This window comes from Colletotrichum higginsianum, chromosome 9 (assembly GCF_001672515.1).
Source record: "Colletotrichum higginsianum IMI 349063 chromosome 9, whole genome shotgun sequence".
Lineage (NCBI taxonomy): Eukaryota > Fungi > Ascomycota > Sordariomycetes > Glomerellales > Glomerellaceae > Colletotrichum > Colletotrichum higginsianum.
In genome coordinates, this window is record NC_030961.1 from 3919 (window position 1) to 210661 (window position 206743).

The following is a 206743-nucleotide window of genomic DNA, read 5'->3' on the forward strand; positions in this document are numbered from 1 at the left end:
ATCTATGTGGAATGAATGTCCTTATATCCTATTGACCTGTTGTTGGATCACTTCTCGTTGTTGGTGATCCTTGGTGTTGGATCAGTTCAGTGGCTCACTGATCCTTGGTGCAGGATCATGTTGGATCACCAGTGATCCAGACTGATCCATCACGTGACCTTCCCTAGTTCTTCCGTTCCGTCGTTCGGCCTGCGCCGTGCGCCTGCATACATGAGTGCCTCTCTGCCCTGCTGTTCGCGCCAGGGGTCGTTCCAGGCTGCAACAGTCACCAACCGGATTCGGGTCGTAACACCAGGTCTCCTCTTCAAAGGTCTGAGTCCCGCAGACCGCTATAAGTAGGTCGTCTCTCCCAGGTTGGGGAGGTGTTAATCGTGCTTCCTTAATGATGCTGACACCATGTCCGGTCGCGTAGCTAAAAGAAAGGCTGATTCCGAAATTTCTCAGAAAACACGCGAGCGTCGTTCTCTTGCCGAAGCGGTTGAGCGCCACGGAGTCGACGTCATGCCTTGCACTCATTGTTTCAAGTCCAACAAGGTCTGTAAAATGGCCGAAGAGTCGTCGCGATGCGGCGAGTGCATCCGTACCGGTCGCAGCCAGTGCGATGGGAATAATGTCGCGAACGCCTGTGAGTTTTTCTTTCCTGATTTTGTCGTCTTTGGCTAACTTCTGTAGTGAGTCGCTGTATGTCGGAGCAGCGCAAGATTGAGAAAGAGGAACGTGAGGCGGAGGAGGAAATGGAGGTTCTTCAGGTGCAGTTGTCTACTGCTCTGGGTCGTTTGTCTCGTTTGCGGAAGCAGAAGCGCTTCCTGAAGGATCGTGGATCCGAGTTGATTCGTCGGGGTCTTCAGTCCTTGGACGAGTTGGAAGCTCAGGATCGTGAGGTGGCGGAGGCCGAGGCTAGAGTTGAGCAGGATCTCGTCTCCTGGGGTGCCGGCGAGGTGTTCGACTGGAGTTCTCTGGGTGTGGGGTCAGATTTTGCGGAGCTAGGTCCCTTGAGTCCTTCTCGTGGTACTGCTGAAGGGCCTGCTGGGAATGTTGGAGGTTCTTGACTGGTTCCCATGAGTTGTCTTCGTGTCCGTAGCCTTTCCATTTTATGAGATACTCGTCATGACCATTTTCGTTCCTATGGTCGATGATTCGTTCGACTTCGTACTCTGGTTCGTGGGTTTCCACGATGATGCAGTCTTCTGTGTGTGATCCGCGTGGTGCTGGTTCGAGTAGAGCGATGTGGAAGACTGGGTGGATTTTCATCGTGTCGGGGAGCTTCAGCTTGAAGTTGACGTCTGAGATTTTTTGGATGATTTCGAAGGGTCCAAGTTTTTTGTAGTCGAGTTTGTCGCTTGGTCGCTTCGTCTTGATGTTTCGGCGTATGAGGTACGCGCTATCTCCCTCTTCGAAGGATGGTCCCGTCATCCTTGATGGGTCTGAGTATTTCTTCATTCGTGCCCTAACAAATTCCAAGTCTTTGGCGATGTTTTCCTGGAGTTCTCGTAGCTTGTTGTAATCAGCCACGGCTTTCAAGGCTCGTGGTCCTTGCCGAGGTTCTCCATATGCGGTGGGTTGAAATCCGTAGTTGAGGTAGAAGGGCGAGTGAAGGGTGCTTTCTCCGATAGCACTGTTGTAGGCGAATTGGGCCATGGGTAGCAGTGGTACCCAATTGTCTTGGTCGTAGTTGACATAACATCGTAGGTATTGTTCAAGGATCTGGTTGATCCGTTCGGTCTGTCCGTCGGTTTGCGGGTGGAAAGCGGTCGACAGCTTGTGATCAGCTCCTAGTTGCGAAATCAGGGATTTCCAAAACTTGGATGTGAACAGTTTGTCTCTGTCTGACACAATTTCTTTCGGCAATCCGTGGTTGCTGATGATGTATTTCAAAATGTGTACGCGAGGCCTTCTGCCGTGCTTGATTCCAAGTACGGGATAAAGTAGGCGTACTTTGTAAGTCGGTCGACGATAACTAGTATACTGTCATACCAGGTTTTCGTGAGTGGTTCTCTTGACTTTGGGAGTTTGACGATGAAGTCCAAAGAGATCGAATGCCATGCTTCTGGTGGGATTGGCAATGGTTGTAGCTGTCCGTAGGGTTTGTGCGGACTGTTCTTGCTTTTCTTGCACATCTCGCAATCCTTGATTGCGGAAGCCACTTCTGCTCGTGTGACTTTCTTGTCGTAGTGTTGTCGAATTCGCTTGAATGTTTTCGTAACTCCTTGGTGTCCGTGTGCGCGGGCGCTGTGAATTTCTCTGATCTGTTCAGGTGTCATTCTGCCAGTCGTGCTGGTATTGACACGGGTGCCGATCATGATGAGTTTCTGTGCGGGCACTAGGTCGCCTTTGTCGTCTTGCTTCAAGATGACAAGAGTTTCGTCTGGTACCGGGGTTTCGTGGTCCGGTCTTCGGCTCAGGGCATCAGCTCTGCCGTTTTCTGTTCCTTTGACGTAGATGATCCGAAAGTTGAATTCCGAGAGGAATTCTGACCATCTAATCTGTCGCTTGTTGAGGGCTTTCGATGTCGTGAAGTGGGCTAGGTTCTTGTGATCGGTGTAGACCTTGACTTCATGCTTAGTGCCAGAGAGTTGAGGTTTCCATTCTCTGAAGGCTTCGATAATTGCCATGAGTTCTTTGTCGTGGATCTGGTAGTTGAGCTCGGGTCCGCTGAGTTTCTTGGAAAAGAAACCGCAAGGGTGCAGTCTTCCTTCCTCGTCGCGTTGTCCGAGTTGTCCACCGATGGCGTAGTCCGAGGCGTCGGTCTCAAGTTCGAAGGGTTTCCTAGGGTCTGGGATCATCAGGACAGGTTCGGATAGAACTTGCTGCTTGATGTCTTCGAAGGCTTTGTCTTGTTCGTCAGTCCATTCGAAAGTGGTGTTTTTGCGTGTGAGCTTGATGAGGGGGTTGATTTTGTCGGAATATCCTTTGAGGAATCGTCGATAGAAGTTGACGAATCCGAGGAATGATTGGATGTCCTTGACATTCTGGGGTCGAGGCCAGTCCTTGACTGCCGCGATCTTCTTGTCGTCCATGCGGATTTCACCAGGGGTAATGGTGAATCCGAGGTAGTCGACTCGTTGACTGTGAAATACACTTTTCTCGGGTTCTACCAGGAGCTTGGCTTCTTGCAGCTTCTGTAGTACCTTGTGAACGTGTTCCTTGTGAATTTCGAGTGTGGGCGAGAAGATGAGGATGTCGTCGAGGTAAACGACAACGAATACATCCAGGTATTCTCGTAGGACATGGTTGATCATAGTTTGAAAGGAGGCGGGGGCGTTGGTGAGTCCGAAGGGCATGACGAGGTATTCGTAATTGCCTCTTCGTGTGCGGAAGCAAGTCTTCCATTCTTCCCCTTCCTTGATTCTGATCAGGTTGTAGGCTCCTTTAAGGTCGAGGGCTGTAAACCATTTGGCTCCGTAGAGTAGATCTCGAAGTTCTGTGATGAGAGGTAACGGGTAGCTATTCTTGATTGTGATGTCGTTGAGCTGTCGGTAATCGACACAGAGTCGTAGCTTGCCGTTCTTTTTGGGTACAAACAGGATAGGGTATCCTGCTGGGGATGTCGATGGTCGAATGTAACCTTTTCTGAGGTTTTCGTCGATGTACTTGTCGAGTTCTTCCCGCTGGTTTTCATTAAGTCCGTAGAGCTTATGAAATTTCGGGTGTTCCCCTTCCTTGATGGGAATCTCATGGTCCCAAGGACCATGTTCTGGTAAGCCTGTTTCCAGTTCTTCGGCAAACAGCTTCTTGTAACTGCGGTATTCTGCGGGGATTGGGGAGAGTCGTTCCTCTTCCCGCTGATCGTTGATAAAGGATTCGAATCGCTCATCTTTCATAGGTTCGATCCGTTTGACGTAGGCGACGTATCTCTGTCGTCTGTGTTCACCCGGGGGTTGCGGCATGCAACGCGCTTCCGTGGCTGAATCTCTCCATCGAAGTTGGTTGGCCTTCCAACTGATGTCTGGGTCGTGTTTTCGTAGCCATGGGACTCCTAGGATAACGTCTAGTTGTCCTATCTTTGTGATGTCGAAGATCAGCTGTTCTTGACGACCATGGATAACCATAGAGAGTTGCGCGGTCTCCTTGCTGATGGTGCCTCCGTCGTACTCAACCGTTTCTCCTTCCACATTCTGAAGAGCGTATGGCTCGTCCTTGAGTCTCCATGCAATTTTTCGTTGATTAATCAATCGTGGTGACATGAAATTTGCTTGGGCTCCACTGTCGATCATGACCTGTGTGGGCTGCCCATCGATGATGGCTTCCAGGAAGAGATGTCTGTCGTCTTCCCTGGTTGCGGCACATAGGGACTTCTTGTGTTGTGTCGCCGTCTGCGGTCCCTCTGCAGTTGGCGTCCCTAGTTTTTTGACTTCTTACTGGAGTTCTTTCCTTTGATCTGTGTTCTCCAGGCTTGTGCTTTTCCTTCGTAATGGTACTTGCATTTGTCGAACATGCAGTCTGACCAGTGCTTGGTGATATGATTGACACAAGGCATGGGATGCTTTGGGCTTGGCTGGAAGCAGAGCCACTTAGTGAGATATTCCTTGACTTCCCATGTGTTGAGTTCCGAGTCTTGGTAGGCCTTTGGGATAGGCTCTCGTCCTTGTCGTCGGGGGTAGAAGGCATATTCTTCTTTCGAGCGGAGGTGAGTCTTGCATTCGTCGTATATGCAGTCTGCCCAGAAGATTCTGTAGTGTCGTTTGTGTGTCAATTCAAGTAGTTCGTCATCTCCAAACAGGGGTTTCTCCTGAATCTGAACTTCAGGTCTGTTGTTGGCGTCAACGTCCTCTGTACCATAGAAGCGTACTTCTTGGTTGTTGTGCGTTTTGTCGACGTTGGGTCGTTGGTTGAGCGGGGCGTGACCGGTGCTTGGGTATGTCTGCGAGGCTAAGGGTTCGTCCGAGTCGATGTCATTGCCTTCGTCGATCTCGTACTCCTGTAGCTTTATCCTGTCGTAGGGGTCGAGGTTTCTGAGTCTCTGTCTTATCTCTTGCTTGATTTTGAGATTGGGACTCTTGGATCGAGTCGAGCTTCTGGTTCGCCGGAGCTCAAGGAGCTGCTCGGCTGCTCGTCGTTCCATCTTGCTTGGTGGGAAGAATTCGTCCAGCGATTCTCCCGAGTCGGAGGTGTATTCGGAGCTCGTTCGTTCTCCGAGGACCTCGATGGTTTCTTGGGGGTCTTCTCCCTGATGTTGAGTTGTGGTCGGGGGAATGGGGTTTTCGCTTGTTTTCTTCCCACAGCCACTATCTTGGTGAGTCGGCTGGTTAGGCCTACTTCTTCTTGTACCGAGCTGGCTAGGTCTTCTTCGAGCGCGAGTTGCTTCTGGTAGTCGCCTTGGGCCTGGATTCTTTGTTGTAACCGGGCCTTGATGGCCTGGAGGGTCTCTGGCATGTTGGGACTTCCCAGTTGTGCTTGCGTGGCATCTCGTGCTTGGATGAGTTTCGTTATAAGCTGTTGGTTCCGTTTTTCCATGGTCTGAATGTCTCCGTTCTTGGATTTCCTGGAGACGGCCACGGTTTTGTTCTTCGGCTCCTTTGGGTACCAGCCTGCTTGTTCCTTGCCGTCCTGGTGTGTAGGGCATTCGTCGCTGTAGCAGGCGGTCCATGAAAGTTGTTCGTGTGGTACTTCCTTCTTCGCAATGTTGGCTTTCTTGGTGTCCTCGGGTAGTGGTCGGTTCTGGAGTCGTTTGGGTTGTCTGCAATCTCTAGCGATGTGACCTGGTTTCTCGCAGTTGAAGCAAACGCCACTCCTGGGGTCGCGTCGCGTGGTTGGCTTGTTCTTGTGAGCCACGCTGACGTCCATAGGTCCTGCGTGATATCCATAGGCAGTGCTTGGTCCGCTGTTGCGTTGCTGGTTGTTTCTCCAGTTACTGTTGTAGTTGTTTTGCTGGCGTGGTCCCGGGGTGTACCGTTTGCTCGTGTTGGCTTGCGGTCGGCGGTTTTCGCCTTTTTCCCTGCGTCGCTCGTACAGGCGAGTGTCGATCTGAATGGCTTTTTCGACGTACTGTAGGAAGTCGTCTGGTCGATCGATCTTGGCGAGTTCGTCCTTGACTTCCTCCTTCAGTCCTTGGTAGAACATGAAGATTCGGGTGTCATCGGTGTAGTCAAGGCGTGCGCAGATTCGTCGGAATTCTGCAGCGTAGTGGGTGGCTGACTTGGTTTGTCGTAGGTTAGATAGATCTCTCTCGGCTTGCCGCTTTTCGTCGGGATCCTGGAATAGGGACTTCAAGGCGTGTTCGAAGCCTTGGAAGCTTCCGAAGATATCCTGGGTCTCGTTCTTGCAGTGCTCAAGTGTCGTGTTGTCAAGTAGATCTTCCATGTATGGTTCAAACCATGAGAGGGCTCTGCCTCGAAGAAAGGTGGAGGCGTGGATGATCCTCTCAGTCTCATTGCGGAAGTTGCTTTGATGGAACTCCTGGTAGGTCCTGATCTGGATCAGGAATCCCTTGAGTTGTCCGGGGGTCCCGTCGAAGGTGCCGGGCGAGTTGAGCTTGAGTTTGTCTCGTCCGTCCATTGGGGTCGTGATGATATTGCCTGCTGCGCGGAGGATTCGGACTTCGTCCTCGAGGGCGAGGGCTCGTCGCGCCTGTTTCTGGAGTTCCTCCATGGCGGCAGCGTTCTCGTTGAACATGGTCTGCATTTTGGCGATGTCTTTGTTGGCGCGCTTGAGTTGTCGGGTTAACTCAGCGTTGTCGTCCTCGTCGCTAGAGGACTCGGCGTTCTTCATCTCTTCGTCCAGGCTCTTGGGCTGAGGCGGGGTGACCGTCTTGCCCTTGGACGCGGAAGAGGATGGAGTCGGGGTGGTGACAGGTGCCATGTTCTTGACTGTTCGGTGAGTACGGAGGTCAACTTACTGAACAGGAGCAATCAAAGTGTTACGGTCAGATATCCGACAGTGGTGTTTCTGCTAACAGATAGCTGAGGTCAGTACTCAATGAACAGTGCTGGGGCCTTGCTGGCTTGTTGGAGGTCTTGTTGGGGAGGATGCGGTGATCAGTCGTATACTCAAGGCGTAGATAACTTGTCTTTCACAACAGAAGGATAATCTAAGAGTCACTTATGGTAGAGTGAATCACGAAGTTGATTGCTGAAGAGCTATGGAAGGTAATCTATCTATGTGGAATGAATGTCCTTATATCCTATTGACCTGTTGTTGGATCACTTCTCGTTGTTGGTGATCCTTGGTGTTGGATCAGTTCAGTGGCTCACTGATCCTTGGTGCAGGATCATGTTGGATCACCAGTGATCCAGACTGATCCATCACGTGACCTTCCCTAGTTCTTCCGTTCCGTCGTTCGGCCTGCGCCGTGCGCCTGCATACATGAGTGCCTCTCTGCCCTGCTGTTCGCGCCAGGGGTCGTTCCAGGCTGCAACAGTCACCAACCGGATTCGGGTCGTAACATTACCTTATTAGCCGCTAGCTTACCTGTAGGGTTAACCTTTTAGTTAAGCTAGTAGCTACCTAGCCTCTACACTCTTTTTTTTAAATCTAATAATATACCTGCCTAGTAAATAAAGGGTGTACCTTCTCTACTGCCTAGGCCTCTATTCAGTATACTTACTACTAGAAGCTTAACTATCTTAACTAGGGACCTAAAAGGGTTAATGATTTTAAGTACTACTCTAAAGCTAAAGTATATTAGTTTTAATTTACATACTCACTCGTAGTTAAGTAGGATTGCAAACTTAGGTTAATACTTCCCTATATTGTTTACATTTACATAGAAACGCAAACAAAGCCCTACATTATAAATGTCTTTTTGTTACTTTTATTCCAACCCTAGAAACAAATCATAACTCTAACTAAAAAACACTATATAATAGCACCTCTCTCTATGCCAAACTATCCCATCCCTATACCTTTATTACAGTAACCCTTATACATCCTCGCTCTCTACTCTACACACACGCCGTACTAACACTGCCCATGCCGCTAGCGCGTTCGTTGCCATGTCCAACCCCCCTACCTGCCGCGATCGTCCCAGCCAGCTGGTGAAGCCCGCCTCGTCCGACGCGTCGACCTCGAACTCTTCCTGCATCCACCGACGCCCCACGCTGAACTGCGTCGTCCACTGGATCACCGGCAGCACCGCGTCCGCCCACCGGCACCCGTCCGACCCCCCCGCCGCCCCGTCCCCCTGTCCCCCCGGGCACAACGTCTGCCCAAGACCGCACCGCCAGCAGCATGCGTATGGCTCGAACTGGATCTTGGCCCGCCACCTCCGGAATCTCTCCCGGTCCAGCCGCCCGCACTCCACTCCCCGGTGCCTGAACACCTCGGCCTTGCTGGCCGGCCTGCCCCTGTTACACCAGTGCATGTAGCAGACCGCACACTTGCCTTCTACCTCGTCAAGCCAGCCCTGTAGCGCGCCTGACAGCTTCTGCGTCGCCATCTCCTCCCGAGCCAGCCGGTTCACCTCCCTCCTGACGTCTCCTCCTTCATCCTCCCCCACCCCCACCTCCTCCTCCCACCCTCCTGCCAACTCGCCATAGCCCTGCTCCTCGCATCGGTCGCACACCTCCCCCCCCAACCCCGTGCAGTCCTGCCCGTACCCGTCCATGAACACCCCGAGCGCTACCCGCCGGCACCCCTCCGTCTGCAGGAACCTCTCCATCCCCTGCCTGTCCAGCTGCCTTACGTCGCTTGCCTGCCGGTCATACGGCGTCCCGCCCTCTCCGTCCAGGAAGACCACCGAGTCGACTGTTTCCCCCTCGGCCCGACCTCCTCGCCCCGTCTGCTGCACGAAGTCCACGAGCCCGTACGGTGCCTCCGCGTGGAAAACGGCCACGATGCCCTGGATGTCGACCCCGGACCCGAGCCCCGTCGTTGCTGCCATCCACCGGCTCGGGGACCGTCCGCTCGACCATGCCTCGAGTGCCTCCTCCCGCCCGTCTGCGCTGACCGACCCGTGGTAGAAGGAGCACCCGATTTCCGCCGCGAGACGCTCGCACTTTTGCTTCGACCGGCAGTACACTACACCCTTCTGCCCCTGCCCCATCACTCTCTCTGTCTGCCTGACCTTGCTGAGCACGGCGGCCTCTATGGAGGAGAACCCCCCCGGCCCCGGCCCCTGCCCGCTGCAGCACGTCACCCGGTACCGGATGTTCGGCCTCGCCGTGCTGGCCCGTACGATGCTCGCCTCGTCCGCCACCATGAGCCGCCGGAACCATCCCTCCATCCGGACCGGCAGCGTCGCCGTCAACAGGATCACCGGCCGGTCGTACCGGTGCAGGCCGCGCAGCCCGAGCAGCTGGGGCCGGTACGCCGCGTCCGTGAGCACGGTGTGACACTCGTCGACAAAGATCCGCTTCAGCAGGCCCCGCGCCCGCAGGCCCTCGGCGTACGACGCGAACTCGGCGCAGTTGGCGTACTCGGCACCCACGAACACCAGCGGCGCCACCCGGACCCGCTCCACGCGCCCCGTCACTGAGGCTGGCTGCCACAACAGGAAGTCGAGCCCGGCCCTGCGTGCGCTGCGCGTGAGGCTGCTGAGGAGTGCGACGAATGGTACGACTACGATGCTGACCCCGCTGTGGACCCCGGGCACGGCCGGCAGCATGAATAATGCGCTCTTGCCCGCCCCGGTCGGGAGCACGACCATCAGGACCTTGCCTCCCCGTAGCGACATCACCTGCCGGGCGCTCTCGTGCTGCTCTGCCGTCTTCCAACGCGCGCCCTCGCCAAAGAGCCCATGGAGGCCGATCTCGAGCCGCCGCTCGAGCTCGTCCTCGTCCGGGACCCTTCTCCACTCCAGCATGGCGTCGTTGGCGGCCCTCCTCTTACGCCCCGACTCGGCACCCCGGCTGCCGGGCGTTTCGCTCGTCTCTGCCAGCCCTGTAGCCCTGCGTTTAGGGGCGGGCGTACCCGGCGCGGTTGTGGGGGTGGGCTGCTGGCGCCGATGTTGCTGCTGCTGCTGCTGCTGCCGCTGCCCCTCTGCCTCTGCTGCTGGCCCCTGCTGGCCCTCGGCTGTTGTTTCCCCTGCCGGCATCGATACGGACGACGTCGACTCGAGGAAGGCGTGCCACAGCCGGCTGATCTCCCGGAAGTTGGCTACCATCTCCGGCTGCAGCTGGTTGGGGAACTCGATATTCATAGCGTAGTGCCGCCTTGCCGTAACGCCGCCGTGCGTTGCCTGCAGGTCCCATATAAACTCCATCCGGGGCTTCCTCCGCGCCTCGCCCGTGAGCGGGTCCGTCTCTAGCGCGCCTCGGTGGGCCCCCGCCCCGGGCCCGGCCCCGTCGTCCTCCTCCGCCATCTCGACCTCGACCTGCCGCACCACAAGGCCGCGGATCTTCCTGCCGAGCTCAATCGCCACGTGCCGGTAGCTTGACACTGTCAGCGACACCCCTATCGTCCCTCTCGTGACGGCGTCTAGCTCCTTGCTCAGCTCGGCCGTGCCCCAGATACCCCGCCGCGCGTCCTTCCACAGCCACGGGTGCAGTGACCGGGACGGCCTGTGGATGCCGGCCTCGGCGTGAAGGAACCTCTCAAAGGGCAACACCCACACGATGTACGCCACCATCATCTTGCCGAGTCGGTCGGGGAGGAACCGGGCTACCTTACGGCTGAGGCCTCGTATCGCCCGGTTCTTGTCCCGGTCCGTGACGATCATCACCTGCCCGTCAAAGACGAAGACGTTCCGCGCCATATCCTGCGTATCGCAGTAACGCGCCGTCGTCATCTCGGGTCCGCGCCCGGGCTGCCCCCCCCAGACGTGCACGCTGGCGAGCAGCGACCGCTTGAGGGACTCCGCCTTCGCCAGCCAACCGAGCACGCCGTCCTGCCGCCACTTCTCCAGTCTCGCGTCCCAGAGAGAGCCCCGGCAAAGCTCAGCCAGCCTCTGGGGCCCCGGCTGCAGCCAGCTGTTCGCCTCGTTCGTGGCAAACGACTGCCCGGCGCCCTCGAAGAGCGCCGTGTCGACAACCCGGTCGAGCGTCAGCGCCTCGCGCGCCTCGGCCCAGCCGCCCCGCATCAGCTCCTCCATTGTTGCCTCCGCCGTCGTCAGGGTCGTCCGCGCCGCTTTCTGGAACGCCTCGATCATTACCCGCTGCCCTAGGTACCGCAGCGCCCTGCCGCTGGCTTCCCACATCACCCGCGGCCTTCCGCCCTCCCTGCGCCGGTGGCCCTTGCCGTACGCCATCATGCGGATGATGGCGCTGAAGGGCGTGTGCGATCCGTCGGCGAGCCAGTACCTGAACTGCTCCACGAAGTCCTCGATCACCGCGACGCTGATCTCGTTCGGGTCGCCGTCGATTGGCTCCGCCTCGAAGAAGTGTTCGAGCATCAGGATCCAGCCGCCCCACATGATGCCAGCAAGCCGTTGCGTGAACTTGGATGCCGGGCACCAACTGAGACCGCTGACGCCCCTGGCAACAGCCTTTCCTGGTTCTGGCCCAGTGCTGTTGCCATTGCTGCTGCCACCGCCGCTGCTGCCTCTGCCGGCAGTGTCGTCTGGTACACCCCTCCTCTTGGGGTCCAGGATGCCCAGTATGGCAGTGAAGTGGAGCAGCAGGTTGGCGAATATGTCAACTGCTACCTTCTGCTTCAGGGACACAATGCAGAACCTGTAGACCCAGAGGTTGAGGGCCTCACTGTACTCCAGCCTGTCGCCAATCGTGTTTTGGAACCCGGTAGAGTAATCTGTCTCGCCTGGTCTGCCACCGCTCTGGCCGGGAGATCGGTGTCGTTGGTATCCGGCCCCCTCTATGTCGGAATCGCTACCGTCGCTGCTTGCCTCGTACGCACTGTCGCTTTCATGCCAGTCTCCTAGGCCTCTGGCTGCTGGGGCCCTCCCCCCCCCCTTGCGGGTGGCTGCTTCTGCTGCTGCCGCAGCCGCCTCGGCCAAGCCGCCTGTCCTCTTCCCTCGTGGCGTCGCCTGCTGCATCGAGCGACTCCGCCAGTGCATCGAGGGCAGTCCACTGCTCGTCGGTGAAGCGGACGCCGCACTGGCGCCGTGCTTCGGTTCGTCCTAGCCGGTGCGCCCGGATGCAGTAGCACAGGTACCACTCCCAGATACCCTGGTACTTCCGGACTGTGTCGGCTTCTTGGCCGAGCTCGAACGGCCGTCCGTGAGGCTTCGACAGGTCGATGCTCTTCAGCCACCGCTTCGTCTCCAAGGGCACCTTGCCCAGCCGGAGGGAGCATCTCGCCACCTCCCGGCGGAAGCTCTCCGATAAGAGGGCGAATCGGCGCTGCTCCTCCTTGAAGCCCTCGTCCCAGGCTGCCCTGCGGACGGCCTCGGACACGGGCGCCTGCCCAGCGGCGTGTAGGTCGATCAGGTCGAGGCCGGCAAGGTGCACAGCCCATCCCATCTCCCTGACCCAGCTTGACTGTTGGTTTATGTCTAGGCTGGCAACGATGGTCCGCCCCCATTCCTCATCCTCGGCCGCCATGAGACTCTCCTGCCTCGATAGGCGCTCTGCGAATACGTTGTCACTATCCTGCCAGGCAGACAGCCCCCCAACGCCACGGGCCTGGACAATCCAGTACCGCGTATACCGCCCTCGGCACAGCGACTGCACCTGGACCGCCCCCCACCCTGGACTGTCAGCATGAGCCGCGGTAGGGGTAACGGCAGGCAAGCCGGCTTCGTGTACGTCCCGCTGCGCATGCAATTTGGCTAGCTTCCGGCTGCTCGTTCGGAATGGGCACTGCGTGCATCCGTACCCGTCCAACAAAGGCACCTGCTGAATAGGCGGCGTGCCGTCCGGCGGCAGCTCGCAGGTGTGCGGGTCTTCGAGCGCGCCGTCGGCGGCCGTTACCCAGGCCTTGTCGAGGACGCCCTGGAGCAATTCGCCCTTCAGCCGGTGGGCCCGGCGGAAATGGGCCTCGATGGCGCCGTCCGGTCGGAGTGCTTGCTTGCAGTGCGTACATACCGCAACACGGGGTCGCTCAACAAACACAAGATACGCGCTCGGGTCGATCTTGCCTACCAGGCCCTGGCTGCTGCTGCTGCTGCTGCTGCTACGCCTAACCATGATGAGATGGCGCTCGGGGATGCTAGTCACACTAGGGAAAGAGCTGCAAGCTGCTGCCTGTGACCTATTACCTGTTGCTGCTCTATATAGCACTGTAGGGACTGTATGCGCCTTGGTAGTGCTTAGGAGCTAGATATAGAGTATATCCTGGTATTCTTGTCGGTGGTTTGAATAGCATGCCTACAGCAATGTCGTTGGTTTAGACGTTCGGTGTCTAGGTTCTCTGTGTTAAATTGGGTGGATCTGACGTTGCTAAGGAAACGGCTGGCTATCAATACATAGACCCTAGTACGCATGGCAAAATCAATTGCTACTCCTATACTCCAGTAGAACTTAACTAATATGGAACAACAAGGACCTATAAGTACGTAGTATCTATACGGACTATAGGGTTTACTACTAGCTGTTAAAGTAGTTTATACCTGAAGTGTAATGTATTTAAGCTACATAAATACTTATTACAATAAACTAGAATTTAAAGTGGATAGTGTAAAGCTTAACAAGTTTTAAACTAACTATAATTAGAATATTTAACTGTTAAGCTATATCCTAGTATAGTAATATAGAGTAGTGTCTTATTTATAGTAAACGCCTAACCTACCTCCACCTTAACTATTACAGTAACTTACATCTTTTCCCTTTTACTACATAGACGTTAGTAATTACTATTATAAGGAATTTACCTTTACCTTCTTTTATAGTAATAAATAAAATAATCTTCTTAACTAGAGTATAGAAATAGCTACATAGAGTAGCAGTAAGTTGTAGGTTAGCTATACTCTTTAGTATAGTAGAGTACTTTACTACAAAATGTGTTGAATAGATAATTAATCTCGTCTTAGATAGGTCTACATAAGGCTCCTATTAGTCTATCCTTTTAGAACAATTAAAGACTAAAGAGGACTCTATAGTAAGATGTACATTATTAAAATAAAACATTGTACTACTATTTCTCTATAATTACTTCCTTCTATAGTGCTGTAAATTATCTAATTGTAGACTATAATAGAGACTACTACTTCTTTAGCTACTACTACAACTACTAGGAATAGATGAGGCTGAATCTAAGCCCTTTTGCAAGTAACCCTAACCCTATCCTCCTCCTTCTCCTTTTCCTCCTCCTCCTCTTGCCTCTCTATCTTCTTCTTTAGTATACTTATCTGCGCATCTGCTTACTACACCTGCTGTAACCCTAACTGGTACACATCTACTTACCTCCAGCCCCCTAACCTACCTCCCTATGTTGCGAATTCCCTTCCCTACTGGCTTGCTTACGCTGCGCCTTCTCTAGACAGGCTGCATACGTGGAGGTGTGCATCTCTCTCTCTATCTCCAGGCAAGAACCTCTGTTTTGCTGCAGTATGCGGTGCACCTTACCGCCCTGCTGGGTGCGGTTGGCAGCGCTCGCTCCTGGCTTACGCTCCATCCTCCAATTGGCATAGGGTTACTATTTTGGCAGTTTTGGCGTGGGGTAAATGCGCCAACCCCAGGGTTGCCGTGCATGTGGGGCGCGTTATCTTTATTTATCCTTTGTTTTTTCACGCCGTAATCTGCGAGAATCAGCCTGCGACAATGCACGGACCATGCCCTCCCGTTTTTGCGCGCAACCCTCGACCCTAACCCTGGTATTCTGCCAGAACGCCGCCCGCAATGACGGTTAGGCTTTCCGTGGTAGTGTCTATTAGCAGAAGCTGAGGCAACGAAGCTGGGGAACAGTGCTGTAAGTCGTGCTGAAAGGATCAGGTCTTCAGAGGATACGGTGATCAGTCGTATACTCAACAAGGGGCTTGTAACGTGTGTCACTAGTGAAGGGTGCCGAGAGTATCCGAGGGGATAATCACAAAGTTGATTGCTGAAGAGCTATGGAAGGTAATCTATCTATGCGGAATGAGTGTCCTTATATCCTTGAATGTTGTTCTTGGGACCGACATCTCAAAGTCGGTCCTCGTCCTGGGACCGACGATCTGGATGTCGGTGATGATGATGATGATGTATTTAACGTCCAGAGTAAAAAGGGACGTGCCGGGCGATGCCGACATGGTCTATCCTAATCTAAACTATTTTACAGGCTGCCGTCTTCACCTAACGTTCCTGTTCAGTGACTTGGGCAGATTTCGGAAAAGAAATTGGTCGCCTCCATCCATTCGCACAGAAGAGAAGCTCCCTGCGTAGTACCTAGCAGAAAATCTATGCTTGCCTTCGCCATACGTCGGCGGAGATGCCGCGGGGTGGCCTTACGGCCACGCTTGCAGAAGTAGAAGTGTACTGGGGTTTTGCGTCTTCCGCAACTGCAGTGAAGCAGTGCGTCTTGGTGGGCGAATCTCTCGTGGTACGCTGCGAAGTCTCCATGATGCGATCTTGCCGCATATAGCCTTCCTAGCAAATGCCGAGGAAGGCGAAGTTCGGGGGGCTTGGGATGAGGACTTATCCCAAGGTCGGCATACTGCCGAGGGCAGATTGACGGCCATCTCCTGGCGAAAGCCTGGAGATCGGCTGCTCTGGACTCCCGCTTCAAGTGCGCCAATGTAGGCTGTGGCTGTGATTCTGGGATTTGTCTGCAGGCCTCCTTGGCAAGAGCGTCTGCTTCCTCGTTTCCTGCTATTCCCGTGTGTCCAGGGCACCACCAAATGTATACCCTGCCAGGCCTCGTCCAGCTCGTCCGTCCTCTCTGTGCCCAAGAGACGGAGAGCTCACTAAAGGCCCTAAACCTAGCCTGGCTGCTTCCTGGGCTCCGGGTGACGAGTCTGGCTGTGACTGCGAGGTTGTCGAGGCAGATGTGAACATTGTCTGCCATCCGCGCCGTGGGGGACCTCATGGCTTCCAGTAGGCCCCGAAAAGCGGCTTGCGCTTCTGCGTCAAAGACCTCCGTCTGGTGGCCGAGCGGCTCTGATCCTCGGAAGATCTGCCGTGTGGCCTGGTACCCGACCCAGCCTGCTCCAGCGGCTGTTCTGCTACCGTCCACCATTTGGGAACCGTCAGTATAGACAACAATGTCCCGCTTTGAGAGTGCTCCCAATCTGTCTGTAAAGGCGGTGGCCAGTTCATCCTTGGTCTTCCTTGGTTCATAGCCGACCATGCTCAGGGCTGTGTGCCAGTCGGCTGAGCGCTCCCAAGGCGGTAGCTCTAGCGGGTCGATGTATTCGGCATGTCTCTCGATAAGGCTTGCCATTCGCCGTAGTCTTGAGTCCGGTCCGGGCCTCTCTCCGAGCCTCGTTCGGAGGGGGTGTCGATCGTCAAGGCGATGGATCCTTACGGAGGCTTTATGGAGCTTCGCATCTAGCATCACCTCTGCTGGGGGCAGGGCAGCTTCACGCTGTAGGATCGATACAGGCGTCGTTCTATACACAGGAAGTGCGGCTCGAATAGCCTTGGCTTGCGTAATGTCGAGTTGGTTGAGTAGACCGTTGACCCCGTTCGAGGCGATGTGTCCGTTCTTGATCCGATTCCTGCCCGGCCACCATGCCTCTGACGCATAGTACTGAATGGGCAAATCTGGATGTCGGTCCCTAGCGTGGACCGCTTATCGTCCGTCGGTCCTTCTTATCTGCACGTGACCTTCCCTAGTTCTTCCGTTCCGAGGAGTCATCTGTGTGACCTTGTTTCTTGTCCATACAAATGCTGTGCCGCCCGCGCCCTGCCTGGCCTGGTGGGGCTGCGTCACCTGTAGCTTGTTGGGTCGTAACACTGAGGCCTCTGCCGTCCGATCCTAGACTAGCTCTAGTAGCCTTATTAATACTAGTGCAGGCCTCTACCTTTATTGAATAATAGGCCCCAACTTTTAAGTTCTGCAATTAATAGCTAGTATTAAATATACAACTAAAAACCTAAATACATTAAGGTTGCAGGATTCTTTCAGTCTTAGGCCCTAAAGGGTTTTAAGGCCTACCTTTACCTTATTAGCTGCTAGCTTACCTATAGGGTTAACCTTTTAGTTAAGCTAGTAGCTACTTAGCCTCTATACTCTTTTTTTTAAATCTAATAATATACCTGCCTAGTAAATAAAGGGTGTACCTTCTCTACTGCCTAGGCCTCTATTCAGTATACTTACTACTAGAAGCTTAACTATCTTAACTAGGGACCTAAAAGGGTTAATAATTTTAAGTACTACTCTAAAGCTAAAGTATATTAGTTTTAATTTACATACTCACTTGTAGTTAAGTAGAATTGCAAACTTAAGTTAATACTTCCCTATATTATTTACATTTATATAGAAATGCAAATAAAGCCCTATATTATAAATGTCTTTTTATTACTTTTATTCTAACTCTAGAAATAAATTATAACTCTAACTAAAAAATACTATATAATAGTACCTCTCTCTATACTAAACTATTCTATCCCTATACCTTTATTACAGTAACCCTTATACATCCTCACTCTCTACTCTATATACACACTGTACTAATACTGCCTATACTACTAGCGCATTCGTTGCTATATTTAACCCCCCTACTTGCTGCAATTATCCCAGCTAGTTAGTAAAGCCTACCTTATTTAATGCATTAACTTCAAACTCTTCCTGCATCTACTAACGCCCTATACTAAACTGCATTATCTACTGGATTACTAGTAGTACTGTATTTACCTACTAGCACCCGTCCGACCCCCCTACTGCCCTATCCCTCTATCCCCCTAGGTATAATGTCTACCTAAGACTGCACTACTAGTAGTATGCATATAGCTCAAATTAAATCTTAGCTCACTACCTCTAGAATCTCTCTTAGTCCAGTTGCCTACACTCTACTCCCTAGTACTTAAATACCTCAGCCTTACTAGCTAGCCTGCCCCTATTATACTAGTGCATATAGCAGACTGCACACTTGCCTTCTACTTTATTAAGCTAGCCCTATAGTGCACTTAATAGCTTCTGCATTACTATCTCCTCTTAAGCTAGCTAGTTTACCTCCCTCCTAATGTCTCCTCCTTTATCCTCCCCTACTCCTACCTCCTCCTCCTACCCTCCTACTAACTCACTATAGCCCTACTCCTTGCATTAGTTGCACACCTCCCCCCCTAACCCTATACAGTCCTACCTATACTTATCTATAAATACCCTAAGTACTACTTACTAGTACCCCTCTATTTGCAGGAACCTCTCTATCCCCTACCTATCCAACTGCCTTATATTACTTACCTACTAGTTATATAGTGTCCTACTCTCTCTATTTAGGAAGACTACTAAGTTGACTATTTCCCCCTCAGCCTAACCTCCCTACTCTATCTACTGCACGAAGTCTACAAGCCTATATAGCGCCTCCGCATAGAGAATAGCTACAATACTCTAGATGTTGACTCTAGAATTAAGCCCTATTATTACTGCTATCTACTAGCTTAGGGACTATCTACTCAACTATACTTTAAGTGCCTCCTCCTGCCTGTCTGCACTAACTAACCTATAGTAAAAGGAGCACTTAATTTCTGCTGCAAGATACTTATACTTTTATTTCAACTAGTAGTATACTATACCCTTCTGCCTCTACCCTATTACTCTCTCTATCTACTTAATCTTACTGAGTATAGCAGCCTCTATAGAGGAGAACCCCCCTAGCTCTAGCCCCTACCTACTGCAGTATATTACTTAGTACTAGATATTCAGCCTTACTGTACTGGCCCGCACAATGCTCACCTCATTTGCTACTATAAGCTGCTAGAACTATCCCTCTATTCGGACTAGCAGTATTGCTATTAATAGGATTACTAGCTAGTTATACTAGTGCAGGCTGCGCAGCTTAAGTAGCTGGGGCTAGTATACTGCATTTATAAGTACAGTATAATACTTATTAATAAAGATCTACTTTAGTAGGCCCTGCACCTGTAGGCCCTCAGCGTACAATGCAAACTTAGTATAGTTAGTGTACTTAGTACCTATGAATACTAGTAGCGCTACTTAGACCTACTCTATGCACCCTATTACTGAGGCTAGCTACTATAATAGGAAGTTAAGCCTAGCCCTGTATGCACTGCGCATAAGGCTGCTGAGGAGTACAATAAATAGTACAACTACAATACTAACCCTACTATAGACTCTAAGTACAGTTAGTAGTATAAATAATGCACTCTTGCCCGCCCCAATTAGGAGTACAACTATTAGAACCTTACCTCCCTATAGTAATATTACCTACTGGGCGCTCTTATACTGCTCTACTGTCTTCTAATGCGCACCCTTACTAAAGAGCCTATAGAGGCTAATCTTAAGCTGCTACTTAAGCTCGTCCTCATTTAGGACCCTTCTCTACTCTAGTATAGTATTATTAGTAGCCCTCCTCTTATGCCCCAACTTAGTACCCCAGCTGCTAGGTATTTTACTTATCTCTACTAGCCCTATAGTTCTGCATTTAGGGGTAGGTGTACTTAGTGCAGTTGTAGGAGTAGGCTACTAGTGCTAATATTGCTATTGCTACTACTGCTGCTGCTACTGCTACTACCCCTCTGCCTCTACTACTAGCCCCTACTAGCCCTCAGCTATTATTTCCCCTACTAGTATTAATATAGACAATATTAACTTAAGGAAGGCGTACTACAGCCAGTTAATCTCCTAGAAGTTAGCTACTATCTCTAACTGCAGCTAGTTAGGGAACTCAATATTTATAGTGTAGTACTGCCTTACTATAATACTACTGTGCATTACCTGTAGGTCCTATATAAACTCTATTTAGGGCTTCCTCTGCGCCTCGCCTGTAAGTAGGTCTATCTCTAGTGCGCCTTAGTAGGCCCCTACCCTAAGCCCAGCCCTATTGTCCTCCTCTACTATTTTAACTTCAACCTACTGCACTATAAGGCTGCAAATCTTCCTACTAAGCTCAATTACTATATAATAGTAGCTTAATACTATTAGTAATACCTCTATTATCCCTCTTATAATAGTATCTAGCTCCTTACTTAGCTCAGCTGTACTCTAGACACCCTACTGCGCGTCCTTCTACAGCTATAGGTGCAGTAACTAGGACAGCCTATAGATACTAGCCTCAGTATAAAGGAGCCTCTTAAAGGGTAATACTTACGCAATGTATACTACTATTATCTTACTAAGTTAGTTAGGAAGGAATTAGGCTACCTTGCAACTAAGGCCTTATATTGCCTAGTTCTTATTCTAGTCTGTAATAATTATTACCTACCTATTAAAGACGAAAATATTCTACACTATATTCTGCATATTGCAGTAATGCACTATTATTATCTTAGGTCTACACTTAAGCTGCCCCCTCTAAATGTACATACTAGTAAGTAGCAACTACTTAAAGGACTCTGCCTTCACTAGCTACTTAAGTACACCATCCTACTGCTACTTCTCTAGTCTTGCGTCCTAGAGAGAGCCCTAGTAAAGCTCAGCTAGCCTCTAGGGCCCTAGCTGCAGCTAGCTATTCGCCTCATTTGTAGCAAACAACTGCCTAGCGCCCTCAAAGAGTACTGTATTAACAACCCAGTTGAGCATTAGTACCTCGCGCACCTCAGCCCAACTGCCCTACATTAGCTCCTCTATTATTGCCTCCGCTATTATTAGAGTTGTCTGCACTACTTTCTAGAATACCTCAATTATTACCTACTGCCCTAAGTACTATAGTGCCCTACTACTAGCTTCCTATATTACCTACAGCCTTCTGCCCTCCCTGCACTAGTAGCCCTTACTATACACTATTATGCAGATAATAGTACTAAAGAGTGTGTGCAATCCATTAGTAAGCTAGTACCTAAACTACTCTACAAAGTCCTCAATTACTGCAATACTAATCTTATTTAGGTTGCTATTAATTAGCTCTGCCTTAAAGAAGTATTTAAGTATTAGGATCCAGCTGCCCTATATAATACTAGTAAGCTATTGTATAAACTTAAATACTAGGTACTAACTGAGGCTGCTAATACCCCTAGTAATAGCCTTTCCTAATTCTAGCTTAGTACTATTACTACTACTACTGCTACTACTACTACTGCCTCTACTAGTAGTATTGTCTAGTATACCCCTCCTCTTAGGGTCTAGAATGCCTAGTATAGTAGTAAAGTAGAGTAGTAGGTTAGCGAATATATTAACTACTACTTTCTACTTTAGGAATACAATGCAGAACCTATAGACTTAAAGGTTGAGGGCCTCACTGTACTCTAGCCTATTGCTAATTATATTTTAGAACTTAGTAGAGGAGTCTATCTTACTTAGTCTACTACTACTCTAACTAGAAGATTAGTATTATTAGTATCTAGTGTTACGACCCAACAAGTTACAGGCGACGAGAGCCCCACCCGGCCAGCAGGACGCGGGCGGCACAGCCTTTGTATGGACAAAAGACAGGGTTAAGCAGATGACTCCCCCGGAACGGAAGAACTATGGTACAGGTCACGTGGAGATAAGATTAGATTAGATCCGTACGCCAGAAATACGGAACCCGTACGCCAAGGATACGGCACCCGTATGCCAAGAGTACGGCACCCGTATGTTGAACATACGGATGCCTCTAAGACTACATGAGCGGACTTGTATATAGGATGGACTTGGACGCACTCAAGGACAGACTCCCATAGCTCTTCAGCAATCAACTTTGTGATTATCCCCTCGGATACTCTCGGCACCCTTCACTAGTGACACACATTACAAGACCTTTGTTGAGTATACGACTGATCACCGTATCCTCTGAAGACCTGATCCTTTCAGCACGACTTACAGCACTGTTCCCCAGCTTCGTTGCCTCAGCTTCTGCTAATAGACACTACCACGGAAAGCCGACCGTAACACTTTGATTGCTCCTGTTCAGTAAGTTGACCCTACGAAGCTAACGAACAGTAACGACACCATGGCCGCGCGACCCAACGCTCCTAAGACTCCCACCCCAGGATCCAGCGCCTCCTCAGGCAAGCAACCTGCTCGATCCCTGGACGAGGAAATGAAGGAAGCCGAGGATTCTGACGAAGAACTCGACTTCACCAAGAAAGTCTACGGAAACCTCCAGAAGCGCATCGAGAAGAACAACAACGACATCGCGCATATGCAGGCCATGTTCAACGACGCCGTGACGGAGCTCGAGAACAAGAACCAGCTCGCCAACAAGCTCCAACAGGAGGTTCACACCCTCCGAGCGGCCGCCAACATCATCCAAACCCCCATGGATGGACGAGAGAAACTCAAGCTCAACTCTCCCATCACTTATGACGGAACCCCAGGACTACTCAAAGGATTCCTCATCCAAGTCAAGAACTATCAGAATTTCCATCAAGGAAACTTCCGCAACGGAACTGAGAGAGTCATTCATGCCGCGACCTTCCTGCGAGGACGAGCCCTTCAATGGTTCGAGCCCTTCCTTGAAGAATATCTCAACAATGAGACCCTCGACCATTGTTCCAGCGAAGTTAGGGACATATTCGCCAATTTCCAGGGATTCGAAGACGCCCTGAAATCCCTATTTCAGGATCCCGACGGATCACGACAAGCGGAAAGAGACTTGGCCCACCTACGCCAGACTAAGTCTGCTACTGCCTACGCAGCAGAATTCAGAAGACTCTGCGCCCAGCTCAAGCTCACCGAAGACACCAAGATCTTCATGTTCTACAACAACTTGAAGGATGAAGTCAAGGACGAGATCATCAAGCTTGATCGCCCGGAAGACTTCCTTCAGTACGCCGAACTCGCTATCAAGATTGACAACCGCCTCTACGAACGACGCAAGGAGAAAGGCGAAAAGCGAGCCCCAGCCAACTCGGCCAAGAAATACCAATGGCAACCCCAACAACGATTCCAGCAGAACCACCCTCAACGCAACGGGCAAGCCGAGCGCCCTAGAGGAAACTACTGGCAGAACAACCAGAATCGCAACAGCACCGCCTATGGACACCACAGTGGCCCTATGGACCTCAGCGTGGCCCAGAAAGACAACAAAACACGAGACTTCAAGTGCTACAACTGCGACAAGCCAGGACATATGGCTAGAGAATGCCGACAACCCAAGAAACAGCGGTTCCAACCAGTACCTGAGAAAGGCCGACAAATCAACATCGCCAACAAAGACATCCCCCACGCCTCGCTCTCATGGACCGCATGCTACGACGACAACTGCCTCACTCACCAAGACGGCAAAAAACAATCGGGATGGTATCCCAAGACCCCCCGGACTCTAGCTATGACCCGGTCAGGCTATGAGAAGACAGGGATATGCAAAACCCCGAAGAACACCAACGACAGTGTGTCGACGTCCTACGACAAGCCTGCGGGATTGCTACCTACCAAAAGATCCCCGATGCAAGGAAAGGACTCAAGAAGGACGACACCCCTGAGGAAAAGGGAACCACCCAAGAACAACCAAGAACCCTCGCCATGATGCGAAGGGGCTCCAACCAGAAGCTCACACGCAAGATCAACGAACAACTCGACGAGATGCTCCAGGCAGGACAACTTGAAGAAGTCAGGAGACCTGCACTTCAAGGACTAGTATCACCAGGAGGAAAAATCGAGATAACTACACTCAACCAAGTCGCAGCAAACAACCCTCGAGACCCACGAACCTGGACCCCCCAGCAGAGAAAGGCGTACGAACACGCTGCAAGCGACCACCCGGAAGGGCCAGACGGCTTAGATTACGACTCTGAAGAAACACCCGACTACAGGATCACGCCTAGTCAGTACTACGAACCTACATCGCATCTAGCTCCGAAGAAGAGAGCCCGGAACCCCCGAAGCGACCAGAATACCAGATCATCCACCTCAAGAGTGACAACCAGTCAGTTCAGTTCCATGGGACAGCGTACAAAAAGAACCATCCACCTACGCCACTCGTACCAGGAGACCACCCGCTACTGAACCCCAGCCACGAAGACCACGAAGACCTCTTTTGGGCCGAATGCCTGGACGACAACTGCAGAAGACACAAGAAGGGCAAGAAGGAGTTCTACTTCTACCCTCGACGATACACTAAAGAACCCATTCAGGATGTCTACCTCAACAAACAACTCCCATTCTGGACAATGCGATACTACGGCGAAGGAAACATTGCCACCTTCACCCCAGACCCCGAATACCCCATGTCATGCTACAACGACGACAAGGGATGGCGAGAATGCGAACACGACGAATGCCTCATCCACTCCAAAGCCAAGGCAAAGGCCTGGCGGAAGGCACAAAAAGAAGCTCAACAGTCAAAAAACTGATGACGCCTACGACAGAAGGGCAACGTACGGCGACAACCCATAAGACCCTATGTGCAACCTACGACGCAGCACACTTCGACCTGGACATCGAGATCCAAGGACAACGGACGCGCGCGATCATCGACAGCGGCGCTCAAGGAAACTTCATCTCACCCAGACTGATGAATGAGCGACAGATACCATGGCAGAAGAAAGAACGCCCGTACGCGTTACGGACGGTCGAAGGAGAACAAGTCGAGTACGGTGGCGGACTCATTGTTTTGGAGACAGTGCACCTCCCTTTGCAAGTTCATGACCAGAAAGAAGAACTCCAATTCGACATCACAGAAATGGGAGACATCGACGTCATCCTAGGAATCACATGGTTACGAAAACACAACCCACGAATAGATTGGAGAACCGGCCAACTCCAATGGTCAGATTCAGTCACTGAGCAGCACTGCAAGAGCCAGGCCTCAAACGAATCCTCTAGAGCACCTCTTGACGACACCATACAACGAATCCGATACGTAGCCTATCTCCGGGAGATACGGCCTTCCAAGACGGTAGCCCCGGCAGTATCAGATCAGGGATCAGATCCACTCCTAGCTATTCCAGAGGAGTACCGGAAGTACGAAAAGCTGTTTGCCCCAGAGTTGGAAACAGGCTTACCAGAACATGGACCTTACGATCACGAGATCCCTCTCATCGAAGGCTCCCACCCGAAGTTCCATCCGATATATGGACTCAATGAAACAGAACGAGAGGCACTCGACAAGTACCTCGACGAGAACCTCAAGAAGGGATACATCAGACCCTCTGAGTCATCAGCAGGATACCCTATCCTGTTTGTGCCAAAGAAAAATGGCAAACTACGACTATGCGTTGACTACCGACAACTCAACAGCATTACGAAGAAGAACTGTTACCCGCTACCACTCATCTCAGAACTCCGAGATTTGCTACATGGAGCAAACTGGTTTACGGCCCTCGACCTCAAAGGAGCCTACAACTTGATCAGAATGAAGGAAGGCGAAGAATGGAAAACAGCGTTCCGAACACGTAAAGGACTCTTTCGAGTACCTCGTGATGCCTTTCGGACTCACCAACGCACCCGCCACCTTTCAGACAATGATCAACCACGTCCTCAGCGAATTTATCGACATATTCGTTGTCGTCTACCTCGACGACATCCTCATCTTCTCACCTACCCTTGAGCTACACAAGGAACACGTCCACCAAGTCCTTCAGAAGCTCCAAGAAGCCAAACTGTTGGTAGAAGCCGAAAAATGCGAATTCCACACCCAAAGAGTCGATTTCCTAGGATACACCATCACCCCAGGGCAAATCGAGATGGAAGCGAAGAAAGTACAGGCAGTCAGGGACTGGCCTACACCTCAGAACGTCAAGGACGTCCAGTCGTTCCTAGGATTCGTCAATTTCTATCGACGATTTCTCAAAAGTTACGCAGGAAGCGTGCAATGCATCCAGAACCTCACACGGAAAGACACCCCATTCGAATGGACCAAAGAACGCAATGACGCATTCGAGAAAGTCAAACAACAAGTCAGCTCAGAACCTGTCACTCGAATCCCCGACCCTAACAAACCTTTCGAAGTCGAGACCGACGCCTCAGACTTCGCTATGGGCGGACAACTTGGTCAACGCGACGAAGAAGGAAGACTACACCCTTGTGCCTTCTTCTCCAAAGCATTCCACGGACCAGAATTGAACTACCAGATCCACGACAAAGAACTCATGGCAATCATCGAAGCATTCCATGAATGGAGACCACAACTATCTGGTACGAAACACGAAGTCCTCGTATACACGGATCACAAGAACCTCGCACACTTCACAACATCCAAGAACCTGAACAAACGACAAGTCAGATGGTCAGAATTCCTTTCGGAATACAACTTCCGGATCATCTACAGAAAAGGAACCGACAACGGCAGAGCCGACGCTCTCAGCAGAAGGACGGATCACGAAGTCCCCGTTCCAGAGGAAACACAAGTTATCCTCAAGACAGACAAGAATGGAGACCTTGTTCCAGCACAGAAACTCCTCATGATCGCCAGACGAGTCATGATTGGCACGACCAACAAAATGACGCATGAGATGATCAGAGAGATTCACAGTACTCGAGCACACGGACACCAAGGAGTTACCAAGACCTGGAAACGAATTCGACAACATCACGACCAGCGAGTAACAAGACAGGACGTCGCAGACGCAATCCGGGATTGCGAACCCTGCAAGAAAAGCAAGAACAGTCCACACAAACCCTACGGACTCATTCAGCCACTGCCCAATACCACCAGCAGCATGGCACTCGATCTCTTTGGACTTTATCGTCAAACTACCAAAGTCAAGAGAACCACTGACGAAGGTCTATTACGACAGCGTTTTGGTCATTGTGGACCGACTCACCAAATACGCTTACTTCATTCCATACCTGGAAGCAAGTACAGCAGAAGACCTTGCGTACACGTTTTGAAATACATCATCAGCAACCACGGACTACCCAACGAAATTGTGTCAGACAGAGACAAGCTGTTTACTTCGAAGTTTTGGAAATCTCTGATTTCGCAACTTGGTGCAGACCACAAACTGTCTACCTCTTTCCACCCGCAGACCGATGGTCAGACCGAACGAATCAACCAGATACTCGAACAGTATCTACGATGCTATGTCAACTACGATCAAGACAACTGGGTACCACTGTTGCCTACAGCCCAGTTCGCCTACAACAGCGCAGTCGGAGAAAGCACTCTCCACTCCCCATTCTACCTGAACTACGGATTCGAACCTACCGCACATGGAGAACCACGCGAAGGACCACGGGCCCTGAAGGCCGTGGCCGGAATCAATAAGATGCGCGAAATCCAGACAAACGTCTCCCAAGATTTGGAATTCGTCAGAGAACGAATGAAGAAATACGCCAACACTTCAAGGATTGGAGGACCATCCTTAGAAGAGGGAGATAGCGCCTACCTCATACGACGAAATATCAAAACCAAGCGACCTAGCGACAAATTGGACTACAAAAAACTCGGACCTTTCGAAATCCTCAAGAAGGTCTCGCCAGTCAACTACAAGCTAAAACTACCCGATACGATGAAAGTCCACCCAGTCTTTCACATCGCACTCCTCGAACCAGCACCACGCGGATCACACACTGAAGACTGCATCATCGTTGAACCCAACGAACCAGAATACGAAGTCGAGCGAATCATCGACCACAGGAACGAAGACGGTCATGACGAATATCTCATTAAGTGGAAAGGCTACGGACACGAAGACAACTCATGGGAACCAGTCAAGAACCTCCAGCATTCCAGGAGCTTCTACGGGAGTACTCCAGCTCTCAGACCGCTCCGGAACTAAGGAACCTAAATCCGCAAACTCCTCGCCAATCCCGAAGGAAGGCCAGTCGACCTCGTTAGGAACCCCTATGGATTGAAGATCACCCACGACACCCCTGCTCGTGAGCATCCAAAGCAGAAAGCAACTCGTCATCCTCCAGCTCCTGCAGACCCCGAGAAAACGTCTCGAGATGACGCTCCTTAAACCTTCTTGCGAATAGTACGAATTCGCGCCAAACGACCCGCCGCTTCAGCCACCTCGGCCTGAACACGAGCAAGCTTCTCATGAAGCCCCAGGAGAGCATCACTCGCTTGCTCCTCCTTCTCACTCCCATTCCTGACGCTGATCACTCAGGCGTCGCACTACCTTGTCAGCACACCACCAAGAAGACACCTCACGACAAGAACGAAAAACTCACGGCTCGACGCCACCACCACGCCATCGCAAGGGCGCTTCAGGTTCTTGCAACCCTGGCAGACTTTGGAACCCTCAGCAATCCGACATGGACGCTTCGCGCGGAAGCAACGGTACAAGGCATGGTATCAGAAGAACCAAAACGATCGAAGACGTCGTCACACGCTGAACGAAGTGCTGATTTGGAGTCCCTTGACTTTTGGACGCGACCTGTCATGTTGTCAACATCATGATAAACAGGGACGCAGAATTGACGACTCCCCAACCTGGGAGACACTACCTACTTATGGGTCTTGAGGACAAGACCTTTGGAGGGGAGACCTGATGTTACGACCCAACAAGTTACAGGCGACGAGAGCCCCACCCGGCCAGCAGGACGCGGGCGGCACAGCCTTTGTATGGACAAAAGACAGGGTTAAGCAGATGACTCCCCGGAACGGAAGAACTATGGTACAGGTCACGTGGAGATAAGATTAGATTAGATCCGTACGCCAGAAATACGGAACCCGTACGCCAAGGATACGGCACCCGTATGCCAAGAGTACGGCACCCGTATGTTGAACATACGGATGCCTCTAAGACTACATGAGCGGACTTGTATATAGGATGGACTTGGACGCACTCAAGGACAGACTCCCATAGCTCTTCAGCAATCAACTTTGTGATTATCCCCTCGGATACTCTCGGCACCCTTCACTAGTGACACACATTACAAGACCTTTGTTGAGTATACGACTGATCACCGTATCCTCTGAAGACCTGATCCTTTCAGCACGACTTACAGCACTGTTCCCCAGCTTCGTTGCCTCAGCTTCTGCTAATAGACACTACCACGGAAAGCCGACCGTAACATCTAGCCCCCTCTATATTAGAATTACTACTATTACTACTTACCTTATATGCACTCTCACTTTTATACTAGTCTCCTAGGCCTCTAGCTACTAGGGCCCTCCCCCCCCTTGTAGGTAGCTACTTCTACTACTGCTGCAGCTGCCTCAGTTAAGCTGCCTATCCTCTTCCCTTATAGTATTGCCTACTGCATTAAGCAACTCTACTAGTGCATTAAGGGCAGTCTACTACTTGTCAGTAAAGTAGATACTGCACTAGTACTGTACTTTAATTCATTCTAGCTAGTGCACTCAGATGCAGTAGTATAAGTACTACTCCTAAATACCCTAGTACTTCTAGACTATATTAGCTTCTTAATTGAGCTTAAATAGCTGTCTATAAGGCTTCAATAAGTTAATACTCTTCAGCTACTACTTTATCTCTAAGGGCACTTTACCTAGCTAGAGGGAGCATCTCACTACTTTCTAGTGGAAGCTCTCTAATAAGAGGGCGAATTAGTACTACTCCTCCTTAAAGCCCTCATTCTAAGCTGCCCTACAGACAGCCTCAGATATAGGCGCCTACTTAGTAGTATATAAGTTAATTAGGTTGAGGCTAGCAAAGTATATAGCTTATTCTATCTCCCTAACCTAGCTTAACTATTAGTTTATATTTAAGTTAGTAATAATAGTCTGCCCCTATTCCTTATCCTCAGCTACTATAAGACTCTCCTACCTTAATAGGCACTCTGCAAATATATTATTACTATCCTACTAGGCAGATAGCCCCCTAATGCTATAGGCCTAGACAATTTAGTACTGCATATACTACTCTCAGTACAGTAACTGCACTTAGACTACCCCTACTCTAGACTATTAGTATAAGCTGCAGTAGGGGTAATAGTAGGCAAGCTAGCTTTATATACATCCCACTGTGCATACAATTTAGCTAGCTTCTAGCTACTTATTTAGAATAGGCACTGCGTGCATCTGTACCTATCTAATAAAGGCACCTACTGAATAGGCAGTGTACTATCTAGCAGCAGCTTGCAGGTGTGCAGGTCTTTAAGTGCACTATTAGCAGCTATTACTTAGGCCTTATTGAGGACGCCCTAGAGTAATTCGCCCTTTAGCTAGTAGGCCTAGTAGAAATAGGCCTTAATAGCGCTATCCAGTTGGAGTACTTACTTGCAGTGCGTATATACTGCAATATAGAGTTACTTAATAAATACAAAATACGCACTTAAGTTAATCTTACCTACTAGGCCCTAGCTCCTACTACTACTACTGCTACTACTACTACGCCTAACTATAATAAGATAGTACTTAGGGATACTAGTTATACTAGGGAAAGAGCTGCAAGCTGCTACCTGTAATCTATTACCTATTACTACTCTATATAGCACTATAGGGACTATATACACCTTAGTAGTACTTAGGAGCTAAATATAGAGTATATTCTAGTATTCTTATTAGTACTTTAAATAGCATACCTACAGTAATATTATTAGTTTAGACGTTTAGTATCTAAGTTCTCTGTATTGAATTAAGTAGGTCTAATGTTGCTAAGGAGACAGCTAGCTATTAATATATAGACTCTAGTACGCATAGCAAAATTAATTGCTACTCCTATACTCTAGTAGAACTTAACTAATATAGAATAATAAGGACCTATAAGTACGTAGTATCTATACAGACTACCTTTAGGGTTTACTTCTAGCTAGTAAAGTAGTTTATACCTAAAGTATAATGTATTTAAGCTATATATAATATATACTTAGTACAATAAACTAGAATTTAAATTAAATAATATAAAGCTTAAGAAGTTTTAAACTAACTAAACAATATTCAACTATTAAGCTATATCCTAGTATAGTAATATAGAGTAGTATCTTATTTATTTTACTTTTATATTACTATTTAATACTATTACTATTTCATACTTAAAGCTATACTACATACTACTTTAGTACTTAATTCAATATATAAATTAAACTATATATTTAATACAGACAGAAATTAGTAAGGTACTAAAAAGAGAAAGGGGAATAAACTTTATTGCTTTTATATACTATAGTTTCTTAAAGTTAAAAGAATAATATATCCTAAGGTAGCCCTAATTCGTACTGTAATACTAAATAGAGAGCTGCCTATTTCTAGAGTATTATAGTAAATGCCTAACCTACCTCCACCTAAACTATTACAGTAACTTACATCTTATCCCTTTTGCTGTATAGACGTTAGTAATTACTATTATAAGGAATTTACCTTTACATTCTTTCCTAGTAATAAATAAAATAATCTTCTTAATTAGAGTATAGAAATAGCTACATAGAGTAGCAATAAGTTATAGGTTACCTATACTCTTCATTATAGTAGAGTACTTTACTACAAAATATATAGAATAGATAATTAATCTCTTATTAGATAGGTCCATATAAGGCTCCTATTAGTCTAACCTTTTAGAATAATTAAAGACTAAAGAGGACTCTATAGTAAAATGTAAATTATTAAAATAAAATATTGTACTACTATTTCTCTATAATTACTTCCTTCTATAGTACTATAAATTATTTAGTTGTAGAGTATAATAGAGACTACTACTTCTTTAGCTACTACTACAACTACTAGGAATAGATTAGGCTAAACTCTAGCCCTTTTACTAGTAACTCTAACTCTATCCTCCTCCTTCTCCTTCTCCTCCTTCTCCTCTTGCTTCTCTATCTTCTTCTTTAGTATACTTATCTGCACATCTGCTTACTATACTTACTGTAACTATAACTAGTATACATCTACTTACCTCTAGCCCCCTAATCTACCTCCCTATATTGCAAATTCCCTTCCCTACTAGCTTACTTATACTGCACCTTCTCTAGATAGACTGTATAGGTAGAGATTTGCATCTCTCTCTCTATCTCTAGGTAAGAACCTCTATTTTACTGCAGTATGCAGTGCACTTTACTAACCTACTAGGTGCAGTTAGCAGCACTTGCTCCTAGCTTATACTCTATCCTCCAATTAGTATAGAGTTAATATTTTAGCAGTTTTAGCGTAGAGTAAATGCACTAACCCTACAGGGTTACTGTACATATAGGGCGCATTATCCTTATTTATCCTTTAATTTTTTACACTGTAATCTGCAAGAATTAGCCTGCAATAATACACAGACTATGCCCTCCTATTTTTACCTGCAACCCTCAACTCTAACCCTAGTATTCTACTAGAACGCCGCCTGCAATAACAGCTAGAGTACTTTAGGCTTAGCTAAAAGTATAGCTACTTAGTAAAGTATTCCTTAACTTCCTATGTATTAAGTTCTAAGTTCTAGTAGGCTCTTAGGATAAATTCTTATCCTTACTATTAGGGAAAGAAGGCGTATTCTTCTTTTGAGTAGAAGTAGGTCTTGCATTTATTATAAATGCAGTCTACTTAGAAAATCCTATAGTATTATTTGTAGGTGAGCTTAAGTAATTTATTGTCTCTAAATAGGGTTTCTCCTAAATTTAGACTTTAAGCCTATTATTAATATTAATGTCTTCTGTACTATAGAAGTATACTTCTTAATTATTGTATATTTTATTAATATTAGGCTATTAGTTAGGTTAAATGCATTTAGTATTTAGGTATATTTGTAAGGCTAAGGATTCATCCAAATTAATATTATTGCCTTTATTAATCTTGTACTCCTGTAGCTTCATTTTATTGTAGGGGTTGAGGTTTCTAAGTCTCTATCTTATTTCTTACTTAGTCTTAAGACTAAGACTCTTAAATTAAGTTAAACTTTAGGTTTATCTGAGCTTAAGGAGCTACTCAGCTACTCTTTATTCTATCTTACTTAGTAGGAGGAATTCATTTAGTAATTCTCCTAAATTAGAGGTATATTTAGAGCTTATTTATTCTCTAAGGACCTTAATAGTTTCTTAGGGGGTTCTTTCTCTAATGTTGAGCTGTAGTTAGGGAAATAGGGTCTTTACTTATTTTCTTCCTATAGCTACTATCTTAGTAAGTTAGCTAATTAGGCCTATCTCTTCCTATACTAAACTAGTTAAGTCTTCTTTAAGTATAAGTTGCTTTTAGTAGTTACTCTAAGTCTAAATCCTTTACTGTAGTTGTACTTTAATAGCTTAGAGGGTTTCTAGTATATTAGGGCTACTTAATTGTACTTGCGCAGTGTCTTATACTTAGATAAGTTTTATAATAAGTTGTTAGTTCTATTTTTCTATAATTTGGATGTCTCTATACTTAGATTTCCTAGAGATAGCTACAGTTTTATTCTTAAGCTCTTTTAAGTACTAGCCTACTTATTCCTTACTATTTTAGTATATAAGGTAGTTATTATTGTAGTAGATAGTCTAAGAGAGTTATTTATAGGGAACTTCTTTTCTTGCAATATTAGCTTTCTTAGTATCTTTTAGAAGTAGTTAGTTCTAAAGTTATTTAGGCTGTCTGCAGTCTCTAGTAATGTAACTTAGTTTCTTGCAGTTAAAATAGATACTACTCTTAGAGTTACATTGCATAGTTAGCTTATTCTTATAAGCTATACTAACGTCTATAGGTCCTATATAATATCTATAGGTAGTACTTAGTCTACTATTGCATTACTAGTTATTTCTCTAATTGCTATTGTAGTTACTCTATTAGTGTAGTTCTAGAGTGTATTACTTACTTATATTAGCTTGCAGTTAGTAGTTTTCGCCTTTCTCCCTGCATCTTTCATATAGGCAAGTATTAATTTAGATAGCTTTTTTAATGTATTGTAAAAAGTCGTCTAATTAATTAATCTTAGTAAGTTTATTCTTAACTTCCTCTTTTAGTCCTTAGTAGAATATAAAGATTTAAGTATTATTAGTATAATTAAGGCGTGTGTAGATTTATTAGAATTCTGCAGTATAGTAAGTAGCTAACTTAGTTTATTATAGATTAGATAGATCTCTCTCAGCTTACTATTTTTCATTAGGATCCTAGAATAGTAACTTTAAGGCGTATTTAAAGCCTTAGAAGCTTCTAAAGATATTCTAAGTCTTACTCTTGCAGTATTTAAGTATTATATTATTAAGTAGATCTTCTATATATAATTCAAACTATAAGAGGGCTCTACTTTAAAGGAATATAGAGGTATAGATAATTCTCTTAGTTTTATTGCAGAAGTTACTTTAGTAGAACTCCTAGTAGGTCCTAATTTGAATTAGGAATCCTTTAAGTTGTCTAGGGGTTCTATTAAAAGTACTAAGTGAGTTGAGCTTAAGTTTATCTTATCTATCTATTAGAATTGTAATAATATTAGCTGCAGCTTAGAGGGTGCAGACTTCCTCTTTAAGGGTAATAGCTTATTAAGTGTATTTCTAGAGTTCCTCTATAGTAGTAGTATTCTTATTAAATATAGTCTGCATTTTAGTAATATCTTTATTAGTGCACTTAAGTTATTAGGTTAACTTAGCGTTATTGTCCTTATTGCTAGAGGACTCAGTATTCTTTATCTCTTTATCTAGGTTCTTAGGCTGAGGTAGGGTAACTATCTTGCCCTTAAATGCAGAAGAGGATAGAGCTAGAGTAGTAATAAGTACTATATTTTAACTATTTAGTAAGTATAGAGGTTAACTTACTAAATAGGAGCAATTAAAGTATTACAATTAAATATTTAATAGTAGTATTTCTACTAATAAATAGCTAAAGTTAGTACTTAATAAATAGTACTAGAGTCTTACTAGCTTATTAGTAATCTTATTAGTAAGAATACAGTAATTAATTATATACTTAAGTTGTAAATAATTTATTATAGTTACAATAGAAGGATAATTTAAGAGTTACTTATAGTAGAGTAAATTATAAAGTTAATTGCTAAAGAGCTATAGAAGGTAATCTATCTATAGGAATAAATGTCCTTATATCCTTAGGTCTTATTATTAGGACTAATATCTTAAAGTCAGTCCTCAACCTAGGACTGCAATCTAAAAGTTAGTCCCCAGTGTAGACTACTTATTGTCTATTAGTCCTTCTTATCTTTACGTAACCTTCCTTAGTTCTTCTATTTCTAAGGAGTCATCTGTATAACCTTATTTCTTGTCTATACAAATACTATACCGCCCGCACTCTGCCTTACCTAGTGGGGCTGCATTACCTATAACTTATCGGGTTGTAACACTTAGCTACTATTAATAATCTACAGCTATTAGTCGCCTGCAAGGGGAATTAGAGTAAGGAGTATTTACAGACTTAATACAATTTTATACATTCCTACTAATAGCTTAAATACATTTAGTTAGCATCTCTAGCTAGGACATATAGTCTATCCCTAGGCCTAGACCCTAGGGGGGTCCAGGGGGTCTAGGAGTTGTCCCTTATTGTATCTCTAGTTTTGTAGTAGTTATTCTAGGTCTAATAGCTAATGTAGGGCTCTCCTATAGTAGTATAGCCCTTAAATATATTATTTGTAAAAGCCTAGTCTTATACTTGTAGGTCTACTAGTTATAGTACGTCATTTGTATTAGTCTTAGAAGCTATTTATGCAACCTATTTGGAGTATGTGCGTAACTCTAGTGGACCGCTAGAGTCTACCTGTGCAGTCTCTACTACGCACAAACATTTGTACCAGCTTAGCGGCATCTTGCCCTCTCTATCTACAACTACATTACCTACCTAATAACTAATAGATAAGTAGAGGAGGTTGTCATCTTAGTGAATATTTTGCACGCGTGTCTAGTAATGCATTAATTACTCTTAGTAAACTCTAATTAGTAATTGCAGATAGCTAAGCAACTACTTGAGAGGGGAGCTAATATTACACCTAGAGTAAGCATCAATTAGAGACTATTTTTCTACATTTAGTCGAATGTTTAAAATTTAAATTATTACAAATTATATTATTAGTTGAGAAGGGTGCTAATCTTATGGCTGCTGATCGATATGGATGGGCACTACTCGTATAGTGCTTTACAATGTAGCCACTTCAATGTAGTTAGCTATTTTTTCGACATAATAAAGAGTATTAAATCTACTGGCGAGGTTGGGAGTATACAATTCTGAGCTGTTCCGCTGAACGACAATGTGAATGTATCTTGGAAAGCCAATTTGAAGAAGAAAGGGAAAATGTGAATAACCTCCTGCATTGTGCGGAATTGGATCAACCCATTATGTCTTATTAGCCCAGTTCAGATTTCCAGTTGGATTTGCCCGACAAGGCTGGTCGAAAACGCTATTGTATGCTGCAGACAGAGGGCATAATCTGATAGTCGAGATTAATAGCTTTACACTACCCCAGCGCCTTGAACCGAAAGGCCCTTTTCAGCAAAACCCTTCTCTCAGCTGCTACAAGAATAGGCCATACTATATTGCAACGTTATTTTTGGGCAACGACACTACTGAGGTTTACTCTTAGGACTGTTTCAAGTGGGCTCCTCTGTAGTGGGCTAGAGGAAGAGTACTATTATGTTCTTGCAGGAACCCTGCTTGACTTTTCCAACCAAAGGGATGATACAACTTTGGACAACTACGTGCCTTTGGAAGTGCTCAACGACCTTCATTCGGAAATGTAGTGAGATTTATGTCCGTCCTAGGTAGGTTCCAGAGATAGTTACCATTTTGAAATCGTTATTTTAGAGCAGGGACTTTGCTATTTTTTAAGATTGCTTATATTTAGGTGCTTCCTTACCTCAACGGCTGCGTAAATCAATATCAAGGAAGACTTGATCTTAGTAACGTCAATAAGAATCTAGGTTCCTCAAGAATAGAAATTTCGCTTACTAGCAGCATACGCATGATTCTTCTCACCCTCGACGGCCAAGGCATAACCACTCACAATTACTACTAACTCGTAGACTTAAAGTCATTAAAAATAATTCCAAGATAGATTCCAAGAAAAAACAGACTTTAGAGAGAGGCAACGGTAAAAGGGCATACCTTTTTCTGCTTCTATCTATGGAATCGGCTTTTCGAGAGGGTAAAACTTGATATCGCCGTAGTTGGTAGTCCTCCCCTCCTCCTTTGCCTTGTCGACTTGCTCCTGGCACCGTTCCAAACACGGCTGCTCCGTCAAAACCTAGTTGGACGACCGGAAAAGTGGCAGCGATTCTTGTTGAGCCACCGAGGATTGTTGTATGGTTTAAGGTTTTAGGGGCCGGCGTCGGCGGGTCTGACTGCTCGGGAGCCTTGGGCTCGTCGACGGGCATCACGCACTTGCCGTCGAGCGACTTGTCGGTCAAGCAATGCACCTTGGGGCGCTTGTCGTGGCTATAGCTCCAGCCACAGAGGCCAGTGAGGACGCAGGACTTACCCGCGGCGGCGATTCCCTCGACGCCGACGATTTGGGCTCTTCCTTGGGATCACCCAGCTCGTTGCAGGGACTGGGGCCAGGGGGCCAGTAGCCATACGCATAAGTGAACTTACAGACCTTATGAAAGTTCCCTTCCCTGTTGTTCTTGGTACACATCATATCCGTGAGGGACAGCTTTGGGCTGGCGTTGACAGAGCGGGAAGACCAGGCCCCGCCGACCCAGGGTTTACAGTGACGATGCCGTGTTCGCAGTCCGTCATAATGGGTGGGCCCGTGACGACTGCAATGATGATGTCCCTGTCGCCGACCAGGTTGTTTTCCACCCCTACCATGCCTGTCCTGCTGTTGAAAGAGACGAAGACATGGTAGAGGCCGACGCCGCCGTACAGAGTCACCGGCCACGCCATCTTCGTCCACTCCCCGCCGTCTTTCCTGATCCTGGCCCGGGACAAGACAAACTGGGAGAGCAGAGCCGTGAAAAAGACCTTATCCTCAGCGAATTCGGCCGGGTCCCCTTCCACCTGGACTTACGATGGTTTAAGAGCAAGTTCTCTTATTCAATAACAAACTTACGAGTTCTCTCTAGAATTTCACTCACCTAACATGGCTAAGAGGTGAATCCTTTAAGCGAACTTGGTCCCACACGTATCCATGTTTAATTTAAATATAAACCCCTCCCTTTCTCGCTCTCTGGTCGTTGATGAGCTGATCCGTTGGTGTATCATCTCTCTACACAAAGATATTCTCCTGCTCTCTCGCCAGCATAATGAAGCCTTCGTACTCGAGGTACGAGCTTGTGTCAGAGCTTACATCCGACTATGACTTCCTAACGCAGCTTTACCTGCCCCCAGAGGTCATCCAATACCCCCACAAGGGAGGCTGTAAGCATTTAACGCCTGAGTTTGTTAACTCCTTGTGCCTTGGTAAGGACGACACTGTGGCAGGCCTGATGAAGCACATCCCCTACATCCGCCGCACTAAGGAGGATGACTGGAATCCATGGATGGTCTACGAGAGCGCTACTGCTGTCGACATTACAGGTGACCTCGTCCTAAGCCTGCCTACTAAGTACGCCGACGAGTTCCTCTTTGAGCCTGAGGAGGGCAACATCTCAGACATACCGCCGCACGTGTTTGTTTATGCAACCACCCCCTCCGGTCGCGGCGGTCACTACATATTCATCGATACAAAGCACGGCACAATTGTCCTTGCGGATCCGCAGACAGGTCCAAGCCCAACCAGACTATCGGATCCTGTAAACCTCCAACGAGCGCGAGGTATCTTTCTTACTAGTTCATCACAATCGCCACTGTCTAAAGGCGCTGCTGATCTTGCGAATTATAGCAAGCACCAGATGAGGAAGCCTGGCGCAGGTGTGAGATCTACACGTTTTACGAGTTCTTCTCTATGGCCAAGGAAAAATTTAGGAAGTTTGAGATGGTTTGTGGATCTCTTCCTATGCTACACGTTGGAACAGCTCCTAAGCTAACTATGACATAGACTGCCTTGAATAGAGAACATGTACACTGTACCAGCCCAGATACGCCCCAGGCGCAGATTTACCGAGAAGAGGGCGTTTTCACGGAACAGTACAACAGGGAGAGGTGCATGGACAGGCTGGATGAATACCAGGAGCAGAAGGATCGAAAGATTCGGCAGGCTCGAGAAGAGGAAGAGCTACCAATGCCTCCGCCGTAAGACATGCCTACAATTTAGGCGTCGTTCCGGTAATTTTATCTCGGTACCAGGCTTAGAACTCTTCGATCAACAACTGAACGCGCTCCTCGGCTTCAATGGCATTACAGTTGGTCACGTCGCGTATGAACACTGTTGGGAAACCTGGGTACACAGCAGCGCTGGCGTCAAAGCAAACGATTTCCCAAAGAGGATTGCGCAGGCATCAGGCAACGGCAAGGAGATGGTATGCCGTTTTCACAATTACGACGTTCTAATAAACAGGCTGGCCGGGGCGGTACACTACTGCCTAAAGCAGTTATATGCCTAGATGTTTGGAGTCTACAAGAAGTGTTTAAATACTTCATCTAGTCTAGGCGACATCATCTTGTCTAGACACTTGACCATCTATCCATTTCCCTAAGATTACTACTCACTCTTTATTCACTGCTACTGTCACCCTTGTTCTTGCCCTCAGCTTTACCCTTGGCACCTGCCCCAGCAAGTTCTTGGGACTTATTAATAACTTCGTCCGCCTTCGCAATCAACACTTCGTCTTTTTCAACCTTAGTCGCGTCCGCGGAGGCGGTGTTAGCGTCGAACTTGAGACCCGTAGCGGTCTTGCCGGCTTCGGCGACGTCCAAGGCAATGTTCTTCTCGAGCTTCTTGGTCTCCTCCTCGAGCCTCGCCGTAACGTTATCGCCTTTCGTCTGCTGTGCCTGCAAGGCGAGGACGGTAGCTGTGAGCTTGAGAACCTTGTTCTGGATCTTGCCGCGCTAATTGCGTATAGTTATGTTAGCCATGTCTATGCTGTGGCGCTATCCAACGGGAATGAAACAAAGAAAAGAAACTAGTGAATCACAAACCTCAAGAGCGAGAACATCCTCGCCAGGAGCCGATCCCGCAATTGTCTTAGTATAGCCGCTAATCTCAGCCTGGTTGCAGATTTGATTAACATGGCTGAGAAAGCTGAGGTCAAGCTTATCGACAAGTGCTAGTTGCGCTGGGTCCTTCGGCAGGCCAGCGAGCTTCGCTTCGGCGTCAGCCTTAGCTGTACCGGCTTTGCCGCCGCTGATGCTCAACTCGTCAAAGGTCTTGTCCGTGAAGACCCTGGCGCGCTTCTGCACTATGTTGCCGGGCGCGGCTGAGGCGACGGCAGCAAGGGAAGTAAGGATAAGAGAAAACTTCATGATAGCGGTATTTCGAGTTGTCTTTGTCAATTGGCAAACAAGATGGAGAGGAGTCAAATTGTAGGTTAATGAGCGTGAGGATAACAGCACAGCTGTAGGGAAGCGAAGGTAATAGAACACGAGATATGTGATGCAAGAAAGAATGAGATAACGAGAACGGGATTTGGAAAGTCAGATAATCTAATAGTTCGAACAGGGTTGATTTAAAAGCCACTCTCCGTGTCTATCAACAAGGAAGGAGGGGGCCAGGCTCTAGCTAAGCATTCGGGACCGCCGCTGCCGGAGGCTTAAGTTCTCACCCTTGTGTAACAACATCCACAGAGAAAGTTAAATGAATGGGTAGACAAAGAGTCATAAATTCTGCTTAGACCAAGCATTAGAAGCGCTGGAAGAGGGAGTAAGAACAACCCTACAGCCAGACTGACTTCGCAGATCTGTCAAAATGCTTACTCAAGGCGTTGCTATCAGGATTGTCCCTGTCACGTCGGATCCAAAATGAACCGCTGATCAGTATTCTTTTAGGAATGGAGGGTTTGAAGCTGTTTCAACCTGTCTCATGTCTCTATGACTGCGTGCATGATTTTTGAATTGTAGCAGAGGACAAGCGAGGATCACGTAGGCGAAGTCAGCTCTGTTATCTCTCAGATACGCATTACAAGAGAGAGGAATAGCGAGAGAGAGGAGAAATTAATCACTAACGGCGGTTAGAGCTGAACACTGTAAGAGCATAATGGTGATTTAAGTTTAGAGTCCGCTCCTCAAAACGCTATGTGCCGATATCCTGCTAAGCCGAAAATCCGCAGTATGCGATCTCTGGGCTCTGGCGTATAGCACAGGCCTGCACCCAGCGTCCATCACCAGCCTTTGACTCGAGGCGGTGGAGCAAAGCAATAGGGTGTCCTTAGAGACGAATCAGATGAAAACCCGGCCCTAGCAATCGTGTACGGGTTCAACGAGGAGTCTACATTCTCTACTGCCAAGTATCCGTGCTACACATCAACAGGCCCTTGTGCAATTGATACCAAAATGCACGCCGGGGAAATCCGTGGCTGGGTGGTGTCGGTCGCCTGCGTGTCGGAGACGAGCTGCACCACTTGAATGACGAAAAAGCCAATTTCGAAACATTGCCTACAACATTTATCTCAAGCGCGATGAACAACTGCAAAAACGGCTACGGCATACAACTGCGAGAAGGGTTGCGGAGCTATCATGCCAATGACAACCTGGTTGCTCTCAACTAACACGAGATTACGACTGCCGCGATTGCTCGACAGTCGCAGAAGATTCCTCCGGCAGAAAGAGCCCGAATTCTACAGAGTTTCAGAATTCTTCGGCCCTAGCCATCAAGGGAGCAGAGCCATACTTTACCCTCCTGCGCGGCAATTTTGTGCTTCCTGATGGAAGCGATGCTGGGAATTTGCTCAGGTCGATGATGCAGGTCCAGGACTTCAAGATGATCAGAAAAAGGACATGTGGCGCCGATAAGGCTAGAGGTTCCTGATCAGACTAAGATAAACATAGATTCCCTCACCAAACTCTACATCCAAGACACCAACTGCAGCAGTTTGACTAACCCTAAGAACTCCAACATGCTCTGTTGGTTGAATTGTACGTTGATATGGGAAAGATGCTGTCGTCAGACGCGCAGATTATGAACCTTGACTGGAAGGACGGCGTATCCAAGTCCTCGCAGGTTTTTTGAGTGAGTACGGGCATGCTGAAGGAGATTAAGACTATGCAAACGATTCGAGTGGCCCCGAAAATACCGACACTCATAGCAACCATTGCCATTCCATTAGCCAGCAAAAGGTTGGAACTGACGAAGCTTATGGGCGACGCGGATAGGGTGTTAAAATGGTGCCAAAGCTCTCAACATTGCGTGAACGGTACTGGCTTGGCTTGGGTGCGTCATTGCTGTGACAGCTGTTTTTGTTTTTCATGGTTTGGCAGCTGGTTAAGGTCTGGGCGTCTATGAGCTTGGGAAAGAGAACGTTCCCCATTTTACAACTAGTCCTGACGGTTATCAATGATGGAATGGCCGTTGTGATCTTTGTATTAAGCTTAGATATTCAAGTGAAGCCTGTATACTGTGCTAAAATAAAATGAAAGTAGCACGGAGCGGTAGCGGGGGTTGCCTTTGGGCTGGATCTTGGTGCAACTGGAGAATTTGGGGGCCTGTTCTCGCTGTGTAAGTTTTCAACTGTCTTCGTCACACTTACAAAATTGCCGTCATCGTTCTCGTTTTCTTCTTCATTTAGTTTTCGGTTCAACTCACACCACCAAATGACGTGAACATTGGCTTAGTGGCACGAGAAGCAAGTGGACAAGGGCTGTGAAGGTAACTGAAACACCTATCACCCTCAATTTTGACCCAAGATCGGTCGCATCATCACAGGTCACCCACATATTGAACCTTACGATCCAGAACACCGATATGAAATATATTGTGAGTCAGGGCCTACTCTTTGTGCTCACGGCGTGCCAGGGAAAAAACAGCACGCTGTTCTAGGACATGTATGCTGTCAAACAAGGTACCGGCTGGTTCAGAGATACCGAGGACGGTGACGATGCAGGCGCTCAACACGACCGAATCCAGGTCTATCGGCAACATCGCCGGCGACACAAGGGTGCAAGGTAACATTTAGAAGACTTTTTTCGAGATCATAGGGCCGAGTATTGTTGATTCCATCTCGCTGAATGATTCACCGGATCTAACCCTGGCGGCTGGCGATAGGGTCGTCTCACAGATACACCTTTCTACCCACTACTCTTAACCTCAAAATCCAGCAAATAAATAATGGATGTATTGTGTGATTTTAAGGGAAACTTGATGGTTAGCTTCAGGATAAACTTTTATGAAGCTTTTTGATCTAGTGCAGCTAGATTTTAGGAAGGTTAGCATTTAGTTATATTATCTGTTGATAGACAAGTTAAACTCTTCCTTAAACACGGCTCGAAGTAGTTGCTATTAGGCCCTGGTTAATCAGATTATTATCACTGAGGATACTGATAGTGGGATTTGGCTAGAATTAGGGTTTTATGGAAGACAGATAGCTACATTGTTTAAATGGAGCAGACGAGACTTAGACTATTATAGTTAATTTCTATTGAAGCTGGACTAGCAAAGAACGATTTCAGGACCAAGGTAAAACATTAGATGGGCTGCTTAAGCATTGCAAGAATTACTTAGAAATGCGCTATGCTAAAATGCAAGATAAACAATGTAGCGATATCTGCGTGTGGCAGTGTCATGCGTCTGACTGACTCAAGTTCCATGCCTTGACATTGCGAGGTTTTAAGCTCCACCTCCTTCTTGGCATCTCGGAGCATTACCTGTTTCGGGCCGAGAGGCTCCCAACTAATATACGCTTCTCTTCAAGTCTAGACAGCCGACTCATCTCGACACTTCAAGATATGGCAACAGCAGGTTTTCTTACAAACAATAATTCAAAAGCTTGTTGGTAAACCGTTGCAGTCATGCCAACATTTCTCAAAATAGGTCTTGACCTTAGCGTCTGGGTTTTGTTGCTTGTTAGTGCGCATCTCCTAGCATGCGGTCTCTGAACAAACGCTGACGTTAAAGACTTGCCGATAGAGTCTTGTAGTTTTGATTGGTATGAAGTTGACGACCCTCCAAAGGCACCCACTTCATCAATTCCCCGGTCCATTTACAGCCCGTTTCAGCAATGTAAGTTTTATCTTTCAAAACAGAAACTCAGCGGCGTCAAACTTATCTGTTCTCGTCGCTAAACAAAGACGATAGTTAAACCATTGTTACATTTTTTTTAAAAGGGAAGCAGCCCTATGAGTTATTGGAAGCTGCATCAGAAGTACGGTACGTGTGGTTTGGAACTGTGATGGCAGTGCTAGTTGCTTACATTTCAGTTGAACAGGCCCAGTTGTAAGGGTTGCACCGAACGAGCTCTCGTTTAACACCGCTCAGTCATGGAAAGATATCTACGACAAACGCAAAGGTCATGAAACATTTACCAAAAGTGATTTCTATGACGGTGGCAATTTCGCTGCTGAAGCGCACTCTATAGTGAGCGTGCGGGACCCTGAGGAGCATGCCCGCATGCGAAGATACTTGCGCGATGCCTTCTCTGATCGCTCACTTCGCGAACAAGAGCACTTAATAACAGAGCTTATCAATAGTTTTTGTGAACAAGATAGGCGAGCTTGGGGACAAGCCATCTGGTATCGACATCGTCATGTGGTTTAACCTGGTGACCTTTGACATTATTGGCAGCCTTGCCTTTGGTCAATCTTTTGGCGGCATCTCCTCCGGTAAGCCAGCTCGTCATCATTAGTATAATTCGTTTGTTAATATCGAGTCTACAGGTGTTGAGAATGCCTGGGTCTCCATCGTGGTCAAAAGTCTTCGGATGGGGGCTATGGCAGACTGCTTCAGGAGATTCCCACTGATAGGGAACATCATAAAGTCAATGTTTCCACGTCTTCTGAAACAAAGTGGTACATGATGCAAGAACGCATGAAAAAAACACGATGGACCTTGTCCAGAGGTAAATTTCTTCCATCACTGTTGATAAAACATGGATGGGTTTAGAGACTCACAACCTTTCAGGAGGATAAACCAACCGACTGACCGCAAGGACTTCCTGACCAAAATTCTTCAACATCGACACACCGACAACCTTTCCGATGTTCAAGTCGCAGCTCATTCATCTGATTTTGTGTATAAAACCCCTAAGACGTTCTTGATTCTGTTCGCTTTCGCTCAGGACAAGGGAACTACACGGTTGACTACTTGGCCGCTTGCTGACAGGCACCATAGGATTGCGGGAAGCGAAACGACTGCCACGGCTCTTTCATGCGTTACTTACTATCTTCAAAAAAGCCCTGAGAGTCTACATCGATTACGTGAGGAAGTCCGTGGCTACTTCAAGTCATTTGATGATATCGACGACGCGTCAGCTACGGGTCTGCCGTTCTTGAACGCTGTAATATTGGAAGGGATGAGAATGTATCCACCTTTGCCATTCCCGCTACCGCGAATTGTTCCTTGTGATGGCGGTACAATTGATGGATACTTCGTTCCCGGAGGTGTAGGTGTTCTAGGATGCAAAACAGCTACTAGACGTCTTTTTGCAAAGAAGACCTTGTGCTGACTGATACCTTACAGACTGTGGTATCCACCAATCCATTCGCGTCGTCAATGTCGCCCTCAAACTTCCATGATCCCTGGATTTTCAAGCCCCAAAGATGGATGGATTTGAGAAACAAAGATGTTCTTTCTTCAAGCCAGCCGTTTTCTCTAGGTCCACGAAGCTGCCTTGGTAAAAGGTTAGTTGACTCGGTTATTCCAAGCTGTTGGAAAACAACAAACACTTGGCGCATCTCTACTTGTAAACAGACTACTGACAGATTTTTCTCATAATCCCACAGCCTCGGTTGGCTAGAAATGCGCACAATACTTGCCAAAATTCACTTCAAATACGACCTGGAATTGGTTGATCCGAACCTTGATTGGCATGCTGGGTCAGAAATGCACACCCTTTGGCAGAAACCTCAGATGAACATCATTGTACGCTCGAGATCAGATTGTGATACTTAGCAAAATTAACGCCTTGTTTTTGGATCTATAAAATCTTGAGTTATTGATAGTAGATAGGAAATTTCTTAGCAATTCTGAGAGTTAATATGCTTGAACACTTCTGCTACCTCGCTCTGCTATCTCACTGAGATTGTTTCACTTTCTTTGTCTTTTTCAGGATCCCAATAGCCCACGTATCCATCTCTCCCAGTCAGGTATGTCCCTAATGCTTGTTCCTCAGCATCGGCTCGGAACACGGCGTGTTTCTTGTTCGTCCATTCCAACCCTTTCCAAATAACACCTTCAGTGTCAGTAAACTCGGCATCCATCTCCGGCCGCAGTAGATATACAATAGAGTATTTGTGTCTTCCCATTTCGTCTTTGTGAGGGATAATCCGATGTAGACTTGATTCCAGAAGCCCGCCAGATATGAAACGGAGTGCGTCGCCCACGTTGACAACAGCATGGCCAGGTTTGGGTGCAATGTAATACCACTGATCTTCGTTGGGTTTCAACACCTGCAACCCTGCAACTTCAGTAAAAACAATCGACAAACTTCCTGCATCGGTGTGGGCAATCTGGCCGACTTTCTCTGGTTCGTGGTCTGCAATGGTGTACTTTAGAAGGCCGAGCGCCGTTGGGCAAACGGCCTCTTTCCGGTGGTATTGTTGGTATGCCAGTTTCCCGTCCAAGTCGAGGGCGTTTGACAATCGTTCTAGAAGCAAAGTACTGATCTCTCTAAAAGTCGACATAGCCTGCTTCAATAGTGTTAATCGGGACGCAATGACTTCTGGACCAGGAAATGAAGCGCCATCCGCAATCTTGGAGATGGGATGCTCGAAGAGCTTTTGAAATGTTAGTCTCGCGATTAGCAAAAAGAAATGGGGAACGACATTCCATGAGGCCCTCAAATCCGTCTTTCTTCCCCTCGATAGGACCGTTTCCGTGGCCTGCAGGCTTGTACCTGTTGAAGAAAGGTGAGTTTACTTGGTTATCCACTCGAGAGCGACTCCTCTCTGCTAAAACGAACATAAAGACCTACCCCATGACCAAATGCTCGTCGTGGTCTCTGTCAACCAGCCATTCCATTTTTTTATCCTGCGGTAAATCGTAGAAGCTGCTCGCCAAGTCATACATACATTGGACTTCTCTCATCACCTGTCCAGAGGCGACCCTGCGGCAATCTAAGTAAAAGAATCCGAGCTCAGTGCAGGCTTTTAGCAAATGCTCAACATGTGACTTGTCTCCATCCATTAGTTTCTCGAGAGATACGACACGTAGAGCGGCATCCTCTTCAGCAATCTTCTCAGTGAGACGGTTAGTTGTAGCCATGTTGTCGCGTCAAAGAAGTTACGCGAGAATAGTAGAGATCCAGAGGGCGATGGCTTCGTGCATCGTTTCTAATAGGCCCATCGCACAATGAAAGCGACCTGAGACTGTCAGTCAATGAGAGGAAGGATTTGGTGCTGTGTCGTTTCATTTCCCCTTTTGGAAAGCTCCGAAGCTTGGGCATTTGTGTCCCAGCTCGGCAAAGCTCCCAATGTAGACACGCAGCGAGTCGCTTCAATATCTAAAGAAGCACAAGCATATGCAATTGCAGACATAGATCTGAACTGCTGCCTAGGGATGCACTTGCCATGGGTACTACTCGAAACATCATCGAGCGAAGTCTGGTGCCCTCTATCAGATGCTCAGTGCTAGCAACCAGGCTGAAACTTGCAGGCAAGGCCGGCAAAGCACCATATCACATGAATGTGACTTTCTTTTTCCAGTCGATAGCTTTATCTAAATATTCAACATCATATATTTCTTGCAATCTGTGTATGATTGAACTGATCCCTACGAGAGCGAAACTGTATCACAGCCAAAAAGGAATTAGCTGTTTTGCCAATGCAAACCAGCCACGCTTTGCATATCGCATCTATTGCTAAGACAATCTTGAGTTCCGAGGGACTAGCTCCGAATTCCATTTATTTATTTTCCTTTTAGAGCAACTGTTTTCTTATTTGCTGTCACCCTGTAGGGTATTTAGAAGAGGTACTGTTAGGCTCTTGATAAGAGCGTGCACAGTTATCGCCCATAGAGCCCCGAAGTACGACTTCATAGCCTGTTTTAATGACCCTTTGCCTCGATCTAAAATATAACGGCTATGATGTGTAACTGCTTCCTTATTGGGAATTGTCTTACAGCTGAAAAGTGTTACTGGGGGTCTACCCTTCTTGCAATAGATATTCAGAACAAAATTCTATTAGAGAGGTTCAGAAATCAAGTAAACAAAAGCCACATCTCCAAGATCTTTCTCATGGCATATCTATATCGTCTTCGTAGAAAACCAGCACCCTAACTTCTATGCTTTGCCTGGGCTCTTCATCAACTGTCTCGGGGTCTGTAAACGCCGCATGTGGGACTCTTCGCGCACGTCCATCTGTTTTCGACTCGTAACATTTGAAGAGCATCACCTCCTCTGGCGTCTGGTTATGCTTGTAGTACCAACAATGATCATTGTTGGGTAGCATCGTGCATGGCTCTCCCACCCAATCTGGGTAAATCAGCTTTATGGGAAGAATGTCCCTATCAGGGACTGATTGAGAATCACAAACTGCCAGCGGGTCTTTGCGAATTGTTTTGATGGGGCGCCAAACATTGATAATCTGGAAGCGTGACTGGAGAAGCCGGGTGGCGTCTTGCCCCATATGTCGGATAACCTGGTTTCTTGAAGCCCATTCAGACTGATCAATGTGTGCTTGCCTTACTGGCCGACGCTCTTCGTCGGAGTGGGAGGCAACAGGGTTCGGTCGCCGAATTGTGTGGTCAAATATGTGCAGTCGAGAAGCACCAGTCCTGTTTCCACGTTAGTCTTTCCAGCTAATATGTGTACCAAATGGTTGCTGACATCTTTAAGACCAGTTGTTGAACCTCGGTATAGTAGACTTGCTTGATCCGTTCCTCACTGTCAAATGTCTTCTCCTGGCTTACGTGGGAACAAAGCTGAAAGCCATGGCTGTCTAGTGTGTATTTGTGCTCACTCCCGGTAATGTCGGTAATCGTGGTATTCAAGTCGATAGAGGGTTGATTGAATGTACTTCTCTTCCCGGCAATACTTGGGGCATGTTCCGTACCGTCGCCTGGGTCTCGGTAATAGTTGATAGTAGTTCGTACGTGACGAGGGACTCCTGCCTTGGCTCTTCTGCTTGAACCCAATGGGTTTGAACAATTCATGGTGATACGTATCGCTGTTTTTTTAGGATGTTAGAAAACTTGCTGTGTAAATAAACCGTCTGATATTTTGAAGGCTATCCTTTTGCATGGTAGCTTGGGACTAATGCGTAGGCCACTTTTCAATAGCTCGATTCTTAAGAGGGAAAGATGCCGATAAAGGCAAGACTTTAGGCTGTATGAGTTTCAGAGTAACCTATGTTGAAAAGCAAGAACAAAAAGCCTATCCGTAGTTTGGGATGCATCTGCTGGGGATTAAACATTGGCACTGAAGGTCTTGAAGGCAGTGTGTTCCCTCCTCAGACTGCCAAACTTTGCCTGTCCCTGCGCGAACTGATTTCTCTCCCATTTCATATACTAGAGCCCCATTTACGGTCGCCTAAAGCCATTGGATGTTGCCAGCCTCTCCTTGTTATCAAAGTTCTCTCTCAACGCAATTACAAGTCGAGGCTGTCTTGACTGTTGCAGAACGCGTCAACTTCATGCTGCTGTTCGTTCGATTGCCTAAACCGGTCGGTCCGGAGCATTTTTCCGCAATGTTTCCCTTTCCGGCTTCCTCCGACAATCTTTGTGCCTGTACGGCAAGATCCCAGCAGCCTACGTTTCGTCCCAACATAAACTCGCAACGACGGCAGCAGTACCGTCACGCATCTAACCAAGTCTCATTGCTCAATTCGCATAACTCAGGATTATTGTCTTCCAAAGCTTGCTTGCGTCGTTCTCTAACTGATTTTGAAAAGATGATATCGCTCCAAAGTTTGGCATCGTTTATTCTTCCTCTAAGCACTGCGTCGCCAAAGACCTTGGCCTTTGCAGAGTCTGAGCCAAAGCAATACAACCCAGCAAACGGGATAGCCGGTGCCCTTTTCAAAGCCAAAATTCACCCTCGAGAACCAGAAATCTCTGCGGAAGTAGACAGTTTCTTTCTTGACCATTGGCCTTTCGTCAATGAAGAAGCAAGAAAGAGATTTGTAGCCGCAGGCTTTTCCAAAGTCACATGCTTTTATTATCCTCATGCGCTGGACGACAGGATTTCTCTCGCATGTCGGCTTCTGACACTTCTATTTCTCGTGGACGGTAGGCATCAATTCTCTGTTCTAGATAGTTTGCGCCACAACCCCAGCATTACTGTTCAGTCAAAGACTAATACAGTGTTCCTACAACAGACATACTGGAAGACATGTCACTCCAGGAAGGTTCGTTGTACAATGAAAAGCTGATTCTTCTGTCGAGAGGTGACATTGTTCCGGATCGCTCTGTGCCGGTAGAATGGATCACCTATGACTTGTGGAATGACTTACGGACGTGTGATAAGTCACTTGCAGATGAGATATTGGAGCCTGTATTTTCTTTCATGAGAGCTCAAACGGACAAATCTCGCCTCAGTATCAAGCAATTGGGTCACTACCTCAAATACCGAGAAAAGGATGTTGGGAAAGCGTAAGTGTTTTGAGCTCTGCAGTCTTCTACAGTCTTTAACTCACACAATCTCAGACTTCTTTCTGCTTTGATGCGCTTTAGCATGAAGCTGCATATCACGCCCGCGGAGTTGAAATCAGTAGACAATATCGAGTTGAACTGCTCTAGGCATATCTCGGTTGTCAACGATATATACAGTTGGGAAAAGGAGTTGAAAGCCTCTCAAACAGGCCACAAGGAAGGAGCGGCATTGTGCTCGTCGGTTTCTGTTTTGACTTCAGAGACAAACCTAGATTTTGCAGCATCGAAGCGGGTGTTGTGGGTTATGTGCCGAGAATGGGAATTGGTTCACAGAGACCTTGTGGCAAAAAGATTACGATCGCCTGAGCCATGTAGTCAAGACCTCCAAGATTATATGAGAGGCCTCGAGTTTCAGATGAGCGGTAATGAGGCATGGAGCGAGATGACCCCTAGATACCATTCAGTGTAGCTTATCATTGAGTGTTTTCTATATTTATACTGTCAAATCGTGAACTTTCAGTTACGCTTCTTCTTATTCTTCTAGTTTCCTCCTGTTTCAGCTTGACGAGAACAACCGTTTCATATAACCTGTAGATTGAACTCTTTTTTCGTTCGGGTCGCTGTACGGCCCGTAGTGGACTGCCTTGCCGCGAGTGTTTTCCGCAAACGGGATCTCGCTCTTTATGCGGCTTATCACATCCTAGATAAAGGTTAGCCTGTTCAATTAACGATCAACGAGTACTCTTTACCGGGTTGTAGATGAAAGGTCGACCAAACGTGATCAGATCAAGTTTGCCCTCTGTGACGAGTCGGTTCGCCTCTTCAACCGTGTAGTCACGATTAGCCATCAATAGCGTTGGGCTTCCCGGGAACTTCACCAGTGGCCTAAAGTAAAAGTGCAGGCTGCCACGTGCCCGGCTCTTGGCAGCCATACAGGAAGCTAGCATTCATTTTAACACCCTTTCTCTCATGAAACTTAGCGCATACATTGCTTAATTCCGCTTTGCAAGGGTGAATTGGACATCGAACCATGTTGAATCAATGTACGATAGAGTACGCACTCGTTATCTACCAGTTACCGACTGCAGTTTGACGTCCCAAGGGAACATTGGACTTAGACAGCGAAATATCCGCATCAATAAAGTCTACATCCCCGTTGCCGCCGCCATAAGTGTCCATAATGCCATTTGCAGCCGCTGTGACTTTAGCCTCCAGCTTCTCATCATGGGTGTTGACAATGTTCTCCGGAAGCTTGGCCAATGCTTGGTCAAGATCTTCGATGATATCTCTTACGTCCTCTGTCCCAACCGAGAATCTGATAAAAGCCTGTCGTAAATTGTCATTAGCTGGCAAGTCTTTAAGGGACAGGTCGCTGTATGTTCTGATGAGACTCACGGGTGTGATTCCTGCTTCTCTCCTGTCCTTTTCAGACATAATAACATGTGTTGAGTTCCAGGGATGGGTAGCCAATGTTTTTGAGTCGCCAACACTGCCAGCGATATTAGAATGATCAGGCATGTTGTGGCAATGGTTTTTTCCAGTCACTCACTTGGTTTGATGGGAAATAACCTTAACGTAGTTCAAAAGCATTTTGCTGGCCACATCTCCTCCTTTTGGACCAAATGAGAGAACGCCTCCAAAGCCGTTTCTCAAATAGCGTTGGGCGTTTTGGTGATATTGGTTTTTTTCGAGGCCTGGCAATGGATGATTAGCATACATTGCGGCGTTTTGGCACTGGGCCTCTAGTCCACAGCTAAAGGGTTGATACCTACCGGGATAGTTTACCCATGCAATTCTTGGATGTGACTCCAAAAAGCGAGCAACTTCCAAAGTGTTTTTTGCATGTCGTTCGCACCGCAGACTCAACGTTTCCATCCCGATGAGAAGTTGCTGTGCAGAGGCTGGGCTTAGAATCGAGCCCACCTCCATCAAAATGTCAATCCTCATAGCCATGGCGAAAGATATGTTTCCAAAGGCTTTCCAGTATGAGAAACTCATTGGTCCATCTTTCTTGATCATCCGAGGGAATCTCTCGCCTGCTGCACCCCAGTCAAAAGTGCCACAGTCGATGATCACTCCGCCGACTGTTGTTCCGTGACCACCCATCCATTTTGTGGCGGAATGTAAGATGATGTCTGCCACCAAACTCGATAGGCCGGCACCACGTGCCACAAGCACCAAACGTGTTGTCAACCTTGCTTGTTAGTCTCATGCAGTGAGAGGCTTTCGGGCTATTTTGGGTTCATTTACCACAAATGGGATATGGTTTTCGTGTGCCACATCAGCCAGGCCTTGGAGATCAGGAATACTGCAACGCGGGTTGCCAATACTCTCGACGAAGAACATTTTCGTGTTTTCGTCGATGTGTCTGGCAAACTCCTCCTTTGTTTCTTGCTTGGCCCACTTCACAGTAATGCCAAGTCGAGGCAACAGTGTTTTAAAAAGGCTGTATGTACCTCCATACAGATTGATGGAGGCCACCACGTTGTCGCCTGCCCCGGCTAGGCAAATGATGGTGTTGAAGATTGCTGCTTGGCCAGATGCCGTACCAACAGCGGCCGTGGCTCCTTCCAGAGCGGCGGCTCGTTTCTCGAACACAGCCACAGTGGGCTTGACCAGGCTTGTCAGCCCCCATAGCTAGAACTAGAAGAGAGACTTCAACCTACATTGGAGATCCTGCTGTAGAAGTATCCAGCTTCCTCAGTTGCGCACACTCTTTTGGCGTGGGCACTGTCGGTGAAGACGAATGACTGAAAAGTCAGAATTAGTCAACGGCATATTGCCACTCTCTTCTTCGAATTTAGACTTACAACGCTGTTATAGATAGGAACTGCTCGGGCATGTGTTTCTTTGTCGGGCCGATGACCACCATGGACTTGCAGAGTGTCGTATTTCAGACCAGTATCAAACTGCTCCACTTTGTAAGGCTGGAAAGGATCGTGTCCCTCTGGCAAGACACTGAGCTGAGTGACGCCATTGGGCAGTGTCTTATCCTGAATTGGTTCCCCCATACTTAGTTGGCTGATAGAATAGGGATGGAGATTCGACAAACAATTCAATTATCTAGACTTATCACAATGGGGCACTTGAATTTATCTGGCTGGTCTATCTCCTTTTACACACTTCAGATACGATTTCAGTGTCTCGGCCAATTTCCCCATTCGGGAATTGCGATATTTCGTCCCAGGACGTCAGGTCTTTATGCTCCTGGAAGAGGCCGTGCGATGCTTTTGCGTCCCGGCCAGCTTTGGAAGCTTGCCGACCGGCGACAGGTGCGTTTTTTTCCCAGCATGGAGATCATTTTACACTTCAATTACATAATTCCCCAAGCCATCCAAGGACACATTGTCAAGCTCAATTTCCACAAATGTGTGTGCATTGCGATCATCATCTCTCTGTCACAATGGGTTCTTTGCATGAGGTTGAGGCATTCATCCTGCTTGGCCTAGCTCACCTCAGCGCTCTTAACAAACTGGCTTTGGGCTTTACACTTCTAACTCTCATGTTGGCATTAACTGCGCTTCTGTTCACACACAGTCAATTCAACAATCAGAAACTTGTTCCAAATGTCTTCGTTGTAGGAGGGGATGATGCACAGAGCATCAAGGCAAACCGAGAGCGTTTTCGTACACAAGCCAAAGAAATGCTTGAGGAAGGATACAATAGGGTCAGCAAACTGCTACACTTCCTATTTTAATGAAGAAATACTAAATCATTCCAGACTGGAGGCGGTTTCTTTTACGTTCCAAGCCCACTCGGGGAGCGGCTCATGATACCGACAAAATACTTAGAGGAGCTGAAAACAGCCCCAATTGATCACGTTGATTTCGTTGCTACTTTCATTGAAGTGAGTTGCAATCATACTTTCCCTCGGTTCCGAGTTTGTTTTGGAAATATTAACAGAACCGACGAGATGTTTGAAGGAAAGTATACAACCATGGGAAGCCGCTCAACTCTGCATCCTCGGGTTGTGAAAGGCCAACTCAATCACCATCTAGGTGAGTCAGATAGCCGACTAGATTAATACCTAGTGTTTTGACAATTCCTAGCCGAAATCATGCCAGCAGTCCAGCAAGAAATTCGCGACGCTTTCTGCGACGTATTTCCAACTTGTGTAGGTATGTCTCAAACACAACATCTCTCGAGTGCCCCTTGTCATACTTCAAACTAAAACACACAGACTGGACACCTATTCCAGTTGTGGATTCTCTGACTCGAATTGTGGCAAGAGTGTCCAGCTGCATGTTTGGTGGCACAGAATTGTCCCGTAACAAAGAATGGGTTGAGTCATCTATAAGCTTTGCAATTGATGGCTTCATTGCCGCACAGAAGCTCAAAGGTTACCCTGAGTTTTTAAAGCCGATTGTAGCACGATTTATTCCGGAGATCCAAAAGATCGCAGGACACTATGCCGCTGCCGAAGCAGCAGCTATTCCATTACTTGAGGCACGACGACGCACTGGGGAAGCAGCGGCCGATCTTTTATTTTGGATGGAAAAACAAGCCATAAACGAAGAGCATGATTTGAAGTTTCTGGCTAGCATTCTCCTCAAAGTGAGTTTTGCTGCAATACATACAAGCGCGGCAGCACCTGCTCAGCTGGTTTACGACTTGTGCGAGAGACCTGAGTATATTGAACCGTTGCGGGAAGAAATTCGCAGTGTTGCCGACTGTGATGGGTTCATCGACAAATCTGGGTTCCTTGGCATGACAAAAATGGATAGTTTCATGAAGGAAAGCCAACGATTCAATCCTCTTCTCCTCAGTAAGCATCCTCTCTAACAAACAGTAGTTCATCAGAGCTAGCCATTGATGTCTACTGATAGTTACTTTCGAGAGAGTTGTCCACCGACCATTCACCCTGTCATCGGGATTTACGATCCCAGCTCACACCACTATTGGTATTCCAACACAGGCAATTACTATGGATAAGTTGCTTTATCCAAGTCCCGAAACCTTTGATCCATTTCGCTTCTCTAAGCTTAGAAAGGAGCAACCAGAAATGGATGGCCGCGCTCAGTACGTTTCGTCAAACTCATCCTCATTAAGCTTCGGATACGGTAGGCACGCTTGTCCAGGACGTTTTTTCGCGGCACAGGAGATCAAAGCCATAATGGCTTTTCTCTTGCAGAATTTCGATATGCGGTTTGCCTCAGGTCAGAGTCGCCCAAAAAGCATACGCGTGGAAACACAGTTTCTTCCGGATCCAATGGCAACAGTGGAATTCAGAAGACGGCAACGATAATGAAAGACTTGGTAATTATAGGTGATAATAGTAGCACGTTTTTCACCATAAAACCGCTAAGTCTAATAAGATCTCAAATGTCGATTAGCAGCTTTATTCTATGTATAGTGGATTCTATCAGCTACATCTGTATATCCTCTCTCATCTGGTCTTCATATAACTCCATAATTGTTGTGGTTATAACATCTATGATTGTCACACAGATAATTCTTCATTGTTAATTTCTCCCGTGTTCTGATTTTCTTGTACAAGTCAAAGTATAGCAGACAGAAGCAACAACTTGGCACAGCTAGCTTGAGTAGTGTTAAACTGTTCGGCGAGTTTCTGTTCCAAATCTTCGTAATGCAGCATTTCTGCTGGCAGGCTAAATGCCGAGGTATCATTCACCACACAGCTTTAACTTCTGCAAGGAGCGTTGAAAGTTTCACTGAGGCAGATGTCCTTGCGGATGACTCATTACGGCGCAAGGTCTTGAGTCGTTGTTGACGGAGTGAATGCCCGAACCCCGAGCAACGTGCCGGGGAAGCCGCCGGTACACATATCATGCTGAAGAGAAACCTTACAGCTTTTGTCAGCCCATTCCAGCGCATATGAGGGCAGTCCATAGCTCGAGAATGTCCGTTCCAGAAGTATTTGACTGCATTGGCTCATGACGATGGGTCTTCACCGAATACATTGCCTGCACATTTCAAAGCTGCGAAGCCTCAGCAGATCATGGCCTTCGAAAAGGTCGCTTGCGTTTACCTTAAACGGGGTTCTCCATGTGACATTTACTTCCTTCTTAGGGTTGGGAATGCATGATGGCGTGGAATTCTCTCTCCCCTTTCCAAAAATGACTCGTTGTCTAAACTTTGCAGTGCCCTTAAGCTTTGGTGTCATTAAGGTTACTAGCGTGATACGATGTAGCCCAGGTCGTTGGGATCATGGCCGAGAATCAAGAGGTCTAACTAGTCGAAATAATGACAGGCAAGGTCCATCCATGATTTCCTAGCTAAAACGGCTTCGGTGGTTTTCTAATAAGGTTGAAGGTAAGTAATGTACCGCAAATTATCTGCCGTCAATCTTGATACCGTTATCTGATTGTTTTGCAGTGTTTCTATCTACCCTTGTGCGTTCTTGTCGACTCGTAAGCTGTTCACTCGAGCAGGCCGCATAGTGACTCAGTGAAAGATGCAGCCGAGTAGGACTATCGCGACAATGTATCTAAATATCCATCCCACTCAGTGCTTCTTGCAATTCCTGGACCCTTAAGGCGATCGGCTGAAGGGAGCTCTGTTGCGATTCCAATCTCCTCTCCTCTGCATGGAGCCTCAGACGATCCAGTAAGCTACCGAGGTTTTTCGCCTGGGCCAGGATCAAGAAACCGAATATTTCGCACCGCTCCTGGACAGTGTCGATATGATACTGACCAAGAGAAATCGGGACCCAACGGTGTGCATGGCCATACACCTCGATCTGCGCTGCGTTTCCATCTGAGCCGCAAGCCAACGTGGTTGACTCCCAGACCGAGGCTACATCTTCCAGTATTCCAACAACCTTCTCTGCCAATAGGATAGAGAATGTCATTACCCTTGTGGGATTTCGACATTCTGGGCAATTCAATATTCCTCGACACTGTGATATTAATCCTTTAAGTGAGTGCAGTGACTTTTCTGCCGTACAGAAGCTGGTGACCTTGCTATAACTCTGTACTTTTTCCAAAAGTGTCAGGGTGAGAGTTACGCAGCGACACGTCGTTGCTGCGCTTGTCAGACTTGTTGCAGTCCTAGAAGGTGACACTTTTCGTGCCTGGTGACGGTATGCATTCGCCACAGTGACAGTCGGGGATTCTGTAGCATGTGCGCCCGCCTCTTTGTAAGATGAAAATGGAATTGTTGAGCTGATTCGTTGTGGTAAACTGGTAGACGACGTCTTCTTTGCGGAGACGAACTGCCGAGATTGGTGCTCGCCAGCTCGCTTTCTAGAGGAATAATCAATTAAATTCCATTGGAAGTCATCTACGCACGTATTAGCGCAACCGCCTGATAGCTTCCCAGTATCGTGGGACAGAAGCATCATTTTGGCGAATTTGGTTCCCAAAGCCGACGATACCTACATCAATGATACTTACCTGACGACGAATTGCTTGTGGCGAGACTACTCTCGCGCGTGGTTGCTTTGTCTTTGGGAGATGTGCAGGTCGCAAAGGCACTACCCATCTCAAGAGCTTCTGCATCTTGCTCCGATAAAGCCCCATGGACATCAAGCAGCTCATCCATATCAAAATCGTTCGTGTTTGACTCCATGTAGTCTGGTAAGTCCAAATCTTGGAAATCAGGACTTGTGCCGGGCAGCAGCTCGCATGATTGGGAGCCGGATGATTGGCTCGAGTCGATGAATCCAGGTGCTTGGACTAAGGATTCTCCGATCTGGGATCCTCTGGCTGATTGTGTATGTGCAGCTGGCAACAACTGTTCAGATCTGAATCCTTCAGCTGATGTTGTGATGATCGTCTGAGCCGCCACAGTTGTCTTTGCTGCTTCCACTGATAAGGAAGTAGAGAGGCGTTCCCCCAATGGCGGCGATAAAACCGTGCTGCTAGATGTACCATTGTCAAGTGCTGATGTTCTGTCGACTTTTCGTCGTCTAGGCTGCGAGATATTTGAATATGTGCATGCAAGGTTTCGATCCCTACACCGATGACATCCGAATCTATGACCAGTGCATTTCAGCTACACGAACGCAAAGTTAGCTTCACTTTGTTGTTTCAGTCGATTGTTAGTCGGAGACCTACTTTCTTTGCTCGACATCCGTCGCAAGCAAAATGATTCTGGTTCTGCCCAGGTTGCGGAGGTCGATTCGTGCTCGATATGCATACGACCTCTCCGTGCCGATCCTCAGTGCGAAGAGTCGCGAACATTTTGTCGGCAGCCTGTTCTGGACCTGCAAAGAGCTTTCAAATAGGTGAAGGCTCAGAGGGTGGAACAATTTTTCTATTCAAGGGCAGGATTTGATCATTTTGAATCATCAGCGCTGTTTCCCTATCAAATGACTGTGATTGGGGTGCCTTGTCTCTTGAAGCAACAGCAGACAGATATGTCTTCGCAACAAACCCGAGATGAACCTTCTTTCCCTAGCGCTGAACTTAGATTGAACCCTTTTGGAGTCGCACTTGGAAAATTGGGAACAAAGATTTGCTGCATTGTTCTCCGTGTGGCCTCTCTCATCCGTCACAACGGTCTCGGCCATGCCTGAAACTTCAGCTGGTTACATTACAGCCCGCGGCTCGGCAGAGGACCTGGGAGACCATACTGGGACGAGAACTGCAGGCGGAAACACCGAGCCTACACGACCAAGAGAGCAACTGTGGCAAGACTCTGCGCCTTGGGAATAGATTGTCAATGGGAGCGAAACGAGGAGGACGCTCTGAAACAGGACTTTCTCCATCAGCTTCGGCGCTCTAAAGACACGTACTGGAGAGGAAAGATCGCCGCAGCCTCCACTGGCAAAGACGTGTTCGAAATGGTCGGGTGGCAGAAGGCCAAGGGATCCTTCCAGACCCCTCCACTCCGGGATGGGAGCAATCCATCCGCGCTCATCTCACAACCGAAGGAGAAGCGGGATCTGTTCGCCCGCGTCCTCCTCAGAAATGCTGCCATCTCCACGGACATACCAGCAGAGAGCCCAGGACCTCGCCTGGAGGCCAATCTTCCTTTCCCGCGTGTCACAAAAGACGAGGTACAAACGTCAATCTTCTCTGCGAGAAGCACCACCCCCGGGTCCGACGGAATCACAACGGCCGTCCTCAAGACAGCGTGGCCCGTTATCGAGGACATCGTCTTCCGGCTCTACAGCGGATGCGTATGCGAGGGCTGGCATCCCACCTGTTTCAAAGAAGCTATCCTAGTCATCCTGCCTAAGCCGGGCAAGAGAGACAGGGCGCTCCCGCGCTCGTATAGACCAATCGCGCTGTTGTCTGTGCTCGGAAAAGGCTTGGAGAGACTTGTCGCAAGAAGGCTTGCCTGGATCACAGTCAAGTTCCGGGTACTGCACGACCAACAGTTCGGGGCCCTCCCCCTCCGCTCGTGTAGCGACCTCATCGCTGCGGCCATCCACGATATCGAGTGTGCCTGGCAAAGAGGTCTTGTCACCTCTATGCTTACGCTCGACATCAGAGGGGCCTTCGACGCTGTGCTGCCAGGGAGGCTGATCCGACGCCTCCGATGCCAAGGATGGCCGGAGAACCTCGTGCGGTGGGTCTCGAGTTTCGTCCTCGGGAGAAGAGCAAGAATAAGGCTAGACGGAGAGATGGGGGACGTCTTCGACCTTGAGTGTGGGCTACCGCAGGGCTCGCCCGTGTCTCCCATCCTCTTCATGCTTCACATCGAACCCTTATTCAAGCTGGGCACTGTTCATCCAGGCAGGAAGCGATCTCGATTTGGCTACGCCGACGACATTGCCATCATGGCAAGCTCAACCTCACTAGAGGACAATTGTGCCCTGCTAGCGAAAGAATGGGAAGAAGCCCAAGAATGGGGGGCGTTAGAGGGAATCACTTTCGACACCGATAAATCCGAGCTCATCCACTTCACCAAGAGACCAAAAGATAGAAACCCGCCAATCACCGTCAGACTGCTGGACGGGAGACAGCACACAGTTCAGGCCGTCAATCAAGGGGCCTCCCTACGGTGGCTTGGGGTCCACTTCGACCGGAGACTCACTTTCAAGAACCATGTGAAAGGCCACTGCGCCAAAGCATGCCAAGTAGTCAACGGACTACGGGGACTAGGGAACACCGCCTGGGGCGCGCCGACACACCTGCTGCGCCGTGCTATTGCCTCCTGCGTACTGCCCATTCAGTACTATGCATCAGAGGCATGGTGGCCGGGCAGGAATCGGATCAAGAACGGACACACCGCCTCGAACGGGGTCAACGGTCTACTCAACCAACTTGACATTACGCAGGCCAAGGCTATTCGAGCCGCACTTCCTGTGTATAGAACGACGCCTGTACCGATCCTACAGCGTGAAGCTGCCCTGCCCCCAGCAGAGGTGATGCTAGATGCGAAGCTCCATAAAGCCTCCGTAAGGATCCATCGCCTTGACGATCGACACCCCCTCCGAACGAGGCTCGGAGACAGGCCCGGACCGGACTCAAGACTACGGCGAATGGCAAGCCTTATCGAGAGACATGCCGAATACATCGACCCGCTAGAGCTACCGCCTTGGGAGCGCTCAGCCGACTGGCACACAGCCCTGAGCATGGTCGGCTATGAACCAAGGAAGACCAAGGATGAACTGGCCACCGCCTTTACAGACAGATTGGGAGCATTCTCAAAGCGGGACATTGTTGTCTATACTGACGGTTCCCAAATGGTGGACGGTAGCAGAACCGCCGCTGGAGCAGGCTGGGTCGGGTACCAGGCCACACGGCAGATCTTCCGAGGATCAGAGCCGCTCGGCCACCAGACGGAGGTCTTTGACGCAGAAGCGCAAGCCGCTTTTCGGGGCCTACTGGAAGCCATGAGGTCTCCCACGGCGCGGATGGCAGACAATGTTCATATCTGCCTCGATAACCTCGCAGTCGCAGCCAGACTCGTCACCCGGAGCCCAGGAAGCAGCCAGGCTAGGTTTAGGGCCTTTAGTGAGCTCTCTGCCTCTTGGGCACAGAGAGGACGGACAAGCTGGACGATGCCTGGCAGGGTATACATTTGGTGGTGCCCTGGACACACGGGAATAGCAGGAAACGAGGAAGCAGACGCTCTTGCCAAGGAGGCCTGCAGACAAATCCCAGAATCACAGCCACAGCCTACATTGGCGCACTTGAAGCGGGAGTCCAGAGCAGCCGATCTCCAGGCTTTCGCCAGGAGATGGCCGTCAATCTGCCCTCGGCAGTATGCCGACCTTGGGATAAGTCCTCATCCCAAGCCCCCCGAACTTCGCCTTCCTCGGCATTTGCTAGGAAGGCTATATGCGGCAAGATCGCATCATGGAGACTTCGCAGCGTACCACGAGAGATTCGCCCACCAAGACGCACTGCTTCACTGCAGTTGCGGAAGACGCAAAACCCCAGTACACTTCTACTTCTGCAAGCGTGGCCGTAAGGCCACCCCGCGGCATCTTCGCCGACGTATGGCGAAGGCAAGCATAGATTTTCTGCTAGGTACTACGCAGGGAGCTTCTCTTCTGTGCGAATGGATGGAGGCGACCAATTTCTTTTCCGAAATCTGCCCAAGTCACTGAACAGGAACGTTAGGTGAAGACGGCAGCCTGTAAAATAGTTTAGATTAGGATAGACCATGTCGGCATCGCCCGGCACGTCCCTTTTTACTCTGGACGTTAAATACATCATCATCATCATCATGCCTTGCCTGGTGGGGCTGCGTCACCTGTAACTTGTCGGGTCGTAACATCCTTATCAACCGCCTCTACGAAATCTCTAGCCAAGGCCCAGTTGATATTGTCAAGTGGTATAACTACACTACTTTTGATATTATTAGCGACCTGAGCTTTGGTGAACCCTTTGGGTGTCTTGAGAATTCTGACTATCACCCCTGGGTTAAGGTAGTCTTCCAGAATGTTCAGATGCTAGCCTTTATCAACGTTATACGGGGCTTTAAGGGTTTTGCAAAGCTGCTTAAGCTGTTGATTCCTAAGTCTGTAGTTGAAAAGGGACAGTCCTACTACAAACTTGTTCGGGAAAAGGTCGATAAGAGAATGGCTCTTGGCACGCCAAGGCCAGATTTTGTTGAATCTATGCTTAGGAAGGGTGCAGAGGTAAGCATCTATAACCCCTTTCCCTTCTTTTCTACATTAGCGACAATTCCTTTTTTATCTATTATCTGCATACAACATCCGTACCTTTTACTAAGGGTTGTAATTCTGAAGCTAACTTACATCTTCCTCCAAAAGCCTATGACAAAAGACGAGATATATTCAAACTCCATGAATTTAATCTTGGCCGGCTCTGACACAACGGCAACGGCGCTCTCGGGAGCAACCTACTTCTTACTTATGCACCCGGAGATGCTTAGGAAAATTACTGACGAAGTCAGAAATGGATTCAAAAGTAGTAAGGAAATTGACCTGACGAGTACAGCAAAGCTTGAGTTCTTCCAAGCTGTTCTTGAGGAAACTCTAAGGGCGTACCCGCCTGTCCCCTCTGCTTCACCTCGAAAGACGCCACCTGCAGGGCAGGAAGTGCTTGGGCGTTGGATACCTGGCAATGTAAGTGGCAACCCCTTGTGTAAATTGAAAAAGGGGGCTCTAACTAACAAAATTTGTCTATAGACAACAATAAGCCTGTGGCATTGGCCGATGTATCATAACGAGAAGTATTTTGCTAAACCCTATGGGTTTCACCCTGAGAGGTGGATGGGCGACCCTGAGTTTAAGGACGACCAAACAGAAGCCTTTAAGCCTTTCCACATTGGTCCAAGGAATTGTATAGGCAGCAAGTAAGTTGCCCAGTCGCCTTTGAAGCCCCCCCAAAATAAGAACCAGACTTGAATGCCTAACCTTGTGCTTAACGCTTGGTAGTCTAGCTTATGCTGAGATGAGAATGATTCTTGCTCAGGTCTTGTGGCATTTTGATATCAGCATGGGCCCTGAGAACGATGACTGGATTAAACGTCAAAGCATCTATATGCTTTGGAAAAAGCCTCCGTTAATGATTAATCTAACGCCTCGGAAACTAGGCTAGAGAAAGAGAGACTGTTACGGCGCGGCTAGAGAGGTGGCTGATGGAGGGGCACGGAAACAGCCCGCCCAAAAGCTGTAGATAGTTTTCTTCTTCTTTACCTTAAAGTCTCTTAAAATAGGCTAATACAACTGCATGAAGCAGCAAAGTGTCAGATTGCCTACGGTGGCCTTTGGACGGGAAAGTTGGTCGACGAGGCCTTCTTGGGTAGGTTTCATACAGAACAGCGACTGAACTTAGGCTCTTAGTAGGATCATCCTTTCTAACGTTCCTATCGATTGAACACCAATGTACCCTTCTTCGTCGTCGACTGGGAGTGCGCGCAGCTCGGCCCGCCGAGCTCCGACTATGGCCAAATGCTCGCCGGAATGTACTCGCTCTAGCTGTACAAGGATTCCGCCGCGGCGCTGAGCTTGATTGACGGCGGCAGCGGTATCGACGACGACTTTTCCTTCCTAAGTCTCGTTCAGACGGGCGCTTACATTGTCGACGGCGGGGCTGGCGCGCACGAACCACGCTTCGGGGATCTTGAGCACCTTTAGGCGCGTCGCATCGTCGTCGTCGTCGTCAACTTCGAGCCTGGACTGGTACGGGTACGGCGTCGCGACGACGCGGGGGAAGGAAAAGGGCGATCGAGGGTACGGCCTGCTGATGGCGTCGTACAGCGCAATGAGGAAGCGCATGTCGCCGGCCATGGGCTCGTTGACGGCGGCGCTGCTGCTGTGGTACTGTCTGGGGAAGAAGGAGAGTCAGCCATGCGTCGGTTTGAGGCCGAAGACGGAGGTGAAGGCCGCCGGGATCCGGAGACTTCCGCCCCCGTCACTGCCCATAGTGCCAGGTAAGGGCCCGGCGGCGACGGCGTAGGCGGAGCCGGATGAGATCCCGCCTACGTAGTACTACGGGTTGTACGGGTTCCTCGGCGTCCCGTATGTGATGTTGTAGCCGGCCGTATCTGGCAAATCGAGGCTAATAGATATAACTAGACTAGGGAGGTTAAGGGTAACATTAGAGACACTTTTAGATTAGCTTCAATATCAAACACGAGTAGAAGAATGCTACTAAATTTGTCTTTTGCACTGCGGCTTATGGTTCATACTAATTGTAACATCGTTATTCTCTAACATGTTTGACTAGAGCAATGAAGATCTGTCCTACTCAGATGCGATTGACCGAATAAGCTGTCGAACTTCCTCGTCGCTCCAGGGCTGAATTCCAAGCAGAGCGTTGTCATCTTTCTCCCACTTTCCAGAATAATCCAGCCTAGAATTGCAATAGAGAATCATGTTCCCAAAGACCTCAAATGTGAGATTGCCAGCCTTCATCTCCCTAAGAGATTCCTGGTAAACCATTCCCATATCCAGCGATGAAACAGTCCAGCCATCGCTCCCAAGCGCCTCCTGTGCCAGCTTGAACATTTCTTTCTGGCTCTTTTCGACAGTGGAGATATACACCGAACGGTTCTTCGTCTGTTCCGCATGGAGAAGAACATTTGCCGTCGCTCTTCCAACGTGGTCCAACAGCGTCCAGGGAATAACCACGTCACCCCCATCCATAAGTTCCACCTTCTTGTTCTTGATGTTTATCTTGATGAAGCCCGTACGCAGGTTCCAGTCAAGAAAAGCCCCATTGGAAATCGTGGTGTAGGTCAATCGTCCCGTCGACGCGAGATCCTTGAGCCGAGACAACACCTGGTTTTTAGGACCAAAAACGGGGACAGACCGCGTTAACGGATTGTTCGGGTCCAAAGAAAACTCAGAAGGAATGAATCTTTTCACGCCAGCACTGACAGCGGCATCGATCATGCGCAGGGGCATCGTTGCATCCGGGCTCATCGTGGCATCGATGACGGCGTCTTGGCCCTTCAACACTTCGACTAGGGCGGCCATCGACCCAAAGTCAATGGTTTTGACGGTTACTCCAGGGGCATGGGCGACTTCCGGCTTGCGCACCAACACAGTGACGTTGAACTGTCCAGAGTCGACCAAAGATTGCAAGATCTTGGATCCAGCGTTGCCGGTTGACTGGAGCACAATCAGTTAGACACGAGATCCATGGGTATGGCCGAAGAATAAAACACTTACACCGGCAAGAACGACGTTCTTCAACTGTTGCGCCATGACTTTCTGGTTCTGGGGTAGGATATGTTTGCTCCGCTAAGTCTAGCGAGATTGGAATATAAGATGCTTGTAGAAAATAATTTCGTGGGAGATGCTTTCGTCAGATCATGCTCTATACTTATAGAGTTGGCATCAATACGATCTCGTTGACACTGCTTTCCGCAAGCGAAACTTTCATAATCAAAGCACGAGACGGATTACCAAGGTACGTTGCGTCGGGACCGCCTTGGCAACGTACCTCGAAGTTTTGCCAAGTAGGGATAGAACGAGGTGTATTACAAACTTCAAGCTAATACTTGGAACCTTTCCATTTAGGGGCATTTAAACCTTATACCTGTTAAACTTACAGATCAAGACAATGAGATTTGTAATATACCCTGAAAGGAAACTAAGGCTTCGATTGTCCCATTTGAGGCGCGTAATACAAGCGGGCTTGGGCCGCGAACCCACAGAATAGTGGCCGCATTGCAGCAACACCAAAGGATTACATTGGGGCTTCTCCAATAGAGACAGGAAATGCACATCCTATGAAGGAGCTCTGACGGGTTGACCAAAATGACTAATGTACCGGCTCTGGTCGGCAACTCGGTGACAAATTAGATCCGCTGTCCGGGGAGGCCACGTACTGCGAACGACTGCCGTTTCCCCAGTCATCCATATAGTTGATTCGGGCCTCTCGGCATTCGGTTCCAGTACCTCACTGTGTCCTTATTAACCTCATAATCACCCGAAGCGCTCTCTTACATTGCAATCGGGACATCGACTATCGAGCTTGTAACTGTCAGGCTCAACTGTAAGATAGGACACCGTTACTGGTCTCAACGTGGACATGTACGTAGTATTGTGGCTTTCCCCAGGCTACAGCAGCTATTCCTATACGTCAAAATCAAGCACTTCTATCTACAAGATTCCCATCTCTGCGCTCCTGGCCTGCAACAACATCATTAAAAACATGCGTACTTACGAAATGATAGCCTTTCTTGGAGTATATCTGCAGTGCATGGCGATACCAATACTGCAGCTCCTTGCTCTGTTTCCCTTCGCCTCTGACTACTGTCAGTCCGGCAAAGAGGGGCAAAACAGCCGAAGCAGAACCAAACACCTTAAACTTTTCATCGGCGAGAAACTCGATGCTGCGTAGAATACGGCAGGCCAGATCGGTCACGAGGTCTCTTGAGATTTGACGTTTGAGATTCTGATGTACCCGGTCCAAGCACGCTGGAAAGAGCGTAAGCAGCGTTTTGATGTATCCCGCGCAAATGATGTGGAACGCCCACAGGTGGGTGAAAAAGTTTGCAGCGGTAATGCTCTGAAAGCTGATGCCGCTCTGAATGTTGGGAGGTAGTGCGGGTGCCCAGTATTCGCGTTGACTCTCGTCTTGTATCGTTTGCCTAAGATTTAACAGTCCGTTGAGCGTATCGGTCAGCTGGTCAAGGGCATTGCAGGCAGTGACGTAAGACTGCTCGGTCAGGGTGACTTTGAGCTTGTCGATAGTGCTTAGAGCAGAAGGAAGGGCAACAACAATGCTAAACAGTTCCTGTAGAGGAGCGGCACCTTGACCACTAAAAGGCTCGTGCTTCCAGACATCCTCCGCCAGAAAGGAGAGCTCGTGAGAAAAGAATGAGTGTAGTACCTAGGAGAATAAGCATCAATTCCCTACAGGTTGACGAGCCTATACTACTTACAAGAACCGGTCTGATTCCAACGAAGAGCTTATGACCTATCCCATGGGTATAGAAGCCGGGGCTCTGCAGCTTTAAAACATCTCCGATGCCTTTCGCGTGTACAATTGCGGCTGCTTTTGAGGTGGGCAGAATCATCTAGATCTGTTGAGCCGCGAGCACGGACTGTCACGAAGAGGGGCGGGGGCCACCACTGGCTGGTACGTACTTCTGAAAGAAACAGGCACATGACTGTGGCTGCAAGTAGGTTCGAGCTATCAGACACATTTTCCTGAAGAAACCCTGATCGAAGCGATGAAACGGCATGTGCGTGAGCGGCTACTGCATCTGACGTGGACATCCTGCTCTCGCGACCTCGGGATAAAATCGCTAGCGCCAGGGTTTTGATGGATGGTGAGAGTATCTGCTCCGCCTTGGTATGTAAGACAAGTTCAGGGAGAGCTTCGACCCAAGCACCACAGATCCGTGGCACCGACCCACCAGCGTTACTGGAACTGAGGTCTGTCCGGTTTAGAATTTCGATCGGGCATAGATTTTGTACCACCAAGGATATGATATCCATCAGCGGCCAGTTCAGGCACATATGGACTGTGGTCTTGGAGACTTGGTGAACAGCCTGACTGGGTCCAGCTTCCTCTGTCGAGGTTGTCGGATAGGTTTGTTGCCTGGGTTGTTGCCTCCCGCCAACCACGCGCGAGCGTCTGGGCTGCATGGGTGCAGGCTGGTGGTGTCTCGGTACTACCGGAGGTCGAAAGATCAAGCTGCTCTGATATCCTGGGCACGTTCTGCCAGTCCGGTCACATTGAGAGCAAGCGGGGATCTTTCCATCGCACTGCCCGTGATGCATGTTAGCTCGCGCCATTCGGTAGATAGGGGGGGTGGGGAGGTGGCGGCTCCTTGACATACGGCGAGTTTTCGAACCCGGCAGTTCTGACATATGTTGGTATTGCGGATTTTCATGATGATTTTGTATGGGGGCTGTTGAAACAGGAGGATTGAGCTGATGCGTCGAGATGATCTTTAGGAAAAGTACCATTTCTGGAATGGATGCTGCTGAACCGAGTCAAATATGTTGAAACCTTACCCAGCCTGGTTACAAATCGCGCCAAGACTCGTGCGTGATCGTTAGCTCAGTTACCTGAGCCTAACCCAACTTGGTTACAAAACCCGTGACTGGGGGTTAAAGATTGAACCTAATTACCCTGCCTCAAGACAGTTTCAGGAGTAGGTTCTAGTGCTCTGGTAGAAGAATTAGTCCTTATATCTGGCATTATGTTACAGGCTGGACGCCCGGAATGAATCACAAGCTGCGCCCCAACTGAGGCGTGTCGCCTCAGGCCAGCGACTGAAGCTAGAACGTTGTCGAAATCTTCACTGTCACCACTGTCGATCTCTAACCCTGGGTGCTCAAGACTACAAACTGGGCTTGGAAATATACAGCTTGATTATCAAGTGCGGTTGTTCCCGGTCGCAACATCAACCCGACCCCCCCGATCGGCACAGCCGACACGGGACGGCACCTGCTCCGTGCGGTGGAGACACCCGGATCCTGCGAGTCACGATTCTCCAAAGGTATGCGAGCAACCCGCCGGCCTGTTTTATACCCGTAGAGTGGAGCCTGTGGAGATAATGCCAGAATTGTCACTACAGCACTAGATTCTATCAACCATTCATAAAGGTCTTTCTTGCTCCCTCAAAATGAGACAAGGTTGGCTGTGGGTGTTGAAGTGCCTATTCGCGCTCAGCTCATCCTGGGACCTCTTCTTTGAAACGCTTTGACCAGTAGAGACGCTGGCTGATAACGCCACGCCCTGTCGGAGGTTTTTCTCAGGGCTTTCGTCAGTAACGTCGGGCACCCACTTTTCGCCCACCCCCCCATTTCGCCCACCCATAAATGAGGCTATCCCCATCATAACTACCAAGTTCAATTAACTATTGACTTCGTCTAGATGCCACCACAATACAGCTTTCAGCTTCACTAGGTAAATCAGACTCGCTGGATTCATCCGTGATACCCTCTTTTTCGCCAGCCTCAATTTGAGCCTTCTGGATGTCCTTGATATTGGCGAACTTGGTGTTTGGGTCGATCTGGACTGTCCTTCTTTTCCTTGCTGCATTATTGGTGACTTGGGCCTGCAGGAGCTCAAGATTATGCTGGGCAGTTGCCAGCTTATAGGACTGCTCGCTGAAGCCTTTTTTCACCTTTATGAAAAGGAGGCGTTGAGTACTAGCATCATTATCCAGCTCTGTGAATAGCTTCAACTGGCCAGCCAGATCCTTCATCTTCCTTGGCGTCGACCATGCCACTGCAGACGATACAGAAGCCCATCCTTCAGCTCCCCTGCCTTCCTTGACTTCCTCCTTGCCTCCAGACTGCCCTTTGCAGGTCTGATGAGATGATGCTGATGGTGTTGGTGTTGATGGGAGCAGCAGACGACTCATAAGGGGCTTTGCCATAGAAACAGGCCATAGTCCAGTCCATTTCCACCCACTTTTAATGTTCTGGATCGTCATCCCTGCCAGGGCAGCCTTATAATAACAGCCTAGGAAGTTCCTCTTGCCTACAACAGTAGAGTCATTCCAATGACTAAGGTATCCAAGCTCCTTCCTATAGGCTGCCTTTAATGGGCCAAAGACTGACTGATCAAGTGGCTGGAGGACATGGGAGGTATGTGGTGGTAAGAACAATAGATGGATGTTGTTTATATAGCAGAGCCACATAAAGTCCGTCGTTGTATGGCTCCCATGCCCATCCAAGACCAGCAGTCTAACCTCCTCCTTGCCCTGAGGGACAGTCTGAGGGATGAAGACCTTCTGCAGCCATTCAACTGCAGTGGCATCTGTTGTCCATCCATTCTCTGTTGCTGTAAACTGCCAGCCTTCATAAGGGCCAAGATCCAAAGGAAACCACTGCTGCTGGACTGTTATACCCTTATATATAATGAGGGGATGCAGTCTGTGGCCCAGGGCAGAGATGCATTCAATAATAGATACCCATGCCCTTGATCCAGGCTGTTTCTTGCGAACAGACTTCGTCTCAGACATGCCCAGCACCAGCCCATTAGATCCTTGCCCCTCAAGGATACCAGTCTCATCCATGTTGTATCTGTTGGCTGGTTTAATGCTGATGATCTCTGGCATGGCGAGATGCTTGAACCAGTCCCTGATGACCTCAGTAGATGCCCCATTAACACGTCTAGAATCGATAGGGCGACTTCTCTGGACCTTGACTGAAGGATTCCTATTCAGAAAGGCTGTTATCCAACCTTTCCCTATAGGCTCTGTATCCCCCATAGCATGGAGGATCCTCTCTGCGAATAGCTTCACTTGCAGATGGGTTGGAGCAACACCAAGGGCATGCTGAATGCGAATCCATTCAGCCAACTTAGCCTCCTGACCTATAGAGAGTCTCTGATGGTCAGCAAAGGCAAGTTGCCTTGGTTGGCAGCCCTTGATGCGACTGCGAAGTGTTGAACGTGGCACACCCCATTCGATTGATGCTTTCCGGAGGGACTGCCCATTGGCGACTGCTTCCAAGGCCTGATTGACCTCATACTCGGTATATGCGCTCATAAGGGCAAGAAAAAGGTATGCTGAAAAAATGAAGCCATTCGGATAAAAACTGTAAATGTTGTGATGGTTAGAAAAAGGAGGAGGTTGGAGGTTAGGTGTGCTGATGAGGGATTTATGGGTGGGCGAAATGGGGGGGTGGGCGAAAAGTGGGTGCCCGACGTTAATGTAGAAGCATGGATTTGAGTAACACTAACCGCTTGTAGAGACATTATCCGTCATGAGCGATTGGCGGCATAGGTAAGGGTCTAGCGTTGAAGCAGCACAGCCGTCAAATTCAATTTAGAGCTTTGTAGCTTATCAATATCGTCGTTCCTAAAATCTACTCTTTGTTAGGAATATCCCCCTACAGACTGTATTAAATGTAAGCCTAACTATTAGCATTATAAACCTGTACTCTAAGATGATTGACATTAAGTCTTGAGACTTGATAATTAGTCAGCCTACTCACAGATACTAGGTCCTACACTTACTTGGTACAGTTAAATTTCAAGTTGCTAATTAGTAACACTGGCCTGATTTCTAAAACGGGGTCTAAGTCTAACTCAAGTAGAACGTGGCTATGCTTTACACTTCACTGCGTAGGGCAGATGTTATTAGTATTAATAGTCCTCTGTCTTTTACCACAAAACCAGCCCGTTTGTATCTCACCAACAGCTAACTCGTCACCCCTTTTATCTGCTATTCTATCACACAATCTTCGTCTACATCTAACCGGGAACCAATTCATTAGCTACTTCAGCATGATCTCAAAGATATCGTTCTATTCCGCGGTTGCTTCCGTGTTAACTCAAGCTGTCTATGGCATCCCTTACAGCTCGAGGCAGTCTCTGCGTGTCGAAAGTTTCATCAATCAGGGCATCACCGGGTTCAACGTGGTCTCGTCGCTCATTATCGGCTCCGAGACAGCAGTCCTCATCGACATGCCTATGTCTATCCCTTCGGCAAACGTCCTGGCTTCGTGGATAAGAAACCAAACCGATAAGCCACTCGTAGCGGCTTTCGCTACACATCATCATGTCGACCATTACCTTGGCGCATCAACATTATTGTCTCACTTCAACGAGACGGCCTTCTACGCCAGCGGGAAGGTTGTAGATCATATCCGTGTCGAGCTCCCAGAGATGGTAATTTATACCCCACTCGCCCCTATTCCAGATCATGTCTTAGGCTCGATGACGGCGTGAAGTAGTCTAATCCAAGTACTAAAAAAAACGCTGATGCATATATTTGTTAGACTTCCCGAATGAGACTCGCATTTGGTCCGGAAAATGTGTCGGAAGTTCCCGCCTCACCAATTGCGTATAACAATACATTTTTTACCCTCAGCGGACATGAGGATGAGCCCATTCACTTGATAAGCAACCTAGTATTCGACACTGTCGACGGTACAATGTTCTGGATCCCATCTCTAAGGACTTTAATCGCTGGCGACTCAGTTTACCATCGCACAATGCATCTATGGATGGCCGACATGGATACCAAAGCCCTCTCAGATGCATGGCTCAAGACATTGGACTTTATTACCAACTTGCGACCAGTCAAGTTGATCACAGGCCATGCGGGGACGCTACAATTTAGCGCGCAGGAGGACATCGCCCATACACGCAGCTACATCGAATTCTTTGAAAAAGAGATTAGCAGCAAAGGTAAAGACTTTTATACTCCAAAGGAGATCGTTGACATCATGAGCGCTGGGTTTCCAGCTCAGCTCCAGTCCGAAGGCGGGGTTGCTTCCGAGATGTTTCTGAATAATACAGCAGAAAAGTACGGAAGGGGGTCAACGAGGCTGCCAGATGTCTTGGATATGACAAAGTATAATGATACTAGGACTTTGCAAGGCTGGGAACTTAAGGCCTAAGACAGTTTTATCAAGGAGCTTCCTGGCGCTATTAAGAACAAGAGACAAGGGCGTCAAATCTCATAGTCTATGTATACATTGACAAACTTTTTATCAGCACCAGCAGTTCTCAATCAGGCTTCTTGAGTACCTACCAGATAGCTAGAACGGGTATATTCAAAGATTCAGATGGGAAGTTGTAATGGATTTAGAGTACACGTAACAAAGCTAGAGCGACTATCCTCATGAAGTTTGAGCGATCTCATGGTTTAACCCATCCTCTGCCGTGTCATCACTGGCTTCGATGTTAACCTTCGAGCGAGTTGCCCAGCCTGATCGACAGCGGTGACGAAGTTGTCCACCGAACCACCCTTTGTGTGCCGGCAACAGACATGCATGACCCAAGGGAAGCTAAGTTTATGATGATGGTTACATGGACACCATCCGGGAAGGCCACATGTCTTTTGGCGGCAGAGAACTTCAAGCGGCTTCTCGGCCGTGTAATGAGTGTAAACTGTCTTGCAGACTCCACTGACTGGGGGATATCTCAATGCCTTTTAGCCTCTACGCGCCATCAAAAACCCCGAAGTCGAGGACTTGAACGGGGCCCGTCGTAGCTCAACTAAGATGTAGGCATCCTGGAAGGCGACACTCATTTCCCGGTAAGTTTTGAAGATTTCTGGTAAGAATGTATGTTTTCTGGTCGCCGGAATTTCACTAAGACGAAGAATTCATAATGCAAAGAACTTGATGTTGAATTATACGGTGTTGCTGACATTTAAGTCCTGTTAGAAGCTGTCTGATGCATGCTATCGTGTCATCCACAGGCCCTGATGTCCAGCCAATTTTCAGTTTGCAGGTCAGCTTGCCTCTGGTCTCCCAAACATACACGCTGATACTAATCTTGTCTAGTTTTAGGTGGAGGTTTGTTGTGTATAGTGGTGTGAAGTAAGGGCTCTCTCGATAGCAAGAAACGAAACTCTATCCAAGACGAAGTTGCAAAGGCAGTAAGGACATCCTGTCAGAAGAGTACGATGGGCACCAGGAATAATGGCGACAGCTAGACAACTACACGGTACTGCTGAGAAGAGCAACAAAGCTCGGTCCACGTTAACATCACTCCTCCTTCTCATCCTCATTGTCGTAGCGGCCTAGGCGACCTAACGGGCTCACCATAAAGACATCTTCCCATCTGCCGCTAGCAGCCTTGCCATCCCAATCACCACCGCTGTAGAGAGGGAGGCGAAGTTTTCCCGTACAGTTCTCGTCGATAAAGCGACAGACCTTCTGCATGTCGCCAACGGTGAAATCGTCCATGAACCACAGCATTGTCCGGGGAACATCTGCGGGACTAAGACGCCGAGAGGCCGTAGTACTCGGGGTTGCCACAGAGGATGCTCGCAAGCTTTTCCGTCTCGACGGGGGCTGTGCATGAGCAGACGAGGTGGCCCCAAAGGACATAGCGCCCACGGGAAGATTTGATTGCCTTGTTGTGCCAAAGCTGGATTTAGGCGTCATCTGGGATGGTATCGGACTGTCGACAGAGGCTTGTAATTGTGCTTTCTTGGAAACGGACGGCTTGGGTACAGGCGACTTGGTGGCAGGTGTCGAGTCATACCGGGAGGCTGTGGGTGATGTCAGCGATCAGGTAGGAACGGCAGAGCATACGGGCGAGAGCATACATCGTCTGCGCTTGTCGGCGACTGATTGCGGCTGATCGTTTAAACTGTCTCGCTTGCGCTTCGTGGTTTGCTTTGTGGCGGCAGACGAGGGAGTCCCAACAGCAGATTTGACGCCGGCCTTGGCGAGTGCAGCGTGGTCATCATCCTCTGCTCGCGGCACGGGTCCCAAGAGGGCGGCCTTTGCACTGTCGTCATCCACGTATCCGCAGTAGTCGGTCATCACATCAGGAGCATCAACACGCATCTTCACGGCGGGCTCCCAGGAGACATCCTCCCCTTCTTCCGAGTATCCTAACCACTGGACGAGCACCTGCCATTGGCCGCGGACACGACGGTGTCGCAAGAATCTGTAGGGGTGGTAAAGCTCCCCGATACCGAGAACATCCTGCCGTGTTCTGCCTTTGAAGCTCGCCCAGTAGTCGAAAAGAAGACTCGGTCTATGTTCCTGGACGTCCCACTCGGACACGTCCTCGCGAGTACCTTTGACGAGGACGGTGAGGGTCACAAGCGCCGTGTCGGGATCGAGGGAGTGCGAGACGATTTTCTTGATGGCATCGTAGCGAAGGTCTGCTGAGAGGGTAAATAGTTAACATGGGTCAATCAAGAGCGGTGAAATGGTCTGTGTGCTTGGGAGAGGGAGGGTGGTGCACCACGCAGCTCGCGGCGCGCGGCGCGCGACGCGAATAACGCGAGCGGATCGATCTCGCACCTTTTTTCTCGACAGACTTGCCTGAGTGTTTGTCTCGAGGCATGGCTGCAGCGACAGGACCTAGATATACAGCAGTATAGTTGGCGACGGCCTGGAAGTGAAAGAAATGGCGTAAAAAGGTTCGGCAAAGAAAGAGCGATCGCGTGCGTGCGAGAGCGATCGCGTGCGTGCGAGAGCGATAGAGAGAAAGACAGGCGCGTTCGCGTTCCGTTGTGGGTTTGGTGTGAACCCCTGGTTGCTGGTCGGAGGCCGGAGCCGCTGTGGGGCTCAGCCCGGCCTGTTCTATTGGGCATCGTTTGAGATACAGCGCCGTAACGTAAGGTGGGGAGGGAGTGGCCGTTTCAAGAGCAAGAGTCTCTCTCACTTTGCCGTCTTGGGAACGCCCAGCAAGCAGCTGTCACGTCGTGAAAAAAACCCGGGATTGAGGCATGAAGCTATGTACCCTATTGCAAAAGAAATCAAGCAAATAAATGGCAGCCGCTGTTGTGGCAGTGTTGCGTCACAAAGTCTGAATAGCAATGTAGACTTACGGTCTAACCGTCTTGCGTGCACCTTGCATCTGTTGGCCGCGGCACTCTATCGTTCGATTTGACAATATCCCAATATCGTCTCTATGCTGTCTATGTCTAGGTTATAGTCTGTGTTCTATGAATCGTGTCTCGTGTCTCGTATCTCGTGTCATTAGCAGCCCCACGCCCTGCATTCACATCTATCACGAGTTTTCCCCCTGAAACGTCGCCACTCGTATCACGCCCACCGGATGTCGAGAAGCTTGTACCCGCTCTCATCGCCACGTCCGACACCGGTACGCTTTTGCAGTTCTTCTGAATGTACAATCACGAGCCTCTTCCCGTCTTTCCCTTTGGGGCCATCGACTGCTGTGAACGCGGCCTCTACGCTGTCGCTGACCCCATTGAAACGGCCATTCTGGCGAACGGTAACGAGAAGCCAGAAGACGCCGTTTGGTGCAAGCAGGCACGATGCGCAGTTGCGCAGCCATATCGCATGCTCGGGGGCATAGATAACGTCGGTCGCAACAAGAATGTCGGCTGGGATATCCAAAGGCGCTTGCAGAACGGGCGCGGACCAGTCGAGAGCTGCTGTCTGCACATGATTCGTATCCGGTACCGGGAAATTGAGCGCGATATTGGACCTCAGGTTGTTAAGCACTGACGGGTGATAGTCTGTGGCGACAATAGTTGGAAGAGGGGCTCCAAGATGAGGCAACATATTCCCAAGCATCAGGCTGACAAGTCCCGTGCCTGCCCCAAGTTCAACGATGCGCGGCGATAGACCGAGTGCGGGCTGCGATAGCCCGAAGCGGGCAGGTGAAGCGCACATGATTTCCGACATCAGAATCGAGGCGCCCCAGCTTTGAAGGCCGACGTCGTCCGGATCGGCCGAGTTCGTGCCGGCCAACCTGTCGTTAAGTCGTACTGTGATCGGGACGCTTGCTTTCGCTGTGTCAGCGTCTGGTACCATGAGCTCGAAGGCGAACTCGCGGGCATAGTCTTGGTCCTTGTCGTCTTGGTCGGCACCAGTCTCGGGGACGGCGAAAAAGGCTGCGAGCACACACGAAGCCTGGTCGAGGGCTTGCTGACAAGCCTCTTCAGACTCAAAACATGGAAGGCTCTCGGCCCGGGCGATGAACCCGGTCAGCCAGCGCTCGGCGAAGCTGCGCTCGAAAGCGTCAACTTTAAGCGCGGCGATGTGGTGGTCGACGCCATCGATCTCTTCGTGGTCGTCGTCTGTCTCCGACACATAACCCGAGTCGACAAGCGGTTTGTTATGGTGAGCGAGCCTCCGAGACTCGGGTGTGAGCTGGAAGGCGACGGAGACCGGTAGCGAGCAGTAAATTGCTGAGAGACTCTGCAGGGCCGAAGTGATGTCGGCTTCGGAGAGCTGCTCGAGGGTCCGCAAGGGCGGCAGGCTGCTCGACGGCGGCAACGGGTGCGCTGATGGTCTCATCTGGCCCGTCTGGTCCCGTCCCCTCTCGGCCGGCGCGGCGCAGCGGTTGTGCTCTAGACGGTGGGTTGTAAGGGTCGGATAAGGAAGAGGTGAGAGTGAAGAGAGTGAAGACTAAAACGGAGGAGAGGCGGTTAAGAGATAAGACTCGGCGCCATAGGGCAATGTCCCCTGGCTTTGTTTATCTTAGTGCGTGTGCGCCACTCAAAGGGGCCACTTTCCTAAATGAGGGCATCATGAAAATTTTTATTTGCCCTATCCCTGCGCTGTTAGCCGAAACAGGAGCATCGGTAGGTATTTCAAGACCAAAAAATTTACAATGAATCACCAAGTTAAGACTCCTTTCTGCTTATTTTATAGATAATTCTTATAGGTGACTAAAGTAGCAGAGGTAGCATTCAGTTACGCTCTGCCGCTCAAGTATGTACATGGCAGGCTGCACCAAGACTCTTGAACTGCAGGCCAGAGTGTGGCTGCGTGGCGCAGCTGCTGAATGCGGTTAAGGACGTTCGGCAGTGGACCTTTTTCAGCAATAGCCAAACACTCGCCCTATCGGAGTTCTCGCTTGATCGAATTGAAACCCCTAACGGGAATGCGCCAGCTTCCTGGAAGTACGATGGCACGAGACCGACGGTGGTATTTCTCTCCCCTGAAGACTGGGATAAAGATCGGAGGCCAACATCTTCAAATTGGTCAAACAATTCGGTGGCATCGGGGCATCCCGGTCTCCCAACGGACAATCGGACTGGCTACGTCAGCTGTCACTGGCTAATAACACCCTTCGCTGCAATGCTATGAACGTCATAGCTCTGAATGTTCAGAAAGGAAGTGCCGGCAATTGTCTAAGGATGCAAATGCCAAGGAAAATGCGGTTGTATAAGACACTACCAAGGCCAAACGATCCCGTCCCGTAGTCTCCCCCTCCCCCTAGATGCATCACGGGTCGCTGGGAATCCCTATTCCAGAATGCATTCTTTAACATCTGACTGACTGATCATGATGTAGGACTTCGGAAATTGAATAACTCTTGTATTAGATGCAACTACAACGGGGACAAGCAATATATAGACTTTGCTTCGGCCTAGGTTGTTTCTAACCCGCCCCAACCTCAGATATCGCGATAGTTTGTGTGGAATAAAAGAGCTCGAGGGTCGGCTTCTGAAGATCGCCTGGTTCTTTCTGTACTAGTTGTGCACCAATGAGAGCTTGTGCCTTTTCTTAAATAATGACTAGGCATGTGGCTCGGTGGAGGCCGTAGACGAGATGGACGCCCGTTGCTTCCCTTAGTTGCCTGTAGGATGGCACCTACGAGCCGGCTAGAATGGCGCAATTCTCCCTCTTGGTGCCGAGACAAGGTAGAAGGAAGTATTGGCCCTGAAAGGCTTCTGCTTGTTAACGCTGCCGCCGCTCTTTCGAGGGTTCGCCTGTTGTAGGGTTTGCCGTGACTTCTAATGCAAAAAAGGCCATGTTTTGGGCATTTCTTATCTTCATCGCATCCGGAATGTTTGCGCAGCTACAACTCCGTTAGCAAGTTATCCTATCAAGAGATCTCTGAAAAGTACGGATACACACCAGTGAGCGTGGTAGCAAAGCTTACTAACATCGGTTGAGGCTGGAGCCAGATTTTCGACGTCGATGCATCGTCTTTCCTTCCCAACAATAGCAGAAATATGTTGCACTTCGTGTAACAGGGCAAAACCCGCAGAGAGACTGGCTTCCTCCTTAGACTTCCGCCACTGTTTAATCATAGTTTTGTGAGACTTCTTCAAAAAAAAACCTTTGCATAGAAGGATTACATTTCCGTCCCATTTGTGATCTTGGTGCTCATGTCCGTCCTCATAAACTCCAGCAACGGTACCACTGGAACAAGATTTATCATCCTCAGCAGCGCACGTAAATGTGAGCCCCGTTGGACTGAGATTGTTGTTATACCATTGAGCGACTCGGTTGTTTGGGCCCGGCCATTTCATCTGCCGAACCGCATCGAAGTTATTTTTCCGTATCGCATCTCTAGTTGCAGGATTGGAATTTTCCTCTTTGTTGAATATTAGCATTTACACTGCTATATAGGTAAGAGTGACCTACTGCCAAACCACAGAAGGTATGCCTGGGAAAGCTCAGAACCAGGCTTGTCAAGTACAGCTGAAGCTTTCCCGGCTAAATATCGAGCCTCAGTTATAGCTCTTTCCAAAGCAGTGATCTGACGCTCGCTACAGCCAAAAGGGCTGTTCGCTTGTTGGTCGATGACGTAGTTGCCAGTGATTTTTCGTTTGTCATGTTGAAGACGAGGGTTTTGGCTTTCGACCCTAAAACCTAAGCAAAAGGGCAAAAAAGTCAAGAGAAAGAAATACGAATAAAACAAATGCATTTTGAAAAAGACAGAGTAGGAATTAGTGTGGTCAAACCAGGAGGCAGTAGGGTACTATAAGTTTGTTTAGTGTATAAACCCATTCGGCGATTTAACTTTTCCTTTTAAATCCTTTCAATGTCTGTTTAGTAAATATTCTATTAGTCTACTCTTAAGATCATCGCCTACGTAAATTAATACCCATTATATTTAATTACCTTTGCTTTAAACTTTGACTGAACCCTGGTTACTAGGGCTCACAAAAATAGACATTATCTAGCATTCATGTTTAATAATAAGGCTTAGCAGCGCTGTAGATCCTATACGAGGTTGCCGGAAAGAGGGTTTTATTGTGACCTTCAGCTTAGCAGTTATGTGTAAATTGGCACCAGCTAGGCTATCCTGGCCCTATGTACATTAGCGCAATCCAGCCTCTGCATTAGACATTTTCTTACATCTCGAAGCCTGAATCAGGTATGCCGTTTCTTGATTACTCACTCGGTTTTTTTCTATGAGTCTACCTTCGGCAACACCGGCGAGTGAGTAATCTGGGCGCCGAGCCACTTGTGCGCCTGAGGTTGTGTACATCTTTTAGAACCGATCAAAATCGCTAATGAGGTATCGCTTCACGACGATGAGCATGGAGCACAGATTACAATTCGGTTGAATGTGGAACAGGGCTAAACTTAAATGTGGAAATCAGACGCCTTGTAATCTTCCGGTTTAAAGCTGCCTTGCTATCATCATCTGAACCTACGTCGTCGTCACTGTCACTTGTAGATCGACTCATCCTTGCCCTTTGCGACCGGTGACTTGCTATAAATTGTTCTATTCGCTACTCTCCAGGTCTTGGACCCCTCAAAAGACTGCAATCTCAACACCTCGCATTCGAGCTGCTGCTTCTATATCAAAAGTGTCAGTCCCCTCCCTCCATGCCTCGTTCAAAACCTCGTCAACAACCTTTATGAGGTGAAAAGAGTCCTTGTTCAAGAACGATTCCCGAACGTCGGCAAATATCTTCTTCCAGTCTGAGTGTGTAGCCAGGAGGGGAACCTCTAGGCTGCCAATCACCAACGGGTACATGAGCCCGTTCAGAACCAGAAGTTTGTCGTTTTCGGGCAATTTGAGTGCCCGATTCAACGCGTAGACTGATGCCGCTAGGCGGCATAGAACGACCTCTCTTGAAGGGAACGGTGCCGCAACGGCAAGATCAACCTCCTGTTGATCTGTGTCCATGGCTGTGTTCGTCTTTCGTTTGTTTCTCTCAAGTCTTCTCACATGCAAGACTGCTGTGTACCTCCAACAGTCCCAAAGAATGCATTGTGCATGCACACCAACTTCTCCGGGCCAGGCCCATAGCCGAGTCTCGACGTCACTTGCGTCATCATCCCCAATGTCAGCAAGAATGTCGAGGAGACTCCTCGGCAACCCCGAGACAACCTCGACGCCGCCAACTCGTCCCCCCTTCCATCCATCTTGTACTTTGCGAAGGCAACGCCAAACGCCCATGCTCTTGGTCATTCGTCCCAGAACCATGGGCTTCATGTCCATAATGGACAAAACCTCGATGGAATGCCGGATGGTGAAGTCATGGTCGGCTGCAGGCAACAGACTTTCGATTCTCGTCTCTAAATGGTAAAGACCAGCCATGAGCTGGAGATACATTGTCCAAGGTCGGGCCTGGAGTAGCTAAATTGACAGGTTCAGTTTATGTCTTCGGAAACAAGTCACTTCCCTCTATAGCGAGTATTGCAAGACTTGGTTGAAGAGATGATAAGGAACTCGTTGGGGGTTTGAACGAGAACTTACACAAAGACTACACAGAAGCAGACCAGCTGATACGGTAGATGCATCGAAAGAGTTTTGTCGGGTTTCTAATTCCGATCGGAATGTCTGGAGTGCGTGGTCGACGCGCTCCATCGATGGTACTGAGAACCCGTCCTCTAGATATGCTTGGAGAGCTTCGCAGACGGTAATGAAGGCTTGGCTCTTCTGTGCCATGGCCACAAAATGGGCTTTCACCCAACTTTGGCTCTCGGTGGTGTACAAGCGATGGATTCCAGTGGAGAGAACTTTTGCCATGAACAGATTAGTGAATGAGAGGTTCGACAATAACCCTGACGCTGCCTCTGATTGGGACTCAAAAAGCCACAAGCTAGGGAAAAGGCCGAAATGAGTTGCCTTCGTGGGACTTACACCTTTGGAATAGCTGCTGTTCCGGATCACTGGTGCCACCAGCAGGTGAGAATGCTAAGGAAGATACATCTGGTTGTGATCTCGGCCTGTCGGGGTTTGGGACGGAGCCGTATAGCATAACATTTTTGGTACTAGAAGACGTGGAGGACGAGCTGTGGCAGGGTTGTGAGTGTTCGACGATCGGCAGATCGGCTGAGGATTTTGACGGGTCTGCGCCTGAACTCCCGGCAGCAGGGGTTGCTGCTCCGGCGAACCTGCCCCTCGAGGCTATTCCGTTGGTCCATTTGAGTGCGGTGCTGTAGCCCTCGCACTGGATGCCTCTTCTCTGGCAAGCCCGGCAGTCTGGACGCGTTTCGTCACATTTCCTTTTCCGTCGCTTGCAGTTGGAACATCCGCCCCGGGAACGACCCATGGATTAAAATGACTCAGTTAAAGGATGCGCGTCAGTATTCTTAACTTGGGGCGCGTTGACCTGGTTCTGCAGAGAGTTTGCCGTCGGGGGAGGGAGCGCGAGAGAAGTCCGAGGTGGCCGTCAAGCGGGGAAATCAGTAAATGTTCTGCAATGTGGATGGCAAGAAAACAATGTCCCAACAGGCAGAACAAGGCGCCATCGCATATATATGCCGCATAAGGCATGGCTCGGACGCCTCGCTTGGGGGTGGAAGCGCGGGGGTGTCGACACGCCAAGACGACGAAAGTTTCAATGTGAAAGCACGGGACCTACTCGGAATGAGCATTGGAGCGTCCGAACGAAGGCTAACTCTGTAATTGATCGGTTCCAGAGATCGGGTTGTGCACTTTTGCGCACGTGAAGTAGTGAAAAGGTTGTTGTTGATTCAAATGAACTTTGGTAGCATGCCTGCCAGCGTTATCCCAGAGCAATCTAACATGAGTGGACATAAGCGCGAGGTTCATTGGTCAACAGGCTAGCTGTGATGGAACAGATGGTCCAGCTAGCAAAGAACTCTCTTGACAGACGCAGCTGAATCTTCTAATCAATCATTAAGATGGTCGTCTCGCCTTCAGCGCCATCGAAGCATTCATATCTTGGCCTGTAGCACTTTCTAAAATGAACTTTTGATTCGAAAACCAACTTTTAACCTTGCCCAATCGTAGGAGTCCCATTCATAACAGCTAGCTCTTTTAAGCCACCGACATCTTTCATAGACAGCTCAACGACAGCGCCCAACGCCAATGCGTCCATGTCGCCGAGTCGGTCCAGCGGGTAGGCTGTGAAATTACTGGACACCTTCGTCACTCCCAGACGCGTCACTGACAAGGACTTGGGAATGTAGTCAAAACAGCTACTGATTCCACTATTTGGGTTCTCCATCCTCCGACCCAGATGATCCACTGGTGAGCCGGTCCAATATATACCAAATATACTCCATGGAAGACATTGGATATACTGATAAATTGAATTACAGAACTGAGCAAGCGGAGAAACTTTCTGAACTCTCGGATGGTCATGGCTGTTACCCGACGGTCCACCTATTTATTATCTGCTGTTACGCTGGCAGCTGTAGCATGGGGAACAGCTTTCTTGTCCCCTTGGCCGCCGGCACACAAGCTGCTGCTCAGGGATAACGATTTTCATACTACTATCTTCGACTGCATTAACGATTCTCTTCCTCGTTTTCATCCTCCCTACAAAGAGACAAAATACGTCCCAGTCACTGTCGGTGAACAAGCAATCAGCCCCAGCTCACCAAATGGCGAGTACGACATACCCAGGGAAGATAGTATGGCAAACGCGACTCTGAGCTGAACCACATCCGTTCCAACGATGCAGACACCACAAGGATGGATATGTATTGTGAACGAATGCGTCTCCTGACTACAACCTCAGGATCTTTGTCACGAGTTTTGATCTTGCCGCTGCATGTCATCACCCTCCCGAAAGTCGTATTCACTACTATTCAATTTGCCTCTGGAGTTTGCTGGCTTGTCCTGCTCATGTCTGTTGTCTTTGTGGCCTCTTTGGCGCTGCCTTACAACTTTGATACTCAATCGGCTGGCTTCATGGTCCTTGGTCCATTTATAGAAAACGTTTCCGGCAGCATCTACGGCAGCCCCTTCGCTGACTGGGCCGTCTTGCGTCTACCTAAAAGAAACGGAGATGCTTGAACCCGAAATGAGACTTTAGCCCCTTTTCATGTCCGTTGTCTCGATGGCAGGCGGCATCATCGTGCTTGAACCGGGTACATGACCCTTCATGATTGACATTGAGTCGAGTTGATGAACCCCCTCCAATCATCTAAAAATATCTTACTTGAAGATTGCGCTTTGGTCTTGGATCGTTTGCCAGTTTGTCTCTGAACCCAACGTAGAGAGGAGGATAGTAAACAGGATCGTATTATCTTGAACAATTTGTCACAGCAATGTGATAGACCATCAGTTACGCCTTCGTCAAGTAGTTCATCTACTAACAATGTACATTGACTTCTTTCCTATTAAAAGTGCGAAGACAGACTCTTGAATGTCGACTCCTAAGGGAACCTGCACATTATTTTATACAGCCAAGTTCATCCCGTTCTTGCAATAATTTGAAGCACGACTTGAAAACTAGATCATGTTTCTTTTTTCCCTCGCTTATCCTGTCTTTGCCTTCTCAGAGCCTTTCCGCCGGTTTGTTAGGGAAGTTGGTAAGTCGGTAGCAATCAATCACAGGCTTTCCCTCGAACATGGTCATAACCCCTACTGCCACAATGGTATTCATCCAACCGTATGGGCTGCCACCAGGAGCTTCGAATCTGATGTGGGTAAAATACTCTACCTCGTTCTGAGACACTGTTCGAGCTGGAGATCGTGTTTGGGGCTGACCGGGACCGATGTTGTAGATCCCATGTGCGCTGACCAGAATGAAGACTCCGTCATCTGTTTGAAGAGTGTATCTTGCATTTAATCTCGCAAATACCTGTCCACAGCATCCGTTAATCATCAAAACACTCCAAAAATTCTTAGGATCGACGGTTCACTAGCAGAATGTGCACAAACCTTGTCCGGATGAATGCGCTCTAGCCAGTCGGCGCCACTCCTCTCCACAATCTTGCCCTGAATCCTCGGGCCTCGTACAGATCCTCCCCAGATGGGTAGGACAACCCGCGTGACACTGGTATTATCAACGTTCGGAATCTCGGAAATGCCAGGGTCCATATCGCACACAATCCGATAGACAAAATCGAGATGCGGCCTCCGCATGGGTGGAACGTTGACCCCACAAGGGGAGAACGCGTTTCCGGGGGAGGGGACATGGACCGAGTCGCTGCGGGGCGGTGTTGGCGTCATTCTCGGGGTGCAGCACGCGGGTCGACCTTCCTAATGAATCCTGGTTCTGTGAAGCTGCTGATGCTTACAGATGATGGGTGTCTCGAAGTCGAATGACGATCTCCAGGACACCATGCCCTGTGTTAAAAATACTTGATTGTGAATCGCAGACCATGGGGAAAGGGAGAAGGGAGGGGATGAACACCATGGGCTACGAGACCCGGAAACGGCGAGACATTAACCCTTTAAGTCCTGACGCCAGTGTCCGAGGCCATCTGCCGGTTGACTGGCTAGTGAAACTTATTCAACCCAACTACTCCACAGCAGCATGCATGTTTTACACAGCACCTAAAGCAGCGTATTCCTCTTCGGCTTCCCGAAAAGGAGGTTCAACCCGCCGCTACTTTGCCGCTCACTAAGCTTCACAGTCAGCCGTTCCAACATTTTGAAATGGATCGGGCATGATAAACGGCTTTCTCTTCTCTCGGTTCTATAACCCCCTTTCCAATCATGAAAATCACTCTCTGCGCGTTTCTATAGCTAGGTTATTTGGAGAAACACCGTCGACACACAACTGGGTCTCCTCTGTTTTGTTTTCGCCTCCCCACTTACTTAACCGCTTGACGATGCCTGCTGCCGCTAAATGGGAGGTGATCGCCTCTCGTCATCGAGCCAAACAGCAGCAAGCCATTCCGCAAGCTTGGACCATTCCTGATTCGAAACTGAAGGAATTGAGCGGCACTGGAACAGGCCATGAAGGTCGATTGATTGCGCTGAACGCACTCGGAAAATCCGCCCTGTTAACGGAAAAGGAGCTCGACATATCAGGGAACTACACTGCGAGAGAGTTACTTGACAAAATCCACGGGAGAGATTTATCGTCCGAAGAAGTGACTTTGGCGTTTTGCAAACGTGCCGCTGTCGCCCAACAACTTGTATGAGGCTACCCTTGACTCACATTCAGCGGCAACCTAACCCAAGCGATAGACCTCCTGTCTTACCGAGATCTTTTTCCATCAAGGCATTGCGAGAGCTCGGCAGCTCGACCAGCATATGATAGCAACTGGCAGGCCATTCGGGCCTCTCCACGGGCTGCCCATTAGCCTCAAGGTGAAGATCTCTCTCGAGGTCTCGCTTAAAGTTTGGTTTGAAGTCTACTAACACATACCAGGACTCGTTTGTAATCGAAGGTCACCATGCCACGGTCGGGTATGTTGAATTTCTCAAACGACCGCCGCCCACGGCCAACTCGGCCATGGTGGACCTCTTGCTAGATGCTGGGGCTGTCTTCTTTTGCAAGACTAATATCCCTCAGACATTGATGGTATGTGCACGTTGGTCTGGAGCTTAGATTTATATAGTGAGTGGACATTCTGACCACAAAATTCACTTTAGACGGCTGATTCGGAGAATAACATCTTCGGGAGGACACTCAACCCGCACAAGACGTCTTTGACTGCTGGTGGTTCGACAGGGGGCGAGGGAGCCCTCATTTCATTTCGGGGCTCGGTGTTGGGCATCGGCACTGATATCGCAGGTTCCATCAGAATACCATCTCTTTGCTGCGGAATCTATGGCTTCAAGCCGACCGCAGACCGTATACCGTTCGGCGGTCAATCAAACTTTCCCTTCCCTATCCTCCGTCTCCCTGGGGTGACGCCAGTCGCGGGGCCCATGGCAAATTCAGTTGGCGACCTCACTTTGCTCATGGAAACGACTCTCGCCCGACGCCCATGGGATTACGACGCATCCTCAGTCAACACACCATGGAGAAATCTGGACGACGGCGTCAAGACTCTGACGATTGGCCTTCTTCCTGAAGACCCGAATTACCCACTGCATCCCCCCGTTCGGCGCGCCTGAACGATGCTGTGTTAGCGCTCGAGGCTGCCGGGCACAACGTGGTTCATCTGCCATCAGACCCTTCTCGAAGTGCTAGCGTGGGAGGCAGACTAGGCTTCTCTTACTTTGGAATGACTTCCTCTGGTCTGGATGCCTTGGCGAACACAATTGGCGAACCACTCGTGCCTTCAGTCAAGAGAAACGTTCATCCATTCAATGATAACAAGCCCCCTATCTCTCCAGAGCTGGACACCGCACACCAGCTGAGCGAGTTCCTCCGTCTTCGTTCTGGGTACGCCGACAGCTGGCGATCGACTTGGCGTGACAATAATCTGGATGTGGTCGTCGGTCCTGGGGCCATCAGCACCGCCGTACCCCACGATACCTACGGTGCTCCCGTCTACACCCTGATGTGGAACGTGCTAGACGTAAGCAAATGCCATAGGTCCCATGCTATGATACACTCACTCATCACTTACAGTATCCGGCTGGAATTATACCTTATGGCGTTGCTTCGAAGGACAAAGACTTTCAGTATCAAAAAGCAATCACCCCATTTGATGCAGACTGTGAGTAGCGCGTTATCCTGATTAAGTCTACCTCCCCCATCCCCATCTTGGTATTGATACTGAATGCAGATGACCCCGAGGCGAGCGATGGAGCCCCGTGTGCAATCCAAGTAGTAGCTCCTCGATTCCGGGACGAGGAGTGCTTACAAGCAATGAGAATAATCGACAGGGACATCAGACAGTAGAGCGGTGCCGATTTATGACCAAATCAAGCATGAGGCATCGCCGGTGTTGATATTAAAGTAGAGATAGATCAAATCCATTTCACAAGCCCCTGCTACGTATCCTTACCAGCGTTGTCTCTTCCATCGTTTCCCACAGGAACAAATCCATGTTGTCGCCGGAACCTTGCAAGCCATTCGGAATTATCCGCAACGGTTTGGTTCCATTCGTCATCGCAGTCATATATAACTCGCCTTGATTCTTGTCTCAACATCTCATCGCTTGGATCAAGTCCATGAGATAGATGCTCCCGGACAAAATGTTTGAGATGCTGCTCAAGGATCTCGGTGAAAGCCTTGGAGGTTGCTGCCCTGGAACTGATAATGACTTCTGACTGCAACGCAGCCGCATCTTGTCCATCGCCATCCTTGGCCGCCTCGGCCTTGCTCTTCCATGCCCCTCGACTCCGCGATGAGATCTGATCGAAATGGTCTCTCGTGGTTTGGCTTGTCGCGGAAAAGGGCACGACGCTGAGTGACTCGGAGGCAATGAGGTATGGAGGTAGTGCATGCGCAACATGCTGTGCAACGGACGGGCTGAAACCGTGTTCCCCTTTCCACTCCTTCATAGACATTCCTTTGCGGAAGTGATCCGCCAGATGGCCGGATCTCTCGTTCCATGTCAAGAGCACGCGATCGCAAAAGCCACACCGCGAAGAAATGTCCATGGTCTCCGCTTTCCAGTCTTCGAATTGAGGCATCTCGCTCAACTTGTGCATTACCTTTAAATGCTGGACCAGGTGATCTTTGCGTCCAAACGAGCGGGCTCCTATCGGTCGATCATGGCATGCGCTGTGGTTGTGACTGTCAAGGTGCTCGTCCGAGGGATTCAAGGCATTGCAATAGACGCAGTGGAATTGCCCTGTGGCCGGCGACAGGATGGAACCACCACGCGGAGCGCAGATCCATGACTCTAGGTTGAGGTGTCTCGACTTCTCGTGGCGGGCCCAGTCGTACTTGGTCTTGAAGCTGTCGCAGCAAAATGTGCACTTGAATGGCCGCGGATCCTTCGCGTTCTTTTGACTGGCGCTTGGGCGTTTCTTTGCAATCCGTCCTCGACGGCCGCGATCGAGGGAGCTGTGGCGACCCCGTGATGCTCCCGATATCGCAGACCAGGCAGAGCCTGCCGACGGCACAGACGAGCTGCTCCCACCGCTTTCCAGGCTTGTCCCGGAATTGGTGTGGGCATACGTCGGCGAAGCACCATTCCCATGGCCTTCGGTACGGTGGCGTGTTTCTGTAAGGGCATCTCGAATGGCCGCAAGGGAGGCCGGCTCATCTTGAGGGGGTGATTGCCTCCATCGCTGCATCGGATCTAGTCCCTCCGTCGGCGAGGAAGCTGACATAGGTATTGGTACAGCTTGACGACCGGATTGCAAATATCGATACCGACTACGCCGCCTGGGGAGGGTATGCCGGGTATCGGGGCCATGCTGATCAGTGAGATCGGTCGGACGTCCTGTCAGCCACGGCGAGGCCCATTGAAAATCGCTCGAAACATGGTCCCCGGAGTTCGGAGTTCCGGCAATAATCCAGGATTCCTCTGTGTCGCGTATCAACGGGGCTGCCGTTGTCGAGATTGGAGGCCAGACTTGACCGGAGGTTCCGGTCGGAGAACAGGGGTTGATGATGCCGGAGTCGGAAATCATTTCCAGCCACGTACCGTGAGCTGCCGACCCTGACAGACTGTCCGGCTCAGGTTGGTCAGGTGCAAAGTCCATAAAAGTGTCTAGTCCCAAACAGTCAAAACTGCATTGGCCTCTGAGCTCATTGTCCCTAGGAAATGTAATCTCTGGCTGCCCCAGCACGGCGTCGTCATTGCTCATGGCGTTGTCGGCAGTTGGTGCGAGCGACTCGCTGGCAGCGTCTTTCGCCGACGAGCTTTGCAGGTTCGGCATCATGGCGCTCCTTGGGTAGAAGAGATATTCGGTTCATGCTTCTCGACAGCTTCTCCAGGCTATGCCGGAGGAAGGTGTTTTGGGTGCCTGGCAATTGGTCAGCCTGAATCGGCAGAAAGTACGCCCTAGGGCGTGAAGGGGGTTTTCAAAGACACGTGACAATGATATGAGAATGAGAGGGTTGAGTCGACGCAGTGATCCGAGCTCGATATCCAGTCTCAAACGCTTACCAACTGCATTTTCAATTGAATGTCGACGATCCTGAACGAGGTTTACGAACTGATGATGAGAAATCCATGGCAGTGATTTCATCTTGGTAATCTCGCTCTTCATCGTCGCCAGGGGGGTTGGTTATCTGGAGAGGCAAGTACAAAATCATAGGTTCTCCTGGAAGCCAGAATGTGGTATTTGAACAAACAGGAAGCTAGGTAACTTGACAGCCCACCCTCTTTTTCGCGGGTTGACAATACATGTGAAATCGAGAAACATCGATTTGCGACCAAGCAAGGAGCCCACACCGTTGGCTGCTAGTTTTGTCCAAGTTCATCAGCGGAGTCTTTGGGTCAGTATCAAGCTGTAGAAAATCGCCGCGTTACTTTGACATGCATCTCGCTTTGGATGAAGAAAGCGGCGTTGAAGGACTTCCAAGGATTCGAAGGGTCCAGCAAGGTAATGTCGAATCTTCTCAGCAGCTAGACAGCCAATGTAAGCTTTTGCTTGTATTTCTCAGGTTGAGATAATACCACGATCCCTTTACGGTTTGGTAACTACTCACCTCAACGTAAACTTTGTTTAGCTCGATCATGGCAATGTTCTTGCCGAGACACTCCCATCGGCTGCCGGAAGCAAAATCCATCATGACTTGCTGGTCCATCGCCCTGTACTTCTCTTCGGAAATCCCAAGCCAACGTTCTGGGCGGAACAAGTCGGCATCTTCACCAAAGGTCTCTTTGCTTCTCATGACAGTCCACGGCGCCCAGGCGACATTGGTGCCTGCCGGTATATGTACTCCGCAGACAACCTCATCTTGCTCCGACACCTTGGGCAGCAAACCGGTCGCGGGCGGCCATAGTCGCAGACCCTCTCTGATGACGGCCTGGAGGTAATCGAACTTCCTGGCCTCCTCGTCGGTAATCGGTGAGGATATCCGACCTAACTTGATGGCGGTGTCTATTTCGGCCTGCAGACGAGCATAAACGTGTGGGTTGGTGATCAAGAACAGCATTGTAGAACGGATTGCCGTTGCAGAAGTATCGGATCCTGCAATGATTTGAACCAGAGTCTCGCCTTCAGCGTCTTCCTTCGACAGTCCATGAGCGATAAAAGACCCCAGCATGTCACGCTTGACGACGGGTTTATCGCCGTAGCGTTCCTGCACAACGTCGCGGGCCATCTTCATGACATGACCAATGCCTGTCATGTTCTTGGTGTCCGGCATGAGCCATTTGAGCCTCGGTGATTGTATGATCTCGATGAGCGAGGGCATCAGTGCCGCCGCCAACATGGCCGGGACGGTCCTCTCCGTGGTCTCGATGTAGCGGAACGTGTCGTTGTCAGAGTCCAAGTAGCCAAGCTTGTTTCCGAACGCTAAGGCGGAAATGACATCGAGGGTAAAAAACTGGACCTTTCGTGCCAGGTCGACTGTCTTGAAGGTGGTGTCGGTAGAAAGATACTTGGTTTCCAGCAAGTTGACGAGTCCAGCAACCTGCTCATTGATGAGCTCGTGTACGCCGTCCACGTCCTTCCCCGAATAGCCAGCCGCCAGTTTGGACCTGAGGGCCTCGTGAGTCTTGTCGTTTATCGTCGAGATGGTGCTGTCTCGGTAAGGGTCGATTCGTAAGCCGCGATACCAATGTCCTCGTTTCCAAGGCGAGCGAACTGCCCACATGCGGCGCAGCTCGGCGCCATCGCCGCAGACGACCCAATTGGGAGCGATCCGAACGACAAAACCTGGTTGAAAACATCAGCACTTGATGTACAGTATGTAAGCAAGCGAGTGAGAACTGCGAAGGCCTGAGGGGTGCAGCAGAGATGGGGGGTGGAAGCACACAATATGTAAATGCAGCGGGTAGGGGACCAATAACTTGGAATATATACCATGCTGTTTATTGAGGTCTTGCAGGGTAAAATTGAGCCTGCCGCTCAATTGATTCCGTATCAACCAGAAATCGGTCCAGGCAGCCCAATAGGGCCCAGGAACGTGTCTTAGACGTGCATAATCACGAAGTCGGCATGCGAACAGATAGGCGGTCAAGAGTACAGTGCAGGTCAAGACTGCCGTGGTTGGAGAGTACAGCATGATTAAGAAGCAGCATTCCCCAGCCAGAAACAATCCAGGAGTCAGCAGATGAACAGGATTGGCTGAATGATATGTCTGGGAATGAGGCAGGCAGGGGCTCGGGAAGCCAGACGCAAGGCGGGTGGTACGATGGTAGTTTTGAGATGGGATCCGGGTAGCGGGCACACACACACGTCGAGTGAAAAGCTGCTGGCTGTGGTTTCCACCAGATGTCGCCGGCTTGAGGTTCGTTATCCGTAAGGATCGGATCGGTAACCGAGAAACAGGGGCGGCGGGGAGATCCTAATGCTCCGAAGACGTGAGTTTTTTCTTCTTGGGAAAGGCTCTGCAGCGAGGTTCTAGAATCCCCAGGGAGGAACACGCGTGATGATGGCGATTCGAATCGCGGTTAAATGAAGTAAGAAGCGGGACTGCGGGCGAAGTAGCAAAAAGGAATGTGAAGAGGAAAACCAATGGCTCAGGACAATTTTTAAATCTTTGTAAGGTAATGGTCGGTTTTGATAGATGAACCATGGAAGGAAACCATTCCCAAAGCAAGCTGGCGTGGCCCGCCATCATATGACACCTTCAGCATTACCATCTGCCTATCATTCGGAGGTGCCTCCCTATTGTCCATTAACTAAACCCCCCAGATGTCGCGGATGACAATGTTGAGATTACCCTGGCACATGGTCTGAAGGCTGGCTCAATCATCTGCCTGTATAAAGTATGAAATGAGGATCGCAATGCGCCCGACAAGACACCCGTCTTGCTGCAGTTTGCTATTGCATGGGCCATCCCAACTGAAGCCCGATGCTTGCGTCTCCTCGTTCTTTTTGCCTCTAAAACTACTAACTTCGAGTTTGCCTGCTGTATTCCCATTTCCTCACTTCCGGGAATGCAACCAAACGGCCACGACCACCGGATGGAGCCAAGGGTACAAAGAGAACCATACCGTGCGTGGCTCATCAGCCTGCTCGGCGAAAGGGCTTTTAGCTGCATGAGCTATCCAGGATAGGAATAGCCAATGTAAGCAACAAGCCATTCACCGCGTCTGGACTGAAGGTGGGATCTATCCCAGAATCGATTCATTGGTCAAGGTTATCGAGCTGACCGAACCTGAAGCAACCGTGTCTGGGTTGAGAATCCGCCTCCCCCCCCCCCCCCTCCGATGAATCTCTTTGTCTTCTGGTCCCCTCTCACTAGAAGTACGACGGGGACTCTATCCCGCATGTGTCTGACTGTGATTCCTCGGCCAGTCTAGCCTTTATGTACTTCGCAGTCCCTGCCGGGCGCTTCCAACAAGCACATCCCATCCGGCGAAGGACGAACCGAGTGCGGTCGTCGGTCAAGGCATCAGAGCTTCTGGTTTTAGTTGCTTTCTTTTTGGTTTGGTCTTGGTTGCCTTCTCTTTTTCGTTTGGATAACGCGGCTTCTTTCGTACCAATCGCTCCCTGAGAGAGGCTTGTGAGCCATCGTCTCGTCGCACGTAGACACAAACAAGCATACGTCCGTATTCGTCAAATGGCGTCCGCACGAAAAGTCGGACCGTATGCAACCACAGATGCATCCAGCTCTTTTGGTGCAATTAAAGTCCTGTACTTGACTGAGTTCCTTGGACTTTGGGGACCAGGGAGCGGACCATTGCTTTTTCTTCCTCCTCGATCGCCCCCGCCTCGACTCCCTCGACGGCTCTGGCACTTCCTCCGCATCGATGCAGCTAATAGCCGAGCTGTCGGGGCAAACAGTGATTCGGAGCCTTGCTGAGCTTCGTGCATGGCCATGTCTGCCACCCTATGGACACATCATACCAGCCCCCGCAGTAGCGTGTTCCCTCTTAAACCGCACGTACCTTGAACCGGCGAAGACATCCAACGCTGCAGACCGGATGTATCTCATACACCTGACATCAGTCTGTTGCCTGAGGCCTGTTTGCTTTGTATTAAAGACGTCTGAGACTGTCCAGTCCGAGGGCCTTGGCCCTCCTCTCCCTGACTCTGTTTCACTCGCCTTTAATCTTTGCTCGTCTGTTCGATCCTCACACTCTTCCCGCTTTCTGTCGCCCCCTCGCCGTCAAGGAGACCTTCCTTATCCAGGGATAATTGTCTCATGGCCGAGGTATCCCATCCGGCAGGCTCTCCGCAGCATTCGCCGGCACCAGCCGAGCGCCGCGGTTCGCCCGAGTCTACACCGGCGCCGACCTCAGTGGAAGAGAATGCGTTGCCGCCAGCGGAACCTTTACCCACGCTTACATCTGAGTTGGAGCCTGGGTTGCAGATCGTAAGTTAGTCATTTAAATCGCGTTCGTCTTCATGTTCGTACCTGACGTTGAACGTCTTCACACCAACACTCACTCAACCACAAAATTAGGAAGTTGACGCGGCCGATGCATCCGACGTGGATTCTGCACTAGATGTTGTAAGTATTGTTTAACTGTGTTCTCATTAAAATTAAACGCCCGGAGTCCTGTGTTCGAATCACCCCCATCCCCTCTCACCTTCTTCTTGGTGCCCAAGCAGCGATTTACACTTCTATCTCACTCCATCATCTCCTCTGATCGACTGTTCTCCACGGAGCTGACTAGTTTCTCTCTAGCCCACTCGGGACTCTCTTACCTCATTACGATCCAGCCTTCGGCAGTATCAACATGAGAACGGACGTACATATCATGCCATGAGTGCAGGAAGTAAGTGAATCATCAACTTCAACGGTCATTTTCCCTAGCTGACTGCCTTGGAGAATATTTCTTGCCGAATGACGAGGTAAAGCAACATCCAAATACGGCCCTACGTCTCAGTTAATAACATTTCAACTAGTCCGAGGTCGATCGACTAGGTGAGCATTCCAACATGGCCCTATTGATCGTCACATTTCCTCTAACCTTGACTACTTAGACCTTCAACACTATGTCATGACATTGACGTTGGGGGGGAATCATTGTCTCTGTCCCAAGAACAGGGGTGCCAAACGAGTATTGGATCTCGGCACCGGCACAGGCATCTGGTCTGTAGAGTACGGTAAGCTCGCTGTCCTCTTTTTGTTTCTATCTGGTGTTACAGAATGTATCTAACCTAATTTGTAAAACATTAGCGGATGCCCATCCTGAAGCAGAGGTATGCAATTTTGCTCCAACTTTGAATCGTCGACTAAGCTATGGCTAGGTCATAGGTGTTGATCTCAGTCCCGTGCAACCTGACCTGTGAGTATCTTCAGACCCTTCTTTAAAGGGCTCGTTCGTGTCTTTACTCGTGCTGAATTACTCTACAGTGTCCCTCCAAACTGCTCTTTTGAGGTATACTCTGTCTTCACCACTCTTCCGGACGCCTTGAGAAACTAACGCGAGTCCGGAAAGCTCGATGACCTTGAAAAAGATTGGACATGGTCAAGGCCTTTTGATTTCATATTCTGCCGCATGATGACAGGCAGCTTCTCTGACAATATGAGTATCGTGCAGAAGGTATTCGAGTAAGTCAGGTGGCTGCACTCGATATGGTCGAGAACTAAATGATCTTCGAAGCGCACTAGAGCCTGGTGGTTATTTTGAGGCACAGGACATGGCACTCCCTCTTGGCTGCGACGACGGCACTCTTACCGTGGATTCGGACCTTTGGAAATGGGTCCTCCTTGTCATGGAAGGTATGGAGAAGTTTGGCCGTCCTGTGAGTGCTGCTCAGCAATGGAAGCAGCTCATGGAAGCCGTTGGCTTCGTGGATGTCGTCGAGACAATTTACAAGTGGCCGACGAACCGCTGGCCTCGAGATCAACACTATAAAGAGCTAGGAATGTGGAGTCTGGAGAACATGGACCAGGCTTTAGAACCGGCGACACTTGCACCCCTCACGAGAGCGCTTGGCTGGACCTACGAGGAGGTCATTGTCTTGGTCAGCAAGGCAAGAAAGGTCATGAGAGATCCTACTGTACATGCGTATTGGCCCATGTAGGTTTTCCTTTAATTTGCTTGACGACTAACATGAAGCCGTTGAACGACTGACGTTGGCAGATTCATCGTACACGGCCGTAAACCTGGCTCCCCGAAGTAGTTAGAGGCCCGGATTAGTCTTTAGGCAGACAAGGAGGAGTCACTTTGACGACGATGGACTCACTCGTAATTTTCATGCATATGAATACACTGGCTGGAGGCACATGTTACAAATCTTGGTCCCATGGTCTCTTCTCAAAAGGCTTCATTCAGTATCGTCCACAGCTGCTCAGTGATAGCTCAACACTAGTAGAATGATTCGATCTGGATATAATCGATGAACGACAATCATTTCGACCAGGAAGTGGTGATCGAGGAGAGACACAACCTGAATTGGGCAGATTCTGGCCTTGCTTTGGTGAGGGTTAGGGTCGCTTTCAGGTTTAAAGCCGTGTTGACAGTTATGGCGACTATGTTCACTGTTCCATGAGGTTTCACAAAGGGCTAGATGTTACTTTTGGTAATGCCACTGTTTTTGTCTCTCCTAAACTTCCACTTGATCCTCAGCCACCTATTTACTGCTTTTTGCCCTAAACCTCGTTCCACTTCCAAGCAGATGATCTTGACTGAGACCATTTACCCTAGGAATTGCAGCAACAACACTTTCAGCTTCTCTTCAGCCTGCAAAATGCGTTCAGACGTGGATGTACAAAGTTATGTGAGATTTGGAGGAGCTGGGTGGATAAGTTGGCTGTCTTCATCAAAACCCCAATGCGCCATTGAACATCGTCGCGGCCGACGCATCCTTGACACCCGCTGCCGAGACTTGTGCCTTGGCCTGCTGGCATAGATCTTTGGCAGCTTGATTGGCCTTACACACATTGGTGAGTTGATCGCAAATTCGGTTCGTGATAATGTTTGGGTTTAGAGCATCCTGCTGACCCTTGGCGACGACAGGGTCGGTGGGCAGAAACGTCCCCTGGTCTGCCTTTCGCCCGGCACGACCCAGTTGGAAGTCCATGGTCGGGGTGCATGTACCAAAATCAGCGCCGTTGTTTTGTCGCTTAATGGATGCAGCGGATGCGGTCATGGCACCAAGTACAGCGAAAAGAATAGTTTTCGTTTGCATCTTGCTATGTGGAAAGTGACGACTAATAGAGTTTTCGAGGAACCGGATAGAGAAGTGCGAAGAACCGTGGAGTATCGGTGAAGAGAGAATGAACAGAAGCTCGGACAGCCAGAAACGTAACTATCAACAAAAAAAATATATGAGGCTCGCAGAGCTTGGGAGGAAATTGAGTTCAGGTCAATGATGAAATGAAAGATTTTGGTATGTATGATTTGAGACGAACTCTATGCCAAGCCCACGACGACTCGGCCTTCCTTTTGTACTCTACATACACGAGCAAGCAGTCTCAGACTGCTATGAGGCATACAATGGTAAACAGAAATCTCGGATCTTCGGCCAATGCAGGATCAGACGGGCATGTTTGAGGCTGAACCTGGAACATTTAGGGACGCAAGGTAAGAAGTAGCGATTTGCCAAACTGATTGGGCAATGGGATCGGCATGACACGGTAGATCGCTGGGCTCCCCTGCATACATCAGACGGCATGACATGAGATGAAGCACGAGGAGGGAACCTGAGGCGCTGAGTGACAAGCTTTGATACAATCGCAGGCTGGTGAGAACGAGACAACTCATGAAGGCATACGAGGCCTTTGCGATTGTCCCGAAAGACCCGAGTTTCTGAGTTAGGAAAGGAAATAGTTTGGGGCTATATACGCTTGGCCGCTAACTGAGCTTGCATCATAATAAAGTGGTTTTGTGATTAGCGTCGCCTTTCCAAGACTGTGTCTAGATCAACGCAAAAGTCACTCAACAAGCAGAAGACAGTAGTGGGGAGAGGGTGAAACAGATGATAACAGCGGCTTCTTGCCGTGTCCAAGTTGATCGACTTTCTCCTTTTAAGCCATTATTAGCTTTGGGGACATATCGATGCCCTACCCACTATTGACTGCCATAACTTCGCAGCCTTGGTGCCGAATTCCGGATCATTGTTCGAGATTCTTGTGTCTCCAACATTGCCGAAACTTCCTAGGTTTGGGACTGTAGTGCACATATCCGAATCGGCACGTTTTATTGCAAGCAGTTCTTTTTATTTTGTCGTTCGGCGACAACTCATGATCATCCCTAAAGCGAATGTTGTCCCGTTTGGTAGGTAATCATTTTAGATGACCAGGCAGCAAGCATGGCACTGCGATGTAATCAATGCACGCAAAGCTTGTAGTTTGCTACGGATATACAAGGCACAGCTTTTTCTATCTAGGTCAGGTTCATCTGATGGAAATATGTCTTGATGCAGCCTTCATAAACCCGGAAAGCTCCCTTCAGATGCTTTCTGGCTGCGGCAGAGGCTTTCCGCTGTTCGCTCCTCCAAAAGTACCTGTGTAGTCTCATCCGCTGGATTGAACATACACAGAAAATCCCACGGTTCCAGTGAATTGCCTAGGCATCACTGGGCTGCTAACTAAAGGTTTGATGTTCAGTTGAGTCTACAGGCCAGTAGTATTTTAGGCTTGAAACTTCACGCGATGTCGAGTGCTCTTTCTTTGATTACATGAATACACCGAGCCCGCAATTGGCCCAGAAATACCCATGACTTAAAAGATGCGACAACTCTGGGACTGATACACCAGGTAGTTTGCTGACTTTGCAAACCCAGACTCACCTACCATTTTCGGTCTAGTCTCATGCGGGGTCTGTTCTGGTCCCGAAATGATGCGGCAATGAAAGACAATAACGTTCGGCGCTCATGACTGGGAGCGAGTACATCAGCCCTATTGGCCTTCTTCCGTGCAAGAATAAACATCTGGCCAAGCATCAGAGAGCAGTGCCGCCAAGGCCGCAGACTGATGTTACCGTGTTGGACCTGCAGACAACGTCTCAAAGAGCGTTCACCTCTTGAGAGACCAGGCCGCCCACTCGACGCCCACAGCGTAATCATCATGTCAGCGCCAAGAGTAAGGACTTTCGCTCACTATGGATGTGAATTTAGGTATCCATTCATCCAAATATGGAGCAGTCCAGACTCTGTGTCCCTTGCTCGCATTTCTTGTACGATGCAGCGTCACCTAGGAGTAAGCAGACCCCTGAGGGGTTGACCAGGTTTCTGGACACCAGTCCCGCAAATTTAAAGAAATTTGTCTCGCCATTGCTCGCCTTCGCTCCTCTTGAAACAGCGTCTTTCTTGTGTGTCTCGGGTTCCCTTGCCCCTTTTCCCTCAAGACAGCTCTGCTCCCCGTAAGTCGGATGATCGACCCGACGAATACACCCTTCGTCCTGCCCGACTCTTTTAGACATCAGATTCGATAAGGTTGTGCATAGACGACAACTTCAGATTTGGCAGGCCAGCCATCAATACAACATACCCAAGTTGCTGCTGTAGAGCAGATGTTTCCGCATGATCATTGCATCGAATGGCAAATGCTTGGGCCGCCCAACCAGCGCTTCCCCTAGAGACCGCATGTACCATCTTCCCCAGATTTCCCAAGATGCAGGTGTTTAGTTTGTCACGCAAACATTCTCCGTCGCGCCTTGGCATCATTGGAATACGGACCAACTGTTCAGGAAAGGAAGGATGTCCATCCCGCCCCTCTCCGAGCGCGTAGGATTTGTTTCCCAACTTGGACAGCCCATGCCACCACGACAACGGTCCTTAATCTTCCATCGTCCCATCAGACTCCGCAGCCTTATTCTCCCGCCAATGATCTTCGTAACTAACGACATAATGTCCTCTGTATACGGGACTTGGGCGTACTCCGCCAGAGGTGGAAAAGGAGGACCGCGACGATGGAATCTTGGCAAGTTCTGCCAACACGGCAGATGCCCGGGCTAGTATGACAATCCCGACGAGACTTGGGAGGCTTTGGACCCCCCGTATTGTGTGATTTCTTTGCTTCTATATATGTATTGACACAGACTGGTCCTGTTTTTCCTTCTGTTTCTTCTGCTCAAACTCTCCTTCGCTAGGTCATCAGTACCAAATTCGTTACCCTTCCACTCGTTTTTTTCAATTGTTTCGGCTTTGCTTCGTTTCTACACATTACTGGTTGTTCGACGTTTTCATTCGATCCATTATGCGTTTCTCTGCTACTTCAGCTGCCCTTGTGGCTTTGGCAGCCTCATCTCAGGCCATGAACATTTCGGCTTCTTCTGACCTCGACGGATCCGTGTGGCAGGCCCTCGCCCCCGTTGAGGCCCGGACATTCGAGGACATGCCCCGAAACCGTCCCATCAAGAGACAATCGGGTTGGAGCCCGCCTTCCAACATCGTCACGCCTCTGAAGCAGGTTTGGGACCATTGCAAGAGCACCTATACCAACGGTCTGTTTGGCTTCAAGAACTTTGGCTGGGACCAGGTTGTTGCCACCAAGGGCACCATCAATGTCTGCGTTCGCTGGGAGTCTAGCGCTTCTGTCACAGAGGCTCAGCGCACTCAAGTTGCCAAGGCCTTGAACACGGCTCACCAGAGCTGGTACAAGTGGCTGTACGGCTACGACAACTTCCCCTACTCCAACATCAAGGTCAACGTGGTTGGTTGGGCTGTCCGCGACAAGAACCTTCTCCAGGGCTCGACTTCCGGTATCGACGTCTACACCGACAAGGATGGTGAGGGTATTCCCCAGTGCGCCGAATCTTGTGGTCGCTTCTTCAACCAGAATGGCGACTACAGCAAGTGTGCTGGTGGTGCCGCCCGCCACTACGACCAGTCTCTCTGGCTCACCGACGGCATGGGCGGTGGTGCCGGCGGTGACTGGGGCCAGCGCATCGGCCGTGAGTACTTCATGGGTGCTCTGGACTCTGCGAACATCCACATCCTCCAGCACGAGATTGGCCACACCTACGGCCTTGATGACTGTGAGTTTTCCCCCTTTGCACGAGCTTACAGTTTTCGTTCAGCTAACCACTTCTTTTTCGTAACAGTCTACGGTATGTTACAGTAACTCGATTCCGACTTAACGATCCCGAAACACTGAGGGAAAATCGGATAACATGAGTGATATGGGACGTCCAAAACCAACTAACTTTCCTCCAGACTGGACTCCCACCGGTGTCTCTAGCTTTATCATGCTTGCTGGCTCCGCCGCTCAGATCACCGACTTTGACGGCTGGATGCTGCGCAACTGGTGGTATGAGCTCTCCCGCAATCGTGGTTGGCAATCGAGCAGCGCCGGTTCCGCCTCTGGCTCTGCGACTCCTGCTACGTCCGCGTCCATCAAGCCTACGGTCAAGGCTGTCACCTCTGCTGCCGCTCCCAAAACTGCCGCTGCCGCCCCAACCAAGGCGGCCAGCTCCGGTGCGACTGTCGGCGCATGGGCTCAGTGCGGTGGCGGAGGCTACACCGGCCCTACCGTCTGTGTATCTGGCTTCAAGTGCGTCAAGACCAACGAGTGGTACTCTCAGTGTCTTACAGCATGATTCAAGCTTGATGTCACGACGTTGAAGACGTTTGATACTCAGTACTCACGCATGCCCATCCCAGACAGCACTTGAACCCCTCAACTTTTTACCCACAAAAACACAATTTTTGTCAATAGTCTTATGGCCTGAAGAGGTCTCTTTCTCTTCTGTATATATCGCTATCAATTTGACATGGTTTCACAGACCAATGCTCACCTCCTGTTCCCTGTCTCTATGTTTGAATGTTTTGTGGTGCACTAAGAAGTCATTCGCAAGACCCTGCCGTCTTGATTGATATAGAAGGCTCTGAAGATAAGATTCATCCCTTATTCGACTTATTCTCTGTTATCTAATCCTTACGACAACTGGTGGCGACGTTTGTAAAATCAATAAAAGTAAAGGCCTACTCAAGACCTGCTTTGAAATGGTAGTTGCATAGTTTTTGAAAGACCTATTTAGAACACAATTGTGTTAGGAGACTGCACCTGCTGTTCTGAAATGCAGACACTCATTTAAGGATAGTTCAACTACTTGCTGTTCACGCTTGTAATGGGCGGAAAAGGGGCGCAGTAGACGTTGTTGTTGAAGAATCACCTTGTTACTAAATTTTTATCTTTTGAATATGATCTCGTCACACGATGTCATGCTATAAAGTCATTTTGAGTCTTGCTATTTGAAGATTTGGAGCCGCGGAAATGCCAGCTTCGAGGTCCAAATCACACACGCACGCAGACTACAACAGGAATCATGTAATCGAAAGAAGAAGGAACATGGATGATCTGACTGAGCGTTCAAGACCAGAAAGACAGTTTGCTCCCAAGACAGATAACGAGCATTCAATCTCTGGGCCCCAAGTCCGTTTCAAGAGCACAACGAGCGTCGTAGCCAGGCTCGCTCTCATCAACGATGCAAGGTGGAGGACCACGACGCCAAGCCGGACAACTGGTTCGAGGCTCTGATGGACCCAAAGATTTTTTCAAAGTCCCAATTAAAGCCGTCAACTTAAGCTCCATTTGTTCATTACTGTTACGCATCATAAACCACGAGCCCGGTGGTTGACATGGCTCAGCAGTTGAAAGTCGCCCTTGTTTTTTCTACGGCCGGCGCCGACTTCCGCAGGAGACCGGCGGATATCCACCCCTTTGGGTTTTAGCTTGTCAAAAAAAATTCTCTGGCATTGGACATGGGACCCAATGGGAACGACTCGTCGCGCCATGCGTTGCCGCAACGGGGGCTTGCAGCTCCCTCGGCCTGACTCACGGAGGAATAAGTCGGATTTAGACGGCGGGGCAGAGCAGCCAAAACCCAATACAACGGGGAGGAAAGGATTGATTGGGTTATTAAAGGACAAGGCAGGTCGCGCAAGAAAACCCAAGATCACGTCTTGACCAGATTCATCGTGTTATAACATTTCCAGACCCCCCCAACAGCCACTCGCGACAGAGGGGGGATTGGTAATCCATATTGCATTGGTCAGCTCGCTTGCTGGCGAAGGGTATGATTAATTTGCTATTACTCCTAGCACATATGCTTCTTTCCTCTCTTTATTCAAGGCGACCTGGGCGCCCTCATCGACATCGTACATCGTCTTCTTCCCTCGAAGCCTCCTTGCCGCTTGTGTCGACAAGGAGGTCCTTCCTCTCTTTCTAGCCTCGGCACTTGATCAAGCCAGCTGAGTCGTCTGATGAGTGACAACAAGACCAGCAACAGCAGCAGAGGTCAAGGTCGCTATGACTCCAGAGAACAAGGCGGAGACAGCCAAAGCACTGACGTCGCCACCACGGCTGGGGGCCAACTGACTCAAGATACCAATCTGGATGCCGAGAGAGCTGATGTTGCCGAAACCGCAGAGGGCGTAGGTAGCAATCAGCTGAGAGCGAGGAGAGAGGTCGAGATATTCGGGCTCCTTCATCGCGGAGAAAGCAACGTACTCGTTCTAACAAGGTAAGAAAGGGTCAGTTAACTCGTCAAAAAACAGGCCAGCAAGCAAGGTGCAGCAACAATGGGCAGCAGGGACTTTCTGCACTTACAGCGACGACCTTAAGGGCGATGAGGCGGGCGACCTTGAGCAAGTCTCCGTCACGGGGAACACCCAGGAAGAACGCAAGCGGCACAAAAATGTACCCGGTGATGAAGTTGATGGTCAGTTCCTTGATCTGGATGTAGCTTCCCACCCAAGTCAACAAAGCATCAATCAGGGCGATGAAGGCCAAGATGCAGAGAAGACAGGCGATGATGGTACCGGCGATCTTGATACCCAGCCAAGCACCGTTGGCGAAGGCGTGGATGGCGTTCTTGGCCTCGTGCTCGTCGTCGGGGGGGATGACGACCTTTCCGGCGGTCAGGGTCTCCTCGTTCTCGGGGTAGCGAAGCTTGGAGATGGCGATGGAGGCAGGGATGGACATGACGCAGGACGACACCATGGCCTGGGCATTGAGGCCAAGGTTGATGTAGGCAACGAGAACGGAGCCGGAGATGGTTGCGAAACCGCACGTCATGATCTGGTGGATCTCGGCCTTGGTCATATGAGGGACGAAAGGACGGACCAGCATGGCAGACTCGCCCTGGCCGATGAAGGGGGTGGCGGCGGCAACGACGGCCTCGGCACCGGACACCTCGAGCGCCCAGAAGACAAAGGTTGCGAACTTGCCGATGAACCACTGGAGGAAGCCAACGTGGTACATGAGCTGGACGAGGGCGACGAAGAAGATGATGGGCGGGATGACGCCCGAGATGAACCAGTGGAGGTCGATGACGCTTTCAGCAGTCAAGAAGATGGTTCCCTGGTTGGCGAAGCCGAGCAGGTCACCAGCGCGGTCGGCAATGAACTTGAAGATGTCGTATCCGACGGAGGTGCGAAGCACGAAGAGCGCGATGATGTACTGCGACAACATGCCGCCGATGACGGGACGCCAGTTGATGCGCTTGCGGTCGTGGGACGTCAACCAGAAGCAGAACAAGAAGAAAACCAAACCGAAGATGGAGACGGCGCGGTTCTCGTGGGTGTTGTCGGCCACCTCCTCCGAGGCGAAAGTACCGACGATGATGACGGCGAGCGTCAAGGCGCCGCCGGCCAAGGTGCGGTACTTGGCGGGGATGAAGTTGTAGATGTACACGGCGCTGTGGTGCCACGCAAACTTGATGGGCCGGGAGGCGTAGGAGCTCGGGACGAAGTTGAAGACGTAGCGGAGGAAGCAGCCGAACCATACGAGGAATGGAACAATCCAATTCTTGTCGTTTCGGTGCAACACGAGAGAAGCAACCCACCAGGCGGTTATGTAGAACATGACCTTGGATTGGACCAAAAACCTGTGCTCCTTGTAAATTCTCTTCCACCATCTTGTGATTGAGGCGAAGATGCTACGACGCTGTGGCTCTTCTTCTTCTTCATCGTTGGAGGACACCACAGCTGCCTTCTCGCCGTCGTAGTCAGGAGGACCGCTGAGCTTTTCACCCTTCTCGATGTCGTGAGGCGCATCGGCATGTTGAGGAACGGTCGACACGTCAGTCGGCACGTACGTCACATTGTCGCCGTGGCCCTTGGCATCGACAGCGCCGGGGTGGTGGTGGTGATGCTGCTGGTTGTGGATGTCAAGTGCCGGGTCCGAGTCGCGGCGGAGCGGCGTCCCGCCGGTGGCGCCGGTGGTGTTGGTCTGGTTGACCTCGGTGACCTGGGAAGCCATGGCTGAATGGGGGAATTGTTATTCAACAAAAGTCTACCAACGGGAATCGTAGGCCACACACAGACACGCAGAGTTAGAGATGCCTCTGGGGTTGTGGAGGGGGAGGGGGGAAGTGGGCGGCGAGGAACTCGAGGTGAGGGAGCTGCACAGCACAAAACAAGACCCGAACGACTTCTGCACGCCCGAGGGGAAAGCCCTTTTTAACAGTCCCAGTACCAACGATCAAGAAATCCGAAAGTGGTACCGAGGATAGATAGGCGGCCAGGCAAGTCTCTGTCTGGGACTGTAACCCCCGATGCCTACGACTCGTTGAGCTTATCAGCATCCGGGCCGGGGTTGGGTGGGTGTTATGGAGTTCGCCGCCCTTTTGTTTTTTGGTGTGGAGGAAACCCTCATGCGGTTCGGTGCCCATCTCGGTGGATTGAGCCGGATTCTGAAAGGCTCGCAGCCAACGAGGGGCGCGGATTGGGATGTGGGACAGGGTTCACGGGGGGGGGCGTAGGATTGACAGTATACGATGTATGGCTGCATCAGAGAGAGATACAGAGAAGACCAGGGGGGCATCAGACATCAAGCCAAAGGAGGGTGGGAGGGGACGGGACCACGGCTCTCTAGGGCAGGCAGACAGAAGAATGATGGACGGACAAGCCTGGACCGCTGGGGCAAAAGAGAAGAAACTGGAGTAAGACGATAACCATCTCTTGGGACCAAGCGGCGACCCTCCCTCCTTCTCCTCTCCTCTCTTCTCCGCAGACTGACGTTTGGGTGTAGTACAAGCTATGCCTGTCTATCAAAGACATACGCTGTCTATCGTCCCGCTGGCCACTTGGAACAGTTGTGTAGACGGAGCGTAGACCAGACTCGTGAGAGGCAAGCATATCCACATTGCAAAGTCAGGTGATGTATTTTTCTACTGACAGGTCGCGTGAAGCATCTTCCGTCAATGCTGACTGAGATCGAGGTTGCTGGGATCCCCTCCGATTGTTGCTTGGTGTACGGATACTGCGATAAGGAACGAATTTTTTTCTAGTTCTCCCACTGCTTGGGGTTGTTGCACAAATATTCCCAGCGACGTACGACAGGGGTCATGGGCTCGCCCGACGGCATAGACTCTCGCGCGGACCCGGACCAAGACCCTTTAGCTCTTGATGTGAGTGGTAAAGCCAACGGCGCGCTTCCGCTTCTGGAAGGTTGATGGAACGATGGAGACTCATGGTGGAGTCGGCCGAGATTGGAGAGACGAGACTGGGCGAGGATAAGACCCGGGCCTGCAAAAGTGCAGGGTTTGATAGTGTGAGGGACGAGTGTTGGCCGGCTTCATGGAATCATGGGACGGGTTGCTATTGGTAGCCCAGCAAGAGTCGAATCGACGAATAGGCTTGGGCTCCCCATCATCTTCAGGTCGGCCGAGTCCAATCCTAGGTCCAGCAATAGCGTACATGCACGAATCATGGCCCTTGACCTGCTCATGCTCAAAAGCCCCCCCCCCTCCGTGTCTTGTTATGTATCATTACCTTACTCCGAGTCGCGTCCAAGCAGCACACAGACAACTGTCATCCGAAGGAGCTAGAACTCCCAGGAGCCGCGAGTGACAGTGGAAGCAAGAGGTTTGTCCAAGGGGGGGAAGGGAGCAACGCAAAGATCAACAGGGAGTCCCTGATAGGCTCAGGACCGGGCTTCCGTCGAACAGGTGTGTTCGTAATATGTGTGGTGTAGCAGATCCTTCCGCTCTACTCTGTACTGGGTGCAAGCACAATTGGCCAAGGGGCCGAGACACCCAAGACACTGGGAAACCCACGAAGTGACCCCCAACCTGCCACAGAGGCACGACACAGAGACATGCGGAGGATCGGGACTGGTTGGAGATAGCTGCATCAGCCGCCGCCGCCGCCGCACTACCAACGCCACGGATCGACGATGGGGCTAGGTGAGGGGAGGGGCGGGAGACAACCTCGCCGCCAAAGTCGTTTTTACCGTGCCGCACTTCGTCATTCACTCACCTGCCTGTGTCCGATGTGGTCTGCTGCGGTATGTGTATGTGTATAATGGCTACTGTCTTTGCAGATATGTCGCGACACCACGGTTCATGCCGCACGCAGCCTTTTTGCTTCGACAAAAACCAGAGCCAGGCCAAGAAACGACTTTTCTCGGTGTTTCCAGGGTGCACCGCCTACTCGTAATGGAGGGTGGTAAGATCAGCGATAAGGGAAATCGGTGCGCCTGTGTTTAGGCGTGTGGGCGAGGTCAGAACTGGTCGGTCGCCAAGGGAGCCCCCAACACGCTTTACGCGCAATGATGGGACGAGATGAGCCCTCGAGATTAGCGACAGCAATCGACAAGCGAGCTTGGGGAATGGCATACTGTATCTGTACCTTGGCCGAGGCGAAGGCGAATAGGTTTAGGCGACGTAAACCCTCGCTCGGCAGGCCTCCCCTCCCTCCCCTCCCCAAAGATTTTCCTCAGTCACTCTGGATGTAGCATTTCCCTTCGTCTGTCCCGGATACGGCCGAGTGGCCAAAACCTGGGGTGGCCAACGGCAAACTGCCACAAGTGAACAGACTGCCATTCGTATGTCAGCCATGTCCGGCCAAGGTCCAGTGAACATCTGCGACTTGCAGTCTCACAAACACACACACACACTCTCTCTCTCTCTCTCTCTCTCTTTCTCGCTGATTTCTCTGCTGCAAACCATGTCCTGCAGGCTAGCACGCTAAGCGTGCAGGACCGGCATGATGTTGCCCCACGCCACCCTCTCGGAGGCTGGGGAAGACATGCAGGGTTCCTGAGCCTGTAAGGAAGCGGGTAGCACCCGTCGTAACTGTCTGCCCAATCCAGTCAATGACCGCGTGCGCCTTGGGTTGTGTTGACCGTGGACAAAAGTGCCAATCCCCTTTTACGCCTTTCAGCTTCGGTCGGCTCCGCCGTACCCATTAGGCCCGGTTGGCGGTTGGCTGGGACCTCCCGCGCAGATTCGGCAGTGTCACCGCAGACACGTGAAGACTCTTGGGTCGATAAGCCCAAGACCACAGGTGAGCTCCGACGACGTCCACACAGGATTGCACAAACCCGGCATGTTTGCTCAGTGTGCTCCTTCGCTCTCCTCCGATGCCCAGTTATCGGCACGTAATCAGAATGCTATGGGCGCAGGACAAGATGCCGGGTTCGTGCTTCCCCGAGTTAGAGGGTTGCAGGTCTCAATATCAGTGGGCATATCAAGAGAATACGAGCAGTTATCATCCCATTCCCTGTTTCTTGGGGAAGCGAGCATGATAAGCATTCATGGCTCTGCATCGCCGGTTGGTCGCGGGTCCAGGGGACGACGCTACCACGTGTGGATGTCTCCGCCCCCAGATCCATCACCGCGGATCGCCGTCAGAGCACGACCTTCGTTTGCGTGTAGGGCGACTCCGCTCTCAGGCAGCTACGCAGCTGGACTGTGGGAAAGCCTGCGTGCGCTTGCATGCGCATATTGTAGTGCATAGAAATCTGGCCTTGCTTCTTAGGATAACGTTGTCCAACTTTTTATCCTCCCTTTGCCCTCCCTTATGAACCCTGCTACCTGGCTGTTTCGACGTCTTCCGGTGACTTTGAATGGAAGATATATATACTTCACTAAAGCTCTTACTTTTTGTGAAAACTACTGCTGCCTGAGAATACTTCAATAGAACAAACAGCCTGTCACTTGCTGAAAAGTGAATGGCTTGATGAGAAAGAATCATGCCGCCAAACTCGTTTTCGTAGAATCTGAAACTGATTTACGTCAACTACTTTCTAGGAAACTTTTCACTTGACTTAGTGTGTAGCTCACATTTTGATTCCTCTTACTCCGGTCTTTTCTACACTGTGGCTGAAGCAAAGACAACTTGGGCTTCTTCCGATTCACCCCTTTCTTCCGTTGAGACCTGTAGGTCGATTCCTTTCAATTTTGCTGAAATAGTGGGAGTGCTGTTGACTTCATCGTGAACTAGCAAAACCCTAACAGCCCCTTATGTTCCGGCTTTCTATGTGCAGTGGAGAGTCGAGCCTCGGGTACACAGCTGCGAGAAATGTCTTGCAGTGCGAATCCCTGATTCCTTTTGCCAGTTTGTTCTTCACCAGCATCTACAGCAGCTTACAGCTTTGCATCTTATCCATCAAAGGATTAAAAGGATAGAGCTGCAATTACAGATTGTCGGAATATATTTACTTGGCCTCATTTGGAAACACAGAACTGAAAGGAACGTGTCTGCGAATGCTTGCCTATTTGGCATGTTTCTACAAAGGTTTCCCTGACAATGCCTCATCTGTATGACTATGCAGTACCTTAAGTTTGAACCACCCTTTGTGCGAGTATCAGTTGTCTTTGCACCTGACTTAATTACAATGCACCTTTTCACTTGGCGTGTCCAAGGTCATCCGCAGGCAGTCTCTGGCTCTTCTGCACCTCGGTGATATGGCTCTTGAACTCCCGCGCCGGAATCTTTTTGATGAACATTTCATCGAGTTCTTCGTATGACCGGCCAGCAACTTCGGGCTGGTAGAACCACAGATAGATTGTCGACAACACTGAGAGACCACCGAAGATGAAAGACACCTTGGCTCCCAGGTTGGCTTGATCGGGGTTGAAGAGGAAGGGGATGACGAAAGCCCACATAGTCTGCACAAATAGGTATGTCAGCAGGTGTCCTAAACATGGACGCCCGAAGCTTCGGGTAGAGACTAAACGTACGAAAAGACTGTTTTGGAGAGCCAAAGCCATGGCCGCAGTCTTTGCTCGTAGACGAGAGGTTGCTACCTCGGTCAACAACGAGTAGGCTGTAGCGCCGATGGTGACGTTGTAGATGTAGCAGTAGACGAGAAGTAGAGCAACGGTTCCCTTGACAGCACCAGGAGTGCCTGCGACGGCAAGACCGCCGGTGATCATCAAAAGAACGGTCAACAGGCACATACCCCACAATGTGAGACCACGACGTCCGACTCTGTCGATGAGGAACCACGCGGTGATGTTGCCAAGCATGGACAGAACCTGCTGCACTATGGCAAGCTTGAAACTTTCCTTTGGGGTGTATCCGGCAATCTGCTGGTAGTATGTCGCGTACGAGGCGACGAAGAAGACGCCGCACAACGCCTGGATGCTGAGGGGGGCAACAGAAATGATGGTACGGCGAAGATTGGACTTGCGGAAGCACTCGGCGAAGCTGGCACCTTCAGTCTCCTTGCGCACCTCGGCGAGGGTCAGAGCAATGACGGAGATCCGCTTCTCAACCTGAACGGCGTCGTATCCGAGACGGGCGAGAGACCTGGCGGCCTTTTGCATCTTGCCCTTGTTGACCAACCACCACGGTGACTCGGGCATGAAGAAGAGGAAGAGAGCACCCAGACCACTGACGCCGTACTGGGATACGAAGATGGTGCGATACGCCCAGCGGTCCTCTCTGGCACCCGTTTCATTGACGACCAAGGAGACGATGAAGGGGCCGATGGTGAAGGCGATGGCGGCGGCGGCGGTCATGATGCCGCGAAGAGCCAGGGGTGCGACCTCGCCGATGTACGTCATGCTGACGGTGATGAAGGCGCCAATGGGGAATCCCGCGATCAGCTTTCCGGCAAAGAAGATCTCGTTGGTCGTGCTTATGGTCTCGAGGGTGATGCCGACGAAGATGAAGATGTAGCTGATGAAGTACGTCCACTTGCGGCCGATGCGGTCAGCTACGTAGCCAGCACCGAGGGAACCGATGACGGCGCTGGAATCGAGGAACAAGCCGTTCGTTAGTCACGCCGTCATCCTGTACGGAAAATCTCTCTCTCTCTCTCTCTCTCTACACGGAAACAGTGAAGACTCACGATGCCACGGGCGCTCCGCTGTACGCCGATTGCCACTTGGCTGGAAGAACATAGTCGCCCTCGAAAAAAGACCCAAAGTCTTTGCGGAACTGCGGGATGCCAATGACTGTGCCACCGGCTTGGTTGTCGAAACTGGTGAGAATGAGGACGTAGATGGCATAGAGACACCAGGCGAAGGCCCACGGTTGGGTTCTGATGGCCTGGAAGACAGTTTGCTCATGGTCCTCGACAGTCACCGCGTGGCCAATCTCCTCAACGTGCTCGCCCTTGGCAGCGGCGATGTCGTCCTTGTCGGCGACCGAGGCCGGATATGCTTGTTCAGGGGTGTTGTTCTCTCCCATGGTGTGTCGAATGGGATGTGGCCCTCCTCAGTCTCGGACAATGAGGTAACAAAGGGGGAAAAAATAGCAACTCGGACCAAAGGATTTAAGTTTGAGGGGGAATCCGGGGATGAAAGAAGCACCGACAATCTGGGGAAGCTGTGTCTGGGGAACTGGGGCGAGTTACCACAGAGCCGGGAATGTCCCCGGTTCTTATTGTCAGGGACATTACAGGCCTCGTCCGGATGGAGGTGGTTGTAGGCACTTCTTCGGATCAACGTCGTCTCAATGATGGTCCGACAATGGTTCATGGCGCCAGCCTCTTTCTCTCTTGGACGTCCTTGGCTGGCTACAGGTCAAGCCTCATCTCGGGGACTGACTCCTCGCCAACATACATGTTCACCACGTGGTTGACTGTTGCGGGGGAGGGGCCGGTTAACAAAGCCGTTGTCGGATGGTGCTTGCATGATGGCGTTGCGTTTCATTGACAGCTTGGTTCTGCCGCCGACACATTCCTTGGCTAGGAGAAGTCGGCCGCGTACTGAGGTAGCTGGCGAACTGACTGACTCGGTCTGCTCAGCTGTTGCGTTCCGAAGAATAGCCAAATGGATGCTGGTTGGTGGTGTCCTGGTAGCTGCTAACCTCAAGAGTGCTAGCCAAGTTGGGTGGTTGCGATGTCACCAGCAACCATTTGGTCTGGCCCCAACGCGTTTTGATTCATCGGTAGTTCCGTTAAGAAAGCGACTTCGAATGGTCATACCCTGCCTGGTTTGTACACGGGAGCCGCAGGTGAAAGATGCGGGGTTTGACAATGTGTGCTAAGAGACTGTCGTGTTTCGTTTCCTTGTTTCTCTTCTATGACAAGCGGCATCATGCTCACTGTCGTGAGACGCCTTCGTCAGGAAACTTGGGTTCGTTGCAGCCGCAGCCGCAGCCACTCTTCGCGGGTGGCGAGTTGGTTTCTTGGGAGGGTGGAGCTGTTCAGACTGCACCAAGTCATCATAGTCGAAGAACTTGGAGTCCATCCGCATATTCCCCCGCAGTTCTACCGCTGTTGAACCCTCTTTGATCTCAGCTGACCTGGCAAATCTCGTTGCATAATGCTTACACCATTTGCCGAGCTTCTTCTCGGTACTGTACTCCCCCGCACGCTCAATACCAAGAATTCGTCTCCACGCCGACATCGCCATGGGTCCAAAAGTCCCCCCGATTGAGCAATCAGAAGCGTCAGCCACGTTGCCCCAGTCCAGGAATGGTCCGAGTGGGTGCTTTGAACTGCTCTTCTTGGGAAATGGTCACACCAAGAGCGTCTACGACTTCTGTTTGGGATCGTGGCGTTTTCAAATCTGTATCTCGGTGACCTGAGCTATAAGTCAAACCACCCACTTTTCGGCCACCCCCCCATTTCGGCCAGGTTTTACACCTAAAATCTACTAAAACTAACAACCCTAGCTCCTTAACCCTAACCCTAAATAATCTATAAATATTATATATTATATATAACTATAAAATAACTATAGATAATAGGTATAAAAGCTTCTACTATACTATATATAAAGTATTAAGTCTTTAAAGTTAGAAATCTTAAAATGTTAAGATTATAGTATATTTTACTAGTGGTCCTTAACAGTAGCTTAAGCTAAAATATTTTAGTAGGCTTTATATTAAAAAAGCTATTTTTAGTATATATATATACTTTTTTAATTAGATTTTTATATTATATACTTATAGTTAAGTATTTAATAGTAGTTATATAAGTATTATAAAAGTAAAATTTAACTAGTATATATTTTACTAGTATTATACTATTTTTAAATTTATATAGTAAATAAGCTATTTATATAGGTAAATCTACTTTCTTTTAATATAAATATATACTATAACTAAAGTTATTTAAGTAGTTTTACTATAAGTACTATAATTACTATATAATACTAAAATTTAAAATCTTAAAAATAGTATTAGAAAGTAGAGTTTTTACTTTATACTATAAACTAAGTATATTACTAAGCTATATAAAGTTAGAAAATACTATATATATAAAATAGAGATAAAAAACTATTTTATAAGACTTTTTATATTTATTTATCTATATTAGTTATTAATAAAAGGGTGTAGTGAAAAGTAGTACTTTTGGTGTAAAACCCCGGCCGAAATGGGGGGGTGGCCGAAAAGTGGGTGCTTTGACTTATCGAACCCCATGCTGATATTGGCGCCTATACACACCTCTTCCAAGCATCTCTGAGTTGCAGCCTTCAACAACCCTTGTTCAAACTAGTTCATCTTCATTTTTTGACCCAAACCCATTCATCCCATCATGGCAGACGCACCAGAAGACATGGTCGAGAGCGTCTTGCCGACGCGATGGAACCGCGACTTTGAGAGAATTGCCAACGACCTGTGCCCGAAGCTCCATCGATGGACGCGCACGCCCCGACGGGTAATCAAGTTCGACAAAGATGAAAACCAGTACTTTGGCGTCCGCGCGGTGCCCGCAGAGTACCCGATCGATCAACTGCCGTCCAAGGCATGGGGCAAGGGAGACGACTTCATCCTCGACTTCGGCATCCACATGGTGGGATACGTCTCGATGAGGCTCGAGTCCCGCGGCTCGCACATGGACGCCCCGTGCAGATTGCGTTTTACCTTTGGCGAGTCTCCCTTGGATGTGACGCTTGGCATGGACAACGTCAAGACATGGATCAGTACGAGCTGGCTGCCGGACGAGATTATCAACATCGACATGTGCCCCGAGCTCATTTCCTTGTCTCGCCGCTACTCGTTCCGCTTCTTGCGAGTCGAGATCATCGACACCTCGCCCAAGTACAAGGTTGCGTTTTCCGAGGTCAAGTGCGAGTGCGTCAGCGCCATTGGTCAAGACCATTCTCTCGAGGCTTTGCAGTTCGATGACGCACTCCTCCAGAAGATTGACCATGTCAGCATCTCGACCCTGAGAGACTGCATGCAGACTGTTTTCGAAGACGGCCCGAGACGAGATCGACGCCTCTGGAGCGGCGATCTCCGGCTTCAAGCTCTTGCAAACTACAGTACCTTCCGGGATTATGACCTCGTCAAGAGGTGCATCTTCCAGTTCGCCGCCGTGGTCCGTGAGGACGACTCAGTGCCTGCCTGCATCTTTGAGCAACCACAGCTGACGCCGTCAACGGATTACATCGTGGACTACGACGCTCTCTTCGCTGCCATAACCTACGACTATGTGGTTACATCTGGGGATACAACCGCTGGCCACAGTCTCTGGCCTACGGTTTTGGGCTGTGTCAAGCGAGCAATCAGCCATCTGGACACTACCACGTATGCATTCGACGAGACAAAGAGTGAAGGATGGAAGTTCCTTGACTGGCAGCCTGGTCTGGAACATAGCGCAGGACTCCACGGCGTTCTTCTGTTCAGCCTGAAAGCAGCCAACGCCCTAGCCAAACTCCTCGACAAGGAGGCCCCGTTCGAGGACCTCGTGGCCAAAATGACCGAAGCCGCAAAGGTATTCCTCTCGCCAGACAACCTCTTCTTCGTGTCCGGGCCCAAGTCGCAAGTCAGCTTCGCCTCGGCATCGTGGCTCGTGCTGGCCGGGGCATTCCCGCCGGATGTGGCACGGGAAGCGTTGCTCAATACCCTCGCCCACCCCGATGCCGTCAAACCCCTGACGCCCTACCTCTGGCACCACGTCTGCGACGCTCTGGCAACTGTTGGCTGCTTTGAGAAATGTGTCGAGATCATGACGAGCTACTGGGGAGGCATGGTACAGGCCGGCGCCGACACTTTCTGGGAGTGCTTCAACCCGGAAGACCCTCGCGCAAGTCCTTACGGCGACGTGAGAAACAACAGCTTCTGCCACGCCTGGAGCTGTACCCCGACTTACTTGTTGAGAGAGAAGCTGAGGGACTTTGTTGGAGTTAAGGGGACGACGTCAGTAACCGTGGGCCGTCTGGACGAGGACTGGATCATGTCGGAAACAGCCGCATAACATATTGTTCCAAGCATCCAACATCCGACGGGAGGGTTAGATGAAGTGAAATAGAGCCAGAAGACAGAACTACAACTATTCCCCGAATGATGCGCGCCGTCCGATGTTGCTAGTAATAGTATGTACAGTAGAATTTAACTGGCTCATTCTGCTGAGCTGCACGAATCACGATGATGTCCCTCCCTTATTCTTCCGGTCGGTCTGTTAAGCGGAGCCAGCCAAAGCGCTGAGAGGGGTGGCACCAGGGTAGAAGGTAGTGGGAATTGCCGGAATATCGATGGACTTAGTGAGGCCGAGACCAGCAGTAACCAGACCGGGCATAGTGGCCGCCGAGTAGCCGGTGACGGTCTTGGTGGTGGCCGTGCTGGTATAGGTGCCGGACCCGGTGCGGAGACAGTGCCCCTTACCAAAGGCATTGTTGCACTTGTCGACGATGGACGAGCCGGCCTCGGTCCAGATGTTGATCCCTGAGACGTCAATGTTCTCGCAGGGGACCGCGGCGGCGCATAGGGCGACAACTGGACCGCGAGACGCGCCGTTGGCTGCGGTGCCCTTCCAGTTGGAGAAGGTTAGGTTCTTGTACTCGACACCGTCGCCCGAAGCCTTGCTCTGGCCGGCCCAGGCGGCGTCGATCTTGAGGGAGTAGGCGTTGCCGTGGCCAATGAAGTTTTCGAACTTGGCGTTTTGGAAAACGCCGTCGCCGCCGTTGTTCTTGATCATCATCATTTGGTTAGAGTTGGAGGTGTAGACGTTGCGGTAGTGGATGTCCGAGATGGCTGAGGATAGATCATAGACCGGGGTCAGCTGCGGCCGGCTTCAACCTTTCAAGCAAGGGACCAGAAAGTGGGCATGGAGACTTTGCATACCAGTATCGGCGCCAAGGGAGCCAATGGCGCAACCGCCAGACCAGTTACAAAAGACGTTCTCAATGAGCACGTTGCTGGACTTGTTCTATGGTGTGTCAGTGAGCCTTCTCGTCGAGACCTTGAAAGCATTGGTGGCCGAGACCACATACCTTGACAGTGACACTAAGTATGGTTAGCCAGGAATTTGGAAAGCGGGAACGGGATGTGAAGAAAAGAACCACGGCTAGTTCTGTAGGCGGCGAAGCGGAAAGGAAAGGAAAAAGGGGCAACCAACCACTCGTCCTTGTTGGTGACAGCAACATCGTGAACGTGCACGTTCTTGGCGGCCATCAGGTTGAATCCGTCAAGACCACCACGGTTTCCTCCACGGACAATCATGTTGTAAACCTCTCCATTGGTGACGGTGTCCATGACGAAGTGGAAGGCCGGGGAATCGACGAGGGCGATATCGTGGACGCTGAAGTCGGTGACGGACACGAATCTCAGGAGACGGGGTCCGTAGATGCTGGTGCCCTCTGTGGCCTTGTCAGTGAATGTCGTTCGTGCCGTGGCAACCGGATTTGCTATGGAAGGTCTTACGCTTGTGGAACTCGTATCCGTAGCCCTGCATGGCGCCCTTGGAGTTGCTGCTGTAGAATTCGATGTCCGTCGACTTCTGGACAATGATCATGTGGCCGCCGGCGGTGCCAGTGCGATAGATGGTACCCTCGAGGTTGATGGAAACACCAGAGCCGCCCGAGAGCGTCTGCCAAGTACCGAGACCCCATTCTCCCTCGGGGATGAGGATCTCACCTCCGGTCTTGCAGGCGTTCCAGGCCGACTTGAGCGCCGCGCCGATGTCTCCTGTGGCACCGGCTTTGGCGCCGTAGTCGGTGATCTTGCAGGATTTCTTGGCCGCCTTGGCAGCGGCAGTCGTGGAGGGGCCAACCTTACCGGATAGCTGGGCACTGCCGAACCCGGGAAGAAGAGCGCCCAGCGCAAGGAGTGAGACGGAAGTGAACTTCATGGCTGTATTGTATATATAAAAGAACGGATATCGACAGACGTGTCGACGACGAAGTAGCAAGAACAGAAGGGAAAGCAGACACTGAGAGAAGTGAACAAGCAAGCAGGAAAACAAACTGGACGGACGGACGCGTTCCTAGAAGGCCTGCTCGTGGAGACGATAATAAAGGATTATTCCTCCGATTCCCCCCTTCATCTTCCCCCGCCAGCAGATCTAGCCTTACCTCACCTTGCCTTACCTTACTTACCTTCCTTCTCACTCTTCCTGTCGAACACGCCGCTTCTTCCGTGACCCCACGATCCGTCCATCGCTTGTGGGAAATTGAGCACGAAAGGCGCTGATGAAACTGGCCAGTCGACGAAAAAAACCGGTCCTCGAAGCTGGGATCCGAATGCCGTGTTAATTAAAAGGGCGAGATGGACAGCGGACTCGTCGGCCTGTTCGCTTCTCTCCAACACTGTCATGGATGGGGATCGGGGGTAAGAAATAGAGTGAGTTGTGGCGCTATGAGGGCCTGGCCACCGGACGATTATCGTCACCCCTGAAGAGCCGTCAGGGGTGTTGCCTGTCTCAACTGCCCAACATCGACATGCTTGCTCTGCACCGCTGCTGCAAAAGGCGAGATCAACACCAATCTTGCTAGACCAGGGCCGTCAGGGGCTTTAATCTGGGACCCTTCTCGATGTGGGTGATTTGTGAACACTGGTGAAACGAAAGGAAACGGCACAGAAGTGCCGCGTCAATGTTGCAGTTCGTCCCGTCTTGGTCAGACGAAATTTGTTTGTTTGGCACACACGGCTAGTGGGACGGTCCACGTATCTCAGTGATGGATATCAGATGATCGAGTAAAATCTCCATGGACTTTCATGGACTAAGATCCGGTGACGGGGAGGGATGGGGCTGTGATTGAGTCAAGCAAAAAACTCCATTTCGGCATGCCCCAACAAAAAGAAGAAGAAGTACGGCAGTCAGGTACCAGAAGCCAATTGTCAGAGCCCAAGATCCAAACAGGTCTTCTGGTGAATTGCAGGTCCCCATATCAGCCATCCTCCGTGCTTCGGACAAGTCATCACGGCGAAGCGCTGGCGGAGCCAAGAGGGGAAATCCGGAGACTTTCAACGGATGCAGCTCCCACATCTGCGAACCGTCGGAGAATTCATGCCCCATTAACCCCTCATTACCTTCGTATCCAAGGCTGTGTCCCATCAATGACCTACCTTACCTACTTATCAGTGTGAGCAAGCTCTCGCTTGTCTCTCTCACGGCTACCCCCATCGGCCGTTATCGGGCCTTGACCCACTGGCAACAGCGTCAGAAAAGCCCATTCCGCGCCGCTGCTGCAACACGTCGGAGCTGACTCTCTCTTCCCTCCTAGTTACACCTATAGATCGAGGCAGATGATACAGCTTACTCGGCCTAGCAGCCGGGAGATCGAAACTCTCTGATTTATGTATACACGGCCACTGCTTGGTCTAGAAGGCGACCTGGGGTAAAAAAGTATGATGATCCTCCTGGCGCAGCTGAGATGTGACTGATGCCAATCGGCTGCGCCGTCATCAACAGACGCTGTCAAATGAGCCTCCACCACGCAAAGCTGCGTTTTTTTTACATCATCACGAGGGATGGCTTTGACTACGCATCTCGGTCCCCCCCCCTGAGCGCCATCTGAATGTGCATGACACCCCTCAAGATCCTTTGAGCCAAGAATAAGCTTACCTTACCACCCTTTCCTCACCTGCTCACCGCATGCTAGCGCACAACGTGGGCCGTCAGCACAATTTCAAAAAGGGCCAGCCACATTCATGGCCTAGAGAGTGAGTCCGAGTTGAACCGATCCAAGCCCGTTGGCGTCTGACAGACCGACTGCGCCGCCGCCTGCGGAACCTCTCAGCCAACGTCCCGAGCTTCCTCTTTTCCCGATACGGCCTGGTTAGCATGTTGCCAACCCAACCCGGCCTTCCCACATCCACCTCAGCCCCAGAGCGCTGAGAGACAGGCTGTTGCAGCTCAGCCCAGCGACGCACACTTGCCTCACTACAGGGCTGACTGTGCCTTGAGTCCACTGCGTGTTCAACGCCAGGCGTTCGGAAGGATCCGACTCTGGGGAAGAGGAGGAGGGGAGTCTTGGGAATGGATGTCATGCGGGTTGGAAGGCCTGTCCAATAGCCTATCCAGGTACATCGCAAGGTTCTCCATGGTCTATCGGCTGCGCAGTCGGCGGTAGGCTGTGCGGTTGCGCAGCAAACAGACTGTCAGTTGCTCGTCGACTTACACCATATTCGGATTGGAAAGGACGACACCACGGCCACCGCCAACCACAACGCCGAACTGTATCGGTTTAGCTGCAGCCTGCATCTAGATCCTTCGCAAACAACATGTTTGACTGCAGATGGATGAGGGTAGCACCGAAAGTAGTCTCCGAGTCTGCGGATGCTCCATCTTGTCTTCGTAGCTTGACGTCTATAAATCACCCTCGTCTCCTCCCCTAAGATGGTCCTATCTCCTTCTCATCATCATCATCAGATACTCAGTCAACTCATCAACAACTCAACCCGTTTCCTTTTCTCTTTTTTCCCTTTGTTATTTCCTTATTTCCTTTGTCGGTTTCTCTTTCCTTGGGACAATCGTTCAGACGAAAACAAACACACGCAAAAACACATCTTCGCTTCAAACATTCCCACTCATCGATCGACCTTTTTTCGCTTGGTTTTCTTATTCTCCATCTCAACAACCCAAAACTCACAATGCATTCTTCCATCATCTTCACTCTGCTTGCCGCCACCGCCACTCTCACTGCGGCTGCCCCCTCTCTCGGGTCGAAGCGCGACAACACCGTCTGCGCGCCTGGGACCGGCTTCTTCCAGTCTTGCTCCAACGGCTTCCGTGGTTGCTGCAAGGTCGACGCTTGCACCATCGGCTACTGCCCGGATGTGACCGGCGCCTCCGACAACAAGCCGGCCGAGACCGCTCCCGTCACTACCGGCCACTCGGCTCACTGGCAACCCACCGACCCGACTGTCTGCGCCCCGGGCGCCGGCTTCTTCCAGTCTTGTGCCAACGGCTTCCGTGGTTGCTGCAAGGAAGACGCCTGCTCTATTGGCCACTGCCCCTCCGCCTCTGAGAAGCGTCAAGATCCCACTGTCTGCGCTCCTGGCACCGGCTTCTTCCAGTCTTGCTCCAACGGTTTCCGTGGATGCTGCAAGTCTGATGCCTGCTCTCTCGGTTACTGCTCCGACGTCAAGATCGACAACACCAAGACCGTCAACACCGAGACCGTCAACACTGGGGCTGTCAAGAGCCAGGACCCGACCGTCTGCGCTCCTGGCACCGGCTTCTTCCAGTCCTGCTCCAACGGCTTCCGTGGATGCTGCAAGTCCGACGCCTGCTCTCTTGGTTACTGCCCTCCCACTTCCGAGAAGCGCCAGGACCCTACAGTGTGTGTTCCTGGCACCGGCTTCTTCCAGTCGTGCTCCAACGGCTTCCGCGGCTGCTGCAAGTCCGACGCCTGCTCTCTCGGATACTGCCCCGATGTCAAGACCGCCGCCGCCGAGAAGCGCGCCGCCGCCGCTGATCCGACCGTCTGCGCCCCCGGCACCGGCTTCTTCCAGTCGTGCTCCAACGGCTTCCGCGGTTGCTGTAAGCAGGACGCCTGCACCGTCGGCTACTGCCCGGATGTCAAGACCTTCCAGACTGTGGCCAAGACCGCCCCCAAGACCACGCCAACCCCCACCCCGGAGGCCAAGTGCGACGACAGCAACAACAACAACAACAATGGCAACGGCAGCGGCAACGGTAACGCCGACCCTACCGTCTGCGCCCCCGGCACCGGTTTCTTCCAAACGTGCTCCAACGGTTTCCGTGGTTGCTGCAAGCAAGACGCCTGCACCCTCGGCCACTGCCCTTCCAACTAGAGCAGTAAGGCGAGACTAGATGCACACCTGGCCGAGTACACGCATGGCTGGACGGGAGGTTTGGTGGCTTGCAAGGATAGAATATGGACCGGATTGCATTGCATGGTGGAGTTAGATCAAATCATAGCATTATGGCGATTGTTTTTATGCGGCATTTTTCACTAAGGCGTTCAGTTTCGTTTCATCATTCTTCAAGATAAGTCAAAGCACCCACTTTTGGGCCACCCCCACATATGGGCCACCCAAAAATGCCTCATCACCAACCTCCTCCTTCATCCTCCTCCAACTTCAAACTATCACATCTTTTTCCAACCTTATGCAAATGGCCTCATCTTTTTAGGGCACCTTATTCTAGGCATTATGAGCCAGTATACAGAAAATGAAGTCAATCAAGCGCTTGAGGCCATTTCGAACGGTCAGAGTGTCAGGAAGGCTGCCCAGCAGTATGGTGTGCCAAGGTCTACCCTTCAGCATCGTCTTCAAGGCACCCAGGCAAGGGCAGCAGCATTTTCTGACCTGCAGAGGCTCACAGTGAGCCAGGAGGCCAAGTTGGCTGAATGGGTGCGAATCCAGCATGCCCTTGGGCTTCCTCCAACCCATCAACAAGTGAAGCATTTTGCAGAAAGAATCCTTCATGCCATAGGGGATACCCAACCTATAGGGAGAGGCTGGGTCCAGGCCTTTATAAGGAGGAATCCATCAGTCAAGGTCAAGAGAAGTTGCCCTATTGATTCAAGACGTGTTAATGGGGCATCTACTGAGGTCATCAGGGACTGGTTCAAGCATCTCGCCATACCAGAGATCATCAGCATCAAACCAGCCAACAGATATAACATGGATGAGACTGGTATCCTTGAGGGCCAGGGATCTAATGGGCTGGTGCTGGGGATGTCTGAGGCGAAGTCTATCCGCAAGAAACAGCCTGGATCAAGGGCATGGGTGTCTATTATTGAATGCATCTCTGCCCTAGGCCACAGACTTCATCCCCTTATTATAGATAAGGGTAAGACAGTCCAGCAGCAGTGGTTTCCTCTAGATCTTAGCCCTTATGAAGGCTGGCAATTCACAGCAACTGAAAATGGCTGGACAACAGATGCTACTGCAGTTGAATGGCTGCAGAAGGTGTTTATCCCTCAGACTGTCCCTCAGGGCAAGGGGGATAAGGAGGAGGCTAGACTATTGATCCTGGATGGGCATGGGAGCCACACAACGACTGACTTTATGTGGTTGTGCTATATAAACAACATCCATCTATTGTTCTTACCGCCACACACCTCCCATGTCCTCCAGCCACTTGATCAAGCAGTCTTCAGCCCTCTTAAGGCAGCCTATAGGAAGGAGCTTGGATACCTTAGTCTATGGAATGACTCTACTATTGTAGGCAAGAGGAACTTCCTAGGCTGTTATTATAAGGCTGCCCTTGCAGGTATGACGATGCAGAACATCAGAAGTGGTTGGAAATGGACAGGGTTATGGCCTGTCTCTATGGCGAAGCCTCTGATGAGCTCCCTCCTACTCCCAACAACACCAAAGCCATCAGCATCGTCAGATCAGGTCAGCAAAGGGCAGTCTAGGGGCAAGGAAGCTGAAGGATGGGCATCTGCGTCGTCTGCAGTGGCATGGTCGACGCCAAGGAAGATGAAGGATCTGTCTGGCCAACTGAAGCTATTCACAGAGTTGGATAATGATGCGCATACCCAACGCCTCCTTTTCATGAAGGTGAAAAAAGGCTTCAGCGAGCAGGCCTATGAGCTGGCCACTGCCCAGCATAAGCTGGAGCTTCTGCAGGCCCAAGTTACCAACACTGCAGTAAGGAAAAGGAAGGCAGTTCAGATCAACCCAAACACTAAGTTCGCCAACATCAAAGACATCCAGAAGGCTCAGGTTGAGGCTGGCGATAAAGAGGATATCACAGATGAGTCCAGCGAGGCTGATTTACCTAGTGAGGCTGAAAGCTGTATTGTGGTGGCATCTAGGTGCAGTCAATAGTTAATTGAACATACTGGTGTCGATGGGAATACCCTCATTTTTGGGTGGCCCATATGTGGGGGTGGCCCAAAAGTGGGTGCTTTGACTTAATACATTCACATTCCTTTAAAAAAAAAACCACTGTTTATGTTCCAACTTGCAGTGATAGGACCGGTGACTTCAGCTTAGGTGCCTATCTAATTCCGTCGTCGCAATGATAGAAGATACACGATGAGAAGAAGTTGCTGGTAAGTGTAATGACAGAACCATTGAGGCTGAGGTTAAGAAGAAAGAAAGTCGTCTTGATTTCTTAGACGTCGACTAAAGTAGTATACTTGCTACGGAACCGCGAGGCTATGCTTCGAGGTCTCAACGAGGAAGAGAACTAGGGAAGAAAAAAAAAAACTAAAAACGAATCATCCTCGGCGTCACCAAACCAAACCGCCAGCCCTGTGTGGCCCACAACCTCCAACCATCAGCCAAACTTCACCCCGTACCGTAACTCTCACTCCATTCCTCTGAATCGCCTGTTGAATTCCTCTACGGCGACAGCCACCATCTTGTACAAGAAACCGCGGCCGCTTTCATCGCCAACAGGAATGAATGGCCCATTGGTGCCACCTCTCAGAGTCAGGCTCAGGCCTGTCCGCTCCTTTGCAATGGTTTGCACATCCTTTAGGGGGACATCCCACTCGGAGGTCAAGCGCCGGCTGCGAATGAGAAGGATGCGAGCGTACGTGACCATTACCACCATATCTTCGCGTGGTAGTTCGAGGTGAGCAATATAGTCCTCGTTGAAGTACTTGCCATTATCAACTTGCTTCAACCAAGACTGCCCGAGCGCTTCCCGAGCGTTGTAGGGCCGCACAATCCCGTCCGAAGGCACGAACCGAGCCGGTCGGACGCGGTCAAGCTCTGAGCCGTCAAAAACGGTCGTTGTGTTTCGGATGCCTTCGGAAACGTTGGAAGCCATGTCCAGAACACCGATGGCGGGCTTCGTTGCAAATCCTACGACGCCCTTGCCGATGCCCTTGAAGAATCCCAGGGCGCCCTCTTGCTCGGCGCCTTCGAGCGGCTTGCGTACGAGTCCACCCACGCCAGATGCGGCGCTCGTGAAGAGCGAGTTGGCACCGGTAGTGACTCCGTAGAGAGCGTGCTTGGGCCTGTTGCGCGCACGCGTGATGCGCCGACGATCCTGGAACTGCTTGTCAAGAGTTGCAGCTGCGAGACCCTTGGACAAGCTGCCGGTGAACTTGGAGAAGGAATCGGAAAACCCGTAGACGGACTTCTTGACAAGCGAGGCAGCTCCCTTGGCGACACCGAGTCCAAAGTCTTCGGGCTTGTCCGAGAGAATCAACCCTTGATAGGGTTCATAGAACACGTCTGTAAGGCCAGAGCTGATGTTGTTGAAGAGACCAACCGGGTTGCCAAGGAAGTCGGCAGAGCCGAGGATCTTGTGGATCTGGTATAGGACTTCCTGACTGTAATGGCTCGAAATGTTCTGTGTCAAGGCGGGCACGGACACGCGGACGTTGTCTAGCATGAGGGCGTTGAGACGGATGGGCGCATCGTTGACGTTGCCGATGGCCATCGTCATGACGTTGAGGAAGAACATGAGAGGGTTTCGCGACGATGTCTTGTCCTCGGCATTGACTCGTTCCGTGCGCATGAAGGATAGATCTAGTTGCATGGGCTGGATGTTGAGCAACTCAAAGTAGATGTCCTGACCCGACTGCTGCTGCTGCGGCTCGGGAATGTCCAGCTCTTCGTCGCACAGCTTGCCTTCTTCGTTGGTGTCGGACCAGGCGGCTCCAGGGATGTTGGAAAAGTCCAAGACGGCGTAGACAAAATCCTCGTCCAACTCGATTGTCATTTGCTGCATCAAGAGCGTGGCGTACTTGATGTAGAGCACGCCGTACGAGTCGTCCTTCACCCGGGTGACCATGGCGTGGATCGAAGGGTGTGCGTCGACCTCCTGGGCCCTCTTCGGGACCACGCTGGGGTACAAGATCATCGGGAAAAGACCACCGTACAGCTGGTTGTCGATTTGGATCCACTTGACCGAGAAGCTAATGGTCTGTTGCAGAGGAGAGTCGTGGTACCGGAGCGAGACGTCCCTGAAGGTGACGTAGGCCAGTTCCTTGAGCTGGGAGTTGATGAGAGAGACTCCGATGCCCGAGAGCTTCAGCTGCGCCCGGAAGGTCGCAGTCGTCTCCTGGTCCTTGACTTCGAAGCCGTCGGTGCTTGTACGGGATCCAGACTTGGACTTCTGCCGATACAGACTCTTGGACTGACGGAAGTTGGATAGGATCAGAGTCTGCGTGGGGCCGTCGGCGGCAACGTTGATGTCGATGATCTTCTGTTGGCCGGAGGTGGTGGCAAACTTCATCGGAATCTGGTTTCCAATCTCGGCAAGTTTGACATGTCGCTCCTTGCCATGGGCGTTGATGATGATCTCGCGGAACTTGGCGGCGGGGAAGTCCCAGGCATAGGGCATGATGCTTCTCGCCGGCAGCCTGTACTTGATGGGTCGCCAGCCGGATCTGTCCTCGACTCCATCGTCATCCAGGCTGGGATTGGCCTGGTAGAAGGTGAATTCTGTGTCACTCTCGTTCCTCATCTGATACGGCCAGTTCTTGGTCTCCAGGCTAAGATGCAGGAAAATCGTTGCGCCCTCCATCAGAGTCTCGACGCGAATCAGCCGTTGGCGTTGACCCGCCTTGGCAATCTTGACGTGAGTCGTGCCAATGTCCGATATGTTGAAGGGAGAAGTCCACTGGTTGTTCATTCCAGGATGGCAAAGCGAGAGCTGCTTTACGGCCGTCTTTTGCATGAAGTGAAGTGGCTGATGCGCGCCCGGCTTCAGCGTCATGAAGCCCGACGAGCTGGACTCTCGGACGTTGATCTCTTCCCCAAGCTTGTTTTCCAGGACGAACCTCGGCGCCAGAGTGACGACCTTGGTCATCTTGTACTTGCCCTCTCCAGCCTCGGTCGTGATGCCGATGTGCACCTCGGTGTTCCTGGAAGGCGACGGCAGCACCACCTCTGCCGTGCTACCGATAGCGTCAAAGCTTTGCGGTTTGCTCCATTCAGAGTCGGCAATCTGCAGCAGTGCTCTGTTTCTGTGATCGTCGTTGCCGTAGGAGAACATGAACGGCGTTGCCTTGGGGCGGTCCCTGTCGGACCTCGACCTGTTGGACAGAGTTGACTGGCCAGCTGCAGGCCGCGCGCCCTGCAGGAAGCCTTTGGCTCTCATCTGAAGGTCGAGGCCGGTTTTGTTCAAGATGATGTAGGGGCTGTAGACCGTCACCCGGAAGGCCCCTCCGCCATCCGGGACCTTGTGGTAGTGAAGCTTGAGATTGAGCTGCAGACCGTCTGCATCTTTGCAGAGGAGTCGGTCCTCCTTCTTGAAGTCATCTGACGATCCAGAGTTGATAATGGCAAAGTCGCTCGGCTTGAAGACGGTGTCCTGCATGTCGACACTGAGGAGAAGCAGGTGAGACAGCTCCACGACGTGAACTGGACTAAGACCACCCTTGCGGAGGAAGTTGGCCCAGTCCTTCTTCGTGTTCTTGTCGTAGATGCGGTACTTGAAGTCGTAAGGAAGCAGGTTCTCAAGGATCACCGGCGGCGACAGCTTGATACGCATGTAAGGGTAGTTTCTGGAGAGGTGGTCAGTACATTTCGTACCATGCCGAGGAAACAAAGCGCAAACACTTACTTGGTCAATGGGTTCGACCTGTCAAACGTTGCGTTGAGCTGGAAGTAGAACGGATCACCGTTTTCTCCCTTGCAGACCATCGTGCGTGTAGGTCGCTTCAGAAGATCCCTCCACCACAGACTCTCCGAAGACCACGCATACCCGAAGCCCGAGTCGGGCCGCACCAGGAGGGACTTCAAAAACACAGCACCCACCGGAGCAGGTCGGCTTTCTCCGGGGGCAATCTTCTCGATCTTGAGCAGGTGGCCCTCCTGAGCATCGTAGACGCCGAGCTCGACGGGAATCTGGGTCAGGTTGTCCACCACGAGAGGCGACCGGAACGTGACATATTTGACGTTATCCTTGCCCATGGTGACCTCCACAAGCAACCGATGCAGAATGTTATCGGTCTTGGGCTTCAGGCTATAGATCGCCTCGCCCTCGCGGTTCAGCCTGACATTTTTCACGGCATCAAACCCGCTGCCCTCCAGATGGATGCTCACACTGCCGCTGCTACCTTCAGTGGAAAGGTTCTCCCGCATCTTCTCCCACGGCTCGAAGCTCCAGGGAGCTTCTTCTCCCTCTTCGAGACGGGCCGTCATGTTGTCGTCTGTCGTCGTGCTCTTGGACTGCACCACAACATCGAACCCGGTGTAGTTCCGGATGCGGTAGGGGGCATCAACACCGCGCGGTTTGCCAAGAACATCCTCGTCTTTGCTGAGGAAGGCGAAAGACTTGGACGCCAGCGCGATGGTGGCCGTCGTGATCGTGACATCGAAAATCTTTTTTGAGGCGACATCGATGGATAATAGACCCGACTGCTGCTCCCGCGCAATCCCGAAGCCGACCTGCCAGGGCTCGAGCAGGGGCTCCCAGGCTGACTTGGAGAAGTTGTAGACGTTGGTGTAGAGGTCGATGGCTGTCTCGGCCTTGAGGTTGGAGGACCAATCCTCCGCCGTGGCGGTAAAGCTCTTGATGCCCAGATCGAGAATGGGAAGCTCGTGTACATCGCCAATAAGAACCACACGGATGCCTTCAATGGTGGCCGAGAGTTCCTCGCGACGTTTTGGCTGAACCTGGACCGCCGTGCCATGCTGCTCTTCTAGATCTTGTTTCGCCTGAGATGCTGACACCCTAGCAGTCTTGGACATGACCGTCTTGTTCGCCATGGTCGATGGTCCCTTGCCGCTGGCAGTTCGCTGCTTGAGACCAGATTGACGCAGTTGCTTGGCTCTTTCGTCTGCGGCAGAGGCCGACTTCTTGTTATCCTGCTCCTTTTGTTGTTGGTCTGACAGCTCCGTAGCCTTGCTGGCGATTTGCAGAGCAAGGAGGATGTCCCGAAGAGAAAGTCGCAGTATCAAGGGCTCGATGTCTGCATGGATGCTCGTCATATTGGGCTTCGAGCTGTCCATCGACATCTGGACGGAAAAGTCGTCGATGATGCGGAGGCGTGAGTCTTCGAACCGATCCATGCGGCAGAGGAACATGCCAATCTCAGATACTTGAAAGGTGAGTGCGTGCTGTTGGGAGAGCAAGACCTGCTTCGTGCCGAGCACGATGGCCTCAGAGCTGGTGCTGAGGGGGTTCGCGATCAAAATGACCTGCGCATCCACGATATTAACCCTATACGAAATGCTCATGGTGCTCTGGGGCTTATCGTCGGTGTCACCCTGTTGCCCTTCGGTCTCCTTGGTGATACTGCTCTTCTGGGACTTGGCTTTGTTGGACCAGGTGACCTGCATAGAATCCGCATCCACATCCGATTCCTCCGGCGTCTCCAGCAGCGACTCCTCATCTCCTGGCGAGGGATCCTGGGGCTGTAACCCAACCATGACGAAATTTTGGATAGCGAACAAGTAGTCGAGCGCGAAGATGATGCGCGGGCTGTCGACGGTGACGATGGCAATGAGGCTCCTCTCCTGGCCTCCGGACATTGTGATGCTGGCCATCAGCTGCTGGACCTCCTTGTTGGAGGACGTCATGATCCGCCGGAACTTGTTTGCGTCGCGAGAGCGGCTGTCGTAAATGGTAAACGAGTGGATCAGGAACTCGCCCTCGAGAGACCCATCGTTGAGCATGCGTGTTTTCAGCTTGGTGCCGTCCAAAGAGAACCGGGACAAGCTAGCATTCTCGAGCTTGCCAACGGGCTTCTCCTCGGGAGCCAGCAAGAGCTCCATCCCAATGATGTTAACCTGGAAGACAAGGTCAAGCTTCGTCCATGTTTGGTCCTTTGGTGATAGCTCAGGTCCAAGATCAACTGCTGCATCATTGTCGCCCAGACTGTTGTTGTCGGTGGGCATTGACTTGGCCCTTTGCAGCGTATCTTTGTCGACTTCCCGTTCGGCGTCCTGATCTTGGTCCTCCGAGTCGGCCGCGAATGCAGCGGGCACAGCCTTGGAGATCTCCATCAGAAATCTGAGTTGAAACTGGGTGAGTCGCAGGTTGAAGTCGGACATGCTGCCTTCAATCTCAAGCTCAGGGCGCTTCGTGCCATTCTGGTGCTCGGCATACGTGACGTTGAAGCCCAGGTCTACCTTGTCGATGAGCTCCAACTCCTCGGAAAGGTCGCCATGATATTCGAAGTCGGACGTCAGGCGGATGTTGCGGATTCCTGCAGAAATCTTCGTCGCTATCTGAGAGTTCTCGGAATCGTCTAACGGAGCGAACTTGTTCTGGGCGTAGATTTCTCCCAAGTAAGCAGTAATGACATCCCGCTTGGGCTGTCCCTGGGCGATCACCCTGGGGAAAACAACGATTGGCGTCTTGACTACGACATCATACTTGAGTTTGCTCGTGCTCTGTTGGATTTGGTTGGCTTGCGAGGCAGCTGCTTGGCGAGCAGCGTTGTATATGGCCTGCATCTTGCCGAACTTGACAAGGAACTGGATAATCTTTCGGAAAGGCTCCTCGAGGAAGTTAAGCTTAACGGAGCCAGCCCTAAGGTAAATGGAAGAGTCGTATCCAGGATATGCCTTCTTGTTGGTAGCATCGAACGTCTCATACCGAAAGTCGGCGAGTTCGTCACCTTGGATGGAAATGAGTTGCCTCAAATTGGAATCCTCCGAGACACCCTGGTTGATGTCGTCGACCAGGTTGAGATTACCCAGCTTGGCGTTGACTCGCATTGTCTTGCCCAAAAGGAAGACTCCGACATCAGCATGGTTGAATGACAATGTAGCCAAACGGATCCCGTCGTTATTGAGAATCATCCGGATACTTTTCAAGTCTACCTTGACTCTGATGGACCCGGCATTGGCTGGAGTGTCTTCTGGCGGGGCGTCGACTGCTATCTCGAACTCGTCGTCGTCCTCCGAGTCCGAGTCCGAGATGGCCCTTTGCCCCTGTGGCCTCGAGGCATCGTTATTGTTGCCAGTAAAAGTTGCCAGGATGAAATCCAGAAGGGTGAGAAGCGTCTTTCTCGTCACAATGAGGTTGATTGTGGAGATAGCAGCAGTGACATTTGTCTCCACGCCTTCGTACACGGGCATGAACTCTGGCGACAAGCGGTTGACACGGGTAAACTTGACACTGACAAGGCTGCGATTCTGCTCACGATCCTCGACATCGCCGGACGACACGATGGACTTGAAGTCGGCTGATGGGTTGTCGACGAAGTCGTCCATGGTAACGGAGCCCAGCGAGACCTCGGCATTCATGTCGTACGGGCGCAGATAGAAAAGAAGGTCGAACTTTTCCGCCACCAATTCAACGAGCAATTGATCAGGCTTTTTCCTGTCCGGGTCGCTCCGGTACAGGGACCCCTTGAGAGTGTCCACCTTGAACTTGAGCTCAAAAGAACGCTGCTGCAGCTTAAGCTGGTCTTTGTTGTCCCTACCGCCGTCGGCGTCCTCGAACTCGTCGTCCTCGTCATCTTCGTCAATGACGATGGCGGTCTGCGACTGCATGAAGGGGAATTGTGATGATCTACGACGGCTGGGCTCCTTGCGTGACCGCGACCTGCTCGAGGCGGTGCTCAAGCCACGCGGACGAGTTGCCACTGCCTGTCGCTGGGAGTCATTGATCTGTTCTTGTGGTTGATCCTGGCCAAACTTGGGGATGGCTACGTCGATGATTCGCATCAAGCTCTTATACTTCGAATCCGAGACGGTAGCATGGAGCATGGGGAGGTGGCCGGAGACCTTTAGCTTTGTCAGATTCGGTGCCTTGGGCAAGATGGACGTTTCGACGACGAAGTCGACGTTGATCTCTTCTACCACGTGGAGATGTTGCGTGTCATCCTTCTTTGAAAGTTGAGCTTTCGTCACGTCGATGGATGGGCCTATCAGCACCTGGGTCGAAGAGAGCTTCACCAAGAACTTGTCGTACATGACAGACTCGAGACGCTTGAAATCCTCATCGGTATACGATTGCCGTTGCTTGGACTGGATCTGCTTCATGGTGTCGTTATCGACCAGCTCGCTATTGACGCTGATGTGGCCGGCATCCAGAATCAGGCAAGTCGAGTCCTTGACGGAAATGCTGACTGGCACGATGATGAGCGGAGCCTGCAAGTCAAGCTGAGCGTTGATGGTTTTGTGCTCCTCGAGTGCGAACTCGAGGCCGGCGCGTGTCTGCTCTCTGAAGGTCTCGACGGTAGCCCCAGCCGTTTCCATCAAGGCTGTGATGGATTCCATGTGTCGTTCCGGTGGCCGGAAGAAGTCTGCAACGCCCACCACGAAGTTCGGGTTCCACACAATCTCCAGCGGCTTGAGGGATCCGCTGAGGGCAATGTCTCCTTCGCGGTCAATGGGATTCTGCTCAACCTCGAAGCGGAAAAATGGCTCGTCGTCATTCTCTTCAAGTTCCTCGATGGTGAGACGCTTCTGGTCGTGGATCTCAGGCGCATCTTTAACCCTGACAATTTCGGGGAAAAGGGTGTCGGGCGTTGTTCCATCGTTGACACGGAGACCGCCGAGGCTGAGATCGGCGAGGAAGGAATCGGGACGCTGTAGGACCTTGGCTTTGAAGACGTCAAAGTGAAGACTGAGAAGGTCGCTTCGCTTGCCGTTGTGGCTCTTTTTTAACGTGAAGCTTCCGGTGCTCAGCCACGCTTCGACCTGCATCTTGACGGAGTCACGGGGAATGTCGACTGATTCGGCCAGGGCGGTCTTCTCGTCAAACTCGATGGCGTCATACAGCTCTTTGCGCTGCTCCTCGGTGATCTGCGTATTCTCGTCGTCTTGGGCATGCTGTTCTTGATGCTTCTGGCCACCGCCCCAAGCCCATGCCAGCCAGCCTTGCTGCTGCTGCTTAGGTGGCTGGTTCTTTAATGCCGCGGCGTTCTCCTTCTTCAGCTGGTTGCGGGCCAGCGACCGCCAGAAGCGCAGATCCTCGTAGTCGAGCTTGAACTCAAGCTTATTCAAGTCTTCATTTTCTTGAGCGTTGAGTTGCTGCTGCTGCTTTCGCTTCTTGAAGAGCTCAATGTAGCGTTTGCGGTCGTCACGTCGCTCCCGAAAATAGTCCCAGGACCATCTTCGGTTTCTGTCGTGAATCTTGCTGAGCACTGCGTCACCGGCGAATTTGAGCCAAGCCCTGGGGTCTTCTTTGGGCGTGACTCCCTTGGGCTGGAACTTTTTATATTCTTGGTGACGGATGAAGTAGTGGAAAAGATCAACCATCATTAGGCCATCGCGATATTGGTCGTCATCGATGACCAGGCCGATCTCTTCGAACAGCAAGCTTGCCTTGGCTTTGGGAACACGGACGTCCCCGGTCTTGTCGAGGACAATCTTTGCCTTTCCGTTGACGGGGCGCAGGATGTATTGGTGGTTGAGCTCCGTGTCTTGAGTTGAGCCGATCAACCTCTTGAATCTGTCCACCATCTCGGCATGGGGCATGGGAGGCTTCTCGTCCGTGTCGACCTCTCGTCCGGGGCCCAGCAGCTCGGTATCCGTGTTCCAGTAGACAGCAAGGGCGCCAAGGGTGGCGAGCTTGTGGGTGCTCTTTGCCGAGTCCTGGATGAACGTGGGCTTCCACTGGCCGTCGGTACTGATTGCGCTGAACTCTTGGAGGGTGACGCCGAGGGCAAAGGGGTGACCGGGGGCGGAGATAGCGTCCTCGTATCTGACGTGGATGTTCTTGACTGTGACCTGCAGGTTGTCGACGATCTTGGTGACCAGACTCTGGGTGAAGCTCTGGCTCTTCTGCTGTTCTTCCTGGCTCATACCCTCTTGAGACCTCTCCTTGAGCAGCTCGGCCGAGTCGAGCTTCTCCATCTTGATGCGTTGTTTCCTCCGATCCTCCTCTTCTTCATCGTAGGCAGCTTCCTCCCTAGGCGAGGCCAAGAGGAAAACATCCTCGATGAAGACCTTGACAGGGGCGCCACGCAAGTTGGACCAGGGAATGATGATGGTGAGCTCGCCCAGGTGGCCTTCCATGACGTTGATGGGCAGCTTGAGCTGGTCGAGGGCTTCCCGGCGGAGCTCGAGGTTCCGGAGCTTGACATCGCCCGACCAGATTCCCACCTTGAGCTGTGCTGGGTCGAAATTCTTGACGTACATGCCCAGAAACCTGTTGAGCAGGCCGGCGACGAGTCCCTCCAACATTTTGTGTGTATTGCGCCGTTACCCTGGCAAGGGAGACTCAGTATGAAGAATCTATCGTGTCGCGGCGGTCTGAAGCATGGGCGGGGGAGAGAATCTGAGGCGTCAGAAAGCTCGATCACGAGTCGAGCGCGAAGGTAGGAGGTCGTTGGGGAACGGGCGCTTCCGTCATCAAGGGGGCGCGGGATGTGGTCGAGATCGAGGCGGGAGGCTACGAGAGTCGGCGATGTGCGATGGATCCGTGACGGGGGGAGGGGAGGTTGAAAGGCGACGACGGGTGTCTCGTGTTTGGTCTCGAGAGTGGCAAGACGGCGTATATAGTAGATATTCGCAGGTGGTGTTCGTAGGTGGGCCGTCGAAATGCCGAGTCGTTGTCGAATGTTGGAAAGTTGACCTAAGTTCCCGCGGCTGCTATGTCGAGGTTGACAGAGTGCACGCTCTCGCTCGCTCGCTCAGTCAGGCAGTCGATGCTTGTGGTTTTGTTGCTGGGGTTCGCCAGGGTTTGGTGTTCGGGGAATCAGGTAGGAGGATTGTTGGTCTGGAACTCTGTGGTGGTGTGTGTATCCGTACTGGACGGGTAGATGGGGGGAGTGCGAGTACTGTAGGGGACGGATTTGTGCATGATGACGCTGCCTGATGCTCCATTCTTCCCCCCGCAGCTGTCGCTGCTGTCGCTGTTGCTGTCGTGTGTGCCAAAAACAGGTCGACAGCTTGGCTTGGGCTGTGGTTGTGGCTGCCAGTGGTGTCAAGCCACGGAAGGGGGTGGGTCTACCTCGTCATGGCCTGATAGGTGCTGTGAGATTGGAATGTACGTATCGCATTACCTCACCAGAATCCCAAAGTCTGACATTTGCATGTGTCCTGGTCTGCTCTTCTTTTCCCACAACTCCCATTTGCAATATGACCTTAGCAAGCTATGTCTTTGGGATTCTAGTGCTGGCAGATTAATGAACTGTATTCAGATGAACGTGTTTTGTTTTTCTCCTGTTCTCTTCTGAACACAAACAGTACAGGTACTCAAAGCTGCTTGTCCACCATGCATTCATGCCTCCAACGCTCTTCCCACATCGTTGGCATCATGGAAGAAGCTTGGGCCTCAGTCCCTTAGCGCCACCCCGCCGTGCCGATTATCCGTCCAATCCGGGACCGCCTGGGCTAGGCGAATGGACATGGAAGATGATGGAGAGGGTCCCACATTACGTCACTGGCCGGCAGCTGAAGCTCCAGCTCCTCTCGATGGTCCTTGGCTTTCCAAGTGCCTCTACGAAATTGGATGAGACGGCCGATATGGACGGGGAAGGCTGCGTGATGCGTGCTGCGTGCCCTGCCTTGGTAAACTCCTCTCCCCCACTGCTTAGGTTCCTCTCCCTGACATCAACTTGAGACAATCAGGCTCCTCTCACATCACCAACGTAGGTATGTATACCCCAGACCTCTGCGCACTTGGCCCTTGTCTCACAGCTGCAGAATCAACACCACAACTCCAAGCATTCGGAGAACAGCCCAAAGACCAAGTCCGCTATTATTTCCTGACTGCCGCATGCCTCTTACATACACTCGAGTGTAGCAACTGCCGCCAAAAATCCCCATTGAGTACGCCAGAGCCAACTCCACTACGCCAATCCCTCCGACAGACCACTGCCATTGCTTCACGATGCTTCGCTCCTCACGACAACTCATGCGCTTGGCTCCTCGCTTGCCCGCAGTTCCCGCAGCTCCCAAGACTACATCCTTCTCGACGAAAACTCCATATGCTGCCTTGCAGAGTCCAAAGCGAACATCGCTAGCTATCCAAGGGCGTCTGACGCCTATGGCTCTCCAGGCACGATACACAAACTCCCCCTACGACAAAATTGACAAGAAGGCCGAGAAAGAAATAGCCAAGAAGAAGCTGGAGCCGCGTCCCGAGGAGGTTTCCGCCGAGTCGTCTACGAGGAAATTCTGGGAGCCTGCGCCGGCAAACCCCCAGAACGACGAGAACCTCTCGGGTGGCCTGAAGAAGGAAGTGGTAAGGGCACCTACCCACCGTCTGCCGCCGGTACACGCAACGAATGGCTAATCATGTGCCGACAGAACATTGTTAGGGACACATTCAACCTCAGCGAGGTTCCAAGGGAACCCTACGCACTCGGTCTCGCCGGCACCCTTCCCTACCTTGCGACCTCACTGAGCACAGTCTACCTCACCTGGGACCTCAATGTCGAATGGCCTTCGTCGTCGACCTTTGCAAACAATGTCTTCATGAACCACGAGTCGGCTCAATACTGGCTGAATCTGCTCGAGCCCATCCAGCTTGGATACGGAGCAATCATCATTTCCTTCCTCGGAGCTGTCCACTGGGTGAGTTCCTTAATCCTCCATTGTCTCTGGCTGAATCGCATCACTGACGGTCTATAATATAGGGTATGGAGTACGCCGAGAAGACACCGCATCCTCGCCGCACCCCCTTCCGCTACGGGATGGGTGTTCTCGCCCCCATGATCGCTTGGCCTTCGCTTCTCATGCCGATTGAATATGCACTTACCTCGCAATTTGCTGCCTTTACCTTCCTTTATCTCGCAGACGTTCGTGCCAAGAACAAGGGCTGGACCCCTCAATGGTACGGAGTCTACCGCTTCGTCTTGACTGCCATCGTCGGCGTCTCTATTTTCGTCAGCTTGGTTGGCCGTACCAAGGTTGGCAATGCGCAGCCACACATTGGCCAAGGTCTGGCTGAGAGCATGCACAAGGGCAAGAGCGACGAGTCTCGAGACTGGGGGAAGCTCGAAGAGGAAGAGAAGAAGCGCCTGAGAAAGGAGAAGGAGGAGGAAGAGAAGGGGAAGAAAGCCGAGGAGAAGAAGCGCAAGGCTGAGGAGAAGAAGACTGCCAAGAAGGGCGAGTCCAAGGGAAAAGACAACAAGGAGGGTGATGAGAACAAGAAAGACGAGTCCGAGTCCAAGGACGAGAGCAAGGGCGACAAGGAAAAGAAGGAGTGATTGGGCTTGTCACGTACATATATATTCATGGTGCTTCGAGGATGTTTCCTTTCCAGTCATCTCTGCGCGGGGTAAGGTCATGGCAAGTCACATTGGGGGCGTTCAAGGTTGTTGTATTCAGGAGAATATCCAAGCAAGTCAAACTTCCTACGGTTATAGCTTCACCGCCTGCGTCATATCTCATGGAATTGAGTGGTTGTGCCTGTGCCTGTGGATTATAGCATTAATCAAGACATATTTTCTTGTTGAGGCTGCTGCGTCTCCAGCTATTTTAAAAACATCATCTCTGAAGCTCATCCGACTACCATGCTGGCCAACTTGTCAGCATCGCAACGAAGCACGGCTGACGACTTCAATCCACCCAATGTTACTTCTGGTAGTCTCCGCTTCCTAACACAAAGCCGTAATTCGACGAGAAAGAGAAAAAGAAGATAAACCATGAACACTTCTCTGAAAAATACCGGCATCAGACCGCCACGGTTCGTTCTCCCAGATAGTTCATACAGCCAGTGTGTGGTTCACTAACCAGATGCTCTATCCTCTGTTGTTGGAGCAACTCGAAGTGCTCGGAGAGAGACGGCGCTAATATCTCTAAAGCCAGGGATCCCAGTTCTCTACAAGCCTGCCCTTAGTCGTTGCGGCCAAAGATGTCTCTTCTAGCAAAACGCGAGCTCAGCAGGTCCTCGGGAGTCCGCTTATTGTTTCCCTGCTGCTGCTGCTGCTGCTGCTGCTGACGTTGGCGTTGACCGCCTCCGACAGCACCGCCGCCGCCAAACAGGGCAGCCAAGCCCGCGAGGCCCTTGCCCTTGCCCTTTGCGCGACCCCCCTTTCCTTTCGCTTTGCCGACGTTAGGAGGCGGAGTGTTAGGAGCGGGGTTGTTAGGAGGGGGGGTATTAGGAGTGCCAGTGTTGGGAGTGGCGGTGTTAGGGGTGCCTGTGTTCGGGGCCTCGGCGGCGGGAGGGTTGGTACCAGCGCTGATGGCGGCAGCGGCGGACCCAGCGGCCTGCATGTTGGCGTTGGGAAGAAGCTCCTTGACAGCAGTGAGGCCCTGCTCGCCCTGGGTCGCGGCCTCCTGGTTCGACTTGACGGCGGCTGGGAAGTCGACAATGTCTTGTTGGACCTGAGATAGAACGCCCTCGAGCTTTGCGGCGGTCGGGATGTTGTCGGGGGTGTTCTGTTTGGGCGTTATGTCGGTCTGCTGAACGGCGAAGCAGCCGCCAAAGGGACCCTTTGCGTTATCGTTGAAGCAGCGGACGGTGCAGACGTCTCCGGTGGAGGCTATCGGTCATTGTTAGCCGTGATACGAAGGCGAAGATGACTTCCACCTACCCCCCACGCAAGCCATGTCGGCAGGCATCGTGACGGTGAGCCTGATCTGGCCATTTTGTGGTTCGAATTCCTGGACAGTCAGCTTGGTCTGGCCTGCTGCGCCGTTGGAGTTGCTCGTCAAGTCGAGATCGCAGCTGTAGGGACCAGCGCCGTCGGCGCTGACCTGAGCTATAGTCACATCGACGTTGGCTCCTGATGTGACCTGGGTGACAGTCCTGTTGCCAAGTTGGTTCTCGGTCTCCTCGCCAATGTCGATGTTGCCTTGAAGAATCGTTCGGCCACACTCGTTAACGACGTTGGCGACGATTTCCTGCTTGTTGATGATATTCGCATCGACCTTGTTTTGGTCCACTACGGATGAGGCATGAGTTGTGCTCTCGTCTTGAAAGCTGTCTTCTTTGCGGACAAACTTACCCAGCAACCCGGGACTGGCTGGGCCAGCAGGGCCTTGGGCCGCGATGATGACACCTTGGCCCTGGGCCATCGCCAACAAGGCCGAGAAAATTACAGCTCTCATGGACGAAGACATGAGTGTGGTGTTGAGTGGGAGAGGGGACAATAGACCGAAAGACAACGCCCAAGGCAAGTCAGATCACGATTCGGAATGAAGCGAAAGAACGTGTCCAGCACTGTTGATAGAAAAGAAGCGAGAAAGCAAAATAGCCTTCCAGGGAAGGGACAGAGCGGCTGGAGGGGGTTATTTAACGAGGATGCCGAACGGAAAATGGGAGTTTGGGCCACAACCCAAAGGAGAAAACCGCAGGGAAGCCTACGTTTTGCCAGAAAGCAAGCCTATTAACTTCACAGATACTTGCATTGTTTCCTCCTTCTTTCCTCTTTAGCTATGCACCCATTTGACAGGAGTTGTTTCCAGGGTAGGGCTTGTTTTGACGCGAAGGGAAGCGTGATGGGATTCGTGGAGGTCAATGTGTGTAAGCCGCAGAGCGGCCCAGTAAGGCGAACAACAGCCTTCAGGAACCGGAAACTTTGTGTCTGCGCCTGGAACTGTATGTGTGCGGCGGCGGCTGGGAGTGTCTCATCCCAAGTTGACATCCAAAATAGGAGGCTCTTTCTGCCCTTGTTTCAACCTTCCGATGGAATCTGACCAAAAACACGAGAGTCCCTAACCAGGTCTTCTCTTCGGCTCCGGCAGTCATCTAAGTACAGGGCAAGAGATGTCATAGCATGGGTGGAGATGCTTAGGGAGGCTGGCGTACGCGTGTACTGGCTGGCCGCGCCGAAGATCAAGATATGTCTAATGGGGGGGAAACACTCTCCGTGGGGGTGTCCCGCTCGCTGTACACATCGTTTTAAGCAGACTTGGTCAAAGCTGATCGCAAAGACATAGCACGATAGGGCAATCACCCCGTCGTGCTGCTGGGATAACCAGGGTGGGAAGATGTGCGCTAGAAGTTCAGACGAAGACGGATCTGCAATGGCGTTTCAGGTTCTCGGTTGATGGACTGAATGAGATATTTTGTGCAGAGGAGGGGGACAAGGAATTAGTGAGTGCAGCCTGGAATCGCCGTCGTCGCCTTGCCACATGGTCCGGTTGTCTCGCGGCGGTGAGCCTCTTTGACTCCCCAGGACTTCAGACGGCGCGTATTCCGAGACAACCTTGTGACGCTTAGACAATCCAATGAAAGGTCTGCTCCTGCTTCTGCTGGCCGCCGAGGCTTCATGGCACAGACGGGCAGTTAAATGTGCGGGCCGATGCGTCTCTTTTCCCCACGGGTGACTGGCGGCCCTCGCAGGATGCTGAAAACCAATGGCTCGTCACCAACAGGATGCAAATCACCTTATGTACAGCTCGAAGAGGTACATCTACCATACAGCCAGCAAGTGAAGGGGGACTCGGCTCTCCGACGGCGAAGTTTTGGAAACATCCATCGTCGTGATTGTTTGAACACTAGACCCTATCTGACCCCGACGTTTCCACGAGGTTGTTGCACGGAACCTTGGGGTAACAGAATACTGGATCTTGTTTGGAGAGTGGTATTAGACATCAGACGGCATAGAGACCCGAAGCCCGAGACACGAAGACCAACACTCGTTAAGTCGTTTGATAGAAGAGGTGACTCTAGACGACAGGAATTCATGGCTTGAATACCGAAGGCGAGTGGTGAAATACTGAGGACGTCATCGAGGCCGCGTTTGCAGGTTCTGTGACGCTTTCTGGTCGTTTGGAGCAGCTAGGCAATGTTTTGGTTTAGAATCACCAGCAACGCCGTCTTAGTAGTCATCGTGCTCTCAAGGCTTTCAAAAAAGGTCTGAAGAACCACGGGGCTAATATTTAAGGGCAAAGGAGCAATGGATAAACAAAAAGAAGCCGATCCAAGATGTCCTAACTATCTACTCGTTTGTCTTTTTAGTTACTAGTAAGGTGCGCAGTGATAACGGCACCTAAGCCACTCGTGGGCGGATGAACCCTCTATACATTGAGAGTCCATGAAAACAAAGCAGGTGATCGTAGAAGACTGGGGGGGCATACGCAAATGATGGTATTTTTAATGGCCAGAAACTTTATGACTGCGCTGCCTGCAGAGACCCAAAATACCGCCCACGATCTCCTTTGATCCATGTCAAGAGCATCAACGATGTGATGGTTGCGACGGCTCTGCCGAGAATGACGGAGATCATCGTCGAACTGTATGCCCCTTTTCAACGCCCAGGCGTCCAATTCAGTCAGCGAATCAACCATCGAGATGTCAACCACAACGCGACGAAAGGAAGAGACACTGCAGAAACAGCAGAGACCACCGCGAAAACACGGCGCGAGCGGTATTATTTGGAGGTCTAAATGAATGAACGATTAAGGCTAGGATCTGCTGCAACAGAAGCAGCGGTAGAAGTGTGAAGCTGGAAATGGCTTTGGAGTTGTTGCTAGACAAATCAGTTGAAATATCGATACCCGTGTGTGTGTATATTTGCGTGTGTGTGCTCATCATCTCCTAGCCACTTGTGTACTTTTCTCACTGATCAGGGGTCTTGAACCTATTACAATTTCATCTCTATCAAAGCCGCTCATGTGATTGCTTGACACGTGTCAATAGGTAAGCCCCCCCCCCCCCCCCCCCCCCCCCCCCCTAGTCTATCTTGATCAAGACTTTAGCAAAGTGCTTCTTTTCGCTCAACCTTTTGTACGCATTTTTCGCATTGGCCAGTTCAAAAACGACGTCGTCCCCGGCCGGCACAATGCCTTTTTCGTCGATAAATTTAACCACTTCTTTGAACTGGTTTCGGCTGCCGTAGAGAATTCCGCGCACCATGCACGTGGCCATGAGGCATCCAAACAGAGACACTGGCTCAGCGTCACCCCCAACACGCCCCAACACGTACAGTACTCCCTCCGGCCGGGTGGCCTTTAGTGACTGTCCGAGTGTCTCGTCGCCTCCAACGTCGATAACGATGTCGAAACCGCGTCCCTCGGGTGTGAGAGCTCGAGCTTCTGTTCCCCACGTGTCTGCACTCGTACGGTAGTTCACGGTTCGGGATGCTCCCAGCTCACACAGCCGGGCAGCCTTGTCCTCGGTCGAAGTGGTCGCAACGACAGTCGCCCCGGCAGCGACGGCGACCTGCAGGATAGCGACGCTGAGTCCGCCTGTACCCTGAACAAGAACCCACTTGCCCGGTCCGGCTTCTCTGTCCTTCAAACCGTATAGAGCATTCCAAGCCGTGGGCCAGTTGCAAGACAATGAACCTGCTGGCAACCAGTCGAGGGACTTGGGGGCATGGACGAGTGCCTTTTCCGAAAACACGCCAATGGTTGTCAGCGTTCCAGGACTGCCATGACCCAACATTGAAGGAGTGTCAGCGAGCGTTGCCTGCGCATCATCGCCTCTGGTGTTGGCAAGTTCAGGCGCCGAATACATAACCACTCGGTCACCAGGCACAAACTCTTCGACATCGAGTCCCACCGCCTCAACAACGCCTGCGCCATCGCAGCCGGGGATTAGAGGAATGTTGATTGGTCCATGGGCGCCCTTAGATGGGATTTGTTAGCACACTGCCACAGATGCATAGCTGGACCCGGAGGCGCACCTTCGGGATTGAAAGATCGCGGAAATTGAGACTGGCCGCCTTGATCTTGACAAGCACTTTGTTACGGCCGAGCTCGTTAGGTGCTGGGACGGAGACGTTTTCCTTGAACTCAAGTGAGGCTTCGAAGCCCTCCTGGCGGGCCAGAATCCATTGTCTAGCCATTGAGTTCGGGGTAAAGCTGGGGAAACGGTTTGTGAAGACGAGGAGGGATTGCTGCTTAAGCCAAAGGTGCTGCTGCTGCGGTGTTGTTTTGCAGTTCACATTCTGGGATTGTCTCTGACATTAAATAGTTGACGACTTCAGACTTCTACCAATGAGTTTGAGATCAGTATTCCTCGTAAAAAGTGGCTGGCCTAGGAACGAGTGCATGCTCAACTCGCCAACATGACGCTACTTTCTGATGGACCACATTAGGTCAACAACATCTAAATCTCATTTTCCTAATCCGGCAACAAGCCGATGCGCATCGATAACGGTCCGCTTCTCAAGATTGATTTGTCATCGTGGACTTCATCCGGCTTCAAATATTAATCACTACATTTGTTCACTGCGATGTTTGTTATATCATTTTCCTGAAGTAGGCATTGAGATCGAAGCAAACGGAATGGCGACATTGACCTTTCTGAATACGACCGGATCGCCGGCTCTCTCGCGGGACTTGGCTAAGAAGATGCGAGGCCATATCACACGCATCAATTTTGCCAAGCGGCGGGAGCTGAAATTGACGAGGACGACAACATCAGAAGAGGAAAATGAGTCGAGACAAGCGGTCGCAACACTCGAGAAGCGGGAATCCTTCGAGCTGCAGGGCCTGGCCAACCGGCTATCACGTTCAAGCACACGCTTCACTGTTTCAACTTGTAGGCCAGGGGACTCCCGCGGTACCACAAATTTGCCAAGAACATTGCTAAGCCAACGCCAGTCTCCCGGCTCTGGTCGCTCCTGTTTCTAAATAGCGACGTCAATCACGTTGATACAAACGAAGAAGCGGCCTGGCTAGGTCTGCTCATCTCAGACCCAGCCTTCCTCAACGCGACACTGTCTGTAGGCATAGGTCACTGGTCGCCAGAGCCTATCTGGAGGCGGGACTCCGGCATCCACTTGCACCGGGCCGTCAGTTCCATGATCGAGCGCATAGGGACCGGTAGGGGTTTCACTGATGGGGGGTTGGGTGCGGCGCTGACTATGGCATTTGGGGAGCGACTGGCGCAGAATGACATTGGCTGGAACGTTCATGTCAGTGGCGTGGCGCAAATGATCCGTGAGAGGCGGTCCCGGGGCATTGCTCAGGAGCCGTCATGGTTCTTCGGTCTTATGGCCTGGTGAGTATGGCGCATGACTGTCTTGATGACTTCGACACCGAGTTTAGCTAACCAAAGTAGCGACTCGATCAATTCTGCCTTGAATTGTCCGCGCATGTATCACAGGACGATCGTTGACGCTCTGGGCACTCGCAACAGCCAAGTCTTGACACATATAGCAGATGTGATCGACAAGCTTGTAGCGCTACGGAAAACAATGAAAGCCTACCACGAAGATCCAACGGGATCCGAGTCTCTGCTGGGAGAGATCTCAAAGGGTGTACAAGAATTGTACATTGAGTCAAAGGCTCTCCAATCCAACAGTTGCCCAGAAGTCAAAGCAGCAGCACTCTCCGTCCAAATACTCCTTCATTTCTCATGGCCCTCTTCATCCCCTGAGAATCTCACACTCCTTGCCAGCAATCTACGAGCGGCACTGGATACACGGAAAATAATCCAGTGTTCCTACATGGACATGACGTCCTGTCAGCTCATGCTCGGCGCTATGTCCGCTGACTACGGATCCGAAACAAAAGCCTGGTTCGCAGGAAGACTCAAAGCCGCAGTGATAGCCCTTCGGTCTCGAGGATTGGTCAGGCCGTTTATGGTCACCGATGACGGCTTGGTTTTGGACCAGGCCTTGATGGAGCCGTTCAGGAACATAGTAGCAGGACAATGCTGGAAACCTGTACATGGGTAACGGTCCTTGTCATCCTCTCACTCAAACACGTTGGCTTCACTGCTGTACTACAACCAATTTGCTTGCGCAATATTCAGAACAACCAGCCCAACTCTGTTCTCCAAGTTGGTTTGTTGATCCAGAAGCATCGCAATACTTGGTTCGTTGGTTTGACTGAAGCTGTTCGCAAAGGTTGGTTGGTTGGGCCTCGACATCAGTGTCTCATATGTAAAACGAGGTAATTTCATACATAATGATAAATGCCGTTCGATCTTGGAGTATTTTAATACACCAGCTATCTGTATGTACCAATGTCCATTTTTGGGTACCGGTTAAGGCACTCCCAGTGTAGGAACGCTCTTATAACGTTACTACAACAGAAGTAAAGCCGCACTCAAGACTATCAATAATGTGTTCCTCGTTACTGTCGCTATGCTTTTCACCCTCAGAGTCTGATATTGAACTGCTATCTTATCTGTAAAGAGCCCTTCTATTCCAACTTCCATTCAATCTTTCAGCAACTCAATGGCTTCTGTAATTCCAAGTGGTATACTCAACCTCTGTGTGGTAAAGAAAGGGGTTGTAGCTGAATCTTAATTCGCAGCCAGCTGCCTTCACTAGAATAGTAATCATATGGAGAGGAAAGTGGCTGACAAAAAGATATTGCTCGTGGACTCAATACCTATTTCTCTCGCATATCTGTCTTAACAACAAATGCTTCAAACTGCTTCTTCAAATTATCGTAATTCCGATTGAACTGGCCCTAATATAGACTATACTCCACTATTATTTAGTACTTCAGCTAGGCCACAGAGACTTGAAACATTGTTTATAATGTTCTAACATGACTGAAGTATTACTTGCTTTCAAAGCGGGCAACAAATCATACAATTTAGTTTCCTGTACTACGAAGATGATGTGCAAACCCTATCTTCAGATCTGCCCCAAAGCCTTTGCAGGTACTCAAGAACGCGAAGACGTGGATACATATGAATGACTGAAACATGGCTTCTGGGTGGTACGGAAACCAGTCTCTCGAAACTACTGCACAATTTGCTTCGCCCTCCCATCTACAGAGCATTTTAACCCGTTCCTCGGCATGGGATGGAAAAGATGAAATTGATGTGGTTTTTAGGCGTGGTTACATCAGCCTCGAAATATTGTCAAGATTTCTCCCGGCTTCCAAATGATTTATTGTCAAATCCCCATGTAAGTGGCTGAAAATGCATGTGGGCGAGCTCTTCGAGCTTCGGGAGAAGGTGGTTGTCTCACAATCTGACAGGACGATTTCTCGCGAATCGAGTGTGATGCCGAACGTATCACGCTCTCAACTCTCTTCTGGAAACCCCACCACCATCACGAGCGCGCCTTGTGAGGTCTGGCATGAAAATGCTTGGACTCCGAACAGCACTGCTTTCGGTTGTCGCTTTGCCTCGCTTGCCTTGTTACGAACTACCGAAAAATACTGTACGAACTACCAGCTGAGAGAAGTCGACCTGGCAGTACACATCTCCTTCTGAACATGCGCTTTCTAAAGGAAATTGAGCAGCGTGAGGATTTGGAAACTGTTAAGACGAAACATCAAGGGGACTTTTGTGATCTGTATTGCTCCCTTTACATGATATCTCAAAGTTAGCTTCACAAGGATGGGCGGACTTGAGATTACTTGGGAATCTTCTATCACACCCTGACTATTATGACCAAGCCCGGAAAGAGTGTTTCCATCCTTGCAGTATCTCTATTCATGTGTACACTCCATTTGAAGGACGGAGCTTTCCACCAGTGCTACGATCAAGGAAAGACAAGAGGCGTGATAGGCTGAAAGATTGTTCTAGCCGACTAACGAGGACTTGGCACCGTATGAAGCAAGCCCGTCAGCCTCGAAGTCCAAGTAACTCTGGAACTTGTGATGAGAAGAATCTTACTCCATTGTGCAATGAAAAGAGACCTCTACTATGTAATGGATTGATGTGGTTCATCAAGTCCGATGTGTTCCTGGGCACTTAGTTCTCCGAGAAACCCTTTTCGGTTTTAATCGGGTCATCCATCTTCTCAAGCGAGATGCCACCGCTTTTTATGTGTGGAAACGAACAGGAACCAGGTTGACAGGAATATCGTATGCAATGGCGGCTGAACCTATGCTTTCTTACTCTTCCGCTCCACCCCTGGTTCTCCCATCGTGCTAGAATGAGAACGGCCGAATCATCAACGTGACTCTACCTCTTTCTATTACGTGGAAACATCTATGGCGAGAACGGGAACCAACGCCAGTTGCCAAGACATCCAACTTCTACAGTTCCCTGGATTTGTCAAGCTTCAGTCCGAGCTTGCCAGATTGATTCGTCGCAAAGTGACTTGAACCATCACCTCAGCAATCAGCTAGCCAAGTTAAAACGCAGCCTGGTGGAAGCAGCTGCAATTGAGCCCAAACTGAAATGGCTTTGGAGTTATGCAATCTGAAGCCGTTTCCAAGTCCATTTCCCAGCCCCCTCATCTCGGCAATTTGACGCTGTCGGAAGACCGAACTGCGCAGACCAAAGCCTGCAAAGTTCGTCCCTTCGGCAACATCACTATCCTATTCTAGCCACCGTCTTTCCCAGCGGACGGACGCGGCCGATGGTCTTCCCGACACAGTCAAACCGTGACAAGACCACCCCCCTTTGCTGGCAGGAGGAAAAGCCCGAGCACCCGGACATCCGACACCCGCTTCGACATGTACAAACGGATGAGGCGAGCGTCTCGAGCTTAAAGAAAAAAAAACCCTCAAGGCTGTTGCTTTCATGTGTGATGAAATTCAAGACCAAGAACAATGGATACAATCAAGGTCTTAAGCCTTGTAGTGAACGCAGGCCGAGGTCCGCGAGAGCGAGTTCGAATAGCCTCGAAATCTGCCGAAGAAGCCGGCCGCTAACCTCCACCTCTCCGCCCGTCGGGCCCCTCTTTTCCTCCGTTCGATCGTTCCGATCGTTCCGATGCGCCCGATGGTTGGCTCGGCTTTGGCTAGCGAAAGAAGCAGATAGAGAGGGAGAAAGTTGCATGGAACTACCGACCAAGCATGCCGGATCCCCGACAGAAGGAGACAGAAACCCCTAGGAAACGGAAAACCCAAGCCGGCCTGTTCTCTGGTTCCCGGGTTTTGCTTGGCCACCTGTCGTCTCATCATCTGCATCGCAACCCGCAGAACCCGCGGACACACCCCGCAAAACCGTTTAGGATTCCGTTTCCACCTAACAACAGCACAGGAGGGGGTTCAAAACGAAACAAAGAAACCAACAGAATTTCGATCCCTCGCCGATTGGATTTCAGCCCATGGATTCCAGAGAAGAAGCTTCTGGCGTTTCATGCAGCAGCAGTGACAGCAACAGCGGCGGCACGGTGACAAAACACTGCTGCAGCGTCACGGTCCTGAAGAGTGCATTATGCAGATCGCCGCCGGCCGGAAGAAGAGGTCCGAGGCAAACCCCCCTCCAGCCACCGTTTCTCTTACAAAGACTAAAAGGAAAAGGACGGGAAAGTTTGGAGCTTCTTCCCCGAGGTGGCCTTGATACCGACCGACGGTGTTAGAGTTTCGCGGTGGTCCTTCGGTCATGCTTAGCCGGACAATTCCTCCGGATCCCATCAACACCTAGGTAAGCAACCGCGCGACTTACGACACATCCTCGCTCGCCCGGCAGTCCTGGGGGTCCTCCGGAATTGCCGCCCTAGGCGATGACGAGGCTTTGCTGCGGGACGTATGGGAATACACATTGTCCAGGGCAGAGGCTGATCGCTCGACAGCAAAGTCGCATTCTGTAGTGCTTTGCGATTCAGGGACTCGAGAGATCAGCATCGGTGACGTGGGATGGGGGGGAGGGTTTTAGCTCAAGGCCAGCAGCGTTCACCGTGACCGACGGAAGCCTTCCGCAACCACATGGCAGCAGCAGCAGCAGCACTGGAATGTCACTAATGGTTACGCCCAGTAACCCCCCCATCAGCAAGCAAGCCTTCAGCAAGCAAACCCCCAGCGCGGCAGGCCTGCCGGTACCTTGAACCAGGGTGGTTTCGCGCTACCTGGGAACCCTACGTAGGGCAGGAATCACCAATAAGCCTAAAACCCTACCGCCAAAGTATCGCCCCGTCAAGGCATTTTAAGCCCTGGAGACCGTTTAAACCGTCCCAGGATTTCGGGCCCCGTCTCTTTTGGCTGCATCCGACCCGTTCAGCAGTTCTCCAGCGCCCCTCTCTCACACGATGATACATCGAGGTCAAAGACACTGCACGTACATGTATCGTCAGTCAAGACCATCGCTCTGCTGCACTGATGTCATCACCCGTCTTACCCACACACACACACACACACACACACACACACACAGGGCGCGCGCGCGCACACACACACACGCATATACAATGGCAAGCTTTCCGCCGAGCTCTTCTCTGTTGCTGAACAGGAAGAAAGAAACAACCCTGAAAACGTCGCCCCAGAAGCGGGACATGATGCCGTCACCATACCTGTTGGGTCCTTGGAACACTTACACCCCCCTGTCGCAGACAGACACGCCAGGGCCGACAAGCGGCACAACGCGCGGGGTTGTTCCCTCCCGAGAGAAGCCAAGGACCCGACAGAGTGCACGAAGAAAGAAAGAAAGAAAGAAAAAAAGGCCAAAAAAGAGAAAGAGAACAACATGGTATTGAACCCCTCCACCGGTGTTGACGTCATGGCCACGCCGCCAGGCTTCGCGCCGCGTCTCATTCTCGTGATTTCATCTCCGTGGCGAGTTGTTTGATTTCCTGTCGAGGGGTATTTTTTTATTAGATTTTTTTTATTGCCACGGACTCACCGTATTCCGACGTTGTGAACCTTCCTTCGAATGAAGTTTGATGCGTGTTCACTGCACGTATTGGGGACGGGTTACATGCTGGTTGCCCAGCCCGTGTTTCCACATGTTCGCCGCCGCCACGGCCGCCGCCGCCGCCTCTTTACGTCCGCCAAGTGCGCTGCACAACTGGATCTATCTACACTAGTGAGCGGAGCTGTCAGCGCTTGGTGTTTCCCTCGGCCCATTGTAGATCTCTCTCTCTCTCTCTCTCTCTCTCTCTCTCTCTCTCTCTCTCTCTCTCTCTCTCTCTCTCTCTCTCTCTCTCTCTCTCTGGTGGTATCCGCACTTTGCGGAGAGTTTTCCCTCGAAGCGTGTAGGATCGCCGTCGCCGCAGCCGATGCGAGGAATGCGATGGAGGCCGCACAGCTTCCGGAAACAAAAAAGTCCCTCCGTGTTGTTCGCCGTAAAGACTTTCTTGACGTCGTGGGATATGCATAAACCACCACCCCTCTAATCCGACGGTTTTAGTGCATAATGGGCATCACACAGATCGTTTCGACCCCCCCCCCCCCCTCCAGGAAGACGAGATATGGTCTGGTTCCATGAGCCCGTGAGATGGCGTTGCTGGCCGACCAGGCGTCCGTCATGCGAACATGCCACGAATTGCAGAGACGACTGAGACCAGTTGTTGGTACAGTTCCTGCTCGCCAGTGGCACCGTGGGGGAGCAGCCTGTCGTCTCTTTGCGTTGCAGCGAGGCTCCGTCGTCCTGTCCTCGTGACCGCCGCTGCGCTCCCGAAGGAACCCCCCCTGATCCCCGCCCCTTCACCGAGGATTGGTTGAGGCCACTCTCTTCGGCTTTCAGGTGATGCCTGGCGATAAGCCTCAATCGAGATCTGGGACCGGGCGAACTTTTCACATGTGCCTCCCCCTCCCGCTCGACTTGCCCCTCAACGGCCAACCGTATTGTGGGCCACGCCTGCGTCGCAAAACGCGGTACCGTTGCCGTGCGGTGCCCATGCCGAAATCCCTTTTACAGAGTAAACCCAACAGAAGTTGGCAGAGTCCACGCTGAAAGTCCAACCAACGGACAAACGGCATGTGCCCGAGCATTCGAATGGCTTCCTTGAATATTTCAGGCTCTGGTCTTTTGGGCGGGGTGCCAAGCGAGCCCGCGCGAGACATGAGTTGCAACGGCTCAATCACATCGACTCTGGAAACGCTGTGCCTTGCCCCGTGTGCCGGCGCCAAGAATGTTGCCGGCCATGGTCCGAGGGCAAATATGAAAATAATAATAATAATAATAATAATAAACCGCCCTGAAGAGATTCCCATCGGTGGCCTCGCGAAGAAGAGAGGCTTCTCCACGGAAGACGCGCCACCCAGTCAGTACGTGTCGTCATCGTTGCCGTACCGAGTCGAGTTGAGTCGAGGGCTTTTGAAGATCCCACGAGTGCTGATTCAGGCCGTTTCACACCAAATGGTGCAATGCGAGCAACTGAGTCGGTGCTGTTCGGTAATGCCCGAATCGGTCGGTGCACGTATCCTCAGTGTCGCGTGGGATCCTGCGATTTGAGACGATCCTCTGTACGTGTTCGAACCTTCAAGAGTCAGGTCTAGCAGATCGGACCAAAACACGGTTCAGTTCGTTGCGAGCCCAACGGAGCTTGCAACGGTGCAACGCGACACGTCGGGACAAATACGGTCAGTCGGCTCGAGGAAAAGTCGGGCAGAGGCGGTGGAAAAGGCGCCGAACCACACCGAACACGCCCCCCCTCCATCACGGTCTAACGGGTTATCCCTCGCGACTCCCGAGGGGTCTCTTCCTCCCGTCGTCTTGGGCATCGCATTTCCTCCTCTCGACGCGGGGTTCGATCGCCCGGCCACAGAGGACCCTGATGTGCAGAACCCCTCCCCTCCCCTCCCTTCCTTGTGCCCCCCGGTAGCTCATGGGGGCAAGAATGCACCATGTGCTGCAGCAAATGCTGCAGCAAGTTATCCTCCGATAAGCATCAGCCACAGGTGAGCTTCTGTAAACGGATGACAAGACGGGTGCTCGTCCCGCCTTTTGGTTACTGGTAAAGGAGGGATTTGCGCTTGCTTGCTGGTCGAAAAGTCGGGCTGCTGCTTGACGGAAGCCTTGTGAGCTCCATGTCCACCGGCTCGAGGCGCCGAACCAACAAGAGGATCTTCTGGCCAGCTTTTCGGTGTCTTTGTCTTGGTTCCGTACTGTGTAGTACACATCGTACTTACTGGCGGAATCCGCGGCTGCGGCTGCGAAGAGGGTGGGTGGGAATCGGGTGACTCGTTGGAAAGTCACGAGGGTTTGGCTCGCCTGTTCCGTCATGTCGGTCCAGGTAAGAAAGGCGGCCGTGACATTGTCGCGATGCTCACCCCGTGACCGAATTGGGCAGGCGGCCGTCGAAAAGCCAAAGAAAGGAATGCCGTGTCAACAAGCCGGCGGTTATACATCTGATGTCCGGACTACGGGACCAGGAGTTGCATTGCTACATGCCAGCATTTGGCACTTTACACGCCACTGACTGAGCGCATGCGAAGGGTTGGGAGATGATGACTGGGACTTTGGGTTGCTGGGTGAGGCCACCGATGCCAACGTAGCAGCGCGTGGATGAAGACCTTGGACCGGGACGATGGCGATGTAGCACTTGGTTGCTTACTCGTCGTCGTATTCTAGCGTACCACATTCCGCGCCGACAACCAACGCGAAGACGAGGTCGTGAAGCTTATTTCGCATCACACACAGCAACCCAACAGCGCCGGCGCTCATTTGTCGGGCTCGAGATGGTGTTACTAGTACACACGAGTGACTGGGAAGCCAGGTAGAGAGAGAGGGTCATAGGGGGAGAAAGAGAGAGAGCTGCGAGGCGGAAAAGTAAGCCCGACTCGTCTCCCGTCGGGCCAGGCAAACAGCCCAATGAAAGCCCCCCCTCGGGGTGAGGTTTCGGGCCATATTCCAGCATGACGATTGGATATTATTTCGCGGACAGATGGCCTAGCGGCGTGAGATGATTCGCACTAATGCTAATACTGGGTACGAGACAGTGAACATAAAGGTACGAGACCGGTCTGTCACGCCTTTTATTAAAGTTGTTGACATGCATAGCTACAGTAGATGCAGATAGCGGCACAGGGAGATGGCAGGGCGGCTTCGTGCGACTGGTGGATATTCCAGTGTTAGCTGACTGCCCAAATAGACCGTCTTTACTGTCGCTATCGCGAGGTTCGGTGTCGTCGCGTTGGACCTTGGCGTTGGCACTGACATTAGTGGACAGCTGAGACAAGTCTTTGAAGGCTGGGCGCGGATAGCTGTTTTGGTGAAATGAGGGGATGTCTGGGGTTAGAAGAGGGGGAATTGCGCGCCGAGGCCAAAACGGCCCGGGAGAGCTGGGATACCGAGGCGAGGCGAGGCTCCAGAGGGCACAGATGCCAGGCCAACAAGATGAGGAAAAGACACGAGAGACCCGTAATGGTCTATCAATATCGTCTGGCGTGGTGATGCCTTGGGCCTGGGGACTGATGGCGGGCGGTGAAGCGATAAAATTACACGTCGTACGCGAAGGCGCGTTTGAGACCCTCAAGTGCTACGAGAGGCGAGATGACCATCGGCGGCGTGTTCTTTTTTCGACGTTCTTCATGGATGGCACTGACGGGTATCGAGGATTAGGCGGCGGACTGTGTAACCGTGGTCACTGGTGTCCCGCATCCATCCGGTATCGTCCATTGGCTGCAGGGCTGACCCTTTTGCACAGCCTGCCAAGATCCAGGAGGAGGGAAGGGGACGGGGTAGGGCGGACCAGGCCAAGAGATGGAGGAGATTGTGGTGTATGTACTGGTGTAGGCCGCCCAGGTCCAGGCATTGTCATCCGCGACCTTCTATCTGATGTCCCACGATGGCTCGGATTGCGAGATGAAGACGCAACCCGGGGCGCATATGGAAGACGGTCAAGGCATCCCGGGGATAATAAAGTGGATGATGCGGCTTTGAGTATTGAACACATTGGGTGGACGAACGTTGTCGCCGAATTCCTTGTTTGTTTGGTTCTCCCGTTCAATCCGTTCCAGCAGCCGTAAGTGGCGCTCCCTACCGTCGGTCATGTTCCGCCAACAGCATACGGATACCTAGGTCGGGAACAGGAGGCAAATCACCCAAGCGGGCCTCTGAGCATCAGTTCCGAGTCAGGAATCGGCTTCGAGGCTCAATGATGCGGCGAGTGTGATGAAGGATAAGAAAGAAGCCGAGGGGCCAAGGACTGAAAGCTTGGGACGATCGGCGACGCGTTTCGCTCTTGACCCTGGAGGCGGCCAACAAAGGATACGGGGGGAGGTTGAGATGCGGATAGAGGTGTCGGGACGTCGAGGAGCTGGTGAGGGTCTAGCGCGGGCTGGGAAACATGAGACCGGCGAGTATCTGTACACGTAGCTGATTTTCTGGAAGCAAGAAGATGAAGCGATGTTCGAATAGGGCGTGAAGAGGAAGACCAAGTTCATCAGCAGACGGCTGCAATCAATCAATCAATCCGGCAGTGACAGTGACATTCATTCGATGACAGATGGGTACGCTCGACGTTCGGTACGTACCGTCACCACCGTCTCGTCTCATCTCGTCTGTGCGGCGTGCCAACTCCGCCCCGTCGCGGGTTTCCGTTTCTGTCTGGCGTCGAGCGCAAAAAGATACCTGGGTGACTGGGTACGCCAGCCCGTTATTCCGACGGAAGACGGTCGACCCGATAACCCTGCGCCGCCTCTCGCCTTTCCCGCCAGGGGCGCCGCCTCGTCGTCCTGTCATTTTCGGCTTGTCTGCCTTTGCTGGCCGTCAGTCAATGCCATGGCTGAGGGCGAGGCGACCTGCCTGCTAAGGAGGTCGGGGGGCTGACTCCCTTCTAAGGTAGGAGGAGATAGGTGGCCTGCAACGCCTTCCTTAACACTGGACATGCGCCCCAAGGGTCCCCCCTAGACTCCTATCACTGTGTGTATGAGAGAGTGGAGGCGACCGGAGGCTCAGCGCGGATGTACATCTGCAGATCATGGCAGTGTAAAGGTACTTGAGGCCGGTCAGAACGAAGGACCTTTTTTACTGAATGGCAACCCGTAGGCGTCATTATCGCCCGGGCGCCAGGCTTGGGCCGCTGTTGTCTGCTCCGGTGTCATCGCTGCAATCCTCGGCGGTGTTGTCATCCTGACATGTCATGACACCTCGCCTCCCATCAGTCGTCAGCTCCAAGAAAGCTGTCTTGAAAGTAAACAGGACCTGAAGAGGATGTCCAACCCCCCCCTTCCTCCTTGGATTGGGCCCTTGAGTTGGGCTTAGGCCTACCTATTCAGCTGTCGGGTAGTAGGACACCCGAAATAGGCTCCAGCCCCTCAACGGCATCGTCGTCGGCCACCATTTAGATGATCCAGACCAGGCTGTGAGATTGCAGAAGTAGGGCGTCCAGCTTCAGGTCTAGGTCCAGACTCCCGGGCCTTAATTTTCCTCAACGCCGACACATCGGCGCTGAAGCGGCCATGCCTATTCCATCCACTCGACGGGCCTGCCCGGGGCCTGGAGTGGCAGCCACATTGCCGACGGGCAACACCTTGGTGGTGCTGTTCGCTGCGCTGTACACTACATCGTACAATCACGACCGAAGACGGCTGTACCCTTCAAGTACACTTCCTGTTCCGGAAGCCGCCGCATCTGCAACCCATTCCAGCCGGGCCTGATTCCTGGCGACTCTGGTGAACTGGCCCTGTAGTGCTGTTGCTGCTGCTGGTTGGTGGTCTTTCGGTATTGACTGCGGGAATTGAAACAGCGCCGCAGAAGCAGTCTCTTTGTCGGCCTGAGCGAGCATTGCCATCATCATGTACCGTCAGCATCAGCATCAGCATCGGCATCAGCGTCAGCGTCAGCATTAGCAGCCCGGCTGCCCGGGTGTGGCACTCCGTATTTCTGTCATCAGTGCTCTTGTCTTGTAAGGGCTTACCGTTTCGTCCCTTCGCTTTGGTCATTCCGTTTTAGCTTTTCCGTTTTCCGGGCTCCTTCCCGATGGTCCACTACTCAGTTCCCACCCCTCTCCTGAACGGACAGGGGCCCCCTGTCAACTTCCTCCTTATCTTCCCTTCTTTCCCTCCGTATCCTTCCTACCCTCCGTTTACGGCCACCACACACACACACACACACACACACACCAAAAGATACTTCCCCGCCACGCGAGCAACCTGAAAATAATACGGGGAAAAGAGCCCACACCCTCGCACCTGCCTGCCCTGCTGCCCCCTGCTGCACACCTGCCCTGCACCCGCCTGCGCCTGTGCCTGCGGCTGCCTCTCGAAGAGCCCACAATCCCATAATCCATAATAACCCAGCCTTCGCCCGCTTCCGCTCGTCATGACAGCTTCTTGCTCCGATTTCTCTTCTCCTTCTATTTCTCTTCCGTCTTCCCACTATCCGTCATCTCGCCATATCGCCCTCTCTACACCTTGCTGGAGTGCCCGCGTCTAGACTCCCGACCTCCATCCAAGCCTCTCGCCCACATTCAACTGTCGGCTATCATCGATCCCTCGGTCCGGCCTCTCCACGATCCGATCCAGCCCACTCACTCTCTAGTGCTGTCTCGCCTCGCCCATTTTCACCACCGTACACCAGACATCGCGGAGAACAAAGAAAACCCTCCATCTCCAGCATTCCTCTGCTCTCCTTGCTGGGCCCTGGGATATCCGAACGCCCGCCCCGCTGGATTCTTTGTGCGCTTTCGTCGAGCCTTCCGCCACACCCTCCCGTCATCTCGAACATCCAAGTCCAGACTTCCCTGTCGGCCGGCCCAGCTCTTCTCTAATTAGCCATACTCAACTCAAGGGTCCCTGTCTTCGAGGCTTAAATAACTCCCGCCGCGATCATCCCGGCTTTTCCCAAACGCCATCAATCAAGCGATTCATCTACGCGAAATCCACCATCTCGCGCCTTGCACGCAACACGCGCGAACAAACATAAAGGGGCCGTTATCCATTCCATCCCATCTTGCAATCCTATCCACCTGCCCCAATCCACAACTAGCCGCCATTCCCAGAACCCGACGCAAACATGTCACCGGCACAAGACCAATACTACGTGATCCCCAATATCAACGCCATGGACCCTAACGCCAGAGAATTCGACCTTGCCTCGCAGGGTTGGATCCAAGCCACCATCATCGAGGACGATGATCTCATGTTCGGTGGCAAGTCCTTGAGCACCTGGTACGAGGAGGAGAGAAGACGTCTCAGCAATGGGTCATCAGACGAGGAGGAGCACCGCGGTCGCCAACGGGTAAGTTGCCTGGCGCGTTATGACCCTGCAGAAATCGCACCACGTACTGACGCTGCTCAGGTTCGCAAGCACCACTCGTCACACAAACATCATCACCATCAAACGGAGCAGCACTCTGCGAGCTCCGACAAGAAGCACTGAAAGAGAGAGCGCTCACGTCCTCACCCGCGTATACGTCTATGAAGTGCTTTCTTCCTCTTTCCCTCTTTCGGTATAGATGGCCGCCACCGCGATACCCCTTGCGAGCAATCGAATTTCATACCCTTTTCACGTCGACTTCGCTCTCCCCCACCCTTGGATTATCGAACCGACTTTTCGCGGCCCAATTTCCATACACGTCCTTCCAATACCCGTCTTCCGTCCGGCATTGGGTATACCGGCGTTTGCATTTTTCAGCGTTGCATGTTTCGGGCTGGGTCTCACTAGAAGGGCACTGTCCTCAGAGGACAACGACCAGCGCGGGAAGATAACCGCTGGAACCGGATCAGGAACCCGCATTCCCTCGGCGCCACCTTTCGTTTACTTGTTTTTTTTTTTTGCATCGATCGCAACGGGTCTGCGACAGCGTCACGATTCGCATCTAGATGGCTATGGAGCATCATGATCAGAACACTCTCATACTGTCACGTTGGGAGCTGGTTTGTCTGTTTTTCTTGAATGAGTAGACCATGGCGTCTCACTCCGGGGTTGTGCAGCGGAGGCTATTTCACGTCTTGGACCCTTTTTTTTGCGGGACAGCGTGGCTACAGGTTAGCAGGATGATTGTTGCGAGGCAACGAAGGCATGCGCAGTGGAGCTTCATTTCGAGTTGAGTAGCGGTGAGATGCTGCGACCTCGGCAAGAACTCGGGAGCCAGCGAGAATGAATACAAATAAGTCAAAGTACACATCGACCGCTATTATCTTTGAGACAATCGTGAGGTGCATCATATTCGTGCTTTAATGGGCATTGTATTAACCCTCGATGGTTTGTAGGTGGCCGCCTCTTGCTGCCGCCACTCAACTGTTGAGGCAGAGAGAGGCACATGCGAGTGAGGAGATCCAACAGATGGGTTCCGTTGAAGGTTCTCCCTCCCGCCTAACCCTGGATGTAGCTAGGGTCTGTCTGCTGCTTTTGCTGCTGCTGCTGCTGCTGCTGCACACCTTATTCTTGGGAAAGTCTGGAGAGCAGCGTTGCATGCGCGCGCGCATTGCGCTAGTGGCCCTCCCTACTTTTCTAATTCTCGAGCGGGACGGAAGTCCTCTTGTATTCGGGTACAGCCGGCCAGCACAGAAGATGGGGGGGGACTAGAAGAGGGGGACCTGACTCGGGTCGGGTGTGTGTGTGTGTGTGGTCTTGACTCTTCTGTCCGGCATCGGGAGTAAAAGTTTGAACTTGCTTCAATGCCGGGGCAATACCGAATGCCGGTGTGGTGCTCCGGACTCTGACGAGGTGCTGTCAGTCGTCAGTGACTGACTGTTGTTGATGATCGAATATGTGACGTTGTCTCGGTGGGCAACGGGTGTTGAAAGCCTCCAGACACCGCAGCACGCTGTGGTGGCCGGTGGCTTGCGGGTCCGAGGGAGGGAATAGTGATGGATTATAGTGCCAGTTCATCCATCATATTTACCGGTACCGGTCCTCATGCACAACTCCAACGGTTGCAAGTCGCGGGTTTTCCACTCCTGGTATCAGGAAGCCGAATGGCTGACCATGTTTGTACCCGTAAGAGAATAGCTTCAACGGGAGAGAAGCGACCATCACACCAACGGCCAATCCAATTCACCATGACACGGTCATTGTCATGATCTGGGTTGTACGACGACTGCGACGTAAGCACACAGTAATGAATGCTGCTCAAGTCTGACTAACTTTCTTCTGGTTCTGTATCCGTACCTCTCCGCGTGGACGACTACTCAGCCCTCTCGCCCGACACTGCCTGGACCCGCTGCTGACATGGCTTCAGGCCTTTCTCGATTAGGCAATTGAAGGTGTCCTTGTCCTCCGTCCGCGATCCGTACCGTTGACTGCCTTGGCAGAGCGGCATGATCGTAGAGCAGCTCTCTTCCTCAATCGGTTATTGGCATGGTGGCGGCTCTGCATTTCATCGTTGCTTCAGTATCCTGGGCTAGGCTAGGCCATCATGGGGTCGCGGCAGGGCGATGGCTAAAGGACTTTTGCAAGTGGGCATCCGAGATGTCAGGCAGACTGGAGAGACACAAGACGGGGAATGGATAAGAAAGCATCATTGTTTCTGATGTCTCGAGGTTGGTTCGGAAAAAATGTATATATATCGTAGATTCGATCGTGGTCCATCGTCTGACGTTCCTAGCCTCCATCACCACTTACTTCATCGCCAGTATCCGTTCTTGTGTCGCAACCACAACAACTGTGGCATCACACTCTTCCACTACCTCACAACTTAGTTCCCATCCAGTCAACCAGATGGCTCGCCTCTCGATTCTGTTACACGCCGGCCTGCTGATCCAAGTAGGCCTCGCAGCAACTAGTCCGGGCGGGAACCGAATCAACTGGGGGCCATGTCCCGACTTCAACAGCACTGAGCCCATCCAATGCGCCAACATCTCGGTACCGCTTGACTATACTCAGCCCGAGTCGAACAAGACGCTTCAGCTGCAGCTTCTTCGGATCCCCGCCCTTCGCCAACCGTCCAAGGGTAGCATTCTATTCAACTTTGGCGGACCAAGTGTTGCTGGCCGGCCGGCTATGGCTACGTCGGGCAGCCTTTTCCGAAAGTATTTAGTTTCCTCCCCGTCAAAGACATCCCTCGCCTGCCGATGAAGCCTGACTTGGGATGAAACGATAGCTCGACCAGCGAATATCACGATCTCGTCACCTTCGACCCGCGGTAAGCCAACATGGAGAAACGAATGCACTCGTGAATGCAAAGCTGACGTTGGACCCCAAACGTAGTGGTACTGGCAACACGCTCCCCATCTCGTGCTTTGAAGATGAACAGGAAAGAACCTCCTACGTCCTCAAGAACCCCAAGGCATGGGGCTCCCTGATCCCTCCCAATTTTTGGGCAAAGTCGTCGGACAACACGCCCGCCAGGCTGTGGGCCTATGCTAAGCTCTACGTCGACAAGTGCTACGAGCGCAACAAGGAGGTCGGCGGCCTCGTGGGCACTGCGTTCGTTGCGAGGGACATGATGCAGATCGTCGACGCCCTTGGCGAGGACGGCTTGTTGCGATATTGGGGTAGGATAACTCCCCGATTTCTTTGGATCCTTTGGCACCAGGGTTCTGGTACTGACTTCGTCCTCCCAGGCGGCTCGTACGGGACCCTTCTGGGACAAACGGCTGCGGCCATGTTTCCCGAGAGAATCGACAAGATGGTGCTCGACGGAAATCTCAACCCCCACGAATACTACCACGGCTAGTGAGTCTTGGCTTCCATCTGCATTCTTTCGCCATCCCCCCGCATTCATCAGGACGAATTCTGATCCTCTGAATCGTCCCCAGCGACGACGAGCAGTGGACGGACTCGGACAAAGCCTTCAGCGCCGTGTTCCAGTCCTGCGTCGCAAACCCGTCCACCTGCCGCCTCGCCCAACGATACCAGAACAAGACGGCAAGCCAGCTCGAGGAAACCATCTATACCCTCATAAACAACCTCAACGACCGCCCCGTCCCCTTCAACGGCACCCTCATCGATTATGGCTTCGTCAAAAGCGGCGTCATGGCGGCGCTCTACAGCCCGGGTCTCTGGGTCCTCCTCGACGTCGGCTTCGACGCACTGATCTCCCGGGACCTGGCCCGCTTCACGCAGATCTGGGCCGTGCTAGCCACCACGTACGACTCCATAGGCGCCGCCGTCGATGCGCAGGTGGGCATCCGGTGCGGGGACAAGATCGCCCGCGTCGAGTCTCTAGACGAGTTCCTGCCCATCATGGAGCAGCAGTTTGGCATCAGCAGGATCTTTGGCGACGTGCAAACAGCGACGGAGATGGTCTGCGCCCAGTGGCGCCTGCCCGCCAAGGAGCAGTACGCCGGCGACTTCCGCGTCAAGACGAGGCGTCCTATCCTGTTCATCGGGAACACGGCTGACGCGTTTACGCCGTTGGCCTCGGCGCGGAACGCCAGCGCCGGGTTCGAGGGGAGCGTTGTCCTCCAGACGAACGGCTACGGTGTGAGTTTTTTTTTTTTCTCTGTCCGGGATTCTGTGCAACGATCGACGGAGCTGACAATAGAAAGCATTCTTCCACCGGAACGTCGTCTTGCGTGGACTTGGTGACGGAGGCTTACTACGTGAACGGGACCTTGCCCGAGAACGGCACATTCTGCGAACTAGACAACCCTGTCTTGCCTGGGGGTGCCACCAAGAAGCAGAGAGCAAAGCGCTCGCTTGGACGAGTATGAACCATGTCTCTCTCCTCGCAGATGAGGAAGGTTGTCACAAAGAAGGGGGTCCAAGTATGCTATTCGATGTACTGATTTTCCGCTTGGGTGGTTTGAGGTATTGGAAATTTAGAAAATTCTGCGAGAAACAAACATTTGTCAGTAGTCCAGCCAGCTAGTTTTGGCACGGTACGCCAAGCGCCAAGATCGAGTGGCATTCATGATCGAGATTCAAGCAGACGCCAGGAATTAGCTGCCATAGTAACAACGACGAAAGGGGTTTTGTTGATCAGCTTGGATCATCCAGCAGTTCTGCTGTTCTATTTGCTCCTAATATCATCAGGATGTATTGTTATCCGAGATATCTGATGACGCTCAGTTTAATAATTCGAGCCGTGTTCAGGGGTGATGTTTCCAGTTAGAAATCAAAACCTCGAAAGCGGTTGTGGGTATGGTACTAAGTCTATTATGACCTACTTGTCTTAAGTGGTCGATACTATTAGTCGCTGCTCGCTTTGCTCCTCTCAGTCTCACTGAACGTCATCCACCACCATCGATGATCCTCTGCCACCCGCCCCAATTCACTGCCCCAGCCTTGGTAACGTTGTGAGACGCGTGCCTTGCATGCCGAATCATCTACTCCGAGTCGGGCCAAGAATCCGTGGTGCACGCGGAGGAGTCGGCGCAGTCTACGCAATGACCCCTCTTCACCGAGGGCAACCTCTCGAAGACGGTTTCCGTGCATTCACGACCTTCGCGCCTGGTCCTGCACGCTCTCCTTCTGCCCTTGCGTGTTTTGTATTGGCCGTTGCACTTGAGGCAGCGAATAGGGGTGTATTTTCTCTTGCACATCTTGGCGAGTGTTGTTCAGTGTTCTAACCGTCGAAGTGGTGTTTAAGCGAGTGTTGTTGCGTTTAGTATGGCGCTTGCGTCAGTCTTGGCTGTCTGGTTGCTTCGCAGGTTTCCTCTCCTCGTATTTTTTATGTTTGAATTGTTGAAAACTTAAGTCCTGTCGTTATGTTCTTCTTTTGTTGTATCTTGTTCGCCGTGTGGACGTGAATCATGGGGTTGTTTCTGGGAGTCTCACGACGTGGTGAAACAGGGCAAGACGTGACGGTGAATCTGCCATGCCCCCCTCCTACCGCGGTTGCCTATTCACCACTTGATTCCAGACTGCCTTGCTCGCTACTTGGTGATACCGCGTGTGCACATCAAGTCATTTAGAGTTCTAAGACACCGGTGCCTTCTCAGTCAACAAGCATCGAGCGCCGTTAGGAAGCTTCTGATTGCCGTTGCTGCTCTTGCTACCTGCTGGAATGGCTTTTCTATCTTCCCACGTTGCTTCCTCACTTACATACAACGACGGGTTGACTGAGCTAGGAAACATCAAGCATCACAGCGAATACGTCCAGTCTCGTTCCAGGTGTCCGATCTGAACATCCAGACCAACAGGTACATGCACTTAAACACAGGCTTGTCTACCACTTCAAAAGGTTATTTGATACAGCCACGATCTTACCGCATCAAATCGTAGCAACTGCAGCCCGAAGGTATGGCTGAAAAGTTGAAAGGCGATTTGACAGAGACTGGATGCTAGTTTCCTTATGACCAGCTAGACATCATCACTGTCGTAAGTCAGACGACGAAGGATGGAACCCCCCCTGCATTTGAAAAGGGCGTTACTAAGTTGCTTACGGAGTTTTTGTAATTTAAGATGTGTTTTGCTGAATTTGTAGTTCTGGTATGCGTCGCAATGACTGAACAGTTCTCGTTGGGAACCCGAAAGACATGCGGCGGATGGCAGACGTGCCATAGTTGCCGTGAAACGATCCGAAGTATCCCGACTTGCTCGGCCGGAGCGTAGCATCCTCATGCAGCTTTGAACTCCGGAATGTAAGATGCCGCCCAGTTTTGGGCAAAGGTCCGGAAAGGCTCTGTCCGCAACATTTGTTCAGGAAATCATGTCGTATGCGAGGAACTCGGACATGCACTTCGAAAGAACACAATTCCGACACGAAGAAAGCCGAATGGTGCAAAAGGGGCAAAAGGTTCGCCGTTAGAAACCATACGAGGCGCCCGATGATATGTTCATATTTATATATATATATACGCACTGAAACTTCGAACACCAGCCAGGTTGTTCATGATTCACAGAAAACATAAGACAGCCAACAACGATCTCAAAGGTTACAAAATGAGTTGCATCAATCGCCTGATCCTTTGGCTGTCTTTCGTCAGCCATGCATTGGCACAAGTAGCTGACTGGGGCCAATGTGGCGGTATGAATATTTCATGAATATCTGTCTACTGCCTATTGCCGCTTGACTAACATCCAAGCATGAAGGCATCGCATACGCAGGCCCGACGACTTGTGCTACTGGCTTCACTTGCATACGGCAGGCCGACTGTAAGTTGTCTCAATCCGCACAGTCACGATGTCTACATTGGTTGAGATCTGACATGATTGGGCAGGGTTCTATCAGTGCATCCCGGCAAGCCCTGTCACCACCACGACCACGACGAAGCCCGCTACCACCACTCGGCCTTCGACAACCATAACTTCCACGCGTTCTGCGCAGTCTTCTCTCTGCACTCTCTACGCATATGCCTCTGTGAACGGCTATGACCTACTTAACAACCTCTGGGGTCAGGACGACGCGGACTCGGGCTCTCAGTGCACCTACTACTACGGTCCTGCGTCTAGCGGCGGCCTCTCCTGGGGTACGACCTGGACGTGGAAAGGAGCACCCAACAACGTCAAGAGCTATGCTTACGCAAACCGTCAATTCACTCGTCGTCTCCTTAACAGCATAAAGGGGCTTCCGACCACAGCTCAGTGGAGCTACAGCAAGGCCGACATACGGGCGAACGTGGCTTACGATTTCTTCACACACCCAGACCCCAATCATCCCAACTATAACGGGGAATACGAAGTGATGATATGGTGAGTCCTCCGATCTCGCGATGGCCGAGGAGGCCTAATCAGTATGGAGAGAGTTTGCTCAGAATGAAACGCGACAGGCTGAATAAATACGGAGATATCTGGCCCATCACAGAGAGCCCTTCAGGCACGCCCATCGCGCAGGTTCAGCTAGCCGGTTACACCTGGGATCTGTACTTTGGATACAACGAAGCAATGAAAGTGTTCAGCTTCTTGTCGGCCTCGGGACCTATCTATAACTTCAGCGCTGACGCCATGGTCTTCTTCAATCACTTGGCCAGCAATTACGCCTTTCCTCTGAGTAACCAGTATCTCCTGAGTAAGTCTTTTCTTCCGCTGCAGTGTTGAGCCCCGTATTCTGACAAGGAAATTAGTCGACCAGTTTGGAACAGAGGCTTTCACCGGCCAAGACGCAACTTTCTACGTATCAAGGTTCCAGGCCGAGGTCATTGCATGAGTTGATAAGCTCCAAATGCTACTGTTGTATGTCATGTTGTGTGGAAGGGAGACATGAGTTCACATGCTTCAATCAAAGAATATGCCAGCTGCTCGATACTCAGATCACCGTCAATCCATGCACACCGTCTCATGGCACTACAGCAACTACGCAATCAAGGGCAGGCCGCAGACTAGAGGGACAGCAAGACCATACATGCAAACGGGCGCAGACCGTTTTTGGTGAAGCGCCAGACTACTTAGTTCTACAAACGGAATGGCAAATTTAGACGCCGGCTTTCGGTTCGTTTTCAACTGGTGGGAATGTGGATTCGACGCCACGGGTCACAGAGCTGAGTTCTCTGGGAACACCGGATTGCCGCTACTCAACGGAAAGATCGGCCCGCGCGGAACGGGCGTTGACGATTTTATGATTGTGCGCCTTGGAAAGCAGCTGTTCCCGTGCAAGGTTCAGCCGGCTATCGTCGAACACTCGTTAGCCTTTGTTTGCTGTCCAGACCTATCCTTTTTCGGCTTTTCTGCCGAGAGCGTCACAATGCCTTCTTATTTCTCACCCAATGGAGCCGTACTGTTGCCTCCCCCCCTGAATACAAAGGCAGGTTTTGACTTTATTTCACGAACAGGTAGATATAGGGCTCGGTTGGCCGAGGAGACCCTTAAGGTCTCACGTCTTCTCACCATCGCGAGGCCTTGACTGATGCCGGATCGACTGTATGAGCTATCTGACTGCCGGCGACTTCGTCATTGATGTGTGGTACAAGACTTGTCCACTTTTGCAGGTGGACAAGTCTAGACTGTGGTTCCTGAAACGACGGCGAGGTTTATTTACCGACACAGCATGCCCACATATTTTCCTCCATGGCTGAAACTTCCTCTTTCTGCAGTCATAATGACAATCGAGCATTGCTAGGTGAAGCTACATGCTTGACTAGTGAATAGGAGGGCCGACAGAAGTTGACTGGGATTAGGTGCTGAGTCCCAAAGTCCCAACAGAAAGAGAGAGAGAGAGAGAGAGAGAGACTGCAGAACATGACGCTTTCGGGCCGTCCGTTGGATTGATTCAAGAGTCTAGCAACGCCCCCCAACGCCGCGTCGCAGATGCATGCGGCTCACGAATCGGTTTCGAGCCACCAGCCTGGGCCCAGAAGCCCAGCGAAAGTTTTCTTGGGCTTCGCCAGCCTTGGCATGCTGTGTATTGGACAAGCTGACGACGACTCCAGTCCGGCGTGTGCTCCGGCCGACTCCCAAGTGGAGCCGGGACGGAAGCTTTGCGAGCGCCCCTTCCGGTCGCATCTTGGCAGACCGGAGTGCCGTGAGCAAAGCCTTCGGCGATCAACCGTGTCAAGGAACTCGACCAAAGACTTGGAACACCGAGCCTCTGGACTTCACGTAAATCCCACCCACAAGACGGCTCGGCGGGCGCAGACGACTCACGATGGCGCAAGATACTGGGCACTTGGCGTTTATAATCATGTGTGGCTTCGCAGCGTCAGCAGGGGGCCAGCCAAGCAGCCAAGCTGGAGGGGGGATGTGGCTGTGGGCATGTGAAGAGGGGGACGACGAGCTGAGATGCGATAAGAGATTGGAGACGAATAGGATTGCGTCGGTATGACGCATGGTTTGACAGAGGTGCTCACCACCGAGCCTAGGCGTCTTGGACGTTGACACAAGCTTTGGTCAGAGGATGTGAGAATCGTCGGATCCTGATTGTCTTCTCGCTTTTCCACTTGGTTGGGTAGTAGCTTCGTCCGGTCCTCATTTAGACCATGTCCGAAGTGTCCGGATGATGATGTGTCTGTGGGCGCGCATGCAGCACAGCGTGTTGTCCCTCACCTCAGTTCCAACCTACCATCGACCATCGATGGTGCAAATGGAATCATACAGTGCGTCGTCAAGATCTCAATGGCAACCGTCACTGCCGGTTTCCGCGGTCGACTCATCGATCGAACAAGCTCGGCCAACTCGTCCACCTCACCGAAAGTCGGGCGTAGATCACGAGAGTCCGGTGCGCAACCGGCCCCTGCGCGGCGACCTTCCTAGTGGCCCCATTCACGGGAATAGACGGGAGTTTTTGAGATGAGGCCCGCCTCCCGGCAAATGAGAATTGCACCAGTCCTCCTCCCCTGGCTCTGTGGGTTGGGAGGGTTCGAGGCCTCAAGAAGAAAAAGAAGAGAGAAAAAAGACAAAAAAGCTGGCCCAAAGGTTGAGGGAAGCTCACCTCACCCCCCCTCCATCCAGACTCATCTGACATGTCTCGCACACCCAAACTTCCCGGGCCCTTCCCGCACCGTCACCGTCATTTGATCCAACCGCACAAGTACCGGGTGCCGGGCATATGTCTCAGTGTCCAAGACAGACGCTCCAGAGCCATTGATGCTTTGGTGGGATGGTGAGTGGTGACTGCAGATGAACCTCCTTCACCGCAGGTCATGAAGCCACTGAGCCGCTGCCCTGGGCGAATCTGGGCCCTGGAATGGCCATTATGGCCTTATCGCTCCATATAAGCGTGACACGGCACCGGCGCGTCACACACGCACTTCTGATAGTCGCCAGGGAGGAAAATGCGACCCCTCATCGCCCGCCGTTGACCAAAAAGCCCCCCCACATCCAAACATTCCAAAGTTTCAACGGGATGTACGGTAACACACACAAAGCAATCTCTATACTTTCATGCGGCGACGAACCCAGAGTACAGCCCCCTTCAAGGAATGCTGTCGGCGTCTCTCTGCTCGCCCGGCAGAGGTCATCCGCTCGTCTGGGCGGATGTCACGGCCCTTTCATGACCTGACGAGTGACCAACGCAGCCACGCCCATCCACGACGCCCGGGGGGGCTGTTTTCATCCACTCGCGACTGCAAAGCTGACACCGCCATAACATCATGACAAGACCGGGGAGGGAGGGAAGGAGGGGGGCAGCTGCGGGAAACTTTCTTGCAGCGCCCCTCTACATAGTACAGTACTTGTTTGCTCTTTTTTGATGACAGAGTCTAGATGCCATGCAAGGGGCTCCTCATTCGCAGGACAAGAGAAGAGCCTATGGTCGCGTAGGTCTTAGTCGGACGAGCATGTACAACACACACACACATGAGATGTGTACTAAGCCAAGGTAGCGTGCGGTGTTTGTGTACTTACACCAGGTACCTTGCTCGACAGAGAAAAGAAAAATCAATTAAAAAAAAAAATGTTGACATGCTCGGAGAATTTCCACAATTTTTTGATGTTTTTTTTATTCTCGTTTAATTGTTTCCAGGGACCAAGCCGACGTCACAGACGAAAACTACTGCTTGTAGCTCCATTCTTTTCCTTTGCAAAAGGGGGGCAAGCCGGGACGATTTGCGGTACGTTGGTTCGGCCCTTCTTCTTCTCTCCCTCTCTCACCCTTCATATACTCTCCGACGAATTCCCTTGGTGACGAGAATGGTTCGTCCAAGGTTCCAGGGAGGAGAAGCAAGGAGAGGCAACTTTGGGGGGGGGAAAGGCAAAAAGGATATGAAAAAAAAATTGCTTGGACGGACCCAGTTAATGCCCAGTTCCAGTTCCGGACGCTGCCCGGGCCAGACGGAGCTCTCAGCGCAACCCTCCCGGCCCCATCGCCATTACTCATTCCAGGCCGAATTACCTCAAAAGTACTACTCCTTTTGCGCGCGTGTTAGTCTCAAACAGCATGCGGCTACGGCAATGGGCCTCCCTTCGCTTGTACACGTCCCCGAGAGCGTCTTAGAAGGTGTGCCACGAGCACCCGGTGCCACTCCCACTCACACTTTCACACTCACACTCACACTCACACCCACCTCACACCCACCTCACATACACACCCCTTAATCCACGCCCTCACATCCGAATCCATTTCCATTTCTTTACCTGATGGTCTGGAAAGCCGCTTCTCTGACTGGCCTGACTGGGCTGGTACCGGCAGAGACTGGCCCCCCGAGACATTGGCATGAGTAAGGGTCGGCCTGGTTCCGTTGGGCGCCGCCCGCGGGTCTGATCGCCATGGCCTTTCAGATTTTTAGGGCGCCGCGTCTCGAACGATCTGAGCCTTAGATTGGTGATCACTGCATAGGGCTCCCGGCACCCACGGCTTATATAGTGGGCTTGTGAGCCCGTTCGAACTTGTTTCGCTCTCTCTCGCCATATTCGTCAGGTCCCTCTTCCCAGCACGACACTTTTGGGCTCTACTTCGTCTGAACGATCGCCCTGTTCCCCCTATATTAACATCGGGCACCCATCGACGCCTCACGTCAACAACAGTCACCCAGGTCAACAACAGCAACAACAAGCACAGACACTTCCACGCACGCGCCGTCTCTGACACAGACACATAAATACCTACCGATACGACGCCACGCTACTTCTTACCACACGGACAACCTCTTCCTTACCAACTCCCACGTTCATCTCATCACACCGCATCTTGTGAGTGCTCAATATGTTCGGCCGACAACAACGAAGGACGACCCAGTTCCCCAAGCGGAGCAGCTCAGGCTATTCGTGGCCCGAGAGCGACAGCGAGGACGACATCGTCATCCGGCCTTGTGCCCCGAACGAGAAGTCCGACGCCTCCGTCACCATGACCGAGTACGCCCCGGCGCCAACCGCCGCAGGAGCGGAACAGCCCTCGGGCAACCCGAGACCCTCCCTGACCGGCCGCCGCTCCTCCGTCGAGGACGCCGACCTCGAGGCCCTCTGGGAGTGCATGCTGGAGCTGCAGCAAAAGTACCACTGCTATAACTCGACCCGCATGGAGATTGCGGCCGACCGCGAGGATGCCATGGACATGATGCGTATGTTACTCCCCCTCTTGTGACGGGACGAGACTACCAGGGGAAGTGGTGTTGGGGGCAGAACATGAACATAGGACTAACACGGCATGACGATAGCTACCAAGTACTGCATGGACATGCTCAACGACTCCATCGAGTCACTCCCCGAGGAGGGCTGGAAGAAGCTTAGCAAATTCCTCGTCACCGACTTCGACACCTGCCAAAAGTCGCAAAAGTGGAAGTTTTGGAAGCACGTCTGAGGGCGACCTTTCTGCTTGTTCTCGGATGACCCGATCATTGGGGTTTTTTCTTCCCCCTCTACCCTTTTTCTCCTTCTTTAGCGACGCGAAGAGCTTCTGGCTCTGATTAGAATGATACCCCCCCCCCCCCTTTTTTTTATTTCCATGCATAAAAGTCTTATATTTGGATTGGGATTGTTACGGCGTTGGTATCCTACGGCTTACCTGGTTCATGGCGACGTGGGGTTGCCCTGGCATCAGCACAAGTTTCTTTCTGGTTGTAATCTCTGTTAGAATTCAATTTTGCCCAATGGCCGATAAGCCATACGTCAAGACAAAACACCGTAGTCTCGTAAGCGCAAGTGAGTTCTGATCATCCAGTCGATCCCCCGCCAGTATGATGTCAAAAGACCGCATGCGCTTCATTGCACATTGCACATAAAGAGCTTGGTGGCTCGGCGCGGGGCAAACGACGATCTCGGCATCAGCTACAGATGCCGTCTCCGATCCCGGATGCCCAACGGTGATCGTGGTGGCGTGCTCAAGCACCGCCGTGACACGACGTGCATGTGCCATGGCATCGTGGGATCGGCGTGCGGAAGGGAGGCCGGTGAGTCAGTGTCCATTTGACATGTCGACTCGATGTAACATGGGATGCATGAAGCCCCCCCCACGGTGTCCGGATGGCTTAGTTCGTCACGAGGTTGATTGACGACGAAGTCTATCGGCTATCTCGGTGACAATGCTACTTGGTAGAGTTTCAAGCCATCTTGGATTTGGTATGGACAATGACTGCACTGTGGAGACGAGGCTGGGTAAACTCCATTATACAAAGGTTTCATTAAGCTATCTGTGGATAGATGGCATGACCTGGCTAGGTAAAACATTCAAAAAATAAAACGAACCCCCCCCCCCTCGATAAGGTTACTACACAGCCCGCAGTGCGCGCTCAAAGGGGCCCCTCCGGAAGCCGACTGGCGGCGATGTTACACTGTCGGAACAAGCGAACCTCGTCTTCTGCAAAGGCACCGACGACCGAGTGAATCACGCCTCGGTTGTGGAAGATTACAAAGTCGCCCTGCTCCCAGTCGTGGGCGTAGACGTTCCCGGGCGCGATACCCGGTCGCTGCAGCCGGTGCACAATCTCGCGGACTTCGGCGAGGTCCTCGGCCACGGTGCCGTCCGCCAGGTGCAGTCTCCGCACCGCCGACGGGTGGACCTGCAGCGCGAGCCGGCCCGTGACGGGGTTGCGCCAGCACATGGGCAAGACCTGAATCTTGTCCTCCTCGACGGGCGGCAGGTCGCCGAGCGGGACCTCCTTGCCCTCGGACACGAGGCCGAGGCCGTCGGAGCGGGCCTTTGCGCTGCTCATCCAGACGTAGGGGTGCGGGGCGTACTCGACCCTCGTCGTGCGGGCAAAGTGCTGGTCCTCGGGGGTGAGCCGGTCGTACATGGCGTAGCCCGAGACGAAGGCCGTGGTGCCGAGTGGGACAGTCATCTCGTCGCCGGAGCCGTCGTCGTAGCGGAGCGTCTGGGTGCGGCCGCCGGGCACACGGACGGCGAGCAGGGTGGTGGCGACGGGCGGCGCGAGGCCGTAGAGCGCGGCGTCGATGTGCCAGCGGTAGAAGCGGGTGAAGTCGAGGTCGTCCTCGGCCGGGATCGTAGTGGCGTGGAATGTGCGGTGGTGCGGGTGCCTGAGCCGGATGTTCTTGAGGCCTTCGTACTCCTCCACGAAGCCGTTGCCAATGACCTGCACCTGGGGCTGATGGGGTATCGTCTTGAGGTCCGGGTGCAGGATCGAGCGCTTCGCGTCGACCGTCTTGCCGTGGCCGTACGAGGCACCGGCGTCGGGGTCGAACCTCTGCGTGATCTCGAACTGGGCTTTCGGGGAGGCGTGGCCCTGGTTCTTGATGACGACGACTTGGTGCTGGAAGAGGGCATCACGGATGACATGGAAATCGGCATCTGCAGCGCCCGTCAGTCAACTTTTCTGATCGGGTCCGCGAGCACCCAGAGCGAAGCTTACCAAAGGAGGTTACCGATTGTACGGGTATTCTCCCACTACGTGTGCAACATCATTTGCCTTGTTTTTTTCCCCATCATGCTGTCGTTCTTCATGCAGTCTTACCGGTGAGATGTTCAATGTCAACATTGGTGACAATAGCTCCAAAGTCGACAGCTGAGCCCTGTGGAGGGACGATGGGCTGGACGGATACCCGAGAAGGGGTTTGAGAGATCGCCATTGTCGGTGTTGCTATGTATAGAAATCGTATCGAGCTGTTTCTGGAGATTCTTGGCTGGCGATGTTCCACGTGGCAGTTGGCTTTCAGCTTTCTTCTGCTCAGGTGTCAAGATGGTAAAAAGACGACTCAGGAACGTCAATTAAGTAGGTGGTAGTAAAAGAGTAAAACAGGGACTGTCGGAGACAAAAGTGGCGATGTGTTGTGGAGGGTCGGAAGCCGCCGACGACCAGCGATCTGTTATCTCGTCAAATTGCCCCGCCTTGATAAGCCTATTTATTGGATGGATGTAATACAATGACATGCGTATTTGGCCAGTATCTCGTGCATTTAACCGTTGGGAAGTCGGGTATGATAGGAGAAACAGATCCCATCAAGTCAATGATCAGATAAGGCCCATAGGTTTTCGCCATCCGCGGGGTTTACTTGTTGGTCGTTGGAACGTGCTACTTCGGCTTTATTCCTGCAAGACCGAGCGCGCGAGTTGACTTCTCGCCCCCCATCCCCCAGTCCACCATCCTTCACCTCACGCTCGGCCTGCCACAAGCTAGCTCGCTTTAGCTCAGACGTTGACATCTATTCCAGAATAGCTGTCTCTGTTGGCAATAGCGCGGGGCAGACGTCTGCACGACCTTCTTGCTGACCAAGCTGGGCCAAGCCAACTCGGTCTCCGGGCTTGAGCAGACCCCATCCGAGTCGCGGCATCGGCGGCGCGCGGCAGTGGATTCAGCGTGTCTATCATCAAGCTATGCCGAAGTGACGGCATACGGTAAGCTGTTCGCAACATGTGCCTGCCGTCAATCAAGTCAGAGCGCGATAGACTTGCTCAACTTGACCCCCGTGTTGGCGATGGAGAGCGACGGGATGCGTGCTGCATCCTGACACATCCTTCCGCGAGATTTGCCCTGGATAGTGGATTGAAATGAGCATGTCTTCCATCAGTGCTTCTTGACTTTGTCCATCCACTCCTTGGACGCCTTGGTGCCGTCGTGTGCCTTGCGGAAGAGGCCGCGCTCCCACTCGTCCAGGCCGCGGAGGAAATCCTCGTTGGAGCCGCCGATGCCGTCGTCGGTTCCTTTCCGGGCGTGCAAAGCGATCTCGGAAGCCCGTGCCACAAAGGTCTTTCGCATGACCTCGCTGAGCTCTCGCTCGTCGAACAGGTCCAGGATGCGCGTACCGAGGCCGTAGAAGTGGGCGCTCTGGTCCCTGACCGGAACAGCCCGCGCATCGGCCTTCAAGGCTTGGACGACTTGTTGTGACAGGGCGGGAGGCAGGTTCAGCGTCACCGGTGCTTTCGAGTCCTCGGAAGTGCCCGTGTTGGCGAGGGCGAGCATCTCGGCGAGCCAGAGCGGCAACGTGATCTGCGTTCCTGCTTTCAGGGCGTGGGAGGGATTGTTGTCGAGGTATCCTAGGTCGGGAACATCGAGTTCGAATTTGCAGGGGACTTTCTGGGGTTGTGAATCAGCTGGAAGTGCTCGCCGACCATCATCACATGGCTGGGGCGGGAAAGAAAGCGTGCTTGTGTGCTAGTGTTCGACTTGACGGAAGTTTGAGTTGTGGCCGTACCTCTGCGTCTGTCAATATGGCGTCGATGTCGTAGTACGACATGACGGCTTGTGTGTACTAGGTATATTGACGAGCGATGTCTCTCTGTCGGGTCAGGAACGGCAGAACCAGTCAGTCCTCACATGCGACTTGGTGATCTTTTGCGGCGAAACCCGTCGCGTCCGGCTGCGACCGAAGCATACGCGACTGTCGGGACCACCTCCCCGCCAACTCGACAAGCCACACGTGGATGGTAATCTGTGGCGGTGCTTGAGGAGGGGACTCCAAACGGCCAATCAAAAGCTGTGGATTACCTAAGAATGTTCGAGGGGGAGCCTAGTTTCCAAATTCTTGAGGTGGAAGCTCCCCATTTTTTTAGTGGATGACGACATTCTTCTTTCATTCGCAGAAGAGCAAAGAAGCACTGAAGCCGCTGGCCAGCGGGCGGCCAGAGCAGCAGCAAGCAGCAAGCTCGGTAACCCGGGGCAGCTTTTCTGGAGATCCGAGCTCCCTCACGTAATAGCCGACACCGACGCTCCCGCAATTGACATCACTCTCCCACTCGCACCATTGCCTTTGTCAACCTCAATCAATTGATCTCCTCCAATTGATCTTTCCCCCCAAAGGTACTTCAACTGCTCTAATCCCACCCTTTTCTTTGTCTGTTGGCTCTTCTGGTCTGGTTTTATCGAATAGCATCGACACTCACACACAAGACATAGAAACACGGAAAAATGTCTTCTACTCTCCTCAGAACCGCCCCCGTCCTCCGCACCGCTCTGCGAGCCGGTGCCGGTGCCGCAAAGCCTGCTGCTGCCATGGCCAGCACGAGCTTTGTCCGCGGCAAGGCTACTCTGCCAGACATCTCTTGTAAGTAGCGCCTTCTGCTCGGCAGGCACGTCTAGACGTCGATGCAGTCGCGCTAACTGTGTGCTTCTCCTCCCTACACAGACGACTACGGCGCCCTCGAGCCCTACATCTCGGCCCAGATCATGGAGCTCCACCACTCCAAGCACCACCAGACCTACGTTAACGGCCTCAACACCGCTCTCGAGACTGTCGAGGACGCTAAGGCCAAGGGCGATTTCACCAAGGCTGCCGCTCAGGCTCCTCTGATCAACTTCCATGGTGGTGGCCACGTCAACCACTCCCTCTTCTGGGAGAACCTGGCCCCCGCCAGCAGAGACGGTGGTGGTGAGCCCGACGGTAACCTGGCTGTACGTCCTTGCGTCCCCCTCCCCTTCCCTTTCAACTTTCCAGGCCCCACTACGGCATGCTAACATCCTTCGCAGCAAGCCATCAAGAAGGACTTCGGCTCCTTCGACACCCTGCGCAAGCAGATCAACACCTCCCTGGCCGGCATCCAGGGCAGCGGCTGGGCCTGGCTGGTCAAGGACAAGACCAGCGGCACCCTCGGCGTCGTCACCCGCGCGAACCAGGACCCCGTCACCGGCAACCTCGAGCCCCTGCTGGGCATCGACGCCTGGGAGCACGCCTACTACCTGCAGTACCAGAACCGCAAGGCCGAGTACTTCGACGCCATCTGGAACGTTGTCAACTGGAAGACTGTTGCCAAGCGCTTTGAGAAATAGGCCACCGATGCACGCACATGTACGATAGCAATTGTTGATACCTAGCAGGAATTGAAAGCGTTAAGTCACTTAGAAAGCGCATTCTCGATCGTGATTGCTGGACTCTTGGGCCGACCAGCGAGATCCTGACTTCTTTTAACTTTTCGTCCTGTACACGAATGGAACTCAGCCTGTCTGGGAGTCCTCATATTGGATCCATGTGTTTGGAGCGCCCGACTATTGGCCTTGCGGGTCGGATCGGGCACGACAAGCCGGTCCTTTTGAAGTCCGATTCTACGACCATCGGCAACCATCACGACGGTGTGAGCTCGCTCCCATGCCAACGGAGGATTGCTTACTGTCCCGGACAGACTTCCCGTAGACCACGGATTTTGGTTTCCTGCGACCGTAATTAGCCGTACCCCCGACGACTAGATCGGCGACTCCGAGGATGTTGCGAATGCCTGGCTGCGTAAAGGTTTAAAAGGTTGCACGCCTTGGCTTCTTCATGTCGCCGGTATTGCCCCGGATGCCTTACTTTCGTTTGGGATCACTCGTTCCGCTCCTGTTTTGACCCAGCAAACGAGCCATGACCCGTGCCACATTACAACTGACATCAACATAACCCAGCTTCAACTGGCTTAGTGTCACCTTTTTCAAGGAACTATTCTAGCGAATGGAATGGATGTTTCGACACGCGCATACGAGTTGTAGATTCCAGAACGACCGGGCGACGCCTACCGACGTGAGGCTCAGAATACACATCACCCTAACCCTAAACCGTCACTCCTTGTGTTTAATGCCAGAAAATGAGGGCCAGAAAATGAGGGCATTTGAGATTTATAAGACCTACCGCGTGCACCCTTTTTGCCCTTTTATAAATCTCAAATAGCTATAGAGCTTTAACTTTAGGTATTATATACTACTTACCTCTATAGTAGAGGATTAGAGATGCGATAGGGGAGTGGTCGTAGTACCTCTTTCTGACTTATATGGGTGCATCTGAAGCTCTACAGTAGACCTCCACTCACTGCCAGAGAGCTAGCTATCACGCCGATACCAAAGTCTCTTTCACATTCTGCAGCCTTTTTGCCAGTGGAATTACAAGACATGGAGCTTGAGACACTACTTCAACCGGCCACAAAGAAGCTGACAACGCTTAATGCAGTCCTGTTAGAGGACAATCTTCCCATACGTTGGGCAAATCTTCCCCATTTCGATTCCAGGCGCCAGCTTCTCAGGTTCGCATCTTTTACAGGCGGGGCTTGTCCAACATTAAGGCAGCCACGTAAGCGGTCGACTAGTCTGAATGAAGATGACGGGCATAAGATTTTGGAGGGGTTGAAGGATCGTCTCCGCACGTCACAGTGGGTGTGGTCGAGTTCAGGCGCATAAGTAAGTTGCTGACATCAGGCGGATTGGAAGATCAGTTCCAGGCCGCCTGATCTGCGAACCAAGCAGACCATCAACCCCCATAAGCAGGCCAAGATAGGTTTGCGATCGCATCTCGCCACTTCTAGGCTGCCTCGACGTACAAAACCGTGTGAGTGTGCCAACTATTTAAATCAAGAACAACGCTATCCCCTGCGAGTTGCAAGCAACTTCAAGCTTACATGCCACCGGCTACACCACCTGTCTGCATCGGAATCCCTCGCGAGGCATCCGAAGCTGGTCATCATGCCTTTGTGCAAGCTCTGTACCTCCATACCATTGGAGAACCTCCCTCCGTTCCCACAGGAGAACTTCCGAAGGACTCTCAGCGGGTATCCTCGTTTTCACCACATGGTTCTGAAACGCGACCTTCACAAGAAGGACACACCGCTCAAGCAGTTTGGCGTTCAGTATCATGCTGATCTGGACAGTCTCCGCAAGGCCGCATCTGGCGGATGTGAGCTCTGCCAGGCGGTCGAAAAGGAGGCAAATGCGTTAATCGAAGAGATCGCCACCCTTCCCCAGCCGCGATTGGGGGTAATGCAGTGTGAGCCCAGCTGGGATATGTGGCTGACGAGACGCTCCGAATCCGAGGGTGCTAGAAGCGGCGATGGTCTCTGGGTTGTTACTAGGAGCTCATGGGAAAGCGACAACTGGCTTGTGCCCGTCGCATCTATTGTATTTGCTTCTGATGAAGGTGGGAGTTGTTCTACTGTGGCTGCTATCCAAAACTAAGACAATATGACAGATGATCCTCGCTCTTCCGGCTCGCGAGACCGCGTATTGCGAGAGGTCCCCGACCAGACGACTCTCAACCATGTCACCAACTGGCTCAAGAAATGCAATGAACACCCGCATTGTCATAGCCGCGACAAGTCGTCTTTGCCGACTCGTCTCCTCGATGTTGGCACCGCAGACTCTGCCTCCTTCACCATCAAACTCGTCGAGCCGGATTCCAACCTTTGCGACCGTTATATAACCCTCAGTTACTGCTGGGGACAGGGGGCAAAACACTTCACGACAACCAGCGAGACTCTACACGCCCGCAAAGAGGGTATCAGCCTCGAGGCGCTTCCGCAGACTCTCCGGGACGCCGTGATCATGACCCGCACCCTAGGCGTCCGGTATCTTTGGATTGATAGCTTGTGCATCTGCCAGGACGACTTGAAGGATTGGGAACGAGAGTCCGCCCAGATGGCCGCCGTTTATGCGAATTCTTATCTGACTCTCGCCGCCACGAAATCGCCAGACGTCAACGGCGGTCTTCTTTCGGCCCGAAAACCAAGGTCCTACTTCCAGCTTCCTCGTGGCGGTTCCGGCACAGAAGACGGATACATTCTTGCGGCGGCCATCTCCCTCGACAAGGACGTCATTCCCGAGTATCATATGAAGATGAAAGATGAGCCGTTGTCCAAGCGAGCCTGGGGTCTCCAAGAACGTGCCCTCGCTCGTCGTATTCTACACTTCGGGAGCGAACAGCTGTACTGGGAGTGTCTGGAGGGGTTCGAGTCCGAAGAGGGTGTCAAGCTGCCATACCGGCTTCCCTGCATCAACCCCGACGAGGACGTCATTGCCCATGTCGACAAGGTTACGCAAAGGAATGCAGAGCTCCACAAGGGGTTGGACCGCTCCGGCTCGTCGTTGCGGTCATGGCCCCAAATCCTTTGGGAATATGGCCCGCGCGAGCTGACGGACCCAGCGGACAAGCTGCCAGCCATCTCCGGCGTGGCCAAGACGTTCTGCAAGATACTCGACGACGAGTATCTCGCCGGCCTCTGGCGAAAATCTCTAATCGAGGGCCTCTGCTGGCAGCCCCTGTCGTGCAAACCTGCCGCCGGGGGATACCGCGCTCCGTCGTGGTCCTGGGCAGCGGTGGACGGCATACCCGCCACGGGTTTCTTGGCTGAGGGAGAACCCCAGGCCCAGGTTCTCGATGCAAAAGTCGAGATAGACGGCGACAATCCCTTCGGTCGCGTCAAGGACGGCTGGATCAAGCTCGAGGCCCCCCTCGTCAAGATGGTTCTGTCTGAAAACAAGGGACCCGTAGGCCATCTGCTACTGCGGAGCAACGGGCAGGCCGACGACGTCCATGCGATGCTCGACACCATGGACGGGAGGTCCGAGGAAGCCGAGTCGTTTTTCAAGTCGGAGGATGTGTATGCCGTCGTCCTTGCCTTCGTGTATGGTCATCCCTTAGAGCCTGACCCCGAGCGCAAGCACGGAACGGCTCATGCGCTACTCGTCACTCCCGACCATGATCGTCCGGGATGCATGAAGAGGATCGGGATGGTGTTGCGGGATGCGAAGAACTTTGGAACCGAGGAGCTAGTTTCTTCCAGGTCGACGATCACTCTGGTTTGATCACACAAAAGTAGGTGCGCCAAGTTGTTCAGAATCGACCACTAGGATAGGAAACACATGACCGAATGAATAAGCCTTCTGTTTACGATATCGGGTACGTGGGTGCTCGCTTCCAAACCCGAAGATGAATACACGTGAGGCTCTGAAGATCTGGCTTCCCAGCAGAGGTGCTCCGGACATGGACAAGCGTTCCTAGGACTTGAAATCGGGACATTGGCGAATCTGGCCAAGTCGTTGGACAAGTGAAATGGCCGTCTCGTTCTTACAACCAATGGCCCGAGATCGTCAACTCCTAGATAGTAAGCGTTGAATTTGATTCGGTTTCCGCAAGCAAACCAAGTTATGTATGTAAAGCACGTATTCTAACGACGACAGTGGGTCTTCCCTCGAAACATCGAGGTCGGTTCCCAGCGAGGCATAGGAAAGCTGAGACTTATAAGTAACGTTCATGAGCAAGACGCTTAGTGGGGGCTGTTTTGATGCGCACCGAGAAAAAGCTACAAGTTGAAAAGAAACGTATAAGCTTTACATTACGTCTACAGGGCGTGTTTAGTGTTCACTGTTTCCTAGAAAAGGTGTACTAAGAAGAGTGAAAGGAAAACAACGGACATGATCTAGTACCCAGCTACATGTTTTACACAATAGCACGTTAGGTTGGTTTCAGACTCTTAAGATGTCGAGACATCAGGACTTTCCAAAACAAAGCATAATTGTATAACCTTCACACTTATGGTTGTGGATTCCAGGGTTGTATAGCCTTGTTTCGTGTCACACTGTCTTTCACTTCCTGGGTAAGTCGGCGACAGCTGTCTACGGTAGGTTCCCTTTCCTGGGCAACAAATCCTATTGCAGATGGGTCCAGGCAGCAGGAGCTCGTGGCCTTTCTCCGGCTTGGGCAAAGAGATCTAGGGCCTGGGGGCATGTAAACACATGAGCTCTGGGCAATAGGTGTCTAGACTGCGCAGTTGTGCCGAATGCTATTGCCTTGGAAAAGGGATGCCGAGCCTTCAGATCCAACTCGAAAGTTCTGTTGCAGCAGAATCATTCTTTATTAAGCGTCGCAAGAACTTTGACATCAGCGCAAAGCGGCGCGAGCGACCCTCTCCTCCGTGCATCAAGCTTCGACCGGCAGCACTGTCCAGTGGTATGTCTGGTTGAAAATGGCGCAAACCTCTCAATCGGCATCGGAAGTGACAGACGGACGACGAGGGGATACCGATGAGGTTGCCGAGGATATTGACAATTTGCCGACTTTGGAACGCGTAATGGAGGCAATGGAGAGGTCGTATCATGACACGTCCCAAAATGACGAGTTTCACGGGCTGAGCCGTAACAAATAAGGGTCCATGAGTCGGGAACATATATGCTGTGGCAGAATTTATGCAAAAAACGCAGTCTTTCATCCCCAATGATATTTCCTTTCTGCTTGCCCCGCGCTTTGCTTTATTTAACACCTCGGACATCTGCCAAAATGTTCGCAGTGTCTCGGCAAATTACGTAGAAGTCCTGGCCTGTGTCCAACGGATGGGGCTCCGAAAAAGCAAAAAGCCGAGGGCTTCGTTGGATTCGGCAGACACGGCACACAACGGCGCCGAACGGTGCCGAAGGATGGCCCCTCTCAGGCTCTTCGAGTCATGGACAACACTTACACTTTCTGACGGCTGCGACGGCCAACATGGGGTAGCAGTGAATGGGGGATCTTGGCTGCGTCTCTACCAACCAGCCTAGTGGAATTGCTTAGAGAGGGAGTTGAATAGAGGTACTGCATTAATTTTGACTGGTAGAAGAGTAGCAAGACATGACCTGTTATCAACCTTTCCCTTCCCCTGTAACGTCGGGCACCCACTTTTCGCCCACCCCCCCATTTCGCCCACCCATAAATGAGGCTATCCCCATCATAACCACCAAGTTCAATTAACTATTGACTTCGTCTAGATGCCACCACAATACAGCTTTCAGCTTCACTAGGTAAATCAGACTCGCTGGATTCATCCGTGATACCCTCTTTTTCGCCAGCCTCAATTTGAGCCTTCTGGATGTCCTTGATATTGGCGAACTTGGTGTTTGGGTCGATCTGGACTGTCCTTCTTTTCCTTGCTGCATTATTGGTGACTTGGGCCTGCAGGAGCTCAAGATTATGCTGGGCAGTTGCCAGCTTATAGGACTGCTCGCTGAAGCCTTTTTTCACCTTTATGAAAAGGAGGCGTTGAGTACTAGCATCATTATCCAGCTCTGTGAATAGCTTCAACTGGCCAGCCAGATCCTTCATCTTCCTTGGCGTCGACCATGCCACTGCAGACGATACAGAAGCCCATCCTTCAGCTCCCCTGCCTTCCTTGACTTCCTCCTTGCCTCCAGACTGCCCTTTGCAGGTCTGATGAGATGATGCTGATGGTGTTGGTGTTGATGGGAGCAGCAGACGACTCATAAGGGGCTTTGCCATAGAAACAGGCCATAGTCCAGTCCATTTCCACCCACTTTTAATGTTCTGGATCGTCATCCCTGCCAGGGCAGCCTTATAATAACAGCCTAGGAAGTTCCTCTTGCCTACAACAGTAGAGTCATTCCAATGACTAAGGTATCCAAGCTCCTTCCTATAGGCTGCCTTTAATGGGCCAAAGACTGACTGATCAAGTGGCTGGAGGACATGGGAGGTATGTGGTGGTAAGAACAATAGATGGATGTTGTTTATATAGCAGAGCCACATAAAGTCCGTCGTTGTATGGCTCCCATGCCCATCCAAGACCAGCAGTCTAACCTCCTCCTTGCCCTGAGGGACAGTCTGAGGGATGAAGACCTTCTGCAGCCATTCAACTGCAGTGGCATCTGTTGTCCATCCATTCTCTGTTGCTGTAAACTGCCAGCCTTCATAAGGGCCAAGATCCAAAGGAAACCACTGCTGCTGGACTGTTATACCCTTATATATAATGAGGGGATGCAGTCTGTGGCCCAGGGCAGAGATGCATTCAATAATAGATACCCATGCCCTTGATCCAGGCTGTTTCTTGCGAACAGACTTCGTCTCAGACATGCCCAGCACCAGCCCATTAGATCCTTGCCCCTCAAGGATACCAGTCTCATCCATGTTGTATCTGTTGGCTGGTTTAATGCTGATGATCTCTGGCATGGCGAGATGCTTGAACCAGTCCCTGATGACCTCAGTAGATGCCCCATTAACACGTCTAGAATCGATAGGGCGACTTCTCTGGACCTTGACTGAAGGATTCCTATTCAGAAAGGCTGTTATCCAACCTTTCCCTATAGGCTCTGTATCCCCCATAGCATGGAGGATCCTCTCTGCGAATAGCTTCACTTGCAGATGGGTTGGAGCAACACCAAGGGCATGCTGAATGCGAATCCATTCAGCCAACTTAGCCTCCTGACCTATAGAGAGTCTCTGATGGTCAGCAAAGGCAAGTTGCCTTGGTTGGCAGCCCTTGATGCGACTGCGAAGTGTTGAACGTGGCACACCCCATTCGATTGATGCTTTCCGGAGGGACTGCCCATTGGCGACTGCTTCCAAGGCCTGATTGACCTCATACTCGGTATATGCGCTCATAAGGGCAAGAAAAAGGTATGCTGAAAAAATGAAGCCATTCGGATAAAAACTGTAAATGTTGTGATGGTTAGAAAAAGGAGGAGGTTGGAGGTTAGGTGTGCTGATGAGGGATTTATGGGTGGGCGAAATGGGGGGGTGGGCGAAAAGTGGGTGCCCGACGTTAACTTTTAACATAAAACATAGACAACCAACAAAAGCATTCTTTTCGTAGGAAAGGCAGTTAGCTAAGACCTGCCCAAAGTCCCATCAGCCCCTTGAACCGGGATTCCCGTAATCGCCCCGATCACGGTCTTACGCGTCGGCCGAGAGGAAAACCGACACTGAATAAGCGGGGGCGTCGCATTGATCTGCACCTATTTCTTCCACGGCCTCCCTCATTCTGTATTGAACTAATGGTTACTCTATTGACATTTACATCATCCCTTGCTAGTTGCTCATTCATTCAATACCATGCTTCAACCACTCAAGAACGTCGTCATTCTTGGCGGCTCCTATGTCGGACTTGTATGTCCTTCTCTCATTCCTTGCCTTGACTGACCCGTAGAAATGCTTATCGCTAATTTCTAACCGTAGGCTGCGGCGAAAGAGCTCGCAGCTGCATTGCCAGCATCTCATCGTGTAAGCAGGCTTTGAAACGAACTGCTAGTGAGGCTGCTAATGCATCATCCCCTGTGATACAGATACTGCTCGTTGAACCACACAGCCATTTCCACCACCTGTTTGTTTTTGTGAGTCATTCGGAAAGAGTGGCATCTTGTGTGCAGAGACAGACAACTGACGGTTTGTTAGCCTCGCTTCTCTGTTGTGCCCAAATACGAGCACAAGGCTTTTATTCCATACACCGCAGCCTTCGGGGCATCACCCGACGCCTCGCGGCATCAAGTCATCCAGGCTCGCGCTGAGTCTCTCCACCGCGGTCGCGTCGTTCTTGATCGGCCCTGGCAGGGGTCGGCCGAAATCGTATTCGACTACCTTGTCGTGGCCACCGGTACCCGACTACAAGCACCCGGCTCTATGCCATACGACGACAAACTGTCTTCGGTCGAGTATCTCAGATCTTACCAGGATTCCGTCATCAAGGCTTCGTCTATCGTCATAGTCGGAGGCGGCGCCGTCGGTGTTCAGATGGCTACCGATCTCAAAGAGTTGTACCCTGCAAAGGAGGTCACCCTTGTGCATTCTCGGGAGCATTTGATGCCTTTGTATCACACAAAGATGGACGAAATCATCAAGTCCCGGTTCAGCGAGCTGGGTGTCAAGTCAGTGAACTATACATACCTTGCCTGAGATGTAGTGCTAACCTCCGAGACTACAGGCTCATCACTGGAACGCGCGCCGTGCTCCCTCCCGATGGCACACAAGGTGCATTGAAGCTCACGGATGGCCGCGAGATCGTAGCCGATCTGGTCATCCCCGCAACTGGACAAACACCCAACAACGGATTTGTCAAAACTCTCGAGCCGAGCACCGACGATCCGCTACTTAACCCATCCAATGGATTTATCAAAGTGCGGCCTACGCTCCAGTTCAAGGACCCGGCCTACTCCAATCTGTTTGCCGCTGGTGACATCGCCGACAGCGGAGCACACAAGGCTGCCCGACCCGGCGCTGCGCAGGCGCAGGTAGTCGCCAAGAACATCGTCGCCATGGTAGAGGGTCGGGAGCCCACTGAGAAGCTCTTAGTCACCCCTCCGGGGATTCATCTCTCTCTGGGGCTGGTAAGGACCACCCCCTCTGAAACCATCTGCCCAGTGGCGTTGACTAACATGTGCCTTTTGCTTGTCCAGATTAAGAACATGGTCTTCAGAAACCCCAATGTTGCAGCCGGGGAAACGGAACCTACCGTTATGATGCGAGACGAGTAAGTCATTTTCTACACCGGCGTACCGAAAACTTCCTTCTAACTCGTGTGTAGTGGGAAGGAGGACATGAATATTGATAGTGTCTGGGAACGTCGCGGTGTCAGGGTCGCCGAACCAAAGGAATACCACCTGTAACAAGACAAAGAAAGTAAATATGAGTTGGTAGAGTGACTGGACGAGTACCTAGGTGTGGCGGTAGACACCCGAGGCTCAAGCACAGCCGCATTGACAATTGAAGATTACTGATCAAAAATGGCCCATTCTGATAACTAATCACGGCTTCGGTGGTCCAAAGCCTTCATTGGTAATACGGGCGAAGTTTGGTAATGGTTCCGACTCAATAGACGCAGTTCGGTAATGGTCTGACTATATAGACGCAGTTGAAAAAGCACAAAAAGTTATACATTAGCAACATATAAGAGCAGGCCATGCCCTGCTCGCAGTAAGTCAAACTACCCCCATTTCGGCACCCCCCCCATCTCGGCACCCCCAGCCCCACCAAGCTACACTAAAACCTACTACTTTCTATACATACTATATAACCCTACTTTTAAGACTAAGAATTATACTAAAATTATTTATAGTAATTAAGTACTATATATACTAAAATTTACTATTTTTATATATGTTTAGCTAATACTTACTATATACTAGTAGTTAGAAAGTAAAAGTAGTATTTTACTAGTAATATACTATATTTCTTTTTATAAGCTTTATAACTTAAATTTAAAGCTAAATAGTATATAATAACTACTATAAGTATTTATAGAGTACTACTATAGTTATATAAGGTTTAATTTAATATTACTTACTTAATAGCTTTTTTATAGCTAACGTACACGCATAGCGAGTCGGCCAACATAGCGAGCCGGCCACTCCTTATCGCTAGAAAAAGCCCCTTTTCTAACTATTTATTAAAAAGTAGATTCTTAACTAATAAAGACCTAGTTTTTAGTATTAGATAACGATAAGAGTTAGATTTTAAGAAATAATATTGTAGAAATTATTGTCTCTTCCTAACCCTAGGTTCTTAGTAATCCTCTTATCTAGAGGCCTAGATAAGAGGTAAGCTTAGTAATATAGGCTAGAAAGAGATAATAATTTTAATACTATTATTTCTTAAAATCTAACTCTTATCGTTATCTAATGCTAAAAACTAGGTCTTTATTAGTTAAGAATCTACTTTTTAATAAATAGTTAGAAAAGGGGCTTTTTCTAGCGATAAGGAGTGGCCGGCTCGCTATGTTGGCCGACTCGCTATGCGTGTACGTTATTTATAAATTTTCCTTACTAAATTAATATAAGTAGAAAACTAACTTCTTTATTTTAAGCTTATTAATAGTAGTATACTATATTGCTCTATATTATAATACTAATTATATAGAAATATACTATAATAAGTAGTTTTTATATTTTAATATAATTTCTTTAAATTATAAAAGATGTTTTAAAAAATGTTAAGGTTTACTAGTAAAATACTAGTAGATACTAACATTAGTATTTATAGTATAATTAGTATATAGTAGATAGAAATAATAGCATATTTACTTGTTAAAGATACTATATTACATACTATTTACTTAAATATATAATTTTATATTAAATATAATAAGTAGGTTTATAGTTATAAGGGTGCTAGAAAGTAGTAGGTTTTGGTGTAGCTTGGTGGGGCTGGGGGTGCCGAGATGGGGGGGGTGCCGAAATGGGGGTAGTTTGACTTAATACATATTTGCCCATACCAGATCACACATTTATCATACAGTCGCACACCATCTCACAAGCTATATCCCCGAGTGCCAAATTCTTCGTTACCAGAAATCATTAAGCGCATAAGGAGCGACTTCCACATCATGACCACTCGCCGCATTTTCGTCATTGGTGCGACTGGCGCCCAAGGCTTGCCTGTGTGCCGCGGACTCACCAACGAAGGCGGTTACAGCTTGCGTGTCCTGACCCGTGATTCAACATCTGCCCGGGCGCAGCAGCTTGCCAAGCTCGGAGACGTGGAGTTCGTCGAAGGGACGTTTGCCAACGAGGCCGACCTTCGCAAAGGGTTTGCGGTGTGCTGGGGCGCCTTCGTCAACATTGACGGCTTCAACTGCGGCGAGAAGGCGGAGACGTACTGGACCATCCGCTCATACGAGCTCGCCGTCGAGCTGGGAATCAAGTTCTTCGTCTTTGGCAACCTCGACTACGGCTACAAGAAGAGCGGCTACAACCCAAAGTTCCGATGCGGGCATTACGACGGTAAAGGTCGCTTGGCGGAGTGGATGCTGCAACAGAGAAAGAGCAACAGCATGGGCGTTGCGATCTTCACCACGGGCCCGTACATTGAGATGACCGTCTCTTCAAAGACAATCATGACCCCGCGAGTCGAGGACGGAGTCGTCACTTGGAGAGTCCCGCTCGGTGACGGCGCGGTTCCGCATGTCGCCCTCGATGATTGTGAGCACTATGTCCGCTGGCTCTTCGACAACCCCGACAGGTCTGACGGGATGGACCTCGAGGTCGCGATCGACCATATCCACTATGCTGATCTAGCCTCGGCGTTTCAAAAGGTGACTGGCAAGCCGGCTCAGTACATCGATACACCCGTCGACGTCTACTTTGACCATTTCCCGATCTCTGACGAGCCGGCGGGATACAACGCGGACCCGGCGGACCCGGCGACGATGTCGATCAAGCAAAACTTTTCCGGGTTCTGGACCATGTGGTCGCACTCTGCAGGCAACAAAGGGGTCATCAAGCGGGACTATGCGCTTCTGGACGAGATCCACCCCAACAGGATCAAGACGGCAGAGGAGTTCTTCAAGAGAGAGGAGCAGAGGCGACGGGCTGGTGGTCTCGACAGCCTCTTCGAGTCTATCTCAAAGAGCGATCTGGCACCCATCTTGAAGCTCGGCGAGGACAACAGAAAAGGAAAGTTGTAGTATGGTGAGATGAAGGATTAATCCACAAGCAGGGGGGGGGGGGGTCAAGAAGCTTCAGCATCAACTCGACCAACACGGCAAAGGCGTTTGGGAAGTGTGAACCAAGACTGAAGATGTGTTCTCTGTAGTTGCTGCAAATTGCAGTCCCAAGAAAAGAGGACGGGTGCGAATTACCCGGAGGAACCGTTCATAGGCCGGTTCTCAATCGAATCAGCAGATGTCAAATATCCGGAGAAAGTACGACTTCCAAATCCCTCTAGATCCTCTGTCTTTAATATGAGACTCAGGGATTGCCCTGTTTCACCATGATTAGTTATACATTGAGTTTGGCTACACCAGCGCAATGGATCGGGCTGTTTCTTTTGCCAACTTTGCATTGATTCCTATGGTAGTCTTGTTTTTCTTTTGTGCAAAACTGCGCAGACGCCGACTTTGGCCTATGAAATGACTGAGATATCGGTTTTAGATATGTCAAGAATATAGGGAGGGAACGCCTGCCTTGCCGTATTCCAGGACAGAACAACGGTGAGATGAATTGTGAATACCGGGAGGTGGCCTCCGTTGCCGGTGCTCTTCGATGGGCCCCTGCATGGACGAGAGGGCATTAATCACCCTTGGAGGTGTCATGAAAACATTGCGAAGTCTAATGAAATCTATGACCGTTCTAGTATTACAAAATCCCCTTGAAGCAAAAAAGCATTCGCAAGTCCGACGCCATCATGCGATGTACGGCTTGACCTGCTCCTCCACCCATTCCCAGTACTTCTTCCCAAGTTCGGTGTCGAGAAGATCTGCCCGGCCAGAATCAAGCCGTCCGTAAGGAATAACTACAGGCAAAGTCAGAACCAGCTGGTGGCATTCGCATTCAAGCCGGAGATCGAAGTGGCACTTACCCCAGCCTCCGTTGCTTGCCCCGGTAATTGCTGTACTTAGGCCAGCGAAGAGTTCAGTGTATGCCCCATTCTTCGGATCGCTGGAGAGGAGTTTCTAAGCCAAAAACGCGGAACCAGTCAGTCTCAGGTCCGGGGACCCTTAGTCGGATAGTCGATTCGTTTTGGCATGTCTTACCGCAATGATCTTCGAATGCCACGACATGGTCCGCTGCAGGTCGGTCATGTAGATGCCGGGGTCGACGCTCTGCATGTCTTGTGGTAAGCACACCGGATCCCGCCCGCCGAGAGGAAGTCATGAGGTCACCTACCACGCTGATGATGCCCTCGCCGGCCGTCCGTCTCGCGAACTCGGCGGCGATGACGACGTTGCCTGCCTTGCTCCTCGTGTACTTCGTCGTCGCGCTCTCGTCCCTTGCGTAGTCCAAGTTGCCGAGGTCGATCGGCGGCTTGGGCGCCACGGTCACATACCCCGAAGACAGCCAGACGACCCGGACCGAATCCTTTGGCGCGGCTCTCGCGGCGGCCGAGAGCGCCGGGCGGAGGAAGTGGGTGAAGAGGAACGGGCCCAGGACGTTGACGCCGAGTTGGAGCTCGTAGCCCTGGGCCGTCTTGGACCCTTGAGGCGGCGTCATGACGCCCGCGTTGTTCCACAAAACGTCCAAGCGGCTCTCCTTTGCGAGAAATTCATGGGCGGATTGCTTGATGGTCGTGAGGTCGCTAAGGTCCAGGTGCAGGTATTCACAGTGGCCAGCGGATTGGGGGTACAATTCCTTCAGCTCGTTGATCACGGCCGTGGTCTTCGTCTCAGACCTCGCTGCCAAGTACACCTTGGCGTTCCTCGAGTAGAGAATCTTTGCGAGTTCTTTGCCCAAGCCACCAGAGCTGCCGGTGACGATGAAGACCTACGGGGTGTGTGAGTTGCGTCGTTGGAACAGCTTTCTGGAGGACGGTCACGTTACCTTACCGCTCTGATCGGGCAAGTTGGCCTCTGTGAGGCTGGCCTTGGGGGGGAAAGCGCTTCTCAGTGCGTCGTTCATCTTGCTGGATTTCAGATGGTGTTGGGTTCCTGTGCTTGCATTTTAAATCCTGTCGACAAAGGCCGCGGCATCTGTTCTTTTATAGAACTGGCTGACGTACAACTGGCGATGCTCGTGGTTGACCCTCCCACCGGCTCGACTCACAGCGTCAAGGCAGCGCAAGGCACGCTACGTGTTCAACGTCAGCATTCGTTGGAATGCGAGAGTGGCTTGGACAACGATGCAAACAAGCGCGTGGCGTCTGACGAAAGCGATACCAAGGCTATGCATATGCAAGTATGGCATTCCTCCTCGAATCAGGCACATTGGTGTGCCGTCGTATGTGTGTAAGCAGCCAGAAGGCAGCGCCGCCCAGAGGTCGCGCGGGTTTAGGAGCAAAAACGGGCACCCATATTTCCGAATCTGCCATTCCTCCGCATCTTCCTCCCCTCCCATACCTCCGAATCTCACTCTCCGGGATTCCGAGTCGGATTACGGAGAACACCACACCGCCGACAGCTGTCAGACAATGCGACTCTTCGACTTGGGTTTGATCCCAACGGCTGTAATGAGGATTAGTACGAGTCACGACCGGAGTTTGATTTCACACGTTTATCTCGTCAAATGATGGCTGCTGATGCAAGTAGGCATGGAAGAAGACGTCGGTGGCTTGAGGTGAGCTGGGGAAGAAGAATCGGGGGGGGGGGGCATCGTCTTATGCCCCCCAACTGCGAGATGGGCTCTTTCTTCAGGTACCTAGGTACTCTTGCGTACTCCACTTTTGCTCAGCATTGCATCTGATGCGCCGAAGCAGGCTACTCAGGCCACTATGATTCTCAAGTGTAGGGCTAGATTCCCTGCCGCCTCAAGGACAGGTGATCGTGGTGAGCGGGGTGAGCATGGCCAGGTAGTTAGTCAATGTTAGGTAGCTACACGTCCCTTTTTCTTTTGAGCTTAGAGCAAGAATAAGTAGCCAATGAACGTCGTTCACCTCTTCGCCAAGGAGGAGCAAGATGTTCGCATTTAGTCTCACTTTAGAGTCCTTTGTGATGCTCAGTCGGGGATTCCAATGTGACGAAGTGGTCACTTATGAGGACTGTGATTGGTAACAAGCCAATCCGCTGAAGGCTAATGAGCAACTCCTTTGCTCTGGACTATGGCAGCGACGTTGGCTGCGAAACTGTCAAACTGCGGAGAGCTCTGGCTTTGTAACGTGATCCTAGGAGTTTTGCAGCTGGGTAAAAAACACCAGCGAACTTAATGCTACTGAACGTTGGAGAGCTGGAAATTCCTTGTGCGTGAAAGAAACAATCTACTTTATTGCTGTTATAGACTGGCTTATTGATGTTATATTCGATTGGTTTTAGCAAGCTTCCACAGGTAGAATTGATAAGGTCGGATACCCTCCAGCCGGACAAAAATGCGAGGAGGGCGAGCTTTCCTAGAAAACTATTTCGGTGTCCGGATTTCTGTGTAGCTTCAGTATGAGTTCTGCAGGTTTCTCGCGTAGCTTACCTTGACTTCACTAGATAAAGCTGCCCACCGCTAATCAAGCTAACATTCTACTTTACTATTCCTTTAGCAAGTACTTGAGACTTGAACCCCTAAATTATACTTATTATAGTTTGCTTAAAGCATTAAAGAAGGTTATCTTTAAGGATGTTCTTATAGGATTCTTATCTGTACAATTTATTAAGCTGTTGCAAGAAGGTAAGATTCTTATACCACTTGCCTAGTATACAGTCAATTACAGATGTCTCTTCCTTATTAGTGAGATCTAATAAGACTAAATTAGGAAGACTGCAGAACAAATATTAAGTTTCTGTTCTGTGTGGTCATTTCCTAATATAATGGACTAATGTTTGGAGTTTTCTGAATCTTGTGAACAGGCGTCTTTTCTTCTGTTTTTTTGCGAAAATTAATGGAATAAATTTGTCCGGAAGTTGTAGGCTTTAAAGAAAGGCTCTCGATTTGGTTCGCTTGGCATTAGACTACGCACAGGATAAGGATAGGCTGGGTGTGTAAGTAACTATAACGGGGACGTCGATCTTACACAGACTTACGTTCTTCAGATCGTTTAAAGTGAAGACGTCCAATGAATTTGGCCGAGCGGGTTTATCAAGACTATATCGGCTTCCACAGTGTGCCTACAGTGAGGTATAGATGGAAGTCCCGTACGAAGGAAACGAAACAAAAGTCCTCGGTACACAGGACACATTTCAAGGTTATTGATCAAACCTGAAGACTCGATTAGTCTCTAAGATTACTTTGAATCATTGTCGTGGTTGATGGCGAAGCAGGCTCATCTTGTGACATGAGTGATCCAATCTCAATCATTTCGGACTAGAAGCTCAAACGGGGACGTTTCCTAGACAGCATCGCCAACCCCATACGGTCCCAAATTGAAAACATGTTTCTTCAAGCGATCAACAGATAAAGCTCCAAGAAAATCGACGTAATGATCCCTTCTCCCACTCTATTTCATAGCTACCTTAGAGCGACCGACAAGACGTTTCGCAACGGTCTGCTTTCGTCCCTTTGCTTGTGCCCTCGTCGCTTTCATTGGTTTGACCAAGACAGTCTCCGCAGAGTCGTTTTTCGGTACCACTCTGAGCCACTCAGCCTCGTACAGAAGTAGAACGATCTTCACCTCCAGACCCGCAGTAAACGCGTCATCAAGCATCATGCAAAGCTCGTCGATCAAATTGAAACCGTCTGCTTGATCAAGCGATGAGAGGACCGTCGCTAGGTCCACGATAATGTAAAGGTTTGAACCCAAGCTCCTGACTGATTGCCCCAAGAGCTTCAGCCAATCTTTTGGCTTCATTGCAGTATGGAATTGTGAGTATCGAGACGACAACTCTTTTTCCGTCTTTAAAGAACCGCTCCACCGCAACGCCTGATACGTGAGATACTTGATCAGGTCTACTGCCGTCGACATAGAAGCATGCTTCGATTTGTCTAAGCTGGGCAATGCCCACAGAGTCGGCACCCCAGCTGACTCCAAAGTCTGGATGACGTCAATCCCGAAGTCTACCATGGCAGAACGCACGCTAAAGGAGCCCTTGATGATAACCAGGGAAGATCGATGGCTTGATGACCATTTCGTGAGTCTGGGGGATAACCAGAACTGATTCGTTGAGGTGTTTGCGCCCCGGCCAGAGACTCTGCGGTTTCGGCACATGAGGTGATACTTGTAACACTTTTCCGGATCCTCAAAAGTCGGCGAAAGATTGGTCAAGACGTGTGACAGATGGAGATCTGAGAGTCGTTGATTCGTATCTAGTTGGGCGCTTGTTTGAATAGATTGAAAGGCTGCACGCTGGTTGTCAGCACCCAGAATCGCCATGAGGAGCCAAGGACCGCCTACTTTCTACCTTGGTGATGAAACCATTCATTGTCAGACCCGAGGCTTCCAAGAGTGACACTATGAGGTCAAGTTTCTTTTCGTGCCTCTCATTCGAGACCCTCAATCCAGAGACAAGTTGTGTTAGACCGTCAACTTGTTGTTGATTAGACTTTTCAGCATCCTCCAGGGCGGATAGAATGCCTTCCAGCTTGGAAGAATGAGCTGTGTGCATAACACGGAGCTCAGCTTGCGAGCCTACAGTCGCCAGCTCAGTAATGTTGTCAGAAGCAACACTGATTCTCTGTAGCAAATCATCGTATTGAAGTTTGTGCGGCCGCGTGAAGCTGTGGATGAAATGGCGAAGCTTAGACTCTTGACACCACGAGTGGGCTATCAGCAGAAACTCCAAGATGCAAGAATACAGAGTCTCAACAGCCACTCGCATGCTCGCCGTTGGGTATATTGTGGAAACAATTTTGACTCGCGAAAGCCGCATGCCAACCTGCCAGGTGGACTTGGCCACGATGTTCAGAGTCTCCGCATGGTTCACCACGCTCTTCCTCCGCCGTATTAGCTCTTTTCTTGTGTGTTTCTATTTTAAATTGGTTGACTCACACCAAATATCAGTTTCATAGTGCCCCATGCCAGTGACACATACTCTGGATGATGTTGAACAAAGACGTCGAGGACGGTTCCGTAATGACAGATGATCTCGGACGTCCTTTCAAGCCACCCCCTGGTTCTGCTCAGTGCCTTCGTTGCTTCATATTTTTCGAGCGTTGCGGTCACTAAGCGTTGAACATCTTCCATGGAATGACTCCCTGTAACTAGAGTCTTCTCTTCGCTTGTCAAGATACCACTCTGCTGGAAGTATTTCTGGACAGCCCCAAAAGCTTCTTCCGCAACACATCCGTCATCTGTCACAATCGTGTTAAGACACCTCAAAGTCTTCGCTGGTCATTCAAGACTTACCCTGCTTCCCCCCCTTGTACCAGGATGATATGGCTGTCTTCGTATCCATCTGCACCATGTAGCCTTTGCACTATGAAACTCACACTTTCCAGCTTCTCGTACGCATCAGGCTAGGTTTCTGGAACGCACAGAATGAAGCGCGAGGTTTTGGTTACGCACCGTCGTTGACTACAGTCGATTAGGCAGACGTTTAGCTCTCTGCGAGATGGCGTTGTCACGCGGAGGTCTACTCGACCTGTCATCTAGCGTTTGATTGGTGCTTGCCGCCGGAAATGGATCCCCAACAGATCAGGCTGGACTGTTGTTTCAGTCAGAAATTACAAACATATATGCCAACAAATCGCTGACCAGCGATGCTCAAATCATCACCTCGGCCTATCAGGGTATCGGGCTTCAGCCAATCTCATTCGTGTCTGACGACTGAGGATTCAGCTGCATGCTGTGTAACGCTGACTGCGCCTCAGCAACAGCAGCCCCCTCTTTCCTGCCATTTCAAGTTCTTTTTCATTTCCCCGCCCATTTCCTCATTTTGCCGCTTCACAGCGCCTACCCAAGGAGGCTAGCAACACCTTACGGTCAGCATCAGGAACCGTTGCGGCTACACGTCTATCTCGCATCATAATGTACGGTGCCTCGGGTGCGCTGCCAGCATCTCGACTCAGTTCAGCGTACAAACATACACTTCAAAGCGTTATTGACGAGCATCAAGCGGCGTCATTCAAAGCAGGCCCAAGTACTCGTGCTTCTTCCAACAACATGGCAACGGACAACGTCCATCATCGAATGGTAACAACCCCACAACCTCGAAGGTCCGGTTCACTTCCAAGACTCAACCAGCAACGACATGCAAAGGATGCCAAACATCAGCCCACGGTGACTAATGCATCTTCGAAAATCTCAACCCAAGGACTGCAAGAAAATCATAATGCAGGAACCCATACATCAGAAGAAAACTTCGCACAGCAGGACTATCAGATGCAATTGATGTTATTGGAGCAACAAAATAAAAGGCGGGTAATGATGGCTCGACAAGAAAATGAAATGGGAGGCCAATATGATCCAGCTAAGGCTGAGAATGATATTTGGGATGGAGGTACGCTTCCAGATACCCAAGTCAACGACCCGACATCTCGAGAGACAACTCAGACACATTATACAATATCGGAAGATGAAACAGGCAAAGGGTTACAAAACAAATTCGCCGCATTAGCACTCAAAACGGGTGCTCCTCGACACATCGAGCCCTCCAGCCGTTTGGGTACCACGCAACCGGTTACAACCGCGTCAACAACGCTATCTGATAATGACCGCGAGTCTCCAAACCTACGCCTGACGGCATCTCCAGCACCAGGGCCCAGGTTGCCCATCGTCACCTTAGCATCACAACAGACTTTTCTCAGCCACAGCCCATCGTCTATAGTTCAAAGACAGAAGCAGCCCGAAAGAGCTCGTTGGAACTTTGAAGTAACCCAGGGGACGCAAAAAATGAAACATAGCCATGGCTATCGCTACAGCCCAGCAAAATTTTCTGAGACTCTAGTCAATGACGGTGAAGCTTGTTCAGAACCAAGCCTTTCCTCGGGACTTAGTGCGTGTGCTGCTACCCCAAAGAGCTCAGAATACATTCAGATGGCTATTTCTGAGACAGATGAAGTCCCTGACGGAGCAATATCAGAGCTTCTAAGCGCCGAAGAGACATCTCTATTGTGTTTCGATGTCCTTCAGAAGATGAAGCAGCGAATTCAGCTGTTAGAAGTAGCGAATGAAGAGCTTAGCCGAATTCCAACGCCTCAAGTGGCTGTCAGGGTGCAGATCTTCCACCGCCTTGAAAACGAAGACACGGACGAAAATATATACCTCTCGGAACCCGAATGGATGGTGAACGAATACGGCATTCGTCTCAGTGCCCGATTTCTATTAATGGACCCTGAAGGATACATTGAGAAGGAGAAAGACATCTCATTCGTCGTCTACAAGAGTTACTCAGAAGAACACCAGAGAGATGCAGTGGAAGAAGCAAGGAAGTCTTCAGGGCCACTACCAAACCCGGAACCGGCCAACCAGGACATACTGCTCACTTCGGAGGAAATGGTGGAGGCTCTGAAGGCCTTTCTCGCGCTGCATCCGGCCTCTCGTCAAGAATTTCCTATAGTCAACACCCATGACAGATTATCAGCGCCCTTTTTATGGTGGTACCGCCATCGCAGGTCAAGTAAGATTGAAAGCCTGCCGCCCCGCCAAGCCGAATTGGTTAATGCGCTCGTAGGTCACATCGAAGAGGCTTACGGAACGTTGTACGACAACATCGACGAACAACTCAGCAGAGGCTATGTGTCGAATACCTCCATGGAATACATTTTCCGGCCTGAGCAAGTCCTGGTCTCGTTCACGGATGGCGTCCCTCAAGGTTACATTGCATTGTCTCGCCCTTATCCTCTTCCAACGTCGAAAGGTCGACAAAATCCCTCAGAAAAGTACTTGTCGCAATGGACCATATCATCGCGTTCAATCTCCTATCGTGGAGACTTCGTTCGAGTGGTACACGTGCTCAAAATTGAGTTCGAGACGGAGACTGAGAACGGAGAGATTGATATCTCGAGCTTACCTGTCATGCCGCTTGAGTATACCTCACAGGCATTGCAGGAGAGGCTAATGCGTCGTGGCCAAACGTTTTGGAAATGTCGCGAGAAAAGACTCATTTCCTACCAAGGCACAGGGCAAATTTACAGTGTAAGTGGGTTGTTCTCGGATGAGCTCTGAAGTTGAACTCTCCTAACCTCCGAGCAACCCTTTTGGCTAGTCTCACTAACATTCTTTAGGGGGAAAGATTTATGATTGACTTCGAGACATATACAAGCTTCCATCCAGATAATCAGTACACGAATAAGGAAAAGTTCGTACCAGAGCCAGGCCTGCCTACAGATGGCAGTGAACCGCACGTTCCTGAGATCTATCTCTTTTCAAACCTTGTCCCTGGCTTTGATTTGAGACGCAAGAAATGGGGTAACACTTCCTGTGGCTTTGCATGTGAAAGAATGTTACTGATCTTTCAAATAGTTGATGTTGAGGTCGACCAGATTCGGGACGTGGCCTGGAATGATCATGCCTTCAACAGTCTGGTGGCTGATGAAGACATGAAGATGCTCATTCTTGCACTTGTCACCAACCAAATCGATGCCAAAAGAGGCACAGACGTTATCGATAACAAAGGAAACGGCCTCATCATGCTGCTTCATGGCTCTCCGGGCACTGGGAAAACATTTACAGCTGAATCCGTCGCCGAAATAGCTAAGAAACCTTTGTACTCGGTAACCTGCGGCGACATAGGCACGAATCCTGCTGACGTTGAGAAATATCTCGAGTCCGTCTTCCACCTCGGCAAGATCTGGGACTGTGTTGTGCTCCTTGATGAAGCCGAAGTCTTCCTTGAGCAACGTACTCTGCAAGACCTCCAACGAAACGCACTTGTCTCCGTGTTCTTGCGTGCTCTAGAATACTACGATGGGATCTTGATTCTTACGACAAACCGCGTTGGGACCTTCGACGAGGCGTTCAAGTCTCGAATCCAGCTGGCGCTCCAGTACAAAAAGTTGGAGGCCTACCAACGCAAGCAAATCTGGAAAAACTTCTTCGAGCGGCTCAAGAGCATTGGAGAGGAGGACAGCATTGACTTTGACGATATTTCGCTGCACATAGACGAGCTGACCAAGCACCCCATGAACGGACGACAGATCCGGAATACGATCACCACCGCACGGCAGCTCGCTAAGTTCATGGGGAATAAGATGGTATTTTCGCATCTGCAACGAACTATTGCAATCACGAACAAGTTTGACGAGTACTTGGCTGACGTTCGGGAAGCTGATGTGGAGGAACATGGTGGAAGAGGCCTGGATGGCAGGTACTCCGACGAGTATTTTGCTCGATCTGATCAGATACGATAGTGCGACTAGCTATTCAAGTAACAACGCGGTAATGAATTGGTTCCTTCTTCCATATGATCAGGGGGCTTTTAACTTTTGGCTTCAGCAGATATTTAAATATTACGGACGCAGCTAGTGGACGAGGCCGATCCGCAGAATCCGAACCGCTTGTATCTCGGCGAGAAGCCCAAACTGTCGGCGTTGCTGGTCTTTGTAAACGATGCCTCTTTCACCGTTCCTGAGATTTAATAATTTCAATCCAATACTACGCTCGAATACTTGCGATGAGCAACCCATTCTATCTCTGAACAGATTAAGTCAAAGCACCCACTTTTGGGCCACCCCCACATATGGGCCACCCAAAAATGAGGGTATTCCCATCGACACCAGTATGTTCAATTAACTATTGACTGCACCTAGATGCCACCACAATACAGCTTTCAGCCTCACTAGGTAAATCAGCCTCGCTGGACTCATCTGTGATATCCTCTTTATCGCCAGCCTCAACCTGAGCCTTCTGGATGTCTTTGATGTTGGCGAACTTAGTGTTTGGGTTGATCTGAACTGCCTTCCTTTTCCTTACTGCAGTGTTGGTAACTTGGGCCTGCAGAAGCTCCAGCTTATGCTGGGCAGTGGCCAGCTCATAGGCCTGCTCGCTGAAGCCTTTTTTCACCTTCATGAAAAGGAGGCGTTGGGTATGCGCATCATTATCCAACTCTGTGAATAGCTTCAGTTGGCCAGACAGATCCTTCATCTTCCTTGGCGTCGACCATGCCACTGCAGACGACGCAGATGCCCATCCTTCAGCTTCCTTGCCCCTAGACTGCCCTTTGCTGACCTGATCTGACGATGCTGATGGCTTTGGTGTTGTTGGGAGTAGGAGGGAGCTCATCAGAGGCTTCGCCATAGAGACAGGCCATAACCCTGTCCATTTCCAACCACTTCTGATGTTCTGCATCGTCATACCTGCAAGGGCAGCCTTATAATAACAGCCTAGGAAGTTCCTCTTGCCTACAATAGTAGAGTCATTCCATAGACTAAGGTATCCAAGCTCCTTCCTATAGGCTGCCTTAAGAGGGCTGAAGACTGCTTGATCAAGTGGCTGGAGGACATGGGAGGTGTGTGGCGGTAAGAACAATAGATGGATGTTGTTTATATAGCACAACCACATAAAGTCAGTCGTTGTGTGGCTCCCATGCCCATCCAGGATCAATAGTCTAGCCTCCTCCTTATCCCCCTTGCCCTGAGGGACAGTCTGAGGGATAAACACCTTCTGCAGCCATTCAACTGCAGTAGCATCTGTTGTCCAGCCATTTTCAGTTGCTGTGAATTGCCAGCCTTCATAAGGGCTAAGATCTAGAGGAAACCACTGCTGCTGGACTGTCTTACCCTTATATATAATAAGGGGATGAAGTCTGTGGCCTAGGGCAGAGATGCATTCAATAATAGACACCCATGCCCTTGATCCAGGCTGTTTCTTGCGGATAGACTTCGCCTCAGACATCCCCAGCACCAGCCCATTAGATCCCTGGCCCTCAAGGATACCAGTCTCATCCATGTTATATCTGTTGGCTGGTTTGATGCTGATGATCTCTGGTATGGCGAGATGCTTGAACCAGTCCCTGATGACCTCAGTAGATGCCCCATTAACACGTCTTGAATCAATAGGGCAACTTCTCTTGACCTTGACTGATGGATTCCTCCTTATAAAGGCCTGGACCCAGCCTCTCCCTATAGGTTGGGTATCCCCTATGGCATGAAGGATTCTTTCTGCAAAATGCTTCACTTGTTGATGGGTTGGAGGAAGCCCAAGGGCATGCTGGATTCGCACCCATTCAGCCAACTTGGCCTCCTGGCTCACTGTGAGCCTCTGCAGGTCAGAAAATGCTGCTGCCCTTGCCTGGGTGCCTTGAAGACGATGCTGAAGGGTAGACCTTGGCACACCATACTGCTGGGCAGCCTTCCTGACACTCTGACCGTTCGAAATGGCCTCAAGCGCTTGATTGACTTCATTTTCTGTATACTGGCTCATAATGCCTAGAATAAGGTGCCCTAAAAAGATGAGGCCATTTGCATAAGGTTGGAAAAAGATGTGATAGTTTGAAGTTGGAGGAGGATGAAGGAGGAGGTTGGTGATGAGGCATTTTTGGGTGGCCCATATGTGGGGGTGGCCCAAAAGTGGGTGCTTTGACTTACCCTACTTCGAAGTATGTGCCTCGGACTCACATACCGATGCAAATCGCAGCCGGATTCTTCTCGGATGGGCTTATTTTACAACCTACCTTATCAACTAGAGCTACGCTTTCTCAATTTGACTAAAGAGCAGTATAGTTTCCCATATGGCAATGGCAGATTTCGATCTGCCATTCATAAACACCGTCCAAGATTCTATTCTCCATCCGAATCTGGTGCAGTGAAACAGACCGCATAAAGAAGCTCGACAGCTTCAAATGATGGATCGCATCACCGTGGCACCTAACAACACCAACGTTCAGTCGCTCCTTGACGACGACGCAATCGTTCAAGTGATTCTTTCCTTGCTGCTTAATGCCGACTGCCTCCCAAGCCCGTATGACGGACGGCTGCAAGGCATAATCCCATGTTGCTCCCCAGGTCATCATGAGACGCTGCCTATAGCCCATCTGCCGGTATTGGAAGAGGGCTGCCAATCCCTCTTGCCCGTTCCAAATCTCCATCACGCGGAGATTTAGCATTCTCTTGACCACCTTTGCCGCTTTTCGGAGCATAACATCAACTTCAGCGGTGCTCTCATTTGGCGCGAGTAGTCGTAAGGTCAGCGCAAGCGAAGTCATGTTGGGCCACTTCCATGAACGCCGACAGCCGCTGAAAAAAATGGCTAGCATCCACCATGAACGATACTGAGAGGTGTTCAAGCTGCAGACTGAAACGATGTCGCAATATATTTGTGGTGTTGTAGGTTAGAGGCTTAGCCTTGCTAAGCTCTACATTATATAAGTGCTTGCAAGAACTGTACTTCTACAAACTACAGCTCCTAGCCTGTGCTTTCTTAATTTACACTTTACATACTTTCGGCCTTATCCCACAGCGGGAACTAGACACAGTTTCTGCCACTATAAGCCTTACGTCCCAAATTCCTTGAAGGCCACTGCGCTTCAGGGCCTCACAAAGAAGGGGCGTCAGCCTGTTTTGACTACCTAGGGCCTAGGTGGTTGGACAAAGATGATGTGTAGTAACCATCAGGTACCACGCATTTCTGAGAGAAAGTAGGAATAAGTAGTTCATGGAGCGTAACCCAGAGCTCCAGCACCCCTAACGTGACCTCGGTTGTCTTGATAATCTTCCAGTCCGTACTGCGGCAAGCTGAATTGCTGCCCGCTTAGCAGTTCCATGCCTGGTTGGATCGTGGCAGGTTGCTGGGCATCGAACGACTGCGTGAACCCAAAGTCGAGGCTCGGCTCCTTCTCTTCGGGAAAGGGGACTTCGGAGAGGAAATCAAACTCAAAGTCCGGAATGGCGTCGGCGTTGAAGATGTCCAAGGGATCGGGAATCTCCGGCGTCGTGTCGCTGGTTGTCATGGTCGATGGCGACGTGTCGTTTGTTGGCGAGGTTGTCGACCTGTCCGTCTGGGAAGCCGACGCTTCGACACACTGCGGACCCAGATGATGGCGCTCCTGGTTCTCGAGTTGTTGATAGCCCTTGAAGAGCGCGAGCTGGAGGTTCCGGGCGATGTCAATCACCTTTTGCTTCATCCCCTCCTCGACGAAGCTGAGCTCGCGCTCGACTTCCGCTTCGAGCTGTCGGCGGACCAGGGGCGGAAGCTCGCGACGCAGGTAGTCCTCGTAGCCCCCCAAGTTGGTCTCGGCGTCTTCGGTGTTGTAGTCTGCTTTTTGGTCAGTAACCCCCCCCGACTCTACGGGTTGTGGCCATGAGCTCCGACTTACATGGCGATGGTATCTCCCTTTCCCTCCCGTCGGGGAAGAGGATTCCGTACACCTGCGTCCACTTGTCGGCTTCTGTGAGCTCCTTTGCGGACGTCTTCTTGCGCGAGCGAAGCCGCTTCTCTTGGTCTTGAGTGATGCCGTCCAGAGCCTCCGGCTCGCGGACCTCGCAGGCGTCTGCCGAGCGGGCGTGTGCTTGGAGGTCTGCCTGGGTCTCAAACGGCTGACAGCAGCGCGGGCACGAGAACCTGGGAAGCGAGTGCTTGCGATATATGTGTTCCCTGATGGCTTGTCAGCGGCCAATGTTCACGCTCTGGCGGGAACGCAGCATACTTGATGCGATGGACATGGTCCCAGCCCGGCCCGCAGCACGGGCGCTGGTTCTTGTACTTGCGAGGGTTGTGTTTGAAGAATGGACAGGCAAGTTTCGCTCTGTTTCCCCCGTCTTCGTGAATCTTGGGAAGCTTTGCCCGAGGCGAAAAGTTTTCTTCGTCGTCGTCGTCGTCGCCGTCATCGTCTTCCTCGTCATTGCCCTCATTTTTCCCATCCGTTGAACGGTCGTGCTTCCCTGGTCTCTTTCCACGTGTTTGCGACGAGGGACCCACAACCTGTGCTCCTTTCCGAGCAGTTCGCCTCTTTGACGACGAGGCTTCTAGTCTTTTGGACTGCGGGGTTGGTGCCGGTGCTGCTACTGCTGCTACTGCTGCTGCTGGCACCACTTGAGAAGCCGATGATCTCCCCAATGGTGCTCCCAAATGGTAGTTCGCTGGTGGAACCGAGGAACGTGAGGGCGGAGCAGCTTTCAATGGCTCGGGTTTTGGTGATGAGCGACCCCTAGAGAAAAGAAGTACTGCCTTGCCTGTCTTTTGCTGATCAGGGATGGAATTCTGTGCTCTGGACACTGGCAGTGATGGCGGCGGGGGCGGTGGTGGCGGTGTTGATGAGAGGGCCGGTTTGGACCGGAGACTAATACGACGAGCCGGGGTCGAGGAGTCGTCTGACATGAAGTCAATCTCACTGGTCGCCGAGAAAAGTGGCGCACTCCCCAGTTCAGGTGGTCCCCCAGCCCTTCCGACGGGGCCGGCGGCGAGGAGCCTGGACTCGTAGCCACTGGTTGAGGGCCAAGCAGGAACTTGTCGGAGCAGTGCCTCTGGTTCTTGTGATCCACCCTCGTCTTTGACCTTCAGCTTCGTGTCCAGCCAGTTCATGAAGGAAGACATGACTTTGTCGACCATGAGCCTCTGGACTCTCCTTGAAGGATCCTCGGCTTCTTGAGCGGCTTCATCCTCTGCGCCGGACGAGCTTCCGTTGGTGCCCTCCCCGCTCCTGGGTGTCGAGACGGCTCGGCGTAACGTTGTGGGAGGACTCGGCGAATGTTCGCCTGGTTGATTGAGAGACTCGCTCATGTCGTCTGCCCCGCTTTTCACTGATGTCTCTGAGAGGAACTCTGGCCAAAGTGTTCCCGATTCTGACCCGTTGGAGGGCTTGGGATGATGCTGTTCCTTTCTTTTGGCCTTCGTGTCCAATGATTGGTCTGCTGGCCATGAGACTCCGGGGACGCCTGGCCCTGGATGGAGGTCCGCTGAAGGCTGTTGGGCGTGATGTTGGCTGCCGGCCTGGCTTGGAACTGGGGATGGCGATTCCTTCATGGGAGGCTTGTTGTCTGTATTGCCTTCTTGCCGCCTCAAGAGAGGTCTACCAAGAAACCGCGAGAGGCGCCCTCGGACCCCGGGCCGATCCCGAGGCGACTCGGTCTGTATCAACTCGAAGCTATCCTCTTCTTGCCTGGCGTCATCGGCGCTCTCATGCCTACTGGCCGTCTCAACATCAGACGCACCAGATGAGACGTCGCAATGCCTGCCATCCTCGTGGGGCGGGTCAATATCGCCGGTGACGGGCGGCTTTTCCTTTTCTGGTGGTGTTGGGCTCATTTCTCCGTGCGGGATCTGCATCGACACGGGACACAAATGGGCCAGCACTCAGAGGGGAAACACGTGCGGAGATGGGCGCGGAGAGAGGCGGACATGGGTTTGGGTTGAGAGATGAAAGAGGGCAATCCACAAGGAGAAAGAAAAAAAGGGGCGGGCGGCTTTTGAGGCGGCGTTGAGCGTCGAGAGTTTTCCGCCGCTGCGCAAAACTTGGGGATATTATTGGTATGCGGCATGTTCTACCCCTAACACATGTTACTTGGCCTACCTATCCTATGCGCTATTACAGATCTAGACAACTAGCGTAACCAAGGTACACTTTCTAGTTACTCTTTCACCTACCCACCCTACCGATATAAAATCCATGTTTTTGTTTTTGTCCCTTGCTCTAGTTAAGGTTCACAGTCCGGTATCCATCCCCGGCCTTATTACAATACCGTACAAGTTACCACCGCCAGTCCCCCCCGATTCTGTTACTTAGTGGGGTTCCCAGCGCCCAAGCCATGTGCGGCCCGCAAATGCGCCCCCTACCTGAGACAAAGACGCTGAATCGGCAAAAAGTATGTTAGATGACAATACACACGACTCCGTAACTAGTCAGTCTATCATTCAACGTTGAATTAATAATCTCACTTTACCAAGAATCTGGTGTCAAACAGTAGTCACTAGACACAGTTTCAAGCCAGATATAAATACTCGACTCTTCCGAACACCGAACATGACCCTAATAAGCATCCGAGACTGCAGCATCCAATTCATCAGCTACACTCCTTTTGTTATTGCTGTTTTACAAAACTCATTCTTTCTCTAATAAACATGCAAGTTTCTTTCATTAAGTCAAAGCACCCACATTTCGGCCACCCCCACATTTCAGCCACCTTAGATAAGGGTATTCCTACTAATACTAGTATATTCAATTAATTATTAACTTCGCCTAGATGCTACTACAATACAGCTTTCAGCCTCACTAGGTAAATTAGCCTCGCTAGATTTATTTGTAATATCCTCTTTTTCGCTAGCCTCAATTTAAGCCTTCTGGATGTCCTTAATATTAGCGAACTTAGTATTTAGGTTAATTTAGACTGCCCTTCTTTTCCTTACTGCAGTATTAGTAATTTAGGCCTGTAGGAGCTCCAGCTTATACTAGGTAGTAGCTAGGTTATATGCCTACTTACTGAAGCCTTTTTTTACCCTTATAAAGAGGAGGTATTAAGTAGAGGTATTATTATTTAGCTCTATAAATAGCTTTAGTTAGCTAGCTAGATTCTTTATCTTCCTTAGTATTAATTATACTACTGTAGATAATGCAGATGCCTATCCCTCAGCTTCCTTACCTCTAGACTGCCCTTTACTAACTTAATCTAATAATACTAACGTAGTTCACAAGTGAGTGAGCCACACAAGTGAGTGAGCCACTTTTCTACTACCCGTACAACAATGTGTAAGAGAAATCAACCACAACGCCTTAAATTAATTTAAACTATTTAGAATCCTCTTCTTCAGAGGTAGATTCAACTTTCTGACATGTGCGAGCATTATGTCCAGTCTCTCCGCAGATGCCACATCGTCGCGCGCGCGTTTCTGTCCTCCTCGCACGACCACTACTTTGACCTGTTTCTACCTGTAACTGCTCTGTTACATCAATTTGAGACTTTATATCTTTTGCCTGATTGATTGTAAGTGTTCCACCTTTCTGAAGCTGTTTTTTTTTCGTACGGCGACGGCGGCTCATACGCTCATTTGCCTCTTGATACTCAGTCATTTGTGCCTGCATCAAAACCTGGTTATGGGCTACCACCATAATTCCTTTCTTCAGCTGCTGCATATACCCAATAATTGACGTTGGGGAGCTATTCTGATGTCGTACGATGCGATTCGTAATAAAATCAGAATGTGAATCGAATTCAATTGGGTTGTTTGGCGTCTTTGGGACCCAAGCTGCTGGTAAGCCAGCAGAAGAACCTGGAGGTGATGGCGTACGAAGCTTCACATCTAGCTGTGAAATCACATGTTCCGGATCGTACGGGACAAGGCCAGTTGCTCTAAAGCCTGCTTGAATGTTTGATGTTGTCATTGCCTTGTCGTACGCCTTATAAAAGGCTGGGAGGAAGTCTTCCTTTGCAATATGCGTAATGTGCACCCGCATAAGGACCTCAATTTCTTGGCCGTACGCCCGTTTTAAGGGACTAAAGCACCCAACATCAAGCGGCTGGAGCTTGTGCGATGAATGAGGGGGCATACAGAGCGTAATAATGTTCTGCTCCTTGCAGTATAGCTCAAAATCGACAGAATGGTGGCTTTCGTGGCCATCAAGGATGAGGAGGCGGTAAGCACCCTTCGTACGACTCCTTGTATGGAAATCAAAGTGCTGTACCCATTCTAGGCCTTTCTCATTTGTCGTCCAACCATTTTCTGTAAGTGTAATTACCCAGTCGGGTGGGAGGGGGCTGTTGCACGTCCAGGAGTCAAGATGGACCTTGCCTGCAAAGATGATGTACGGCGGGATAGAATAGCCGCACGACCCAATGCCCTGGATTACTGTAACCCATTCCTGATTCCCTTGTTGTGCTCCTCTTGGCTTGCCACGTCGTTCAGAGGCTGTAACAACCATTTCAGAGGACATCTTGCCCATCGCAAACCCAGTCTCATCAAAGTTATAGATATCGGTATCGTCTATCCCGTACTTCGCAATTGTGTTTCGTACGAGGGAAAACCACGCGCGATACGCGTCCGGATCTTCGCAGAGGACTCTCTGATAGTCGATTCTTCGATTAAAACGCGTCTGGAGCTCAGGTCGTCGTCGTACGAAGTTTGAGGCCCAGTTTGTTCCGACGCGTCGCGCGCCGCGGTCGCGAAGCAGTCGATCGGCCATTTCTCGAACAGCACTAAGGCGTGGCGAAAATGCTCGCGAATCCAGGTCAACGATGTATCGTACAATGGTCTCCTCTTCGTACGAGGTTAAATTCTGGCAGGGTGGTCGGATATCGCGTCTGGCAGGTTGGCCATGGTATCGTCGTTGGAGGGTTGCACGAGATACTTTGTAGTGAGATGCAGCCTTTCGCACGCTTAATTTTGGGTCGGATCTGAGCGCATTTAGCGCTAGGACTAAATCGCTTTCATTTGAATGTTGTACCATAGTTGTAGGTGGAGAAAAATAAAGGGAAAAGTAGGTTGTACGAAATTCTAGAAAAGTGGCTCACTCACTTGTGTGGCTCACTCACTTGTGAACTACGTTAATAGCTTTAGTGTTATTAGGAGTAGAAGGGAGCTTATTAGAGGCTTCACTATAGAGATAGGCTATAATTCTATCTATTTCTAACTACTTCTAATATTCTATATTATTATACTTGCAGTATAAGCCTTCTAATAATAGCCTATAAAGTTCCTCTTACTTATAATAGTTGAATTATTCTACTAACTAAGGTATTTAAGCTCCTTCCTATAGGCTGCCTTAATAGGGCTAAAGACTAACTAATTAAGTAGCTAGAGGATATAGGAGGTATATAGTAGTAAGAATAATAGATGAATATTATTTATATAGTATAACTACATAAAGTTAGTTATTGTATAATTCCTATGTCTATTTATAATTAGTAGCCTAACCTCCTTACCCTAAGGAAGGGTCTAAGGGATGAAGACCTTCTGCAGCTATTTAACTGCAGTAGTATCTAAAGTTTATTTATTCTCTATTATAGTGAACTACTATTCTTTATAAGGGCTAAGGTCTAGGGGAAACTACTATTACTAGACTACTTTGCCCTTATATATAATAAGGGGATTTAGAATATAGCTTAGGGTAGAGATACATTTAATAATAAATACTTATGCCCTTAATTTAGGCTATTTCTTGCAAATAGACTTTATCTTAGATATACCTAGTACTAGCCTATTAGAGCTCTAGCCCTTAAGGATACTAGTCTTATTTATATTATATTTATTAGCTAGTTTAATACTAATAATCTCTAGTATAGTAAGATGCTTGAATTAGTCCCTAATGACCTCAGTAGATGCCCTATTAATACATCTAGAATTAATAGAGTAACTTCTCTAGACCTTAACTAATAGATTCCTCCTTATAAAGGCCTATACTTAGCCTCTTCCTATAGGCTAGGTATCCCCTATTGCATAAAGGATATATCTAGCAAACTCCTTAACTTATTAATATAAAGGAGGGAGCCTAAGGGTATACTGAATTTGCACCTATTCAGCTAGTTTAGCCTCCTAAGTAGGGGAAAGCCTCTAAAGGTTAGCAAAAGCAGCTGCCCTACTCTAAGTTCTATAGAGTTAATACTGAAGGGTTGTCCTAGGGATCCTATACTTAAGTACTGCCTTCCTTAGGCTTATGCTATTGCTAATAGCTTCAATAGCTTGATTAATTTCATTTTTAGTATATTTGACTATTAGGTATAAATAAAGGTATATACAAAAAATGAAGCTATTCGGATGAGATCTGTAAATGTTGTATTTGTTTGAAGTTAGAGGGTAGTCATAGTATTGAGGGGAAATGAGGCATTTTTGGGTGGCCGAAATGTGGGGGTGGCCGAAATGTGGGTGCTTTGACTTACCGTTCTGCTCGCGCAGGCTTTGACTGCCAGTGCTTTGGAGAAGTATTGCAACGGTGGATGGGGTCTCGCAGATGGGAACACTTGTGATGTAATTATTGGCATCTTCCCTGCAATGCAGCATGAACACTACTGACAGATATGACCGTCTAGGGAAAGGGAGCAAACTCCTATTGCGTGAGTATCAGCCAGCCATTCTGCTAAGCAACATGTTTCTGAGTATTACCAAAGTGCAAAAACACTCAATCAACGGATTTCCCAACTTTCCGAGGAGCATGTTTCTCCCCGCAGAACGCTCGTGACCAAGAGGATACCTCTCAGGACTGCACCGGAGGTGTAAGTTCCCACTCATCATTTCACGTTTACAAACTTGATTGCTAACGAATTCCACCCAAAGTCTGTCTACTGTGTAAGTAACCGCTCACCAAGTGAACTAAATGAATAGCTGCTTACTTGCTACAGTGCGACTAAGCTACTAGAACGCATGAGATTTTGCTAAATAATTATGCGCCGAGATAGCAACTAGAAGGTCGTCGTAGTGGTTGAGGTCTACACAATGAGAGAGTACTCAACACAGAAATACATTGGAGTATGTTACAAGGGACAGCAGATAGACGAAAGCGGAAAAACCAAACGCCACCATCGTCACTTCGAGTCGTTCACTCGTGGTAAGTTGTGGGTTGATATCAACCCACAACTTCCGGCGTCCTTCCATAGAAGAAGAATACTAGACAGAAAACATTGCGTCTCTAACTCCTAGAGTTATCAAACTGCTTGGGGGATTTGATAGGTCCACCTTAACCGTGCTCTTTGTGTTCAACTCTACTCTAGATCAAATACTCTCGTCAACGGCATAACTCACCACCATACTCGGCTTCTCTGGTGGACCTGGTGCTGAACCATGGGTTCGATTAATTCCACTTTCTCTTGTCCACGATTCTGCCGTTCATTGAAGTAGGCCCCATTGTAGACGGTTGCGTTCGGGCTGTGCCGTATGACCTGATCGAGAGCGGCGTCGGTGGCAACATCTAGTTACCACTCACGTCCACCTGAACGCTTTTCCTGCGTCAAACGGCCACATAAAAACTTACAATCGACGACATTAGCTGTCAAGATTTATTGAGCGATCACATCCGGAAAACCTGGAGAGATTCGTCAAGTTTCACACTCAACCTAGACAGTTTTCTATCAGTGATCTCGTCAACTAGA

The 206743-nt window shown here is 50.8% G+C and overlaps 50 protein-coding genes across 50 annotated transcripts; 21 read left to right on the forward strand and 29 right to left on the reverse strand.

Annotated features, from left to right (window-relative positions):
* Window positions 1–37096: 37096 nt before the first annotated feature.
* Window positions 37097–37546, reverse strand: CH63R_12282 (glucan endo-1,3-alpha-glucosidase agn1; the record flags this gene model as incomplete). The annotated part of the gene is made up of 2 exons (XM_018307256.1): window positions 37097–37467; window positions 37540–37546. The coding sequence occupies 2 exons, from the start codon at window positions 37544–37546 to the stop codon at window positions 37097–37099; spliced, it is 378 nt and encodes a 125-aa protein (XP_018151673.1).
* A 161-nt stretch (window positions 37547–37707) lies between these two features.
* On the forward strand, window positions 37708–38639 carry CH63R_12283 (uncharacterized protein; the record flags this gene model as incomplete). The annotated part of the gene is made up of 3 exons (XM_018307257.1): window positions 37708–38070; window positions 38286–38381; window positions 38442–38639. 3 exons carry the CDS (start codon window positions 37708–37710, stop codon window positions 38637–38639), a joined length of 657 nt encoding a protein of 218 aa, XP_018151674.1.
* A 416-nt stretch (window positions 38640–39055) lies between these two features.
* CH63R_12284 (Small secreted protein) lies at window positions 39056–39805 on the reverse strand (the record flags this gene model as incomplete). The annotated part of the gene is made up of 2 exons (XM_018307258.1): window positions 39056–39391; window positions 39482–39805. The coding sequence occupies 2 exons, from the start codon at window positions 39803–39805 to the stop codon at window positions 39056–39058; spliced, it is 660 nt and encodes a 219-aa protein (XP_018151675.1).
* Window positions 39806–44358: 4553 nt separating this feature from the next.
* Window positions 44359–45380, forward strand: CH63R_12285 (Benzoate 4-monooxygenase cytochrome p450; the record flags this gene model as incomplete). Its single annotated transcript, XM_018307259.1, has 3 exons — window positions 44359–44871; window positions 44949–45109; window positions 45212–45380. 3 exons carry the CDS (start codon window positions 44359–44361, stop codon window positions 45378–45380), a joined length of 843 nt encoding a protein of 280 aa, XP_018151676.1.
* A 116-nt stretch (window positions 45381–45496) lies between these two features.
* CH63R_12286 (Gibberellin 20-oxidase) lies at window positions 45497–46691 on the reverse strand (the record flags this gene model as incomplete). Its single annotated transcript, XM_018307260.1, has 2 exons — window positions 45497–46323; window positions 46499–46691. 2 exons carry the CDS (start codon window positions 46689–46691, stop codon window positions 45497–45499), a joined length of 1020 nt encoding a protein of 339 aa, XP_018151677.1.
* Window positions 46692–47659: 968 nt separating this feature from the next.
* Window positions 47660–48578, reverse strand: CH63R_12287 (Catalyzes late reaction in the cephamycin biosynthetic pathway; the record flags this gene model as incomplete). Its single annotated transcript, XM_018307261.1, has 2 exons — window positions 47660–48200; window positions 48253–48578. 2 exons carry the CDS (start codon window positions 48576–48578, stop codon window positions 47660–47662), a joined length of 867 nt encoding a protein of 288 aa, XP_018151678.1.
* Window positions 48579–49315: 737 nt separating this feature from the next.
* Window positions 49316–50484, forward strand: CH63R_12288 (Aristolochene synthase; the record flags this gene model as incomplete). The annotated part of the gene is made up of 3 exons (XM_018307262.1): window positions 49316–49652; window positions 49742–50015; window positions 50070–50484. 3 exons carry the CDS (start codon window positions 49316–49318, stop codon window positions 50482–50484), a joined length of 1026 nt encoding a protein of 341 aa, XP_018151679.1.
* A 599-nt stretch (window positions 50485–51083) lies between these two features.
* On the reverse strand, window positions 51084–53026 carry CH63R_12289 (O-acetylhomoserine (Thiol)-lyase; the record flags this gene model as incomplete). Its single annotated transcript, XM_018307263.1, is given in 7 exon segments — window positions 51084–51504; window positions 51565–51709; window positions 51788–52209; window positions 52266–52323; window positions 52331–52625; window positions 52682–52765; window positions 52826–53026. Coding segments are annotated over 7 exon segments (1626 nt in total).
* A 392-nt stretch (window positions 53027–53418) lies between these two features.
* CH63R_12290 (Cytochrome P450) lies at window positions 53419–55260 on the forward strand (the record flags this gene model as incomplete). Its single annotated transcript, XM_018307264.1, has 5 exons — window positions 53419–53682; window positions 53737–54013; window positions 54065–54133; window positions 54196–54780; window positions 54842–55260. The coding sequence occupies 5 exons, from the start codon at window positions 53419–53421 to the stop codon at window positions 55258–55260; spliced, it is 1614 nt and encodes a 537-aa protein (XP_018151681.1).
* A 1203-nt stretch (window positions 55261–56463) lies between these two features.
* CH63R_12291 (NmrA-like family protein) lies at window positions 56464–58159 on the reverse strand (the record flags this gene model as incomplete). The annotated part of the gene is made up of 4 exons (XM_018307265.1): window positions 56464–57257; window positions 57371–57784; window positions 57848–57890; window positions 58034–58159. The coding sequence occupies 4 exons, from the start codon at window positions 58157–58159 to the stop codon at window positions 56464–56466; spliced, it is 1377 nt and encodes a 458-aa protein (XP_018151682.1).
* Window positions 58160–63174: 5015 nt separating this feature from the next.
* CH63R_12292 (Isoflavone reductase family protein) lies at window positions 63175–67697 on the reverse strand (the record flags this gene model as incomplete). Its single annotated transcript, XM_018307266.1, has 9 exons — window positions 63175–63393; window positions 63448–63670; window positions 64109–64959; window positions 65020–65061; window positions 66020–66688; window positions 66741–66875; window positions 66946–67238; window positions 67279–67522; window positions 67644–67697. 9 exons carry the CDS (start codon window positions 67695–67697, stop codon window positions 63175–63177), a joined length of 2730 nt encoding a protein of 909 aa, XP_018151683.1.
* Window positions 67698–70897: 3200 nt separating this feature from the next.
* CH63R_12293 (Beta-lactamase) lies at window positions 70898–72168 on the forward strand (the record flags this gene model as incomplete). Its single annotated transcript, XM_018307267.1, has 2 exons — window positions 70898–71434; window positions 71545–72168. The coding sequence occupies 2 exons, from the start codon at window positions 70898–70900 to the stop codon at window positions 72166–72168; spliced, it is 1161 nt and encodes a 386-aa protein (XP_018151684.1).
* Window positions 72169–73263: 1095 nt separating this feature from the next.
* On the reverse strand, window positions 73264–74581 carry CH63R_12294 (Chromo domain-containing protein; the record flags this gene model as incomplete). Its single annotated transcript, XM_018307268.1, has 3 exons — window positions 73264–73772; window positions 73830–74396; window positions 74539–74581. 3 exons carry the CDS (start codon window positions 74579–74581, stop codon window positions 73264–73266), a joined length of 1119 nt encoding a protein of 372 aa, XP_018151685.1.
* A 704-nt stretch (window positions 74582–75285) lies between these two features.
* Window positions 75286–76506, reverse strand: CH63R_12295 (Methyltransferase; the record flags this gene model as incomplete). The annotated part of the gene is made up of 1 exon (XM_018307269.1): window positions 75286–76506. The coding sequence occupies one exon, from the start codon at window positions 76504–76506 to the stop codon at window positions 75286–75288; it is 1221 nt and encodes a 406-aa protein (XP_018151686.1).
* A 1389-nt stretch (window positions 76507–77895) lies between these two features.
* CH63R_12296 (Alpha-tubulin suppressor and related rcc1 domain-containing protein) lies at window positions 77896–78871 on the reverse strand (the record flags this gene model as incomplete). The annotated part of the gene is made up of 3 exons (XM_018307270.1): window positions 77896–78016; window positions 78076–78538; window positions 78589–78871. The coding sequence occupies 3 exons, from the start codon at window positions 78869–78871 to the stop codon at window positions 77896–77898; spliced, it is 867 nt and encodes a 288-aa protein (XP_018151687.1).
* Window positions 78872–79708: 837 nt separating this feature from the next.
* On the reverse strand, window positions 79709–81458 carry CH63R_12297 (C6 finger domain-containing protein; the record flags this gene model as incomplete). Its single annotated transcript, XM_018307271.1, has 3 exons — window positions 79709–80539; window positions 80660–80922; window positions 81047–81458. 3 exons carry the CDS (start codon window positions 81456–81458, stop codon window positions 79709–79711), a joined length of 1506 nt encoding a protein of 501 aa, XP_018151688.1.
* Window positions 81459–83657: 2199 nt separating this feature from the next.
* On the reverse strand, window positions 83658–84334 carry CH63R_12298 (uncharacterized protein; the record flags this gene model as incomplete). Its single annotated transcript, XM_018307272.1, has 2 exons — window positions 83658–83963; window positions 84044–84334. The coding sequence occupies 2 exons, from the start codon at window positions 84332–84334 to the stop codon at window positions 83658–83660; spliced, it is 597 nt and encodes a 198-aa protein (XP_018151689.1).
* A 440-nt stretch (window positions 84335–84774) lies between these two features.
* On the forward strand, window positions 84775–86909 carry CH63R_12299 (Amidase; the record flags this gene model as incomplete). The annotated part of the gene is made up of 7 exons (XM_018307273.1): window positions 84775–85248; window positions 85301–85423; window positions 85485–85637; window positions 85709–86161; window positions 86200–86583; window positions 86637–86724; window positions 86794–86909. The coding sequence occupies 7 exons, from the start codon at window positions 84775–84777 to the stop codon at window positions 86907–86909; spliced, it is 1791 nt and encodes a 596-aa protein (XP_018151690.1).
* Window positions 86910–87001: 92 nt separating this feature from the next.
* CH63R_12300 (Benzoate 4-monooxygenase cytochrome p450) lies at window positions 87002–88846 on the reverse strand (the record flags this gene model as incomplete). The annotated part of the gene is made up of 1 exon (XM_018307274.1): window positions 87002–88846. One exon carries the CDS (start codon window positions 88844–88846, stop codon window positions 87002–87004), a length of 1845 nt encoding a protein of 614 aa, XP_018151691.1.
* A 566-nt stretch (window positions 88847–89412) lies between these two features.
* On the reverse strand, window positions 89413–91142 carry CH63R_12301 (Cytochrome P450 86A1; the record flags this gene model as incomplete). The annotated part of the gene is made up of 3 exons (XM_018307275.1): window positions 89413–89535; window positions 89619–90793; window positions 90941–91142. 3 exons carry the CDS (start codon window positions 91140–91142, stop codon window positions 89413–89415), a joined length of 1500 nt encoding a protein of 499 aa, XP_018151692.1.
* A 2088-nt stretch (window positions 91143–93230) lies between these two features.
* CH63R_12302 (TAM domain methyltransferase) lies at window positions 93231–95062 on the forward strand (the record flags this gene model as incomplete). Its single annotated transcript, XM_018307276.1, has 11 exons — window positions 93231–93401; window positions 93492–93539; window positions 93717–93807; window positions 93861–93883; window positions 93938–93956; window positions 94016–94138; window positions 94212–94234; window positions 94283–94320; window positions 94389–94413; window positions 94474–94586; window positions 94639–95062. 11 exons carry the CDS (start codon window positions 93231–93233, stop codon window positions 95060–95062), a joined length of 1098 nt encoding a protein of 365 aa, XP_018151693.1.
* A 738-nt stretch (window positions 95063–95800) lies between these two features.
* CH63R_12303 (uncharacterized protein) lies at window positions 95801–96169 on the reverse strand (the record flags this gene model as incomplete). Its single annotated transcript, XM_018307277.1, has 1 exon — window positions 95801–96169. The coding sequence occupies one exon, from the start codon at window positions 96167–96169 to the stop codon at window positions 95801–95803; it is 369 nt and encodes a 122-aa protein (XP_018151694.1).
* A 3010-nt stretch (window positions 96170–99179) lies between these two features.
* CH63R_12304 (Cellulose-binding family II protein) lies at window positions 99180–100521 on the forward strand (the record flags this gene model as incomplete). The annotated part of the gene is made up of 2 exons (XM_018307278.1): window positions 99180–99960; window positions 100139–100521. The coding sequence occupies 2 exons, from the start codon at window positions 99180–99182 to the stop codon at window positions 100519–100521; spliced, it is 1164 nt and encodes a 387-aa protein (XP_018151695.1).
* Window positions 100522–102166: 1645 nt separating this feature from the next.
* On the reverse strand, window positions 102167–104186 carry CH63R_12305 (NupC family nucleoside transporter; the record flags this gene model as incomplete). The annotated part of the gene is made up of 2 exons (XM_018307279.1): window positions 102167–102439; window positions 102534–104186. 2 exons carry the CDS (start codon window positions 104184–104186, stop codon window positions 102167–102169), a joined length of 1926 nt encoding a protein of 641 aa, XP_018151696.1.
* Window positions 104187–108558: 4372 nt separating this feature from the next.
* On the reverse strand, window positions 108559–110350 carry CH63R_12306 (MFS hexose transporter; the record flags this gene model as incomplete). Its single annotated transcript, XM_018307280.1, has 3 exons — window positions 108559–108822; window positions 108895–109909; window positions 110010–110350. The coding sequence occupies 3 exons, from the start codon at window positions 110348–110350 to the stop codon at window positions 108559–108561; spliced, it is 1620 nt and encodes a 539-aa protein (XP_018151697.1).
* A 335-nt stretch (window positions 110351–110685) lies between these two features.
* On the reverse strand, window positions 110686–111360 carry CH63R_12307 (uncharacterized protein; the record flags this gene model as incomplete). Its single annotated transcript, XM_018307281.1, has 2 exons — window positions 110686–110963; window positions 111210–111360. The coding sequence occupies 2 exons, from the start codon at window positions 111358–111360 to the stop codon at window positions 110686–110688; spliced, it is 429 nt and encodes a 142-aa protein (XP_018151698.1).
* Window positions 111361–112646: 1286 nt separating this feature from the next.
* CH63R_12308 (Alpha-L-rhamnosidase) lies at window positions 112647–114311 on the forward strand (the record flags this gene model as incomplete). The annotated part of the gene is made up of 1 exon (XM_018307282.1): window positions 112647–114311. The coding sequence occupies one exon, from the start codon at window positions 112647–112649 to the stop codon at window positions 114309–114311; it is 1665 nt and encodes a 554-aa protein (XP_018151699.1).
* Window positions 114312–114515: 204 nt separating this feature from the next.
* CH63R_12309 (Rhamnogalacturonase A) lies at window positions 114516–116183 on the reverse strand (the record flags this gene model as incomplete). The annotated part of the gene is made up of 5 exons (XM_018307283.1): window positions 114516–115087; window positions 115178–115262; window positions 115327–115339; window positions 115452–115692; window positions 115757–116183. The coding sequence occupies 5 exons, from the start codon at window positions 116181–116183 to the stop codon at window positions 114516–114518; spliced, it is 1338 nt and encodes a 445-aa protein (XP_018151700.1).
* A 2744-nt stretch (window positions 116184–118927) lies between these two features.
* On the forward strand, window positions 118928–120094 carry CH63R_12310 (uncharacterized protein; the record flags this gene model as incomplete). Its single annotated transcript, XM_018307284.1, has 1 exon — window positions 118928–120094. The coding sequence occupies one exon, from the start codon at window positions 118928–118930 to the stop codon at window positions 120092–120094; it is 1167 nt and encodes a 388-aa protein (XP_018151701.1).
* Window positions 120095–122567: 2473 nt separating this feature from the next.
* Window positions 122568–132307, reverse strand: CH63R_12311 (Vacuolar protein sorting-associated protein vps13; the record flags this gene model as incomplete). Its single annotated transcript, XM_018307285.1, has 2 exons — window positions 122568–125724; window positions 125784–132307. 2 exons carry the CDS (start codon window positions 132305–132307, stop codon window positions 122568–122570), a joined length of 9681 nt encoding a protein of 3226 aa, XP_018151702.1.
* Window positions 132308–133958: 1651 nt separating this feature from the next.
* CH63R_12312 (Mitochondrial inner membrane protein 1) lies at window positions 133959–135279 on the forward strand (the record flags this gene model as incomplete). The annotated part of the gene is made up of 3 exons (XM_018307286.1): window positions 133959–134312; window positions 134378–134644; window positions 134707–135279. The coding sequence occupies 3 exons, from the start codon at window positions 133959–133961 to the stop codon at window positions 135277–135279; spliced, it is 1194 nt and encodes a 397-aa protein (XP_018151703.1).
* Window positions 135280–135907: 628 nt separating this feature from the next.
* CH63R_12313 (CAS1 protein) lies at window positions 135908–137092 on the reverse strand (the record flags this gene model as incomplete). Its single annotated transcript, XM_018307287.1, has 2 exons — window positions 135908–136557; window positions 136609–137092. 2 exons carry the CDS (start codon window positions 137090–137092, stop codon window positions 135908–135910), a joined length of 1134 nt encoding a protein of 377 aa, XP_018151704.1.
* A 2602-nt stretch (window positions 137093–139694) lies between these two features.
* CH63R_12314 (Alcohol dehydrogenase) lies at window positions 139695–140811 on the reverse strand (the record flags this gene model as incomplete). Its single annotated transcript, XM_018307288.1, has 2 exons — window positions 139695–140591; window positions 140650–140811. The coding sequence occupies 2 exons, from the start codon at window positions 140809–140811 to the stop codon at window positions 139695–139697; spliced, it is 1059 nt and encodes a 352-aa protein (XP_018151705.1).
* A 442-nt stretch (window positions 140812–141253) lies between these two features.
* CH63R_12315 (uncharacterized protein) lies at window positions 141254–142650 on the forward strand (the record flags this gene model as incomplete). Its single annotated transcript, XM_018307289.1, has 3 exons — window positions 141254–141509; window positions 141572–141971; window positions 142077–142650. The coding sequence occupies 3 exons, from the start codon at window positions 141254–141256 to the stop codon at window positions 142648–142650; spliced, it is 1230 nt and encodes a 409-aa protein (XP_018151706.1).
* Window positions 142651–154508: 11858 nt separating this feature from the next.
* Window positions 154509–154874, forward strand: CH63R_12316 (uncharacterized protein; the record flags this gene model as incomplete). The annotated part of the gene is made up of 2 exons (XM_018307290.1): window positions 154509–154733; window positions 154794–154874. 2 exons carry the CDS (start codon window positions 154509–154511, stop codon window positions 154872–154874), a joined length of 306 nt encoding a protein of 101 aa, XP_018151707.1.
* Window positions 154875–157157: 2283 nt separating this feature from the next.
* On the forward strand, window positions 157158–159094 carry CH63R_12317 (TAP domain-containing protein; the record flags this gene model as incomplete). Its single annotated transcript, XM_018307291.1, has 5 exons — window positions 157158–157468; window positions 157540–157581; window positions 157647–158114; window positions 158198–158864; window positions 158930–159094. 5 exons carry the CDS (start codon window positions 157158–157160, stop codon window positions 159092–159094), a joined length of 1653 nt encoding a protein of 550 aa, XP_018151708.1.
* A 2317-nt stretch (window positions 159095–161411) lies between these two features.
* CH63R_12318 (Endoglucanase-1) lies at window positions 161412–162471 on the forward strand (the record flags this gene model as incomplete). Its single annotated transcript, XM_018307292.1, has 4 exons — window positions 161412–161480; window positions 161557–162017; window positions 162095–162333; window positions 162389–162471. The coding sequence occupies 4 exons, from the start codon at window positions 161412–161414 to the stop codon at window positions 162469–162471; spliced, it is 852 nt and encodes a 283-aa protein (XP_018151709.1).
* A 542-nt stretch (window positions 162472–163013) lies between these two features.
* Window positions 163014–163358, reverse strand: CH63R_12319 (uncharacterized protein; the record flags this gene model as incomplete). Its single annotated transcript, XM_018307293.1, has 2 exons — window positions 163014–163179; window positions 163300–163358. 2 exons carry the CDS (start codon window positions 163356–163358, stop codon window positions 163014–163016), a joined length of 225 nt encoding a protein of 74 aa, XP_018151710.1.
* A 3541-nt stretch (window positions 163359–166899) lies between these two features.
* CH63R_12320 (uncharacterized protein) lies at window positions 166900–167493 on the forward strand (the record flags this gene model as incomplete). Its single annotated transcript, XM_018307294.1, has 2 exons — window positions 166900–167254; window positions 167351–167493. The coding sequence occupies 2 exons, from the start codon at window positions 166900–166902 to the stop codon at window positions 167491–167493; spliced, it is 498 nt and encodes a 165-aa protein (XP_018151711.1).
* Window positions 167494–168421: 928 nt separating this feature from the next.
* Window positions 168422–169715, reverse strand: CH63R_12321 (TfdA family Taurine catabolism dioxygenase TauD; the record flags this gene model as incomplete). The annotated part of the gene is made up of 2 exons (XM_018307295.1): window positions 168422–169437; window positions 169601–169715. 2 exons carry the CDS (start codon window positions 169713–169715, stop codon window positions 168422–168424), a joined length of 1131 nt encoding a protein of 376 aa, XP_018151712.1.
* Window positions 169716–170650: 935 nt separating this feature from the next.
* On the reverse strand, window positions 170651–171320 carry CH63R_12322 (DNA replication complex GINS protein psf-3; the record flags this gene model as incomplete). The annotated part of the gene is made up of 2 exons (XM_018307296.1): window positions 170651–171160; window positions 171279–171320. The coding sequence occupies 2 exons, from the start codon at window positions 171318–171320 to the stop codon at window positions 170651–170653; spliced, it is 552 nt and encodes a 183-aa protein (XP_018151713.1).
* Window positions 171321–171991: 671 nt separating this feature from the next.
* Window positions 171992–172849, forward strand: CH63R_12323 (Superoxide dismutase; the record flags this gene model as incomplete). The annotated part of the gene is made up of 3 exons (XM_018307297.1): window positions 171992–172127; window positions 172209–172474; window positions 172550–172849. 3 exons carry the CDS (start codon window positions 171992–171994, stop codon window positions 172847–172849), a joined length of 702 nt encoding a protein of 233 aa, XP_018151714.1.
* Window positions 172850–174610: 1761 nt separating this feature from the next.
* CH63R_12324 (HET domain-containing protein) lies at window positions 174611–176620 on the forward strand (the record flags this gene model as incomplete). The annotated part of the gene is made up of 2 exons (XM_018307298.1): window positions 174611–174956; window positions 175008–176620. 2 exons carry the CDS (start codon window positions 174611–174613, stop codon window positions 176618–176620), a joined length of 1959 nt encoding a protein of 652 aa, XP_018151715.1.
* Window positions 176621–180629: 4009 nt separating this feature from the next.
* On the forward strand, window positions 180630–182176 carry CH63R_12325 (Amid-like nadh; the record flags this gene model as incomplete). Its single annotated transcript, XM_018307299.1, has 6 exons — window positions 180630–180683; window positions 180753–180797; window positions 180969–181438; window positions 181495–181897; window positions 181967–182040; window positions 182095–182176. The coding sequence occupies 6 exons, from the start codon at window positions 180630–180632 to the stop codon at window positions 182174–182176; spliced, it is 1128 nt and encodes a 375-aa protein (XP_018151716.1).
* Window positions 182177–183891: 1715 nt separating this feature from the next.
* On the forward strand, window positions 183892–184971 carry CH63R_12326 (NmrA-like family protein; the record flags this gene model as incomplete). Its single annotated transcript, XM_018307300.1, has 1 exon — window positions 183892–184971. One exon carries the CDS (start codon window positions 183892–183894, stop codon window positions 184969–184971), a length of 1080 nt encoding a protein of 359 aa, XP_018151717.1.
* Window positions 184972–185688: 717 nt separating this feature from the next.
* CH63R_12327 (Short-chain dehydrogenase) lies at window positions 185689–186901 on the reverse strand (the record flags this gene model as incomplete). The annotated part of the gene is made up of 5 exons (XM_018307301.1): window positions 185689–185798; window positions 185865–185958; window positions 186040–186108; window positions 186173–186766; window positions 186824–186901. The coding sequence occupies 5 exons, from the start codon at window positions 186899–186901 to the stop codon at window positions 185689–185691; spliced, it is 945 nt and encodes a 314-aa protein (XP_018151718.1).
* A 3308-nt stretch (window positions 186902–190209) lies between these two features.
* On the reverse strand, window positions 190210–191259 carry CH63R_12328 (Nacht domain protein; the record flags this gene model as incomplete). Its single annotated transcript, XM_018307302.1, has 3 exons — window positions 190210–190810; window positions 190888–191146; window positions 191202–191259. The coding sequence occupies 3 exons, from the start codon at window positions 191257–191259 to the stop codon at window positions 190210–190212; spliced, it is 918 nt and encodes a 305-aa protein (XP_018151719.1).
* Window positions 191260–191822: 563 nt separating this feature from the next.
* On the forward strand, window positions 191823–195145 carry CH63R_12329 (AAA family ATPase; the record flags this gene model as incomplete). The annotated part of the gene is made up of 3 exons (XM_018307303.1): window positions 191823–193931; window positions 194021–194204; window positions 194259–195145. The coding sequence occupies 3 exons, from the start codon at window positions 191823–191825 to the stop codon at window positions 195143–195145; spliced, it is 3180 nt and encodes a 1059-aa protein (XP_018151720.1).
* A 382-nt stretch (window positions 195146–195527) lies between these two features.
* On the reverse strand, window positions 195528–197937 carry CH63R_12330 (Transposase; the record flags this gene model as incomplete). Its single annotated transcript, XM_018307304.1, has 2 exons — window positions 195528–197321; window positions 197500–197937. The coding sequence occupies 2 exons, from the start codon at window positions 197935–197937 to the stop codon at window positions 195528–195530; spliced, it is 2232 nt and encodes a 743-aa protein (XP_018151721.1).
* A 447-nt stretch (window positions 197938–198384) lies between these two features.
* CH63R_12331 (Nicotinate-nucleotide diphosphorylase) lies at window positions 198385–200996 on the reverse strand (the record flags this gene model as incomplete). The annotated part of the gene is made up of 3 exons (XM_018307305.1): window positions 198385–198986; window positions 199048–199325; window positions 199378–200996. The coding sequence occupies 3 exons, from the start codon at window positions 200994–200996 to the stop codon at window positions 198385–198387; spliced, it is 2499 nt and encodes an 832-aa protein (XP_018151722.1).
* Window positions 200997–206743: the final 5747 nt, after the last annotated feature.